This window comes from Lynx canadensis, chromosome B3, assembly GCF_007474595.2.
Source record: "Lynx canadensis isolate LIC74 chromosome B3, mLynCan4.pri.v2, whole genome shotgun sequence".
NCBI lineage: Eukaryota > Metazoa > Chordata > Mammalia > Carnivora > Felidae > Lynx > Lynx canadensis.
Window position 1 is genome coordinate 107,815,926 of NC_044308.2, and position 288,358 is coordinate 108,104,283.

Consider the following 288,358-nt stretch of genomic DNA (forward strand, 5'->3'; position numbering starts at 1 on the left):
TGGCAGAAATCAGTGAGTTTTCAGAACCTTGGAAGGTGCCCACAACTGGCACTGGTATATTTTTTGTCACTTCGAAACACCTATGGACAGTCCTTTGCTTTTCCATACGAGTATGCTTAGGAATGCTTTGCTTCATTCTAGGTCATTGGAAATGTTCCTTGTTAAAGTTGCACGAAAAGAAACATTCCATTGAGCCAATAGATAGCAGTGATTCTGTTAGTGATAGTGAAAGTCGTCCTACACAATAACCTTCCTCTCACACCAGCCACGAAGGTTTCCAAAGGTTAGTGCAGGTTAATTTGTTTCTTTTTCTTTATATTTTGTATTTTATTTATTATTTTGTATTATATTACAGTATTGTAATCATTTTTATGTGAATATTTTAGGATTGTGGAACGAATCATCTGAATTTCCATTATTTCTTATGGGGAAATTTGCTTGCGCTTTGGATTACAAGCATGTTTCTGGAACGAATTATGCTCACAAACCAAGGTTTTACTACTGTGTTCTAATATGGGTAGATTTCAGTAGGTGTGCTATGTCAAAAAAGAAAACAGTCATGGGAGAGATTTGTGTTTGTTCTCTTTACATGCATACAATATTTAACTTCATTCAATTTTCCTGTTAGAAAACAATGGCAGAAATGTTTTATGGAGTCATCTCTCTTGATCACAAGGCTCTGTCTAGGCAGTTGTCAGTAGAAAGTGTTATCAACTTGACTGCTTTTTATGAGGGTATTACTTTTACATTTGCTTGTCTGTGCTGACCTCAATCCCTGGACTCTGTCTTGCTTAAGTGGGCTTTTGAGGCAAATAATAATTTAAGGCTCTTCTTTTGAGGAAGGGTGAGAAGCTCTGCCCATCCACTCTGTCTGCCCTTTTAGGACTTCTGCCCTTCAGACTTCCTTTCCCTCATTTCCTCTTTCATTGTAAGCTGCTGATCCATTGACACACTAATTGGGGCATCAGGAGCCTTTGGCTCACTTATCCCACACCCCTTCTACCTCCTGATTTTGCTTCTGTTTCTTCCTGTAGGTCATTGAAGGTCTTCCCTTAATCCTGGTGTTCAGAAACCTCACAATGATGTGTTAGGTGTAGGCCTTCTTTTAACTCATTCTGCCTAATATATTGTGTCCTTTTCAGTAGGAGACGAGTGTCCTTCTTCCATTCTGAGAAATGTTCCCATCTTTGTGAAATATCTTACTTTTTCTGTTCTTTTTAGAACACCTTTGAGTAGGACAGGGTGGCCCCACTATTTATATGCACCTTTGCATATTTAGAAATGGATAAGGAACAATACTGCTCTCTTGCCCTGCATACCATTTTCTCCTGCCCACTGAGAATCTCGATCTTCCCCCTTGTTTCTCAGGGCACCATGGTAGTTTTCAATCCTACTCTTCCTTACAACCCCTCTGGGATGGGGCTTAGGCACGCCTTTAAAGAAATGGGTCAGATCTCAGGTCTACCGTGTATGAACTGTGTTCCAATTCATTTAACCTTTCTGGCTCTCAGTTTCCTTATCTGTAAAATAGAGATAATAGCACTTACTTCATATGGCTGTCAGGAGGATCATATGAAATAACGCTTGTCAAGTGGCTTGTTACAAGCTGGTGGATGCTCAATAAAGACAGTATGACAGACAAAGTAACAGTTGAAATGTAGCACGTGCTTGGCAATGTATCAAATCCTTCATGTGAGTCACTCTATCTTCAGAGCCTGTTTAGACAAGTATGTTTACTATTCGTGTGTGAGTCCACCAGGTAAGAACTGTTTTAATTTATTTGTGTTGCATTCTTTACCTTGTGGTATACATATTTTATGTACTTGGTAGCACATTTATGCTTCTTACTCTACATTTTAAAATGTTATTTACTATTTTTCAACGTTGTTTATCATGTGTCATGTTAATAACTATTCCATTAGGTTGCTTTCTGTAATTGACTTAGTCATTCTACTAGTGTTGGACCTCCATAGGCAAAGAACAGGTTTCTTCGAAGCTTTTGATGTGTCCTGTCAAACTGCCCTTCAAAGGTTGTGCCGTTTTGGAGTAACATGGGATAGTTTTTGACGTAGCTGTTTTAATCTCTAAATTCTCTAATTCTAATTCTGCTCATGCATACATGAGCAGGGGAAAGGCAGAGGGAAAGAGAGAGTCCCAAGCAGGTTTCACACTCAGTGCGTAGCCCCATGTGGGGCTTGATACCATGACCACGAGATCATGACTTGAGCCAAAATCAAGAATCAGACACTTAACCTACTGAACTGCCCAGGCACCCTCTTATTCTATTTATTATTATTATCATTTTTTAATGTTTATTTTTGAGAGAGAGAGAGAGAGAGAGAGAACAGTGGGGGAGGGGCAGAGAGAGAGAGAGAGGGAGACAGAATCTGAAGTAGGCTCCAGGCTTTGAGCTGTCAGCACTGATACAGGGCTCCAACCCACAAACCGTGAGATCATGACCTGAGCCGAAATCGGACGCTTAACCAACTGAACCACTCAGGCGCCCCTCTCTAATTCTCCTTTAAAGTGGAATGGAGGTTGTGTGAAATGTTCCTTAAGAAATTAGAAAAATGGCAGTAATTCAGTCAATCAAGCAATTAACCAAAAAGCATTTAAATATTGTGTCAGGAATTGTATAGAAGTCCAAAGTTAAGAGTGTGACTAAGAAATTGTAATAGCGATAAAGAAAAAAACCCCAAAGAAACCTCTAGTCTGTAACAGGACCTATAATACTGAGTTTCAAGTAGTCAGTACAATTATGCAAATTATTACATTGTGTTACAAACTGCTAGTCGTGTGTGTGTGTGTGTGTGTGTGTGTGTGCATAAATAGAGAGGGACTTCTTGTCCCTTGCCTTCCTTGAAAGTCAGGACCAGCTCTGGATAAAAGCTGTTACACAGGTGAGGTTTATACTGGCAGACAGCCCCTTCCCACAGGGACTTTGCACCATGTGCTGTGTACTACCTGTGGAGTGTCTCCCCCAGGAGCCACCAAAGGACACATGACATAGGCTGGGAACATTCAGAGTCTTCCCCAGATTGATTTAAGGAGGTGGATAGAGAAAAATCCTCTTTCCACTGGGGCCGTGAAGCTGGAAATCTGGGCAGCAGGGGCTCCTGGTGGCCATTTCTCCTGACTGCAGAGAGGCAATTTTGGACAGCAGGCTGAAAGCCACAAACATAGATGTTTGTTTCTAAACTAATTCCCACTTCTTCACCCGTGTCTCAGATGGCATTCTGTCCTGCAGTCTCCGAAAGGCACAGTCTCTCTCCTCTCTTGTGTTGCTCCCCCCCCCCCCACTAACAACCCCTCTGCCCAGCGGTCCTGTCTTCCTCCTCAGCTCTCACTCTCGTCCTCATTCCAGCCAAACCTTTTGAAAGAGTGTCTACACTCATTCTCTCCACTTCCTTATTTTTCGCCTCAAGCTACTCCAAATGGGCTTCAGTCCCCATCCCTCTACAGAAACAGCTCAAAGATTACTGAGGATGTCCATTGCCATCTCTACATGGCCACTTTTAGTCCTTGTTTACTTAATCTCTTGGTGTCATTCGGCCTAGCCCACCAATTCTTTCTTGAAAACCCTTTGATTGTTTTTCACGATACCTGGATATTACATCGTCCTGGTTTTTCTCTTATGTCCCTGCTGCTGCTCTGAACCCCCTTGTCTGCCTCTCCTCCATCTATACACGTTGGAGTTTCTGGAGGGCTCTATTGTAGGTCCCTTGCTTTCCTCATACTACACTCTACTCCCTTCTTTTCTCCATGGATGTTATCCACAATTCTGGCTTTTTTTAAAATTTATTTTAATTTTTTTTTAAAGTTTATTTTTGAGACAGAGAGAGACAGAGCATGAACAGGGGAGGAGCAGAGAGAGAGGGAGACACAGAATCTGAAACAGGCACCAGGCTCTGAGCTGTCAGCACAGAGCCTGACACGGGGCTTGAACTCACGGACCGTGAGATCATGACCTGAGCCGAAGTCGGACGCTTAACCGACCAAGCCACCCAGGCGCCCCCACAATTCTGGCTCTGATTGCAGATCTACATACCAAGGGCTGCTCACTTTAGGTCTTTAGCTCAGACTGCATCTCTGAGCTTCACAAGCACGCAGCTGAGTGCCCACTTCGGATTTCAACTCAAATGTATCGGGATGTATCAAACCGGGCATGTTTCAAATTGAACTGTCTCTCTCCACAAATGTGCTCTTTCTCTGGTGTTTCCTAATCACCAATGGCTCCCCGGTCTGTACGGACACCTTCCTCTCCCTCATTCCCTCCCTTCAGTCCGTCACCAAGGCACGGCCATTTCACCTCTCAAACACCCCTCACATCCATCTCCACCTCCGTCACCACCACTCAAGTCCCAGTCACCATCTTCTCTCCTCTGGACTTGGGCATCAGCTTCCTAACTGGTCTCCCCACACCCATGCTTGCTCCTTCCAAGCCACTCTTCACACAGCCCTAGAAAGATTTTTTTTAAGTTTGTTTGTTTGTTTGTTTGTTTGTCTAAGCAATTGTTACACCCAAGAGGGGCTTAAACTCATGACTAAGAGTCCCATGCTCTCCTGACTGAGCCAGCCAGGTGCCCCCTGACCCCCAAGCGATATTAAAATACAAATCTCATCCTGTCCCTGGCCCTGCTTAAAAACCTTAAAAGACTCTTATAAAGAGTCTTCCAGCTGCCTACAGACCATGTCCAAAGACTTTCCCAGGATTTACCAATCTGGTCCATCTTGGACCCTGACCTACCTTTTCAGGTGAATTTCAGTCACTTTCCCCTCACCTTTTTTTTTGGCTTCAGCCACACAGAGCCCTCCCTGTTCCTGAAGGAGGCCAAGCTTTCCTTTTTCTTGGGCACCCTGAACAAACTGATGCTTCTGCTATGTACTTCTTCAGGGGACCCTTTCCTGACCACCCCCCTCCAGGTTCCATTGTCCTATTGCACCTGACGCGCTTCCTTCACTGCACACCCTGCATGTGTGATCTATTTCATGTTTCTCCAGGCCATGGGACTATAAGTCCCAGGAGAGCAGGCACCAGGGCTGTCCTGCTGATAGCTCTGTCACCCCTGCCCCTCCCCCCTGTGCCTGGTGCTGATGGGGCAAAGATGGAGCATCTAGTGTCCCTCACATCCCAACCCCAGGGTAGATGTGCAGCTGCCCACTGTTTGGGGACTGTCTTTTTTTAGTGCCAAAACCCAACAGCAGCAAATCTTTCAGTGGTTCTTTTTTTTTTTTTTTTTTAAGTTTATTTATTTATTTTGAGAGACAGCAGGAGCGAGCAGGGGAGGGGCACAGAGAGAGGGAAGGAGAGAATCCCAAGCAGGCTCCAGGCTGTCAGTGCAGAGCCCCACCTGGGGTGGAGGTGGGGTGCTTGGGCCCCATCTCCCCCACCCTGAGATCACGACCTGAGTGGAAATCAAGAGTCCCATGCTCAACCGCCTGAGCCACCCAGGCACCCCTCTTTCAGTGGTTCTTAGAGCTAGAGCCCTGCTGTCTGTAGGACAGGGTGACAGAGTTGGCTCAAATGGTCCCCTTGACCTCTTCCCCAGAGCACTTGGGCCAGATGGGAGCTCCCGGGATGTTTGGAAGCTTGTTTTATATAAGCCTTACCTAAAGCAAAGTGTCATTAGGATGATGTGCTGAATCCCTGCCCTGTTCTCTTGAAGTTTTGATGTTTCTAAGACAGGTCCTCCCCCCCGCCCCCCCAACCCGCCCCACTCCGGACAGCCCATCGTTCTTACTTGTTTTCATAGTGTAGTGTGCCTTCCTTCACATGTGTGAAATTGTGGAGAACCTACTTAGGGAGCCCCAAACAGGGCTTTCAGTGGAGGGGGCTAGGAAGACGGACTGGCTCTTCAGACGGACTGGCTCAGAACAGCCAGATGGAATGTAATTTTCTTAAACATCGCCTAGGCTTTATGTAAGACAAACTGGTTGTGGCTGGCCCTCAGGAGCAAGCTTTGCGGTGGGGCAGAGCGGACGGAAAGGTTCTCCCAAGGGCCCAAAAATTACTGGAGCCACGGGTGGGAAGGAACAAAAGGCTGCCCACTCCAACACAGCAACAAACTGGAATGTTCCTCGGAGAGGCGGTTTCTTTGGCGCACACGTGCCAGGGGCAGTGTTCGGGTGTGAACATCTTCTGCCTTCGCTCTGCCGGGCAGACCGGGAACCACCTGGAGAGAAAGAGAAATCGCACATCTCATGTCTGTCTTCAGAACCGACCTTTCCTGCTCTTTGTGCAACAAGGCACACCTCTCCAAGGAAGGAGGCGGACAGGATTTCCATCTTTACCGCCGCCCTATTAACAACAACAACAAAAAAAACAACCGTGTAATTACTCTCTGCAGGAAAGGCGCACAAACAGGATGGGCCCGAGCTGAACCCGGGATGAGCCATCCCAGGAAAAGATCAGGAAAAGGAACCTCCCCACCGTGTGCCCGCCTTGCCCAGGGCCTCTCCCAGACGGCCAGGAAGGCTCGCCGGCCCAGCTCCTCGGGTGGTAAGGAGGTGCCGGCGACTCCTGGAGCGCAGGTTCCCTGTTCCTGCACCTCCTCCCCGCCTTCCAGCATTCCCTGGACTTGACCCCCGGGCCTCAGGTGTTGGCGCGCGCTAGGCCTCGAGCCCTTCCCTTTTTCGCCTGAACCTGGGGGAGCATCTAGCCCACAGGGCACGGCCAGACCCTGCGCGGCACGGAGAGCGCGCAGAGCGGGACAAGCGGGCCGGCGTGGGAGCTCCCCGGCTGCGTGCGCCCGGCCGCCGACCCACCGCCGGGCCCAGCCGGCTGTGCGCCACGCCCCCGGGGTTCGAAAGGCGCGGGAGCCGGCGCAGGGCTTCTGTGGACTTGGAGCCTGGCGGCGCGAGACTCCTGCCGGGGATGCGGCGGCAGCTGCTTCCTGGTTTGAAGCTCGCCGAGGGGGGGAGAGCGTGAGCCCGCGGAGGCGGGGGCAGGAGGAGAAGCAGGAGGAGGCGGGGGCAAGAGACGCTTGGGGCTGGAGCTAACCGGACGGGTCGCTCCGGCTCTCCAGGGAGAGGAGCTTCCCGGCCCTGGAGAAGGGGCGAGTCCTGTGCGAGCCCCCGGGAAGCGCCTGGCGCTCAAGAGGGACGATCGGGCTACCCCGGCTCGCGGAGAGCTCGGCTGCGGGCTCCCCTCCTTTCCACCTCGCGAGGGAGGGGGCGAGGGAAGGAGGGGAGGGGAAGGTCCCGCGGAGGAGGCAGAATGGCCAGTCGAGGGGGGCTTGGCCGCTGCTTTTCCCAGGAGCTGCCTCCACTCCTGCGGCTGCCGGGAGGGCTGGCCTGAGCAGGGGCTCCAGGCTCTCCCGCTGCGAGCCAGCGCGGCCCCCCCGGGCCGGGGCAGCGGCGCGGGCATGACGTCCGGCAACATGAAGTTCAATGGTTACTTGAGGGTCCGCATCGGCGAGGCTGTGGGACTGCAGCCCACCCGCTGGTCCCTGCGCCACTCGCTTTTCAAGAAGGGCTACCAGCTGCTCGACCCCTACCTGACGGTGAGCGTAGACCAGGTGCGCGTGGGCCAGACCAGCACCAAACAGAAGACCAACAAACCCACGTACAATGAGGAGTTCTGCGCCAACGTCACGGACGGTGGCCACCTCGAACTGGCCGTCTTCCACGAGACGCCCCTGGGCTATGACCACTTCGTGGCCAACTGCACTCTGCAATTCCAGGAGCTGCTGCGCACCGCCGGCGCCTCGGACACCTTCGAGGGCTGGGTGAGTGACTGTGATCCCTCCCCGTTGTGTCCACTTGACTTCTTTCCCCCCTCCACTTTTCAAAACTCGCCCGGGTCCCGCTTTCCCAGCCTGTTGCCGAGCTCCGCGGCGGAGGGAATTCCCTTCAGATTTGGTCCTCGCCCAGGTGGCCGCGGCACTGGTGACGCGACCGCGGTGGGTGTGTGAGGGCTCATGCGTGTCTCCAGGAAGCCAGGATGGACACGGTCCCCTTTGGGGATGGCAGCTTGGGCTTAACGGGAAGTTAGGGTGGAGGCAGTCAGCCCCCCTCCTGCCCCCCCACCCATGCTCAGACTTTGGGTAGGACGCCCCAACTCTCCGCACATGGGTAATACTAAGGAAAGGCGAGAAGATGTGATATGAAAGTGACTTGATTTGGGCAAAGTACTTAAAGGGCTTCTGAAGAGAAAGCCATACATTCTCCCAAGTATTATTCATAATGTTTATGGATACGTGTTGGTTCAGCTGCTCAGACGTGCACACGTGTTTCGGCATGCAGATCCATTACATCCCATGGGTGCATTACCTACACTGGCAGGGATCAGAGTGCCTGGGTCTGCACGTTGGCACAGCTTTACTGTTTAGCAGTTTTCCAAGGAGAGGAGGTTTACATGTGTTCGCAAGTAACTTCAGCAGCCTGAGCGGTGCGGGTCTTACAGTGCGCCGTTTCTGCTCCTAGCCGTCTGGGAGCTTTGGGAACTCCTTAGCAGTTTGTGAACCACCCCCAGTTCTCCCCGCCTGACCTGCTGGTGTCTCTGTGTATTGACCAGTAATTATCCACAACTTCCTGCTTGCCACTTCTTTTCACATGGTTCCCATGAGGCAGAATTTCTGCTGCAAATGATTAAATTTCTGTTAGCTTTTGCGTCTTATTCCTCATACTGTCTTTGTGATACAGGTGTTCTTCCCACTTTTACATGATGCAGTGATAATTATACTGAAGTGGTCTGGCTTGGCAAAATAGAGTAAGCCGTTTGAAGACTCTCAGAAGTCTAATGGTTTAAGTTCTTCTGGAGGATGCCAGTTTTGAGCCCAGAATGTGAATCAGGATTGAAAACCTGTTGGAAATTAACACGTGATAAGATCAGATGGGTAAAAATGAAGACTCATTTTAATATTTATTTATGCTTTGAGGAATTGGTAGTTTTACCATATATTCTGTAAAATTACAGATGGCTTGTAGAACTATCTCTTAAATAGGAGAAAACATAATGACTTTTTAACCATATCATTATATGGGGTTAATTTCTCTTCGCTGAACTTATTTTATGAAATTTAGAAGTGGATTGGAGAGGAATGGCTAAAATAAAGTTAGAGACTTGCATTTTATCCTTTGAATTTCTGGACAGACCCAGGTGAGCCTAGGAATCCAAATGGAATTACTGAATTAGTGTTTGATAGGAGTTAGGTTGGGAAAGCTCTAGAGGAACTGGGTTCTAAGTATGGTGGTGTAGACTGGCCAATGGCTGTTAGAAGCATGGCCTCTGCTAGAGAACCTAGACTAGTCCTTCTTATCCCTGGTCTGCACATTAACTCACATGGGGAACTATTGAAAATCCCCACTTTTAAATACTCTAAGAATCTCTGGCTGTGGGACCCCAGGTCAGTACTTTCAGACTCCCAGGTGATTCCAATGGGCAGTTAAGGTTGAGAACCTGTGGCTGAAATGAAGACCAACAGATTAGGACTGAAAGAAGCATATGGTAAGACAAGCCAGGTTACCTGACACGGTAGAGATGTACAGAACTGCTTATGGCCCCACTGGATGAACAAAGATTTAAATGTAAATTAAATATCTATATCTATAATTGTCTGAATTAATTATATTGCAATGTTTAACACACTGGTGGTGTTTTTGAAAACATGAATGTTTGGTTGGATCTGTCAGGATTTAAAAGACCTTGAAACCAGGGATTTGTCATACATTTATATTCAATGGGGGGAGGGGCAGAGGATTTTTGTAAAAAGTTCTGGGTATTTTGAAACTGAGGATAGGATAGATAGAATGGGAAGGGTGTTTCCTTACATTTTAAGAAGAATCTTGTTAGGAAAATACTGGGAATGTATTGACACTTGTTTTTTGAATGATCCTTTATAGATCTAAAGGTGGTTTTTAGGTTTAAAATTACAGAAATACTTATTTATCTTTAGTATATTAAATTGAAATGTGTAGTTTATTCAGACATTTACAAGTAGATTATTTGGTTTTACTCTACAATAAATTCATGTGGTGCAATTGGATTACAAATCTCTGAACTTTAAAAAAAGGAAACCTAGTGACTTAATTTTTGCTAGTTCATGAGTAGAGACCCAAAAATAGAAAATACGTTTATCATTAGAATAAAACAAAAAAGTTATGCATTCTTGCTTAATGTACTTTCTAAGTATCAAGAAAATCAACAAGATTTATTTTTGGACCAATTTTGTCAATACTACCTTCTAAGCTTGATGAAAGAAGGGATTAGATTTATTTTAATGTGGTGTATTCCTAGTACCAAGCACAGTGCCTGACCTGACATGGATTAGGCAATCAAATATTTCATTTCTAATTAAATGAAAGATTATTTCACTTAATCTACATAAAAACCCAAGGAGGTGGGTGGGATACAGTTAAAGAAGTTCTTAAACAGAAATTCACAGCATTAAACAGTTAAATTAGAAAAGATCTCAAAGACCTAAGTTTCCACCTGAAACTAAAAAAAAGAGCAAGTTGAACCAAAAGTAAGCAGAATGAAGGGAATGGTAAAGATAGAAGTCAGTGAAGTAGAAAAAAGAAACAATAGAGAAAAATCAGTGAAACAAAGAGCTGGTTCTTTGGGGGGGGGGAACAATAAAATTAATAAACCTCAAGCCAGAATGATCAAGAAAAAAGACAAAATTACCAATGTTAGGAAAGAGAGAACATCACTATAGATCCTACAGATGTTAAAAAATAATAATATTGTGAATAATTTTATGTTAATAATTCCATAATTTAGATGAAATAAATTTCTTGAAAGACACAGACTACCTGTGCTCATTCAAATAACTTGAATATTTTTATGTTTATTAAAGTCATTGAATTTGTTGTTAAAAACCTTCCACAATGCAGACTCAAGTTCTTAAAATGGATTTACTGGTAAATTCTGTTATATATTTAGGAAAGAAATAGTGCCAACTCTACATATCCTATTTCAGCAAGTAGAGAGGGAGGGGCACCTGGGGGGCTCAGTCGGTTAAGTGGGTGACTCTTGATTTTGGCTCCAGTTGTGATCTCACGGCTCATGGGATCAAGCCTCGTGTGGGGCTCTGTGCTGATAGCATGGAGTCTGCTTGGGCTTCTCTCTACCTCTCTCTCTGCCCCTCACCCATGCACACATGCTCTCTTTTTCTCTCAAAATAAATAACCATTAAAAAAAAAATAGAGAAGGAAACACATCCCAACTCATTTCATGACCCTTATACCAAAACCTGATGAAAACATTATAAGAAAATACAAGTATAGACCAACACCCCTCGTGAACATAGATATAAAAATTCATGACAAATGAGGTTTATAATCAGGACTGCAATTTAAAAATCAGTGCAATTCTTCATATTAACAGAATAGAAGAGGAAATTGGTGTGATCATTTTAATAAATATAGAAAAAGTATTTGACAAAATTAAGGATCCATTTATGATAAAAACTCTCAACAAATTAGTAATAGAATGGAACTTACTCAGCCTGCTGAAGGACATCTGTGAAAAACCTATAGGTAACATCTTAATGGTGAAAGAAGGAATGATATTCCCCTAAGATCAGAAATGGCAAGGATGACTATTCTTATTTCTGTTCAACAGTATGTTGGAGGTCCCATTCAGTGCATTAGGCAATTTTAAAAAATAAAATACATAAAGATCACAAAGGAAGAAGTAAAACTGTCTTTATTTGCAGACAGCATTACTGAGTAAATATAAGCTCCACTCACTGAAATCACACGGTGGTGAATGAATCTTTCAAATAATTCTTAAAAACCTCTTTTAAGAGGTATTCTTAAACAGTTATGCACAAGCATCACAGATTGGCCATGTGTTTTACTTCTGGATGACTGTTTGTAGAAAATTCTAAGATCTCTATAAAAGGGCTACTAGGGGCGCCTGGGTGGCGCAGTCGGTTAAGCGTCCGACTTCAGCCAGGTCACGATCTCACGGTCCGTGAGTTCGAGCTCCGCGTCGGGCTCTGGGCTGATGGCTCAGAGCCTGGAGCCTGTTTCCAATTCTGTGTCTCCCTCTCTCTCTGCCCCTCGCCCGTTCATGCTCTGTCTCTCTCTGTCCCAAAAATAAATAAACGTTGAAAAAAAAATTTTTTTTAAAAGGGCTACTAGATCTAACAAGTGACTGTAGCTGGGTGGCAGGATCTAAACCAATATACAAAAGTCAGTTGTACTTCTATATACGATTAGTGGGCAACTGAAAACTGAAATAGAAAAAATACAACTTTTAAGAGCATCAGAGATAAATAAAATTGGGTAAATGTGATAAAGGATATGCAAAACTGAAAATGACAAAATATTGCTGAAATAAAGATCTAAATTAATGGAGAAGGGGTACTGTGTTTATAAGTAGGAAGATTCAATATTGTTAAGACCCTAAATCTTCCCAAACTGTTCAATAGATTTATTGCAATCCTAGTCAAAATCTCAGCAAGCTTTGTTGTAGAAGTTGACAGACCAATTTTAAAATTTATATGGATGTGCAAAAGACCTAGACTCACCTAAGAATAATTTTGAAAAAGAACAAGTTGGAGGACTTACACCAACTGATTTGCAGACTTACTGTAAATGCTACCATAATCAAGATAATGTGTTATTGGAGTGAAGAGAGTACAACAGGTTTGTGGGATGGAAGAAAGTCTAGAAATAGATCCATACATATATATTTGGTTGATTTTTTTTTTTTTTTTTTGACAGAGATGTCAAGACAACTTAATCGGGAAATAGTCTTTTCAGAAGTGGTACTTGAACAATTGAATAGCGAAATGGAGAAATATGAGCGTTAATCTTTACCTGACACCACACACAAAAATTAACCCAAAATGGATCATAGACCTCAACATAGGAGTTTAACTGTAAAACTTCTATAAGAACACAGAAGAAAATCGTAGTGACATTGGGTTCAGCAAATATTTTTAAGATAGGGCACAAAAAGCACCAACTATTAAAAAATTAAATCAGACTTTATAAAAATGAAGAAGTATTGCCTTTCAAAAGACTTAAGAAAGTGAAAAAACAAGCCACAGATAGGGAGGAACTATTTTCAACATTAAATCAGAAGAAGGACTTGTAACGTGAACATATAAAAGAACTCCTATAACTCAATGAGAAAAATAGCTGATTTAAAAATGGGGCAAAGATTTGTATAGGCTCCTTCATGGAAAATAGCACATTAGAAGATACTCAAAGTCATTAGTCATTAGTCAAAATTAAAACCAAAACCCATTTGAAAGGCTCAAGTAAGAAGACCGACCGTACCAAGTGTTAATGAGGAAGTGGAGCAGCTAGAACTCCCCTACATGGCTGTGAGGAATATAAAATGGTTTAGTCACAATGGAAACCAGTTTGGCAGTTTCTTAAAGTGTTAAACATATGCCTACCATGTGGCCTAGCTAATCGTAAGTATTTACCAAGAGAAATGAAACCATTTATGCAAAAAACCATTTATACGTGCATGTTCATAGCTGCTTAATTTTGTAATAAAACTGGAAACTATTCAAATGTCAACAGTTGAATTAAAAACATTCTTTTACTGAAGTATAGTCGACATACAATGTTATGCAAGTTTCAGGTGTCGAACATAGTGATTTGACAATTCTGTACATAATGCAGCGCTCGCCATGGTAAGTGTAGCTATCATCTATCACCACACAATGTTATTACAGTGTTATTATATTCCTTATGCTGTACTTTTCATCCCCATAACTTACTTATTTTATAACTGGAAGTTTGCACCCCTAAATCCCCTTCACCTATTTTGCCCATCCCTGCAGCCCTTTCCCTCTGGTAACCACCAGTTCTCTATATTTATCAATGTTTTGTTTGCTTGTTGTTTTGTCTTTAGATTGCACATACAAGTGAAATCATCTGGCATTTATCTTTCTTTGACTTATTTCACTTAGCATAATATCCTCTAGGTCCATCCATGTTATTGCGAATGGCAAGATTTCATTCTTTATGGCTGAGCAATATCACGTGCACGTGTGTGTGTGTGTGTGTGTGTGTGTGTGTGTGTGTGTATGTGTTTGTGTATACACACCACATCTTCTCTATCAATGGATGCTTAGGTTGCTTCCATATCTTGGCTATTGTGTATAATACTGCAGCGAACATGGTGATGCCTGTAATTTTTTGTGTTTTCATTTTTTGGGGGTAAATAGTAGTAGAATTACTGGATTATACGCTATTTCTATTTTTCATTCTTTAAGGAACCACCATACGGTTTTCCAGAGTAGCTGCAGCAACTTATATTCCCATCACCAGCGTATGAGGGTTTCCTTTTCTCCACATCCTTGTCAACACTTGTTATCTCTTGTCTTTTTGATAATAGACATTCTGACTAGTGTGAGATATCTCATTGTGGTTTTGATTTAGATTTCTCTCATGATTAGTGATGTTGAGCATCTTTTCATGTGTCTGTTGAACAGGTGAGTGACTAATGAATTGTGTACCCATACAATGGAATACTAGTAAGTAATAAAAAGTGATGAACTATTCATATAGGCAACAATATGAATGAATCTCAACATAATTTACATTGAGTGAAAGATTCCAGACAAAAAGGGGTATATACTGTATGATTTCATTTATGCAGAATTCTAGAAAATGAAAACCAGTTTGTAGTGATAGGAGGCAGATCAGTGGTTGCTTGGGAATGGGGGAGGGAGGTATGGGAGGGATGGGCTACAAACACACAAGGAAAATTTTGAGGGAGATGAATGTATTTATTATTTTGATTGTGGTGATGGTTTCATAGTTATATCTGCTTGTGTCCAAGCTCATCAACTGGTTCACTTTCAAGGATGTACATATTATTGTATGACAGTTATACTTCAGTAAAGCTGTAGGGGAAAAAACAATGAGGATTTTACCAAAGATGTTAAATAAGTGACCGAATGAGGTTTGAGCCAAGGCTGACTCTTGAAAACTACATTGCCTCTTCAGTGCAGAAAATATTTATCAGAGTAAGCGCATACCAAATTCATTAAATATAGTTTCTGATTTTTTGGACGTAGTCTCATTCTCTAATTCACTGTCCGTTTCCTTTTCTGGTTCTTCTAGAACTGGCTGGTTTTGCATAATTTCTTGGATTTCTGAAAACTGAAAGTTTGTCTACATTAAAACTTTATTTCCGTCTTTCGTGTATTTTCTCTTCATTTGCTGACTGTCCAAATGGGTACCAGCAGCTAATACTTATTTCAGAACATGGGGAAATGGGGGGAGGCAGGAGGAGCTGGAGGCTGCGTCATGGAAAGACCTTGGCATCCCCTCAGGAAGGAAGGACCTGCTTGGCGGGATCTCAGGCTGTTTTCCTCCTTCACCCCTCCTGAAGACATTATGTTCCCTGCAGCACTGGAAGGCTGCTTTTCTCTGAACTTCTCTCAGTGAGATACCTTTTGGTAGTCCTGTCAGGTGAAGCAGCTAGGTTACCACTGGACAATTAGTGCTTACCTTTTCCCCTGATTTCTGGATCCAGGTATATGAATTGATAGCACGTAAATTCTTCCAGATTCTTTGCCTAGCGGTTCACTCTCTTTTGTACTTTGCAGGGCAACTATTTATTCTAACAGTTATTTCTTTCTGAGCCAGATGGCCAGGAGTGTCCAACATTAACTCACAGTGGTGATGGGAAAAACATATTTTAGCTTCTCTAGGGAGCTTTGTCCCAGTGTACACGAATTGTATTGGATATATCGTGTCTTCAGTTTCTTTGTAAGAATTTTGCTGCAGTGAAACTGGCTGCTTCTCATCACACAGGTTGTAGCTCAGAAGTCCCCCCCCCCCGCCACCCCACAGAGAGCATTTTCATGACATTATTATCTTTTCATCCTTCATTGCACTCATCACTCTCTGAGATCGTTTTATTAATTTCCTTATTACACCTTCCTCCTTTAGAGTATAAACACCATGAGAGCAGGAATTTCTCTTCTTTTATTCACTGTTCTAACCCAAGCATCTGGAGCCATGTTCCATAGAGTAGGCACTAAACATTTCTCAAAAGAATAAATTGCTTAAATGTGATTTTGGAGCAAGTCGAGTATAAGTACTTTGGGAACATCTTTAAACAGTTGATTCATCTTTCAAAAAGAAATAAAAGTAATTGGGCAGTGACCAATTTTTACAATTATTACCATGTCCCTTTTTAAAAATCAATTGATGATGTATCAATATATACTTGAAATATTGGGCTGCCCCTTTTATGCCCTTTGAATATGGTAATAGATTCAAAACTCCATGTGAAAAATTCCTTGCTTTTGCATAAATTTAAAAAACTGTGACTTTTAAGTCTGTTAATAGGTTGTTATTTCTTTCACTGGTAATTTGCGAGCCCAACGTGTTAAATTTGGGGCCGAAGCAAGAAATAAGCCTTCAACCTTGGAGAGTTAATGAGGTTGGTGGGCAGAGTATGAATCATTTCATCTTACGTAACTCTTTTGGTATCTAGCAGGTGTTCAGATTGATGATTCGTCATGATAGTAAAAGTGCAGTATATTTTTATGAGATGGGTAGCATTTACTTAGAGAGGTGCCTTGGATTTTCTGCAGTCTCTTTTCTATTTTTTGAAACAATTGGCTAGATCAGGTTCTCCTTTTATGTTAGCTGCTTAGCTCTCTTTTATTAGAATATGAGAAAATTGAGGCCTGAGTGAAAACTCAGTGCTTTGACCACTCTTTTCCACTCTTAATATTGCTGTATCCAAAATGAGTTTTCTCCATTGCCAAGCTGGTAGTCATTCCTTTACTTAATATCTTCAGTGGTTGCCCGTGCTCTTGGATAAAGCACACATCTTTAAGATGTATAGATTGTTCTCCATGATCCAGGCCCTGGTTTCCTCTTGCACCTTATTGCTCACCTCTGCGCAACCCACACTCTGCTCCAGTCATGTCTTTCATCCTCAAGGCTGCCTGTTAATTCCCACCTATGCCTCAGGTCTCACTGTAGATATCACTCACCCAGAAAACTTTTCCTGACATGCCAAGTCTGGGTTCTCCTCCTTAGTGTTCCCTCAGCATCCTGGTATCTCCATTGCCCATCCTCCCCTCCATCCCGAAAGAATGGCTGTAAGAATGGATTGGGCTCTCGTGGAAGTGTGTGATATTGGTCAGAAGGAGTTCAGGGTGTAATAGTATGGGTGATTAACTAGGATTTATCTCCCCTGCTCCTGGGGAGTAGAGTAGTACTCTAACAGACTATTATATTACATGTGTCTGTATGAAATGCCAAGCCGTAGGTGAGTCTTCATCCACCATTGGGCTTGTCCTATGTTCTGGGCACTGTGCCCTACCCTGAAAGGGAAGTGGACAAGACAGACATGGCCCCTTCCTTCGTAGGCCCTGGAGTTTTAAGGGGGAGAGACATTGGAGGAGAAAACCAGCAAGCAGGAAATTTCAGAAAGGAAGTACTAAGTTACTGTGGACACGTGGTTTGAGGTAATCATGAGAGCCATTTTTCTGGAGGGAAAACAGCTGATTTTAAAGCCCCAGCACAGATAGCCACAGGCCTACTTCAATGAAATGACTGTGAAATATCATTCCTCAAAAGAAAAGGAACTTTTGACCTGACAGTGCTCTCCCAGAGAGACATCACAGGTGCCCTTTTGAAAGGTAAATGTTTTCGACCCATTAGAAGTGTTTCCATCTTTGGAAAGTGACAGAGTTGCCATGCCTGTGAACAGATGGCCTGACCCGAAAGAACCCTGGACTCCCAAAGGCAGACAACAGTGACACCTTATGTGAACCAGTAAATGCCTTAAGCTTTGTGCAGATAGTAAAAGAATCATAGATGTTGAAGCAGGAGGATTATCTGGTTCAGGACAACAACAAAAAGCCTGCCGATGAATTCATTTAGCAGGGGTGTTTTTAATGTTGAGTCTGAAGATCTTTATTTAGTTTTGTGGTCCTCCAGTTTGCCAGACCCCACCACTCCCTGAAAAACTGGCCCTCTTCACTCTTCACCTGCTTGGGTCTGGAGGCTTTTGAGTTTTTGACAACTACTGTAGCTCAAGCCTTTGTTTTCAGAATGTGGGAACCGAAGCTCTAGCCAAAACATTACTGTTGCCTTAGTTCACGTGATGTGTGACCCACACATGCTCATACTTGTAATGTAAATATGTAGATATATTTACTTAGATTTATTTAGATGTGTATTAATTTAGTTATGAATACATTAAGTTAGATTTATATTTATTTAGATAGTTATTGACATCTATATGTTTGTGTCCTAAAATTTTAGAGGAACTTGGCTTATTAGTAAATATAAATATTTAAATCTAAAAATATTAGGAGTTAACTTTAACTGGAAATCAGTATTATATTAACTGCCCAGTTTAAAAAAAAATCCCTCTTTGTATTTCATTCCACATCTCCCAGCAATGTATAAGTGCGGGGCTGTACTGGGAGTCAGGAGAGTGGGGTTCAGGGTGTGGCTTTGTCATCTGTCAGCTGTGACCTTAGGCAAGCCTGTGTGTACCAGGGTCTCAGTTCCCTGGTTTAGATCATACAGAGGTTACACTAGAATGTCTCGAAGGACCCTTCCATCCGTAAAGCCTCTGCCTCCTCTGTGTTTAGGCAGTTACATCATTTCTTCTCGTTTGGGGTGACTGGTTGGGTGTTAAGCAGTCAAAAACTTTGATACTAACTTTATCAAAGTTAGTAACTCCTAAGAATTGAATTGGTCCAAATCTAAATTGCTCAGGCTTGAAGAGGATGTAGCACATGTCTAAATGACTTTTAGCATTGTTAGTGATGTTGGTGTTATTTCCCTGGTTTAGAATCAGCCTTAAGGAATTACAGTGGGTCCTCATTTCAAGACATGCAGTTATCTTTCTTGATTTACACTAATGGGCTCCTTGTCCTATAGGGTGGTTGTAAGTTATGTCCCTGTTACTTGTTTTCAGAGAGAGACTGAGAATCCCACTGTTTGAGCTTTTGCTGGAAGCCATTCTCACTAGCATGGTAATTAATGTTTTGTAGTCACAACATGTCTGTAGCCACCAGTCTATATATTCACCTTAGGTGATGACAAATACTATAAATCACTTGTAGAACAGACATTTTAATTAGATGGAGGAATGAGCCCAAGGGTATTGGCTATTGTAGTGTTTAAGCTATGTCAAAGAACTTTATGAGATGGGAAATTTTTGCTGAGAATCGTGGTACTATCCAGGGTGATTTATCAAGATTATTATTTTTAGTGTATTTCGGTAAAATACAGCAGCAATTGTCAAAGCACATAGAACTTTTTGTAGAAAGACCATTTAGTAGAGTGGTCAGTGTTTTTATTAAGTGCTGCCTTCTGCAGAATTCCTTCAATTTTACATAAGCTTTACCCTTGCATCTTACAGGGAGGAAAATGCCTAGAAGGTTTAGTTTGTGCTTGTGGGGAAAGAAAGAAAGGAAGGAAGGAAGGAAGGAAGGAAGGAAGGAAGGAAGGAAGGAAAGGAAGGAAGGAAGGAAGGAAGAAAGAAAGAAAGAAAGAAAGAAAGAAAGAAGAAAGAAAGAAGAAAAAAGAAAGAAAGAAAGAAAGAAAGAAAATTAAGAAATTTGCCAGAGGATACGGGCACTTGGGTGGATCAGTTAGTTAAGCTTCTGGCTCTTGGTTTTGGCTTGGGTCATGATCTCGCGGTTCATGGGGTCTGCTCAGTATCAGTCTCTGAGCTGAACATGGAGCCTGCTATGGGCCCTCTCTCTCTGCCCCTTCCCCACTAGTGAGCACTTTCTCTCAAAATAAGTAACAAAATTTAAAAAATTTGTCAGAGGATGGACAACAAGAGTCCATCATTATATTAATAAAATAAGTCATAGGGGGCCAGTGTGAGCATGTTCTAGACTCAGCCCCTGTTCTATAAATGCTTAAACCCAAACCCCAAAGCTGTATTTTCATTTGTAAGTCATATTTATCCCTTGTACTTGCATAGCACTGGTTCTATCTCCCTCTAATAGCACTTAAATATGATGTTGTACCTTGTCCTCACATGAGGCTTTGGTATCCTTGTCTGTGATGTCATGGGCCCCCTTCTTGTGGCCTCTTCCAGCATCAGAGTTATGTGGTTCTAGATATGGTTCCATTGGACAATGAAAGTTTTGCTTCCTTCTGAAATTTTTTCTGGAGACCGTGCTGCTGATACTCAGATTTGTTCTAAGCTCTGAAATTATTTTTGAAAGAGTGCACAAAGGTCATAAATATATTAGCATAATTCCTCAAACAGAATATATTTATTAATTTGTCAGGTGTGGATCTCTTAAATGCTTTATTATATTTTGCTGTTGTTCTATCATAGTATGGAAGACTTGAGAACAAATTCTCAGCAGAAGCAGTGCTTCTGAAACTGGTCTTGAGTCCTTGACCCTTTTAGTGATGATGAAAGCTATGGATCCTGTTTCTAGAAGAATGCATATATGTGCATATTGACAATGTGCTGGGATCAGTGTCACCAGATTACTGGTCCCCAAAGCCTGATGGGGTTTCAAATTTAGAAACCCCCATTGGAAGATATAAAAAATAAGGCTTTTCTTAATTTCTAATTCCCAGGGCATGGTTCTAATCTTTTCCCCTATATTTGAGGACATTTTTCACTTGAACTGATTATAGCAGACAATTAACTAGTTGAAAAGAAGAGCTATACATTTTAGAGAAAGCTATGTGCTTAAAAATGTATTCCCACTTACTTTTGGCTCCTGGTAAAATATACTAGATGATGACCCATTTTAAGACTTATTTGGTTGTGTTATTTAGGTATTTTCAAAAGCCTCTATTTTTGAAGGGGTTTCTTTGAGGTTTGCCGTGGATGAAAAGGTAAAAAAAAAAAAAAAAAAAAAAAAAAAAAAAAACTAGGACAGTTTGAGTGACTTTGCTTGTATCTTTTGTTAATACCAACTTTTCCCCTATGAAAAGAGCTAGGATGTATCTGTATACTTAAAACATTTGCCTTCTTTTTGAGCTGTGATGAGCATTATGGTGAATCGCTGTGTTGGTCCAAGACAAAACGATGAAATCAGTGATGTTGGTCTGCTGCTCTGGTCTTGTGACCCCTGGTCTCATATGGTCTGAGTCCCTCTGACCCAATAAGATTTTCTTTGAGTTTCAGCTCACCTCACTGACATGTTGGGAAGGGACCTGATGATGGTAGAAATTGAGCTGAGTGAAGGTTGTCTAGATTGCAGGCCCCTAGCTGGTTAGAAGTGAAGTTAGAATCTAGGTCTGAGGACTTGAATCCAAGATTCTTCCCCGGCATCACCGCAGTGTGTGGTGGGGGCAGCAGAAAAGCCATTTAACCATTCATAGATCTTTACTGAGCGCCTGCTATGTACCCAGCTCCATCTAGGAGATAGGGCAGAGAGCACAACACCCGGCATCTTGGCTCCCACAGAGCTTCCATCCTAGCATGGAGAGGTAGATAATAAACAGGCAAACAGGTCATTATGAAAATAACAAATGGTTGTTAGGTGCTCCCTGGAGAACTAAAACAGGGTGATGTGATGGAGTGTGACAGGATGACTGCTTTACCTAGAATGGACAGAGAAAGACTCACAGGGTGAGGGTGACGTTTTGGCTGAGACCTGAGTGATAAGCACCCAGCCAGCAGAGGGATCAGCTAAGGCAGAGGCCCAAAGGTAGGAATAGGTTTGACATGTGGAGAAACAAAAAGGAGGTAATGGAAAGAGGGTAGACTTGGTATTACCAACTTCAAGTTCGGTGCATTCCCCCAGTTCTGCTACAGTGAGCAGGTCCTTGATCTCTGACAGTTTTCTCCTCTGGAAAATGGTGCTAATGTTAGCTACCTTATAGGATTAATGTGAAGATTAGATGTAATAAATTAAAAGTGCCCAGCACCAAGTAGACCCTTAAGAAATATAGCTTTGATTACTTTTTTCTTTTGATAGCTTGGGTTACTTTTACTCTCCAAAGGATATCAATATTTTAACAAGAGCCTCTGAACATAATCATAATGGCCAAGGAAAGACATTCAGATGGTTGCATTTGAGACAATGGGGTGGTTATTTAAAAGTTTCCCGGGGATAGGGGATAGGGTAGGGTGCCCCCAAAGTGACACAGAAGTGTTTGCTTAACTCTATTTCCTTCAGCACCATATTTTCTTTTTCTTTCTTTCTTTCTTTCTTTCTTTCTTTCTTTCTTTCTTTCTTTCTTTCTTTCTCTCTCTCTCTCTCTCTCTCTTTCTTTCTTTCTTTCTTTCTTTCTTAAGTTAATTTGTTTATTGTGAGAGAGAGAGAGAAAGAGAGCACATAAGTTGCAGTGGTGGGGGCGGGGGTGGGGGGAGGGGGGTAGAGAGAGGGAGAGAGAATCCCACGCAGCTTCTGAGCCATCAGTGTGAAACCCAACCAGGAGGGCTCAATCCCATGATCCATGAGATCATGACCTGAGCCGAAATCAAGAGTCAGATGCTTACCTGACTGAGCCACCCAGGTGCCCCTAGCCCCATATTTTCTAAAGGAGAAAGAAAGCAAAGATTCTGAATTTAATTTCACATTTTTGTATTTCTGAATGATCTATTTATTTTCTGTAGACTCATACATATTAATGGAAAGTTTTAATTCTTAGAGGGATAGGATAATTATTACACTGTGGTCATATAACTGTTAAGGCCCCAAAGTGTTTCTCTTTTCTTTTCTTTTCACAAAACTGTAGACTTATGGATGAGAATTAATAAATAAGGTGCCAGTAATCATGAAATAAAACCTCAAAAATTATGAATAACTAGATACAGTTGATTCTGACCACTGAAAGCTTATTTGCTTTATTGACTATAATTTTGTGAATTAGCTCTGGATAGTTTTGCCTACTTGAGTAATTTTGGATAATGCCTGTTTTGGCATCACCTTGATCTCCAGAGTATCTCTGACCTTCCCTTCAATATCCGTTTGGTCTGTGTTTCATGTAAAAAGATACATTAGCCTTTGCCTAAGCCACATAAATTAGGATACAGGATCTACAATTACAGAGTAATAGTACAAAGTACAGGCTTTGAGGAATATTTATTGGACAACTACCATAATTATCAATGCATCATAGTGTGATGGTTGGGTGTCAGCCAGATTGGGGTTCAACTATTAGTTCTGCCTCTCATTAGCAGAGGCCATTCAACCTCTGCGAGCTCCAGCTTTCTCACCCTAAGATAGCACCTACCTCCCAGGCGTATGTGAGAATACAGTGAGGACTTACGTAAACCATCAAGCACAGCGTGTGACACGTAGCACTGCAGAAAATTATCACTGTCACCATAACCACCCCCACCATACCTGCCAGTGCTTAAATAATGAAGTCGCAGGCCCAGCTTTTTCTGAGATCAACTCCGAAAACAAGAAGACGTTTATTTACGTAGATGTTTAGAGTTTTTAGTTTTAGGGGATTTAGAATTTGGAGTTTTGAGAATTTTAGAAGGGATTTTTGAGTCTAGCCTTCTTACTCTTTTTGCTTTTTATTTAAGATTCTGGAGGGTAAATCAGTAAGATATTCACTGATGGAAGAGGAGATGGCTTCTTTGCCCTGGAATCCTAGGGATTTGGGGTAAATTCTGTACATACGCCCACTCTGAAAGATGTAGCAAGGAATCTGGGGAAATGAAACTGGAAATGCTATAGCTACCATATTGGCCAAAGTTAGTTTATGCAAAGCCTTGAACTTGAGTCTGCTGGCTTGCTCATTTGATGTTGGACAGATAGAAGAGTCTGAGTTAGTGTGAATAATACATCAGAAGGAAGTAAAGTTGTAATATTTGGTTGCATAGGATTGAAGGAGCCCTTTCAAAAGCTGAAGTGAGCATTTTTATAACTGTAGTTAAGGGAAATGATGATAAATAGCCTCTTTCAGTTGGCATTGAAAGATGTTTCCTTGATTTAAGTTGGAACATATAATGCTCATCATTGGATGTAAATTTTTCTTTCATGCTTTCAGGGAGGAAAACTATACTTAAAATTTTTTTTTTTAATGTTTTTATTTATTTTTGAGACAGAGACAGAGCATGAGCAGGGGAGGAGCAGAGAGAGGGGGAGACACAGAATCCGAAGCAGGTTCCAGACTCTGAGCTGTCAGTACAGATCCTGATGCGGGGCTCAAACCCACGGACTGTGAGATCATGACCTGAGCCAAAGTCGGACGCCCAACCGACTGAGCCACCCAGGCACCCCTAAAAATGCGTCATTTCAACTTGCGATTTATGGATGAAATCAAGGGTACCAACAATTTTGGTTTGCAGAAAAACATAAAGTCCCCTTCCCCCGCATTGACTCATTTTCAAGGTGATTTGGTACAGTTTTAGCTGTTGACTGGCTACTTGTATTGGGTTCTAGCTCCTTCACAGTCGATTTTAAGTTTGAGGTTTCTGATGTATGCATATTTAATTTTCAGAACAGAAGTTTCATTTGTTCCATAGTAAGGCCCAACAGTGTTTGCACAGATGTTAGCACAGCCTTGGTTTTGGGTATTCAGAAGCCTTAGTTGCCTCTTTGGCTGTGCAGAGAATATATTGTTTCTGAGTCTCCGTGCTGGGCCTCCTCACTATCTTATCATGCACATCCTGTACTCAAGTTGTGGTTGTATTGATTTGCTGGGGTGCTGCTGTTGCAACTGTCTGGGGGTGAATGAGAATGTGTTTGTGGGTGTCTGCCCTCGCTTCAAGGTGACCTGCTACTTTCTGCCCAGTGGTACCACTCTCTGTGTGAGGGCCTCCCTCAGAGACCCTCAGCCTACCCCCAGTCCCTGGCCAAGTGCCCTGAGTGTGATAGGGATTCAGGAAACATTTGTAGAATGAAGAAATTCCTCATTGTTTTCATGTCTGGAGTCTGATTCAGGATTCAAACATTGCCATTCATTTTTGCTAAAAGATTTTGTCTTTAAAAAATTCGTATTTCAGATAGAGACATTAAAACTTTGTGTGTGTGTGTGTGTGTGTGTGTGTGTGTGTGTGTGTGTGTGTGAGAGAGAGAGAGAGAGAGAGACAGAGACAGAGACAGAGAGACAGAGAGTTTAAGAGCAGCCTCAGGAGTAGTTAAGAGAGAAGGAATGTGCCAGCATGATTTTTATTCTCTTTGTTATTTAAATAAATGTAAAAGGTGTGTGAAAGAATAGCTGAATCCCAGGTTCCCCAAAGAAAATGTTAACTTTTGTTGAGGTGATAAGAGATGGTTTTCAAAATAGGAAGAACCAGAAGGCTTAGACTATCTTCCGGTACACGTATGTCAGGAATATATTCATGACCGCCCGTCCACCCTTGGTGAGAACAGGACACCAACAAGGGACATAAACTAGGACATGGTTTAACTGTGACCTTGAAGTGATAGTTGCCTTTTAAGCTTCTTTTTTGCCTTCAAATATCCTGTTCTGGCAAAGTAAATAAGGGACCCCTGAAGTTGCTTCATTATGACTCTACAGTGTGCGTTTTCCTCTCTGAAATGAATTTCTCACAGCTCGTTGCTGACTCCTGCTGTAACTTGGTCCTGTTGAACTTGTGCATGTAGGATTCTGTTTTAAAACAGGAAAAATCATGATTCTGAAATTGTTCATGTCAAGATATTGAACGAGGCTTTCCATTACTATCGTTTCCATTAAAACTTTGAAGTCCAGTTACTCAGTGACAGTCCGGCTTCAGCAAAGTTCACATGACAAGGAAGAAACCCGTGGAGAGAATTGGCAGAATGAATAATAAAGTGTCACTTTATTTATTTAGTGTCACTCTCTTCAAGCTCCCCCTCTTCCTCTTAGCCGGACTCTTGCTTTCTTCCTTGTCTCCTCCTTGGCCCATTATTTGGAAGAGCTCAGGTTAGTCAGTTATAACCAGGGAAAGCCTGTTTGTGTCCCAGCACCCAGATCATTCTCTGTAGGCAAGTACACCCATGTCCCGAGAAAACTGAAGCTGATGGAGTGAACTTCTACTCCCACCTGTGACATGTCCCCTCTGGCCCTGCTTTCCCTTGCAGGCAGACTTGGGGTGAGGTGAGCTTGCTGTTGGGGCCCACGCCTCCAACTGCCTTGTTGGGGTCTTCTCCATGTCTTTCCTGGGTCAGGTGTTCCCTGTCCCATACCTTCATCCTCTCCCTTCCTCTGACACCTTCCCTTTTAGAAGGGGGCCCAAATCTCCCTAAACACTCAGCCTTCCCAGCTCCAACAGAACGAGCTGCACAGCTCTCCTGTGGCCTTGCTTGCTTCCCTTTCGAGGTGGGGCTCAGTGTCTCCCCTCATGTCTTCTCAGTTTGCATGGATACCACTCGGGCAAAGCCCGGGAATGACTATGCCATCATGTCACTTCTTATTTGTCTTGTTGGCTGCTACTTTCTCCTTGAGGTTCTTTTAAATATTGGCATTTCCTGGGGTTTTGTCCTTATCGCTGTCTTCTTCACTTCAAATGATCTCTGCTTTCACAATCTTAACCATATTGTGCATATGCCAAGGACTTGCAATGCTTTGTCTCCCATTTTTGTCCCTGAGCCCACTTCCCGCTTCTGCTTCTAGGACCGGGGCAGCTCAGGGCAAAGGGCTTTATACTCTGTCTCCATCAATCCTCACGACATCCCATGAGGCATGAAAAGGTACCAGGTAGCTGCATGTTCTACCTGAGGCAACTGTGGCTTAGGGAGGTACCAGAACAAGTCCAAGGTCTCACATCTAGTATACTCGCTGGGAAGACCTATTTGGACATCCGTGAGGCATCTCCAGGTCAACACTGCCCACAATTAAATATTCCATCTTTCCCCTTAACCTGCTCCTCTGTCCGTTTACTTGGAACTAGTCTCAGCATTGTTCAGTCCTCTAGGCATCATTGTGGAATTTTCTCTCTCTTACCCATTTCGCCATTTCTATCAATTGCCAAGTTCTGCTGAACCGGCTCGCTAAATACTTGTTGAATCAATTTCTGCTTTTCCATCAGTACCACACCTGTTAGGCCCTTGTCCTATAGGTGGGTTATTGCAATAGCGTTGGAAGTAATCTCCATGAGTCAAATCTTGTTCCCTCAAGTCCACCTTCCTCAGAGCTGCTTGGATGAGCTGTCCACAGCTCAAGCCTAACCTGTGTCCTGCTGGAAATCTTTTAAAGGCTTCCCATTGCCCATAAAGTTCAGGCTTCCTGGGAAGATTCCCAGGAGTCTGGCCTTACCTACCTCCCCCGTTCTGTCTCCCACCTCTCCTCGTGTCCAGTTCAGGATGTACATACAAACAAGCGAGTTAGGTTTTCTTCTCCTCTTATTTAATTTCACTTCATTTCCAGTGCATATTGGGTGAGGAGGGCAGGTATTCCTTTGTACCTTGCACAGAAGGCTTGTTATATAACAACACTAGAAAAGATAAGAGGATGAAGGAGGTTACACAGAAAAAATATGTCACTCTCCTTGTAACTACAAACACACCCACTGACAGGCCTGAGCGTGCATATGCACATGCCAGGACGCTTCCATGTGTCAGCCGACAGCCTTCACTGAGCACCTGCTATGGACAGAGACTGTGTTAGGTGCTGGATGGGCAAAGTTCAAGTTGCTCCCCTTGGTGGTGGGGAAGACAGCACAAGCCCACTGTTCCATCGGAGAGTAGCTGAGTTTAGGAATAGAGATGTCTGCGGTAATAAAAATGAATGTTAGGGATTGCAAACCTGGGCATTGAGAAAGGACTTTCTGGAGGAGGTGATATTTGAGTTCAGTGTTCAGGGTAAGTCAGTATTAACTAGGTTTGAGGTGGTACAAATACCTTTCTCCATTTCCCCCTTGGAAATTGGTATTTTTCCCATGGAATTTTTATCTGTATGGGTCATTTTACACAGAGCTACAATACTTTTTTTTAAAAAATATTTAAAAATATTTATTTATTTATTTTGAGAGAGAGTGTGTGAGAGTGCGGGGGAAGGGCAGAGAGAGGAGAGAGAGATCCCCAAGTAGGCTCAGCGCTGTCAGTGCGGAGTCTGACCCGGGGCTCAAACTCAAAACTGCGAGATCATGAGCTGAAATCAAGAGTCGAATGCTTAACTGACTGAGGGGGGCTAACAATACTTAAGTGCTTTTTATTTGTTTTTAATTTTTTTTTCAACGTTTTATTTATTTTTGAAACAGAGAGAGACAGAGCATGAACGGGGGAGGGGCAGAAAGAGAGGGAGACACAGAATCGGAAGCAGGCTCCAGGCTCTGAGCCATCAGCCCAGAGCCCCACGCGGGGCTCGAACTCCCGGACCGCGAGATCGTGACCTGAGCCGAAGTCGGACGCCCAACTGACTGAGCCACCCAGGCGCCCCAACTTAAGTGCTTTTTAAAAGCAAATTGTTCCTGGTTCATTCTATTGACAGGAACACAGTTCATGAGTGTAGGGGGATTGTCTTGGTCTATTCTCGTTTATTCTCAGTGCGTGTCCCCTGATAGGTGCTGAATAAATGGTTGAATTGGATGCCTTGGGGTGAGGGGTGAGAAAAGGTTCTCCTCTTTGCACCGGAGGTGGTAAAAGTCAGTGTGAAGTTGAGACTCGTGTGGGGGTGGCCCTGTGGTCGTAAGCTTGGTGGCTTGCCCCTGTAGTAGAACTGGGCTATCTCATGGGAGGGGCAGAGTGTGGTCTAGATGTCCAGCTGTCTTCTGAACACGAGTGCCAAACTCATTTGCAGGTGGAGGGCGTGCCCTTTTAAAGGCTAACCCAGTAATTAAATTCAAGCAGAAGGTTGCTGAAGGTGGAGCCAACTCATTTATTAGCATATAATATGATCAACCTAACTCACATAAACGTAGCTTGTTGTGGTTTGTCCTTTCCTAGCTGCAGAAGAGCCTTGGAGAGATGCCCTTGATTATGAGTTAGTCAATGAGCTGCTGCTTGAAGATCTGAAGATACCAGGATATGTCATATCTGCAGGTTTTGTGCTTTAATTAGCGAGAGAGTTTCAGCTTCACGTATGCGACGTTAATATTTATTCTTGGCTTCGGCTCTGAATGTTCCGCCCCAGACCCACCATTCCGCTGGACTCCATCACGATGCACTGTTGGTGCAAAGCCTTTGTTTTTTCAGAGGCCTGTTTCCACCAGAAGAATTGCACTGTAAGTGTTTCCACAGGAACTCTGCCCTTCGCCACTGTCATTGTTGTGGCTGCATGGCAGAACCCACAGGGTGGAGGTGTCTTAGCCCTCGTTGAAAATGCAACAGATCTTTCCATCTCTCACTGCACATTTTCCAGTGTGTTCTGGTCCAGTGTGAAGTCTTAAAGCCAGGTTTACCGATTACCACATAAGGACTGATCGTTAGATGTCTTAAATGATCTGTTGAAGACTAGCATTCAGAAAAGTCACTTAGAATTTCTCTACCAGCTGACCTTAAACAATGCCCTGTAGAAGCTGCTTGTGAAGGTCCAGGAACTGGGTAGCATCACTTCAAGACAGAGAAGCTTTACCTCTGACTGAGGCAGTAGCTTCTCCGTGGATCAGCAGATACTGTTCCAAATGAATCTGTGGTTCCTCTTGCACAGGCTTCTTGCCTTTACTTTGTTTCTGAGTGCCTGCTTTTTTTCTGCCTTTACTTTTTTTCTGAGTGGCCCGGAACAGCCCACTGTTAACTGTGCTTTGTGTTTATTGCCTGGTTGGCGTTTACAGTGGAGCAGTCCCCACAGTAGTCTGGTTATTCGGATTGATAAGTGAAAGGAATGGCTCAGAGGTTAGTGTATTATCTGGAGAAAGGTTTAACATTAACTTCAATTAGGAAATTAATGAATCTCCAATGATTATAGCCTGAGGGAGAGATCTGCCAATAGAATGGCCCTTTAGAGAAATAGTGACCAGCTCATTGAAAAAGAAGACACTGGGGCGCCTGGGTGGCGCAGTCGGTTAAGCGTCCGACTTCAGCCAGGTCACGATCTCGCGGTCCGTGAGTTCGAGCCCCGCGTCGGGCTCTGGGCTGACGGCTCGGAGCCTGGAGCCTGCTTCCGATTCTGTGTCTCCCTCTCTCTCTGCCCCTCCCCCGTTCATGCTCTGTCTCTCTCTGTCTCAAAAATAAATAAAAACGTTAAAAAAATTAAAAAAAAAAAAAGAAAAGAAAAAGAAGACACTAGGCGGGATAGAGAAGACTTCTGTATTAAGACTGGTCAACTTCTCTTAGAAAACTATGAAAAGACTACCCTATAAGGAAAAGACGGTCTTACATTTTATTGGTGGGATTTTCATTCGTTCTGGAGCTGTGATAAAACAAGAACTAGGCAATACAGGGAAGACAGACAGGTTTCCTTAGACTTTTATTTCAAACACAGAACATGTATCTAATGTGCACTGAAAAGTATTTTTATCTAAATGTAGTACCTGGCCACTTTTTGTAATCAAGCAGTATTTTGAGTAATAGTCATTGCTTAACTAAAGCGTGTGACACATAGTGAAAGTACAAAAGTTGATTAAAAAATAAAAAGAGTTTTGCCTATAGCTTTGTTAGACTGAAATGCGTGGAATCCTATTTGGCGTCAAGGAAACAGAGCTGGATTGTCTAGAACAGGGGTTTTCCAGGTCCCCATCTTCTGTGTGGAAGCAGAGCCTGACTCCTTGGCTTTCTCCTGGGCTTAGGATCCTGAGAGGTTTTTTTTTTTTTTTTAATTCTTTTTTTTAATTCGTAAAGTGAATTGACATACAGTGTTATATTAGTTTCAGGTGTACAGCATATTGATTTGACAATTCTGTACATTACTTAGTACTCACCATGGTAAGTGTCCACAGTGTGCAACATGTTATAATAACTATATTCCTTATGCTGTACTTTTCATCTTTGTGACTTGTTTTATAACTAGAAGTTTGTACCTCTTAATCGCCTTCGTTGATCTCATCCCTCCCTATCCACTTCCGGCAACCACCAGTTTCTTCTCTGTATTTGAGAGTGGTTTTTCATTTGTTTTGGTTTTTTTCAGATTCCACATGTAAGTGTAATCACACAGTATTTGTCGTTCTCTGTCTGGCTTATTTCACTTTGTATCGTACCCTCTAGGTCCATCCATGTTGTTGCAAATACCATTCTTTTTTATGACTGAGTGGTATTCCATCTGACGGTTCTTAAGTGTAACTCTTCTAACCCCAGAATCTTGTCATCTTCATGCTGCACAGGTGTTTTATGCACGGTGGCTCTTCTGGATGGTGACTTCTACTTCTAGCAATCTCCTCTCATGATCCTAAAATTATGTCAGTATACCTTTGGAGCACCATTGAATTTGCCACGTGAGGGACACTGCTTGCTTGTGGGCTTGGGACGGAAGAGGCATAGCCTTGGTTCTGGCCGTTGGTGAAGTGAGAGATCTCTGAAATTCTCCCAGCTCTTGAGAATTCTGATGTCATTCACGTCCACTGCCAGGATGGCTGCTTCATGACACTGGCTGCGTAATAAGAAAAGGAAATAAATACGAGAGACCTAGCTTCGCTGAGCCCATGGGAAGTAGAGCAACAGTCAAGTGCAGTGGTGCCTGGCATTTCCCAGCCACGTCAGTACAGGTGTTTTGTGATGCAAATCAAAACAGGCAAAAGGGTCCACTCTGTGCCAGGCATTTCCACAAAAGGAAGCTGTTGTGTGACGCGTATAGCACACTTCAAGCAGGGATTTTAGTGGCCGATTTCATCTTTTCCCCCCTTTGGTGATTTGTTGCATGACGTGCTTAATGTTTGTAACCCAGTTTCAAGAAAAAGAGCTGGTGGAAAGTGCCAGAAGGTTGCTGTGTGACCAGACCTGCTCTTTTCAGGGCTGCAGAGCCAGCTGTGAGGCCATCAAACAGCTGCAGGTACAGCTTGGGGCAGCGCCTGGGTCTGTAATCAACAGGTCTGTCTGTCAATGAGATAGGTGGGGTGGTCACTTCCAGGTCTGCTCTGATGAACGTCCTGACCCTATTGATCTCTGCTTGGGTGAGAGAGAGAGAGAGAGAGAGTGTGTGTGTGTGTGTGTGTGTGTGTGTGTGTGTGTGTGTGTGTGACTTCTAGAAGTTCCTTCCGTGGCTTGTCTGTGTAACCTTCTGTTTTAATCAGATCCACATTTGCTAGCTCCTTAAAGCTCTAGGAACCAAGGAACCTTACTTACAAATCATCCAGGACAAATTTTTTAAATTTTAAATCCCCGTGACTGTCCTGCACTCCAGTTGAGTGATTGAGGCTAGACTGGAATTGCTTACCAACTATGTGGCTTTACATGACAGTTTTTTGGGTTCTGCTTCGGAAGAATGACCTCAGACATGCTAAGGGCTCATTTCTGTCTTTGTCACTATCCTAGGCCACATACTCATTCTCTCTCAGTTCCTTTTTCTAGTATATTTCCTCACAAATCATTTTCCTGTTTCCACTATTTTTAGGGTAGCCAGTCCTAAGATACTCACACATAGACAATCTCCCCTCTCACCCCCTTTTCCAGAGAGCACGTTTGTGGAGCACCATCTCTCCCTAAAGTCTCTGTCACTTGGGGTCCCTTTGAAGCTGGCTTTTGTAAGAGTCTCTCCTTAATACTTAATTTCCCCAGACTGTGTAGGTATTAGACCTCAAGTAAAAAGGGAGGAGCTTACATGAGGTGTCTAGTTAACGTTGACCACTATGCAGAAGTAGTATGTCGTTTGTATCTTTTCCTCATCCGTGGACTAAAACTTGTAACATGTATTTATGGACAGTAGATGGACAGAGCCTCCAACAGCAATTTGACAGTGATGGGAATCAAGTGTGCACTGTGCACGCTGAAGAGGACAGATGATCCTCCACCATGAGTCTCAACTTGTTCCTTCTAAGAGTTCTGCTACTGTGTCCAGAGGGGCAGAGAAGTGATAAACGGGGCGGGGAGATGGGGTAATGCCTAATCATCGTAGATACTCAGTAAGGGTTAATTAGGTGCCAGGTTGAGTGCTCACATGCGTTAACCTAGTCTGTTGTCAGAACACCTTGGAGATAGTATTTCTTCTCCTCTATTTGGGAGGCAGCAGAGGCCCAGAGAGGGTAAGACGCTTGCTTCGACTTAGTGATGGAGCTAGAGTTTGAGCATCTGTGTAGAGCCACCAGCCCCCATCATGCCCACTTCAGGTGATTGATAGGAGGCAAAACAAAAAACTGCAAGATGAACTCCTGTCTATTTGCCTTTTAAGGGTATCTATTTCTTAGTTCTGATAAAGTGGTAGAGAAATTAACAAGGGTTTAATTGTTTATAAGGCCCCAGAGAGGAAGGTTGGATGTCTTCTGCTGTGTGTGATTCTACCGCAGGTGACAGGTCCTCAGATAGCACAGCGCTTCCCCAAATTAACGTTGGCAGCTTAGCAATTTAATGAGTGAAGTATCAAATGATCACAGAGCACAAATTTGATCTCTGGGGTTAACCTCCCTTCAAACACTGCACTTGCTATGCTGGACACTTCTTTTATCTTTAACTGCGTGTTCTCTTAACTGAACAGTGAATTGCTAGGTAAAGGCACAGTTGAGTGTGTCAGCACAAGTGCACTGCATCACGTTTTGGATAGATTCTACAAACAGTAACAGGAGGTAGCCAGAGGCATTTCCCAGTGTTAGAGGCTGTAGCCCACACCAATGGCCTTTTTTCTCCTTTGAAGATAGTTTTAAAATTGGGAATGCAAGCTGGTGCAGCCACTCTGGAAAACAGTATGGAGGTTCCTCAAAAAACTAAAAGTAGAACTACCCGATGACCCAGCAATTGCACTACTAGGTATTTATCCAAGGGATACGGGTGTGCTGTTTCGAACGGACACATGCACCCCCACGTTTATAGCAGCACTATCGACAATAGCCAAAGTATGGAAAGAGCCCAAATGTCCATTGATGGATGAATGGATAAAGATGTGGTATGTATAAACACACACACACACACACACACACACACACACACACACACACACACACACTGGAGTATTACTCGGCAATCAAAAAGAATAAAATCTTGCCATTTACAACTACGTGGATGGAACTGGAGGGTATTATGCTAAGTGGAATTAGTCAGAGAAAGACAAATATCATGACTTCACTTATATGAGGATTTTAAGAGACAAAACAGATGAACATAAGGGAAGGGAAACAAAAATAATCTAAAAACAGGGAGGGGGACAAAACATAAGAGACTCAAATATGGAGAACAGACAGAGGGTTACTGGAGGGGTTGTGGGAGGGGGGATGGGTAAGGGGCACTAAGGAATCTACTCCTGAAATCATTGTTGTGCTATATGCTAACTAACATGGATGTAAATTAAAAAAATAAAATTAAAAAAAAATTTAAAAAAAGATAGTTTTAGATTAGCGATTAATTGGCCAATACGTTCACGACTTTGTTGAAGCAATTATTATGTGTCTGAGGTTATGTTAGACATGGAATGTGCAGAAATAAAGATAGGTTCTCTGTCCTCGAGGAGCTTACCTAGGGAAAACAGGTACATGAACACTTTTAGGGATCACATATTTTATTGTGTATGTGATAAGACCTTGATGCAGAAGCCTGTAAAGGAATAAAACTTTCATGAGCCAAGCAAGTGAGAGCCAACACTGCCACTGCACATCTTTCTGCCTATGTTTTGTGAACCGTTCTGTTAATGTGAGCTTGATTTAAAGTCTACCCTCAGTCCTGGACTTCAACCAAACAGCCATTATAGGAATGATCTTTGAAATGAGTTATTTTCCCTAAGCATTTAAGTTCTTCTTGTTTATCTTTCATTCCATCATTAGCGGATGACGTCAACGTTCTCACAAGTCATGTTTAAGCATAGTTTAGGGATGGTGTAGGGGTTTTACCAGATATTTACTTGGGCTTGTCTGCTGCCCCTTGCTTTATAATCTGTCCTTCAGTTTATCTGTCTTATTTATTTATTTATTTATTTATTTATTTATTTATTTATTTATTTATTTATTGAGTCTCTTTGAATTTGGTTGGCAAGAGGTGGGCTGGGGGGGGGGGGAGGGAAGCCAGTAACAGGTATTCCTCAAACTGAAGGGATTTTGGTGAAAATTCAGGAGAGGCCGTCATTCTGCTGCTAATCTAAGGTGGTTTGATTTTGCCAAGGTAAAGAGAGAATACTGACTTAGTTGCTTTTTAAAAATGCACCTACCCTTTTTTTTTTTTTTTGAGAGCGAGCGTGCGCACACACACGCATGCGCATACGCACACGTGAGGCGGGGAGGGGCAGAGGGAGAGGGAGAACCCACAGGCTCCAAGCCCAGCCTCCATCACGTCATGACCTGAGTCGAAATCAAAGAGTCAGACGCTCAACCCACTGAGCAGGTGCTCCCAAAAATGCACCTACTTTTTATTTAACTATTTTCCCGGAGCCAGGGGGATAGGGTGTTGCAGTATAAATGGCAATTTTGTATTGGTAGTATTTTTCTGATTATCTTCAAGGCTGCATGGAAAGCGTCCGTGCAGGTGTATTCATGCTTTCCTCCTCCTGCAGCCGCCTTCATCCTCTGTCTCCCTGGCTGGGGTGTCCATACCCGCTGGTTGCTGGCCAGAGTACCTGCTGCCTGCTAGGAAAACAGTGGTGTTTCTGGGCCTCCTGGAGCATCTGTAGTTTATTCTGGAATCTCAATTTTCTGGAGCTCTGTGCTCTTGGCTTGGATTTAGTTACCCCTAAGTGGTGGTGAATGTTAACTAGAAGCTAGTGGAGGTGATAAACCTAATGTAGACCCCTCAGAGGTACTGAGTCCTTTTTCATCAGATTTCGGTTAGTAATGCTTCTGTTTTACACCCTAGAAGCCTAATATAACTAGCAGTGAACCTCGTTAGTAATTTACATTGGCAGATCTGAAGTGTTAGATATTAAAAATCTGTTTTACACCGGCAGTGTTAACTTCATTCAGTCGGCGAAGTTTCCTGGGGTGTAGGACAACGCAACCACCTTTGACCAAAATAGAAAGGAAGAGGACCCAGGTTTTGTAGGCAATGGCATTAAATACACTTTAATGAGCATGGCTGAGGCAGTGGGATGAGGAGAGGGGATGAATGGGTATGGGGGGAGGGGAGTTTATGCCATTGGGCTCCCCAAACCCATTCCTCCAGGTGCCGACAGAGCTTAGAAACCCACAGGGGAATTCCCGGGGTCCTTTCCATTCCTCTTTCTGATGAGATCTTTGACCGGTTTATTTGGTAACCAGGCTTCCATTTTGGTCAGCGCTGATGTTTTCATGTCTTCCTAAATGTCAGACCACACGGTTGATGTTCTCAGGGAGGGGGTCACAGCCAGACCAGTGTGCCATAGAGAAGGCTGATTGTGGCTGTGTCCGGGACTCCTCCTACTTTCGAATGGTCTGGAGGCGTGTGGCCAGAAAGCGGGTTTTGAACGAAGAGAAGGAAAGGGCCGGGTGGATGAAAACATGGGGCCATTTAAAGCATGTGCTGTCTGGAAAGGTGGGAGGTAGGACAAGGCTTGTTGGCAGATGAAGGGAAACAAAAGCTTTGCCTCCACTTCTGATGTGTGAGCCTCAGGTGAAGGAAGCCACTTTTCTATTTTGATTGTGTTGAGACAGAGAGAAGCTTCTCTCGTTCTTTATTGGGTCCAGTAAAAGGGAAGCATTTTTATTACCTATGTTCTTAATTTTAGGAAGCTGTGCTCTGAGCTGGTTTGCACACTGGCTTCAGTATATAATTTCTGCGGCTGACCTTTTCCTCTCCTTCCTCTCTGTCACAGTCACCAAACGACATTTTCAGTAACCCTGGGTAATGTGGCCTTTCCTGTGAGTCCTCCAGGCTCAGGGTTACCACCTCTGCCCCCGCTTTACGCTTTCATCCCAACTGGCTTTTCTGCCTGGTGGCACTTTGCACTTGATTATTTGTAATTGATGAGTCATCCCCCTGAGACTGTAGGCATCTTGAAGGCTTGAAGGCAAGGTCCACAGTCCGTCAGCATCATCAGCCGCCAGCACATGCCTGGCACACAGCAGGTGACCACTGGGCATTGCTTGTCCGGCCGACAGACTGACGCAGAGGCAGCTGTGGGAAGTGTGGTTCCATGGATTCATTCCGCGAATTTGATAGCATGATGGGGGAGGGGGAGTATCACTTGATATTCTTAAAAGTCTGCGCTTGAGACTTGTAAGTGGCGGCTCGTTTGCTTAGCCCTTTACAGGTTTCAAGGTGTTTTCCCTGTTTCCTACTCTGACCCTTCCAGTGATGCTCTGAGGCAGCCACAGCATCACCTCCATCCTGAGGAAACAGAGCGGTTTACACAGCCCGTGACCTATCTGACTCTAGCCTAGGTCTGACTCTAGATACAGTGCTCTTTCTGCTGTCTCCTGCTGCCCTCTCCACATGTATGGAGGACTATATACCAGTCTTTAATACTTCTTAGCTTATTTGATCTCCTGGCAGTCTTGTTGAGGTAGATATTATGGTCCCCATTGTACAGATGAGGACATGGAGGCTCTGAGAGGTTAAGTAAATTCTCTAGGAACACGCATCCCGTAAAAGGAGGAAGGAAGGTTTGGGCGCAGACCCAGTCCTGTACTGTGGGAGCGTAGAGCTGTTGCCTGCACACTGTGCCAACGGAAACCTGCTACTGTTCTGGTGCGGGGTGGGGAACAGTGCTCGTGGCTTCAGAAATTCTGGATGGTGTCTAAGTATATGGTCGTTCCTGTGTTCGTGGCTGGGTCACAAATACTGTATTTAGCAAGTGCCTGTGCTATGCCAGGACTGTGCTTGGGATACAAATATGAATACGGTAACTACACAGAGAACGGTGACAAAATAATCTGTTATAAATGTCCCAAGAAGGTCTGCATGAAGTGCTATAGGAATCAGAGCTGGGAAGATAACTGACGTTTGTGTAGCACTTTGTATGTTGTCTTTTGAGTTCACTCCTATTTGCATTCTCTCTCTCCCTCCTCCCTCTCCCGTCAGGGCTGAGGATGAGACTGTAGCCCATCCAAAGGCCACCCGTCAGCCCCCGGACCCCAGAAAACACCAGCACATGCATTTGCCAGGCTGCTTTGTACACAGTGTAAAAACAGAGAGAAGGGAACTGACAGATATTTAGATCTATGGGCTTTTATAGAAAGTAATTTATTTGGTCAGAGTTTATGCCTCATCTTCAGGTTCCATACTCCTCGAGAGACTAAGAACATCTCATTGCCTTTTGGAGCCCTATCTGAAACAGACTAGAAAGTGCGGTAGGGTCTCTCTCCTCACTTCTCATCAGAGTCTTCTGCTTCTCCAAGACACTAAAGAATGTCCTCTCTCCCCCGTGTCTGTGTCTACTGGGGAAGCTCAACAGCCTGCATGACTATGCTTTCCCCAGCGTCCTGGGGAGGAAGGGAGGGGGATATTGTTACTGCTCCTTTGTGGGGTCGAGGTGTCCACTGTGCTGACCGTGTAAAAGCCCTTCGCTTAGCTTAGACCCTCATGTAACTTCAAAATAACCTCGCTGACTTCCATCTACAGTACTCGGAGATCAGTCCCCTGGTGTCGGGGGGTGGGATTGTACAGGTTATTCTCCAGCTTTCCCTGTAAGAGCCAGTCTGTTCCAGGCAGCCACAGCTGTGGAAGTGGGTAGATTCTGGAAATGGGTGGGCTTTGGTGAAGCACCGCTTTCCTTTGTGTATTAGGACCCCAGGGTACAAGAGCACACTACATGTGTTTTTAACTTCTCAGTCAACTTATAGAATTGAAGCAGTCCTCAGGACATGGCAGAGGTTTTGTGATACTCTGTTGAAAAGCTTTCATTTTCCCCCACAGGATTGACTGGGCTGTAGCTCCGGGTGTCTTGAGAGAAGGCTGCATTACTGTAATTTATTTCCACAGTCTTTGTGAGGTGGGGGTTCCTTTGAAGGGCCGCAGGATTCTGGAAGTATATGTTTATAAACTTTATTCTCACAGATGGTGCTTCTAGCAAAGGGTTGGCCAAGTTGCGTCCGTCCCACTTGCTGCTGTAAGCATGACGGGGAGGGGGTTAGACATGGTGGTTGGGGCCTGTGTGGAGGAGGAGAGGGAAAGGCCTGCTGATATTCTGTAGATTCACTCTTTTTTCCTCTGCTCTTCTGTATGGTGAATTCCAGGATTTGGATATATATGCACATTTTAGATTTGCTTTATGTAAACGAAAGCATACTTGCTTGTTGGGAGGGACACATTTGAATGAACCAAGTGGTTTTGGGGGCACAGCGAGGGGTGGGGAGATTCTGGAGGAGACTCGTCCGGTGTTGGTGGTTTTCCAGCTGGTGGAATAGTGTCAGTGTTCTTCGATAATGGGGTTAGCTCTGTGGGGCCCAAAAAGGCAAATCAAGGTTAGTAAAGAAAATGACATGCTCGTGGCCTACGGTGGCTTGATTTGAGAGAAGGCAACCTAAATGTGAACATCCAGCTTGAATTCTTAGTAATTGAGGATGGCTTCCCATACCTGTCTCTGTTTAGCGACAAAGCTATAAAAGCACAAGCTGCTGAGTTTGCACGGCTACTGTTCACGGTGGTGGACGAACAGACTTCTGTATTAGCAGCTTGCACTAACCCCGGCAGCAGTCTGCGCGTCTGCACGGAGAAAGCTGCTCCCACAGTTTTCATAGCTAATCGTGCCCTCACCTTTTGGGGTACGGAGTCTCAGAGCAGCGGCAGTGAGTGTGGTAGGAGCGCGGAAGTAGGACCCTGGGGCTCCGGTGGCAGGTGGCCTGCTAAATGGCAGCAGGAATGTAAGGGAGTCATCACCTCTGTCTACTTCAGGTTAGCTTTCTAACAGAAAAATGAGGCTGTTGTCCCGAAGAGCCTTTCTGGCTCTGAATTCTGTGATACCTGTTCTTTGCTCGTCGACTTCCTCCCTAACCATTTCTGTGGGTCTCCTTTTGAATTATTTACCCTTTCCTTAAAGTCAGGGTTCCCCTCATTCTTCCTGTCCTACTACTCCTCACATGTGTCCAGAGGGCTGTTAAAGAGCACAGTGAATTGATGTGCAGAGATAGGTCTGATGTATTATCACGTTGGAAAATCTAATTGCGGAGAAGTATTTATGGTATATGGTCTGTTTCTGAAATAGTGTTAATGATAGTAATATTCGTACAAGTGTAGGTTTTTGTTTTTGTTTTTGTTTTTTTTTCAGAGAGTGTGTGTTAGGGAGGGAGGCAAACCATAAGAGACTCTTAAAAACTGAGAATAAATTGAGGGTTGATGGGGGGGTGGGAGGGAGGGGAAAGTGGGTGATGGGCATGGAGGAGGGCACCTGTTGGGATGAGCACTGGATGTGGTATGGAAACAAATTTGACAATAAATTTCATAGTAAAAAATAAATAAAGAAAATTAGCATGGCAATAATAAAAACAAAGTGAGAGAGTTTGTGTGTGTGCGAGGGGCAGAGGGAAAGGGAGAGAATCTTTTATTTTTTAATTTTTTTTTTACATTTATTTATTTTTGAGAGACAGCACAATTGGGGCAGAGGCAGAGAGAGAGGGAGACACAGAATCCAAAGCAGGCTCCAGGCTCCAAGCTGTCAGCACAGAGCCCGATGCAGGGTTTGAACCCACAAACTGTGAGATCATGACCTGAGCCGAAACCAAGAGTCAGACGCTTAACTGACTGAGCCTGAGCGCTTAACCAGGCACTCCCCAGAAACACATTTGACTCCAATAGTTCAAGTAAGGGATGTAGACTTGGGGGTGCCTGGGTGACTCAGTTGGTTAAGCATCTGACTCTTGGTTTCGGCTCAGGTCATGGTCTCATGGTTCGTGAGTTCGAGCCCCACGTTGGGCTCTGTATTGAGAGAGGAGGGATCCTGCTTGGGACTTTTTCTCTCCCTCTTGCTCTCTCTCTCTTTCTCTCAAAAATAAATAAAATAAACTTTAAAAAAGTGTGTTTCTGAATTCAGGATTTTTCAATCTTTCATAGGACCATGTGTTGTCTATTAAATAATGGCTCTACTAAGGGGGTTGGATGGCACCCTGTGATCAAAAACATTAATGCTTCTGCAGCGACACATGAATATTCACATTAAGTGGGATATATAAAGATTACAAATGACATTATGTATGTTCAAATCAGATTTTGACAACAAACGTTATAGAAGTGTTTTGGGTTTTGGAGTTTTGTTTTGTTTTAGTTTATTTATTTATTTTGAGAGTGAGAGAGAGAGAGAGAGAAAGAGAGAATCCCAAACAGGCTCAGCACTGCCAGCACAGAGTCCAACGTGAGGCTCGAACCCATGAACTGTAGGATTAGGACCTAAGCCAAAATCTAGAGTGGACACTTAACCAACTGAATCACCCAGGTGCCCCGGGTTTTGGAGCTTTTTGAATAATAGGACAGTAGATAAGGGATTGTGGACCTGCATAGCCAAAGGGAAAAAAATCTGGAAGATTTTGTTCCAAACCCTTAGCAATAGTTTTCTCGGGTGGAGAAGTGGGGTGGAGTTATAGAGGACTTTCATTATCTAAATTGTGTTTTTTCCAGGAGCATGTATAATTTATTATCAGAAAAATTAGAGATACACATAAAACATAGGTAGAAACACACTTCACAAATCTATAGCAGTGTTTTTGTTAGGACATTAAGATTTAAATGATTTTTCTTAGTTTTTCAAACTTATGAAGTGGTCTATTTTACATACACTTGATTCCTTTCCTAGATAAGGGTGTTAAAAAGAAATATGTGATACTTAAAATGCCAGTGGTGAACAATAAATCCCTTGGGGTCCCGTGTGGGGAACCAGGAGCCACTTCTTCCTTGCTGATTTATACATACAGTACATTATACTGACCTATAAAATAATAAAAATCATATGGAAGAAGCCAATAATGATAGCAAAAATATAAGGTATGGGAAGAGACTTTATAGAAATATAAGGCCTTATGGAAATGTAAGGTGTTACTAAGGTAACACTGTAATTCTTTGGGGACCGGCATGGATGGAGTTGGTGGGAATGAGCTTTGTCTGAAAATTGACTGGAAGAATTCCTTCAAAATAGAAGGAATTTGCAGTTTTATATACGGAATGTAAATTGGATGGTTGCTAGTTGATTAATTTTATCAGTTGACATGTGAGGACCTGTATTATTCTTAATTTTCACATGTTTTCATATTCCTAAAGAAAATACACTTATTATCTTTTCCCACTTAAGTGCATAATTAGTTTTGTATGTTGTCCCATACAACTATAATATGCATAATATTTCAGTCACTTCTTCACATGATTTTTTTTTGTTCTGCTATTATTTTTTGTTCCAGATAACACCTCTCTGTGCCGGTAGTTCTTCTTCTTCTTTTTTTCTTTTTTTCTGTGTGTACGGGTTGTGTTCCTGGGAGAGATATTCTGAATGCTGTAAGATCTTGAAGTTCCATAAATGTTTATTGAGCGCCTACTATTTGTGAGGCTCTGGAGATACAAGATGAATTTTTAGGACCTATGCACAAGCTGTGTCCATGTCCCAGAACTCTCAACCCATTACTTAGTTAATTCTCCTTTTAAATTCCACTTCACCAAGAGGCCTTTTATGAGTCCCCCAAAGCAATTTAGGTTTTTTGTACTTTTCTCTCTCATATAATGACATTTGTGAGTACACAGTCATTCTGGGACTACTTGTTCGATTTCTGTCTTCCTCATTAGACTATAAACTCTGAGACAGGTCTCAGGTTTGATTTGTTCCCCCTGGGGGCCTCTATACTTACTACGATATACCTGGCATAAACTAGGTACCCAAATATCTCTAACAAATGAATATTTGAATAAATGGATTAAGTGAACAAATATTTGAATGTGTTTCCTTCTTTGAAGAACATTAGAACCTGTTCTTAGATTATTAGAGAGGAACAGTAGATTGGATTGATAATTTCAATGATGTGTAAATGCTTTATACAAAATAAGCTTTCTTCCTCTTTGCAATGAAGTCGCTAGAGAAGGAAGGACTCACTGCCAACATCTTATTCAACGTCTTACAACCTGACATTTTCCCGTACTCTCCAGTACTCTTAACTCATCTTAAGTTCTTTTCTGCTAAAGCTATTGCTTTTCTGTATAAATCCTTTATCTGTCATCGCATTACACACCATTAACATTCACCTGTTGGACTTATTTTGACATCCTTGTTTTCTTATTTTCATCTTTATTTATTTTTTAAATGTTTATTTTTTGAGAGAGAGAGAAAAAGAATGAGCAGGGAACGCAGAGAGAGAGGGAGACAGAGAATCCCAAGCAGGCTCCACGCTATCAGCACAGAGCCCAATGTGGAGCTCAAACTCACAACCCATGAGATCAGGACCTGAGCCAAAAGCAAGAGTCTTATGCTTAACTGACTGAGCCACCCAGGCACCCCATTTTCATCTTATTTTTAAAAATATGTTTCAGGATATTTAACTGATATTATCTGATAGCAATACTTATTTTGGTCTTTATGCTCTTTGAAAAGCTGTTCCTTGAGGGAAAGGATAGTTTGATTTCTAATAGTGTCTAATACAGATTCATGCAGAAGAGGGGTGGTAATAAAGCTTTGGTAGGAGACTTTAAAATATCCATTTTCTTGTGTACACTTTAATGTATCCCTTGTGTCAAATGGAGGATTCTTTTTTTATTAAGGGTGATTATAAAATAAGTATTTAAGTAATGGACTAAAATTTATTTTCTTGCACGTTTACTAAAAACATGCACGGAATAATTTTAAGAGAAGATTTTGGAGACTCATGTTCAAGGTTGAAATCTTTTGACTACTCTTGCTTTGACTTAATTGTTTACTTTCTGGGTGGCTTTTGAATTCAGTTTTGGGGGAATGTTATTATTCAGGACCGACTGTTACTATTGTTATGTCATGATTTTATTTGCTGCCACTTCCGCATTCTAGTTCACCTGAGATCTGGAAGGTCTCCACCAAAACACCCGTATAATCCAGTCTGAATTTAGAAGGTGTCACTGGTGAGTCTCAGGTCCATGAGACTCGAATGAAGTCTTCTATAATCACAGATCTCCTTATACATGACAGAAACTGGCGGGTGACTCACCGGGGGTGGAAGCCTGGAAAACAGCCTGCCAAGAAGGGTAGTCTTTCTGGTAACACATTGCCACCCTTTTGAAGCATCCAGGGAACCTGAAGAGCAGGAACTGCCAGTCAGACTGACTGAAGGCTTGGCATTCTTTCATGGAAAGATGACAACTCATCCAGGGTGAAAGAGGAAGTGGTGGTGGGGGGGGGAGGGCATGGAACAGGAGGGTGACCTGACATTTCCATTGTTTTGGAGACTGCTAGCTCTAGTGCAGTGGTTGTTTGGGGGAGGGTAGGCGTTGGAATCTTGTACTTCATTGTTACTCTCCTAAGCAGATGTGCTGTGCCATTTTGTCAAGGAGAACGTGGACTCATCTTATCCTTGTGGTGCTACAGAATCCAGATTGCTTGTGATTCCTACTATTCCCCTCACACTGAGTCCTGGACTCTGCTGATGATAATTCTAGCATCATTAGAAGAACAGGGATTCTCCTGTGTCAAATTTCTGTGAAATTTGAGAGCCAAAAGACTTTTTATAGGCTGTTTCTGGCTTTGCCATTGCCATGTTTTGAGTGTCAGTTGTTTTTAGTCTCAGTTTATAAGCTTATATAATAAGAGTCAAGCAGTTTAACTGTAGCTGTAGTGTTTTTGATAATTTTTAAAGTGCTGTCTTGGGAGATCTTCTGGGGAGAAGAGTTACTTCTTGGTTCTTTGTTACTGTGGCCAGAACTCACCCAAGAGTAGAATGAGAACCAGTGGTGAGGAGGCTTCCCAGAAAATGGTGGGTCACCTGAACACTAGTCAGTTCCCCCAAGTCAGTGGTGGATCTGAGTTTCTGCCATCTTTGGCTGGCAGGACTCCCTTCTCCAAGCCTGCGCCTGGGCCACCAAGTGGTGCTGGGGACACTCACAGCTGGGCAGGTTGGTGCTGCCCATTTCTTTCCCTTTCTCATGATTATTCCAAGCAGTTACCGTTGTCTGGAAGACCTCTCCACCTCCTCACTCAGATGACCTTGCATCTGACTTCATTAATAACTTGAGCTTCCTCGAATGATCACCAATTTCCTGTCCTGATGCCTGCAAACAGTGTGTAGTCAGAGTTAACTTCATCTGCTTTGCTCTGGTTTCTCCCACCCCTCTGGCCTCCTCCTGGACCTTACTGTATCATCACTCGTTGTGCCTTTCTCTTTCTCTAATTTTCAGCTTTCACATCTTTACTGTTTCTCTCCCATTGGCTGTGAAATGTCCTGTGTCTCCCATTTTTGTATTTATCATACTTACTAATGATTGATCTGTTTGTCAGATCCAGTGGACAGTGCTGCGGTCCTTAACATTCTGGATCTCTTTGTTGTGTTCAGTGCGCCTTGTCAGATCTCTTCTCCTAGAGTCTGGCTTCTGGCATGGTCCGTGCCTCTGGTTTTCCCTCTGTTACTCTGTCTTGTATGCCCTTTGTGGGCTTCTCTTCCTGTACTCACACCTTGTTGTCGGAGTTCAGTTCGGGGAGTATTTCCCACAGACTCTGGCTTCAGGACTTCATCTGCTCACTGGCTCTTTGCCACCACCCATGTGTCCAGGACCCCATGTCTCTGCCTTGCACAGCAGGGCGGTGTATAGCCATCTGTTGGTTGCCGTGTGTATATCCGAAAGGCTTCTTAAAGTTACAGGAGCTGCACCCACCGCTTTTCCTCCTAAACCTCCCCTTTCTCCTGTCCTTTGAGACGATTGCATGATGGTGAAGTTGTGGGCTCTGGAATCAGACACATCTGGATTTGAATTGCAACTCTGCCCCTTCCTTGATGTTTGGTCTTGAATAGGTTATTTAATTCCCAAACCTCAGTGTCTTCCTTTTAAAAATGGGGATGGGGCGCCTGGGTGGCTCAGTTGGTTGAGCGTCCGACTTCTGCTCAGGTCATGATCTCACAGCTCTTGAGTTAGAGCCCTGCGTCAGGCTCTGTGCTGACAGCTCAGAGCCTGGAACCTGCTTCGGATTCTGTGTCTCCCTCTCCCTCTGCCCCTAACCCACTCACATTCTGTCTCTGTCTCTCTCAAAAATGAATAAACATTAAAAAAAATTTTTAAAAAAGGGGGGGATAAAAACAGGATCTATCTCAGAAGGTTCTTCTGAGGCCATCCCTAGTGCGTCTGTATGGTGCCCGGCTCAGAATATGAGTGTGATAAATACTGGCTGTTACTGGTAGTGGTCTCTTCATTACCCTCATCACTGAGTCACCCTGTTTAGCTCCTGGATCCAGCCAGTCACCTGGTGTGGCTGATTTCTTTTTCTTTTTCTTTTTGTTTAGTTTTTTAAAAATGTTTTTATTTATTTTTGAGACAGAGAGAGACAGAGCATGAGCAGGGGAAGGGCAGAGTGAGGGAGAAACAGAATCTGAAGCAGGCTCCAGGTTCTGAGCTGTCATCACAGAGCCCAACACGGGGCTCGAACTCAGGAGCTGTGAGATCATGACCTGAGCTGAAGTCGGACACTCAACCGACTGAGCCACCCAGGCGCCCCAGGTGTGGCTGATTTCTAATTACTGTTTATTTGCTATTTCTGGGAATTTTGGCGTTTCCTCTTGTCTTGATTCTCACTACTAATGTCTGCGTGCAGGCTCATATTGTTGTTTTCTAATATAAAATCCTAGTCTCCTTTTATCCCTGCAAATTCTGTAAGCTACCAAATGGCCTCTCTCTAACAGGACCTTTCCCCAGGCTGAAGCCCTCTGGCGACTCCCATTTTGTGCAGATCAAAGACCAAGCTCCTTAATGTGGTATACTTGGCCTTGCCCTGGCCTTTGCTGGCATTGTAGCCTCTTTTCTCACCACCGTCTTCCTCTAACTTTATTCTTGAGCAACACCGTCTTGCTATGTTCCCTGTGTCTACCATGCCATTTAGGCTGTGTCTTGTTTTTATTATCCACATTGCTTGGAATGTTTTCTTCCCTGCCTTTGCCTTAGTAACTCCTCCTCATGCTGAGGACTCAGCTCAGGTGTTACCTCCTCCAAGAAGCCTTCCCTGACCCTCCCAAATTGGTTAGGTAACCATCCATAGAGTCCTGTCTTCTCTGTGCTCATCATATACTTCCATGCTAGATCATGATCTATTTATGTGGTTTCCTTCCAACCGAAGTCCTGAAGGGCAAAAACTATGTGTCACTCAACTTTATATTTTTTGCACCTGGCTTGATGCTTGACATGTAGTAGTCTCATGAAATGTTTGCTAAATGAATGACTGAATTCAAGAACGAGCGAACCTCCCGATGACCTTGGTTTCCTGTTTGTGCGGACGACAGTGTTCTGGGGCAGGGCTGGGTATCAGCAGTTCACATCATAGCTGGGTGGCCACACCTGAGGTAGACACCCTAATATTCCTTCCTCTGAGTCCCTAGCCCTAGATCCTGGAGTGAGGCTATCAACTAAGGAGTGTCAGAGCCTGAAAGTTATTCTTGTGAAGAATGAAAGAAAATATATCACATTATTTGGGTTAATTCTAATGTTTTTTTTTTCCTCATAGAGCACTTTAATGTTTTAAAACCTATGGTAAGGTTAATACTTTCTATTTGCATGAGCACTTCCCTGTTGGGAGACACTGCAGGTGTGAAGTTTTCTGAGTAGTGTCACACCACAGTGGACCTACTTTCCATCAATATGGAGATAGAGAACGTGTATACTTTGAGACAGAACTTCTTTAGAGAAGTAGACTGATCTATTTGAGAGACTGCCTGTTTCCTAATCTTTTATTTTAAAAAGATCATGGCCAAACACTAAAAAGCCTAGACCATTTAGAACTGTGCTGCCTGACACGCAGACCGAAATTCAGATCCTCAGTCACATTAGCCATATTTCAAGTCTGAATAGCCACATATGGCCAGTGCCTACCATATTGGATACCTCAGATATAGAACATTCCTATCGTTGCAGAAAACTCTGTTTTTGAATGTAGGAGTCTTGATGGACAATATCAAAGCCACTTTCCCACAGAGGGAGTTTTACAGAGCTGTGAAATAAGAATTTTTACCGGGAACATCATAGAATTGCTGTATCATTTTATATAGTGGATGTAGCATTACATCATCTTATCATTTGAGCATGTCTCTATATTCAGGGACAACAACATTCAGACACCAAATAACGTTATATTGCCTATCTGAAAGTGTTTTCTTATACAACACAAAAGGGAAAAGAAAGAACACAGGTTGAATAAATTGAATTATTTTTCTTGCTTCACATTAGCAGAATAACTCAGAGGCTAAAATGTATCCTGGAACTAAATATTTACATTTCTTTTTTTTTAATGTTTATTTATTTTTGAGAGAGACAGAGACAGAATGCGAGTGGGTCAGGGCAGAGAGAGAGGGCGGCACATAGTCTGAAGCAGGCTCCAGGCTCCGAGCTGTCAGCACAGAGCCTGACGCGGGGCTCGAACTCAAGAGCTGTGAGATCATGACCTGAGCCGAAGTCGATCACTCAACCGACTGAGCCACCTAGGCACCCCAAATATTTACATTTCTTGAAGAAAGTCTTAAGCCGTGTGTGTGTGTGTGTGTGTGTGTGTGTGTGTGTGTGTATTTGGATGACAGAGAAATAAGAGATCCGTACCCTTGGATAATATAAAAATACTTTTAAAAAGGAAATCAAAACAAAGGACAAGATTTCCTTTTATTTTGCTGCCCAGTTGCCTTATCCACTTGGCTTCCAGTGGCCTGAAGAATTCAAGGAACATAGGTTTAGTGCAACTGGAATCATGGTAGGAAACTCTAACTATCTTGTATACCATGGAACTCACTAGAATATTTCTTTGTGGAGCAGGGTCACTGTAGACCAAACGCCTTGGATATCAGTACTGTAGAGGGATTGGAGGGAAAGGAACCCTCATTCAGAAAGAACAAGAACGACAGACCTGTGCAGCTCACTCACATGATTGCAGCTCACAGAGAAGTGTGGTGTGAGTCATTCCATGATGAAAGACCCCAGGAGACCATAGGTGACTCCCATCTGCTTGGCTCTTGAAGCTCCACTCAGAGGTTGTAGCAGGTGTGATCTTTTTTGGATTAAGAAGTTCTCTTTTGTTTCATACCCACAATGTCTTTCCCTAGTCTGTTCAGCACAGTGCCTGGAGAAGTTCTTAAGTTTAACTTTTTTTTTTTTTCTTTTTTTGAGAGAAAGAAGAGAGATGTGAGCTTGAGGTTGAAGGGGACTGAATCCCCCTCCTTTTACCTTTCTGTGCCTTTTTCCTCTTGAAGTACTTCATTACTGAGGAAAAGAATAGAGGGTCTGTAAGTTGGAGTACAGTATGGAAATGTTTATAAGAGATGAAAAGCTAAGGGTGCTTGTTCTAGATGATAATTACAATGGTTCTTGTGTAGACGAAGTGGGTTCCTGACCAACGTGAAACCTTTCAGGAACAAGTGAAACAGAATTCCAGAGAGTCAATTATTTGTGAACTTTGTTTGTGGGTTTTCTAAAACTTTCAGCTCTGTCTCCTTTAATGCCAGTGGGGCTTATTTTATACCCTGGATGTCCTCTTTTGAGAAGAGGCTGTACAACTGAGTGTTCTGAACTTGGGCTTTGGAGTAGACAGAGTGGAGATGGAAACCCATGGTCACCGCTTGGACATGTTTTTAAGCTTTCTGAACCTTAATTTTACAACCTGTAAAATGGGAATAGCGATGCTTACCCCCCACAGGCAAGAGAAGGACATTTCCATGTGTGGAATAAGAAACTAAGTCAAGTTGACTCATTTTCTGAAGGACCTTTAAAAATTATTAAACATGCTATATTCCTTGATTACTTATATGATTACATCTGGTCACATATTTAAGTTTTACCACACATATGCACTTAGTGCTATAAAAGCATAAAGAGAAAGGACTCTTGATGAAATCAGTGACATGGTTTCAGAATCTGTGTTACTTTAGGGCATTAATCTGGAAATAAAATTGAAGGTGATCAAAAGGATGTGTTTTAATAGCAAGTTGCTTCTTGAGACTTCTGTATTTATTTAAAAGAAAACAAAGGGGTCAAGGGAAATGAGGAAACTAGAATATTCAAAGGATATTCATTTAGAAAAACAATAAAAACCCTTGATGATTTACACTTTTTGCTGTTTGGAGTAGTATCATTGTTTACTGATTTCAGTCCAGCCTAAGCAGAATAATGAATCCAACTTCTCTTCCAGAGAGTTTTTGAGGACAGACTGCTCAGTTTTGACTGATCACATACATTATTACAGATTTGTAAAAGTCAGGTTTCATGTGACTCTGACACAGAGGAGGTGGAGTAATCAAGTGTTCCTCCCTAGAACACTATGTAGTGCTCATCACAGGAGGAAATGAAGTTCCCTTTTCCTTAATGCTTGGGCTGCTTATTCCCGAAGGTGTGTATTCTGTTGAAGCCACAGCAAATGCTGATGATCCTCTTTGTATCTGATAATGGGCTAATCCCTAAGGGTACAAAGATGGATAAAGTATGGCCCCAGTCTCGTGGTTGCATGTCATGTTAAGGAGGATGTGGATGTGAGTACAGGTGATGTCAGTATCAAATCATGAGTGCCATGACAGGTTGCTAAAACAGGCTCTTACTGCATGTGAGAAGGAGGTCAAGATCAGGCTTGCTTCCTGGAGAAGTCACCTGCACTGAGTCTTGAATGAGGAGTAAGACTTATATGATGAATGGGCAAGACGGAAAGAAAAGGATTGTAGGCTAAGGGAATAGCCTACAATGTTAAAGCGTTAAACAGCTATGTATGCTTGTAAGTTCAGGCATTTCAGTATTGATCAAGTATAAAGCATGGGGTGGGAGTCAAGGGCTGTAAGGGGTTTGGTGTAGTTGGGGGGCCAGCCCACAAAAATTCAGATATATACTATGTGAGGGCTTAGACTATATGCTTTAGCTGATGGGGAACCATTGAAAAACCCCATTACAATGGGGTGTAAATGGTCAGATTTGCATTTTGGATGGGTTGTCATGGCAGCATGGTGGACCATAGATTTGCAGTTGGATGGCAGGAAGCTCTCGTGGTAGGCCAGATGAAAGGATCAGACATGCAAGAAAGGAGTGAAAGTCAGAGCTGGAGAGAAGATAGGTTTGAGAAGTGCCCAAGATGTGAAGTCTATATGATTTTGATCAATTGGCTAGGGGAAATGCATGAGATGGAAGGGACTAGAATGTCTCCTAAAGTTCTGGTGTCATTATGGATCTAGGGAATGTAGGAGAAATAATTGACATTGGGCTAAGGTGATATATTGATTTTTCACGTGCCCACCAGCCAACTGAATGTGAGTCTGAAGCTCTGGGAGGGTGGGTGACTGGAGATATGTATCTGTACAGAGGTGGTAGGTAAAACAGTATGAGTAGTTTGATGCCCAAGGAGAACACAGATGAAGGATGGAGTCCCAGGGAAGATCAGACAAAAATGGAGGGATCGGTGAAAGAAGGCCTTCGTAGAGAAATCTCAGAAGGATGGTTCTGAAGGTGGACTCTGTGGTTGTTATGGAAGCTGGGAGGGGAGACCTAGCAAACCCTAGGCCACCATAAGCATTTGATGAGATAGCGGGCAAAGTAAAATGGGATTGAAAGCTTGAAAAAATGGAGATTATTTGGAATATTCCAGTCACTGAAGGACACGGCAGAGGAGCTGATCAAGAAAAAGTGAAAGAAAAGTGAAGAGGTGCTGAGACCTAGCCAAGATTAGAAACCGAATTTACAGAGGCCCCAGTGTACATGGCTCCCGGCACCGTATGCTGGAGCAGAGGCAACAGATCGTGAGACTGGTCCAGGGTGGATTTTCGCTAATCAGATGTGGCTGAAAAGCAAGGTGTGAGGATGTTGCAGGGAGCAGTTGATAAGAGTTGGGAATGAAATGTGGCCAGGAGGGGCCTAAGAGGCTGGAAGGAAACAGTTCATGGTTTGGGGAAGCCTCTGTAGTGTGAAAGACAGGTGTAGTAGGAGAAGGGCAGGGAGCTGTAGGGTGGTGTGGAGTTCAGGACAGAGCAGTTCCAGGGTGTGGGTGTGGGAGTGGGTGGCAGAAGTGGCCTGATGGTGAAGGCCAGCTGAGTGGAGGAAGGCCAAATTGGGTAGAAAAAAGGACTTTGACTCCACTTGGACAAATTTGTAAGATTCACCCTGAATTACGAGACAATGTGTAGAATAAAAAATTCTATAGAATTTAGAAGAGATAGAAGAGTGTCGTAAATATTTTGAGCAGCCTTCCTAGATGCAGGGGGCATCTCATCTGAGTATCTCTGAAGACTTCTGTTGGGATTGTCTTGTCATTTATTTATGGTGTGGAAAAAATGCTGAGTTTATGTCTCTTTAAGGAGTAAAATAGGGAGAAAGCTTTGACAATGGATGTGATTTATGACGCTACTTTATATATTTATACTTTTCAAAGTTATTTCATTGATTGCTATTTAGTTTGGTGTTTCTGCATGACCTATTAAAAGTTAATTTCTCTTTCTGTAGAGGGAGGGAACACATAACTCACATATTTCATTGGGTAAGAGAATGAATTATTAACAAAAAGAACTGAACGCTCTAAAGTAAATTTGAGTATTTTCCAGTGCTAAGGAAGGCAATAGATTGAGGCCGAATTATATGCACTTCTGTGCAATCCTATCTGAAGTTTTATTTTCAACTTTATGTATTTCTGTGTTTAATTTTTTTTTAAGCTTCAGGCATCTGTGTCTTCTGAGATTTGAAAAAATCCAAACAAATCACATTACCATGTATTTTCTGGAGTCCTACTGTGTGCTGGGTTGGTGTGAGGACAGAAAGACGCATTAAGACTTAATTCTGGCCCCAAAGGACTTCACATTCAGTCAAAGAAACAAGACATAAACACAGGAAAAGTTAGATAATTATGCAGGATTTAAATAGCATGGCATTACATGACTAATAGATGCATTGTTCAGGCTGCAATTCCTACAGGAGTTCAGAAGAAAGGTCATTTCCGGCTGTGACGGTAAGGGAAGGGTGTAATGACTGAAGAAATGAAGGGAAAGAAGAAAAGGGTTAAGTCGAAAGACTGAAATTTGAGGGACACCTGGGTGGCTCAGTCGGTTAAGTGTCGGACTCTTGATTGCAGCTCAGGTCACAATCTCATGGTCACAGCCCTGAGTGGGGCCCGACACTGTGTGTGGAGCCTGCTTGAGTCTCTCTCTGCCCTTCCCCCTGCTCTCTGCCCCTCTGTCTCTCAAAAAAAAAAAAAAAAGAAAGAAAGAAAGGAAGAAAGACTGAAACTTGGGAATTACTAAAGCCTTGTTCTGCAACTTCTCTACCTTTTGTCTCAATTTCCCAATCTGAAGAGGTAATGACGATGTGCTGCCTCCAGACCGTCAGAAGGTGAGACTGTGAGGGCAGAGCTCCTTGCAAATAAGCCCTGTTTTTTCCATAGTGTGTAGGAGGTGCAAACTACACACCTTGGGAAGGTATGTGAAGTTTTAGGTTACTAGGGTGTCTTTTCTGTTGTTGAAATTTACCAAGTAAGATGAAAAGAATTAGTATATTGCCAAAAGTTTGGCCTTTTTTTTTTTTCCTAGTAAGGAAAGACTCCTAAAACTCTGAAGACATTTTAAACAAACTACTAGACAGATTCCTACTTTGGTAAAATGGTTTCCATGTTTATTTCTTCATTTCTTTGGGGAAAAAAAAATGATTCCTAAGGAAGCAAAACAGGAGAGGAGCCAGATCCCAGTTAGGAGAAAAATAGCATGTAATTCACCAGTTCACCTGGCATCCGTGAGGAAGTGCAGTGGAGGCTGTAGGTTGGCTGATGGCCACTTCGGGTGAACCCAGCTTGACCTCTGGCATTTTGGGGACTCTGGCCTCAGAGTTCATGGGCATCCTGAATATAAGGACACGGGTGTCAGTCATTTCAACCTTATTGTTAATTGCTTTGGGAATAGGGATGGTATTCATTAGGCAAGGGAGCTTGTAACCAGCCAGCTGTGGACCCTTCTTCTACAACCAGCAATCCTTCAGCATCTCTGTATTCTATGTTTATGTATATTTTTATACTTGCCTCAGTTGCCAAAGGCTCATCAGTGTAATGAGGATGAAAATGGAACCCTAGAACTTCAGCCTTAAACCACGGCGTTCTTCTCTGTTGAGAGTGGTGGCTCCTTCTGCTGTAGTCTTTCCTTCTTTCTTTTTTTTTTTTTTTTAATTTTTTTAATGTTTTTTTTTTATTTTTGAGACAGAGAGAGACAGAGCATAAATGGAGGAGGGTCAGAGAGAGGGAGACAGAATCCGAAGCAGGCTCCAGGCTCTGAGCTGTCAGCACAGAGCCCGACGCAGGGCTCAAACTCACGGACCGTGAGATCATGACCTGAGCCGAGGTCGGACGCTCAACCGACTGAGCCACCCAGGTGCCCCTTTCCTTCTAAAATAATAGCACTAAGAGGCACCAAGTGTGACATGTCTGAAACAAGTATTTGGATGAATAGGGAAACTCTTCTTTTCCTGAATGTATCTACTTTCTCACATACTCCACTGCTCCACCCCTTTACTGCATCTGGAACTGGTGGCCCAGGGGTCATAAGCAGGACTCTTTCCTACTTTGGCAGGTTGGGGATATAGAGCTAAGAGAAGGCAGAAGGTGTGGCAAAGAACAACAGGAAAAGGGGAAAGAGACAGGAAGGTGAAGAAAGCATGCATTACAACCACAGAGACAGGGTAGAGTCAGCTAGTAATTCCCGGTGTCGTCTGCCCTACCCCAATCTAAATGTCCATGTCTGACTCAACATCTCCAGGGGACATGCACCCAGGAATACCAACATGAGATGGTGCGACTCGAATATTGCATGTGTGTGTGTGTGTGTGTGTGTTGCAGGTCAGCCCTGATGTAATTGTCACACAGGTCACGATGGGTAAGGTCACGTACAAAAGGTGCGGCATGCCCAAGTTGTCCCTGGGTGCCGCTCTTGTCCTGAGATTTCCCTGTTCTCAGCACCCAGCTTGGTGGCTGGCATGCAGTAGGTGCTCAATAAATGTCTCCTGGATGACTAATTGGATGAATGAATGTTAACTCTGACCCCGTCAGAAGTTCTATGACTTGGAATCATTCTAGAAAGAATTCCACCCAGAGCAGAATTATGTCCTGCTTTTGACCTTCTTGTAACAACTACAAGGAATGTGTTACCCAGATAGACTATACGCTCCTAACCTGGGGTCCTTGGAGGAGCCTCCAGGTGTCTGAGAGCCTTGTGAAATGGGATTTTCTAGGGAAGGAGCCAGAGGAATCTGTGACCCAACCAGGCAGAGCGGAAGCGCTTTAACCTGGATGAGCCCTTGTGTGTGCATTACAGCACCCTCTAATCCAGCATCTGCTATAGGTTCCTGACATAGCCCACCCTTCACTCTTCCCTGGCTATTACCAGAATTCCCTGAATTAGCCTTCATTATGAAAAAAAAAAAAAAAAAAAAAAAAGGAAGAAACCATCTTCTAAGATGATCTTGCCTTCCTTTGATCCTGGGGTGTGTCCTACCTGGGTAGAAGGCTTCATGCTAATGTTCCTTGTGCCTAATGGAGATAGGAGGCGGATCCTCTAGAAGGATTTGTAAGGGAAGCCTTTAAAGGCAGGGCTGACTTTATGGAGTCACTGCCCAGCAGACACATGTTATGTTTGTGAAATAACAAAGGAAGGATAACTAGGCCAGAGGTCAGAGGATTTAATGCTGATGTGCCTTTTGGCAACTCACGGAGCTCTCCTGTAGGTATTTTCCTTTGGTAGAACTAGGGCTGGTACTAATTACCTCCTGGCTATGGACCTCACATGGGTTGATAGCTGGAGTGTGCTATGGAGGTTGAAATGTTTTTGCAATTAAACAAAAATTAAAAATAGAAAGATATTTGATTATAAATGGTGATTTCTTCCTTCTAAAATAAAGTCATTAAAAATGTTTGCAGACTTTGAAGGTGATATAGTTGATGGGGGCATCCAAGCACAGCTGATAATAATTGGTACTTATGGGGAATTGTTTGAAGGGTATTGAACAATACATGTGTGCATGTATTCCTCATTCATTTATTCAAAACACTTGTGTACGTCCGTCTACTATGTGCCAGTCCTTGGGAAACCTACTTTAGCCCACTCTTGTCACCCAATCTGTGTACTTGGCCATAGGGTTTTGGATTTTATAAATCTGCTTTACTCTGACGAACACGACTAGAATTTGCTGTGTAAAACACAGCACTGACTTATGGTTGGGATATTTCCAAGGTTTGTAACCACTTCCGATGTATCCTATGTGAAGACTCCCTTGAAGCAGTGGTTCTGAAACTCCAGCATGAGCCTGCGTCAGAGTCACCTAGAGGGCTTGTTAATGTGATCACTGGGCCCCACCCCAGAGTTTCTGATTCACTACATTAAGGGTGGGGCTAGACTTTGCACTTCTAAGAAATTCCCTGGTGATACTGATGTTGCTAGTCTGGGGACCACACTTCGAGAAACACTACATTAGGAACATTTTTTCTTTCTTTCCTTTTTTTAGACCTAAGGTCCTTGGAAGGACCTTGGAAGGTCCTTGGAAGTTTCTTCTTGAGAAACTGGTGTAGTTTCATTACGGTTAATGTGAATCATGTTTGTGAGGCAGGTTCCCTTTCTGCTTTGCTTTAGAAATTCAGATTCAAATTCGCAGCTCAACTTTGATAAGAGTTAAATTGTTTACATTTGAACTTGGCCCTTGGTCTTGATCTCCTATTTCATTTTCCCCATTCTGATTTTTTTTTTATTTTAACCTGTTTACATCTTGCAGTTTTATTATATAACTTCTGGTAAATGACTCTGTTGTGGAATATAGTATATACTGATAAATATAATTGCAGTCATTGTTCTTTTCTTGGGCATTTGGCTTTCAAATCAACTCCAAAGTCCTACGTTTTAAGTGTTTAATGCATTGGCTCTGGGAGTAGTTTCTCCAGAAGGCTCAGGTTATTGATAGCGACTAACCAGTGCAGTGCATGAAAAAGAAAAAAAATTGATAAGAAGATGACAAAGTTCTCAGTAAAAAACATATTTTTAAAATATAAAACAACTGGTGCATAGATAATATGATACAATATGTATGCAGAAAATTTTTTTTTTTTAATTTTTTTTTCCACGTTTTTATTTATTTTTGGGACAGAGAGAGAGCATGAACGGGAGTGGGGCAGAGAGAGAGGGAGACACAGAATCGGAAACAGGCTCCAGGCTCCGAGCCATCAGCCCAGAGCCTGACGCGGGGCTCGAACTCACGGACCGCGAGATCGTGACCTGGCTGAAGTCGGACGCTTAACCGACTGCGCCACCCAGGCGCCCCGAAAATTATATTTTTTAATGAGTTGCTCATAAGCAAATTACACAGTTACTTAGGTGGTTGGGTGGACAGAGTAGGATGGAGTAATGAGAACAGTGAAGGAAGAGTAATTATAGTGGTTGCCAGACTTGAGTGGGCATTGGAGTCCGTCGCCGGAGGAGCTGGTTAAATTGGCTGCTGTTTACTGGGCCTGGGCTGGGGGCCCGTATTTGTGTGGAAGTACAGCGGGAGACTCCGGCTTCAGGGGGCAGGGACCTGGAGAAGTTCTTACAGTTCTTACTCCCTCGGCATTGAGCAGAAAAATGAAAAGCGGGGCTGAACCCCTCCTCTGAGTCCATCCATTTTTTAGATGAGGCGTTCCTGTTCAGATTTTTCTACAACTCTTGGTGAAATCAGATAGTGTAATGGGCATGATGTCATTCGCATTACACAGCCTCAACTTAAAAAAAAAAATACTCATTATGTTAGATGGTAGTTGGAAGCCGTTTGTAGCTGATTTCTCCTCTCTCTCCCCCCTTTCTTTTCTTTGTCCCTCTCTCCCTCACTTTGTCTTTTTTTCCCCTACTTTTAGCTTAAGGGAAGACCCCCTATTAACAACTTGTCTAAGAGCAAGTAGAGAAAGGAATTCTTCTAAAATAAAACAAGTCTTGGGGTTCTCACTGTGGGCCTTCTCCAGGAGTGTGGGGTAACAGAACACCGCAGCATGAAAGCTGGCTGAGGTTCAATGTGCTAACACCACGCCAGATGGGGCAGGTTAGGAACGGGACATCTCAGCCTTCATATGGTAATGTTACATACACAGTCTAAAAAGGTCAGGTGTTCTTTTTTTTTTTTTTTTTTTCAACGTTTATTTATTTTTGGGACAGAGAGAGACAGAGCATGAACGGGGGAGGGGCAAAGAGAGAGGGAGACACAGAATCAGAAGCAGGCTCCAGGCTCTGGGCCATCATCAGCCCAGAGCAGGCTCCAGGCTCTGGGCCATCATCAGCCCAGAGCCCGATGCGGGGCTCGAACTCACGGACCTCGAGATCGTGACCTGAGCTGAAGTCGGACGCTTAACCGACTGAGCCACCCAGGCGCCCCAAGGTCAGGTGTTCTTTAGCACAGCTGTCTCTGGCTTTCTTTTCATCCCTTTGGTGACAGAGTCAAATTTATCAACCATAATATTGTTACTAATTCAGACTTTAATTTCTCTAAAAGTTACCTAGATTTAGCCCTCAGTGGAGGCAGTTTTTTTTTTTAATTTTTTTTAACGTTTATTTATTTTTGAGACAGAGACAGAGCATGAACGGGGGAGGGGCAGAGAGAGAGGGAGACACAGAACCGGAAGCAGGCTCCAGGCTCTGAGCCATCAGCCCAGAGCCCCACGCGGGGCTCGAACTCACGGACCTCGAGATCGTGACCTGAGCTGAAGTCGGACGCTTAACCGACTGAGCCACCCAGGCACCCCAGGCAGTTTTTATTTAAAAGACATTTTTCTTAAATAGACATTTTAAAATAATTGCAGATTTCCAAAAAAATTGGAAAGCTAGTACAGAGAATTTCCATACACCCCACACCCAGTTTCCTCTGTTATTGCTATCTTACATTAGCATGGTACATTTGTCACAGCTAATGAACCAATAATGATGTATTATTCCTAAACTCTATAGGTTAATCAGATTTCATCAGTTTTTACCCAATGTGCCCTTTCTGTGTGAGGATTCCATCCAGGATACTACATTCCATAGTAAAACCTTGGATTGTGCGTAACTTTTTCTGCGAGGGTTCCGTGAGTCGAGCAAACAGTTCTAATAAATTTTAACTTGATAAACGAGCGATGTCTTGCAAAATGAGTAGTACGTGATGCCAAACGTCACATGATCACAACTGCGCCAATGGTTCTGGAAATTCATTTTGATACACAGGTGCTTTGGATTAGAAGCATGTTTCCAGAACAAATTATGCTCACAAACCAAGGTTTTACTGTATTTTATTGTCATTATTCCTTAGTCTCCTTGAGACTGTCAGTTTCTTAGACGTTCTTTGTTTTTGGTGAGCTTAAAAGCTTGAGGAATACAAGTCAGGTAGAATATCCTTCAATTTGGGTTTGCCTAATATTTCTCTGTGGTTAGACAGGGCTTATGGAAGGCTTTTGCAGAGGAAGACCACAGAATTAAAGTGCCGTATTTCATTACGTCACATCAATTACATTGCTACACACTACATACAGGAATACTATCAACATGATTTAATCCTGTGGATGTGGACCTTGATCACATGGCTGAGCTAACGTTTGTAAGGTTTCTCCCCTGAACTTACTCCTTTTCCTCCGTTTCTGCACTGTACTCTTTGGAAGGAAGTCACTATGCAGAGCTCACACTTAAGGTGTGATGAGTTATGGCCCACCTCCAGGAGGGGGGCAGTATGTACATACATTATTTGATAATTTTCTGCATTGGAGACTTGTCCCTTCTCCCAATGTATGTATGTATGTATGTATGTATGTATGTATTTATTCATTCAGTCATTTATTTAGTTCTCTGTGGACTTATGAATATTTATACTTCAGGTTATATACAATTCTACATTATTTTTTTGCTCAAATTCTTCCAGTTTTGGTTTTTGGGAGCTCTTTCAGCGGCTCCTTTATCCTTTTGTGAAATACCTCCATCGTTGTGGGTTTTTTTTTTTTTTTAAGACTTTCTTTTTTTTTAAATTTTTAAATGTGTATTTTTGAGAGAGAGAGAGACAGAGTGCGAGTTGGGGAGAGGCAGAGACACACACACACACACACACACACACACACACACACACAGAATCCAAAGCAGGCTCCAGGCTCTGAGCTGTCAGCACAGAGCCTGATGTGGGGCTCAAGCTCACAAATGGTGAGATCATGACCTGAGCCTAATTCAGACGCTCAACTGACTGGGCCACGCAGGTGCCCCTTAATGCTTTCTTACTCTTGCTGGCACTACCTGGTGTTCCAGGCTCATTGTATATATTCCTTAATGCATCCCTGGAATCAGCCATTCTTTCAAGGAGCCCTGGTTCCTTTTATCAGAGAATGGAATTAGAAACCAAGTTCTGGAAGCTGCGTGTGCATGTTGCTCATTGGGTGCAGGGCCTTCCAGCTGACAGGTCAAGGAAATGGATGTATGTGTCCTAACTTTTATGTATACACATATCTGTATTTCTGTGTATATCCATATGTAGCTGTATTAAGCAAACATGAGTTCATACGGATGTCTCCAACTCCAATGCAGTACCACATGGGTCATTTTGGCCTTTCTCCCCTTGTCTGCAGACTCCCATGCAACAGTGAGAAGCTCCCTCCCACCACCCTCCATCCATCCATTGCTCACACATATAGCGGTGTCAGAACGGTCAGCTGGGATCATTCCCACTGCTCAACTTTAGCTACAGTTAAGTGCCTCCTTTTGCCTAGAGTCTTCACTCCCAGAGTTACTTAGCTCAGCACCTTTTCCCCTACTCCCTTCGGTGAGGTGATTTCATACATTTTAATACGGTTGATTCTCATGTTGTGGTCTGCATTCCATCCTGGGATCTCTTGACCTCCTAAATGCTTTTTATTTTTTTAACTGCATTCAGGTTCATTGTGCTGTGAAGTTTTAAGGGTTTTGACAAATGCTTCGTGTCCTTATAGTATCATATGGAAGAGTTTTACTGCCCTAAAAAAACCTCCTGCCCTAATGAAGGCATTTTATTTTTTTTTTTAAATTTTTTTTTCAATGTTTATTTATTTTTGGGACAGAGAGAGACAGAGCATGAACGGGGGAGGGGCAGAGAGAGAGGGAGACACAGAATCGGAAACAGGCTCCAGGCTCTGAGCCATCAGCCCAGAGCCTGACGCGGGGCTCGAACTCCCGGACCGCGAGATCGTGACCTGGCTGAAGTCGGACGCTTAACCGACTGCGCCACCCAGGCGCCCCTAATGAAGGCATTTTAAAAATGATTTCTTATTTTGAGAGAGAGAGAGAGAGAGAGAGAGAATATCCCAAGCAGGCTCTGTGCTGTCAGCGCAGTCTGTCGCGGGGCTGGATCTCACGATCCAGGAGCTCATGATCTGAGCTGAAGTCAAGAGTCAGATGCCTAACCAACTGTGCCACTCAGGGCACCCCATGAAGGCATTTTTAAGAGCTTGAAAGTGTTGCTAGGTAGAAGAAATAGAATAAATATTAGCAGTTTCTTATAGGACAAGGCAAGGCTGGCAGGGCCTTGTCATTTGCTGCTTTAAAAGAAGGAAGTAGTGTGGGATGGGTTTTCCATTTCCCTGAAAAGCCCCCAGAGAGTCCTGGTTCAGGTGTTTGAGTAGCTCCGATTTAGATCTGGGGTGGGAAGTGGTGGGGGGGGGGTGCGGATTCTGTCTCAGGTTTCTCTTCTTACTTCCTAAGCCCATCAATGGCCCCAACTCACCATTTCATTTAATATCCAGTTGAGAGTCCTACCAGCCAGTTGTATCTGAAAGCGGATCTGGTTTTAATTTCACCTGATGTTTAGAAACTGGTCTGCTGTCAGCCTGTCAGCTGGCGGATGCCCTCGTTGGGTTGCAGCTGTGGATGGAAACTAGTTCCTAAAAGCAGATGCTTTAGGAAGAAGTAAGAGAATGGAGCAGGTAAACTTTATGAAACCTTCTTGTGTGGTAAATATTCATTAATCAGGCTTCTCAAAAAGACATAAATGCTGTAGGATTCTCTTCACAGGATGGTGGGAGTGGTAGTTGAGGCCCTAAAATCCAAACCTAGGTTAACCTGCCGCCAATTTATTACGTCTTTTCCCTCTGGGTGACTGTGCGGTACGGTGGGGATAATGGTGCTCTGCTTCTCCTTACTCAGAAGGCAGTTGTGAAGATAGATGGCAAAAAAGCACGTGGAACTGCTCAGGGTGCCTCACGTGACTGTGGTGTCTTTCTGCACTCTCTTCTTTCTCTTTTGCTCATTCTGCTTTCTCCTATCCTCTAAACACGGTGTTGGCCCTTGACCCTTTGCTCTTTCAACTGTACCCTCTGTCCTTGGGATCAACTATCTTGTGGCTCAGTTGTACTTTTGCGTGGGTGACGCTTAAAACTCTGCCTGGCCCTTTGTTCTACGTTTCAGGCCCATCTATCTTTTGGCCAAACATTTCTACCTGAACCTGTCCTTTCAAAATCAAGATGTTTATAAATTAGAGTCATCCACACCCAACTGACCTTCTGGATTCTGTTACTTCTTCCAGGCTGTCTTACGAGCTTCCGATCCTGGAGCCTTTTTGGCTTTTCATCATCTTGAACCCTTAGTCTCCAAGTCACGCTGAGCTCCTCTTACAGTGTTTTCCTCCTGTTTCCTCCACTGCCAACCTGTATGGTTGGAATAGACCCTTAACTGTGCCCGCTATAACCCAGTCCAGTCTGCTCCCTGCTAGCTTGTCTTCTAGCCTATCCTTACTATTACTAGTCTCATTTTTCACACTTAAATTTAAACTCAACTTGGCATCCAAACCTTGCATTTCTAGCTTTACCTTCAAAACTCAAACTATATAGTACAACTTAACTAAACTACATGTTCCTTCCTGCCTTTGTGCTGTTCTCTCTGTCCCTATCTTGGCAGGGTAAATTGTAGAGGTGGAACTGAACTTGCAGGGGAAGGTACAGGGATCTGGATGCACTTTAGCTTAGCATGAGGAGGACCTTTCCAACAGAGCTGCTAAAGATGGGATGGGTATCCTGGAAGAAGTCCTTCTGTTACCTCCCAGTTCCCAAGCCTGAGGGCTCTTACCTTCCTCCACCTGTGCAGCGTGTGGCTTCTCTTCTCTTTTGAAGCTGTTTCCTCTCACGTGCCACAACCGCACCTGGGTGAGGCCACTCACCTCTCAGATTGCATCTCTGGTTCTTCTTTCTTCCATCTCCTAAATGAATTTCCTTTCCTGATTCTCCCTTTCCTGTGCTCTTTCTTGAAAAATTTAGTGGCTCTTAGTGATCAACTTTTGAGAAAGATTCCCAGATAAGAACCCCATCCCTATCTTCACAGTTTGTCCTTATTTCTAACTTCTTGCTAGATGTTTCTATTTGAGGACCTTGTGTCCAAATTTGAACTCATTTCCTTCCTTCTAAAACATGTTCCTTCCCCCTGCGTTCCTTGGTTGGTTGATGGCAACAGAGGTTGGCAGACTTTTTCTGTAAAGGGCCAGACAGTAACTATTTTTGACTTTGTGGCCATAAGGTCTCGGTCATAACTACTTACCTCTGCCTTTGTAGCGCAAAAATACCCATAGATAATATGTAAACAAAGATAGGTGTGCTGTGTTTCTTTTTTTTTTTTTTTTCAACGTTTATTTATTTTTGGGACAGAGAGAGACAGAGCATGAACGGGGGAGGGGCAGAGAGAGAGGGAGACACAGAATCGGAAACAGACTCCAGGCTCCGAGCCATCAGCCCAGAGCCTGACGCGGGGCTCGAACTCACGGACCGCGAGATCGTGACCTGGCTGAAGTCGGACGCTTAACCGACTGCGCCACCCAGGCGCCCCAGGTGTGCTGTGTTTCAATAAAACTTTACTTACAAAAATAAGCAGTGGGCTGAAATTGGCCTGTGGGTCATAGACCCTAGGTTACCCAGCTCCAAAATTCAATATTCCTTTGCCTTTCTACTACTTTTGTTTACTCACTTCAAATTATTTTTAATTTCTGCTGATTCTACCTTTATGAAACTTTTCATATTTCTAGACCATAGTGATTCCCCATTCATTGGTCTAATAGACCAAATGCCCCCTTTACTTGTTACTCTCCATTAATTTGCATAATCAGAAACCTCTAGTGATGGCTCTTCGCATGCATAATAAGGTTAAAGTTTTCCCAGTGCAGCAGCTTCTATGGTTTTGCCTCCAACCTTCTCTTAGTCCTCTGAATGGACACTCCTCCATGCACACTGGTCTAGTTTGTATTCCGATATTTGTTCTACCTCTGCTCATGATGTTCTCTTGACTCACAGTGGCCTCCCCTTCCACTTATTATAACTTGATTGTTCCTTCTCTTGATCTGCATGTGCTTTTAATGTTGTCCTTACCTTTTTGGCTGAGACTGTACTGGGCTGTATTTTATATTTTTCTGGCCTTCCTCGTTCTTCATCTGCAGTTGTTAAGCCGTAGATGGTCGATTGACATGGGTAATGATTAAACTCTATCGCTCCTCCAAATCTGCTCATCCCTTTGGAGTTCTTGTCTCGGTTAATGGCACCAGGGACCACCATTGGCCCTAGAGACTCTGTGGCTACTTCTCTTTCATCTTCCACTACACTTCGGTTACAAGGTTTGGCTGCTTCTCTCTCCCCTGTCTTTCCTCTGTCTGCCTCCTCCTCTCCATTCCCTCTGCTGCTGGCTTAGCTCAAGTCAGTGCCATCCTTCCCTAAGACTGCTGGACTATTCTTTGAATGTTTATGTCCACCACCAGCTTCTTTCTCCTTATAACCCCAACACTCTATAGGTAGGGACCTGTCATATAGATGTGATCCTGTAACATTGCTGACTGAACCTCCTCAGTGGCTCTCCATTGTCCTAGGATAAGGGCTAACTTTCCATTGTGCCATGAGGCAATGATTGATCGAATACCCTTTCCTCTCCAGCGTCGTTCTTGACCTGTTTCATTGACAGAGTCTGCATTCAACCGTATGTAACAACAATAGGTCCTCTATGCATTAGTATATACTTCCTCTTCTGGTCTACCTGGAAAGCTATCTGAATTTGTAGGAAGGGCATAAATGTCCCTTCTGTAGAGCTTTCATTTCTCCTTCCTTCTGGAAGACCAAAAAGAGTACAGGTGTCATAACCATTTGGGAGAGACACTTGGGCTGGAGGTATTTTCTGGTGTCCCTTGAAATTTAGAGTCTTTTCCAGTTGACCTAGAGCCTGAGCAATGGCCATTTAAGTATAAGTGAGTAAAGCATCCTGAATGCTTAAGTATGCTAAATATGTAGTTTTGGCTTATTCCTTGATTTGGTTTTGCTACAGCTTTTGCCTTCTTCCTCCATTATGATGGATAGTGAGAGTCAACAATGTAGAATAATTCTGGGTGTATTTATATCCTTTTAAAAAATAATCTGACATCTTCAGTTTAAAATGTTAGGATGGGGGCAGAGCAGTGGGGGATAATTATTTCATTACAAATATTTGATATATCCCTGTTCACTCTAGAAAAGTAACTTAACATCTGTGGCAAAACTTACTAGACTCTATCTCCTGCTATTTTCCCTTTTTTGTGGGAGCTTCCCCTCAGAGGAGGAGGCTTCTTGTGGCGCTGACTGACACCTCTTACCAGACAGCCACAGAGGCTGTGGAAAAGGAAGGAGGCTGGAAGGCTGCTGAGTAGGAGGTTGGGCATGGACAGCATTTGTCTCCTGTAGCCAGGGTCAAACAGTCACCTGTCCGTTTCATCTAGTGCCTCATCCTGGCAAGTGGAGAGTATGTTCTCTTTCTGGAAGGGTCTATGGAGCAGGAAAGAGAAGGGTTGAGATCATGAAGAAAGTGCTCCTTTAAAGTGTTCTTTGATATGCGGGATATGCGGTATGGTGAGGGAACACAATTACTATGGTTCTCTCTCTCACTTCAGGATCTGCTTTGGTGTGAGGTCCTCGGGGACATCCTATTGGAGGAGAAGGAAGGTGCCTCCTCGGTTTTGGAGGGTGCCATTCAGAGAAGCCTTTGCCGGTTTCCAGGGTGGGTGTTTGGCTTCTTCAGAAGGGCTTGGCCTGCCCCTTTTGGTCCATTAGGAGCACTGGCCTCTCTGGACTGCAGTGGGGCCTGGGCAGGGGCCTTCACAGCCTCTGTCCTCATTCACAGAGAATGCATCAGGTAAGCACAGAATTAAACTACCTGGGATGTAACTGGGGAGGAACTGTAGTGGAACATTTTGAAGAGCCTAAGGCGACCTTCATTTAATTTACATTTTCAGTCCCTTAGATAGTAGAGTCAAAGACTGACAGAGAGACACAGCACTTCTCCAGAAGACCATTTCTATCTGTCCTTAGCCCACTTTTGGCAGAGAAAACAAAACCTCTCCTCAGAGATATCCAATCTTGACTCTCCAATCAATCAATCTTGATTTTTCCTTACGGGCAGAGAAACTTTGAAAAATTAATTTTAATGCACCAGACTTTACTTTGCCCGAGATACGTCGTTTATGCTCGAACATAGAGGTAATGGAGTGTCAGCTAAATTTATAATGGTTTTGTGGGTATGTTTAGCTGGGCTGGTGAAGAGTTATCATGAGCCTTAAGTGTGAATTTCAGAGACAGATTCTTTAGTAGTATTGAAACGTCTTCACTTGCTCAATGGAGTTCAGAAATCACTTCTGACTTGGAACCATAGATATGAAAAAAAAACAAACAAAACTTAAAGGCTAGTCCACCAGATGTCCTGCCACCAGAGCTGTGGTCACAGCCTGGGGCTCTATGCCCATCCCCTTTTCTGACCCTAATGGAAGGCCCAGACTTGGCGAGATGAGGACATAATCACTAAAATAGAGATAGTATCTTCCTTCACTTTCAACTTGAGTCAGATTTGATAAGCCTCACTCTTCTGTTCAGTTTTTGCCACCTTTTTCTGATAATTTTAATCTGTGATACCTCTTAGTGTGTTTTTAACTCCTAAAACTTGTCTGATTGTTAGATGAAAATAGAAAATCAGCAGGGCTGTGGGATTTGCCTCATTCACCCCCTTTTGCTATAAATGCCTTCCCACAGCGAGGGGATGCGTTGTCTGTCTACAGCACATGACACTGACTCGGGTCCTCCAGGCAGATGACTAATGGGTCCTGAGCTGCGCACTGCTTTTTACCAGTTCCAGCACAGATTTGCTATGCTTAGCAGCTCCTGCCTCATACCCCCCATGGGGAGCCATCTAGTGACACCGTCAGGCTGGTGCCACTACCACTGGCCTTGGCAGTGAGGAGGCGAGCCTGGAACACTGAGGAAAACTGGCATTTGACAGGGAGCATCCTCAGGTGCTGATGGCATGAGTCTTGCCTGAGTTCCCAAAGGAGACAGGTGATGTGATGACCTACCATGCCAGAAACACAGGCAAGCTGGCATCAGGGGAGCAAAAAGCAAGGGGTAAGCCTGCAGTAACCCATAGACAGATGCCGTCACACATTGCAGCCTTGAGACAGGCTGCTGTGGAACCAATATGTGATCTTCACTGAATCTGGGTCTTGTCTTGGCCTTCACCGCTGGTGACCTTGGTCAATTCCATTACCTCTCTGAGCCTCCATTTTTCCCGTCCGTATAGTGGTGGTGGTGATACTTGCAGGTGGTGAAGGTGAGAAACAATGTAGGTCAGGCACTTAGCTCCTACATATTGATAAACTCAAGACATAGTAGCTGTTATTTGTATTATTAAAGAACACAGCTGTATATTTCCTTGTTGGAGATATGAACTTTCATTCTTAAGCCTGATAGTTTCAGCTGAAAGAGAATTGTGAAATACTTTATCACGGTTTTAGGTGGTTACTTATCGCTAGAGAGCAGGACTTAGAAAAGTTATAGAAACAAGCCACCAAGCCAAAAATCTGAATCTCACAGATGTTTGGCTCAAGGCCCAGAGTCTAGGTGAACTTCTACTTTTGCCCAAATAAAGGATTGTTTTTTTTTTTTCTTTTAATATGCTAGATCCCTCTGCTTATCCCAGGACAAGATGAATATTAAGTAGACAGAAGGTTCCTGTCTATGATCAATTCTAATGCCTTTTGTGAAGGGAAATGGTTGTAAATTATTACCAGTTAATTAAATGAGTGTTTCCGTTGAGTCCTGTATGTAGGCTTTTATCTAAGCCTGTTTAGAATCATGCAACATCAGAGCTAGAAAGGTTTTTAGACAGTCCTCTCATTTCATGACCAAGGAGACAGAGTCGGGATGTAAGTGACTTGTTCAGCTTCTGCCAAGTGATGCCAAGGGAAGGCAAACACAGGGTAGGGGTGTAGAGGGGAGGGAGGGGATCCTAGAGATCTAGTGGGAACATCAAGCAAACAGAGCAGGATGCCTAGGCCGTGGGCCCATGAACTCCACACGCTACTGGTATGCCTTGGTGTCATTTTGGCGTGCTTTTATATTTTGTGAAGTGCTCTCACATGTTTATTATAGCATGTGGGGATATTATTCCCATTTTATAGGTGATGAAATTGAGGTGATCAAATGCAACTTCCAATTCAACTCATTAGACTAAGTCAGCAGATATTTGTTGAGTGTTTATTTGGTTCAAGGAACTTTGCTAGGCCCTTTGGGGAACATAAAAGTGTCAGATCCTGCTGGAGTGGAGCTTACAGACTTACTGCAAGTGACAAGATATAAGTATATGAAATTTTATCTAATTGTTCAAGGGCATAGGTAAGTATTCAGATAATACTCAAGATAGGAATTTTGAGACTAGAGGGATCAATGCTCATGTCAAGATCTTCCTGGGAAAAGTTCTTTCCTTCAGCTCCTATGGCTGGTTCATTTTCACCAGGTACACTGGGTTCCATATCCCACCTGTAGCCCTAGGGAGCTACTTTGGGAAATCCTGAGCACCTGGAGATAATCCCAGCCCTAGGAATAATTCAGTAAAGGTTTGAATGAGTGGCTAGGTGAAGAGAGACTTTCCAAGCAGAGATGACAGCATTAGCAAAGGAACGGCTAAGCCATGGTGAGGAGACAGGCCTGACTGGATGAGCAGGTTTAAAGAATGGAAGCTTGAAAAAGAGGTTTGGATAAATTAATGTGGAGGCAGTGAAAGGGAACCCAGGTAGCCCGGAGAGCCAGGTGGAGCGGCTTGAGTTTTATTCTGAAGGCACTGGGAAGCCAGCTGAGGCTTCGAAGGGGAAAGTTGATGAGAGCGGCCCTTGGGAAAGGGTATCTGGGTGGTGAGGTATAGACTCTTTGTTTTCCTACCTTAAAAGTTTTTAACTTTGATGCAGTCCAACTTACCACTTTTTTTTTTTTTGTCGCTTGTACATATTCTTGTACTTGATGTCATATCTTGCACTTGGATGTCCTACCTAAGAAACCATTGTCTAACCCAAGGTCAGGAAAACTTACTCCTATGCTTTCTTCTAAGAATTTTATAGTTTTAGCTCTGTATTGGGTCTCTGATCCATGTTGAGTTCATGTTTACATATGGTATAAGGTACAGGCCACCTTCATTCCTTGGCATGTGGATATCCAGTTGTCCTAGCACCATTAGTTAAAAAGAATATTCTTTTTCCATTTAATTGTGTTGGTACTCTCATGCCCTGTGGTAATCCTTCCCTATCACTTGTCCTAGTTTCCTTACCCTTGCGTCCAGGCAACCCCTGATCACCTTTCTGTCACTATAGATAAGTTTGCCTTTTCTAGACAGAATGTACTCTTTTTTGTTTGGTTTCTTTCATTCAGTATTCTTCCATGCTGTTGCATGCATCAACAGTTCATTCTTTTTATTATTGAATGCTATTCCAGTATATGGCTATACCACATTTTAAAAACTCCTGTGAGCATTTGTGTGCATGTCTTTGTATGGACATATGCTGTCTTTAATCTTGGGTATATACCTAGAGCGGAATGGCCGGATCAAATGGGAGGTGTGTGTGTTGTGTAACTTTTTAAGAAAATGTCAAACTGTTTCCAGAGTAATGGTGCCATTCTACAGTCACATCAATAGTGTGTGAGAATTCCAGTTATTCCATATTTGTGCAAACAGTATGGTTGGACTTTTCAATGTTAGCCATCCTAAGAGGTATATATTGTTATTGCATTGTGGTTTTAATTTGCATTTCTCTAATGAGTAATGATGTTGAGCTTGTTTTTATGTACCTATCTGCCATCTGTATATCTTCTTCAGTGAAACATGAAGTGATGAAACCCATCTTTGACAAGTTAGATTGTTCGTTTTATTAGTGAATTTTGTAAGTCCTCCATTCTGGTTACAAATACTTTATCAGATATAGGATTTACTCCTAATCTGTTTTATACTATTTTCAACTATTTTCTCCTAATCTGTGATTCATATTTCATACCCTTGAGCAGGTCTTTCAAAGAGAGAAACTTTAATTTTGATGAAGTCCAATTTGTCATTTTTTTCTTCCATGGATTGTGCTTTTGGTTTCATATCTAGAAAAATTTGTCTAACCCAGGATCCCCCCAACTTTCCCTTGTGTATTTTTCTTGAAGTATTAAATTTTTAGGTTTTTCTTTAGGTCTGTGATCCATTTTGAGTTAATTTTTGTGTAATTTACAATGTAAGAGCTGAAGTTCACTATTTTGCATATAGACATCCATTGGTTACAGCGCCATTTGTTGAATTAATACTATTTGTGCATTATAATGTCATTTTTTAAAAGTCCATTGTTATGGGTGAATGGATAAAGAAGATGTGGTGTGTGTGTGTGTGTGTGTGTGTGTGTGTATATATATACACAGTAATGGAGTATTACTCAGCAATCAAAAAGAAGGAAATCTTGCCGTTTGCAACTATATGGATGGAACTAGAGGGTTTTATGCTAAGGGAAATTAGAGAAAGACAAATATCATATAACTTCACTCATAGGAGGACTTTAAGATACAAAACAGATGAACATAAGGGAAGGGAAGCAAAAATATAAAAATAGGGAGGGGGATAAAACATAAGAGACTCATAAATATGGAGAACAAACAGAGGGTTACTGGAGGTCTTGTGGGAAGGGGGATGGGCTAAAATGGGTAAGGGGCATTAAGGAATCAACTCCTGAAATCACTGTTATACTATATGCTAACTAACTTGGAGGTAAATTAAACAAAAAGAAAAGTCTATTGCTTTCTGAGTTTTGACGGCACCCAGGAGTGCCCTTCTGACCCACAGAAGTGGTCTATTGGAGAGAAGTGTTAGTATAGTTATTTCTCCCTGAATGTCTGTTACAGAAAGAATGCTAAATGCATCCATTTCTATGTGAAGCCTCCCTAACACTCTGGCCTCAACCTTTTTCTGTTGGACATTCTCTCAGTGCTTTAGATGATGACATAGCTAACCCATGCCCTGACATTGGAGGCCATAAAGCTGAGAAGGAAAATTATTTGAACCAAGTGGATGTGGGATGTAGCAAACCTTGGGGCCTAGAACAATCTGTAGTTCTAGGGAGAAAATAGGAAGCTCCTAGGATTTTGGGCCTAACCACTACACAGGATGTGGGAAACAGAGCCTGATGGCACATAGAAGAGGTGCAGAGGTTTTAGTTGATAGCAAACTCAACCTGGCTCACTAGGGCTTCTCATAGTGTTCATGCAGTCTGTAGCTGCATCAGCAATGGACAGTGTCACTGACAAGATCAAGGTTGGTGTTATTTTGCTCTCCTCTGTAAGGACTCAGTCATACCTACAGGCTGATGTTCTCTTTTTAAGGGTATATGGATAAATTAAGGCATATCTGGAGGAAACTGATCTGAATGTGGAAGGAGGAGAAAACCATGCCTTGTAGGAAGCTACTGAAGGAGCTTGGGATATTCACCTTGTGTTAACTTATTTACTCATTAGTTCCACTAATGTTTCAGTCCTCTTATGTTCAAGGTAGATTCTAAGGGACAGGGCACAATGACGGCAGCATGATGTGGGTTCTAGCAATGGTGTCTAGAATGGTGCAAAGTTGTCCAACTGCTTGAAGAGGTCTGGGAAAATTGGGGCAACTGGGTGGCTTAGTCGGTTAAGCATCTCTTGATTTCAGCTCAGGTCATGATCTCATGGTTGTGAGATTGATCCCTACATCAGGCTCTGCACTGGACATTAAGCCTGCTTAAGATTCTCCCTCCCTCTCTGTCTGCCCCTCCTCCACTCGTGCGCGTGAATGCACGTTCTCTCTCTCAAAGGGAAAAAAATAAAAGGTCTGGGAAGGTCTTCCTATAAGGATGAGTTTTGAGTTTTTTCTTTTAATTTTTTAATTTTTTAAATTTCTGATGGAGACTGAATGTGAATGGGGGAGGGGCAGAGAGAGAGGGAGACAGAATCCGAAGCAGGCTCAGAGGAAGAAACACAGAGGAAGAAACAGAGGGCTTAGCATGGTTTAAAGGCAACCCAAGAGAGAGAAAGAGGTGCTGGAAAGGAGCGCGTGCGAGAGAGAGAGCAAGAGCGAGAGAGAGAGAGAGAGAGAGAGAGAGAGATATGCTGGAAAGGAGTCTGAGAGAGAAAGAACAGTGAGAAGATGAGGAAAGTGGGTGCCCTGGAAATAAGGAGCAAGGAAATCATAAAGAAGGAAGCTGTCAAGAGGATCAGAGCTGCAGAAATGAATGGACATGAAAACACATATCTTTGTATTTGACAGTGGTTTTTTTCTTTTTTTTGTATTTTGTATTTGTCATTGGTTGCAGAAGCTGTTTCGATGCCAAAAGGAGGCAGAGGATCAGATTGTAGGGGTAAAATGGATGTTTGAAGGTATAGAGGGGAGGCGATAACTGTTTTTAAAAAGTTGACTAATTTTCTTTGGCTGCCAATTTGGATAATCTTTTGGGTACAGATGATAGGACACCCTACTCAAACTGGCCAAAGCAAAAGGAATTTACAGGCTCAGATAACTGAAAAGTCCAGAAGAATCAAGCCTTGCTTGATCTAAGGATGTAAATGACAATAAGACCTGGTCTCTTTCTGTCTGTCGGCTCTTTGTAACTGGCTTCCTTCTTTAGCCCAATGTGGTGACAGGAAGGGTGCCGGGCACTCCCAAGTTTATGTCCTTCTAGATTAAAGCTCAGCAGAAGTGAGATCTTGTCTCTTCCTTATAGATCCAGGATTCCTAATTGGATCCAGTTAGATTTTGTGCCCACACCTGAGCCAGTTACTGTGGGTAGGGAATAGTGATTACTCAGATGATTGGTTATAGGGTACGTGTCAGCTCCAGGCCAGCCATCGTGGCTGGAAGAATTCAGTGCCTTGACTGGTGAGGCCTGGGTCACATGTCCAATCTGGAACTAGGAGTAGAATCCCAGCTGTACCATCTGGACCACATAAGGGAGGGATAGTTCTCAAATCAAGCGGAAGTGCTGTTCCTGGAGGCTGGAATGGATGTTCTACCTGGAGAGAAAATAGCCACCGTAGCTGTAGAGGAAAGACTAGTATCAATGCATGGAAACTAATGGTGGAAACACTTCTGCTTTTGGAGAGAGATACATTTTTACACCAAAACCCAGTATACTCTTAAACATGCGTATGAAACCGCAAACAGCAGTTTCACAGCATAGCACTTTTCCTTACTGTGTGACATGCGCGTATCTTCTGTTGCAGAATCCCTGTTGTGTGCAACCCACGCCATTGTTTTCCTGTCAGACTGATGGTGGACCAGTAGTTTGTAAAGCCCTCTTCTAAGGTCAGGGGTCTTAGCTGGGCTAGGCTTGACGCTGGTGTTTGAGGCTGGCTTTTCCATGGTGACGGTGGCAGTGGTCAAAAATGAGGAAGCAAACCCGTTTTACTTGTGAGGGCTCCTGATTCCGTGTGGCGGCACCTCCGGCTGTCAGAGCAGCTCTGGGCCTGTGGGGGTGGAGTGGCCTTCTTTGTGGGCCCGCAGGGCAGTGTTGCAGGGAGTTTACGGGCTGCCCGTGGACCGCAGGATCTCGGAGGCGGCCCCGGCAGTCTGTCTGTCTGTCTGGAGGCTGGCAGCAGCTCCTTCTATGCCAGCAGCAGTTTATATTGTGAGTTGAATGTGTGTGCATGCCTGTGCTTTCTGCCAGGCCTTTATATTGAAGATGAGGGAGTGGCTTGTAAAAATAACATATTTTTGACTTGAAACAAGTCAAGGCAGAGAGTGGAGACAATTAGAGACTGACATCCTGTTTAGTCATCTCTCCAGAGAGCTCTATTTTCAGAACTGTTCCATAAAGGTTCACAAGTGGTATTAAGATAGTTAAGGGGTTATTGTTAACTAAGCGGTAGTCATGAGGTAAGTAGCCGGTTTGAACACTGGGGTGATCCACAGTGTGGTAACACCATGACAGCAGATTTTGTGCAGAAGAATGGGGGGTTTATAAGAATAGGCTGTTGTACAGGTGACACTTTCTGAGTCAGAGCAAAACAGGCATCTTTTATTTTGAAAAAGTATGGAATTGGAGCATGATATTAAAAAAAATATGTAAGGTCAATGCATTTTTTCCACCAGTCTTTGGGTGGGTGGATGTAAAGTACAGTAAAAACAGTAAATAGCACTGTCAAGGCTCTTTGAGCTCATCTGGTGGAAGCCATGCCAGAAATGCTGAATAGTGATGTCACTGACTTTTGAATGAGAACAGCGAAGCTTGGGGTGGTTAAAGACCTTGCCCAGGGGGGCGCCTGGGTGGCGCAGTCGGTTAAGCGTCCGATTTCAGCCAGGTCACGATCTCGCGGTCCGTGAGTTCGAGCCCCGCGTCGGGCTCTGGGCTGATGGCTCGGAGCCTGGAGCCTGTTTCTGATTCTGTGTCTCCCTCTCTCTCTGCCCCTCCCCCGTTCATGCTCTGTCTCTCTCTGTCCCAAAAATAAATAAACGTTGAAAAAAAAATTAAAAAAAAAAAAAAAGACCTTGCCCAGAGACCTGAACCAGCTGGGGCAGTCAGGCTGGAGGCCATGTCCTTGCCTAGTTTGGACACGATACCATACGATTTGCAGCTTCTTTAAATGTAATATTCTACCAAAAATGACCAGCTGTATCTGTACTCAGCTTCTCTGGACCTCTCTCTCTCAGATGAAAGGTGAAAGGCAGAAATGGAGCCATGGCTGAATCTGACAAGATTTTGACAGCTGTAAATTCACATATTGGGGGCCAGAAGAACCTCACAGTCCAAGGCCCAGAGGTGTTCTTGGGGAGTTCAAGGTTAGCACGCAGCACGGAGAGGGCAGAGCCTGTCTACCTGGACTGAGTGTGATCAGAGCAGATCTAGAGGGCGCTGCCCAAATCCAGAGGCATGCTGCATGAGGGTCTTTGGGAACCCGAGTGTGTGTGGAGGATGAGACCTGGTTGGGAGACTGCAAGCTGCCTCGTTTGCAGAGCGGATGTCTTGATATCTCAGAGCATAGATTAAGAGCTTTAAAGGATGTTGACGCTCCGGGAATGAGCAAGAGCTCATGCCAAGCTCCCGAATTGCCTTCCCTGGTGCTTCCTGAAGATGAACTACACTTAGAGAAAATGGTAGAGATGGAGACAGTATTCTCCTACTTTTTACTTCCTAAAAGGAAAGGTTGCAACTGACTATGCCACATTTCTTCATTACCTTGTATGTTGCCATTGTTTCTCTATTTCATACACCCGCCATGTGGGTTAATAAAATGTTGCCCTGACGTCAGCTAGGAATGTCTCAGAAACAGTGACCAAGTTTTTGCGTACTTCTCAATAATATCACAAGGAGCCAAAATGGAAGAGAATACAATTCAAGACCAGGAAAACTTATTGAAAGAACTGTTTCTCTTAGATTTGCTTTTTTATCTTTGTAGTTTCTTGTGCACTCGTCTCTTATTCCCCTACTGTTGAATGAAAGACTGCTGAGGTCTGATTTATGGCTGTGATTTGCACAATATAGACCTCTTTGTAAAGAATTATTTGAGGCCCTCAAAAAAATACTTTACAATTAGAATATGACACACAATTCTTTTCTCTTTCTAGGTGGATCTGGAGCCAGAAGGGAAAGTATTTGTGGTAATAACCCTAACAGGGAGCTTCACTGAAGGTAAGGATAAGTTTTGGCTGTTCCTGGTATAAGTTAGTTCATACTCAGTAAGAATTTCTAACATGGAAATTATAAAAAGAGCATTTTGTAGAAGATGCTTTAGAAAATTGTTTTATGTTGGGTGGGCTGGTGTTTTGTTTCTAAGGATCTATTGCTTTGGGTTGCCAGATTCAACATATTTGCTAAATCTGACAATCTCGTGATTTAACATATGCACTGAGTTTTATTTTCTTCATCATCATTTTAGCCGAATTGGTTCTTGCCTCTTTTCATTCATGCCTATTAAATTGTGCTTCAGATTTCTGGCTTGGGGCCAACCTTTTAGTTTGCCCCTGAATGTGTTAAAAATTTAAGAATCATGTTCCCTTTCTTATAATCTTGTCTCATTCTCTCCTTTAAAGGATTCTATTCCTCTTCCACCTCCCATCCCTAATTTTTAAAAAAAATAAATGAGGTAAAATTTACATATAGGGAAATGCACAGATCATAAGTGAAGAATTTGAGCTTTGGCAAATGCACACAACCATGTAAACAACACCCCAATCCAAGATAAAGAACATTTCCACCACTCTGAAAGTTCCCTTTCTGCCCTTTCCCAGTCAGCCTCCCGAGGCAATAAATGGGATGTTTTGTTTTGTTTTCTCACCGTAGTTTTTTCTATTCTCGAAGCTTATATAAATGGAACTACACAGTATGTTCTCTTTTGTGTCTGATGTCTTGCACAGAGCATAATTTCTTTGAGATCCACTCAGGTCATTGTGTGCGTCAGCATCCTATTCCTTTCTATTGCTGAGTATTCCATTATATAAACGTAGTAGAACGTGTTTACCCATTCTCTTCTTGATGGACATTTGGAGTCTTCCCTATTTTTGGTTATTATGAATAATGCTGTTATGCCCATTCTTATACATACATTTTTGTTGATGTACACTTTCATTTCTCTTGGGTAGATATGCAGTGATGGAATTGCTGGATAATAAAGGAGATACATGTTCGACTTTATAAGAAACTCTTAAATGTATGGGGTGCCTGAGTGTCTCAGTCCATTAAGCATCTGACTTGGGCTCAGGTCATGATCTCGCGGTGTGTGAGTTCTCCCTCTCTCTTTCTGCCTCTCCCCCACTCCTGTGCACACGTGCCCGCATGGGCGCTCTCTCTCTTTCAAAAATAAATAAACATTAAAATTTTTTTAAGAAACTCTCAAATGTTTATCTAAGTGGTCATATTTTTATATTCCCACGGGCAATGTATTGAACATTCCAATTATCCCATATCCTCGCCAATACTTGGTATGTTTATCCTCTTTAATTTTAGAGATTCTAGTGGGTATAAAATAATATCTTGTGGTTTTAATTTGCATTTCCCTGATGTTGAATACTTTTTCATGGGCTGATTGGTCATTTTCTTCCTAAGTGCATGAAGTCTTTTGTTTTCTGAAACTGAGTTTGTCTTTTTATTATTGATTTATAGGAGTTGTTTGTGTTTCTAGATAAGCATCCTTTGTGAGAAATTTGTATTGTGAATAGTTTCTCCAAGGGTGTGGCTTGCCTTTTCACCTTCTTAACACTTGAGCTGAAGTTTTAAATTTTTCTGAAGTCCAGGGACACCTTGGTGGCTCAGTTGGTTATGCATCCAACTCTTGATTTTGGCTCAAGATCTCACAGTTATGAGATCAAGCCCTGCATCAGGCTCAGAGCTAGTGTGGAACCTGAATAAGATTCTCCCTCTCCTTTTGCTCCTCCCCTGTGTGTACTCTTTCTCTCTCTCTCAAAAAATAAATGTTTAAAAAAATTTTCTCTGAAGTCCAATTTATCAATCTCTTCTTTCATAGTTTTATATATTTTGTATCCTCCTTAAAAAATCTGTCGTAGTGTCACAAAAATATTCTCCCATTTTCTTTTAGAAACTTTTATTTTTTTTTAATTGTTTTTTTTTTTTTTAACATTTATTTATTTTTGGGACAGAGAGAGACAGAGCATGAACGGGGGAGGGGCAGAGAGAGAGGGAGACACAGAATCGGAAGCAGGCTCCAGGCTCCGAGCCATCAGCCCAGAGCCTGACGCGGGGCTCGAACTCACGGACCGCGAGATCGTGACCTGAGCTGAAGTCAGACGCTTAACTGACTGTGCCACCCAGGCGCCCCTCTTTTAGAAGCTTTTAGGCTTAGCTTTTATGTTTAGGTCTGTGTTATGTTATATTTAAGTTTTTGTTCCTTCTTAATATTTGTGTGTGAAGGGGTTGACCTTTCTTTTCTCCATTCTCTAATCCAGTTGTTATACTACCTACCATTTGTTGAAGACTTTCATTTTTCCATTGGATAACCTTGGAACCTTTGTTACCAATCAATTGGCCCCACTGTGGATCTATTTAAGGATTTTCTATTTTGTTCCATTGATCTATTTTTTCTGTCTTTATGCCAGGACCACACCATGTTTATTGCTATTGCTTTATAGTAAGTCTTAAGGTTAAATAGTGTGAGTCTTCCAAATGTGTTCTTTTTGATTGTTTGTTTGAAGGTTATTTTAGTTGTTCTCAGTATTTAAAATTTAAAAAAAAATTTTTTTTTAATGTTTATTTATTTTTGAGACAGAGAGACAAAGCGTGAGCAGGGGCAGGGCAGAGAGAGAAAGGGAGACAGAATCCGAAGCAGGCTCCAGGCTCTGAGCTGTCAGCACGGAGCCCGACGTGGGGCTCGAACTCATGAACCATGAGATCATGACCTGAGCCGAAGTCGGATGCTTAACTGACTGAGCCACCCAGGTGCCCCACAGTATTTAAAATTTTGATGTCAGTGTTAGAGTCAGCTTATCAATTTCCACACAAAAGCCTGTTGGATTTCAAATTAAGTTGTATTGAATCTATAGGTCACTTTGAGGAGAACTGACATCTGAACAATTGTGAACATCTACAAATCCATAAACATGGTATATTTCTCCATTTACCAATGGCTTTTAATGTTTCTCATCTATACCAGTATTAACATTTCTATATAATTTTCAATAGAGAGATCTTGTACATTTTTAAAAATGTATTCCTAAGTATTTTAAACTCTTGATGCTGTTATAAATGGTATTTAGAAGTTTTAATTTGAAATTGTTAGCAGTATATAGAAATGAATTTTTTTGTTTGTTTCTTGACTTTGCATCCTATGACCTTAAAAAACATTCCATTATTACTTCTACTAGAGTATTTTTTTTGGGGGGGAGATATCTTAGGATTTTCTCTGTAAATAATCATGTTGTCTATGAATAAAGGCAGTTTTCTTTTTCTTTCCTAATACTTATGGCTTTTATTTCCGTTTCATGTCTTATTGTGCCTGGAGGCCTCTAGGACAGACCTCCTTGTCTCATAACTAATTTTAGAAAGAAGGAATTTAGTCTTTCCCTACTAAGTATAATGTTAGGTGTATGCAGTTTGTAAATACTTTTCATCACAATTGAGGAAGTTCTTTCAAGTCCTAGTTTTCTGATCGGTTTGTTTTTTTCTTCTTTTTCTTTTAAATCAAGAGTAACTTAAATTTTAGCAAGGGCTTTTTCTTATGGTTTTTCTCTTCTTTATTTTCTAGCAGGCAGCTAAAATACTGGTTATCACCTTAAAAGCCTTGTGAAGGCTTTTGAGAGTGGGATTTTTTTATTAACCCTTCCCCCTTAGTTCTTGGACAAATTCCATAGTCCTGGGACATAGTTTTCACTCATAAGGTGTAATCAAGTTGGGGTTTCAGTAGAAAGCTCAAGGTGTTTTAAGTCCCTTTAACTTTATGGGACTTGGGCTTCAGACTCACTGTCCCACAGTGAGAAACAGAAATCTCATCTCCTTTCTTTCAGCCTTCTAGTTCTTGCTTTTTGTGGACCTTTTCAAATCTCCCATGCACATGCACAGATCGGAGGAGTTAATAGATTTGGGGATTCTTGTCTCTGTGGCCTTCTTTTCAGGTGTTCTCTGCTCAGTTTCCGTTCATCTGTTTCTGAATCTTGTCATTTTACTCCTCAAGCCGATGAAACCCTAGCTTTCTGTTTGAATTCTGTTGATTTGACCCTTTGAAGCCAGCGGAATAATCTTGGGAGATGGCCCATAAATAATGGATCTTGACCAGTGCAACTCCCTTCTTTCACGTGTCAGATTCCCTCCAATTTCTGTCCTTTTTTGGTTGCTCTCCAGTGTTTTTAACTAATTGTTTTAAGATATATTTTATAGAGGCTTTAATTCTTTTCGGTGGGAGGGTTAGCCAATTAAAAAGTATGCCACCATTACTAAAATCTTTGTGAACGTTTTTAAGCATGTGGCTTAGTGGTTTGTCCATTTGATGGCATTTTGCAAATTGGTGACGCCTTTGAAAATTGGTTTTCTCTCCTCTCAGCTGACTGTTCTTATTCGTGTGGCGAATTGTTTTAATGTTAATGTTTAATTTTTCTGTCGTCTCAGTTGTTGCATCTTATCAGATGTTTTGCTCCCATATGGAAATTAGCAGAGATGTGGAATACTTGGACATGAAAAAGCAGTCCAGATTCGTTTGATCTGCTCACAGACCTTTTTGTTTTGCTTGGTATCTTGTACATAGGGGGTTTGTGAGAAGAATGAGTCCACTGAGAGTGCAAATAAAATAGAATGTGATATCACAGACCACTGTTGCTAGAACATTCTCATAGCACATGGAACATGGCCAAAACCATGGTATAGACAAACCCAGGCATGAGAGAAGTGACAGAGTGGGAAGTGGATGAGGTTCTCCATGTGTTGAACTATCTTTCTGCGCTAAGTTACATGGGAGTAAGGCCATGCACATTAGACCACATCTGGATGTGCTGTAGTCATTATGTGACTTCTTTTTTTAAGAGTTATGCCACCGGGGTGCCTGGGTGGCGCAGTCGGTTAAGCGTCCGACTTCAGCCAGGTCACGATCTCGCAGTCCGTGAGTTCCAGCCCCGCGTCAGGCTCCGGGCTGATGGCTCGGAGCCTGGAGCCTGTTTCCCATTCTGTGTCTCCCTCTCTCTCTGCCCCTCCCCCGTTCATGCTCTGTCTCTCTCTGTCCCAAAAATAAATAAACATTGAAAAAAAAATTAAAAATAAATAAATAAATAAATAAAAAAAAAGAGTTATGCCACCTCCGTAGGACTAAATTATATTAAGGTTCTATCCTCTTTAAATGTACACCGGCAACACTAAAACACTGGCACTGGAATTCTTACAGATGTTCTTATTATATTAATTTATTAGTTTTAATGATAAGAAGAAACGAATGCCAAATATTACTAGGGCTGGGTTCTTACCAGGTCATTGCAAGGGTAGCCCTTTTAGAGGTGACCCTGGGTAAAATTGGGAGGCTGGCCGAGTTCCTCCGTGGTAAATCCTACATCCCCTGTAAGTTAGTTCTTTTTGCTCTCTGCCTTTAACTGTGTCTTACTCTGGTAAGATGCCTAGTGATCTCCTCTCTCTAGAAACAGTTGGCAATAAGGAAGATAGTGAATTCATGGGCGAATTCACACTGAAGTGATAGTGATCAATATCTTGGTACTCCTCTTAGGTGTGGCTGCATATTTTAAAAGATGCTAAAATTGATGTTTTATCCATGAGAAATAGATTTTTAATGTTGACATTTCAGGAGCGGTGGCATCTATGTGCGGGATATATTTTAGAACCTCGGATCTATTCTCTCTAGACTGTGGGAGCATTGCCTTGTCATGTTGGCTCCTAAGCTGGGGCACAGCTTGGGTTTGCACATTGCTGCTGCTTTAGAGCACAGCTCCCTTGTCACATGCAGAGGACGTGATAGCTGCCTCTCTGTGTTACATGAGGAAATGGAGCCCCACCATGTACCTGCTATAGCTGTGGCAGCGGCCTGAGCCTGGCAGTGTGAGAATGTCCCTGGTTTGGCTTCACTCCTGTCAGCCACTCTAGGTTATCCCTGGCCATAAAATGACAGGCTGACGGATAGGATATTTGGAGCTCTAGTTCTTATCTGTTTTTTTTTTTTTTTAGTTTTTTTTTTAAAGTTTGTTTAGTTTTGAGAGAGACAGAGACAGAGAAGAAGTGGGGAAGGGCAGAGAGAGAGAGAGAGAGAGAGAGAGAGAGAGAGAGAGAGAAAGGGAGACACAGAATCTGAAGCAGGTTCCAGGCTCTGAGCTGTCAAGACGCGAGGTTCGAACTCATGAGCCGTGAGATCGTGACCTGAGCTGAAGTCAGACACGCGACCGACTGAGCCACCCAGGCGCCCCTAGAGTTCTTGTTCTTATCTTGGATGCTGAAGGACTTTATATTAAAAAAGCACTATGAAGTCGGGCCTGTCCAGCGTCTCGGGATGTCAAACGAGCATCAGCCTGGGATCCCTGAGGGATGGTCAAAGCTCGAGAAATATCGGTTGAGCTTCAGGGTGCATCCGAGGCTGTGGTTTTGAAGGTCAGATGTTAAAATGTGTAATGCTTTGCAAACTGTAGAGTGCTTTACGAAAGTATGCTAGTGGGGTTCCTGTCTCCATGTTCCTATTATGGTAACAAGACCCCTGCCTGGGACCCCATGAATACTCAAGCAGGTTTGTTTTATTTTGACATTATATTTTCAGAAGCCTCAAGAAGTTAGTGAACAATGACTAATATGCTCCTGACTTATCTCTATGCCTATTTTCCTTTCATGACTTCCTTTAGGAGTTCTGCCACCAGCTCAGATTCTAGAATTCCAAAGCTCTCCTTAAGAAATTGCTTACATGGGGCAGTGATCTGCGATATACAGGACTGGTATTAGGAGCTGCTGACTACTCCTCATTTCTTCCTCTCTCATTTTCTTATCTGTCATTAATTACACTGAAATAGCAGCTAAGGCAAAAAAGCTTTTATTAAATGTAAGACATGACTGAGAAAGGACATGGGAAACACCTGCTGGGTGCAGACCTGTGATTTGCCACAGATGCTGGGGAGATAAAGATGAACAGGACTTAGGCACTTTCCTAAGGGAGCTCGTAGGAGAGAGGGTAGACGCGCCCTATGTGTGCAGGACAGGCACCCAGGTCCCACCATGGGAATGGGTCCAAGGCATGGTCGTGGCGTGTAGGAATGTGTAATCAGATCAGCCAGAAGGTTTTAGAGAAAGCTTCACAGGGGAGGTGATGTTTAAAGGAAGTTCAAATGATAAATAGAAATGTGGCAGAAGGGGAGGATAGTTTAAGAGGGGAAGACAGTTTGTACAGAGGCACAGAGGTAACAGAGCAGCAGCATGTTCCAGAAACTGAAAGTGGTGGGGAGGCATCGGAGTTTGAGGAGTGTGAGGGAGATGTGGCCAGACACGTGGGAGGGCCTTCTGTGATGGTTTGCCTGGAACGGTCACAGTTTTGTCTCCTGTACCAGGGTAACTATTAACAGGGCCACCTTTCACTCTCAAAAGGTTAGAAGATAAATTACGTGGGCATATCACTTCTAGGTTAGTAGAAGTGATGGGTGCCAATGAAGAGTTCCAAGCAGAGAGAAATAAGATCTCCTTTGGTAGCAGTGGGTTCCAGGGGCTGGGAGCTAGGGGGTGTTAGAGCCTAAGAGGAGACAAAGGTGTGGAAAGCTTTTAAGAGACTATTAAAGTTGTCTAAGAGAGAGCTTCGTAGAGCCTAGTTTAAGTTGGAATCTGTGGAGGTGGATGGAGAGAAGGGGACAGCTGTGAGAAATGTATACATAGTGTAACCAACAGGAGTTGGCGGCTCCCTGGATGTCAGGGATGAACAGGGATGAGTCTCAAATGATGTTGTGGAGTCATTCACCAGGGTAGAAATAAAGGAATGGAAGGTGATGAATTCAGCTTGAATAGGTGGAGTTTGAAATGCTTGTGGGAAACCCAAGTGGAGATGTCTAGGAGGAATTGGAAATAAGAACCTGAAGTCTGGCAAGAGATCTGGTCCCAAGATATAGCTGTAGGTGTCAGTGAAAGACGGATCTATGGCCCAGCAAGGAGACTGAGAGACAAAACCAAGGCTGACCGACAGCAGAACTCTGTGGAACACCAGCACGTAATGACTCCAGCTCATGTATTACAACCTGTCCAATCGCTTCTCGGCCTTTTGGCTAAGATCAATCATGCAATCTGTCCCACTCAGTCAAGCTATGTTGAGGGTTTACTGAATGAACACCCATTTTGTTTATATATTCATCACTCATTCAGTAATGTTTGAGTGCTTACTGTGTGCCAGGGACTGTCTCACCAAATAGCATAATGTCTTTCAAATTGGCATCAAAATGTTTGATAATGAAGTTTGAATAAAGAGCAGCACACAAAAGGCTTTGAAAAGTAACGTTTGAATTGGCATTAACTGTAGTAGCTCCAAAGTTTGGTACAGTGTGCTGTGTGCGGGTTTATTCTTAAGGCTGGGGTAAGAATGAATCTGCTCAAAAACCTACAGAGCTCCTCACTGAATTAAGATGGAACATGAAAAACTCTTCGTGTAAGTCCCGCACGGAGCCGAAGGCATAATGTTATCAACTGCATCAGAAACCCGTCACCATTGTTCCTCTTAACAAAGGCGTTGCTCTTGATCAGATGCAGAATTCCCCTAAGCAGTGCTGTTGAAGTAGACACGGACGAAGTGATTTGTTATTTTGAAGAAGCTGTCTTGTGTGTCACTCTTTATTTCATTCTGACTAAACCTTTCTGGGGCTAACAACTGGATCTGCAACCTAACCAAGACGAAATTGATTGTGGTGATGAAACAGACCTAGGTTCCAGTGCCACTGCTGGATGCTGACAATGGCAGAATCTGACCCTGTTTATGCTTGTCGCTGTATTGGAATAATTTTTACCTAGAAGAGTGGACCAAGCCACAACCCGAAGAAACCCAACCGAGATTGAAATAAAGGAATCTGATGAAAACGCATCAGAGTGAATTGATAACTGCTATACTTGGAAGAGAAGTAACAGAGAGAAATTAAGTCAAAATAGTGATATCTCCGTGTGAGAACAAATCAAAAATATGTTGCTGCATTGTTATCCTGCTAAGAAATATGGTGTGAGATTTTAAGGTTAGGTTTGCCTAAGTGAAGTCTGCCTGACTTACGGTACCTCAAATTTAAATGGTTGGTCCCTAGAAAGAAAAATACAGTCACCACCATCTATGAGGTAGCTCTGCTTAAAAAGTCAAGCCTGAATCTGGTCAGGCTTCCAGATCTACTCACCGGGTTAGAGGCCGGGAACATTTTTTTTTAAATTTTATTTATTTATTTTTAATTTTTTAAAAATGTTTTATTATTTTTGAGAGAGAGAGAGACAGAGAGCAAGCAGGGAAGGGGCAGAGAGAGAGGGAGACACAGAATCGGAAACAGGCTCCAGGCTCTGAGCTGTCCGCACAGAGCTCGACGCAGGGCTCGAACCCACAGACCACGAGATCATGACCTGAGCTGTAGTCCGCCGCCCAACCGACTGAGCCACCCAGGCGCCTCGAGGACGGGAACATTTTAAATGACACTATGGGATGTTATCAGCAAAATCTAGACTGGAAAATTTTCCAGTATGAGAGACTTGGTTTTTTTCAACCACAAATTAGAAGAAAGAAAAGAGAGGGCGAGAAAACCAAAATAACAGAAGAGTGACATATTCACCAGTTTCAATATATGGACCACATTCTATCCCAATTCAAACACAAATTGTAAAACAAACAATAACCCCCAGGAAAGCACTGAGGAAATGGGAACAGAGATTGGAAATTATTAAGGAATTATTAATTAAGGAATTATTAATATTATTTAGGTATGATTATGGTATTGCAGTTACTTAAAACAAAAAGGGGGCATCTGTTAGAGATAAACTTTGAAATATTTACTAGTGCAATTGTTTGATATTTGACTGGAGCATTTAGTCCATTTACATTCAGAGAGATTATCGCAAGATACGAATTTAGTGCCATTGTGTTACCTGTAACGCTGGTGTTTCTGGTGGTGGTCTCTGTTCTTTTCTAGTCTATATTTGAGATTTACCTTAGAATAATCAAGAAGCGGGAGGAGGGAATGGGGTACAGATAAAATCAGATTAGCCATGAATTGATTGATGAAGCTGGGTGTGAGCTACATGTGGGTTTGCTAGACTCTTCTATTTTTGTGTGTGTTTGAAATTGTATTTAATAAGTAAAAAATCAAGATAAAACTTCACATTAAAAAAAAAATCTATTTCCTAGACAAAAACCAGAATCTGGATTGCCTCTGTATCATCAATATGCTGCTTTAACTTCAAACACATATTACCTATCCTCATTTATAAATTAAAGCTGGTGTTTGTTGGCTCCTTTTTTTTTTTTTTTGTCTCTCTATATTTTATCACTAATTCCCAATTTTTATATATTGTGAAGAGGCAAGTTAAAAATTATGACTAAGGTACTTCAGTACATTTTTTTAAAGTTCTAAATAAATACTAAGCCGTGAGTCAAAAACGGCAGGTAGGAAGAGATGAGTAAGATAATTCCCTTCCTTCCCTCGTACAGTTCTCACTTAAAATGAATGACAAGTAAATCATCTCCTATTAACAATTACATAACATTTTGTACTTGTGAAGTTTAATTTTAAGATAGTTTCCTAAAAGAATAAAGTAAATCAGAAAAATTAACGGTAGAAGTGTCTTTATGAAGATAGTAAGACAGAAGTTCTGTGAGGACAAGCTTTTTCTCCAGAAATGCCCAAGCATGCATGAAGGTATTCTGTACCAGAGTTTGTTTTGGCAAGGGGTGGGTGGGTAACTTCTCAAAAAACAAAAATACAACCTGACCAAACAGTTGTCATTTGTGGATTTGAAGCTTGTCTAGAAAACTTTGCTAAAACTTGGACTTGCTTCCCTTCTTTCAGACTCTTACTATGTTACTGGATATTCATTTCTCCTGGGGAGAATATGGAAGGTGCACTTGAATTTTGGGATCTGTTTATTCTTTTTGCCAAAGCAGTGCATTACTGTGCAGAGTAAGGCCTGATTGTTTTATTTTTTGGGGGGGGGGGGCATTGCCTCAGTGTTTAGCTCAAATTTCCTGTGTCAAACCATTGGTTTAAGACTAATTAAGCTCTGTGCTCAATCATTGTGGCCTCATGCATGAAGGCAGATCAAACATGTTACCGTTTGAAAGCTGCAACCCACAGTTTCTCACTGTGTCTAATGCTCACAGTGAATGTCAGTCTTATAGGGGAAAAGGTTATCTCTGATGGAGGTTGATGTTCGGCATTCCTTTCTCGTGTTTCAAGCCAGGTGACAGCATGTTGATTTAATTTTTCTTAATTTAGCTTTTATACCAATGTTTCGTTCCTTTGCTATATTCAGCCTGGGAAGCGAGGGGGCATTTCAGTTTTGGTCCAAGCGGTTCTGTGGCTACCACTGGAAATGAATGCCAGGTTGAGGAAAGGGCAGGAGAGAAAGAGGCTTTGAGGGAGTGAAAAAAGAAGGGAGACTGGAAATGGAAGATACTTTTAAGGGAGGGAGGCTAGTTGTCCAGTGTTACAGTTTGCCTGCTTCTCCTCTCCATCACAGCCAGTTCATTTACTGAATGCCTCCTGAGGACCAGGTACTGGGCTTGGCCTTAATTTAACAAACAGCAGCGGTCGTTCTTGTTTTATTTTCTTTCTGGAAGTGGGATGGCCTCTTACCCTGATAATAGGTGATCTCTCTATTTCATCCAGTCCCGTGTATTATGTCATTTGCTCCCCACACCAAATTTCAGAGGCTGATGTGATGTTCAATATGCAAATGGTGAATCCAGCTCAGAGACACTGGTTGCCGTGGTCTCTCGGGTGGTAAGTGCCAGACGCAGGCACAGCTCAGACTGGGGTGCTGAGGTCCAGTATCTTTCTAGGTCGCCCAGTTATCTGGGAGGCATTTTGTGTTTTCTCTTTATTCTACCTTGGAAGGAAACTGTCTTCTAGGTGGTATAATCTCACCCTCCTTAGAGTTTTGTCATCTTTTGGGATGATATGTTTTTGCAAGGCTTCCCTTGGGTTCCTCGTTTTTAAACTTAAAGACTGATGTTCACCTGGAAAAGGTGCTGTCTTCTCAGATGTCAGACATGGATCAGAGAACTCTAGAAAGAATGAGCTTGAGATTTGTTCAAGTTTTACCGGGATTATCAGTAGGTTCTCTTAATGCAGATCTTAAACTAGAACTTGGAAGGAATTAAAAAGTAAATAAGTTCAGCCTAGGGTATGATCGGCATATTTGTGTAGTTATACCCCAATCACCATTGGCTTCATCCTGACTACTTCTCTTACTTTCATTAACTGTTGATGGAAACACTCTTAAGCAGTGGTTTTATTCAGAATTTTTCGATTGCTTCTCAAAGTAAGGTTAGACAGACCTCTGAGGGTTCTGAAGACCTATTCAGGAGGTCTGTCGTTCAAAACTATTTATTTATAATACGAAGATGTTATTTGCCTTTTTAAGTGCACTGCCATTCGCTGAATGGTGCAAAAGAAATGATGGGTAAAACTGCTGACACCTTGGGATGAATCAAGACACCCAGCTATGCAGTTAACATTAGTGTAGCCAACGTCTTCTGCACTGCCAGACAACTGCAGTGAAAAAAAAAATAGTTTCACTTAATGTCTTTGATGAAGCAGTAAACATTATCAATGTATTAAGCTCAACCTTGGGCTATATATCTTTATAATCTGTGTGCTAAGATGGGAATTAGGCATAACGCGTTTCTGCTACATTCTGAAATACTATCATGTCTCAAGGAAAAACACTTGTATGATTGAGGTGTTAGCTGAGCTAGTTGTTTGTTTTTCGTGGAACACCATTTTCACTGGAAAGAATGACAAACTGTAGTAATGGAGCTTTGGGAATTTCTCAGGTATTTTCTTTAAACTGAATAAAGTGAGCCTATTGTGAATGGATTGTTTCCAGGAAACAACTGTGATTGGATACCAGTGATAGAATTGGCTCCTCCAAGACATAATTAGAATTTTGGAAAACATGTCTACCATTATGAGCTTGTCAGCTTGCAATACTTAAAAAAAAAAAAGACTTTTCTCATGAGTTTGTTTTTGATATTAATTAGCAATTGTGTTTTTAAATATTGTATAGTAAAATGTGTCAGCATTTGGAAGAAGATCTTTATGATTCAGTGAATTCATATCTTCAAAATGACCGATGCAAGGTGTTACGAAACCATGTATGGGTTCGAACACACGAACCACGAGATCATGACCTGAGCTAAGGTCAGATGCTTAACCAACTGAGCCACCCAGGCGCCCCTTGAGTCTTTAATTTTTAAGACTATAAAATGCTACCGAGACCAAATTATTTTTAGAATTCACAGTTTAATTTTTCCCTTTATCTTTTTTTCAGAAGCCCAGCACTTTTAATTTAGTGACCACAGAAAGAAGGAACTGATAAATACTTGTGTATGTTGTATGGGGGACTGATGTTAGGTGACAATCAGGTGATACAGGTAACAGAATAATTCAGCAATTTTTTGACACTGTCATCCTGTTTTTCTAGTTATTTTTACTGTGCAGTGAACTTTTTCAGCCAGTTACAAGCCCTTTCTCATCAAAAAAGAAGGTCCAGAAGTGACACCCAAACAACCGGAAGCTGACGGTGGTTTCTAACCTGGGAGATGGCCATTCCGGGTAGCTTTATGCTACACCTCTGCTTGCTTCCAGCAGAACAAGGCAGTCACAGTACTTCTGAGCAAGTGGTTAGAGGTTTAAGTGCTAAAAGCTGAACCTCTAAAATAGCTCAGAGATCTATGGACGGAAGTATCAGCACGTTCACTTCCTGGGGCACTTGCTTATTAACTAGCATGCTGCTTTGAAAACACAGAGTCAGACTAGTCTCTTAATTTTCTCAAGCTTCATTTTGTTGTTGTTGCTGTTGAAATTACATTAATGTGGTATTCTTTGAGTGGAACTGAGATTTAGGTAAAACAGAAATGAGTTCATTTTTTGATAGAAAAATTAATTGCTCCAGAGTCTATTTTCATTATGCTTCAGTCTCCTTTCTAGCAACCCCTGACCTCTCAGCTCTTTGTTTCAGATGAAGAGCCAGTTATCCTGTCAGCCCTTTGCTTCGGTTTTCCCCAATAACTCCTTGCCCTGTGTCAGTGCCCTGTGTCCCTTCTCTCCTGAAACTTATCTTCAGCATCATGGATTCATCCTGGTGTCTAAGGTTTCTCTTCTGGGGCTCAAGTCAGTGCTGAAGGACTCCCTGTAGGAGGTTGAGAGTATGTGTGTGGGGAGGTGGGGGCACAGCGGGCTTAGATTTTTGTAAGTGGCAATTTAGTTCTCACATTATTTTGGAAAAAATCGGTAGCTACCTCTATGAATTTACATTTGGTTACAAAATGCACTGGGCTGAGCAATGCTTGTAAATTATTACCCCTTGGGTCTGGTGGATCAGAAGGACTATCCGCATATACACACAGAGAATATGTATGTGTGGCATTATGTGCAGTATGTATGCATGTGCTTATTAATGACACTAATTGATTCCCACAGAATTCAAAGTTTGGTGTGTGGGAGGAGACAAACGATTAGATAAATTAACATAATATGCCAAGTGATAAATGCCATGGAAAAAATAAGACAGGGTCACAACAGAGAGGAGGGTTGGTGTGTGTTGTTCTTTTCCTATGAGATGGCCTTTGTGCCAGAGATCTGAAGGGAGGGAGGGAGGGAGGGAGGGAGGGAGTGGACAGGGCTGTCTGGGGGAAGAAGGAACAGGAAGTACACAGACCCTAAGGGGCGGGGCATTGTTGGTGAGTGAGAGTTGCAGCGGTAGAGGAACATGGCTGGGCTATGACGTCCTGGGGAGGTGCCCTGCGTCCTGGCTGGCATAAGGTCAGCACCCTGGTACTGTCACTTCCGTGTTGGGGAGCATGTCTTGTTACTTAAGTGAAGTTCACTTATATTTGATGCTGGCTGATTGAACATAATCTTTTCTCCTTTGGCTAGGGTCTTGAAAAGCACCATATTACATCCGTTTACAATGATTTAACGTAAGTCGCTGAAGCCTGAACTATTTTAAGTTCATCTTGAAGACTTTCCCAAGTTCTCTGAACTCCAGTGTGGTTTCTTATTGTTCTAAGCTAAATTAGGATCCATTACACAGCTTAGTAAGCATTAAAAGTTCAAATCAACTGTTTGGAGATCCATAACAAGTCTGTGCACCTCTCAATATAATGAGCTATAATTCAATTCTGTTTGTGTGGGTTATTAAGAAATTACTTTTGTGTACTTCACCCACTTAAAAGAGAGAAAACTTAGGCTTAGCTGGAGTCTTCTGTTCTTGAACTTGGGTGGGAACTATCATTTGTTGGGAAGTGTTTTGGTTTTTATTATTATTATTATTATTTTTACTTAAGTAATCTCTACACCCAAAGTAGGGCCCAAACTCATGACCCTGAGGTCAAGAGTCACATGTTCTACCAACTGAGCCATGTAGGTGCCCCTTGTGAAGTGTTAATAAAGGTTAGTGATACATCTATTAAACATCTGGGGAGGTAAATAGATTGGAGCTTGATCTGGGTGCTCTGTTGGGACTTAATATATAACTTTTAGAAGCTTAGTTCTAATTGAATTTTGTTGATACTTCCTGTTTCATGTAAACGAGTATACTTCCAATATCTGAGTCCTTGGATTGGGATTTACCAAGTACTGAAAATAGGGCCTTTAAAAACTATGAGATAGCAAGAGAGGATCTGTTTTAGAGCAATGAAATCACTTAAGAATTTTGAAAGATATAGAGATTCTCATGCCCCAGACTGAATTGGAATCTCTGGGGAAAAGGCCAGGGAAACAGATTCCTAATAAGCATGTTGGCTGGTTCTAATGGTTATCCACATTTCAATACCGTTGTTGTATCCTAAATCATTTCTAATGTGATTAATGGAAAATTTTGACAGTTGGGAGGTTTGCTAGTTGAAGAAAAAGAACATGTAGGAAAAAGAAAAAACCAAAGACGGGAGTATATTACTTCAGTGTAGTCTTTTAAGTTGACAAAACACCTAATGTTTTCTTTTAAGAGCTTTTAAAAATACTGTGACATAGACAGGTCAGGTTACAGTTTTTGTGCTTTTAGGAGGAGAAAATGAGACTCAGTGCTAAGGGCCTTGCTAATGTCTGCAAACACTCAGGGCTAATGCTGAGACTCAAGCCAGGCTTAAAAGTGGTAAAAGCAGGCTGGGAGTGTTGACAGTATAGCCTATCGGCTATTGGACTGGAGACAAGTTATAGGTATTTCCCTTCTCTTAGAGCAACTGGGACCAGAAAAAGGCAATTTACAGTGATTCTAGTTACAATGGAATCCAACGTTACAAAAAATGTAAGTTTCAAAGGGTTTGCTTGGTACTCCGCCTTTGAAAATTATGAAAGTCAGTTTCTTTCTTATATTTATCAGGGTTGAGCTTACAATGATACTTTTATGCTAATTCTTAGAACCGAGAACAGAATAACTCAGATGTGTTATTTTCTGACTGATTTAAAGGCATGATAACATTTTCCATTTCATAATAACTTTCTCAACAATGTCATGAAAAGGGACGCATGTAGAAGTATTTGAAGACATCATCAGTTTCGCCAAAGGCTGGGCACGGCTCCATCGGTGTTGATCTTTTCTTCATTGGTGATGGACCAATACCTGGATTTACTGTATCAAGGGTTTGTTGCGATTGGAGTAGCTTGTCAGTGAATTTCATGATCTACATCAGCTACAAGATCTCACTTTGATCTGGTACCTAATTGTTATTGTGTATGTTGTTGCATGGGATGTATCTGATACTCATACTGAGAACAGCAGCCATTCATAGGCAGGGCAAGAACAGGGTAGGTGTAAGCAGGGAGGAATGTCCGAGAAGGGACTCATTTAAAAGTGCTTAGTCTGTTCATTGGCGACCAGTTTTATGCTTTGAGCATTAAGTTTACCTATATCAATATCACTATTGTGGGGATTTGGGGTAATGAGAACTCAGATGATGAGTTAGGGTATAATAACTCTTAATGCAAGTTGATAGTGTTCAGATGCCGTTCTGTAGAAGGGACTACATATCCCGGTATCACCATCTTATCTAATGCTTACTTAAAATCTGCCCAGGTGTGTTCAATTTGGCGGCATATATACTAAAATTGGAATGATATGGAGGAGATTAGCATGGCCCCTGTGCAAGGATAACATGCAAATCCGTGAAGTCTTTCATATTTTGTGTATGATTCCTTTCACAGTTCATATGAAAGTTCCTTTTATAGTTCATAGTTTCATGTCCATCATAGGGAAAGCAATGGAAACAGAGAGTAGATGAGTGGTTGCCTAGGGCTGATGGAAGTGATTGCCTTTATGGGTGATGCAAGTGTTCCAAAACTTGTGGTGATTGTTTCGGAATTGGAAAAAAAAAAAAATCCACCAGGTAACAATACCTGGAGCAGTTCTTTATAACAGAGGACTTGAGGAAGGATTCACTGACACAGACCGAAGCTTATCTCTGGGAGAGAACCATCAGGATTTTATTAATATATTAATAAGTGATGATTCAGTAATACTCTAGTATTTCCTGCTGGCCCCTCAGCGAGGACACTGTGGGAACATTCATCCAGGATGCAAAGAGAACAGTTTCATAGTTCTGCTCAAGTGCACCTATGACAGGTCATGTCTTGTTCCACGCCTCTGCCTCAGGTGTTGCGGGGCCCCCGTTGGAGGCCTCTGATTCCTCCATTCTTGGTCCTTGCCTCTGGGAATGCTCGTAGGTCACTCTAAATCCAGTCTTTATGGGCCTTCTGTCTAATATGCAGAATATTGGCTGCGTGCTGGCTGTGTCTGTTTGGACCATGAACTGCTCATGGTCTGAAATGGGCCCATAGACCAGCTTTGTTTTGCGTGTGGCCTAATACAATGTTTTTGAAGTTTCCCCCTGTGAACTCTTCAGACAGGGCAGGGCTCTCCAGAGCACTGCCTTAGCCAGCACCTGTTGTTGTCTGAATTCCCTCTGACATCACACCTCCCCGTCTCCATCTCTCACGTTGTATCTGAGCATTTGTTCAGTGTGTTTATTCAGCGCTGTATGGTAGCTATGGGGGCACTTATAATCGTCTTTTAAGGGGAAGGATCACTTCTTTGCTGGAGTCAACTGAAAAACACTTTGGCTTTGCTGAATACCATAAAGTTTCCGCTCTTGGACTCTTAGCACCCCAACCTACCCAGAGGATCTCCCACTTACAGCTTGGGGTGATGCAGAGTTTCACTGTTCTGAGGAGTTTGGGGGAAGAGTAAAGAGAGAAATCTTTGTTTTGTTTTATAATCCAGGAGATAAGTGAGGCTTTATTTCTTATTTTTATTTATTTTTTATTTACATTTTGTTATTTTTTAAATTTACATCCAGATTAGTTAGCATCTAGTGCAGCAATGATTTCAGGAGTAGATTCCTTAATGCCCCTTACCCATTTAGCCCACCCCCCCTCCCACAACCCCTCCAGTAACCCTCTGTTTTCCATATTTAAGAGTCTCTTATGTTTTGTCCCCCTCTTTGTTTTTATATTATTTTTGTTTCCCTTCCCTTATGTTCATCTGTTTTGTCTCTTAAAGTCCGCATGTGAGTGAATTCATATGATTTTTGTCTTTCTTTGATTAATTTCACTTAGCATAATACCCTCCAGTTCCATCCACATAGTGGCAAATGACAAGATTTCTTTCTTTTTGATTGCTGAGTAATACTCCAGTGTGTGTGTGTGTGTGTGTGTGTGTGTGGGGTGTGTGTGTGTGTGTGTGTTTATACATACCACATCTTCTTTATCTATTCATCCATTGATGGACATTTGCACTCTTGCCATACTTTGGCTATTGTTGATAGTGCTGCTATAAACATTGGGGTGCATGTGTCCCTTCGAAACAGCACACCTGTATCCCTTGGATAAATACCTGGTAGTGCAATTGCTGGGTTGTAGGGTAGTTCTATTTTTAGTCTTTTGAGGAACCTCCATACTGTTTTCCAGAGTGGCTGCACCAGTTTGCATTCCCACCAGCCGTGCAAAAGAGATCCTCTTTCTCCGCATCCTCACCGACATCTGTTGTTGCCGGAGTTGTTAATGTTAGCCATTCTAAGTCAGGTTTTTTAGATAGTAGGTCACTTTTAGTGATTCCTTCAGCTTCATGAATGCCCCAAAACTTATTTTCTGGTGTTAGTGTTAATTCTTTCCTTAATAGACCCTTACAGACAGAATGCCCTGGGAAATCCTATCGGGGATCTCTTACTGTGTTTGAGATGTGAGGTGGGTGGTGGAAGGGCATCAGCTTCAGATGAGAGCGACCGGCTCTGCTCCCTGTACTTCCTAGCTGTGTGGCCTTGAGCAATGGTTGCCTTACATGAAAAATATGGGGCTAGTGGCATCTATCCCCAGGGTGTTGTGCATAAGCAAGCATGCACACACCCACAAAGGGCTGCATTAGGACCTGATGCAGATTATGTACCCACCCATTTTGGAAGGAAATCCATACCCAAGTTACTCCACATACTTGGTGGAAATCATCTAAAAGGCACTAAGAAAAGTCTGATGACATAAGTCTCCTTTCTTGGACATTGTTTCAAATCCTAGACAAACACTGAGCCTGGCACGTGTGTCATATTCTGGGAGGGTGCAAAGTACATCCTGGTGTGTGTGTCAGCGGGCCTTCAGTAGGAGTTACCATAGTCAGTGAAGCTGTGAGTGGGAGAGAAGGTGTGGAAGGATGGCTACCTGTGAGGGGAGCATTACTTTGCCAGTTTCCTGCTGGCTGGGCCCTCGGGAACATATGTTGCCCCTATTCCTAAATCTGCCCATTAGAGCCAATGCTACCCTTACCCCTAAGTCACTCCTTGAGGATCTAGATAATGTCTAGATTGATGCCGCTGGCATTTCCTTGTCAGGACTGATTGTGTTATGGATTGTGGTGTGTGTGTGTGCGTGTGTGTGTGTGTAGACCAGCCCTATTCATGAGCAGCCCCACTGCCATGGGTGCTTTATAGGAATGTTGATAGGACAACAGGTATGGATTAGAGGTCTATTCTCCTGTCTAGCATGACCAAGGGAGCAGTGGATCCGGGCATTCCCTCTTTGGGATCATATTGAAAACCAGACTCTGTGGTTGGTTAGTTCTTTAAGCACAGATGCACAATTGCAATGAGTGCTTTCTTCCAGTAGCTATGTTAAGATGAATGAGTTAATGTTTTCAAGACATTTCTAGGTCCCAGAAATAAGGTGTGTTTTAAAGGCAGATTGTATAAACTATTGGCTGTTAATTTCTTACCTCTAGAGGATCCAATATTAAATGCCAGGGCAGACATTGTAAATTGTCAGGCAGCATTGGCCCCTCTTCTCCACCTTTTTCCCCAGTACCAGGATTTTGTTAGGTCTGGTCACCAGCCTGACCCAAGTGCTGCCCATCAACTTGGAAAAGCCCTGGGTGTTTACTTTGTTGTTTATTCAAAAATTGCAGTTGGTTCACTCCATGTGGATATTTTTATAGTATTGGCCTCTCCCCAAATATTTGCCTTAGTTTATTAAATTACTTTCTCATTTATGAGTTGAAGTGTGTGTTGACTTTCATGGTTTTAATTGTACAGGCTTGGTTGTCTTTGTACTTCCAGATGGTGTCCCTTGTTTGAGTCCATAAACGGGGTTTGTTTGCTTGCTGGCTTGTTTAGGGCTTAACCACCACCCAATTCCTTCTTAAGTTAAAGATGGTGTTGTTATCTTCACGTGAAAATCCATTTTAAATGTACAACTTAATTACTAATTAAAATAGCTCCTGTGCATTTTGGAGGCAAAACTGCAATTTTGTTGCATGTGAAGGAAGAACATGCACTGAAAAAGGATGAGCTTTTGTGTGGATTGTAGGTAGAATATTATGAATCCAATGGACTGAAGGTAGGCTCAGCTGTTTCTGGGAAACCTGATGGGTATCCCCAAGGTACAAGTAAAACCTTGGTTTGTGAGCATAATTCATTCTGGAAACATTCTTGTAATCTAAAGCACTCATATATCAAAGTGAACTTCAAGAACCATTGGCTCAGTTGTGCTCATGTTCAGCATCACATACTACTCGTATTGCAAGACTGCTCATTTATCAAGTTAGCGTTTATTAGAAATATTAGAAATATTCCTTTAAGGAATAGAGGGGGAGGGTCTGCTGCCTATAAAGGCAAATAGAGTCAAGATCTGGGTGTTTTTTCCTACTTCTAACATCATTTCTAGCCCATGGAGTATAATGATGGAGGCTCTTGTGGCTAAGTTGCTCCTTCTTCATCCCCCTCATATTCTTGGATGCTCCCTCTTCCCCTCTGTCAGGGGGAACCCAGTGGGCTTCCTGGATTGAGGAGATAGATCTGAATCCAGGAAGAGTATGGCAGCTGGAGGACTCAGGATAGAACACCAGGAAGGAGACAGTTACCCAGAAAGCGAGAACTCCAGAGAAATACAAAGTGTCCCCCTTGAGGATTCACTTGAGTGCTGATCAGTATGTAGGAACTACCTGAGGCCAGGGAAAGAGCCATCTAAAGGATCAGAGAGAACTGTTCTGGTGCTTGCTCAGGGCCAGGAATAGTGCCTGTTCCTACTAGCCAGACTATAAAACCTCAGGATTCATGGAGCATTGGGTTGAGTACATGGAAGGGTCTTGGCTGCCTAGACTCAGCACTGTTCTGGCTCACCTAGCAAATCTAAAAAGCAAGATCTGATAGGATCAGACTATTTCCAAGAAACTTGACTGTGTCCTCAAACAAAGCTCAAGAATATTTATATGATACAAAACTATCCAGTACTCAACAGGTGGAATCCACAATGTTTGGCATCCAGTCAAAAATTCCCAGGCATGCAAAGAAGCAAGAAAATACAACCTGTAATGGGAGGTAAATCAGTCCATTGAAAGGAACCCAGAACTAACACAGATCTTAGAATCAGCAGACAAGACATTAAAAGTTATGATAATGATCCCATATGTTCAAAAGTTAAATACAGTGATGAAAGGTTAAAAAAAGGAAACAAATTGGATCTCAAACATTATGTTTCTTTTAATCAATCCTTACGTTACTTCCTTATGTTTCTAATCCTTATGTTACTTCCACCAAATCCACATGACCCAAACCTGGTCCCTACTAATGTATCCAATTCCTTAGCTCCTGCTGGTCCACTTGGTGTTCTCTTGAGCCCAGACTCCAGGGTCATTACTGCAGTACTAACTCAGTGATGCCTAAGAGTTAGCTGATCCTTTAATCCTCCTTTATGCTTGCCATGCCCATGCCAGACCTGCACAGTCATCCTACAGTCCTGGTCTTGGGACAAAGAATGCTGCTGGATCCACTGGTGTAGGACTTCTCGGTGTACCCAGAAAAAATCCTAGTTTCCTTCTTGTGGGTTTTTCAGGGACTCCAAGACCCTCATATCTGTAAGCCCTTCTTTTTTTTTTTCTTTTTCTTTTTCTTTTTTTTTTTTGTCTTCAAAATTCTGATTCTATACTCTGCTGAGAAAAATCCGGCAGTGACTTGCATCTGTGTATATGCATTGTCCCTCAGTCTGGCCATCTCCTGTCTGCCTTTCTGCTGGCTGCCAAGGAAACCTTTCTTCTCACAGAGGCTATACCCTTTACCTGGACAGATCCAGCCTCTCTGCCCTCTTGCCATATTCTTGCTTCCTCACTTGTCTGACTACACTTTGCGGGGTCCCTTATCTTCCCTTGGTTGCTTCTCCTTTGTTGATGTTGATGGAGAAAAATTCTTCGTTTGATCCTTGGCTACTATCCTATTTCTTTCCTCCTTGTATAGCCAAGTATCTTTACAAATCCTCTATACTCCTCACACTCCTTTTCTTCTCATTCTCTAGTTCTCTCTTGTTCAGATGCCTCCTGATTACAAAATGTGCAGTCCTTTCTTAGCAATCTTCCACTGTGACCTTGCTGCTGTATTTGGTTCTGCTTACTCTTCTTCTGAGAGCTTACATCACTCCTATGAATCTGTGTCCTTTATTCTGAGTGGTGGTCCTCCACACCTACAGCTCCTTCTCCCATTCCCTTCAATGACAACTCAACCTTCATCATGCTTTTCAGGACCCCCATTTACTCTGTGCCTTGATTCCCGTGGAATCAAGAAAATCACATCAGGTGTGACCTCCCTGACACACGTGAGACAGATCTGGGCTGCAGACATAGAGGCAGGGATAGAGAGCAACAGGCTGAGTGAAATCTCCAGATGAAAACAGTTCCCCATGTTTAAAAATTTTTTAAGTAAAGCTTTATGCACATTGTGGGGCTTGAACTCATCACCCTGAGATCAAGAGTCACCTGCTGTACCAACTGAGACAACCAGGTGCCCCCCAGAAAGATCCCCAGGGATATGAGGACTACATCCTGCTCTTGACCTTATCTACACTCCCACCCATTGTCATTCTTTAGCCTCTATCCCAGAGGACCTGTGCTCCTTCAGGGACTTTGCTTCCCTACCTCTAACTTCTCCATTTCCCTTACTCTTGGTTGCTTTCCCCAACCTGTGAATGTGCCAAGCCTCCTCACCCTAAATGTCCTCTAGCACTTCCATGGGCAATTCCAATTCACGTCCTCTTTTTCATCCAAATGTCTTGAGAGTGTCGTCTGTGTACATTGTCTCCACTTCTTTGCCTTCTGTTTTCTCCTCCAGCTACTACTGAAGCTCTCTGTCATCCTTCACCATCATCTACTCAATTAGCTCTTGATGAAGTATCAAGAACATCTGTGTTGCCAGGTCGGGTCAGCAGCTTTCGGTTCTCATCTTACTGGAGAGCTCTATTGCATGTGATGATGCTTACACTCCTTCCATTTCAGGGCCCTACACTTTTTGACTTCTACAACTCTGATCATCTCTGCACCACCCTGACTCTTCTTTCTTTGTATTTTTGGACTTCTCTCCCTCCCCCTCCAGTTTATATTCTCCAGGGTCAGTGCTCAGCCCATGGCTGGTCTCATGCACATCCCTTGGGATCTGTTTTCATCTGGGGATTTCACTCTGCCTGTTGCTCTCTCCCCCTGCTTCTATGTCTGCATCCCAGATCTCTCTAATGAAGGCCAGCTACCATTGCCCAGTCACATGCTGGACATTCCTACCTGAGCTCTCACTCATTCTTTGAATTAGCAACCATGCATCTTCTATTCCCATGTTTTGTTGAATATGAAATGTTGAATATGATGAAAAAAAAAACATTCCCCCTCAGCAGGGTGCTGTACTATTCTAATCCTTCTCCCATTTCTTTGTCCTTCCTTTGTGTGCTTAACAGGCCTCCATTCCTCATTCTCGATCTTAAAAGTGGGGGCACCAGGGTGACTCAGTCAGATAAGCATCCAACTCTTGTTTTCAGCTCAGGTCATGATCTCACAGTTTGTGGGATTGAGCCGGGTGTGGAGCCTGCTTGGGATTCTCTCTCTCCCTCTCTTTCTGGCCCTCCCCCACTCTGGCTTGCGTGCATGCATACACATCCTCTCAAAATAAATAAACATTAGGGGCGCCTGGGTGGCTCAGTCGGTTAAACGTCCGACTACGGTTCAGGTCATGATCTCGTGGTCCGTGGGTTCGAGCCCCGCGTCGGGCTCTGTGCTGACAGCTCAGAGCCTGGAGCCTGTTTCAGATTCTGTGTCTCCCTCTTTCTCTGACCCTCCCGGTTCATGCTCTCTCTCTGTCTCAAAAATAAATAAATGTTAAAAAAATTTTTTTAAATAAATAAATAAACATTAAAAAAAATGGACACCCATCCTCATAAGGTCTTTCCTCTTTGGGGAGACTGTCAGTTTTTACCTTTCGCCTCATTTCTTCCCATGAACTCTGGTTCTATGGTATCTTTCAAACACCTACAACTCAGACCCCGGTCATCATCGTCCTTGCCAGTCAATCGCTTCTGCTTCCTCCATTTCTGTCATTGCTGCCTCTCTTCTCCTGGACACCCAAGCCTGAAACCCACATATTTCCTCTACCTACATGTTTTGTCTCTCCAACCAAAGCAAAGGCAGTTTGAAGTTTGCGTTCTGTTGTGTAGCCTGTACTCCACCGGCTCACCATGCTGATATATGAAGCTTTAGTGAAGCAAAGAGAAGGTAGAAGGAGAAGTGGTTCCTACCGTTTCCCATTTTAACACGCATCTGCAGAACCTCAACCCTGTTCAATTTTGACATTTAAGTAGTTATGTCAGAAATGATATTTTCGGATGAGATTTCCTCTAGACTTTTATTTTCAGCCAGAAAGAGAGCTACAGGACAGGATTAGCCATTCAAAGATGAGGATATAGAACCAGTTTAATGAGGCTTCTCATTGGGGATATTTTCAGGAATTCTATTAACAGTACTTACTTTAGATTATACTATGTGAAATCTAATTTCCCTTTGGGTAGTGGATTCCTTTACACTACATTGGGCCAATTCTATAACTGTCCTGTTACCTCCATTTTTTTTTTTTTTTTTTTAGCTCTATTGAAGTACAGTTGACAAAACTGCAAGATATTTAAAACGTACATCATGGTGACTTGATACACACATACATTGTAGAAGGATTCCCGCCACCTAGTTAATTAACACATCCATCACTGCCTTCAGGTTTTTTTTTTTTTAAGTTCTCTGTAACTGTGGTAAAAGACACATAATATAAAAATTTACCATCTTAATCATTTTAAGTGTTCAGTTCGGTGGTATTTATTATATGTGCGTTGTCGTGCAACGACCACTACCATCCATCTCCACAACTCTTTCTGGAAGCTGAATAGAAGTTTTATAGAACTGAAACTCTATGCATTAAATAATAAATTCCCATTCCCTCCCCTGTAGCCCCTGGCGGCCACCCTTCTTTCTGTCTCTGTGACTCTGACTACCCTGAGTATCTGGTATGAGTGGGATCATACAGAATTGTCCTTTTGTGACTTGTTTCACTCAGCACGATGGCCTCAAGGCTCATCCATGTTATAGCAGGTGTCAGAACTTCCTTCCTTTTTAGGACTGAATAATAGTCCATTGTGTGTAAATACCACACTTTGTTTATCTATTTATCAGTTGATGGGCAAACTCCTATTACTGTTTTAGACTGAGTCCTGTTCATTTTGAAAACTTCGGTCATATGCAGCTGAGACCTGCTTGGCTCACGTCCCCCAGGTTTGGCCCAGCTTCTTGGAGTGAAGAAGAGGGCGAAGTCTTTTTTTTTTTTTTTTTTTTGAGGTATAATTGACAATATCACATGATATGAGTTTGAGATGTACAAGGTGATATGCTACAAGTAGATATTGTGAAATGATTACCATAGTAAGTCTAGTTAATGTTCATTACCATATATAGTTACCAAAAAAAATTGTATTTTCTTGTGATAAAAAATTTTAAGGTCTACTCTCTCAGCAACTTTCTAATTTTTTTTAATGTTTTATTTATTTTTGAGAGAGACAGAGTGCACAAGCATGAGCGGGGGAGGGGCAGAGAGAAAGGGAGACACAGAATCTGAAGCAGGCTCCAGGCTCTGAGCTGTCAGCACAGAGCCTGACACAGAGCTCGAACACATGAGCCGTGAGATCATGACCCGAGCTGAAGTTGGACGCTTAACCGACTGAACCACCCAGGCGCCCCACTCTCAGCAACTTTCAAACACACAAAACGGTATTAACTATAGTCGCTGTGCTGTGCTTGACGGTCCCATAACTTTTATAACCGGAAGTTTGTATTTTTTGACCCCCTTCAAGGACGGTGAAGTCTTGTCCTAAGATCTAGCATCCTCTCCCCTTCCTCTCCTTCCCTCTTCCCTGCCTGTCCCCCGAGAGTGATTTTCTTGGAGCCTGTCTCCTCAGCTTCAGGTTGGAGTCCTTTTCAGGTTCATTCTGACATTGGGGGAGTGGTGCAGAACTGGTGTATCGTGGGGTGGCGGTGGGGTAGCTGTCTCCAGAAAGCCCTGATGGGAGGGAGCCCTCAGAACTTAGATGATGGCTACTTAGTGTCTTTTGTCCTGGGCTGAAATTCTGGGATGAGAGGAAAAGTCCCACCTAGCATCCCGCTACACTTAGAAAATCAAAGGGGACCTAGTTCTATACGACATTTATGAGGGCAGCCCACAGGCACTACAAAATTCTGTCTTTCTCCTGTCTTCCTCCTTTCAGTATTCTTCATACCTGAAAAGGAGGGGCTGGGGTCCAGTATAGGATGTGGATTAAAGCCCCCTCATTAATCACTGACAGCAACTTCAGTCTGTCAAGACAAGACTGGTCCTCGGAGTAAGACTTCTTTGAAAGAGCTTCCCTCTTATTGTCTGTACCCCAGACAGCTCTACCGAACAGAACCCCTATTAGCGTCTTCCTTTTGGCAATCTTTCCTGATCTCTCATTATCAGTTGAAACAAAAGAGCCTTATTTCTAGGGCTGTTAGTACAGCACAGTGGAGGAAACTCTTTAAATGGACTGGCTTAGTGGTTTCTAACCCTAGGTTGGTTATCAAGGCCTTTTCTGTATTTCCCCAAGTCTTGTGTATGTGTAGGTATTTGAACCATGTCTCTTGGGACTACTAATATACTTAATGGCAAAATTCAATGCATTCAGGAAAGTCTCTAATTGGGTTTAAAAATTTGTTTCAGAAGTATCTAAACACTAGTTGCACACATGATGGACATAGTTTGCACTCTGAGAGGTTGGTTGTGGAGTCCTCCTCCCTTCTAAGGGGCTCACCCCAGCAGTTCTGGACCCATAGCTTGGGAATGTCCCAGGACCCACTCTTCTTAAAAAGAAAACGAAAGGGGCGCCTGGGTGGCGCAGTCGATTAAGCGTCTGACTTCAGCCAGGTCACGATCTCGCGGTCCGTGAGTTCGAGCCCCGCGTCGGGCTCTGGGCTGATGGCTCAGAGCCTGGAGCCTGTTTCCGATTCTGTGTCTCCCTCTCTCTCTGCCCCTCCCCCGTTCATGCTCTGTCTCTCTCTGTCCCAAAAATAAATAAATGTTAAAAAAAAAAAAAAAAAAAAAGAAAACAAAACAAAAAAAAAAGCCTATAGTGTGATTAAATCTTTATCTTCTAAGACTTGATAATCTAAATGAAAGCGTCTGGGTTGAAAGTGTGTTTGTGTTTGCAGTTTATTGTGTGTGAGGGCTTTTTTGTGTAGATCCTTCTGAGGACTGATGAGGAAGCCACACCAGGGTTGTTTCTCTGCTGCAAGGGTTGAGGCAAGGTCATCCAACCCGCTGATTGCACTTGAAAAGGGAGAGTGTGTCTTTTGCCACCTCAAAGGGCAGCTGTTTATTGAATTTCCCCACCCTCCAATTGTTTTACATATGGAATGGTTCCTGGAGAAAGATCTAACATCTGCACAGGCCTATCCTGTTCCATGGCTGTGTTTACTGAAGCGAGTTCTGTGCTCACATTCATACACTGCAAGCCGCACGTACAGCATGAGGAAGGGTCCGGCCTGCTCTACAGTTTGGGGAGGACTTGCTTGGGAGCATGTCCCATGGTTGACAGGTCAAGCGCATTCATCCATTCATTGAATATTAGGTTCCTGGTTGCCAGGCGGTAGGACACAGGCTACCGTGATCAAGCTCCCAGCGTGGAGAGGAAGGTGGTCATGTAAACACAGTTCAGGATGGTGTGTTATGGTAATGCCCTGGGGCACCTCCTGGAAGAAGGCCTGATGGCTTTTGGAGAGAGAGAGAGAGAGATGGAAGATGAAGCAGGGCTTAGAGGGCCACGCGCGATGTGTCATGTAGGTTCTGTCTTTATATCTGGAAGGATTAGCCTACGCATGGGCTGTTAGTTTCATTTGCTGAGAGACACCTCAGAGACCCTCAGAGTAGCAGGAAGCCTTCATGATAGGGTAGACAGCTGTAGTTATCCCCTCAACCTGAGAATCAGAATTATTCCTTTGGTTGGCATCAAAAGGTGCCACTTAGTCCATGGGTTTTGCATAGGAATTAGTAAATAGAGAGTTCACCAGCAATGACTGAGTGCTGCAGGACCAAGGACCGAACATTGGAGCCCAGGCCATTTTCCATCCTGGGAATTATGCTCTGCCCCTTCCTAAACTCCCATTGTGGTTTCACATGAAGAGGCCATTGTTCACTTTCCTTCCTAAAAGAAGCAATATATTTAACTTCTGGCTCTCTGCCTAACTGATGGAGACCTGATCTCTATGGAGCCAACACCCGTGGCTCCCCATCGGGACAAGCCCTCAGCCTCTGTCTGATCTTTCCTACTTTGGTTGAAGTTACTGTGATTCTACCCTGGCACAGAAGGAGGTTTGCATTAGGTCCTACTAGGTGGCTACAGCTCCTTGATTCCCACTCAGGGTTTAACAGAAAGAGAGACGGGGCCTTAGCTCTTTATAGCAGCTAGACCTATTACGGGAATTTAAAAGCCAGCATCGGATGTGAAAATCTGTACTATCTGAGCACTTTGAAGCTCAATACAAAAGAGTCTTTATCATGTTGTTGAATAGTTTGGGTCCCGGCAGGTGTCCTAGAGCAGAAATTTTCAAACTTATTTTTAAGCAACAAAATACTTTTTTTTTCCCCAGATGAAATCTACAGAATCCAAATACTGCAGGGTTTTTTAACTGGCACAAATGACCTTTGGGGTTGGATAACTTTTGTTATGAGAGCAGTGCTGTGTACTGTAGGGTGTTTAGCAGCATCCCTGGCCTTCACAATCTAGATGCCAGTAGCAAACCACCCCACCCCAGCTGTGATAGCCAAAAATGTCTCTAGACACTGCCGAATGTCCCTAGGGGCAAAATCACTCCTGGTTAAGAACCAATGCAATACAATATATAAAACTGATTTTTTCTTTTTGTTTTTAAGAAAGAAGGAACTGATTCTTTGGAAGGGAGATTAAACTCCTTTAGAATCTGCACAGGGTCCCTGGCCCTTACTGTGGGAGGAACTGCTGTAGAGCTCTGAGCCAAACAGGTGTACCACCCCAGAGGGGTAGGTCGTCATTTTTAAAGCCTGGAACACGGGAACTGGTTATCAGTAGAGAAAAAAAAAACCAAAAACTAAAATGAAAAACTAAAATTAGACAAATCCTATATTTTAAACCCAAATATACACTGAACTGCTTTATATATGTAAGTAGGCATACTTTGTTGGCGTACTTGGATGTGAGAATAAGGGAAGAGAGCTGAGTGTTGTCCACCTAACTCCTGGGATTTGGCTATTGCAGTTTGTCATGTTTTGCCACAGACTTGAGCCGAAAGCCTGTAGTTCTCAGTGGTGGAGCTCACCTTTGCTATGTGAACCCTAGCTTCTACGAGACTCTGCACAACTGGCTCAGCTCACGGAGGCCTGGAAAGGTAGGCTAGCACCTGCAGCCTCTTCCGGCCAGACTCCAGCCGCATCCGTTTGGACCACAGTCATTTCAAAGGCATTGGATGGACGTTTACATTACACGTCTGCCCTTCATACTCAGGGATGCTAACGTGTGCTTCTGTATATACATGTGTGAGTGACCCTGCCTCTTCTCCAGAAAGCCCCATGTGCTCTCCTTTCCCCTGCTGCTCTCAGCACCGTTGTGGGGGGGGGGGGTGGTCACTGGAAGCTTGGCACGTGCCACTCGTACATTTTCCTCATGAACCAAGGCTGATGAAAGTGTTGTGGAAACCTGTCCCACAGGCAGACTCTGTACCCCAGGTATGTGGGCGTCAGTTAGTATAAAGAATTCACTCGCTGGTGAGTGAGTCACTCTCACCTGTGGGAAGATGCTCAGGGAGGGAGGGAGAGAACTGGCTGCCTAGAGGGCTCAGCTTTTGTTGGTCTAGCCAGCAAACTCACTCTAACCCCATGCCAGAGCTGGAGCCTAGCGTTAAGTCTCAGCGGAGAGCTTGTGCTTTACGTGAGGACCCGCCCCTTGTCCTTAGTGATCTGTTTGGCTGCTTGGCTTGCAACAGTCTCTTGGTGAGTAGAAAAATGTTTCATTTTCCCCAGAGATCACATGATTGCTACAGTTAGCCTTGGAAACAAAGGAGCAAACAGAACTTATTTTATCTATATGTCCATCTGTGGATCTCCAGCCCTTCTGAGAAACCCTGGGCTTCAGGAGCCCTGCAGAGGTTTGCTCCGAATTCCTGAAAGAGGCTGATAAGAGCCTGTTGCAACACCCTTCCATCCCCCCTCCTTTCTCCTTTACCTGCCTCTGTGGGCTGGAGAAAGGGAGCTCAGGGGGACCCGAGACCTCTTACTTACCTGGGTAAGGGACTCGAGGCTTTTCCGCAGCACCCTCTTACTTTTAATGGGGAAGCTTGCTGTAAGAATATTTGGGAAAAAGAAAGGTTTCTCCTCTTGGCTTAAGGTTTTAAATCGGTTTGATTTACTTCAGTCTCTGGTGTGGATTACTGCCATCACATAAATACAGAAACCATTGAGCTGGAAATAGGTCCAACAAAGGTTACCACTGATATATCAATTTATAGAAGACATTATCTAGTAGGTGGTTTTGTGAGTGACCCAGGGATATAATTGGCGTGTTTTGAAAAGGGAATGGTTTCCCAGAATGCTCTCTTCCCCACAGTGTCCTGATAAATGGCTGCATTTCCTGATCTGTGCCCTTTTGCCACCTTTTATCATGAAAATATACAACCAATTTTAGGGATATGAAAACTAAACACTATAAGATTGGTAGGTTAATAGCTAGGAGTTGCACAAGATACTCTTACCTTTATACATTATGGTGTATGTTTTGTTTCTATATGTGTGTTCTCTATTTAATCATGACAAACCAGCCCTGGGACCTGGGTCTCTCCTGGCCTTATCTTGAGAGAACTTAGGGAATCTCATAACATTTCTCCTCTATATGAAACCTGTTTAGTGCCTTCCTATGATCTGTGAAAGTCCAGCCCCTTCTTCCCGTACAGGTTTGGTAGTAACTTTCCTTTAAAATTTTTTTCTTGATGTTTATTTATTATTGAGAGAGCATGAGCATGGGAGGGGCAGAGAGAGGAGACACAGAATCCGAAGCGGGCTTCAGGCTCTGAGCTGTCAGCACAGAGCCTGACACGGGCCTCGAACCCACAAACCACGAGATCATGACCTGAGCCGAAGTCGGACACTCAACCGCGACTGAGCCACCCAGGCGCCCCAGTAACCTTCCTTTTAAATCTCATCTCCTACTAGTCATTCATACTCTCTGTAATTTAGCAATAGTCAACTACTTGTAGGTACAGGAATCTGGCAAGCTCTTTTATACTTCTGTTTACTTTTTCATGTGAGCGTGATTTTATCCATTCATTCATTTATTGCTGTTTATATGCTGGACATGGGAGATACCCTAACCCCCTACCCCCACCCCACACACATCCCTAGTTCACAGTCTAAACAGGTAAATGTGAATCTATGTGATAAGACCTTTGGTGTTGATGCTGGGGTTACTTTAAGGAGGACAGTCGAACGCTGACTTGAATAAGGTTCAGTAAAGCAAGTCCTGAAATCATTTTAGTTGGGGGTAGGGTGAGAGAGGAAGGAGAGGAGAGAGGAGGGCAGAGATTAGGGCAGGCGTGGACCCCAGGGCCAGGCAGGGATGGATGAGTGATGGGGTTTTGATGGGGGCAAGGTCAGCTGCAGGTGTGCTAGTTTGCCCTGAGCCCCGAATGCAGCCAGTGAATGCCTTTTAAGCAGGAGAGTGTCAGAATGTGAATGACTCACAGAGACTTCCCTTGGGCATTTCTTTTGCTGTTCAGGCTGTAGAGTCAGGTAGGGCATCACCTCTTCTGTGTATGCTCTTGATTCCCCAGCACCATCTGGGCTTCCTCCCCCTAGACATGCGGACACAAAGATAGGGCAACTATTGCGTTTGTATTTTAACTGTTTATTTGTGTGTCCTTCCTGCTGGGCCACTGGTTCTTAGAGTTTCAAGGGCAGATTCTTGGTCTCCAGATATTCCGATTTAGTGTGGAATAGAGTCTGCTATAAACGTTTGATTTAATAAGTGAATGAAGTTGCCCAAATTTAGGTATGAAAATAGTGTTTAAGCCTAAATTAAAGCTCACAAATGATTCCGATGCCAGGTCCTTTTAAAGATCACTACACCACAGGTGCCTCAATGAGACGGCCTTTGAGAAGCAGGCGATCCCACTGAACCATAGCATTCTAGACACCCTGAAATGGTAACAAGGGATCTTTAAGTTGTATTTATAATTTTCAGTTGCATGTTAGTGTCATGTGTAAGGATATCACTGATGGGTATAGATTTTCATTATGATAGATTCTGGGAGGATATAAAACTATAAAATCTTACTCTCTAAGAAATTTGTTCCACTTGAGAGAAAGGGCAAAAATATGTAGGCAATTGAATAACTGTGCAAGACTGCGAAGGCTGCACAGAGTGCTGCTTGTGGACGAGCATTAGAAATTTGCTCCTCCTTTGCAGGTCTGCAGACAGCTTCGGGCAAGGAAGTACTTTTTTGAGGATTGGGTTTAGGAAGGTGAGAAGCCATTCCTGGTGAGGGGAGTGACCTGGGCAGAGTCTGGTAGGAGGAAGGGCCCTGAGTGGTGAAGATCCCAGTTTGACTAGAGCACAGGTTTGTGTCGGGGAGGCATTGGTGGTTAACCTGGAAGGGAAGGTTGGTCTAGGCTCCAGAGGGCTGGCCTTCAGTGAAAGGCTGGGGCTATACTAAGCTTGGGGATATGTGGCCATGTGGTACTTTTTAGTTCCAGGCAACTTCAGCTCTTTAAAAGTCTGTTGTCCTTATCTCTAACTCCATTCACCTTCTTAACCAAAGTCATGAATTTCTGAATCTAAGGTAATGACCCTGCACTCTTCTTTTCTGGAGAGCACTGATCACACCCCTGAGTTCCAGGTCAGTGGAAAACAGACCAAGATGCATCCTGGGACAGTTTCGCTTGGCTTTTTCACAGGGAAGAATGCTTTCTTGTCTCTGCCTGTTCCGTGTGCGTGTGCCCCCCACACACCGTCAAGCTGTCACTTTCCCTGTTGTGCAATGCATTTGCCAGTGCCTTCAATAAAAACATTTAAAAAAAAAATCAAGACTCTGATTTCCTTGTTTATTAATCTAAAACACCAGACACATGATCTAGAATAAGCTTTCAGTTCATAATGACCCTGTCATTGCTGAAGCCAGATTCGTAGCTCTTTCACAAGCCTGGGCAAACAGTCTCACTAAGAATGTTTTCATCAAAGGTGTCTCTTCTTAATAACCCTTTGATCCAGGGTAATTCCTTTATCGTCTTAGATGGTAATTTGCCCCACGGAAGTCCAAGAGGCTTCCCATGAAGACTTGTTTTGTTTAGAGTTCGACACAAATACTGGAAGAAGAAAGCCTTCTAGTACTATTATTTATATAGTTTTAAGTAGAAAGCTAGAGCTTGTTTAAAAATAAGTTTTTCTGTTCAGTCATTTACCTGCAGTTATAGTATGAAGCTAAAGTACCCGTTCTTGTGTTCTCAGGGGAATTTTCTCATACAGCTACAAGAAAATGTGGAAGGTTTTGTTTGTGGAAATTTGACTCTCATCTCTTATGCGTTATTGCTTCAGGAATGCACTTTACCAAAGTGGATTAGGGACAGTTTGTAATGCGGAAATATAGGTAGTCACAAAAGGAGACCAGGCTCTCCTCTCTAAAATCCCCACCTTGTTACCAGTCTACACCAGATGCTGAGAATCACTAAGCCTGTTTATTCTCTGATTTGAAGCTACAGCTGTTGGAGACCCTTACCAAAACAGGTTGTTTGAGAATTGATCCACTTTATTTCCACGAATAGAGCATTAACCTGGCGCATTAACACCCAAAATGTGTCACCTGTGTGAGTGAGTGGGTGCTCTTTTTTGGGGAAAGAGAAAATTTCTGTGTCTATTGATTACAGAAAATGTTCCCCACTGGTTTGATTCTGAGATTCAATCATTGCCTATAAAAGTAGAAGAATTGTTTTGCTAGCTAGCCTAGTTCCCTAAATATCTCTTGAAAATACCCCTTTTTCGGATTAACCTTTCAATGACAATAGTTTTTGCTTTTCTGCACAGATGGTTTAAAGAATTCTGAATGCCAAAGTTTACATCCCGCCCCCCCCACCCCACCCACCCCCACCACCGCCTTATCCGGAGCTCCACATTCAAGGCTAAAGGTTAAAAATAGTTCTTAAAGGACACAAAATTAAAGCAAGAGGGAATTATCTCATAATTGTTATAGAGAAGTCCCGTAGTTCTACAGTGAGTATACAGTTGATGTGGAGAATAGAGTGAACCATGAAAAGCTTCATTCCTTACAGATCAAGTGCAACAGGCTCCTATCTTCTCATTCGATACAAATACAAAACGGAGAAAAAGTAGACTTGAAGGCCAGACAGAGCACAGAGGCTCTTTAGACCTCTTTCATCAGTTACTACATCACATTAAGGAACTAATTGGTAAGCTTTTGGGCAGCCGCTCAAATAGAAACCTTTAGAACTATGGGGTGGCTCAGTTGGTTAGGCATCCAGCTTCTGTTCAGGTCATGATCTTGCAGTCTGTGAGTTCGAGCCCCGTGTCGGACTCTGTGCTGACTGCTTAGAGCCTGGAGCCTGCTTTGGGTGCTGTGTCTCCCTCTCTCTCTGCCCCTCCCCCACTTGTGCTCTGTCTCGCTTTGTCTCTCAAAAATAAATGTTAAAAATTTTTTTTTTTTAAAAAGAAACCTGTAGAGCTGAATCAGCACTCTATTTCTCAAGGGCAAATGGTGAAGGTTTATAAATGCTTTACAGGTAGAGGACCAGCTGGCATCCACTGTTTTTAATCTTGTGATCAAAGATGAATTTGAGGATTGTTTTTGTAATCCATACAACTAAGGATGCTACTACTAAATGAGGAAGATGAGCATTCACGCCCATTGATGATGTTTTCAGAGCCTCAGGGAATCCTGGAATATGTGTCCCTTGGACTTTGCTTTGCTTTGCTATTGACTGATTGCAGTGGCAGTTGCTAAAATCAAATGTATTTCAGTTAATAAAGAACTTGACTGTGATGTTAACCAGACCCATTCTAGAGAGGCCAGGAAAAAAAAAAATCTCTGTGGTATGTGCTAGGAATTATAAAGGGAGACGAAGTAGAATCATTGTAATTTAGATTATTCTATTAAAATTCAAATTTAACTGTATTATCTTACTCAGCTAAAGATTATATAAAAAACCTGGCAAAAATACGATTTTCTATGTTTGTTTAGCCAGAATATGCATGGAATTTTAAAACATAAGTCTGGATATTTCTCAACACCCCTGCCCCACCAATACATATATATATATATATATATATATATATATATATATATATATATGGTAAAAATGAACTGTAACCTTTCTGAAACCTTCTTTGTCTTACTCAGTTTGGACACGGTCTTGGTGAGAGTTCTCAGGTGAATCCCATGGAATTAATAGTAGAGGAATATATTTCTTAATAGGAAAAACAGTTGCTAACTTATTTTTTTTTTTTATGTTTATTTATTTACTCTTGGGAGAGACAGAGCACAAGTGGGAGAGGGAATGGGAAGGAGACACAGAATCTGAAGCAGGCTCCAGGCTCTGAGCTGTCAGCACAGAGCCGATGCAGGGCTCGAACCCACAAACTGCGAGTACATGACCTGGGCTGAAGTTGGACGCCTAACCGACTGAACCACCCAGGTGCCCCAACAGTTGCTAACTTCTTTCCAAAAATGAACAGCATATACCAGAAAGTTGTGGTACAAATGGAAGACAAACAATTCAACTTTTAAAAAATGGGCAAAGGAACTGAACATGTTTTCAAAAGAAGAAATAGCTAAGGTCCAATCAGCATGTAAAAACATGCTCAACATTTTTAGGCAATAGAAAAGTACAAATTTAAACCACAGTGAGATACCACTAAAATGGCTAAAATGGCAAAGACCAACCACCCTAAATGTTCATGAGACTGTGGAACACTCAAACTTTTCCTATTGTTGGTGGGATTGCAAAATGGTACAGCCGCTTTGAAAAATGGTCTGAGATCCTAATGAGCAAATAAGGATCTTAGAATGCTTTATCTCTACTCACCCTCCTCCTGGCTTAGGTACAATTGGTTGATATTTTAATGTTTTATTTATTTTTGAGAGAGAAAGAGCAAGCAAGCAAGCAGGTGAGGTACAGAGAGAGAGACAGAAACTGAAGCAGGCTCCAGGCTCCGAGCTGTCAGCACAGAGCCAATGAGGAGCTCGAACCCACAAACTGCGAGATCATGACCTGAGCTGAAGTCGGACACTTAACCAGGCGCCCCCAATTCGTTGATATTTTAGATGTATTTTTTATTTTTCTTTTGAAGCTCCATTAACTAGACATTATTACTTATTTCATTGTTGTTTGTTTATATTTAGCTAAATGTGTATAATTTTTTTCCTCACCATTTTCTTCTGTTGCTCAGACATTCCTTGGAGGATCATTTTTCTCCCCTTCAGAGTAAATCCTTTAGAAGTTTATTTAGTGAAGGTATTTGATGGTGAGCTATCTCAGCACTCTTGAAACATCTTTCTTTTGCCCTCATTCTTGAAAACTACTTTCACTGGTAACATATTCTTAAGAGTTATAAAAAACTTCACTGTGCATTTAGCTCGGCTTTTTCCATTTGCAGAGAAGGACTGCCACTGGGTACAGAAGGAATAATGACTGTTCCAGGGTCCCTGCTTCCAGCGACAAAGTGTGATTTCTTAGCCTGATACTGGAGATGCCCACTGTTCTGCTACATTTGTGTCCACTCCAGGGTCACATCATTTGTCCTGCTACTCACTAGGAGTCTGTTGTGTTACAGAGGTGGTTTTCTCATTGCTTCCCAACACCCATATACATGGGCTTGTCATTCTTCCCAGACAAAAAGTCCTCTCCTAATGTACTCTACTTGGTTTGAGATCCACTCTTCTGTCAAGGCCTAAATTGAATGCCATCTCTGCTTTGGAGCCTTCCCTGACCACCCCAGCCCTCAGGTATCTTTTCCTACCCTTTGCTTCCCTAATACCCGGACATAGCACTTAGCCTTGGTGCCTTTCATCTGTGTGTCACTCGTTTCTCCAACTAGAATGTAAATCCATCTAGATCAGTGGTCTCCAAACTTTTTTTGATCACGTGGATGTCAGAGCTCCGCATGCCTTCCAAATATATGTATGTTTTCTTTTTCTTTTTTTAATTTATTGTCAAGTTAGCTAACATACAGTGTAGTCTTGGCTTTAGGAGTAGATTCCCGTGATTCATCACTGACATTATGTTTCTTCATAAAGTTTACATATATGTAATACTGTGTATGTTATAAACACTATAAAGGATTACAGAATTGAAATGAAGAGTATGAGAAACACACAAATGGGAGTTCCAGTAGTTTCTTCCTGTACCTCAGCATAGCAACTCAAGAACCTTTGTGAAGTACTCTTACCCCTATGGCTTGGTGTTCTTGGCCCTAGTAAATAGTAGACAATTTGCTAAGTATTTGATGATGATGAGGCACCTACTAGGAGTTAGAGTAACCAAGTCAGAAGGTGAATATTAGGAGTTCCTTGAACCTTATGTTCTTTTAACTCTGGACATTGGTACATATGGCTGCTTCTTTTTGCAACATTTGTCCCCATTTTTCCTGATTCACCTCTTCTTCACTTGTTCTGAAGTTATAGCTTTATTGTGCTTCTTAAGAAAGGCCATCTCTGATTCTCCCACATCTGGGTAAGATTCCTGCCCACGCACACTCCCATGGAGATTTGTACTATGCATAGTAACAGTTGTTTACAATCTTCCTCCAATGTTAGACTTTCAGTTGAAGATACTACTATACCTTGTTCACTATTGTACCCCTACCTCCCATCACAGCGTCCAGCACTTAATAAAGGTTCAAGACCTGTTGGATGCATAAGCATATGATAGAAAAAGAAGAAAGAAGTTGAGTGTTCCTAGAGCTTAGGACTAACGTCATTGCAAAAGATAGCCTGCTATTTAACGTCCACAATGGAGCAGAATGCCACCTTGTCCCCAAAGTGATTTGTGAATGAAAGACAGCTGAGGGTCGAAAAGCCCTGTTCATTCATTTTTTGGTGGGAACCCTAGCAGTTTGTTGAACTATTGTGTGTTTAAACTGTAAATAAACATTTACTAGATGATAAATGGCTGAATTAAAACAAATATCTAGACTTTTGTTGGTGTGGCAGGTGAGCTGATACTAAATACTCCAGAAGATAGAGGCATTTGTCACACCTTAGCCTGATATTTGAAGTATTCTTTTTTTTTAATATATTTGAAAAAAAATTTTTTTTAATTTTTTTTTTCAACGTTTTTTATTTTTTATTTTTGGGACAGAGAGAGACAGAACATGAACGGGGGAGGGGCAGAGAGAGAGAGGGAGACACAGAATCGGAAACAGGCTCCAGGCTCCGAGCCATCAGCCCAGAGCCCGACGCGGGGCTCGAACTCACAGACCGCGAGATCGTGACCTGGCTGAAGTCGGGCGCTTAACCGACTGCGCCACCCAGGCGCCCCGAAAAAAAATTTTTTTAATGCTTGTTTATTTTTGAGAGAGGGAGACAGGAAGGGGGGAGGGGCAGAGAGAGAGGCAGACACAGAATCCGAAGCAGGCTCCAGGTTCTGAGCGGTCAGGACAGAGCCCAACGCGGGGCTTGAACTCTCGGACCACGAGATCATGATCTGAGCTGAAGTTGTATGCTTAATCAACTGAGCCACCCAGGCACCCCGGAAGTGTTCTTACATACCTCTCTGACTTTCCTAGAAAACTATGAACTCTTATTCACAATGTAGACTGGGTTATTAATCGTAGTCAATAAAGAACTCTTTGAGTGGGTTTTTTATTTTGTTTCCCTCTAATTTAAGGCATAATATAATCATCAAAAAGCAAACAAATAAAAAAGCCAACCTAGTAGCCAAGATATACACTTGTAAATTGCTAGCCTGTGACAGGAAGTGACCGTATGATAGAAATGACATTTGATTAAAGCAGCTGTCTCCTTGCCTTTTTTTTTTTTTTTAATGATCATAAAAAGCTGGCTGAGGTTCAAAGCCCTGGTGTTAGTGTTGCAGGAAATTGGGTTATGTGATAAAGGTATTTTACCTTTAGTCCTGGGTTTGGAATTAGTCTGTGTATAATGAGCAATGGCACAGTGGTTTTAAAAATCATGTTGAGTCAGCAGCATGAGGGAGGTAGCATTGCTCTCATTCCAGCCATGTAGTTAGAGAAGGAAATGATTAGGCCTCATATTCCTCCTGGCTAATATCCTGTAAGGTTTTTCTAAAATCATAAAACCAGAACTTGAGGGCTTAGAAGAGACCTCAGAAATCTACTCGTGCAAAAGAGGGGAAAAAATTGAAAGGGAAACGGAATAAACCAAGCTATGGGGCAGGACTCTTTTTAGTTCTCAGCAGGAAACACATGTTTATCTGGAAAAGATTTTGGGTGGACAGGTTGTTTGTATAAGAATTTTTGTGTGCGTGAGGAAGGAAGACCAACCTGAGCTTAGAGGCAGGGGTGGGGGTGGAGAAAGCTGTCCCTATGCTTCAAGTGAATGAGAAAAAATGTAGAGATTTCAACCAGGGAAACCCTACTTTCACAGGGATTATCTGCTAATGCTGTTAGCTTATTTTTAAGTTTGTTGTGATGTATATTCGTTTTTATAAGATAGAATGACCAAATGGTAATGTTAGTATTAATTGCTATAAAAACGAATAGCAACTCTTTTTTTTAATGTTTATTTTTGAAAGAGCACAAGTGGAGAAGGGGCATGGGGTAGGGGGAGGCAGAGGATCTGAAGCGGGTTCTATACTCACAGTAGCCAGCTTGACACGGGGCTTGAACTCAAGAACCATGAGATATGACCTGAGTCGAAGTTGTCTGCTTAACCAACTGAGCCACCCAGGTGCCCCACACATAGTAACTTTTAAAAATTATGGACAGCTTATGTCCATGCTAAAACCTGCACATTGGTGTTTATAGCAGCTTTATTCATCATTGCCAAAACTTGGAAGCAACCAAGATGCCCTCCAGTAGGTGAACGGATAAATAAACTGTGGTCTATCCAGACAATGGGATGTTATTCAGCACTAAAAAGAAATGAGCTATCACATCATGAAAAGACATGGAAGAATATTATGTGAAAGAAACCAATCTGAGAAAGCTATATACTGTAGATTCCAACTGTGTGACATTCTGGAAAAGGAAAACTCTGGAGACAATAGAAAGATCAGTGGTTGCCAGAGGTGGTGGCAGGAGGGGAGAGGGAAATGAATAGGCAGAGCACAGAAGATTCTTAGGACGCTGAAAATACCGTGTACGATGTTCTAATAATGGATATATGTTGTTATACATTTGTCTAAACTCATAGAATGTGCAACACCAAGAGTGAACCCTGAGGTAAACTATGGGCTTTGGGTGATTGTGATGTGTCATTGTAGGTTTGTCCTTGGTAAACAATGTGCTGTTCTGGTGAGTGACGTGGATAATGGGAAAGGCTGTGCTTGTGTGGCATCAGGGAGTATATGGGAAACTTCCATCCCTTCCTCTCAATTTTATTGTAAATCTGAAACTACTCTGAACAACTAAAGTCTTTTAAGAAATAAGATTGGAAAAGATGTTTTGGGTGAAAAGTAGCTGGCAAAACAGCATGCAGGGTACGACGCCATTTACTACTATGTCTGAATGGTGTATATATTTGTCATGTTTCCCAAAATATTTACAGCAGTTATTTGTACAGTAAGACTTAAGATGATTTTTTATTTTTTTATCGTCTTTGCGTTTCCTTTTTTAAGATGATTTTTTATTTTTTTATTGTCTTTGCGTTTCCTTTTTTTTTTTTTTTAATTTTTTTTTTCAGCGTTTTTATTTTTATTTTTGGGACAGAGAGAGACAGAGCATGAATGGGAGAGGGGCAGAGAGACAGGGAGACACAGAATCGGAAACAGGCTCCAGGCTCTGAGCCATCAGCCCAGAGCCCGACGCGGGGCTCGAACTCACGGACCGCGAGATCGTGACCTGGCTGAAGTCGGACGCTTAACCGACTGCGCCACCCAGGCGCCCCTGCGTTTCCTTTTTTAAGATGATTTTTTTAAAAGAAACTTTTGTCTTTAGAGTTTTCTGTATCGTTTGTATTTTCTATAGTGTTCATATATTATCTTTATAAACAACAAAAGAGCAAAAAGACATTTTATGTATTGTTCTCTGCACATTATGGTTTCATTGTCTTCTTACGTTAAACTCAAAAAACTCTCAGGGAGACAGGAGAGATCATGAGTGAGATATTTCCTCCCCAGGTAAATTTAGTAATGCAGGATAAAAGAAAAATTGCCAGATAATTGGAAAATGCTAACATTTTTAAGCACATACAACCAAGGTACTTACTCTAACTTAAGCTTAGAGTTGAAGGTAATGCCATTTTGAGGTATTTTCCAGATAGTCAGGAGGACAGTGAGAGGCATAATGTGGGACGTGCTTTTACATAATCCAATATGAACTTGACGAAACAAACACGTTTCCTCATCATCCTGAAACCCAGGGTGATCATCCACTCAGCAATGTTTAACTTTCATTAAAAACAAAACAAAACAAAACAAAACAAAACAAAACAAAAACAAAAAACCCCTGAAGAATGAAGAACTGGCAGCTAGATGTCTATTTATGGATGAAATCAGTGTGGGTGGGAGAGGGAAATGAAATATTTGTAGAATCACAGCAACAGGGTAGAAATTCATACCATTTTGTGGAAAGGAATTGTAGGATCCTTGCTTTTGGTAATAGGGAGCAAGAGGGAATTTCTGTCATTAAATTATGTGTGCAGAAAGGAGTAGGCACAATGATAGTTGAAATTACTATAAGAATTTTCTATTTATACTTCACCTCATTCCACACAGAGTTTGAAGCAGGGTTAGAAGGTATATATGGCAGCAAAATACAAACAAGAAAGCAGGACAAGAGTAGTATAAATTCATTCTGTGGCAGATGCTATGGATGTCCTGTCCATATTTCCTCTCGGGTCAGAAAGGAAGGCTGGAAATACCAGAGAATTAATGCCCCCTGTCCCTGAAGCAGCCATCAATCACTGATAGATGGGAGCTGGAGGCTAACTATTCCAGTTTTTCTGCCCCCTTGAGATTGTTCTATTGATTCCTTGAGATTGCTGAAGGAGCCTAGTCATGTAGCAAGAGAGGGAGTGGGTTCCTGAGAGCCAATGGATGTTGGTTCAGGGATTCTGGCACTGGTGTCTATTGAACAGACTTTGTAGAGGAGTGTAAGATCTGCTGGCTTCTTGACAAAGGGAATCCTAGTCCTCCAAGGTTGGCAACAGGGAGACCTGCCACCCGGGAGATTTGGCTAGATCTTGGATCCCCAGATCTTATATCCCAGGGTTCAGCTTTCTCTGGGAATTCTCACTTTTCATGAGGACCCTCTGTCTACTGTGGTAGCCTCAGAGGGTGACTTGTCCACTTTAATGTACTTTCTGAAGCAGAGCTCAGGCCTTTCTGGACCATGTAAACCAGGCTTACTGGCAGAAACTGAAGTGTACATAGAATAATATGCATTAGATAGTCTCCCTCACAAGGGATGTTGAACACATTTTGTGTGTGCTGTCACAACTGGGCTTACTCCTAACCTACTTCACTCTGCCTCTGCAGAGCCTTGTGGACACCCCATTCTTGGGGCCTCAAGTCCAGACCCCAAAGAGTGAGGACAAGGGGGAAAGATTCTGTCTCCCACCTAACTATGGCCCCCCTGGAAGCCATTTTGCTGCCTGAAGGTTCGACTTTTCTCTCAGATGTTGGACTACCCTTTGGGGAAAACCCACCCCCTTTACCTTATTATGGTTCAACTAGGACAACTACTGTAACTTCCATGCAGGAGATTTACATAGGATGTAGCAGGGGAGCCGGCTCCCTACAGAGTGTGACCTGATCTGACCTATATTCCATATGTGTAACTGGATGCGTAACTGGGGAGCAACCTTATGCAGAGAGTCTAGTTGGGAAAGTATTACATAGTCCAGATGAGAGGAAGAAGGTGGCATGAACTATACCCGGTGAGCATGAGAGGCAGAAATCTAGTCAGAACATAATAGGTTTAGTAGAACTTGACAGTTGATTGGTTGTGGGTGGAGAAGAAGGATCCGAAGACTTTTTTAGGTTTTTTTCTGGATGACTCCAAGGATAGTGATACTATCATCTTAGGGAAAGAGTGGGTTGAAGAGGCAGGGAAGAGGGCTCAGCCTACAAATATCAATTTGAGGTAATTTGGGATACCTTGGAGAGATGCTGAAAAGCTACTTAGAAATGTTTAGTATCTTTCTCTGTGCAGTTAGAAGCCAGAACTAGAGCTGTTGATTTGGGAGTCCTCAGTACAGAGGCAATTGTTAGCAATCAAGAGAACATGTGAGGTCTCTGAGGAGATGAATGAGCATCCAGGAAGACCAGAAGAATGGCATACAAAGGGCCTGGGGACGGGGCGCCTGGGTGGCTCAGTCGGTTAAGCGTCCGACTTCAGCCAGGTCACGATCTCGCGGTCCGTGAGTTCGAGCCCCGCGTCGGGCTCTGGGCTGATGGCTCAGAGCCTGGAGCCTGTTTCCGATTCTGTCTCCCTCTCTCTCTGCCCCTCCCCCGTTCATGCTCTGTCTCTCTCTGTCCCAAAAATAAATAAACGTTGAAAAAAAATTAAAAAAAAAAAAGGGCCTGGGGACGCACAAATTTCAAGGCTGGGTAGGAGAGAAGAGCTGGTGAAGGGGACAAGAAGAAGAAATTGTAGAGTGAGAGGAGCCAGATGCTGTTGGAGCCGAGGTCCTTTTCTCCAAGTACCGAGAAGGGGAGAGTTTCTACTTTGGCAGTTCTCATGGATGAGAGAAGTGGAGACAGTGAGAGGATGGTGAGAGGCACTGCTCCCTTCTTGTAACAGTGGAGTGAGGAGCCTTTCTCATGGTTCTTGATGGAGCTTTGGTCACACCGAGGAGCTCTGTTCTAATCACCTGCTGCCAGAGAGGCTGGAGTGATGGGTGAGGATGGGCTCGGCTTTCCCAGTGCTATGGCCATGAGGGCACTCGGGAGAGTCAGTCTAGTAACAAATGATTTGTCTCTCCTCCTTTTGCCAACGACAGCCATCCCCATGATGCCCGATGGAAGGTGTTTACGCAGGCTGAGCTTCCTTGGAGGGAGCCAAACCCCTGAGAAACACCTGTGCGTAGTGCCTGTGGAGTCGGGTCTCCTAATGCGCTGAGTCTAATCACTCTATCTGAATTTGGAAATAACTATGAGTCATGTGGTGCATGCTTTTCAAAAACAGCAGATTCTGTACTGCTTAGTGTTGGGGGGGTGGCTTTTGCATGCCATTTTGAAATATGAATGCTCTTTTTTTAGTCTTTGTTGCTGGTGCTGGCATAAAGTCCTGCAAACTTCTCCCGATCCTTGGGTATCAAATTCTTCTTTTCCAAGCAGCTGCTAATCTCAGTTAATTTATAAAGTCATCCTTAATTAATCAGAGGACTAGATACACAACTCCTCAGATTCTCTCTTCACTCAACACCCACTAAATGCTCTCACCCACAGTTATGTGTACTTACTGTAGAGACTCATTTAAGTTGTGTGTTTGCCTAACACATGTCCTAATCTCTCTCTGTTTATATCATTATTGTCTCAGACAGGAATCACCTGATGTTAAATTCTTATGCATCATTCTTTACGCACATAGTTTTGTGAGCAGACGGTTGCTTATTCAGTGTGTTTGATGATATTAAGCAAGATTCTCTCACGACCTTATCTTGTTGCCTTTCAGGAATATATTTTGGAGAGATAAACAATATAATACTTTCTGGGGCTTTCTTGACTAGCAACTTGCTTAACTCTAAGGTCTTCCTGTTTGTTTTTCTCGCAGTTATTCCCTCCCTCATGCACAAATGATAAAACAAATATCTCAGGAAAAGGAAAAAAAAAAAAAAAAAAAACGTTGGATAGCATTACTCAATAGTTCAACTATAGTAAACAGCGTCTGGTGACCCCACTTGTATCAGTAGCTGCTTGACCTCACTTAACCTTCCTGTTAGTTTCTGTTTCCTCACCAGAAAATGCATTACTTTCCAGGGATTCCAGGAGACCTGATGTTCATAAAGGACCCTGTGCAGTGTGGTATTACCCATAAAGCCCTGGGATAAAATCAAGAGCAGAGGATTTCTAGTGGTAGTCCCAGCACTAGCTAGCCAGATCAACCTTGGGCACAGAGTTCAAGGTAATGGTTTCCTAAGTAGTGATTCCTCTTCCAGGCAATTAGGTGATTGAATTAAATCCTTTCTGCTCCTTGATCTCAGGGGTAGTGTAAAGTAAGGGTTTTAACAACAATCATGTAACACTCTGCTCCCTGCCAGGTACTTTTCTAATTATGTTACACTTACTAATTCAGCCATCATCCAAGTGACCCTTTGAGGAAGGTTCTCCAAGTGCTTCATGTTCTACAAATGAGGAAACTGAGGCACGGGAGACTCAACATTCTGCCCAAGGTCACTCAGCTTATAAGGGCAGGAGCAGCCTGCCTCAACCACCACATGCTCCAGCCTGTTGTGTAGAAAAGCCACACAACTTCTTCAGCACGGCCCCTCAAAGACGAGCCACAGATCTTCGTTAAGATCTTAACCGCAGTGCCCTTGCTGTTAAGCAAATTCAACTTAACAAAGTTAAATCGTAGTTTTACACAGAATCAAAGTCATTCCCTTCATGCCTTTTATATTCTGAAAGTATTTATTTAATTCTGAAATTTAAAGGTGCCATGCCATGGACTTTCGGTCTCTGATTTAATTTGCTTGCAATCATTTGAAAATTAGGACATGTGATCTCTGCTGTAAGAAGTACTTTCAAATATAGATTTCTGCAGCTGGAATAGAAAGCTTTAGATTCAGGTAAAGCAAAAAGCTTTAGGTAGAGCAAAAGACTAAAGAGGATGAAGCGTTTACTATTTTTGAGAAGTTAAGGCAGCTTTACAGAGACTTCACAGAGTCAGCCCTCCCCCACAAGGCCTCAGGCTAGCAACACATTTCAGTCCAATGAGAGTTTTTGACATGAAAACTAACCCTGCAGTGCTTTGGTGGCTCCCAGTCGCTTGTGCCTTTTAGAGTTCCAAAGAAAGTGTGGGGTGACAATCCGATTTTGTGAAACAGAATTTTGTTTCAAAATAGTCAATCTTCATTGTATTTGACCTAATTATTCTCTACCCCATGGATGGGATGGCTTGTCAAAACCAACTCTGGGTGAGACAGATCAGGCAGGGCTCCAGGCCTGCCCCGCTCTGAGCCTGGAATGTGAATTTCCCTGCCGGGCACTGAGCCAGCTTCCTATTTACTTAGAGGCGGTGAGCACCTCAGGAGCAAAACAGAAGTAGTGATGCAAGTTTTGGCTGCAAAGGCTGTTAGGGTTTGCCTAACATGTTCAAAAAAACATGTGATCTGAAAGATGTCCCCAAGCCTGGGTTGGTTTGAGGCACCAAAGGATTAAATAATCTTTTGTTAGTCGTTTTTACTCCATCCTAAGGCAATAGGAGGCAGTGCAAACAGTGAGGAAGTCCCCTGTGCACTCTGATTGTAAAGTGAGGGTAGAGACTGAACCCGGACAGAGTGCAGTTCGAGAGCTCTTTCTTCCTGTCCATGACATCCGTCAAGAGAATGTGACAGTGAAAGCCATTTGAAGCCATGGGGGGAAGGGGTACCTGTTTTTTTAACCAAACATCTTTCAAAATCCCAGGTGTGTGTGAGTGTGTTTTTGTGCTTTTATTTTCCATTTATTTATTTTTTAAATGTTTGTTTGTTTTTGAGAGCGAGCACGCGAGTGAGGGAGGGGCAGAGAGCGAGGGAGACAGAGGGTCTGAAGAAGGCTCTGTGCTCTCAGAGCTGTGCGGGGCTGGAACTCACGAACCATGAGATCATCATCTGGCTGAAGTTGGAAACTTAACTGACCAAGCCGCCCAGTTGCCCCTGTTTTTGTGCTTTTTAAACAAAAAGAGGCACCTGTCCGAAAGAATACAGAAGAGGGAGGAGTGAAGTTTAGTTAAAATGACCACATAGGAGATGCTTCTGAGGCATCTGGGATACCAGATGAACTCTTTCCCAGTGTTGTGAGTTAAAGGAAAAGATTGAGGTACACTCCCAGATTGCTTTGGGAAGAGGAAGGGTAGGGACATTCAGACTGTAGGGGTGGCTATTTAGGCTCTGAGGTAGGTAGGATAAGCCCGAGTTAACTAACTAGTTGGAGGGAAAAAAGAGGAAAGGGCATTCTAGGAGGGGTAGGAAGCAGGAGAAAAGGCATTAAGTGCTGACCAACATGGTGGACGGCTGCAAGCAGTTTCTTCCTAAGTCCTACAGGCTAGAAGGAATCATTTGGAATATTCATAGGTCTTGTTACTACTGTGGTAGTAGCTGTTGAGGGGGTGGGGGAACATGATTCAATTCAAGAAATATTAAAAATGCAAGTGAGCTGACCTTTTAACCACTCTTCATGGTATTAAGGGCTTAAAAAAGTAAATTCTTGATAATTAGACCCCTGGAGAGAGTTTAATTTGCATCTAGATATGATAAGTATTTAGTAATTCAATACACATTTTGCATTGGCCAATATTGAACTAGGTCTCAGGCTGGTGATAACATATGCTAGATATAGTGTGATCGTTAGATCAAATTTTATCATCTGCCCAACAAAGGAACATTAAAATCTGGTCTTTTGTCATTACTAAATGGCTTCTGGAAATACTGCAGAAGAGAGCCGTATAGTAGAATGACTTCAGTTCATAGGTGATGCTTATGCAGAATTGTAAGACTCTCAGGAATATGGAATATGATACTATCCCTATAGGGCTGAGGACAGGGAGATAGTTATCTCTTTGAGACAGATGGGAAACCTGAGAATGAAAATAATTAGGCTGCTTACCAAAGGTTGTACACATACATACCCCAAAACCAAAACTCAAGCAGGTACATTTTTAACTGTGCCAGAGCCTCTGAAAGCATTGGTGTCTTAACCAAATTCATTTTCACTATTTCTACTTCATTCTTTGAGATTTCTTATGTAAAACCTAATTTTTACCATTACATAGAAAGTAGTAATTGATATCCATATAGTATATATTCTTCCTGGCATTTTTATAGGAAAAAAAATCCTAGAAGTTGAATTGCTGAATGAAAGGAAATGCACATTTAAAGTTTTGACAGGGGCGCCTGGGTGGCGCAGTCGGTTAAGCGTCCGACTTCAGCCAGGTCACGATCTCGCGGTCCGTGAGTTCGAGCCCCGCGTCGGGCTCTGGGCTGATGGCTCAGAGCCTGGAGCCTGTTTCCGATTCTGTGTCTCCCTCTCTCTCTGCCCCTCCCCCGTTCATGCTCTGTCTCTCTCTGTCCCAAAAATAAATAAAACGTTGAAAAAAAAAAATTAAAGTTTTGACAGGTATTGGGGAACCTGGGTGGTTCAGTCAGTTAAGCATCTGACTCTTGATTTTGGCTCAGGTCATGATCTTGCCATTTGTGAACTTGAGCCCTGCATGGGCTCTGTGCCGACAGCACAGAGGCTGAGTGGGATTCTCTCTCTTTTGTTCCCTCTCACTCCAAAATAAAGAAATAAACTTAATAAAATAAAAATAAAAATAACATAACATAACATAACATAAAATAAAATAAAAACTTCGACAGGTATTATTAAATTGGTCTCCAAAAAAAATATTCTTGGAGTGCCTGGGTGGCTCAGTCGGTTAAGCGTCTGACTTTAGCTCAGGTCATGATCTCACAGCACGTGAGTTCAAGCCCCACATCAGGCTCTGTGCTGACAGCTCAGAGTCTGGAGCCCACTTGGAGTTCTGTGTCTCCCTCTCTCTCTGCCTCTCCCCTACTCACACTCTGTCTTTCTGTCTCTCTCAAAAATAAATAGGGGTGCCTGGGTGGCTCAGTCAGTTAAGCATCTGACTTTGGCTCAGGTCACGATCATGGTTTGTGAGTTTGAGCCTTGCGTAGGGCTCTGTCCTGCTTCAGATTCTGTGTCTCGTTCTCTCTCTCTGTCCCTCCCCCACTTGTGTTCTGTCTCAAATAAATAAATGTAAAAAATAAATAAATAAACATTAAAAAAATATTCTTTTTTTTTTCACTATTCTTGAAATAGCTACATGTGTCTGTCGAATACTACCAGGGGCCTAATTCTGTGCTGAACACTTTGAATGCATTACCTCCCTGGAAAAACCCTATAAGGAAAGCACTACGTGGTTTATGGATAGGAACATTGAGGCTCAGCAGGGTAAACACAGCCGGAGGTGGCAGAGCCGGGACTGGACCCAATTATACTCCTACCCGCAGAGAGGGAGGTGCCTATTTTTCCCATTCCCTTGCAAGCATGGGCACACTAGCAATCCTTATAAATATTTGCCAATTTAAGTAAAATGTCATTTACCTCCTGATTCTTACGTGTCCATCTTGGATAGATAGGATTAGACATCCAGTGTGTTTATTGTCTGTCTGCATTTATAACTTTTATGAATTGCCTATTCATCTCCTCTGCCCCATTTTTACTAGATTGTTCCTCCCTTATTAATAATTTCCACATATTATAAATAGTAACCCTTTGTCATGTGTTGCAAATCCTTTTTCCCCCAGTTTGTTTTGTTTAGCTTTCTGTTTTGTGTCTTTTGCCAAATAGAACTTTAAATTTCTTAAACTGCAGATCTGTGAGTCTTTTATGGCTTTAGAGTATTGCTGTCCTTATCCCATCCCAGGACTATGTATTTTTTCCCTATGTTTTCCCATTTTTCCATATTTTTTTCTTTAACATTAGCCTGAGATGATTTTGGTGTTAAGAGTGAGGTAAAAATAATTTTCAAAAGGCTTACTAGTTGTCTAAATGCTCTTTATTAATAATCTGTCATTTCCCCCTGATTTGAACTGTGTTCTCTTTAAGCAAAATTGATTTCTAGCTTTGGACTCTGCAGGTGGAAGCATGTTATGTCAATCACTGTAACTTTAGAATATGTTTTAACATAGAGGACAAGTCTGCCCTCGTTAGAATTTTTCAACAGTTTTGAAATATCTATGGTACCAACTAAACTCTAAAAAAAACTGTCGAGTTTAAAGACCTCCTTCGGGGATATTTATTGGGATTTTGTTGAATTTAGAGATTAGTGTAGAAAGCATGAACAACTTTGTAGTATTAAGTCTTTCTATTTAAGAACTTCATTTTTACATATCTTTTCATAGTCTTCATTTGGGGGTTTATATGTTTCTTCATATAAACCTTGCACTTCTTTGGACAAATTATTACTAGATAGTTTGGGTCTTGTAGCTTAATGAATGGGGATATATTTTTATTATATATTCTAAATGGTTCTTTTGGTATACCAAAAGAACTTTGACTTCTAATGATTTATCATTGTCCATCTTACTGAACTCTTTTTTTTAGTAGATTAGGCTAACTTCTCCTGAGTTTTCTAGTCATATATTAACTCCAAATCATGGCATCTCTGCCTCCTTTTTTCCTGACAGCTTTCTTTCTTTCTTTCGTTCTTTTGTTCTTTCTTTCTTTTGTTCTTTCATTCTCTTTCTTTCTTCCTTTCTTTTTCTTTTCTTTCTTTCTTTCTTTCTTTCTTTCTTTCTTTCTTTCTTTGTCTCTTACAGCTTTGGCAAGTACTTTCAGGATAATAGTAAGTAATGAGGTGATAATTGGTCTTATTTGTTCTTAACTTTCATGGGATTTATTATTTTTAAAAATTTACCATTCAGCTTTTGATTTGTGAGCATATTGTTTTACTCATGTTTTAGTCATGTTAAGGAAACAATCTACTCTTTTCAAAAAGTTTTTTATTGGATTACAAGTTAAACTTTATGAAGTGCCTTTTAAAAATGTTGAAATGATCATTGTTACTTTCTTTTACCTATTAATAGAATAAAACATAATAGATTTTCTAATAATATGCCCATTGTTGTGCTCCTGGGAAATTTTCCACTTGCTCACAGTGGGTATTTCTTATAATAATGCTGAATAGTATAGAATTTCCTGTTATCTGAGTGTCATTGCTACCTGGAAAGGTGCACATAAAACGAATTCTTCAAAATGAGGAGTTTGTTAATATTTAAAAAGTGGGGAAGGGGTTTGAAAAACACAACTAAAATTATGAAAATCTTTATTGAATGCATTTTGTTGTTTTGTCATAGGCACTAGTTTTTAGAGCAAAATAATTTTTTCAGATAAAATTCAATGGCAGAATACTATATGTTTTATTTTTGATTAGTATAATGAAGTTTTCAATAGGGTATTTTTAGCAAGTGTTTGAGACTTCATCAGTTTCTCAAGGGCCTCTCCTAATACATTAATATTCAACACTTTCTCTCAAAATAACTGTCATGTCATTTTTCTATATCAAATTTCTTTTGTTCAACTGTTAACAGATCTAACTCTATCATAGCCCTATCTACCATTGCCTTCGGGTGTGAATCTCACCGTACTCAAACATGACTTTCCATAGACTACATGAAAATTCTTCAACTTTTACAGGATTTTCAGTTTTACTTTGCAATTAATTTATATCGCACATTAAGATGTTCACCACATATAGCATCACACCCAAGAAACTGAGAAGACAACGTGAGGGGCTAGAGTAGATGCTGTTATTAAGTGGGAAGGAATATTTGTGTTGGGGACGAATTGTCAAAGAATGGGAAAGAAAAAAATCCCATACCGTGCAAATACTAATATTTTCTAGTATTGCTTTCCTGTTCACTTTGTAAGTATACAACCTTCAGTAGTGAAAATCTCTGCATCAGTATTCATGAATGAGCTTGATACGTAAGCGGAGGTGTACTTTTCCTGAAGTCCGTAATTAGAGGTTAGGTGGTCCAGAAAGTGGATGAGAGAAAAAATTTTCACTAACCTATAATGTAAATGTAGCATTTTCTCCCATTGTTCACTAAACCACAGAAGCATGAGCAGTGTTTAGGATGTTCTCACGATAGAAATCTTGGATATTTTCATTATGTTAGTTTTTATAGATACTTTAAAATGTAACTAGTACTTCACTACTACTAAAGTAACTACTGCCCATCACTTCTTCACACTTACAATGATAAGGTATGCCACTAAGTATTTAATTTATTTTAATATAAATTTAAATTTGTATTGTTCTTAGGGTACCTGGGTGGCTCACTCGGTTAAGCCTCCGACTCTTGATTTTGGCTCAGATCATGACCTGATCTCATGATCTCATGGTCGTGAGATGGAGCCCTCTGATGGGCTCTAGGCTGAGTGTGGAGCCTGCTTAAGATTCTCTTTCTGTCTCTCTCTCTCTCTCTTTTTCTCCCTCCATCCCTCTCCCTGCCCCTCCCCCACTCACACACTCCCAAAATAAAAATATATATATATATATTATTCTATCTCACTTAAAATATATTTTGATACTTGATTTCCTTTGTAATTATGTGTGTGTGTGTGTACTTTTTTTTTAAGATTATAAAGCTTGACTCTGAGAAGGGATCCATAGGCTTGCTTCACTGGACTAAGGAGTCTGCGACATAAAAAATGATTACTAACCCCTGATTTTTTTTTTTCCTATTATATCTTTAGATATATCTGTTTTATCTTTTGGTTCTAGGATTGTATCACATAGTTCCCTATAAAAATACAGGGAATTTCTCCTCTATTCTGGAACAGGTTTCAACACTAGCATCATCTTGTTTTTAAAGGCTAAAAATAATTCACGCATGAAACTATCTGGGCCTGGATGATTTCGAGAGGCAGTCCTTAGAAAATCTTATCATTTTTTTTTTAAATTCATCTATTTGGTTTATGTAGCTCAATTAATTTTAGTCATTTATGTTTTCATGGAAATCTTCTATTTCCTCCGGGTTTTAAAATTTATTAGATTATTCTTGTATCTTTCTTACATTTTCTTTGCATTGAAGTGATTAATTGAAAAGCATTATTTTATTTTAGTTCATTTATTTCTTTTTGAGAGAGAGCGAGTGCAAGTGGGGGAGGGGCAGAGGGAGAAGGAGAGAGATAATCTCAAACAAGCTCCACACCCAGCCCAGAGCCCACTGGGGGGGGAAGGGGGGGGCTTGATCTCACAACCATGAGATCATGACCTGAGCTGAAATCAAGAGTTGGACGTTTAACCAACTGAGCCACCCAGGAGCCCCAGAAAGCATTATTGAGTAAGTCTCTCCATACCTTGGGAAAGTTAATTTACTATCTTTAAATGGTGAGCAGTTTTGATTCTTGAGGAGCCACCATTTTTAAAATGTGAGGTTGGAAGAGGAACTCGGCACCAAGCCCAAGTGAATTTCTACCCATTCCAGGTTAACAGAGATGGTGTTGAGACTGATGCTTTTGGGCAGCACTCTCACTGGGCTATGGCCATTCCCTCCTTCTGTTGGTGAGGATGCCAGAATGAAAGGCAAATAATGAGAAATCTGTTTTACCTGCTCATAGTTATAGCCAATCTATGGACCTGAGGTCCCATCCAGCTGGACAGGAGCTAGAAGGCCAGGCTAATGTCCCATACCGGAACATTAGAACCCTGGGGAACTCATGGTGTGTGCTGGGGAGACTGGTCCCAGGTAGCCAGTTCTAATCAGGCAGTGGGTATCTCAGAGTTCACTTAGGTCCAACCTTACAAATTCGGAGTCCTAAGGTCACTAGGAAGAGGAAGCATGGGGATGTTCTGGGGTGTTGTGCATCGTGAAGAAAGAAGAAACAATTTTGGAGAGTGTTTGGAGCTATTACACTTTCCCATATGTTAGGTACAGCTAGATTTGTTGCACATTATTCTTTTCTCCTTTCTTTTAATGTACAGCAACTCTCCAGAGAGACCGAATCTTCAAACATTTTACCAGGAAGCGCCAAAGGGCTATGCGAAGGCGTGTCCACCAAATCAATGGACACAAGTTTATGGCCACATACCTGAGGCAGCCCACCTACTGCTCTCACTGCAGGGAGTTCATCTGGTAAGTGGTTGCCTGGCTTCTCTCTTCCTAGGAGCTTCTTTCTATAATCCAGGCCTCCTCTGCTTGTGTGTGGTTTTAGAGGGAAACATGACTATTAAGAATTGTTTTAGGATCTGATTTTTGTCTTTCATTCTAATATATTGACCCGGCGATTTAAATTGCCAGTGAAAAACATCTGAAGCATTTGCAGATCCAAGTTTTAGGTGTTATTTCTTTTTCCAGTCCTTTGGGGAAAGGTGCTAATGAATAGGAACTGGTTAAAAAGCAGTAATTAGGGAAGCTAATCAATCAGTACATAGCTAATCAATAAATTGGGTAATCAGCCCCTGAGTAAGAGAGAAAATAAAAAAGTATGAGTCACATGATGAGATATAGAAATTAACTGTTGCAGATCAAGTAAGCACACAGTAATCTTCAGCCTTATGGTATGTGGCCAAAGGTAATAACTTTCAGTGATTGTATACTATAATCCTTGGCATTTAGGGATTGAGATAATTAACAGTTAAGAACTTCTAGGTGAATTGGGGCAGCATCTTATTATACATGTGACTGAAGCTTAAGCCTCAGTGACAAATCTATAATGTAAAATAAATTTAAGTTAATAGTTATGTTCAATTAGAGCTAACATTAAGCACATTTAGAAAGAGGAAGGAAATGCCCCCTCACACACATCCGAACATATACATACAAACCCATCTCTGAGGTAGAAAAGACTGTTTAATCTCTATAGCATGAAAAGAGATCCTCGTTTTTTGTTGCAAACTTTTGTCACTTTAAGTCAAAAGCTCTTGGTTCAGAGTAAGTTTTTTGAGTATTGATTAATGAGTTTGTATTTTGTGGGGTTTTGTTTTGTTTTGTGATTGCTTTGGTTTTTATACCTTTTAGCAGTCAGAATCCAGGGTTAGTGTTCCTGGAATTTTAAATTAAGAATAGAGCCTTATCTAAACCAGAGACCCTAAGCTGGCTGTTGACACAATGCCTACAAATGTGCCATCACAACGCTCGTCTTCAGAAGCAGGCTTCTGCTGCACTTCCTTATTGAAAAAATCAGAAGCTCTGGCATCTTTGAACCCGTTTTCTGCCCTTGCAGTAGGTCTGAACACCCGAGGTAGCTGCCATCCTCCTCTCCTTGCGGTTTACCTGACCTACAAGGTCTGTCACTATTTCATGTCACACTGTTCTGCCTCCCTCCTTTATGTGACCTGCCTGCCCCTTTGGGCTTTTGTGGTGACAACCTGTGACCTCAACTAACGTTCTTAATGGAAACTTGTTTGGTAATTTCACTAAATGTTTTCCACCAAGGAAACATTAACTCCCACTCAGCCAGCCTTCGATTGCTCGCTCTCTCTCTCTCTCTCTCTCTCTCTCCCGCCTCGCTCTCTCTCACATGCACACAATATTGATATATGTGCCACATATTATGGTTAAGAGTATGGACTCTGGCATTCAATCTCATCACCAACTAGATGTGTCAACCAAGTTAAGTTATATAATCTATCAGTGTCTCCTTATTTGTAATATAAAGATAAGGGTTTTTTTGCTTGTATAATAAACTTCTATATAGCACTTAAAGCACCAGGCACTATTCTAAGCATTTTACATGATCAACTCTCTTTATCTTCATGATAACCCTATGAAGTAGGTACTGCGATCTTTATCGCCCTTTATAGATGAGGAAACCGTGGCCCAAAGGAGTTAACAACATGCCCCAAATCATGCCTAGGCCATCTGGTGTCAGGGTCTGTGCTCTGAGCCTTCCTGTTATGTGTGCTGCCTCACATGACTCTTGTGAGGATTAAATGAGATGCTATATGTCAGCAGCTTGGCTCAGTGCCTGGCACAACCTCTGAGTTTGGGTTCTCTGTTAAATGACAATGATGATATCACCATCCAGAGAAGATATTTAGGGAGAGACCAAGAGGGTAGCTGTGGGCCTGACGGGTCTCTTGTGGCAGCACTTCTGTCCCCGCCCCCCCCCCATTGGACTCCAGGGGGGTGATGTGGGCACAGGGAAGAGGAAGGGTGCCCCAGGCCAGGCAGCTGCAGTGGACTCCTCTGTTTGCTTCACTACCTGCACATCTTTATGCGGATGGGGGTGAGAATGCCAAAAAAGGTGGTGGAGTGATGCTTCAAGGTGAGACTCAGTCACACAAGCAGACGAGGACCCGGGTTTGCCGTAGGGAGAGGTGGTACAGGGAGGATCGCCGATACCCACCTGTGTGTGTCACTGGAGCATTCGAATCAGGTGACTTCCTCTGTGTCTCGTGGTAACAGACAAGCGCTCAGAAATCACCTCACCTTTGCCTCTTCTCTGAAATTGTATTTTTCATACAGGAGCAGAGAATGACATGCGTTTGTTTTCCTTAAGTACTATGCTTAGAGGAGCATCGTTGCTGAAATATTTTGACTGATGATAACTTTTTTTCTCTATTGTCTTGAACAGGGGAGTATTTGGGAAACAGGGTTATCAATGTCAAGGTAAGAAAACACTTTTGAAACCCATATTTAATCTTGTTCCTGTGTTAAAAACTGATTATACTAAGAGGAAACAGGATACATTTCATTAATACTGTGATAAATAACTCAGCGGGTCAGGTGAGACCCCTACAGAATTACCGCTTTTTAGTTGTGGTTTAAACCTTGGCTACATTTTAGACGGCATAGAGGGGGCATTTTTATTTCTAAAGCCCAGATACCTAATAGAGTTTAATTGTTTAGAATTTTGTCTCTGCAATAACATGAAAGCACTAAAGGTAATGCCATTTTGTGAGCAGTGCCCTTAAATCCCGAAGCTAAATTGTTGTCTTTTACAACCCCAGTGTTAATAGAGGTGAGAAGTGGCACAGCATTGCCTGTTTACCTGCAGAGGGAATAGAAACTATTATCCCAGCTCCTTTTTCATTTTCTAACTCCAAAAAGAAGAAAGAAAAAAGAAAATGTGAGAATTGTTGAAAGTTAGAAACAAGTGAAAGAAGGCTCTTACTTAGATTTGGCCAGACTGGATTGATTTGTCTTCTATTGGGCCCTTTCTTGTTGTTGGCTTGAACATCATTACACAGTATATATGTATGGTACCTCTTTTCTTGATTTGTACTCTACAGATGATTGGTAAAATAGCGCTACATATCCTGGAGTGGTAGCCTCCACGGTAATAAGGAAATTCTGCCTTCTCTTCTGGAGAAGGTGAGGTAGAACATTATTTCCCTTAGAATGGAGTAGGACACACTCTTGGATGTAGTTTTCATTTTCACATGTAAGCAATTCTGCATTTTCAAATTTGGAAAACAATACTGTTATGGCAACAATAATTGACTTTATGCTGTTAATCTCAGACTCAGGTGACAGCATAGTTCACAGGTGAGAATTGATGTCACTTTTTGGCACCTCTCCAGCACAGGGACATGCCCTCTAGTCACCTCTGGTCATTCTTCTGCATAGTGCCAGGATATTTGATGGGCTGATTTTTAGTGGGCGGGCCCCCTGTTGTTGAAAGAGCAGGAAAGACCATTGGTCAGGAGAAATGTTCACATCTTGTTAAGGGGCATAAAACCAAATACCTGGTTGAGAAGGGTACACCATGCTAACATTAGTCAAATGAAATAGACAAAACAGATTTCAGAACAAAGAAAATTTTCAGGGATAAGGAGAGGAATTATGTAATGATAAAGGGATCCATTTTTCTTTTTCTTTAATATGAAATTTATTGTCAAATTGGTTTCCATACAATACCCAGTGCTCATCCCAACAGGTGCCCTCCTCAATGCCCATCACCCACTTTCTCCTCCCTCCCACCCCCATCAACCCTCAGTTTATCCTCAGTTTTAAGAGTCTCTTATGGTTTACCTCCCTCCCTCTCTAACTTTTTTTTTCCCCTTCCCCTCCCCCATGGTCTTCTGTTAAGTTTCTCAGGATCCACATAAGAGTGAAAACATATGGTATCTGTCTTTGTCTGTATGACTTATTTCACTTAGCATCACACTCTCCAGTTCCATCCACGTTGCTACAAAAGGCCATATTTCATTCTTTCTCATTGCCAAATAGTATTCCATTGTATATATAAACCACAACTTCTTTATCCATTCATCAGTTGATGGACATTTAGCCTCCTTCCATAATTTGGCTATTGTTGAAAGTGCTGCTATAAACATTGGGATACAAGTGCCCCTATGCATCAGCACTCCTGTATCCCTTGGGTAAATTCCTAGCAGTGCTATTGCTGGGTCATAGGGTAAATCTATTTTTAATATTTTGAGGAACCTCCACACTGTTTTCCAGAGTGGCTACACCAGTTTGTATTCCCACCAACAGTGCGGAACGAGAAGGTTCCCGTTTCAAGAGGGATCCATTTTTCAAAAAGACGTAATAATCTTTAACATATAGGCACCTGACAACAGAGTATCAAAATACATGAGGCAAAAACTCATAAAACTGCAAGGATATATAGACGAATCCACTATTACAGTGGGTGACTTCAATAAATATCTCAGTAACTGAGGTCCAGCAGACAGAAATTCTGTAAGGATATTACAATTTGATCAAATTGACATTTATAGACTACCCCACCTAACAACAGCAGAATATACATTCTTAAGCTCACAAGGAATATTAATATAGACCACATTCTGACCTATGATGTAAGTCTTAACAAATTGAAGAGAATAGAAATCATAAAAAGTATTTTTTCAGAGCACAGTGGAATTAATGCACACATGAATCAGAAACGTAGCTGGAAAGCCCCCCCCCCCCACATATTTGGAGATTAAACAACACATTCAAAATAACACATGGGTAAAAGACTCAAGAAAAATAAAAACTATTGTGAAATAAATGAAAATACAGTTTATGAAAATTTGTGGGTTACAGTAAAAACAGTACTCAGAGTAAAATTTATACCATTAAATGCATTTATTAGGAAAGAAGGATCTAAAACCAGTAATCTAGGTTTTCATCTTAGGAAGCTAGAAAAAGGAGAGAAGCTGAAAGTGAGCAGAAGAAAAGAAATAATACAATTAAAGCAGAAATCAGTAAAATTGAAATTAGGAAACCAATAGAGAAAATCCACCAAATAAAAAGCTGGTTCTTTGAAAAGGTCAATAAAATTGATAAACCTCTAGCCAAGCTAATGGATAAAAAACAAGCAAACCTCAGATTCCTCAGAATGTAGGTTTTGTCTTAGTGAGGGATGGTTTTGAGATCCCCTCAAACTGATATAAAAGGATCAGTTCTCTGGGAACTGTCAATTTGGTTCTCCTGCAAATTCAGTCTGATGAAAGCTAGATTTTTTTTTTTAAGTATATCGCTATTTGCTGACATGTCATCTGTATTTATGTATTTAATCCTAAAAACCTCCACATGCCCTGAAAGATCTTAAAAATAACACGTATATTCATACTGCTTCATTGCGGATTGTTCATCTTTTAATGGCAAACTGAATTCTGTCTGCACTGTGTCAGTATCCAGATGAAAATGGAAACAGAAGTTATTCAGAAGTTCTAAGTGTTTAAATAGTTGACTGAGTCATCCTGCAAATATTTGATGAGTGTCTACTTTGTTTGAGGCATCATGCTGCCCAGGAATTCTAAGGGTGATAGAGGCTATATGTGGAAGATTTGAAATGACAGAGCAAGCTAAGGGTTGTAGAGATTTGAGGAGACCGAGATGGTTTAGTCTCTCTAGAAGGGGAGCCAGGGATAGTATATTTTAACGGAAGAGACATTTTTTAAGTCGTTGTCTTGGTACAAATTTAAGATTTAGTTAGGCGGTAGGCAAAGAGGATATCCTAGGGATTAAGCAGGACACGGTCAGTGTGCAGGGAGGGCGAAGCCTGATCCAGGAAGAGCAGCTAGTCTAGTTTCTATTGGATCAAAGAGCTCCCATAGAAGAAAGGTAACAAGTAAGCTTGGCTAGCTTCTGGAGGACCTGACACTTGGCCGGGAAATTTGAACTCTACTCATGGGCAGTGAGAAGCCACTGAAGGTTTAGATCATGGGGCAAGGTGACCAGAATTATACTGTGAGAGGACTCCTCTGGGGGTGAGTGTGGGATCAAAGCCAGAAAGGACAAAATAAGCTCAGGACTTGAGCGCAAATAGTTTGAGTGTGAGCAAAGGCATGAGTTAGGTTGATAGTAAAGACGGTGGGAAGGACGGGTGTGCTGGCTGCCATCATGTGGGCCAGACACCCACATCAAGTCAGCTTGCAGCCCTTGTTGACTCGGTGCAGCCCTTGTTGACTCGACTGTAACTGGTAGACCTTCAGCCTCCGATGAATGTGTAATTATGGGCTTAATTTCCTAGTGTGCACCTGTGTCGTCCATAAGCGCTGCCATCACCTAATTGTTACGGCCTGCACTTGCCAAAATAATATTAACAAAGTGGATTCAAAGGTAAGAAGATAGCAGTTTGCTAATTAAGTGCCTGCACAAGCTCATGTGCATGCTTCTCGCTCTCTTTTTTTTTTTTCTCACTCCCTCCTCTTTCCACTTCCCTTCCACGCTCTTTGAAGCTGATGGTGGTATCAGAATTGAATTCTCTCTTTTTTATATTATGGTATTTTTAATTCTATGCTTGTGTAGTTTGACCTGTCCTTGAGTTGATCCCACTTAGTGATCAGCTGGTTACAAGCTCTCAGGATCAATTTTGCTAATTCGGAGAGAGTTTTTGGAGGACTGACCGAAAAGATCCCTGAGTTTGGCATCACATGACCAGGAGTTGATGTGGAATCCAGCCTCTGCTAGTTAGCTTCTCTCTTAGCTCAGTCTTAAAAATGGGATTCATATTTCCTTCACACAGTTTTTGTGAGGGTTAAGCAGGATAGAATTGATGTGATGAGTATTTGTTAACTGTAAATTGTGCTTTCTCAATAAGGCGACCATTAGCCTCCTCCATTGTCTTCCCAAATATCAGGGAGGATGCATTTCTGTATATAAATGCCTGATCCTCATTCTTGTAACTTGTATTGTGTTCAGCTAGGGTAGGCACATTCCAGATTCTGGAGCTAGAAAGCAGATGGAATATTGCTGACAATCAGCGGATTTACAGATGCACTGGAGAGTCTGACTTTGAAACTCAGTGATGCCCTACAGCACACATATAGCACATATATCACCCATTAGCACATATAGCACACACATAGTACACATACAGCATGTGCCTGGTCTGATTATTTGCTGGAATCAGTTTGTGAGATTAAAGCAGGACCTCTGCCCTCAGATTGTTACAACACAAATGCCAGGCAAAGGCTGGAAGGGCTGAGGAAGCCACTTGAATGTCCCCTGGAATGAATCCCTTCTGCAGTTCCATGCTCCCTGGGTGCTGCCTTCTCCCCTCTGCCCCCCACAATATCTGGAAAAACTCCTGGTAATAACAAGTGGATATAGTCTATAAAAAACCTGTTTAATCCTGAAGCTAAGAGGCTCTAGGAAATAGATATGGGTGTGGGGGAGTTGGCAGGGAGAGATATACAGCCTGAATATAAAAGCTGATAAAATGGTTTTAATTTCTACTTACCTTCCCAAAGGGTGAACAATCTAATGCTCACTACACCCTTTCTGTTGAGTCTTGTTCATTAGAAAATGTGCACAGTCTGGTGAGTAAGGCCTGAGTACAGTGAAATGATATACCCAGCTCAGGTGTCACGGTAACGCTTTGCACTTGGGGGGCTCCTGTTACATCTGCATGAAAGGTGTTGGCCTGGAATGCTAGCTCCTGTCCTTCTGTTCCCTTTTTACAGATTGCTGAACAGAGGTTCGGAATCAACATCCCGCACAAATTCAGCGTCCACAACTACAAAGTGCCAACGTTCTGCGATCACTGTGGCTCCCTGCTCTGGGGGATAATGCGACAAGGACTTCAGTGTAAAAGTGAGATGCTGGGCTGCCACGTGCCCACTTCATGAGGTCACCATGCCGCAAGCTTTCAGAATTCTATAGGTTCCGATTCTGACCTAGGACCGGTGGTTTTGGATACTTTGTAAATTAAATCTTACCGGTTCTATATGTATGTGTCCCTTGTCAGGCATGTAAAAAGAGCTACATCTGGTTTTAAGAGTTCCTAACTGTAGATTTGGTCAGTTGTTAAATTCAGTGTTCTGTCTAGCTGACTGTCATCTGTTTAGTGCCGAGTGCCTGCTAATTGTTGTGTATTTGGAAAAGGGGGGAAATGGGATCTTGGTCAGAAATAGAAGACTGTAGGAGGCAAGGTGCCCAAAAAAGAGAGGCTTGAGTTATGAGTAAGAACAGGCAGGAGAGTAGGTCTAGTGCCTTTACCAGAAATAAGCAAGAATTGAGTAAAAGCACAAGGAGAGCTGCCCTGAGTCTTCTCGAAGAGATTGATAGAGATTGGAGAGGTATGGGGTGTGAAGGATGCTTAAACTTCAGCCACGGACTTGCACGTCACTAACTATGCCCAGTGGAGCCCGAGTTTGGAGCTTTTGCTGTAGCAAAGGGTCTGGGATCAAGGACTGATTCCTGTCCTGTGAGGAGTTGGGAAGCTGTTGGCCTTGAGTTATCTCCCACTGGGTGTTGCTGTAACAATATGGCCATCCTGGGATGCAGTCCCATGCTGAAATACAAGTGAATGTCATCCTTAAGCTTTAGATAAATCCTGAGTGACTGGGGGAGGCAGAGTTGGTATCATTGCAGCTGGACGACTTCCATCTATTGCCTGGACTTACAAAGCCCACTTCTGTCGACAGAAGGGACTAGTCACTTGTCTTTAGGAAAGACAAATTCTGTAATCTCATTAGAAGTTCACTTAATAATTCTGTTTTCCTAGATATATTAAATAATTAGTTTTGAACCAAAACAGCAACCAGCTCATGTGTAGCTTCAGTTCTGGTCTTGCTGGGTCTTAACCTGGAAGGTCTCCCCCGGTGTGGGTTTCCAGTGCAAAAGTCACTTTCTGCTTTTGTATGGTTGTTGCTGACAATGCAGAGCCATGCGTGGGGCTCATCTGCGTTGTCCTTGCCCCCTGAGGCCGGAGGGTAGCGCACCTGTAGCGATCCATCGCCTATAATTTTTGCTTCTCTTGTCACCTGGTTCTTCAGAAAGGGCACATGAAGCTAATGAGGCTTCAGCCTCAGGCTCCCTCCCTTGCAAAGGTGTCTTCCAGAGCTCCACTCGATTGGATATTCTTTTTCGTAAAGAGGGGCACCCTAAATTACACAAATGCAGACCCCACAAAACCGGGATCTGTGCACGCTTCCAAAGATAGGTGGACGCTCCAGGCATCTGCTGCTTGCTGTTCCATTCCTACCTCCCGTCAGCAGTGCCCATGGAAAGAAACTGACGGAACTTTCTTTCTGCTGATTAAACCTTGGGTCCTTCATCCTCCCGAGTCAGTTTCCTGTGCACCAGGAACTTAGCTTGCTTCTGTCCTCTTCCAACTGCCATTTACTTTGACCTTTAAAAAAGTTGCTTTTCTCCCCCACGAAGGAGTTAGAACCACAGGCTGAGTGCCGAGAAGCACAGCCCCCACAGGATGCCGTGTCCTGTGCTGCGAGGGCTACCCAACCACAACAGTACTCGGAAAGAAAGCTTTACTTAGAGGTTTTTCTCTCAGAAACACCATCTCCATCCTGTTTGAACAGTGCTCTATAATGTGGCCTTTAGATTGCTGCCTTTTATTGAGCAATACAAAGAAAAGCATAAAGTCCGTTGGCATGATTCCTTGTGAGTTCCTTGAATTGTCACTGTGATGAACATTTTGATTTCTGTATTGAATCATGCTTGTCAATCGGCCATGCCTAGTACACATGATTTAGGTGAATGTCTTTCATCAAGTCACAGTGGAAAGAAATGGATTTGAAATTTATTTTTCATTCAGTGTGCCAGACTTTCCGCTTCTGCACAAAGCAGACACAGAGAAAGTGTCAGGGATTGTTTTGAGTGCAAGTTCAGGTTTATGAGAAGATGGCGTTGCTCAGCCCATAGAATTCCTCTGTCATCATCTTTCAGGTTGTTAAAGTTGTTTTTTGCGGCACGTGTTGGCTTGGCTCCTTCCTGAATGTGGATTCCCTTCTCCTCTCCCTTCTAGTATGTAAGATGAATGTCCACATTCGATGCCAGGCAAACGTGGCCCCTAACTGTGGGGTGAACGCGGTGGAGCTCGCCAAGACCCTGGCCGGGATGGGCCTCCAGCCTGGAAATATTTCTCCAACCTCGGTGAGACTTTGCTTTTTTCACTGTATTGTAATTTAGAAGTTGCTCAGATGCAGTGAGTCCGAATGAGGGAATGTGGCGTAATCAAAGTTCCTAATGTCAGCAAACATATTTGCAGATTTATTGTATTTTTTAAGAGCATTTTGGTCCACAAAAAGAAGATTCTTTATACAATTATATGACAAGAAATGACAAGCAGGAAGCAGGATTTTTTTTTTTTTTTTTTTTTTTTTTTTTTTTTGTAATTAGCTTCCTGTCAGTGTGGTCTGATGAAACCCTGGAATCCAGGGCCCTGGGTTATCCTCTTAACTCTCAGCTGGGGCCCTGGCGGCACAGTTGACCAGCAACTGCGGGCCTCAGCTTCCTCTTCTCTAAAGGGGTTGAACTGGAAGATTCTCCACCACGCTGGAGTCTAGCTGTTCTGCACTTTTTGTTTATGGATTGTGAATTTATCTCTCAAACTCAGCGACAAACAGGAGTTCCTTCCTCTCGGCTCTTGGGAGTGGGTGGAGTTGGTCAGTTGCTGTGGACATGTTTTGTCCGCAGCCTCCCTGAGTGACCTCCTTGCTATTGACCGTTAGAGCCTCGACCACTTCCCAGGCCCAAGTGCTTTTGCTGCCTTCCTGGCTGGGTCTGCAGACTGCTGGGAAAGAGCCGTGGCTACTGCTGTGGTTTGTGAAAGGTGTAGCTTGATATCCGGTTTAGGAAAACTCTAGAGTTAGCTGTTAAATATCTCTGGGCACTTAGGAAGAGAAGCACAATCACAGTCAAGTTCTTGGTTATCCAGAAAATGTCCGTACTCACCATCCCATTTCCTTATTACTAGTAGATTAGGGCCTTGGACAGACATTGTATTCCTTTATTTCAGGAAAGCATTAGCAAAGTCTAATGTCTAGCTCATGGAGAGACAGGCAGGATGCTAATACCATGAGGGGTATTTCTAATGCATGAGACAGCTGTTCCCGAAGGGCATAGGTTAAGGATTTCAGCTTGCACCAGGGCTCCTAAAATGTAATGAGAATAAGATAGACCATGTGGCAAAACCTCTTGAGTGGGCAATGTCATTTGTCATTTGAACCAAGTATCTTTGATATTCTATTTGAAAGTGGAAAAAACAAAATTACCTGTTGTTTGACAGCAAAGCATGAAAAGAACCTTAAGTCTATCAAAAGAGAAGAATGGGTTAAAAAAAAAAAAAAAGATTGAGAAATACTGGCTTAGAGTTTTCTGGCCAGTACCAGCCCAACCAGGAGAAGTATTTAAGTGGAGGAAGTGAGATTCATGCTGGTAAAATTTTTCTGTCTTTGAAATATTTATGAGCAGAGACCTGGAGGAGAAACTATTAAAAACAATTGGATTTTTCAGTCTATCCATTTGATAATCTGTAATCACTGTTTTACTGGGGCGAGTAAGTAAAATCCTTGTAGCTTCAAGCAGTTGCACAGTTGTTTGTTGGAAACATTGCTTAGAAGTCACTCCAGATGAGCTGGGGTTTTTTAGCTAAATAGGTCAAAAGCTACAGAGTGTTAGACTTCTCATCTGGTGTCTGGTGGCAGCTTATCTTATAAGTGTCCCGAGATGGACACCTGTGTGTCACTTTGCCTTTAGGTAGCTTCCTCACTGTGGCAGGGCTTGTTCCTGGGGCTGAGTTACCCACTGAGGAAGCCACACCTATTTCTGGTTCAATATGGTGACAGTGGAGCTCTCAATGTGCTGGTGGTCAGCTTTTGTAGAAGGCAAGTTGGCTGTGTATCAGAAGTCTTCCAAATTAACATTTGGGCCCTAAAGATTCCATTTCTGGAAAGTCATCTTAAGAAAATAGATGATGATCGTGATCATGATGATAATAACAGCAGCTCAGCTTGTGTTTTAAAGAGGCCAGGCACCGATCTAAGTGCTTTATACACATTTATTCATTTCTCATAATAATTTGCATTCCAGTAGCAGGGGAATTAATGAATAAACTGTGATGCATCCATAAAACAGAATATTGAACAGCCCTTAAAACTCGTGTTCTTGAAGGATATAGAAAATACACATGACAAAGTGTTACATAAAAATGTGTGTTATGAAACAACAATTTTATTATATTTTTAAAAACTAACCAAGTGTAAAGAAAGATAGGTATGTGTGTATGTGTAATTGCTTTTATTTTTTATTTTTGGAGGGGGGAGCTAATGAAATTAGCGGTGTTTAAAATTTTATCCTTCATTATTCTAGTTTTACATTAATTTTTATTTCTCTTATGTAATCTTAAATACTGTGTAATAAATATTGCTTCGTTCATTCACATCCTGGTGCGGATCCTCTGAGCAACTGTGAAAACCACTCTTTGAATGAAATGGACACCAGGTGGCGCTCTTGGATCCTGAGCATCCTCTAGAAAGCCGTCACACCAGACTAAGGTGTTTGTGCTTCATACACTCCATTCGGGCTCAAACTGAAACTCTCAGTGGCTTGGATATATTTTTAAGTTATTCTTTCCTAAATATAGTCAGCACACATCGGGAGCTGGTACTGAAGTAGTTTCGCATGGCAGAACCTGATAACGTGTCAAGCTGAATTGATCTTTCCCCACCTGTTGTGTTGAGGGTTGAGGCAGCCAGTAACGTCTTCTGCATCCATAAATGCTTCAAGCACCTGCCACGACTTCTGACTCCATGTTTTCCTACTCTTCCTTGCAGAAGCTCGTTTCCAGGTCGACTCTAAGACGACAGGGAAGGGAAAGCACCAAAGAAGGAAATGGGATCGGGGTTAACTCTTCCAGCCGACTTGGTATCGACAACTTTGAGTTCATCCGAGTGTTGGGGAAGGGGAGTTTCGGGAAGGTGAGTCATGACTTTAGGTGTCCGGGTTAAAGGAAGCATGTTTGAGTGTGCGTGTGTGTATACACACGCATACTTCCCAAGTGCCGGGAAGTGTGTGTTCCCACACCCTCGGAGCCCCAAGAGTTCTCACGCCTGTGCTCCATCCTCCCGCGCTGCCGTAGGTGATGCTGGCAAGAATAAAAGAAACCGGAGACCTCTACGCCGTGAAGGTGTTGAAGAAGGATGTGATCCTGCAGGATGACGATGTGGAATGCACAATGACAGAAAAAAGGATCCTGTCCTTGGCTCGCAATCACCCCTTCCTCACTCAGTTGTTCTGCTGCTTTCAAACGCCCGTAAGTAGGATTCACACGCATCACCTCAATGCCCTCCTTTCTTAAAGAGTTCAGATGTTAAAGGTTTCATAAAGAAGTGCATCAGACTTTAGAAGGATGAACTCCCATTCTAGGCTCTGTGAAGGAGCTTGGGTTTTAGTTCTGAGAGCAAATGGAAGAAATTTAGCAGACGAATGACAGATCAGGTTGTATTTTTTAACTATAAAAAAGATAACTTTCTGCAATTGGTAATAGAAGCATCCTTTAATTATCTGTATCCTTCCTCTGAAGGAAACTGTTATTACTGATTTCATTATGTACCTTTCCAGAGAATTTATTGCACAGGAAAGCATACACCCACACTACATATATGTATCTGTATTTTTTAAAAACACAAATGGTAAGGATACTTTGCTCACTGGGAGATCATGACATGAGCCAAAGTTGGATGATTAACCTGCTGAGCCACCCACGTGCCCTTCCAGCTGCCTTATTTTTAAAATAACTGCAGAGTGGGGCGCTTGGGTGGCTCAGTGGGTTACGTGTCTGACTTCGGCTCGGGTCATGATCTCAGTGTTCGTGAGTTCGAGCCCCGCATCGGGCTCTGTGCTGACAGTTCAGAGCCTGGAGCCTGCTTCAGATTCTGCATCTCCCTCTCTCTCTGCCCTTCCCTGCTCACACTGTTTCTCTCTCAAAAATAAAAAAACATTAAAAAAAATTTTTTTTTAAATAGTTGCATAGTATCCCAAGACCAGGACATAATTTATATAACTTGTTTCCTATTGTTATACATTTAGATTGTGCCTAGCATTTTTATTCCAATCAATGTGGCAGTGAATGCCCTTGTACTTTTATCTTTACGTATTGTTCTTTTATTTCTGTGTGACATACTATTAGCAGTGGTATTGTTTGGGCAGTGGTATGTGCATTTAAAATTTTGACTGAGTCCAATTGGCCTTCTTCCCCCTAGCAGTTCAAGATAGCTAACATTTTAACACCTATATACCAGGCACTGTTCTAAGTGTCTATGAACATTGTCTCACTTAATCCTTAGAGTAGCTCTGTGAAGTGAGTTCTGTTAACACCACTCCCATTTTTCCAGAGAAGGAGACTGAGGCCCAAAGAAATTCAGCTTCCAAGAGATGGAGGTTTTGACACTGGGCAGCCTGACTGTAGAGCCCAGGCTCTTATCTCTTGCTTGCCATATTTTTAAATGTACACTTTGAAGCCGTGCGTGAGGCCTCTTTCCCCCGTTATCCCATCGCACCATGTAGCCTATCATTTTGATGATCAGAGAGATTTACAAAATGGTTTCTTCAGAGTCCTAATTGGCATTTCTGGAACTGTGAGTGAGGCTGAACATTCATTCGCAGATGTGTAAGGATCACTTGTGTTTAAACACGTTGACCCTGTGCAGCCTGGAGAAGGTGGGGGTAGCAGGCAAGCCTAGGAGCTGGGAGACAGGATGTATGAAGAGCGTGTACTCTCATGCCAGCCAAGCATACTGAAAGGAGCTGGGGAGTCAGTTAATGCTCCTTCCCCTCATGGTCTGCGCTCAAGGAGGCCACACCCTCCTCACCTCATGGTCCGTGGTTCAGTAAAACAGCCCTGGAGCCCGCACTGCCCCTGCTGCCCTGCCTGATTCTGGGCTGCCCATTCCTGGGTTCCTTGGGCGCTCCAGTTATGCTCATCCTCTTCGCTTCCTGGAGAAGCCTTGAAATTCTATTTCCTGTGCTCTGTGCTTTGCCTACACAAAGCCCTCCTCACCTCTCCCATCCAGCGATTATCGCAGAGGGGAATAGGGTGACAGCTCAGGCTTGAAAACAGCCTTGTCAAGAAGGATGGTATCATTTGATGGATACCAGTTGTCTGCCTGCATTTCAGGCTTGAGCCTCAGGCTTCTACCGTGAATCACACAGCCAAACAGGGCTACACTCAGATCATCTTTCCACGGCCTGAGCCAAAGAGTGGATGGTTTTCTATGATATTGAGTTAGATGATCTAAACTGGCTGATAACCTTTGAATCAGACAGTTGACAGGCAGGTAGTGAACTTAGTCTGGTGGGGCAGTGGCCATTATTTAAAGTTACTCTAATGAACAAACAAAGAAGTGTCTCACGCTCAACTCCAGGGGACTTCTGCCTGCCAAAGGAGATCCCTATGATTCTATAGAAGCCGTCAGAAGTCTCACCACAATTAGATTGTGTTATGGTAGAGTAGAACAAGAAATAAGCCTGGAAAACACTGAGAGCCCAGTGAAAATAGCATGGAGAGTGCATAATTTTCTGGAAAAATATAAATTATACAATATAACAAGTTATTGGTGGCCACACCGAATTTCTACAATGTTCAGCAGGTGAAATCTTAAGCATTGGCGGTTTATTTTTCCTAGTGATAGTTTCATGTGTGGCCACGAGGTGGCAGTCGTTACCGCATGGTGATTTTATTTCTCCACCCGAGCTGAGAACCGACACAGGGGGTTAGAATTTGTGTTTTGCAGTAGATGTCTCCAAAGCAAAGGATAAAAGAAATTTTCCCCTGTCCTAAGTCTAGATGATAAAGGAGAGAGGACCGACTTAAAGAATGAACTGAACTTTCCTCATGCTGAGATAGAGATACACAATTTTTATTTTGCTGTAGTTTATTCCTTCTCTCCAGTTGGCAAGGTATTACACTCCTTACTATGCATGGCATTTATTTGCTGTGTCTGTCAGAAATCCTCAGTAACTATCTCCATTTGCTGTTGAAAAAGATAACTGTAAAGAATAGAAGATGTTAATTACTATAAGGAATTGCAGCAGATTCGTTACATTTTAGCTACTCAGTTTGGCAGGTCATGGCCTCTAAAATGAGATGCTAATCTGTGTGTTATGCTGAACTGTTACCGTCAGCATTTAGAAGTGAGCCGAGGTGAGGTACTGGGGTCACATCCCAGCTGTCTACAAAGTATTGTCTCATTATAAAGACCGTTAGAGGGGTGCCTGGGAGGCTCAGTCAGTTAAGTGTCCGACTTCATCTCAGGTCATGATCTCACAGTTTGTGGGTTCAAGCCCTGTGTCAGGCTCTGTGCTGACAGCTCAAAGTCTGCTTCAGATTCTGTCTCCCTCTCTCTCTGCCCCTCCCCTGCTCACACTCTGTCTCTCTGTCTCTCTCTCTTTCTCAAAAATAAACATTTAAAAAAAATTGAAAGACCCTTAGAGAACTCTTACTCTCTCCTGTCCATCCCTGTGAAATGAGTGTCCCTGGGGCCCAGAGAAAGGGAACAGGAAACTTGCAGAGGCAGAGGGTCGCTTAGACTGTAAGTAGGGAAGACAAGGTTCACCTCTGGGTCAGGCTGACCCTGGAGCTGCCACTGTGCTCTGACCCATCAGCGCACATGTCATTGATTCAGCATCTGCCTAAGCACCTCCTGTCTGCCCTGGCTCCCCTCCAACCTGTTGCTATAGAAGCAGCATTGCCCTTGGAAGTGGAAGACCTGAGTTCCTCCAACTTTGTTTTCCTCTGAGTGGCTGAAGTCTACCTGAAAATTCTTTTGAGCTTTAAAGTTCTCATGGTTAAGATGAAAGAAGGATTGTGGTGAGGACCAAAGGAGAGAATGCAGAAATGCTTTGTACATGTGCAGCACTATTCCAAAATGAGTAAGACTCATTGCTGTGATGACTGCCTCCTTCCTTACCCCAAAGAAAAATGTCCTGGGGCTTCCCAGGGGCCAGCATAGACCCCATATAGAGGGTATAGTAAACCCCTAATAGTAGGACTTTGGGAGCCACTCTAGTTCTTGGCAAACGCACAAAGGTCAATTTCAAATTGGTAGATAATTTGTCAAGTTTGCTTCATAGGATTGTGTGCTCATAAATTACTGCCTCCAATTTTTTTCCTAATACTGCTGGTTACTCACAAATACATAATTAAATTGCCATCCTCATACATTGGTGATAGCATAGTTCCTAATAGTTTATGAATAATTTGATAATCTGGATCAAGACTCATAAAAGTACTTAAATTTTTTTATTTCATGTTTATTTATTTTTGAGAGAGAGAGAGAGAGACAGAGTGTGAGCGGTGGAGGGGCAGACAGAGAAGGAGACAAAGATTCTGAAGCAAGCTCTAGGCTCTGAGCTGTCAGCATAGAGCCTGATGCGGGGCTCGAACCCACAAACCACAAGATCATGACCTGAGTTGAAGTCGGACGCTGAACTGACTAAGCAACCCAGGTGACCCCTCATAAAAATGTTTATACTCTGGGATCTGTTGATTTTATTTCTGAAACTAGCCTAAGCAATAGAAATAAATGTTATCTATAAAGACGTTTAATTTTTCAGTGCACCATTTATAATAGGAAAATATTGGAACCAACTTGAGCATTCAGCAACAGGAATTTACTTAAATAATAAAATACTTAAATTTGATGAAGATTTTTCAGCTGGTAAAGAGATAATGAATAATAAGCAGTTGAATTACAACGTGTCATAAGCACCTAGCATGTATTATTTATTGCTTACGTTTCTTACAACAGCCCTGTAAGATAGGTACAATTATTGTCTCTTTTTGCTGAATGATAAAGTCCTGAGGACTTACGTCCCTTGCTCAAAATCTAATATAGTAAATGGTGGAGCTAGGAAGTTAGAGCCCAGGAAATAATACAGAATTTATGATGATTGGTAGTGTATATCCACATCAGGATCTGCCCCAGATGGTGAATGGGCAAACCTAGCTCCTCCAAAAAGAGGAAGGAAATTATGTGAAATAAACTACCAGGGATGGAATGAAGGTAGTGACGTGGCAGATGGTTTTTCTTCTTTGTTCTATTTTCTGATTTGGGTAATGTGACTATATTTCTTTAACATTGAGGGTGGGGGGGCGGGATGGGGGGAAGGGCCCTGTGGGGGTGCAGGCCTAGTGAACACTGCCTTCCCAGACTCTTCCAGGTTCTATTCCCTTCACATTCCTTTCGTCTTCATCAGTGGCTCTGGTGTCAGCAGCTGAGCATCCTGGCATTTACGGCCCGGAATCCAGGCCTCCCCACCCCCCATCCCCAGCTCCCAGGGGCTGTCCACTGGCTCTCCTCCTGGAGCCTCAGCTGAGTGTGAAGGGAGGAAAGAACAAAGACGGGGCAGTAGCAGGAGGGGGAGTGGCAAAGTAAATACTGGTCAGATGCCTTAGCCTTTGTTCAGAGACCCAGTTTATTGAAGCAAAAATTTCCATTTGGAAGACATAAGACACGCTGTGCCCGGTGCCCAAGAACTGCCTGTCCGTCATCCGCAGGACCCGGGCCCAGGTCAGAGAGACAAGCCACAGCAGAGCGTCTCTTTTTTGGGATTGCTCCAGTCTGTGTTTGCAACCTGCTGCGTTCAGGGGGGGCCACAGGGTGCATGGTCCCTTCCTTCATGAGGACAGAAGCCCAATGCTCTCATTTTCTACCCCCACCCCTCCTTCACTTGTCAGTGTTTCCTCGGGACATCTGGGCTGCCGGGGAGGGCCCAGGGTGTCCACCTGCACAGGTTGTCCACAAAGCAGTGCACCTGGAATGCTGGCAGGGACACAGCTTTGCATAAGAAGCCACTCCTCAAATATCGATCAACAAAGCAGAAATCCTCCTTCCCAAGGTTAAAGTGTCCGGGAAACTTGTGTGTTACATGCTGTCCGCTTACACAACTGGTGCACAGTGATTTCCATGTACTTAAGTCACCCTTGAAATACGTTATGAAAACTGTCTGGCAATGTGAGTGCTTGGGGACATTATTCTCTCCCTTGCAGTTATACCGTTGTATGAACTATTAGGAGTGTGTGTGTGAGAGAGAGACAGACAGACAGATGAGATAGCAAGATAGTCACGTGGCTCTGGAAGGAATCTTCCAGAATTTTATCAGGCAGGTGGCTGCGCTGCTGCCTTCAGTGTCAGAGCTCTGAGTTCTACTGCTGGCTTAACTAGTAGTCCCCTTGTTTTTAAGAAGGTCCTTTCATTAGATTTTTTTTTCTGTATAAGCCCCTCCACCTGAAAATGTGGTTTTTGTTTTTTTTTCTGTCAATGGACCCATTGGTGCAGAGAGTGACCCTGCAGTTAGCTTCGCGCATGTGGTGGGCGGGAAGCTGCAGCCTGCCCCAAAGCCCCACGGCCCTGCACGGCCCTGCTCGGCCCTGCTCGGCCCTGCACGGCCCTGCACAGCCCTGCTCAACCCCCCGCACAGCCCTGACTGCATTCCAGCCTCTCCAGCTCTTTTTCCCTTTCCTGAGTGTTTAGTGGGTATTTGGTGGCGGTCACCAGGCCTGTTTGTCTGCTGATCTGCGGCTAGCAACTGGCCTAAGGGAAGAGAAGGCACACTTGGCCCCAGGAGAAGCATTACCCATGGTGCCCTGAGTTACAGTGACATCCAGACGAGGGGCAGAGACCCTGTGAGGTGAGGAGAGGGGAAGGTGCACCCAAAAGAGCTAGAAAGGACAAGGGTTCTGAAGAGGCCTCTGTTAATGCCTTCAGAGAGCTGGTCAATTCTTGGAGCCTGGAGGGTCCCAGTTTGGTAGAGGGGGTGGGCGAAGAAGAAATGGAGGCAGCAGCTACTGTTCATTGAGACTTCAGTGTGTGTTCTAGGTGCTCATTCATTACCAGTGCCTGTACAACTGTGCGTGTGGGCATTTCATAAATATCTGTTGAATGAAATATCTCATTTAATACCCTCAACAGTCCAGGGTGGTGTAGATACTATTATCTTCATTTTAAAGATCTGGAAACTGAGAGGTCCAGAGAGGTTAAATAATTTGCCCCCAAGCATACCACAAGCAAGAGTTAGACCACGGATTCTTAACCAGGTCATCTGGCTTAACACTATGCCGTTACTTTTAAAATACCTCAGATAGAAATGTCTCCTCCCTGGAATGTGTACAGCTGAGAAGAGTGTCATTAGGCAAGAATAAGGGCAGTTTTTCACAATACATAGTTTTGTAGCCTTTTATGAACCACCTAAGGGTATTTCCCCTTATCTGTTTGGAACTAGGTTTCCTCCTTTCCCTGAGCAATGACGGCCACAAATACTATTTGGTCTGCTTATGGGTCATGTGTTAGAGTTTGCCTTTGGCTCAGATCGAAATAGAAAATGAGCCAGAACATGGTGTTTCCCAGTTGGGCATGTTCCCAGCTTATTAGTAGTGCTCCATCTGGGGACAAAACGCACACAGACCATCTCCAGACTCTGGGTTTGTGTGTGTGTGTGTGTGGGGGGGGGGGGGTCATTTGCGACCTTTGCTTCTGTCCTCTTGGGCTTTCTGAGGCCAAATGGGGCCATGAAAATGAATGGGGAAATAGGAGAATCTGAAGTTCGTGCTGTTCCTTTGGCTCTCCCTGCTCGGGTAGGACTGCCAGGGGACTTGGTGTGACAGAGGGGTTTGAAAGAGCTGGCGTGCTTCTCAATTCGAGGTCGCTGGGCTGTAACTGGCCTTGTTGTCACTAGCCATCACCCACCTGACGATCTGGAGATCATGTAGACCTGCCACTTCCATATTCGGTAAGCTGGTTCATGGATTGTGTGTAATTTCCCTCCGTGTATCCAAGACTTGCCCTGGTCACAATGGGCCCTGTGCTTCCCTATGACTGTCCAAGCTTGGTGGTGTTAAGGGCTTTGTTGGACTTTTCCCTGACTGTGACTGGGAACCTGCCAGACTATAGATGCTCTGGCCCCAGCAGGGCCCTGTGTTGAAGCACTGGGCTTGAAGGGCCAGGGTTGGCTTCAAGGAGGAGAATGCGATGGGCCTTTTGCCAAATAGTTCAGTGAAAAGTCTATCAGTTCAGGATCATGCTGACTGCTAGCAAGAGAAACAGTCCTTTGAATCCTCAGTCTGATTGGGAAGAGAGGATTCATGCACATGGAAAAGCGTAAGATAGAGAGCATGGAGTAAACACAGTCATACTACAAAAGGAAAGGTAGCTGAAAATGAACACTCCAGGGCGCCCAAGTGGCTCAGTCGGTTAAGCGTCTGACTTCGGCTCAGGTCATGATCTCCTGGCTCGTGAGTTCGAGCCCCGCGTTGGGCTCTCTGCTGTCAGCACAGAGCCCCTTCGGATCCTCTGTTCCCTCTCTCTCTCTACCACTCCCACTCTCTCTACCCCCTCCCCTGCTTGGGTGAGCGCTCTCTCTCTCTCTCTCTCAAAAATAAACAAACATTAAAAAATTTTGAAAAAGAAAACGAACACTGAACCCCGGGGAAATCTTTCCTACGTCCTGCCAGTCTTTCCTCAGAAATGTAACCAGAATGGCTGCAAGGCTAAGTAACTAGCATCTGAGCTGTAAGCAACACCCAGGGGCCGCCTGCAGGTGTTTCCCTCGGAAGTTGGATTGAGTCCTACCAAGACTGGGGCATTCAGGCCAAGGCCTAAAGCTACACTCGTGAGTGGCTGGGGGGCGTCCACCCCGCCCTGATAGAACTGTGCACCATGAAAACCTGACCGCGGCTCACACGCAAACCATAGACTGCAATGTATTCTAATTTTGAAACACTTGAGTTTTCTGTAACTACTTCATCACTCGTAAGTGCCCAGCTGTATCCCTCTTCCCTCAGTCCAACAACTGCCTATCCAGGGCCTCCCAAGACAGAATCAGCCTTGTCTGTGCGTATAATCTTAGCTCAACTGCAAGTGTACCGAATTGCTGCTGGCCGGTGAGGCTAGAAGGTGTTTATTCAATCAGCAAATGTGCACTGAGTGCCTTCAAGGTTTCAGGCTCTGCTGTTAGGCCTGAGGATGCCAGCAGTGAACAAAACAGACAACAGGCAACTCTGCCCTCATGGAGCTGAGGTTCTCCTGGGGAGTCCATGGGCCTGAATAGGCTGTTTATAATGTCAAATCAGCTGGCGACCCTCCTTGGTGGGTTGGTCACAGAAGCAGTTCTGGGATTTCCGTATAGCGTAAGCTCAGAGCAGCCATGTGCCTAGAAGAGAGTCTAAGGGACTTGTCTTTTTTTTTTTTTTTTCGAGTCTCGTTGGCATATAACTAGTTTCGTTAGTTTCAGGTGCACAACATAGTGGTTCGACAAGTTTGTATGTTATGCTGTGTTGGTGGGAATGTAAATTGGCACAGCCACTGTGGAAAACTGTACGGAGACGCCTCAAAAAATTAAAAATAGAAATGCCATATGGTCCAGTTAAGTCCGCTCTTGGGTATTTACCCAAAGAAAACGAAAACGCTAATTCAAAAAGGTATGTGCCCGCTTATGTTTATTGCCGCACTATCTACAATAGCCAAGGTAGGGCGCTTGTCTTGAAGCTACATTTGCATTTGAAGCACACTCCTGTTTTTACCTGGGCACAGTGGATCTAGAACCTGGTGAAGATCCCGGGTGGCTCAAGCTGTCAGCGCGACCTCTGCTTGGCGATGGGTCCGTTAGCACTGCTGGGCTTGGGGGCTCAAAGCAGGAGGCATAAGCGGAAGGGCAGCAGCCCAGCCCAGCCTGCTTCCTTGCTCCCCGCTGCCATTGTACGGTTATTCTCATCCCACCGGGGAAACCGGCCTCTTCACTGACAGTCCCTGCACGGGGCTGCCGAGACACCAGGCTCCCCCACGTTAACCCCGTGCCATCAAGACTGACTCTGCTGGTGTGCAGGGCTCTTCTTCACCCCCTTCCTGCCTTCTGTTGTCAGCTGATACCTTGGCTCACCAGCAGCCCTCCCTGCCTCTGCTGGAGGGCTTGGGCATGCCCAGTCTTCCCTTCGGGCCACCCAGGGAGTTCCTGTTTCCTTTCTGCGGAGGCATCCAACTTGTAGCTTATTTGTACTGCAAAAGAGCCTGCTGTATCTCTAGCTCACTCCTGCCTGCTTCTTTAGGATATTTTGTAATGATTTATGGCTTAGGTGTCACGAAGGGATCCTTGGAGCTTTTCCCAGAGTCTCTTAATTCCATTCTCATGGTATATGAGATTTTAAACATTAAAAATGATGTAATATCGAATTCCCAACTAAAACACAGGGGGAAGGTCAGTCCAGCACAATTCCTCCCTTTCCCACAATGCATGCGGTTCCCTTCCTCAGCGGTGGACCTTGGGAAGCACCTTCGTCTGCTTCCTTGTGCTTCCTCTCTCCTCCTCACTCCCAGGGAGCCCTGAGCTATGATGACTTTGTGAAGTGGAGACTAGCAGCAAGCCCAGACCTTCTAAACCAGGGTCTATTTACCAGTGAGTGAAAGGCAGTTCAAAATGAGTCAGATACCACCAACGTCAGGAACAGATATGGCAGAGCTGACCTAGACACTGGTTAAAGTTCTTCTGGAAGCCTGTAGAATTGAGGGACTGATCATTAGATTTGTCCCTTTGTACTTGGGTTTCAGAACAGAAAGGAAGCAGGAAGCTTGTTTCCACCTGGCTCAGAACTTTATCCCCACTACCCTGACCTTCACCCAACAGGCCAGACAGTTTTAACAATCAAATGTCTGGTGAATTTTCAAACTTCCTCATAAAAAAACATTCACTTATTTGCATAGTGTCATGTCATTTTCCTGCTCCTAACATTTGGGGCAGGATAATCTTTTCTTATGGGGGATTGTCCTACGCATTGTTGGATCAGAGGCATCCCTGGCCTGTGCTCACTGCATGTGAGCTCCCTAGTTGTCTCCAGATGTTGCCAGATGTCCCCTGGGTGGGGAGGGGGAAAGGAAACCACTGCCTTATATGAATATCAGGTGGTCTGTCCTAGATACAGAAAGTTAAATGGACTAGAAGATCACGTTAGTCTTTACAGGGACCAAAGCAAAGTGTGTTAAATACTCATAAAATTATAAGCATTTTTTTTCTCTTCTGACTTTGAGACAGGCAAAGTTCCTGCTTGGGGGCCTGTAACAGTTCTCAGTGGCTGCACTGAGGCATTTGCTCAGTCTCGGGCCCTGGCTGGGAGGAAACTGGGTGCAAGCGTAGCGGGTCTGTTGAATGTGAGCCAGGGTTAGCACACTGCCAACAGCTCTGAACAGCAAAGCCTGCTGCGATAAGGCAGACGTATCAGAGCCTGGGGTGTCTAGGGAGCCAAAGATTAGCTCAGCGAGCATATATTTACAATGGGTTATATTTAAAAGCAAGAGATTGAAATGGCACAGCGTCTCTTGTTTTGGCATCGAATGATTTGCTTCCACTTTGCCATCAAGGTGTTGAATCAGTAACTTTTTATGAAAATCGTCTCCACCCTGAATTGCAAAGGGTGCCAGCCTATCTGTGAGTCAGATTCCATCCCATGTGTGATGCGTATGACTGGATTTTACAAGCAGAGATCATCAAAGCTTTAAGAAACATTTCTCAACCAGTGTAGAAAAATGTGCCAGTAGCAATACCAGTGTGCTTTGGGGGAAGCGTGCTTGCTATTTTCTTTTGTTTGCCATACAGGGAAAATGCTATTTCAACTTACAGATACTTTAGATACCTCAGAACTGAGTGCTGTCTAAATATTGAAAGTAGACCCTAATCGCTGGACACGTTGGCTGTTTCTATATTGAATGGTACTATTATGTCTATCTTGTATTTCTAATTCACTTCAGTAAATGTTTCCTTAGGGCACATTGTGTGCCAGGGACTGAAAGCAATAAGGAGAAACAAAATGTGGACCTGCCCTCTAGTTGCTTTCAGTCAAGGATCATCTTAAACACAGACACCTATGACCATGGGATAGAAGAAAAGTCATGATTTGGCCCTTGCGGAGGTTGAAAGGGCTCTGAGAGAAAGAGCTGTCTCAGCTGTATTTTGAGGATGAATCTGAGCCCTACAGTCATAGAGGGCTGAGGAGAGGACACAGGACGGGCCTCTCGGACAGAGGTGATAGCAATGCAGAGGCACAGAGGATTAAAATGTATGGTATGCCTAGGACACCCCAAATAAGTCGATGCAGCAGGATTGTAGGAGGGGAAATGTGGGTAGTGATGAAGCAAAGTCATCATGGGCCTGCCATCCTTTGCAAAGGAACTTAGACTCAATCATGGAGGTGAAGGGTGCTAGCAAGGGTTTTAAGCCAGAGGGCAACGGAAGACGTGTATTTTAGGAGGTGGCTCTCTGCAGAAAGAGGAGACCGGGGGTAGCAGATCTGGTAAGGATGCTGAAACAGGGTCCTGTTAGACCTGCTTGCTCCAAGGCAGCGGTCACTGAGTGGAGTCAAGGACATACTAAGGAGGTGGAATCGATAGGACTTTTTAGGGTAAGAGAGTGGGAGGAGTGGTCACAGTTCTGGTCAGTTGGGAGCCTGGGGGAATAGAGTATGATGAATTCACTTTGCAGGAAGCCAAGTGGTAAGATGTTTGTTGCTCAGAAACATGGTTCAGATGGGAAATTGGATTTTGGTGTCCTCAGTGTCCTCTGGGTATATAGTAGAAAGTGTAATTTTTTTAATATTAAAAAAATATTAATTTATGTTGAGAGAGAGAGTGCATATGAGTGGGGGAGGGGCAGAGATGGGGGAGAGAGAGAATCTCAAGCAGGCTCCACCCTGTCAGTGTGAGCCCTACACGGGGCTCGAACCCATGAACTGTGAGATCATGATCTGAACCAAAATCAAAGCCAGACACTCAACCGACTGAGCCACCCAGGCACCCCAAAAATGTAATTTAAAATATTTCGGTAGGTGTTTGTAGATAGGAGAGGAGAGCTGAGAAAAGAATTCTACGTAAGTGTGGAGAAGGGTGGCAGAAAGTCAGAAAGAAGAATCAGAAGGAAGTGGTTTCATGGGAGGAGGAACCCAGTGCCCACATGAAGTCAGTTCACCACAGGACTGGAAGCTGTACCTGCATCTGGGATGAGACTGTTGGTGTTGCCGTCTTAGTCTCTGCTCCGGTCCTCGCAACTTTAAAGGGCCCATCGGAACTCCACGTAACCAACTGAAGCTTCTCTACAAGGCCAACACGATATCCTCTCCCCTGGCTAAACCCTTAGACTATTGGTGATTGCTTTCCCATCTTATTAGACTCTGCCTCTGTTACTTTGGTCTCCCTACCTTTATATAAGTCAAGTCTGTGTCTTTTTTCCTCCATGGACAGCAGAGATCAGTATGTGGCCCATAGTGCAGAAGGGGTTTGGAAAGGGGCTGTGGGGGCGTCATTTGCTTGAGCACATCTCATTCCCCAGATGAAGGGCCAGAGAAGAATGCACTGTGGCTGTGCTAGAAGGAACAAAACTCAAAATAGCACATGGAATGCACATTCCAGGTGGAAATTCGGCAGGTACTACAAGACTGTAGAGCAGAGGCAAGAACAGACTCTTGGCTAACAGATTCCCAGGCATCCTCTCAAGGCAGACCGAATATTCTTGGCCTGATTTGCTGCTTCTCTAACTGAGTGATTATTCAGACAACTATAACCCAGAATCTCCTCTTGTGAGGCAGACATGTCTAATTCATCCACAGATCATATGGAGAGATGAAATCTTGCCTTCTTTAAGAGGCTGCAAAGTTTAGGAACCTCTGTCATGAAAAATGATCTAAATAAGTAAATGGCATTTTTACTCTATCCAATAGCCCTGTACAAACTAAATCCATTAATATGTTTTTTATTTATTTTTTTTTTTTTTGAGAGAGAGAGCGAGCAGGGGAGAGGGGCGGAGGGACAGGGAGAGACAATCTTAAGCAGGTTCCATGCTCAGCGCAGAGCCCTGCATGGGGCTCAATCTCATAACCCTGGAATCATGACCTAAGCCAGAATCAAGAGTCAGACGCTCAACTGACTGAGCCACTGAGGCACCCCTAGATCCATAAGTATCTTTAATAGACCTTCTATTTGGTGCTTAAACCAAAACCTTTACACAGAGAGTTGTACCATGTGAAATAATAATTTAAAAAAATCCTATTGTGCATATTTTTAAGTGACGAAACCTTTTCTAAAAAGGAAATTATAACCTAAGATATCTTCTTGGTAAACCAAAGTTCAGAATTTAAATTTGTGAATTTAATTCAGAATCAAAACACTACGACCAGTTGGCAGTAATCTGTTCTAAGATGCCTGTGTTTCCAGGCTAATAAAAATGATCTTTATCATAAAGTATCCAAAGTAGATACTCATACTATCCTCTTATTTCCATTAACTTAAATAGAGGTCCAGCTAATTGTAGGACTTCATAGAAATAGCACTGAAAATAGTATGCACCTGTTAAAAAAATTCACAGTTCAATGACTAAGTATATCAGGAAATATTATGTAATATAAGTGGAAAAGGAAAGATACATTTTTCATGTTCTCTTTTTCTGTTCTTTAAAGAGTGGTAAGTAGGACATAAGGGGTAAATAAATTCTAATTTAAAACACCCTTGTTAAATTTCTTGTTTGCCCTGAAATCTCCAGTTCCTTGTATCCTAAAAGCCACAAACGGTTTTGTTTCCCCTTGTATTTGGATTCTATCTCTGGGTATCAGGATTATAGATGATTTTATTTTCATTTTATTTATTTTTTTCCTCGGTTTTCTATGTATTTACTTTACAACTACATTTGAACTATGAACCTGTAATTACTTTTGCTTATTCTTTTAACGTTTATTTATTTTGAGAGAGAGAGTGTGTGCACAAGCCAGGAAGGGGCAGAGAGAGAGAGGGAGAGAGAGAGAGAGGGAGACAGAGAGAGGGAGAGAGAGGGGGAGAGAGAGAGAGAGAGAGAGAGAGAGAGAGAGAGAGAGAGAGAGAGAGAATCCCAAGGAGTCTCCCTGTTGTCAACACAGAGCCCGATGCGGGGTTTGATCCCATGAACCATGAGACCATGACCTGAGCTGAAATCAAGAGCTGGATGCTCAACCGACTGAGCCACCCACACGCCCCTGTAATTACTTTTAAAAACAGAGAAAAAAACCACAAAGTTTTATTCTTAAAGGGAAATTAAGTGGTGTGTGAAGCAGGTCTGCTTCTCATTTCAAGCTCTTCCATGAACTATTTTAACTGCAGGTAAGGCAGTTTACGTCGTTGCCCTTACATACACTAAATGGGTAGAACTGATCTTGGCAGTGGGTTCCAGCTTTTGTGACGTTCTAGTTTAAATCGTCGTAGAAACCAGAAATGGCCTCCTGCCATGTTAGCTCTCCAAGGGGTTATTTACCCTGTGCCAGGTCCAGGCACTACGCTTGGTGGTAGCAGAGATGTGTCATTTCCAGCCGGGCTCTGCCTTCAGAGGTTTCAGGTCCTTTACAGAAAACAACACCAAGCACACAAGGCCAGTGCAGCCCAACGAGACTGGGCAAGATGGGTGTGGACCATTTTTTTTTTTTTTTGAAAGTATAAAATACATGATGATTTAATTCTATTTAAAACAATGCAGTTTAAAATTTTATGATAAATTTTCTCATGAATGGCAAATCACACACTTGGCTATTTTGGACTAGAGAATGTATTTGTGATATTGATCACTGTCCCCTCTGCCCTTGGGAATTACTGAGTGCTATCATTCAAGTAAAAGTCAGACCAGAGAGGGCTCTGCCAGGAAGTGGAAGGACTTAAGCCCTGACATTGCTCTGTCTCCAGTCATGTTGACTGCTTAGTTATGCTTTAAGAATATTCTGGCTCAGGGGCACCTAGGTGGCTCAGTCGGTTAAGCGCCTGAACAGCTCAGGGTGTCATCTCGAGGTTCATGAATTTAAGCCCCGCATTGGGCTCTCTGCAGTCGGTGCCGAGCCCACTTAGGAGCCTCTGTACTTCTCCTCTGCCCCTCCTCTGCTCACTTGCACGTGTTCTCTCTCTCAAAAATAAATAAACATTAAAAAAATGAATCTTATGGTTCAAATGCCTCCCAGTGTGTTGAACTGCAAGTTAGATTGCCTCACGCAGCCCAGCCCGTTATACATGTCGGTGAGCCTTGTCACGTTTCACTACAGGTGACGATAGGCAGTGTAACTGGGAAAAGTCTTGGTCTTGGAAAGAGTCGAGTGTCCCTCCAGGTTTGAAATGCAGGTTGCTAAGGGCTTGTTATATTAGAGACATATTTCACCTTCCTGAAGACTAGTGCCTGAGCTCAGACAGGATGTATCATGCCTGTGGGCTTGAGAGAGGGGTTGCTGAGTGATTGAATTAATGTCTGATATCTTCTGGGCTGCACAAAATGGTAAGTCCAAAAAAAAAAAAAAAAAGGAAGCCATTAGATTCCCTGTCCTTGTTTCTTCCTTGAAGCCTTTGTAATCATTCTTAATGTGGTTAAATTTAAGTTGTTTCCAGTTCAGGCATGGTGCAATCAGATTTCCTCATGAGGGTGCTTTTCCACTGTGACCTCTTTGACGTCAATAACTGTTTCCTGTTGATTTGAACGCCCTATTCCCTCTGTGGATGACTTTGTTGGAGCAAAACCATAAAGCAAGGAGCACTTATGAGAAATTCAACACAATTCTGTCTGTTACTGGAGATTTCCTTCTCCATGCCCACAACCAGTCAGTGACACTGCAGCTTTTGATACAGGGTTGGTGTGTTATTGTTTCAGAAATAATTCCAAAGTAATTGCTGAGAACTTAGGTAAGTCTAGATGTGGCGCTCAGCTTAACATTGCTTTAAAACCATCACTAAATTCATTAACTGTAAATGTTGTTGCTATTCTTTGAATTATTTCCGAAAGGTAATCTGCATCCTCGCTGTAATATATCTTCAACTGAAGATTTATATCTGTTGATGACATGTACAGACTATGGATTCTTGCTGTAAACAGAAAAATCTTTTTCACTCTGTTGACAAGAGTGAAGCAACTGTATGGAAAGGGAGAAGAGCTACTACAAGAAGTCCCACTCTGATATGTTAGTAGTCCATTTGCTTTGCAACAGTATCAGTTATGATTATCAAGCTCTTAAAGTAGAGAATACTGGGGCGCCTGGGTGGTGCAGTCGGTTAAGCGTCCGACTTCAGCCAGGTCACGATCTCGCGGTCCGTGAGTTCGAGCCCCGCGTCGGGCTCTGGGCTGATGGCTCAGAGCCTGGAGCCTGTTTCCGATTCTGTGTCTCCCTCTCTCTCTGCCCCTCCCCCGTTCATGCTCTGTCTCTCTCTGTCCCAAAAATAAATAAAAAACGTTGAAAAAAAATTTTTTTTTAAAAAGTAGAGAATATTATCATCTGCTATTAGAAACTTAGAAAACTTGCTGGAACTGAAGCCCTCGGTTGGCATGTTTTGGTTATCAAATCTAGTTTTGTGACCTCTTGCTTTGTAATCACTTCCCAGAAAGCAAAGCTCTCCTTAATAGGTCAAGGTCATGACCACGCAGTATCAGAAGTGCCCCCGCGGCTGGCATGGGTGTCCTCCTGACTCCTTAAACCCTCCAGATTCCTGTCTCACATTCACATTGCTGTTTTGGCTGCCATTTCATTCCTGTCTACTTGCCAGCCTGAGAGGCACCATCTCTGCATCCATGCAGGGCAGCCCGCTGCCCAGGACAGCGCCCCCCCCCCGCCCCTCCCCCCCCCCCCCACACAGAGGGGCCAGAGCCCGGGGAGCAGACGGCCGTGACGGTGGAAGCCGTAGTGATAGTGAGGATGATATTTGCTCACACTTAGTGAACATTCACTGTGTGCCTGGCACCGTTGGACATTCTTAGCTTAAATCATGTAATGCTTGTACACCTGTGAGTTCAGTCCTCTTATTATCCTCGTTTTGCAGATTGGAGTTTTGAGACAGAAAATAAATACAGCATAGCGGGAGCTGCTTTGGCATCTCAGGCGCCCTGGCTCCAGAGGCCCCGGGCCCTCACCACCACGCTGTGCTTTGTCTTGGTGACATCAGGGACTTGGGCACTGGGTGCAGGACCTCCTAGAGTACACGTTAGCCTGTTTGCATGATGTACTAATAACAACAGTTTCTGCTTGTGGAGGCTCTTCTGGGCCTGGCCCTGACAAGGCACTTTGATTCTGGTTTAATCTGCACATGGTCGTTGTAGTGTGTTATTATCCCAGAGTTGTGAATAAGTGAACCTTCTGCCCCTTAAGAATTGCTGTGTGTTTCAGTTAAAATTCTCCTGGTAGCAAGTAGAGAAAGCGGTTTACCCAAGGTCATGCAAAAAAGTGAGAAGTGAAAATAAAGATGTAGAGATACAGGGTGTGTTTCACAGAACCCGAGGGCCAACTTTGTCCGTGTCTCTTCCGGATCTGGAAGTGGAAAGGCATGATGGGCCCAGGTGGTTTCCTTCTTGGCTCCCTCATTCACCCTTATCTCTTGCCTCTGCCTCACTCTATGTTTCTGTTCGATCCTTTTCTCTTGTCCTTCTGTCCATCCATCTGTCCAGCCATGTTTTCAGCACTCTGTTTTACCAAGACATGTCACGTGGTCACACAACACAGATAACCTCAGCTTCCTAATTCACGTTTCCTCAGCTCCTACACCCCACACAGCCTAAATTAACCTTTCCATCTCAGTTCCGATTTTCTGGGAAAGATACTGGAGAGGGGGTGGCCAGCTTGCTCTAGTTAGCTGCTTGCAGGGTGTCTAGCATGGCCCCCTGTGACCATGCCAGGGCAGTTCTCTGAGAAAGGGATCAATGAGCTGAACAGACACCTCCAAAGGTACCTACCACAGTGACCCCAGGGGATCTCATCCCTGGTTCCTCTACAGTCATCCTCCTTAGGTGATGTTGTCTTGTCACAGGTTATCATCTTGGTATATCACTTTTCATCGACCCAAGTGTTTTGTCTCGAACTTTTCTGTATACAGTTGCCTATCAGTTTAATTCCTTTATTTTCATTTTCATTTATTTTATTTCCTTTAATGTTTTATTTATTTTTGAGAGACAGAGCATGAGTGGGGGAGGGGCAGAGAGAGAGGGAGACACAGAATCCAAAGCAGGCTCCAGGCCCTGAGCTGCCAGCACAGAGCCCGATGCGGGGCTTGAACCCACGAGCCTTGAGATCGTGATCTGAGCCGAAGTCAGACACTTAACCGACTGAGCCCCCCGGTCCCCTCAGTTTAATTCTTAAAGAACAATCTTTATGAGGGCCTTTAGGGAATGCACACTGCTCATACTGACAGCCACTATCAGTTTGGGGGATATTTTTATCCCCTTTGACCCCTAAGAAGTAACAGCCCTGAACTGATAGCCAGGACAGATTTGGGCCAGGCTGCAGCGGGTTAATGGAGCCAGGCAGGTGATGACAGGAATTCTGTTATTAACCAGGCACCAGCTCCTTGGCCTCCTAATCCGAAGGGAGGCGTGGGACAAAGGGATTTCTGTGTTGTTTTTATTCCCCCAGGTGTTCCTCACCCGTGTTAATGACTTGCATTTGTGGTTGGTTGAATGGGGGACAAAAGAGGAGCAAGGGACAAAGGGCTGGGCCACTTGGCTTTAGAACTGAGGTTACACCGGTCTCCAGTCTCAGGGACCTTGGGTTTCTTACCTTGCAGATCAGAGCAAAATTTACCTGAGAGGAGCCAGAGGCCTCAGGGAAAGCTGTGCAGGTGTCCAGGACTCAGTTTCTAGGAGACTGGACTTTAGAAAAGCTGGAATGGCTGTCTACACAGGCTGAAACACAGAAACAGTTGTTTTTGTAGTCACTGCCATAGGCGGGATTTGGAAACTGTTCCCTGCCCCAGAAGTGACTCACAGGCAACCTGAATCTATTATACCCTGCCTCCCTAAACTCGGGGGGCCCGGCAGATGTTTCCTCTACTTGCTTCACAGCTGAGTTTGTAAAGCGTAACTTCGTGCTTGTCGGGTGGTGAGGGAGACTAGTTCTTCAACAGCCCAGACTGCGAGTGGAGTCTAGGCAAGAGGCGATCTCCTGCCTCCCGTCACAACGTCACGTCCATGACTCTGCTTTGTAAAGGGCACGCGCTAAGTATGAAAGGTTCCCCTCGGGTTGGTGGAACTCATTCCATGGCAGGAACATTTAGCAGGGCTGATTTGCGTTTGTAGCTGATGTGTTAGCATGTGTGGTGGGTTCTGCTCACGGAGTCTTTTTCCAGCCAAGCACCATAGCCGCCACCTGGTTTAGCCCAGATGCTAATTGTAGAGACCAATAGGTGAGTGAGCCTCTCTCTGAACAGGACTATAGCCCTGAACTTCTCAGCTGTCGGTGGCCTGAGGATGGGGTGAAAGGAAGTACCCTAACTAGCCTTTTGCTTTTTTAAAAAATTTTTGAGTTTATTTATTTTGAGAGAGAGAGAGAGAGAGCCCAAGGGGGGCTGGGGGACAGAGAGAGAAGGAGAGAGAGAGAATCCCAAGCAGGCTTCGCACTGTCAGTGCAGAGCCCGATGCGGGGCTTGAGCTCACAAGCTGCAAGATCAGGACCTGAGCCGAAATCAAGAGTCGGACACTTAACCGACTGAGCCACCTAGGCACCCCATAGCCTTTTGCTTCTTCTGTCAACACTTGATTATGAAAGCAGCATATTCCAGTGATGCCCCACATGCAGAAGCTTCAGCACTTAGGGACGGTCTCCCTTTGCAGCCATTGTCCCCTGCCTCATACCTGACAGTTCAGCTGTTCGTATACCTTGATGCCTCCCCACTCCAGCCTGACTCCTGCTTCCTCATCCTTCAAGGCTGGGGAATTAGCTCCTCTTGGAAGCTTTCCCCACGTCCCACCCCAGCCTCCAGGCTGCTCAGGTGTCCTGATCTGTTCCCACGACAGCCTCTGTGTGCCTCCACTGCTCTGAGTACACTGGGGTGAAGTGCTCTATCCACACTTCTCTGAACTTCTGGAGAGCAGGTGTGGGGTGGCGTTCATTTTACAATACTTTGTCTCTCCCCAGGACCTGGTATTGCATGTGCTCAGTAAACATTCCTTCTGGCTGAGAACCTTAACAGTGTAAAAGATCTCTGAAAGCCTTATTAGGTACCATAAAGCCTGCATACCAGAACTCAGACCCTTTACTCCCATGGAGCCCTGGGACCCAAACCAGGGCTGATTGTATCTCATTTGGATGTTGTTCCAACAAGCTCAATGGCCTGGTGACTTTAGGTGTCAGAAAGGCCATTATTAGGGTGAAGAGATATGCGTGTAAACAGAGGGGCTCCTCTCAGCAAAGGCATTCTGTGAGTTGATGAACACATTTTTATTTTCCTACCTTGTGATATTATTTTAGGTCTTTGATAGGATGGACCATTACTTTTGGTAAATTGTCATTATATCTGGCTGGCTTGTTTTCCCTTCCTGCTTGCTTCAAGAGCTGTAAGTAGCCTGAGGGATGAGAGTTGTTCTAGGTGGTGCCATACAGGAAGTTAGAAGTGAAGCTCTGAGGGGCACCGGGGTGGCGTTGACTTTGGCTCAGGTCACCATCTCACATTTGTGGGTTCAAGCCCTATGTCAGGCTCTGTACTGACAGCTCAGAGCCTGGAACCTGCTTCGGATTCTGTGTCTTCCTCTGTGACTCCCCCACTCATGCTAAAAATAGATAAGCATTAAGAAAATGAAAGTCCAAATGAAAAGAAACCCCTATTTTCGCGTTCCTGAGGCTTATGACCTTGTTGCAAATCACAGGTGGGTGTGACCCCCCTGACCGTCCTACTTTTTCTGAGAACCCACCTCCAGGGCTGGGCTGAGGAACAGATGAAAGAGACAAGAAGGCAGTATTTCCTCCCCCAGATTTGGAACTCAGCCCCTGCTCTGGCTTTTCAGACTTGAGAATATGAGAACAATTTGGGGGAAACTAGAAATGGATGAAATTGCCCTTACAATACGCTCATCTTTTTGATGCCTACTGCCTTAGGAACTCTTGCCAACTACACTGACTTTCAGCAGCCTAAGGAGTGGCCCCTTACCTACTGACCCAATTCCAGTAATCAGGTATTTCGAGCTCTTGGAATTCACGTGACTGCCAGTCACAGCCATGAAGAAGGTGAACAGGCTGGTTAACAAAAATGTGTAAGACTTACCTACTTGTCGAGGGGTGGTTTGGGTGGCTTTACCACTTGAGTCTTCATCGTGTCCCCCTTGGCCACCCCTTCAAAATGGACACAGCATTGTCATTACAGTGGCCTGTGCGGATGCAGCTCTTGGACGTATCTCCATCGCGTACTTAGCCTCCATCCCACTCCACTGCTACCCTGCTCTCGGGTCCTTCCCATATGGAAAATAAAGAACACCATTGCTCATCAAAGCTTGTCCTAACCACATCTGCCACTCCATTTGTCAGTCACACTCAAATGAAGGCCACTAGCTCAGTCAGATGGCTCACTGTATTTAGCTTTCAATTGACTTACACTGGCCAACCTCAAGAGTTGTTTTGTTATTGTTTGGTTTTGTTTTTGTGTGTGTGAACCTTGTCGTTCCTTATGCACTCTTTTTTTTTTCAATATTTGTTTGTGTGTTTGTTTATGTGTATATGTATTTAGAGCATGAGCGAGCCTGCAAGCTACGGAGGCACACAGACCAGGGGAGAGAGAATCCCAAGCAGGTTCCACACTGTCAGCACAGAGCCTGATGCGGGGCTCAAAACCATAACCATGAGATCCTGACCTGAGGCGAAATCAAGAGTTGGATGCTCACCTAGGCGCCCCACCTCCCCCCATCTTCACTCTTAAATTCATACTTCTCGTTAACAGAAGTTTCATAGACCCAGGGGATTTTTTTTTTTCTCTGAATTAAGGTCTTACTTAAAATCAGGACTAAGAGGTCATGAGTTCTGTGTTCTGTTCTGGAAGGCCCCATGAAACCAGTGGTGACTTGGGAGTGTGAGCTACAACTCACACAGCTGTGTCCACTGCTTAGCTGTGGATGCGGGGTAACATTGTGAACAAAGCTGCGGCACTGAAAACCACAAGGAAAGATGAGTTGTCAGTACACATGCTTTGTGAATTGGCAAAAACCAATTTCCTACAAAATGACGTCCACCACCCCCGCCCCCCCCCCCGCCCCCAAAACGATGATGGCTGGCCCTGCGGGGTTATCCTGTAGACCTTTGCTTACATGTCACTCGCTTAGAGACTCCTCCACTGACCCCCAGGCAGATGACCAGATGTCTCCTCTTCCTCCCCTTTTCCTTCACAGGATTTACCAGAATTTGTAACTTTATTTGTTTATATGATTCCTTGTTTATTTTTTTAAATCAGTGTCTGTCTCCCTACCAGACTCTATATGGGTAGAGGTTGTATCTACATTATGTCTGTTCTACTCTCTTGGATCCCCAGCACCTCATTCAGTGCCTGACGACCCAGGGACTTCGTAGATGTTAGTGGAGGGAGTAAGGAAATCCATTGATCTCAGAGGTTCCTGAAACAAAGACTTGATACTGTCAGTCTTACAGACATCGCTTTTTCATTGAGACTTCACGTTCCTTTTATTAAAGTCTTAATCAAGGCACTGTGTTCACACCACATGCTCAGTACTTAGTGCACTTGCATGGGGAACCGTGAGGGCCCTTTCCTCTGTGAGGTTGAGAGCTCCTTCCAAGTGGAGCCAGCATCCCACCAGTCTGCGCCTTTCCACTCCTAACTCGGGAATTTCCTCATGGCCCGAATGGAATTTCTAACACTGAGGCTACTCTGAGGCTGTCGTTAGACTGCTGTTTGACAGGCTTGTCTAAAATGTTTTCCTCTTTCTGTGAGTGTTCCCTACCCAAGTGTGAGGACCTGGTAGGTGTCCCTTGCATTCTGCAATTAACCCTGCATGTTCCAGAGGAGCGGCATGTGCCTTTCCATTTATGTTGCTCTCCTCCACATTCTGAAACCTCATGATTGGGCTAGGGATCCTGCCCTCATCCTCACTTTGCTAACGTCTGACGTCCAAAACAAATTAAACTCAAGGTTACGTGGCGTTTAAGTGCAGAGCTGCTACTAGAACCAAAGGCTCCTGAGACTTTCCTACTTTTTGTTTAATGCAGAGATCAAGGCTGTGTGGAATTACTTAAAGGAGATCCAGGTGTTACATGCCCCCCCACGGCCCCCACAAACACCCTCATGCTTTGCACTGACCCCATCAGGATATTCCACTGAGTACCTCCACTTGACGACCTCTTCTCCCCACGCCCCCCGCCCAAGGTAACATGATGCTGACCAGATTCTAGGCTAATGGTTACACCACGTTGGATCCTCTCTTGTGTTTGTATCCAGGATCGCCTGTTCTTCGTGATGGAGTTTGTGAATGGGGGCGACTTGATGTTTCACATTCAAAAGTCTCGTCGTTTTGATGAAGCACGAGCTCGTTTCTATGCTGCAGAAATCATTTCGGCGCTCATGTTCCTACACGAGAAAGGGATCATCTACAGGTGAGTTTTGGTCGCTGGTAACGTATCTCCTAATTCATCCACTGTTTGCCCTCCTGGCTTCATCCACCCTTCTGTTTTTCCTGTTAATCAATTGAAATCTTTTTAGAATTAAATTTACAAAGGTATGTGTCCCTTAGAATAAATAACCTAGTGTTACACATTGCCTGCAAACCAGAATTGCCCCCATGTGGTGTTCATAAAATCGGCTTGAACTGCTGCACTGAGATTATTCCTGAATTCATAGAGCCAGCCCTTGCAAGGTGCTGAACACATTGTTGCTCTCTTTTTCTGTGTTAACGTTGGAAACACTCCATTCCATTTTAAGGATCCATACCTACACTGAAGAGTGTGGCTGACTGTTGCCCTAAATTACTGTGATAAGAATCTCGGTCAGTTGGGGTTACAGCTCGCCAGTCAAGCAACCAAAAGGTGAACTGTTGATGAGCAGTGTCCTGCTTGATGATATTTATCATTTGTAGCCCCTCCTGAATGTTGACTCCGCTTCATGGCACACAATTTTCTGATGATAATATACTTGGGGCTTAAAATCTGGTTGCCACTGTTAGATCTCAAAATGCAAAGGGATAGGAGATGAAACTTTGTTCAGACGCAAGATTGGGTAAGATGGGAAATGTAACAGTGAGTGTGTTAGACGATGTTTATTTTTAAATTTTTTCTCTGTGGTCAGTGTTTTCCTCCTCTTTACACAACTTTGTAGCTTAGTTGCCATATAAACTCTTCTTTCTCTTGAGATGCAATTGTTTCCTTTTGAGAAAAAATCATTTTTATCGTAGGAGCATGAATGTCAAAGTAAAAGAATTTCCTGATTTAAACTGGCAATTTATTAGCCTTGCTAACACTGTTCCTTTTGGGGGCTCAGAACAGTATTGACATCACTGTGCAAGTGTGAAAGAACTTTAAAAACTGAATATCCTTAAATATCTTAGAGTCAAAACAGGAAGAGAGGAGTGAGGCTAGGAAAGAATTCATCAGGATGGATCGACGATGCCAGAAAGAAGAGAGAAAGCAAAGGAAGTATAACAGGCACGATACAGAAATGTTAATTCTCAGGGCAGAGCCCTAAAGCCTCAACTAGATGCGGCCCTTGTCTCAGCCTCAGCTGTGGGGCAGAGAAGTGGGCAAAGAGCTTGGAGCCAGGCTGGATACCAGCAGTGGGAGTCTTCCGCTTGTACAGAATCAGGAATCTCCACTCATTCTTCAGCTGCGCAGCTGCCACAGGTTGCTGTAGATGGCCTGTGCTTTGAGCTTCCTTGATCAGGCAGGCTCTCTGTTCTCCCGGAGCCTCCAGCATGGCAATTTTCCTGTCTCAGAATTCCGCCCAGTGCATGATTGGAGGGGGTTGCTGGTGGCAGAGGGAGTTCAGAGATCTTCCTGATGGTAGGTAGCATCAGACTCTGGGCCACGAGCTCTGCTCTTGTTCTCCTTTCTGTGGCTTATCCATCCATCTGCTCTCTGTTCATCCCAGAGAGAGTCTTCCCCACATTTAATTGTTAAGAATTATGACTTCCCAACTTGACAGGGACTTCGGTAAATCCAAAGACTAATACCAATGATGGCAACAAGAGCTACATGGAGCATTTGTGACAGTCAGTCTTTACCTGAATTTCTGCCCTCATCCTTCCAGCACTATTATTATAACAATCTTATTAGTGTTATTTAGGTGAATAACCGAGTCTTAGAAAGGCTTAGCAACCACACTGTTAATTCGTAGTAAAGCCACAATTCAAATTATACCGTTAGCCACTGGGCCACACTGCCTCCTCAGGAGAGACTTGAACATTCTACCACTAAAGAGGGGACTTCTTATTCCCCTTCTGGTGATAGGGCGACTTTAATTCATGAAAAGGAGGCAGAGCATGTGTCTTCATTCTTCTGGGCTCCTTTCACAAAGTACCACAGGCCGGGTGGCTTTTAAACAACAGAAATTCATTTCTCACAGTTCTGGAGGCTGGAGGTCCAAGATCAAGGTGGCAGCAGATTCAGTGTCTGGTGACAGCTATCTTTTCTCTATGTCCTCACATGGCAGAAGGGGTTAAGGGAACTCTCTGGAGCCTCTTTTATAAAGGCACTAACCTCATTCATGAGGGTTCCGCCCACATGACCTAAGCACCTCTCAAAGGCCCCGCAAACACCATCACCTTTGGGGGTGAGGATTTCAGCGTATGAATTTGGGTCGGCGTGGGGAGAAGGATGGTCAGGGACACAAACATTCAGATGGAAGCAGTGGAGAATAGCCCGGTTGTCAAAACTCGTTTTCTCGAACCCTTAGAGGCTTTACTTGCGGACCACATCACACTGGCATCAGGCCAGCAGACTTGCTCTCCTGTGTGGGATGTGACCGCCTCTCAGTCTACTTGTTTCATTTGTCTTCAACTATGGAGGATGGACACTATAGCCTGATGTCGTTTCTGTGAAGCTGTATCAGCCCACATCTTGAGAAGTTTTATTTAAATTCTTGGCATCTGTGGTTCAGTTTTGAGAACTTATTTTAATTTACTCTTCAACTTGAATCCCATATGCAGGCTCCAACTGATATGGTTGACTTTGAAGGGAACACATTTAATTAGGATAGATTCAAAAGCTATTTTTATCCTGTGGATTTATTTCACAGGATAATTTAATTCCATTCAGGTTACTGGCCTGAGAGCAGAGTCTTAAGGATAAGCCTTTGAAAACCAAGTCCTTGGAATTCACACACAGTAAAAGGGCACAATTGGGTCGTACAGGGTATGAATTTGATCCATCCAGAGAGTGCAGGGAGAAACTTGGGTGCATGAGACAGCCTCATTTATCATACATGTCCTAGGATGGCCTTTATGGGAGCCAAAATGATATCATGGATGCTGCCTCTGACCTATCCAGATACAGGTATACCTTGTTTTATAGTGCTTTGCTTTTGCTTTATTGTACTCCACAGATAACTGTGGGTATAGTGGATAACTATCTATCTATATCACAGTTTTATCACATATATGTGTGTGTGTGTGGTTTGTGGCAACCCTGTGTGGAGCAAGCCTACCGGTGCCTTTTTTTCAACAATATTTGCTCACGTTGTGTCTCTGTGTCACATTTTGGTAATCTTCAGAACATTTCACACTTTTTCATTATTATTGTATTTGTTTTGGTGATCAGTGACCTTTGATGTCACTATTCTAGTTGTTTTGGGGCTCCATGAACTGCAGCCATATGAGATGGCAAACTTAATCCACAAATGTCGTATGTGTTTCTGACTGCTCCGTTGACCAACCCCTCCACCATCCCTCTCTCTCTCCTCGGACCTCCCTATTCCCTGAGACACAACAATATTAAAGTTAGTCCAGTGATTAACTGTGGCTTCTCGGTGTTCAAGTGAAAAGAAGAGTCACATGTCTCTCACTTTAAATCACAAGGTAGAAACGATCACGCTTACTGAGGAAGGCACGTTGAAAGCCAAGATGGGGTGAAAGCTAGGCCCCTTGCACCAGTTAGCCAACTTGTGAATTCAAAGGAAAAGTTGTTGAAGGAAATGAAAAGTGCTAGAGTCCAGTGAACACACGAATGGTAACCAAAACAGCCTTAATGCCGACACGGAGAAAATGTGAGTGGTCTGGGTAGATGAGACAGCAGCAACATTCCCTTAAGCCAAAGCCTGATCCAGAGCAAGGGCCTCCCTCTCTTCAATCCTGTGAAGGCTGACAGAGCCGAGGAAGCTGCAGAAGAGAAATTTGAAGCTAGCAGAGGGTGGTTCATGAGGTTAAGGGAAAGAAGCCATCTCCATAGACATCAAAGTACAAGGTGAAGCCCCAAGTGCTGACGTAGAAGATGTAGTGAGTTATCCAGAAGCTCTAGTTAAGATAATTAATGAAGGTGGCTACACGAGAGCACAGATTTTCAATGTAGAGGAAACAGCCTCACATGGGAAAAAGATATTATCTAGGACTTTCATTGCTAAAGAGGAGAAGCGCATGCCTGGCCTCAAAGCCTCAAAGGACAGGCTTTGTTAGGAGCCAGTGCAACTGATGACTTTAAGTTGAAGCCAGTGCTCATTGACTATTCCAAAAATCCTCAGACCTTTAAGAATTATGTTAAATCTACTGTGCCTGTGTTCTATAAATGGAACGACAGAGCCTGGATGACAGCACATCTGTTTACAACATGGTTTACTGAATATTTTAAACCCACTTTTGAGACCTGCTGCTCAGAGAAAAAGGTTCCTTTCAAAATAGTACTGCTCTGGCAATGTACCTGGTCACCCAGGAGCTCTGGTGGAGAGGGACGAGATGAATGTTGTTTGCATGTCTGATAACACGGCATCCGTTCTGTAGCCCATGGATCAAGGTCATTTTGACTTTCAATTCTTATTATTAAAAAATACATTCCATAAGGCCATAGCTGCTATGGCTAGTGACTCCTCTAATGGATCTGGGCAAAGTAAATTGGAAACCTTCTGGAAAGGATTCACCATTCTAGATGCAATTAAGAACATTCTTGATTCATGGGAAGAGGTCAAAATATCAACATGAACAGGAGTTTGGAAGGAGTGGATTCCAACCCTCATGGATGACTTCGAGGCTTGGAGACTTCATAGAGGAAGTCACTGCAGATGTGGTGGAAATAGCATGAGAACTAAAATTAGAAGTGGACCCTGAAGAGGGGACTGAATTGCTGCAATCTGGTAATAAAACTTGGATGGATGAGGAGTTGTTTATTATGGCTGAGCAAACAAAGTGGTTTTTTGAGATGGAATCTACTCCTGGTGAAGATGCTGTGAAGATTATTGAAATGACAGCAAAGCGTTTAGAATATACTATAAACTTAGTTGATACAGCAGTGGTAGGGTTTGACAAGTTTGACCCCAATTTTGGAAGAAGCCGTGTTGTGGGTAAAATGCTATCAAATAGCACCACATGCGACAGAAATTGTTCATGAAAAAAAAAAATTAATCAACGTGGCAAACTCCGTTGTTACCTTATTTTAAGAAATTTTCACAGCCACCTAAGCCATCAGCAACCACTACTCTGATGAGTCAACAGCCATCAACATGGAGGTGAGACTGCCCACCAGCAAAAACATTACAACTTCCTCAAAGCTCAGACGATGGTTAGCATTTTTTAGCAATAAGGTATTTTTTAAACATATCATACTTTTATGTTATTTTATTTTTTAAAATTTATGTATCTATTTTGAAAGAGAGAGAGTGGGAACGGGGAGGGGCAGAGAGAGAGAGAGAGGGAGAATCCCAAGCAGGTTCCCTGCAGTCGATGCAGAACCCAGCGCAGGGCTGGAACTCACAAAACCATGAGATCATGACCTGAACCGAAATCAGGAGTCGCACACTTAACCGACTGAGCCACCCAGTCACTCCATCAAGAACATATTTTAAAATTAAGATTGTTTTTTAGACATAATGCTATCCCACAATTTTAATAGATTACAGTGTAAACATAACTTTTATATGCACTGGGAAACCAAAAAACGTATTGACTCATTTCAGACAGTTCATTCTGGAACTGAACCTGTAAATATCTCTGAGAGATGCCTGTAGAGGGGCTGTTGTTTATTGTTAGGAAAGGTTTTTATTTTTCAGTTTGTTGCAAATCATTGCCAATAGGACTTTGGAAGGTCCATAGGCTGGCTCCCTATGACTTGACTTTCTTCTGTCTCTTAGCCAACTGTGCCTTGTGTGAGAGGAGAAAGGCCAGTTACATTTCTGTGCTTTTCCGCTTGACCCTGATTTTCAGACGTGTTCACTTCCATTTCTTGGAGGAACAGAAGTCCAGTTCCCTGGAGATACAGCAAGAACAGGGGTTGTGCCTTCGCGTTTGGTTAGAAGGTCTGGGGCTGCCACGGCCCAGAGACCAAGAAGAAAGGGCTGGGAAGTAAGCAGTCAATGAGCCACTTTGCTAAAGGGAAAAAAAGACTATTCATTCCTTTGTCCTGGGCTTGTTGGCTGATTGGGAGCCCAGATAGAGCTCATGAATAATTTACAAGGCCATTGACTTTTTTTCAGAGTCAAGTCCTACAGAAAAGTTAGGAAGACAAAAGGGCACGCATCCCATTTACCTGCCCTCCAGCATTACAAGCCCCATTTTCAATCATGTTTCATAACCTATTTTAAAGGGAAACTCAGGCGCCCTTGACATTTCAACCCCAAACTCTTAAAGCCAGCTAGCACACATTGGAGTTGCTGTTTTTGACAAAGCATAGGATGTATCTAAAATATGTTTAGTGAGAAACCTTTATGGAAGGGCACAATTTAACTTTTGATTCCTCCTTACTGTCTTAACACCTGAACACAGTGCATTTTAATACACACTGTGAACCCATGAGTCAGACCACCCTGTACCCTATGCAGTTCTTGGCTTGCTGTGTGCCTGGTAATCAGTGTTTACTCCTAATGCCCCAAGTGCTTACCATGGAAATTTGCTGTCCTGTCCCATTGTCCAGGTGTGGAACTGACCCACAGAGGCTGACTGCCAGACCTGAAATAATGTCTTTTAACATGTAGCACATTAACTTTTAAAGAAAATCAACTTTGATTTCTCCTCAAATCGAGAGAACAGTCTCTACCTAATTTGACTTTTTTTAAAATTCAGAATTTGGGAAGATTAACAATCTCCCTCCGAGATAAGGTCTGTTAAGCTAGTCTTTGAAAACAGTTCTGTGTGAATATTAGTCTCTAATAGCATCTGACTCTTGTTTCTCAAGGATGTCATACGGGACTGTCAGGTACCTGGCTGACTTCACATACCTGTGTGATTTGAAATTAGCTAAGCATAGTTTTGCTTGGGGAGCCCTCCACTGTGAGCATTGCTTCTATGTCTAAGAATTGACAGTTAATCTGTTTCCAAATCAATTTGTATTTGGGTCAGTAATGAAGGTCACCTGCTTGAGTCATTGTTCTCTGATATCTACCTCTTCCCCCCTCTTGAAAATCTTGTAACATCTGTTAGATTCCCATCTCCTGGGACCTTCTCACTCCTAAGTGTTTCTTATTGACAGAATTTCAAGGTCCTCAAATGTCTTTCATTTGAGTCTGGAATTTTGGGCCCTTACTGTTACCTCACCTGTATTGGAATTCATTTCCATATTTATATTTATTGTACTCATTCTAGTGAGAAAAAACTTCTCTGTAGATAAAGATGAAAACCAAATTTAGAAGCTCTGTGTTCCCTTTGTCATTGGATAACATCATTCCTTCCGTTCCGAGAAGTAGGTCTAGTCTTTCTTGATCTGTTTGTTGCAAGGAAAACTACAAATTGTCATTTGTCATTTTCATGAGAGTCCTTGTTTCTTCAGGATGTGCCAACCATGGGACTCTCAATACAGATTTTGACTATGAACCCTTCTTAGAATTGTTACTAAAACTCCAAACTATGTAGTCACATTCCTGCCTCTTCTCTTAGCTTGTCATGATTGCTCTGTCAAATGGAGGCCTCATTCAGTGCCTTCCACGGTCACCAGAAAGTGACTTCACGGTCCCCTTTCAAAGATGTGATGGAGAGCTCAAAGGATTTCCAGCTTATTAGAATAGCTGGACATTCCCCCCCAATGAAACTTGTCTACTTTTCTCCTCCCTCACACAGCCTTTGGAGATATTTAGCAGGTGTTTATTGAGCATCAACTTTCTGCCAAGGATACAAGCATAATAATGAGCAAAAACAAAATATTCCCTTATGGAGAGTATGGTATAGTGAGGGAGAAAGACATCAATCAGATGGCCATACTAGTAGAAAATCACAACTGTGACCAGTGCCACGAAGAACAGGAATGCACTGCAATGAGTGAGAACTTTTAATACAGTGATTCAGGCTGGTCAGGGAGAGACAGAAGAGTTTTCTAAGGAAGTCACTCTTGAGCTGAGGTGACCAGTGAAGAGGGATGGAAATACCATTTAAAACAGAAGGAATAGCAAATGCAAGTTCCAGACATCAGGAAGAAGCATGGCAAGTTCAAGGGCTCTATAGGTGGCCAGTGTGTTTGGAGTCTAGGAGGCATATTCTCCCACAATGGGCATTTCATTATCCTAGAGCGTTCACTGTCATCTGATGACTTCACGATTTTATTAGACACTCTTTGTAAGTAATTTATTTAAAAGTTAGGTAAGTCTGGTCATGCTGCCAATTGCTGGAGGAGCGATCCATTCACAGTGGGCTCCTTGTGTCCGGTTCTATGTGTTTATGTTCAACAATGGAATTATAAAAATATTAGAGCCAGATGAGGCCTCCAAGATTGCCTAGTGCCAAGTTCTCTTTTATACATGAGGAAATTCAGGTCTGAAACATCCAAACAGTAGATTGCTTCTCAGAATGGATGTTTTCTTAAGATGGCTCACCTGTAATTTATTTTCCATCTCAGGGGGAAAAAATTACCATTTTGTTTCAATCTTTAACTTACTACTGACACGGAGAGCTAATCAGGACATTTGGAGGTATTCGATACTGTTCACTCCATTTCAGTGAGGAAAATGCAGTTGACCTCAGAATATATTTCCTGAGCTCTTACTTTTATTAGGAGATATAAATACAAAATGAATAGATGTGGTGTCTGCCCTTTGAGGCTCTATCTGTGGGTTGGGAGAGATGGCCCATAAATACATAATGGCAGATGGATTCCAAAATTGGAGTATTCCCAGCATATTATGGGAGCAAAGAGAATGGCCACTTAGCCTAACATGGAGGTTTAGACAGACTTTCTGTAGGAAGTGATAAAAAGTTAAAACCTGAACAAAAATAAGGAGGGTGTTTAGGTAGGGGGCAAGCTTGAGCAAAAGTTGAGAAGTATGAAAGCTCCTGGTGAGTGTGTGTGTAGAGTGGAAAACTACAAGAATTTTGGAACTTACAGTTTGAGCTATGGTGGAAGATAAGGCTAGAGGGTTTGGCAGAAATGAAGCTATGAAAGGCTTAACATTCTTGAGATGTTTGAATTCTCTATCACTTAGGATTTGGGGCCATTGCCTGTAATAGGAAATGGAATATGATGGTGGCTTAAGCTAGATAGAAATGTATTTCTCTCTCCTGTAAAAAGTCTGGAAGTGGGCAGTCCAGCTCATGAAAGCTCCATGGAGTCATTTGGGACTCAGATTTCTATCTTTTTTGTTCAGCCATCTTCAGGGTCACTCTGTGGTCTAATATGTTTGCTAAAGCTTCAGGAATCATCTCTGTATTCCAGATGGGCAAAGGGTACTTCTCCCAGCTGAGTTAGTTCCCTTTAGGGAGCCTGAAATTCCACACAATACTTACCGTGGAAATTGCCAGAACTTGGTCCCTTGACTGCAGTTAGCTGTAGTGAAGGCTAGGAAGTTATTATGCGGCCATGTTCTAGCGACAAATCAGGGTTTTCTTACTAAGGAAAGAGGGGCAGGATAGTTATTTGATAGGAAACTCGCAGTGTCAGATACAAATTCCATGCCAGGGAATTTGGTTTTTCTGTAACAGGTGAAGAAGAGTTTTTGAAGAATTTCCAGCAGCTTGCATGACATGAGTGGATTTATATTTCATATTTATGTGTGGGAGGGAGCATGCAGACACGTACATGTAGGTAGCAGGGGGAGGTTCAATTTGTGACCATTGCAGTGTTCCAGGTAGGAAGATAATGAGGACCTGGACTAAGATGCTAGTTGGGCTGAGGAGAAGGGCATAAGTTTAAGAGATGTACAACGGACAGGACTTAGTGACTGGGTGGGTCCAGGGGATGAGGGAGCAACGTGGAGTCATTCCTAGGTGTTTAGTTAGAAGATTGGATAGACGATGGTACCATTAGCTGGGAGCCCAGCTAATGAGCCCAGGAAGCCTTCTAGATGGAAGAGGAAGATGACGAGATGTAGAAACATAGTATGTCAGGCACCTGAGACACATTCCAGTGGAGATGTGCAATGGGAAGGTGGATATGAGTCTGAAGCTCAGTGAAAAAGATAGACTGGAACACATATTTAGAAGTCATCAGGACATAGCTATCAGTTCAGAGCATGGGGACTGGATGAGATCACCAGACAAGAGTGTCTTAAGTAGAACTGTGAGCCAAGGACAGAACCCTACGAAACTGGACCCCATTAGAAATGTGCCTAAATTTGGCTCTAGGGCTTAAAAAAAACTTTTTTTTTGGTATATTGCATCATTTAGAGTGTCCCCCAAAGTGCAAATCCATTTAAATTACAATGCTATAAAAGAATAGTAGAAGATCACTTACATATTCTTTCAACTGAAAGAATCCTGGGCATGGTTTTCAGAAGGTCTTGGTGTTGGACCCAGCCCTGCTTCATGCTGGTTCTGGGGGTGTGGGCAGGTTTCAGAATGCTCTGAGATTGTTTGCCCATCTGTACATTGATGTGGCTTCTCTACAGGGTATTGTTGAAGCTCAAATCAGGTGAAAGTGAAATGTGAAAGTTCTTTGAAACATGCCATGTCAATATAAGAGGTTATTCTTTGGGGTACCCAGTGGCTCAGTCAAGCCTCTGACTCTTGATTTCAGCTCTGGTCATGTTCTCAGGGTTTATGAGTTGGAGCCCTGCATCAGGGGTTGTCAGTGTGGAGCCTGCTTGGGGTTCTGTCTGTCTGTCTGTCTCTCTCTCTCTGCCCCTACCCCACTGTGTCTCTAAATAAATAAATAAACTTTTTAAAAAAAGGTTATTCGTTGCATACATGTTATCAGCTGATTTGGATTTTCTTTGTAGCATGGGCTTGAACTGAAGTTATCCTCAAGATGCTTCCTCGGGAATGGGGAATTCTTTACAGAAATTGGAGTTTTAGCTTGTGAATATCAACCTTCTGAAGACCAATCTTTTTATAGTAAACTAAATTTGATTGTAAACTAAATTTGATTGTGTTTTCCTTTCAAATGAAATTATTTTCTTTGCATTTTAACAATATTTTGAAATTGTATATAGTTACTATACTTACCACATACTAATCGTAAATCTTTAAGATAGTTTCCTTATGAAACCCTGGAGCATATGGTACAGATTGTAAAATTTGAACACTCTACTTTTGCATTTTGTTTAAATTTTAACTCTGTAATGTATGGAGGGAGCAATTGAACTCATTTGGGACTTAACTTTTCCAGTACTGAAGCAGATTTTTGGTTTTTCATTTGAGGGGAGGTTCCAGAACTTTTTTGGACCATATGCGGTGCATATCCTGACAGTTTAGTCAGTGTGGTTTCTCAAAGGACCCAGATTAATGGCTGAAAGAAATTTCAGCCCTGAAACGTTTTGTTTCTGTATTTTACTTTCTGTCCTTATTCAATCAGGATACTGATCCTGGCATACCTCATCAGCATTTGACCTTTTGTATCAGCAAGAGCTGTGGTTATTTGGAACTAGTTGATAAATGTGTTAATTGATTCCACTCACTGATGAAATCAAACCACCAGTTTTGTTCTTCTCCCCACCAGATTGATAGAGCAAGCAGCTTACTGCTTCACTGTAATTAAACACAATCTTGGATTTATTTGCTAAGCCATAAAAATACAGTCAGTTGGTCTTTAGGTATCAGATGAACATTTGTAAAAAGTGGTTCAGTTGTACAGTTCAGCAAATGCTTATGAAATGCCTGCTTAATGCAAAGCTTTATGTCAGGTCCCAAGAGAGTTAAAGAAGACTAAAGAAAGGCATCCCCTCAAACTTGGCATATTTATTCATTTCTTTAACACATATGTGTGAAAAACCTACTGTGTGCCAGGCACTGTGCTAAGCTCTGGAAACAAATGAGACAAAACCCTGTACCCTCAAGGAACTTAAATTCTAGCACAGGTAGTCAGATAAACAAAAAGTGGATATATGGCATGTTGGAACGATGAATTCTATGGAGCAAAAAGCTGTGTAAGGGGAAGATCAAGTTCAGGGAGGGTGGGACATTTAAGCAGATGAGCAGAGACCTAAGGACATGAGGAAGCAAGGTCTATGTGAATATCTGGGGGAAGAACATTCTGGACAGAAGGAATGGCAAGGTGACAAAGCTTTTGGGAGGGGAGCATGCTGAAGGAGTGGCAAAGAGAATAGTGGGCTGGAGTTTCTGTGATACAGAATAATGGCCACATGTACTTAGCATATATCTCTAAGGATAAATGTCTCTGTAAGGAGTCCTACTTAGTTAATTTCAGCTTCTTGGGACATCTCTCCAAGGTAAATGGTACTATCCCTACTTTCCACATAAGGAAACTTGAGGCTCTGGGAAGTAAAATAACTTGTTCGGGGTCACACAGTATGTGGGGGAACTCTACAATCCTACCTCAGGTTTGAATCCACGAAGATGCCAAGTTTCCTCAACCAACAGTGCATGGGATGCTTTGTGTTCTCTCTGCCAGGCTAACTCCTGCTAACCTGTGCAGTCTCAGCTAGGTGTCACCTCCACTGGGAGACTTTTCTAGACTCCCTGCCCCCTAACCCATGAGCTAGGTTCGGTGCCTATCCTGTCTGCTCCTGTGACATCCTGCAATACCCTTCCCCTCACACTTTTTCTGGCCCGTGTGTCTCTTCATACGGGCCACTTCATGAAGGCAGGGAGCATGCCTGTCTAACCCATTGTCTGTGACCAGCATTACACTAATCTAAACCCATGATTTGCTCAGAATTCAAGGTCATGCTTCTTCATAAATGAGAGCCTTCTGAGAAATTGCTCTACTTAAAAGAACAGTTGAGCATCCATACTAGAAGTTTTCAAATGATAATTCTAATTCTTGAAGAATGTTTAAATTTGGATTTTCATTTCGGTTAATAATATAAATAATTCTTTCACCGGTTATAAGGACACAATTCTTCCTTGCAATTGTAATTCTCAAATGAAAGTTATTGCATAGGAAAAGACTTTGTGTTTCTTCACATGTTCTTGAAAAAGGAGCCATGCAGTAGACAAGTTGGAAAAACAGTGCTGGTCTCTGCGATGATTCTTCAACCATGGCTCTACACTTGATGGCATGGAGCCACAGCACTTGTGACACATTCAAGTTGTATACTTTTTTAATTGTTTTTAATGTTTATTCATTTTTGAGAGGTGGGGGGCAGAGAGAGAGGGAGACACAGAATCCGAAGCAGGCTCCAGGCTCTGAGCTGTCAGCACAGAGGCCGATGCGGGGCTCAAACCCACAAACCGCGAGATCATGACCTGAGCTGAAGTCGGATTGAGCCACCCAGGTGCTCCTAGTTGTATACCTTTTTGCTTAAGGTGGTGCTAATCCCTCTCAGAGTTATGTTAGATCTGTCCGCTGTATTCAGAGGACTTCAGTGTTTATTGATCTCAATTTTTATGCCTTCCTGCTAAAAGCAAAGGTAATAACTTTTTCAAGGTCTTTTTATAAATTGGACATTGATTTTAAGTTTTTTAAGCCAACCATATATATTTTGCACATAATGACTGAGGGAGAAAGCCTGGTGATGTCACTTTTTTACAGTTAGGTGTAAGTTATTGAATAATGCTAACACCCTGAGGTTATTAAGGGGCTATCTTCAAACTAGGCTCTACCAAACTCTTCCTCTCATAAACACACACACACACACACACACACACACACACACATCATCTTCATGGGGGTATATACTCATCAATGAGAGCAATGATTTTCCCCGTGTTTTAAATTTTTAAAATAAAATTTATTCTTGCCTTTCTAATTATAGAAGTAACACATAGTAACTGCTGAAAATATATAAAAGATAAAAATGAATAACCTATATTCCTACTACTGAAAGATAACCATTTTTCTTTTGACATATTTTCTTAAAGGTTTTAAATGTATTTTTTTTAAAAAAGAAACAAAGTTGAAGTCACACCATGTAAACATTTTCAACCTGATTATTTTTATTAATATATCATAACCATTTTCCCCTACCGTGAAAGTTGTCTACATTCTCTTTCAAGCTAATATGATGTGACTGAAGTGATGTAGGTGGTTTATCACGTGGGCCTACTTAATTTACACTCCATTTAACTTCATTCAGTATTATTAATAATCATGGGGGTTTTTTTAATTAATTTATTCATTTTAAGAGAGAGAGAGAGAGCACACAAGTCAGCACGAGAGGGGAAGGAGCAGAGAGAGAGAATTCCAAGCAGGCTCCATGCCATGAGTGCAGCACAGCCCAGCATGGGACTCGAACTCACAAACGCGAAATCACAACCTAACCCTAAATCAAGAGTCAGACAATGAACCGACCGACCCACCCAGGCATTCCAATAAATGATGTGTTTATATTCTTATACACATCTCTTGGATCAGTCTTCAATTCTTTCCCTGGAACCACATTCCTTGGAGATACTGCTGAGTCAGAAGCCATGCACATTGTTACAACTTTTTTTTTTCCAGGATTGCAAGGCCTTGGCTTCCAGTTTTGCTTTGCAACTTCCCCGCTGTGGAATTTTGAGCAAGTTACTTAATCCCTCTATGCCTCAGCTTCATCACTGATAAAATGAAGATCCTAGAAATGCACATCTGAGGGTAGTTGTTAGGATTAAACAGGGGTGCACATGAAGCCATCCAGCTCAGTAATACTCGCTTTTTTGAACATTCCGTGGAAAAATATATCAAAGCACATGTTTCTGGTGTTGGGTATTGGTGTCATCTTTCCAGTTTGCTTTTCCCCATACTTTGCTTTCCCCATACTTAAGTCTTATACAGTTTGATGCATTTTGACAGGTGGACACAAATATGTAATCAACACTCAAAGTAATATATAGAACATTTCCATCAACCAGAAGGTTTCCTGATACCCCTTTCAGTTAATTCCTAACCACCTCCATAGGCTACCGCTGCTGATTTCACATGGTTATTATAGGATGTGAATATCCACATTAGGATCCTGAAAGTAAAGTCACTTCTCAGCAACATCCTTCTGAGTGTAAGAGATGGAGTTCTTTAAGATGTCTCAATGAGTACAGTGGTGGTTGTGGTCAGAAGAAACCACTGAGGGGAAGACTTTGTTCTCTCAGTCAGTTTTACTATCAATAGGGAAAATAGTTCTAGGAGGATAAACATTGGTATGTCAGCCGTGGTTGTTTGAGTATCTAAGGTAACGTAGGTGTTTTTATTGTCTTTTTAATAGTTTTCAAATGTTCTGTATTGAATAAATATTGTGGTTTTGATATTTAAAAATGATATTTTCGAAGGGATATCACATGTGAGATTGAATATACCCTAATATGAGTTTTTCAACATGATAATGTCAGAAATAGGTAACCTGCTGTTGTACCAGTTAAGTTCTGTCAAACCTTGACCATCAGGCTGTGATCACTCCTAATCCATGAATCCTAGTTCTAGTGAAGTCCTAGTCATTGTCTTAGGCTGGTCAGGCTGCTGTAACAAGTACCATAGACCAGGTGACTTAAACAACAGAATCTTCTTTCTTACATTCTAGAGGCTGCAAAGTCCAAAATCAAGGTGCCAGCCAGTTTTATTTCCAGTGAGGGCTCTCCTCCCAGTTTGCAGATGGCCACCTTCTTGCTGTTCCCTTACATGACACAAGAGAGAGAGAAGAGACAAGCTCTCCAGTTGTCTCTTCTTACAAGGGCACATATTCCATCATGAGGGTCCCATCCTCATGGCCTCATCTAACTCCAACTACTTCCCAAAGGCCTCATCTCCAAATACCATCACATGGGAAGGTCAGGGCTTCAACATGAATTGCAGAGGAAGGGCACGTAGACATCAGCCCATACAGTCATTCATTCACACACATGTTCAGGTTTTTTTTTAATGTTTTCTGTTACAATAAGCAAGATGCTCTGCAGCCGCTTGCCTTAATAGTGCACAATCTACCTGGAAATGATTTCGGCCCCAAGGAGGGCGGCACCTGCTGGAATTGAAAACATAGTGGACTGATGTGAGCGAACAGTTAAGGATTAGATGCCTTCATCACCATTCTTTGGGTTCACAGAGCCATATATGTCAGTCGTGGAGTTGTTTTCAGATGTGTTAAGACAAAAATCCTTCTCCTAGATCCCAGTTCTTAAGCCTGGCAAGATAAATAGCTGAGTGGAACATGGTGTTAGAGTTTTCCTTTTGATAGACAGTCTACAGCATCTGCCTGAAGGTGGGATTTTTTTTTCCATTGTCTTGCAGATGCCAAATTTTACTTAAAAGTAATTTTACTTAACTTGTTAAGTAAACTTCTAAACTTACTAGCAAACTTCCTGGGCAGAAATATAGCTCAGTGCAGGTGCCCTGTTAGCACTTAACAAAAACACTCAGACCCTCAGAAAATCGATGAATTTCTGGGTTTAGTTGCAAAGAGAAGTGAGTGAAAACTGATGGGCAACCTTCCCCACCCCCTAGAGGATGACATCACTGAATGATCTGGTTCTGGAGGTGTGTGCATGGTGCACACAATGGGGAGGTGGCAGCTTGTGTGGCCTTTCACTTCTCCTTCCTCCCTTGGCACGGCTCCTCCTGCCTCCAGAATACCCATTCTGACCTCTTTCACATACAAAATCACCATTCTACACCATGTTCGATACTTGCATCAAAAGTTACCTATCCCACGTCCCACTGTTAAAATTCTGGAGTCAGGGTTGGAAGAGAGTTCAAAGTTACATAATACCCTTCTCTCTCTCTCTCTCTCTCTCTCTCTCAATTTATTTATTTATTTGGAGAGAGAGAGCAAGTGAGCACGAAGCGGGGAGGGGCAGAGAGAGAGGGAAAGAGAAAATCCCAAGCAGTCTCTGTGTTGTCAGTGTGGAGCCTGACTTGGGGCTTGAACTCATGAAACATGAGATTATGACCTGAGCTGAAATCAACAGTTGGGGGCTTAACTGACTGAGCCACCCAAGCACCCTACACCCTTCTCTTTCAAAGCATGAATGCCTAACAGCCTGCTGAGTGGTCTTTTTTTCCTATACCTCTAAACAGAGGGTAACTTATTCCCTCCACTTTTAGGCACATAGAATGATTGGAAATTTCACCTTTATATTGGCTCAAACACTGTCTCATTGTATCTTCTGTTCCCTGGTTCTAGATCACCTTTAAGGAATAAAGTGGAACAGCACAAATTTTGCATAAAAAAGGCTTTCAGATTTTTGAAGATCATCTGGATCTTCCAATGTAGTTTACTTGTCAAAGAAGGAAATATTAGTGGTATGATACTGTTTATCCTGGCTCTCTTGTCACAGTCACTGATTTCTGAGCAATGATAAGCCATCCATGTAATTTTTGAACAACGTTTTTAAAAAATGTTTATTTATTTTGAGAGAAAGAGAGAGGCAGACAGAGAGAATCCCAAACAGGCTCCATGCTGTCAGCACAGAGCCTGATGCAGGGCTCGATCTCACATACCATGAGATCATGACTTCAGCTGAAATCAGGAGTCAGACATTTAACCAACTGAGCCACCCAGGCGCCCCCATACATGTAATTTTTTATTCTATAGTCTTGAACCAATATCCAGTTGACTTGTTACATTCTTCTTCTTTTACAAAACCAGAAGTATCTTAGGTAGAAATGGTTTAAACTAATATGAGTTGTGGTAAGAGGTGTTCATATTACCTCTTCCAGATCAGTTATGGGCTTTAATTGAATTTTGTTCCTGCTGAATATAGGGGTAGTAAGCATATTGTTAGTGTGATTTAGAATAGGGTATGCAAGGTCTCCTTTCACGTAGATCTTAGAGGAATTTAATGCCTTACCTACCTTTCTAGTATAGCGTCAGCCTCTGTGTGCACATGAAAACAGAGAAGATAGTCATGAACCCCAGAGTTAGGGGTCTCTGTCTGCCATTCACTCTGAAAAGGTGGGTACTTTTCACTCATGTCATCAGTGCCTTGTTCGAGGGCGAATTGCCAAAGGTGAGGCACGGGATGAGCATAGGTGTGGGGATCAGAGAGGCAAAGACAGGAACACCTCAAGATAGGGGTACCTGTGGAACTCCTAGTCAAATGATCTGTCTCCAGGTTGTAAATACCAGGCTAACCTTTAAGACAGTGACCACAGACTCTAGGTTGATTGCACGGCAACAGTGTGAAAATGCGGCTGTGCTGGCTTCCGGTCAAGTACTATGTCCTATGGGATTATTGTGAGACTTCAGCTCATGGGGCTTGTTTATGCCAGCATCTGGTATCAGTTAATGCTCCATGTGCATTATCAATTTTAAAGACGACAAGTGATCCAGGGAAGAAACTTGAACAGTGAATCCATTTAAGAGGTGGACAGATCCAATACATTTCAGTATTATTTCAATTATTTCAAATTGAACAAATTATGTCATACCCATTCTGTAGAATATTATGCAGCTATTAAAAGAGTGAGTTAGATCCACATTTATTGATCTGGGTGGCTTGTCCCCAATAGATAAATAAGTGAAAGGAAGAAGTTAAGAAGTGGTATGTATGCTCATTTAAGTCTTGTTTTTTTGGTACAAAAAATAGTAGCAAAAGCCATCTGAACATAGATCTGCGTGGGGAGAACATTGTGGAATAACAGACACAAAACCATTTGGGAGGGGATGGACAGTTATGATTTTTCATCATGTATCTTCCTTTTGTATCACTGTGGTGAGAATGTGTTACTTTTGGGATTTTTGAGAGCAAATTTTTTAAAAAGGAGTAAGCAGAAAAAGTGGGAGGTGGACCAAAGAAGAGGAGAAACTTCTCAGCAGGGCAGGAGAGGGAATGGTCGGAAGGGAGGAGGTGTTGTCCAGGAGGGCACACGACGAAAAGCCAAGAGACCCACACTTTTCCTCTCCTTTGTCACGGCCGTATTAGGGCTTGCAGCCAGAGCTTTGCTTTTCTTATTCGTCTTCAATTTCTGGCGCAAGGCATAGCAATAGTTCTTATTTCTTCATTTCTGTTTTATTTCTAGCAAAGTGAGTCAACACTTGTGTCGGGGAATACTCATCGGGAGAGATAAGTGGTATGAAGATGGGTGTCAACGTGGTATTGTGTAATCTGAGAAAATGGAGAGGCATGTCAGTGTAATTTAATTAGATGAGAGAATGCGTACATATGATAAAAAAGAGAACTGTTTAGCTATTCTAAAAAGATTACAGTGAACACTAAATCCAGCCTCCCAATTTCTTTTTCTCAAGGCAACCAGTTAGCCATGACTTTTTTTTCCCCATGTTTATTTATTTTGAGAGAGAGACAGGGAAAGAGAGAGCAGCAATGGGGAAGGGCAGAGAGAGAGAGGGAGGGAGAGAGAGAACCCGAAGCAGGCTCCAGTGCTGTCAGCACAGAGCCAGACGTGGGGCTCAAATCCACACTGTGAGACCATGACCTGGGACAGGATCAAGGGTCGGACCCTCAACCGACGGAGCCACTCGGGCGCATTTCTTCTATGTCCTTCCAGAAATGATTTATGCATGCACAAGTTCTGTGTTTGAAACAGTGTTTCCTCTTGAGAGCCAAATGGCGCTGTCGGATGCCCTGAAAGAGTAGAGGTTTTTCCCAAGTCTTTGGAAAGGCCAGCTCTAAACTATAAAAAGGTAGCAGCTGAGCCTCCTTTTCTTCTCCGAGAAGGGTGTGTGGGTGAGGGTTCAAACCTGCAAAGAATTCTGCTCTTGTTGGAGAAACTGTGCTGGTTTGTTCAGATCATGTAACAGGCTTATAAAAGTTTATTGCAGTTACATAGGCACAGAGAGAAATTGCTTTCCAGCCCTACACGGAGAGCAGCTGCCGTTTATAACTGGGCTGAGGAGTAGCAGGACATTACTTCCAGCCCGACTGGATGGGGCCCGCTTTCTTGCACAAGGGGCTCGCTCCTTTACCAGGAGCCTCTCAACCCCTTTCTCTGCAAGGCCCTGGAGCATGTGCAGCCCCGGCGGGGAGGAAGGGGAGAAATCCTGTGTGAGCTCCTGTTCTCTGAGAACATGAGGAACGTGTGGAGGCATCCAAATCTTGCAAATTAAGCAAGAAGTGAGTATTAAATCTTCATTTAATCCAAGCAGTGAGAAGCCTGCCCCTCCCACATTCACCTCGTGAGGATTCTAACACTTCTTTGACAAAGAAATGGGGCTCTGCGCAGTAGACGAAGGCAGGTGACAGTGAGTCAGGAAATTCACCCTTTAGAAGTACAGGTCTTGTCATCACGAGCCCTTCCCGGGTACCTGTGGCTCTTGTGTTAGTTCTTGAAGGGAGGCAAGGAGGAAGGAAGGAGAACCTTTGGTTGGTTGGTTGGTTGGTTTTGTTTGTTTTAACTTCTACACTTGAGGACGGAATTGAGAAAAATGCACCGTGGCAGTGAAATTAATTTACAGCTGGGGAGGAAGCTTTGGAACCCGTGAAATCTGAATGCTGTCTGCTGGCTGCTTTACTGCCATGCTAAGGAAGGGGATATAATTTTGGCCGAAGGAACAGTGGAGTTTTGTTTCCTCATCTGTGAACAGACAGGTTCAAACCTGTCAAAGGCAGTAACTGAGTTGCCTTATGACTGACTCGTATGTGGGGTGGTGATTTTTTTTTTTTTCCCGTAAGAATCTGGTTGAGTCATTCAGAAAGTTAAAAAATAACAAAAACGAAATACATGAGAAAAGTTAGCAAAGGTCTGCCACAGATGCCAGGAAGGTACACACAGACTGGAAGAAATCTGTGAGGTCTTTGTTTGTTTCTCCCCATGCAAATACTCAGCCATGCTCCACAGAGCTGGAGTTCAGTATCTGTCCTGCCATTTAAGAAATAGGACTCTGTTCTCCGCAGCTTATTCCTTGGGGTTTTAGAATGTAAAATATGAAGTGTGTATAATCACAGTTCCCAGCATTTCTTGGCATTTCAGCTTTGGCAGCAAGAATGGGAAAAACTGAAGCTTTTATGGCCAGGAAGGCTGAGTGTAATCTGTGTGCTGTGGCATTACCAAAGGAAGTAAATACGTTAAGAAGCACTTTCCCTCTCAAGTCCGTCTGAGGGGCGGCTGTACTTTGTACAATTCACTGCAGGTATTGTGTATTTTTATATTCTGTTTTCATCAGAAGAAAGAGGCAGAGTTGAGGGCTTACCACGCGTGAGATATTTTCTCAACGTCTCACTTGAGACACACACACTCTAGAAAGGGTAGCTTGTGTCACACTGTGTTGAAGGAGTTAACTCTAGAACTAACAGTTTACCAGAGAAGCTCAAGATACTGTACTTTCTGAGAACTAATTCTCAAGATCAAAACCCATCAAGGAGCTTAACAGGAGAAGAATTCAATGAAGAGCAAGTACTTTCATCAGAAGATGGATTTCAAGAAAATGCTTTGAGTGGGCTTAGATTAACCGACATGGTGAAAGACATACTCAGCCAACGTGTCTCAGTTTGTCCAGAGAAGTCCTGGTTTGGTCCTGTGACCTCCTTACCAGCACCCCCTTTCACCTTTCACCCTCAGAGCCCCATTTTGGACAATACACTGCACAGTCATGCTGCAAAGAGGTGTCTACATGTAACAACTTTTTTTTTTCTTCTATGAAATGGTAGAACCAAAGGAAAAGATATTTTTACTAACTGAGAGGGGCCCCCTTCTGTAAGTGGGGGATTCTCCCAACACTTTCCTTTCAGAGACTATTTGTTCCTAGTCCATGAATTGGAAAAGCAATTACTAACCATTTTTAATTTTTTTTTTTTTCTGTAAGTCACTATCTTAGTCTCAAAGACACATTGGGGGAAACTGCCTTTCCCAGATCCCATGTTTTATTTCCTTTGCATGATACTTTAATCTATTTACATGTGATAAACATTTATTGTCATAACTTTATGAGCCTACATTCATCTGTTTATCCACGCATCCAGTCATTCATTTATTCGTACAACAAATATTCACTGAGACCTACTTTGTGCCTCAGTATATCATTGTGAACGAGATAGGCCAGGACTTGGCCTACCAGAAGCATGTACTCTAATGTAAATATATAAAGACGTAAAAGTAACCACCAGTTGTGAAAAGTACACGGAAGGAGATAAGTGAGTTTTTCATTTTCACTTTTGTTCCACAGAACTTAAGAAAAGGGAAGTGAGAGAGACAGATACCTCTCCCCACGTCTTTCATTGTTGAATGTCTAAAATATTTTATCTGGGGTTCAAACTCAAAATAGCTTCAGAATAGGATCTAATGGGGACATTCCAACCACAGAGTTTTAGCCAAATAAAATTCATATGTCTATACAACTAAAGTTCGGTTTAAAAAAGAAAAACAAGGTGCCCAAGGCTGGGCCAGCAGGAACTGTCCACACTCCATTTGTCCCTGGCCACTAATTAACTTCCTCCAAAGCCCCCAGGTGTTCTTTTGCTCCAAATCAATGCCCACCAGGCCTGGTTCAGTCTTCCATTTCAGTAGCTCCCGTTGTGGGTCTCACAGAGAAAACGAGGGCAGTATTAGAATTTTACAACCACAAGTGAGCTTTTCTACCTCACTTTGGAAACATTGAGCCATCCCTCCGAAGTCTGGAAGACAGAAAGACTGCTCAAAGAAATCTGCTGGAAAATCTGAGAGCTAAGAGAAATGTCAGGAATATCATCTTTCATCACAGAATTTCTACACACTGCTGTGGTCTCCTGTGAGTCAGTGGGAGGAACTTCGCCACAATGTGGCCTCAGGCCTCAAATCAGCGGGGCTGTGGCAGGGTCCCAGCCCCAGCAGGGGTATGTGGAGGGTAAGTGGTGGCACTGTCCGTGCCAGCCCAGGAATGCAGGCTCCTTTGAGTGTGTGAGGCTAACCTCCTAAGCCAAGTTCAAACTCCCCGGGTTCTTGGGTGGGCTGCCTCTGAAAAGCTCATCTTCCTTTGTTCTTTATCCAACATCTGCCTCCTGCCACTCTCCCAGAAAGTTTCTCTTCAGTGCCAAGAATGGATCTCCTAGAGAACTAGACAGACACTCGTTATCTGAGACACCCATGAAGGATGGGAAAGGCCATCAGTCACCCGTTCTGTAGCTCCCTGGTCTCAGACCAAGAAAGAAAGGAGCTCTAAGAAGCGGGAACCTGACCGCCTCTTCTTCCCCTTGACCACACAGTGACTTCCTGAACAGACATTTAATGTAATAGTTTGGTCCTAATAGCATAAGAGAGTTCCTGCAGTCACTGGCCTTCCATGAAGCCTCTTATAAGGCATTGGTGCCTTCAAATGGAGTTACCTAGACTCTGTTTTCTTTGAAGGTGAATCTGTTAGATTTCCTTGTTCCCTTTGGTCCCCAACCTTTAACACAGCAGCTGACAAGAGGAATGTGTACTAACCGCTGCATTTTCTTGATTCCAAGAAGCTACAGATCACAAGATGCCGATAATTTTTGATTTGATAGAAATGAGAGTCGTGGCAGTTGGCAAGGCTTTTTGGTCATTAGTTTTAAGGAACTTAGCTGTTTCAGAAGCACTAGAGGGAAGGGAGCAGGTACAGATCTTAGAACCAAGGCAATACAGAGGCTGCAATTTCGTTCTTCTCTACACAGCGAGAGAGGAATTTTTTTTTCCCTCTCTAGGCACAGTGATAGAGAGTGGCTTGGTTAAAGATATTATTAAAGCCATCCTAGTGACAGCAAAAGAGAAACAGAAGCCCAGATGGTTGGGAAAATGTATGATCAGCTGGATTTTCAAGTTCTTCCCTTTTTTATGTGCTAGTCAGTCTTCTTCAGGAGAGTATATAAAGAACAGTGGTATGTGATACACCCACATTTTCCACTGTGTCAGAAAAGCAAAGTCTGCCTAACCCTCCTCAGTTTCCCGCTTGGTAAATTTGTGCTCTTGGTAATTTCTTTGCCAGAAACTGAGGAATCTGGTCTCAGAAAACAGTGGGTTTGGATACTCAGTATTATATAGGGTAAAGATGAAAAAATGCTGGTAATGTGGTTGAATTTATCTGCACGCAAGGTGCTGTATTATCAACGGTCTTCCCCTGCTGGATTCTCATCCGTAACTGTCTCATGAAGAGTGGAATCTGAAGACATTATTGCTCTCAGTCAGAACTTACTCTCACATTGTTATTTTCTCAAGAGATGCTCCTAACTAGATTTGTAAGCATCCCACTTGTCACTTCATTCCCATCCAGGTTCTCACCTTCTCAAGGTGACCATTGTTCTGAGAAGCGTTTAGCTTCTTGTAAGGTTTTATTGGCCTGGGTGGTGGGGCCGGGCCAGTCCAGGGTCTGGAGAGCTGGACAGAACCTGAACGGGTCTCCAGAATGAGCCCTAAATCCTGCCAACCCTCCTTCAAGGTGCCGAGTCTATGTCCCCTGCCAGACTTGTGGGTTTCAAGGAATTACATTTCATGCAGACCGTGAGTTATAAATGTGTGTTTGTTTTAAACAGACTTTATGGTTTGGAAAGTGCCCTTCACCTCTACCTGACATACTGTACCACACTCACCTGTCCTTGTTTGCCTGATGCATCGAAACAGACACACAGGCTCAAAGTAGACCGTCATTAAGTTGTCCGTGGGCTTTGTTTGACCATGAGGATTTCACCATGGGGTTACTCACTCAATGTGACCTGCACATCTGCTTTGTACCACATTTGGCTCTGAAGACCAAAAGATAAATGAAACAGAATCCTTGCCCTCAAGGATTGAGTCTACTGGGGGCTCCAAATGCATGTATAAATTGACAGCTTAAGACATGGTTCCCTTATTGCTCAAAGTAAAATGTAATGCAGTGAGAGTACAGAAAAGGAAGTTATGAATTCTAATCGAGAGGATCAGCAGAGGCTTTAGAGAAGAAATGGTATTTAAGCCGTAGGTTTTCGTTATCAACAAAATACAGAATTACATGCCACGTAGAGGGAACAATAGGAATGAAGGCCTGAAGGCAGAAAAGTGTCCTGTGCTAAGGAATCATGAGGAATCCGTGTGACCAGAACTGCAGAGCAGGGAAAGGTGGCAGTTGAGGTGGGTCGGTGTGAGAACATTGAAGGCTTTGAGTGCTAGGCCAGGAAGTTTGGGCTTTATTTGCCTGTCAATAGAAGCCATCAGAGGTTTTTGAGAAAGAGACTAACAGGAAATAACTGTAGTTAAGCAGAGTGCATAGGAACAAACCTGGAAACCAGGAGCTCAGGTAGGAGGACTTGGAATAAGTCAGGCAAGAAATAGGCATGGTGCAGTGCCTGCCTGGCTCAGAGCATGCGACTCTGGATCTCGGGATCGTGAGTTCAAGCCCCATCTTGGGTGTAAAGATTAATAAAAATAAATAAATAAGCTTAAGAGGGGGGAAAAATAGGCATGACTTGAAGCAAGCCAGGATAGTGAGAAGAAGAGGGAGAAGAGGAAGGGAGTGTGATACAGCGGAGGAAGAGCTTGGAGGACACTGATGAATGGGGTATGGAGCCCAAGGAGTAGACATTAAGGATGCTTTCCAGATTCCCAGCTAAGAACTCTAAGGCTTTTCACTGAGGATGACAGTTGGGTAAAATCTAGGTTTCATCTTTTGCCATTTGAAGGTTAGCTATGCCCCCAAATCAGTTACTTTCTTATTTGTCATGAAGGTCTAGATCTCTGGAAAGAGCTGTCAGGGTAGAGATTTAAATTGGGGAGCCATCTGTCTTAGGGTGATATTTGAATCCCTGAGATTCAATTGCACAGAACAACTGTACAACTGGGCAGACTGTGCACCGAACAGTTCTAAGCGGACCACTTCATCAGAGTCCTTGAAGATTTGTGTGATGACTATGAGTTTTCTAGGAGTCGGTGGTAACATGTCTAGGGAAAGGGGAGCCTTTTTCTAATTTGCGCTAAGGTGCGATTTGGTCTAGCAGTGGTTCTGGAAAGAAAGCTAAGCAAGGGCCAAGAACAGAGCCTTAGGGAACAGCCTACCCTTTAAGGGAGAGTGGAGGAGAAGGAGGAGGAGGCGCTCACAAAGGAGACCCTTAGGAGTGGTCAGAGACTTGAGTAGGATTGTATTCAGTTGCCTTGGAATTTACCTGAAAGCATCGTCCCCACTCAGCGGACTGTCATCTTACTTTGCTTTAATGACTCAGGTAGAGCCTCTACCAATACTATCCCTCAATTTCCCCTTTTCACATATCCAAGGGGTTTTCCTTGACCCAGCAGATGGGATAGTTAGCAGTCTCCATTTGGTTAAGACAGAGAATTATCAAGCCTGCGGCTCTGTCCCTGAGGGCCAGCGCTGGGCAGGTGACCATCATCCAGGGCAAATAGCCCCCTCCAGAATGCTCACTCCAGAGGCTGCCCTTTGGGCTCCTGGGAGAGCAGACCATATTTGCTGTCCCCAGGAAAGGGCACTACCTCTGGCCACTCACCCCTGTCACATTTGGCTCCGGACAGCCAGGAGTCAGGAGTTGCTGAGGCAGCTCCCGGGCCAGAACAGGCAGAACCTCTCAGATGGCCCTGAGTCCCGCACTGTGAAGGCCTGGCAGGGCCGAGGAAGCTTTGTGCCTCCTGAGCCACACAAGAAAGAAAAGGCATCCCCAGAACAATGGCTTGGAGGCTGTCTTGACTTCCTTGTGGCATAAACTATAAAGCTTACGGCCTTCCCCGCACATGCCCACAGGATGGTATAAATGCTTCTTACAGAAGAGAAAGCGTGTGCCCTGCCTTGGCCCGTGATTCTCTGCCCACACACACCTGTCATTGCTGCCTCCGGGCACTTTTGACCTCATTTACATCAGTGGGAAGTTCTAGGAGGAGAGAGAGCACCACTTTCCTGGCCAGGAATGTGTCAGCCCAGATCAAAAATTCCAAGCCCACACCTGTGTCGATGGGATTCAAGCTCTACAGGCAGACAGAACGCTGTTTGGCATGGTCATAAAACTGAGAACAAAACTGGAACTTATCTGAGGGGGTGGAACTCGATTGCTTGTGTATCACCTAGATCAGTCAATCAAAATGTTGTGTTTTCAAAATAAGTCATTTTTTTCAGACCCTAAATTTTAACAATTTTCTTTATCAGTTGATTCTCTGCTTCTTAATTTGAATGAGGAATACAGTTCCTTTTCCAATAGGAGAACGATCACTTGTCCTATCTCTGGGACTTGCTTGTTTTCTTTTTTCCTAACCATAAGCAAGCCTAGGTTCCCAGACTCCATGCATCAAAGGCCCTGGGGAAACTCTTGGGATGATTTCATACACTACATCCTGTAAATGGGCAGGTGATCACATTACCCTTTTTTAAAAAGGACTCTGCAGCAGAGGAGAGGAGAGGAAAGCACTTTTCCATGGCGTCAGGGGGAAAATCCAGGAGTAGAACCCAAGAGGCTGAGGTTCAGGAAATGTGTTCCCAAACAGCCTTCTCTGGAAAACGCAGGGAACCGGCTGCTTTCCAGTGCAATTTTTGGTTTATCAACTTTCAAAAAGAAATTAGTTCCATATGATGGGAATCATGTTCTTTGGTTTGAGCTTAAATTGAGCTTTGAAGCAGTTTCTATGTAATATTCCATCCCTTCTGGTTTTGGAGTTTTCCATTAAACTTAAAAAAAAAAAATCAAATGAGCTTTTCAACTTGATGAAGGACTTCAGGAATCTCATTATTCCTTCTCTTCCTGGACTGACCTTTTAATTTTATGCAAGAGGTACAGGGGTGATTTGTCTTGTCTGGTTATAATACTGTGCTGTTGTAAGGATACTTAATCACCAGGCACACACATTAGTCACCAGTTGTTGTAGCTACAAGCCCAGCTTCCTTATATTAACTCTAGGACTAGACTGAGAGCTAGAGAGGGGACAACCCGACGGGTGGTGTCAGAAATTCACCCCCAGATGCAGAAAGCAGTTCTTCTCATTTCTTCCTCATCCCCTCAGCTTCCATAATGTAGAGAACACGGAGTAGGCATCAGAGGGAGAGAACACAGGCAGGAAGGATTTTACACACAAGGAATATATGGGTAAAGGAAAGGCAACCAGAGTATAGGGTAAGAAACTTAGGGCTTGTTCATTTCAGTCAACACTTAATTGCTCACTCAGCCCTGGGCCAGGCACCTTGTTCTGAGGTTAGCAGAAATAAGCATGGGAAGGACCTGCAGGGAAACCAACAATTACAGTCGGCGCAATAAATGCTATAATTAGAAGTATGCACCAAATACCACTGGAGCATGGAGGAGAGGCACCAAGCTTGTCTAGGAAGGGATGCAGAAGACTCCCGAGACAGAGAGCCTTCGGCGAGGATGAAGTCATCTGCCCAGGAGAACAGAAGGTAGAAGGGTACTGGCCAGAGCTCCCCATACTGTCTGTGGTGGTAAACCAGTGTTGTTGTGTTTTTCCCTTTTCAACCCATTTAGGACTGATATTTTTATAAAACGTAATAAAAGTCAATTACTAGAAAAATAAAATTTTAAAAAGACATGAAATAGGAGCCCAGATTTTTATTATTAGATTCAACAGACATAAAATTGCTGTCAGGTAGTTATAAAAGTTTCCAAGCGCTTACTCTTAATTTTTCTTCTTCCCCCATTTATTCACTGTGATTCAATCATTTTCTGCTTCATTGCAGTCCAGTGGCGGTTTATGAGTGAGTGCCCATCCAAGGGCACAACAGCATATACGCGGGTGGGGGAGAGGTCCACCTCTCGGCGTTGGGTGCCTGGAGTGCGTGAGGATGTGAAGCAGGGGAGAGCGCTGGGGGAGAAAATAAGGCTGCAGGGCAGACAGAGACCCCACCGTAGAGCCTTATGGCCGATAAAGTTGGGCAGGGCCTCTTAGAGGGTCAAACATTCAAGAATTGAATTTCAGAAAAACAACTGGCCCAGCATGAAGAGGGGAGGAGAGTGAAGGTAGTGAGACCGGTTAGGAGATGCAGCGATGCAGGTGGGAAATGATGGGGCTGAATGGAGGCCATGCAGTGTGGTGGAGAGAAGGTGTCTGGCTTTGAATACAATCAGGAGGTGTAATTGTCAGTTCTTAGTGATTGACTGCCCGTCTGAGAAGTGGGGAAGGCATGTCATCCAGTACCATCCCATCATTTACAGGTGAAGAAACTGAGACCCAGCAAGGTGACAAAGCTGAGTCTCGAAGCTCTGCTTTCTGGCTCAGGAAAAGTTTTCTTGCCCCTTGACTAACTGACTGGACAGTGTACCAGGTAAAACCAGCATTCCAGCTTGTCCCACTCGAGTCCCCATGATGCCTCTGAAGAGAGGGAAGGATGTGTGTCCGTCAGAAGGTTCCAGGTGCACCGAGACACTAGCTTGCTCACTGACCACCCCCCCCCCACCACGTCTCCACCCCCACTACCCAGCTGCATTCAGCCAGCCTGCCTGACCTCCTGTGCTCTCTGTTCACGGTCATTGTCTTAATGACAGAAGCCACTGCAAGGTTCTCTGTGTCCTACAGTAGCCAGTTAAATTCACGTAAATCCTGTTTAGGCAGTTGACGGAATTTTTAATATCCTTCTTTTATAGAAACAAAGGTTGCTCTCACCTGTAAGCCAAACACGAACAGGCAGTCACTAAGCAGGGCACATTTTCATTTCTGGTATCTCTTGGTATCTCAGGACTTGTCTAGAAGGATTAATGCCTGGAATAGCGTGTACTCGAGAGTGTGTTCAGAGCCAGAGTTTCCTGGGGTGCTGACCTGGTCCTCCTAGGTCATCCCTGAGACAGGACTCCAGCAGGTACTGGCAGCTTCCTGTTGGCGTCAGAGGTCCTGGATTGGTGCCAGAGGCCCAGCACAAACCCGAATCCACCCAGTTGCCTAACAGTCCTCCACATCCTCTTTAATCCAGCCTCGCTGGGGTCTCAGAACCAGACCAGGACTAGAGGGCAGAGAAGGGCTTGCCGTTCAGACGAACAGCCATTCCTTAGGGGCCTACTATGTGCAAAGGGAATTCAAAAATACAAAGACGGAAAAATGAAAACCAGGAGGCACTTCTCCTCCTGGAGATCACATTTCTAAAATAACAGTAACTTAAATAACCTAAAATAACAGTAATTCCAGGCTTTTGGAATTTGTGCTCTCTGCCTGCCTGCTAGTTTGAATACCCATAATCTTTGTTGGCTTCCTGTGGTGAAAGAAGGCAAACACCAATGCAGTGGCCTTAACAGAGGTTCTTAAACGTGAGCATGGTACCTGGAGTTGACTGCTCATTTGTGCATACGCATGATAAAAAATATTAGTAGGTTTGGACATGTTAAAAAGATACCTTCAATTATCACAGCATTGTTTGTAACAGTGAAAAACTGGAAATGACTTCTCCCCAAAGTAACTTTGCAGAATCTGGGTCTTATCACATCACTGAATGGATGAGACCAGAATCCACTGTTGGGTTTATGTCCTAAATCATTAGGCAGGGAGAGGGTGGAAAACAAAGACCGGCTGTGCCAGTTCAGTTTTGACTGCATTATGAGGTACAGATAGCATGCCACTTCTTGGGAGTCCTGTTTTATTTCTAGAGAATCACAGTTCCTCTTTCGGCTTCTTCTGCTTAGAAGAATGGGTCATTCATGCATTTGACAGACTGGGATGGAACTGGATGAACCTCAACTTGAACCAGCCTTTTTTCATTGCACTGAGCAGGGCTGTCGGTAGTGAACCGAGATCAATTCCTGTATCTTTTCATTTTTAATTCAAGTATAATCAATATACAGCGTTATATTAATTTCAGGTGCACAATATAATTTACAATTCTATGCATTTCTCAGTGCTCATCAAGATAAATGTACTCTTGGGGCGCCTGGGTGGCGCAGTCCGTTAAGCGTCCGACTTCAGCCAGGTCACGATCTCGCGGTCCGTGAGTTCGAGCCCCGCGTCGGGCTCTGGGCTGATGGCTCAGAGCCTGGAGCCTGCTTCCGATTCTGTGTCTCCCTCTCTCTCTGCGCCTCCCCCGTTCATGCTCTGTCTCTCTCTGTCCCAAAAATAAATAAATGTTGAAAAAAAAAATTAAAAAAAAAAAGATAAATGTACTCTTAATCCCCTTTATGTACTTCACCGATCCCCACACCCACCTCCCCTCTGGCAATCACCAATTTGTTCCCTATATTTAAGAGTCTGTTTTTTTGTTTGTCTCTTTTTTCCTTTGTTTGCTTTGTTTCTTAAATTCCTCAAAAACTTACCATATGACCCAGTAATTTCACTACTAGTTACCCAAAGAAAGTGAAAACACTTAATTCAAAAAGAAATATGTACCCCTATGTGTACTGCAGCATTATTTACAGTAGCCGAGATATGAAAAACAACCCAAGTGCCCGTCGATAGATGAATGCTTCATTTCTGTATCTTAATGCTTCAGAATTTGGCCTCAGCAAAGACGGATAAAGTAGACAAAGGTATTGTAGCTGATGGAGCTTAACCAGTTCTTGAGACATTTTGCCCATTGCTAGTGCCAGGCCCTGGCACTGTATGAGAAACTCCCTTTGGCTCCTTGCTCTATCACCCACAGAGCAGTTTATAAGCCAGATGTGTCACTTTATAATATAATAGGCCCACCTGTCCCAAACTCCTAAATTTGCAATGTTACTTAGTATTTTCAAAGTTTGTGTCTACCATCAGTTTTGATTCTTACAAAAATCTCAAGGAATAGGCCACGTATGTGTTCTCTTTTTTGCTGATGAGGAAATAATAGTTCAGGCTTCCATAGTACTTAATACAATCAGGCACTGTTCTAAACAATTCACATTAAATAGCTTCATTCTCATGAGGCAGGCACTGTGGTTATCTGCATTTCATGAAGAGGACCAAATATAGAGTGGTTAAGTAACTTGCCCAAGATCACACAAATGGTAAATAGCAGGGCCAAGACTCAAGCCCAGGCAGCCTGGCTCCAGAATCTATACCCTTAACCTTCCATTATACTGCCTTTTGGAATCAGACAGACAGAGGTTGGTTGAATAACCATGTGGGAGTTAGGGAAGGAAGCAGAGTGAGGGAGGCATAGGGGAGCTATCTCGCTCCCTAAGAGGACAGCTGAGAATTTGCCCTTGGCCTCTATCTGTCCATGTGTGTGAGGACTCCATGCTTGGCTACTAGTCTGAATTTGCTGTGTTCCAGAACTGATCACAGATAAGCTTATCGGCATGGACTCCAGTTCTCTAGGAAATGTAAAATATACCCCACTATTAATGGTATATGAAACCTTATATTTGCAAAAGATCTTTAATTGCCTCCGTAATGTACATATGGGCATAAAGTGTTGCCACACAGGTCACTTGTGGAGTGAAATCCAGGGTTAGTGACTAGACTAAAGTCTATCACCTTGCCACTTTAATGTTTTAACAGAGGAACTGAGGTGCTGAGAAATTGACCAAACTGAAGTAACCGTTATTTATTGGATCAAGATTTGTCCAACATTTAGGCAAGAAGAAGGTTAGTCTCTCAAAAGGTCTCTTTATCAGTTCCTTTTGTTTACCGGTTTGATGATACTTTCTAAGCTAAAAATAAGACACACAGGCCCAAAAAATAATTTTCTCCCTGATTTGTGAATTGTTTACCTTTAAGATCTTAGGAAGTTATAATGATGTTTGCATTTCAGAGATTACTTTTATTAAGGATACTATTACATAAAATTGGAAATAGTCTTTGGCCGATGGCTGCGCATTTACTCAAATGGATTACTCAACAAAATGAATGTCTTGGGAAATGAATGTCTTGGGAATGTCTTGCAAGGCTAAGTGCTGGACACAGCATGGGCGGGTGCTCAGGAAGTAGCAGTGAGTTCTTCAAAAGGAAACTTCTTAGGGGTAAATTTGATGTCTTCTGCACACTTTGCTGTGATATGCCCAGCATTAGGAGGAGATCTGTAAATCCCTGGAAAGGGACTGAGATGTGTGTTGCTGTCATATGTCTAGCCTGTGATCAGTACGCTGGAAATGACTTAAGAAATATTCCAGGCCTACCCTTGGAGGCTGTAATCACTTTGTAGAAAACAAGGCTTTATGCAAAACACAGAGAACAAAGTGATACCAACTATAACCCAGAACTAACATGTGAGGTTCTCATTTAATTCCAAGGGCCTGGGAGTGGTTCTGAAACCGTAGGTGCCGTCTTGGGTTTTTGAGACTTCCGTTTAAATGGCTCAGGTTTGGGGCGCCTGGGTGGCGCAGTCGGTTAAGCGTCCGACTTCAGCCAGGTCACGATCTCGCGGTCCGTGAGTTCGAGCCCCGCGTCAGGCTCTGGGCTGATGGCTCAGAGCCTGGAGCCTGTTTCCCATTCTGTGTCTCCCTCTCTCTCTGCCCCTCCCCCGTTCATGCTCTGTCTCTCTCTGTCCCAAAAATAAATAAACGTTGAAAAAAAAAAATTTTTTTAAAAAAAATAAAAATAAATGGCTCAGGTTTAATCTCTGATGGAGACAGCAGGTAACCGAATGAGACCTGCTGATGTGGCCAAAAGTTCTGGTTCAAGTCAGAAGTCTGTCTCCCCTCCCCTTTGATATTGCGTAAGGCATTACTAATACTGGCAAAGGTTTGTGTTTAGCCAGTTGCCAAAAGCAGCCTGAATATCCCTTCCTGAGGTCGGTGCTATAAACTGCACTCCTTCCTGTTGTAAAGCATTCCTCATCACCCCGCCTCCCTCCACTTGCCCCCACCCCGCGGTATCCACGTCCCCTCTCACACGCTGTTTTCTCTCAACAAAATGTGTTCAGGGAACTGGCCTCACCGCTGGCAGAGTCTAGTACCCCCAAGTCTGAAGAGCCCTGGGTTTCCATAGAGGGAACCAGCCACAGCTAGACGGGCTAAGATGTCTCATCGTCCCTTCACTTGCTAGTGTATTCGCACTGATGCCTCAGTTGTCTGGCTGATCTTTCAAGGGTGACAGCCACAACATTTATCCACTTACTGGCGACAGTAGTGGTGACAACAGTGGCCAACGCTTACCTAGCGCTGCGTGCCCTCTAACGTTTAACAGAGTTTCATTCTGTCAACCTGTTTGTTGGTATTGGTGCCACGTGTCCACCATAAGCCTCGTAGGATCCATCTGCCCCTGCCCATCCCCACTCCACAGCTGCCCCAATTATCATTGAGATCACATTGGTCAAGAGGCTACCGTGTTCTGATTCTTCCTCTTGCGAAATCTTTCCTTCCTTTACCTTCCTTAACGCATCCTCTTTGCAGGCAGAGGGCTCCTCCACGACTATCCTGTCCCTAGTTTGCAGGCTCTCAGGATCCCTGTGACTCTCTGATCCATTTCTTTGTTGCATTTCTATGGCTGGGAAGCAAAGGTGCCCTGGAAAGTAATTTCCCATGGGTCAGCTGCACCCACCTCTCTGCACTGGGGAAGCCTGGGGAGCCGAGCAGAATTCAATATGTTGACCACCTTATCCCCCCCTAGCCTATCAACCGCAGGTGTCTCTTTTGCCCCAGCATCTTTTCTGTGTTGTCAGAGCTAGGCCCAATGGTCACGAGACCCCTAGCCACCCAGGGTCTGTCATCTCCTTGGTGTCTTTATCGGAAGCCCTCCATTCTGCCTCCCTGCTTCCCCTCGCGGAGGGCATCTGTGTGCATGCCAAACACAGCCAGGTATCACGCAGGAAGCATTTTAGCAAGGAGAGTCAGTGAGAGAGGTTTTCTTGGCAACTATAAAATAAAAATACTGTAAGGAGCTACTAAATAAACTTGTGCCACTTCAGCTAGAGAATTTCAGCCCTCCTGGGAGGGGGAGGGGCGATGCTAGGAATGAAAAAATTTAGAGAGAAGGCTCAACTGTCAGCATGATGGCTCATTTATTTGATGGCCCCCAGGGAGATGTATGATCTGCACACTGTAGACGTTAATCAAACTCATTGCCTCTTTCATTTGTCCAGAGAGGCAATGAGTGTTTTCTTTGTACGTGTTTTCCAACCATAAGACACGGCAAGGGGAAATCTCTTGGTCCCTTTGCTCAGGTTAAATTGGTCTTGTATATAAACAGTGGTGAAGGTGGAAACATGTTGCCTGCATATCAAGTGCATCCAACACCAGAACTGGATGGAGACCAACACCTGACCTGGGGGGATTAGTTTGTGAGTCCCTGGCCCTGTTTTAAAGGGTGTGTAATAGCCAGACTTGCACAGGGTCATTTTTATGATTATTTCCCACCTCAAGTAGCTGTTGGGAGAAATACGAAAGGGTAGGAGGAGCCTCAGAGGAGATTTGGTAATACTTTCGGAGTTGGAAATTGTTTTTTGATTTTCTGTATTCATTAGAAAATGAGTCATTTTACATTCAGCCTCATGATAATGTATGTTCATGTTTCCCATATTTGTTCTTTTTCTTTTTTTTGAAAGTGTATTTATTTATTGAGAGAGAGAGAGAGAGAGAGAACATGCAAGCTAGGGAGAGGGAGAGAGAGAATTCCAAGCAGGTCCCGTGCTGTCAGCACAGAGCCCCTGCACGGGGCTCAATCTCCAGAAGCATGAGATCATGACCTGAGCCGAAATTAAGAGTGGGATGCTTAGCTGACTGAGCCACCCAGGTGCTCCTACGTATTTGTTCTTAGTTTGTTCTCATGGATCAGCCCCACAAAACTTCATGAGGAGAAATGGTATGGGGACTTCATTTAATAATTAGGGATGTTGCAGGGCACATGGGTGGCTCAGTCGGTTGAGCTTCCGACTTCTGTCAGGATCTGTAAGCAAGTAAGTTGATTTGGTTTTTTTTCAACATGCCCTTGCAGCCTGCATTCCAAAAGAAATCCTTTCCATTTCTATCAGTGGTTTATGTTCCCTACATACCTTCCTTGGGAATTATAGCAATAAATGGTACAGAAACCAAAGAAAAGAATTAAAGCCAAAACATGTGGACATATATCTTAATGATTTCTTCCTGGTTATCAAAATGATACATGATTCCCATAAGAAAGTTAGCACAAAGAAAAGAAAAATTATTTATAAACATAGCACCCAGAAATAGACTTTTCTCCTTCTCTCTTATCTTTTCCCATCTCTCCTTCTTCCCTCCTGTTTTGCATCCTTCTTTCTATCCTCTGAACAACTGTAATTAAGAGAATATTGAGGGGCGCCTGGGTGGCTCAGCTGGTTAAGCGTCTGACTTCAGTTCAGGTCATGACCTCACAGTTTGTGGGTTTGAGCCCCATGTCAGGCTCTGTGCTGACAGCTCAGAGCCTGAAGCCTGCTTCATATTCTGTGTCTCCTTCTCCCTATGCCCCTCCCGGCTCGCACTCTGCCTCTCTCCCTCTCTCCCTCTCAAAAAACAACAACAACAACAACAAAAAACAAAACATTAAAAAAGAGAGAATATTGAAAATACAATCTTTGTATCCTGCTTTTCCACCTGGAATTGTATCAGCCTATAAATAAGTCATGAAATACAGCAGCCATAGAGGAACGATTGAGAGATTTGACCGGACAAAAATATGAAAGTTACCGTAAATAAAACTTAAAAACAAATTGGGCAATAACATTTGCAAACAATGTAACAAATCACTACTATCCATAATATGTAATAAGCTTCTAAAAAATAATCAGGGGTGCCTCGTTGGCTCTGTTGGTTGAACATCTGCTTCTTGATTTTGGCTCAGGTCATGATCCCAGGCTGTGGGATTCGAGCACCACACTGGGCTCCACACAGTGGAGCAGTGTGGAGCCTGCTTGAGATTCTCCTTCACTCTGCCCTTCTCCCCACCTTGTATGCACACTCTCTCTCTCAAATAAAAATAATAATAATCAGAAAGATAACTCAAACTTTAAAATGGGTAAAAAAATGTGAAAAGGCAACAGACAGAAGAAATACAAATGGTCATTAAACATGTTTTTAAAAGCTTAATCTCATTCATAAGAAATGAAGTTAAAACAATGAGATCATTTTCCCTAGCAAATTGGCAAAGACCTAAGGATGATTATGTCTTACTTGAATAAGGAAGCCAAATGGATGTTCTCATACACTATTGGTGGGAGTATGAATTGATGCAAACTTTTTCAGCAATTGTTCAACTTCTGTTTTCATTTTAAACATTGATATCCTTTGACACAGCATTTTTATTTCTTAAACCCAAGTAACCCCTCCTACAAGTGCGCAAGTAATGTTCATTACCCTCTGGCTTGAAGTTGCAAAAAATTAAAAACCATCTAAATGTTCACGGAGGGGGGACTATTTAAATTATGATACACCTTTCTAACGGAATTTTAGATAACCATTACAGAGAATGAGGTAGATCTATATAGAAATATGTCCAAAATATTTGTTAGGTAAGAAAAGCAAGTTTCTCGGGGCGCCTGGGTGGCGCAGTCGGTTAAGCGTCCGACTTCAGCCAGGTCACGATCTCGCGGTCCGTGAGTTCGAGCCCCGCGTCAGGCTCTGGGCTGATGGCTCGGAGCCTGGAGCCTGTTTCCGATTCTGTGTCTCCCTCTCTCTCTGCCCCTCCCCCGTTCATGCTCTGTCTCTCTCTGTCCCAAAAATAAATAAACGTTGAAAAAAAAAAAAAAAAAAAAGCAAGTTTCTCATAATACGTATTAGTGTCGCATTGAGAAGAAAAGATTTGAAGACTGTGAGCCTGTTATCGTTTTCCCCATAATTTTTCAGGAATGATCAAATTTTATATGATGAAAATGATTTTATAATCACAAAAGAAGTAATTTTCAAAAGATAAAACTTCTGTCATTAAAATTTCCCATTTTTCATCTTTTATAAAATTTTATCAGCTCCCATAAAATTCTGTCATGTATATACCATAAGTTGTTTAGCCATTCCCCTATTAATTAATAATTTGGCCTATTTCCAAAGTTTTGGTATCCTGCAAGATGAAGCAATGAACATTTTCCTAAAATAGAACACTTAAGTTTATGCTCACAAGAGCACCACATCATGTAGCAGAGGTTGAGGGTTAAAACCAGAAAGAACCCATCAGATGATTTCGAATGTAAAAGGTTAATATTTTCTGACCCTTTTAAACCTTGACAAGACTAGGGATGCCCCACCTAAGAGGCAAAAGAGGGGCCCTTGCTTCCCTGGGTACTCAACTATGCTACCCACTCTGGCTGATAAATTATGAGCAGTATTTGTGGTCCCAGTGTGAAAAAGATCAGGGGCCTTATCCTCAGGATACTCTTTGCAGGGCTCGGTTCCCCAGCTGCCTTCTTCCCATTCCATTCCCTCTCCCCAGGTGAACTCATCCACACCCAGCTAATGACTCTGAAATTTGTATCTCCTGCCCAGCCTCTGAGTTCTAGCCATGTATATTCAGCTGCCTCTAAATGTCTCCACTTGGATGCCTAAAAAATAGCTCAATATGTCCAAAATAAATCCTGTGAGCCAGAACATGCTCACGCCTTCTTCCCTTTCACTGTCTATATCCTTCCATTACTGAATCCCATTACTTTTCCCCCCTATTAGTTTTGGGTCCATCTAGTTCCCTTTGCCTTCCTGCCACACCCTGCTCCAGGCCACCATCTTCTCTTTTCTGAACACTTCAGTTGCTTCCCAACTAGTTTCCTCATGTTCTCTCCTCCCCCACTGATCTGTTGTCCACATTGTAGCTGGAGGCTCATTGTACGATCACAAGTTAATGCTATCCATCTCTGTGTGTGACCTTTCAATGGTTTCTCTTTCTCCTTGGGCTAAAGACTGGAATTTTTACTGGCCCCTGCCTTGGCAGGCTCCTGCCGTTTCCTATCTCATTCAGGCTTCTGAGCCCCTTGCATATTGTATGATTCATAGATGGTACTCTAAGATTTGTTGGGTGGGTGAATGGCTAAACATCTTGTGTTAGGTAATACGTGAATGGCACTCCTATCTAACTGATGATACAATGAGATTTTAGGCTTTTGCTGTTTCAGTGACCTTTCAACATTCTTTTACCAATTTAACACAATCAGTCTTGCCTTGAAAAAAAAAAATTACAAGTTTATATAAACCCAGACACTCAAAATACAAGCCAGTCCTAAATGGTTTTGTTGTGAAATTATGATCATAATATTAAATTTATTCTTTTCGGCCACCTCTTCACCCTTATCCATGTACCAGCTTCTCTTCCTTGGAAGAGAGCAGTGAATGATCTTCAGAATATTTGACCACTAGAGACACATTTGCTGTGCACTCCCCTATTCCTGTACATGCAAGGATTGGAAAAAATTCATTGAACTCCTTCTCCATGCACACACTAAAAACCAAAGCAAAAAAAAATTTTTGGCAAAATTTTGACGATGCATTTCATAGTGATGTGCACAAAAATGTCCCTTTGCCATAATTCATTTTTTGGGATACTTATCGATTCTCACACAGTTCTTGTTGCAATTGGGGAAGTCTTCTCAGGAAATAATCTACTAGGGGGATTAGCCAGCAATGCAATGCCAGTATATAAAAGAGTGTTTGCCCACTGTAGTGGGTTATGAGCCCATGCTTTGGAAGGAGGTGAGCAGAACTGAGAATCCTGGATTTACCCCTGGGTAACTAAATAATGTTGCTGAGATCCTCGTTCACAGGGTTTGTTCAGGATTAAAATGAGATAATGTGGCTAAAGCACTTAGCATCTGGTGAACATTTAGTGCAGCTGAATTAGCTACTGTCATACTATTGTGCTCTACAGAAGCTTTTTTCAGGTTATACGGACATGCACACACATAACTCAAATGAGCAGAGAAAAAGCAGTATACCTTGAATAGTATATTGACTGTATATTTTTAATAACCAATATCAATGTTGTATTTCATTAAAGAATTATTATCTTTCAGATTAAGATATTAAAATATTTACAGATGAGATGGTTTTATGTCTTGGATTTGCTTCAAAATCTGAAAAAAGATGGATCAGGAATGGAGTAAATGTATACACAAAACAAGATGGGACATGCATTGATAGCACTTATGCTCTGTGACCACTACAGGGATTGTTATATTAGTCTCTGTACTTTTGTATATATTTGAAATTTTCCATGATAAAAAAAAAATTTTAATAGATTAAAAATAGTTACTGAATAGCCTCTTAGAGTCATTCTTGTTCAAGGAGCCAGCTCACAACTCACCTTCCTTTATTTCTTTTGGAAGACTCACTGATTCCGGTGATCTAAGCAGAAAGACTCATGTCATTCTGTTTTATGACTCTCAGAATAGCTCATGGTGGAAACAAAATAAATACAAATTCTGAATTTCTTTGTCCTCAACCACTTGGGATGCTTCTCTGAAACCACTATGGGCATTTTAAAGTAACCCTGATTATGCAGCAACAACAATGCATAAAGTAACTCTTTCTACCCTTCTATGCTTGTATGACAAAAGTTACAGCTATTAAATACCGGTGCTAGTGACCTAATGAAGGATGAGCCGGTAATTGCGTATTTGGCACTTTGGGATCTGAGCCTCTGCCCTGTATGAACTTGTAATCTTCATTGTGTAGCCTTGTTAAGTTTGGCTGTTGAGTTACATGTTGGCATTGGAGGCTAAGGAACTTCAAAGCCAAAAACTGACCTTTGCGTATTTCAAAGTCAGAAGTCATACAATGACTTTTTTTGCTTTTGCTTTTTTTTTCTTTACCATCTTTTTTTTTTTTAAGTGTTATTTTATCTTGAGGGAGATATAGCACGAGTAAGAGAGGGACAGAGAGAGGGAGACAGAGAATCCTAAGCAGGCTCCGCACTGTCAGCACTGAAGCCGATGTGGGGCTCAAACTCATGAACAGCGAGATCATGACTTGAGCTGAAATCAAGAGTCAGATGCTTAACCAAGTGTGCCACCCAGGTGCCCCATTTTTTCTTTTTTTTTTAAGTGAAGATCATGATTACCCTTAAAATGGAAGCTGACCGTGTCCATGAATGGCTCTGTAACCTTTGAATCTGTTTGACTAACCCTGTCAATGTTTTACTCTGTCATCTGGCTGCAAGCCATGGAAAAGTATTATGACTGGGTCCTCTCTGCTTTATAATCGTCTTTCCTAAAGTAGTTTCCCTTCTCCAGCTTCACCAAAGCAAAGAATTTGAACTTACATTTCAGGATTCTTCTTCTCCTCCCTCTGGAATCTGTCTCTAAGGGATAAAGCACATCACTTTTTATAAGTTTAATTACCTTGGAACAAGGATCCCAGTGAGGTTTATGAAGCTTCCTTTCTTCCCCTGAAAATAAGACAGGCACTGAGCTGGCTAGGGAAGCTCACTGCTGTCTGTCTGACATGCTTCTGTTTATGTCTTTGGTCAGCGTCTTCTTCCATGACCAAGCTGGAACTAGGGAGGAGTAAGGCTTAGCCCCAGCTAAGGGGGAGACAGGTACACAGACAGAGCCTTCTGGAATACAGTGCAGGGCATGCCGTTATAGGAGCAGGAACTAACTGGGTACTCTGGGGGCAGAGTTGACTCTCTGGGGATATCAGGACAGAACTTACAGAGAAGGTGTGAGATATTTAGGCTGAGGGCAGAACTAATAGCCTGGGATTATATTATGCTCTTAATTGAATGCCCTTGGAATCCCAGGTTGGGAGTTTTGTCTATTAAGTAGCACCTGGTGTAAAACAAGCAATGGCGTTTCTCTCAGGGCTTGTACAGGTCTAAAGAAGGCCTAGAATTAGACTGAAAAGTCAGGATTGAAGTATAACCTGCCTCTGTGGCCTCAGGCATTCTGTGGCAGGGATGCACTGTGCTGTCACTTCTGTCTTCTGAGCAGTGAGGCTGCGTTCTGGACTTCTGCAGAGGGCATTGTGATGGGCAGCTTACAGAACTGATTGCAAGCACTTGTCTCTCCCTGAACGATTCCTGCTGCCCATGACAGCGACTGAGTAATAAGCAATTAAACCTCTTACCTGGGATGTTAGTCACAAGCTCTCTTGAGCAATCAAAGGTCGGTTCTCCAGACCGTTGTGAGTTTCTGTTAGCACTTGTTCCTGTTACCAAACAAAATCCTTTATGAGTCCTTAGCAGGCATAACAGCTTTAGGACAATTCAGAAACCCAGTAACCTTGTTTGGCAGTGAGAGAGCATGCTCTAGGCACAGGTCCACAGGGGCCTGGATGACTAGGCTAGAACCTGGTGCTGAAAGAGTTCGCCCCCAGGCTCTGATCCCCCACGGGCTTGCTCTCCCCTGGGGCGGCCGACTGTGATCTCTAACCTTGGCCACTTCTTTTTTTTTTTAATTTTTAAAAATGTTTTTATTATTTATTTTTGAGAGAGAATGTGAGCGGGGGAGGGGCAGAGAGAGAAGGAGACACAGAATCCGAAGCAGGCTCCAGGCTCTGAGCTGTCAGCACAGAGACTGATGCGGGGCTTGAACCCACAACATGTGAGAGGATGACCTGAACCAAAGTCGGACACTTAACTGAGCCACCCACAAGCCCCTAACCTTGGCCACTTCTAATGTGTGCCATCTGGCTGAGAGGAGCCACACGACCAGGCACTGATAGGGCCTAGAGTCTGAAACCACTCCTGGAAGAACAGCTGAGAGAGACCATACTCTTGGCCGTGACCTTCCTCCCATGTACAGGACCACAGTCATCCCACCTGCCACCCTGCACCTCGTGATTCCACCTTCAGATATGTCTTGCTTGAGGTGCCCAAGTGGCTCAGTCGGTTAAGCATCCCACTTCTGCTCAGGTCGTGATTTCATGGTCGTGGATTTGAAACCCACATCAGGCTCTGTGCTGACAGCTCAGAGCCTGGAGCCTGCTTTGGATTCTGTGTCTCCGTCTCTCTCTGCCCCTCCCCGACTCGCACTCTGTCTCTGTCTCTTGCTCAAAAATAAACAAACATTAAAAAAATACGTCTTGCTCATATTGTGTGGTGACTATGGGGAAGGAAACCATCTCCACTGATCACAGCCTACTGAAAACAGTTGCTTGTTGGAAAGTCGGGTTTTGCATGGAGAAGGCCAGATTCGGTTTAGAGGCAGAAAAGGCTTCCTTTCCTGAAGTGGGCAGCTGAGTGCTTACACAGCTTATGCCCAGGGAGATTGCTGCCAGGAGCAGGTGAGCAGAGAGAAGGTCTGGTCTGCGTTCCCACTGATCTGTGCCAGGAAAACTCTGCTGCTTTAACCTCATTTATCGGGGATTCCTAGAAAACAGGACTTTGTTTTCATTCCTGGGTATCTCCAGTGACCTCCCTCTGTAAGACCTATGTGGTCACAGTATCAGCTCCCAGGGCACAGCCTGGAAACTGGTCACGCCAGTTCTGTCATCACCGATCTCCTCTGAGCCGAAAGGTGATCCTGGGCTGGACAGAGACCAGTCTGTCCCTCGGGCCACACAGGCCAACACAACTTGATTCCCAGAGCAGAGATAGGTACATAGAGCCATGAGCGCCCTGACACAGCCCACTGTGAGTGTGAAGCTCCAGAATGACAGTCCTGTGCCGCTGTGAAGATGCCCTGGTGAGGGGACACCATCACACCTAGGTTTTTATATGTGGGTAGCCTATTCATATGGGACCATCGTCTAGGAGCCCTGAGGCAAATTTTCAGAGTTGGTCTCAAGTTTTTTCTAAGATAACCCAAAGACGTTGGTTCCCTTTGAAATGTATGCAGAAAGCTTGCTTGGTATGGTCTGATCGCCCACCCCATGAGCCAGCCCGTCCAGGTTTGGGGCCCGGCTGCCCTAGAGCACGCTGCTCTTTGTTTCTTTCAGAGATCTCAAACTGGACAACGTCCTGTTGGACCACGAGGGTCACTGTAAACTGGCGGACTTCGGGATGTGCAAGGAGGGGATTTGTAATGGAGTCACCACAGCAACCTTCTGTGGCACACCCGATTATATTGCTCCAGAGGTGAGTACGGCTTTGGAAATCCTGAGCAGAGATGCCACGGGCTGCTCTTGCGTGCTGTGGCTCTCGGGGCGCATTGCAAGCTGATGCCTCCGCACTCCCTTATGCCTCATTGGGTGAATGATGGCAGAAAATGCCCTCAGTTCCTATAAATAACAATTTGAATTAAAAATGTTGTTGTAAACCTTGTAGTTGCTTTAGGCATTAGCCCTGAATGAGGACAAAGTGTGCTCTACTCACAGCTAGTTATTTTCCTCTTTGTCTCTACTCGGTGCTTTGATCCCAGCCCCATTTAGCAGCAGTAAATAAAGTTCCTCAGTCTTTCCCATGCAAGTGAGTGAGCCCAGTATCTTCCTCCCTCTATAGGGATGCAGTGCCAACACGCTTTCTGTTTTGGATCTGCACACGTACCATTACCTAGGCTGAAACAGGCCGTAAATGTTTGATCACCTGGATGAGAAGTCCTCTGAGTTGAACCACAGAGAAAACGGACCAGTCTCTAGAGATAGCATGAAATGTGCATTTTTTTTTTTTACTTTGATATTTCCTAATCCAACATTTTCCCTGGTCTTTAAGGACACATTTGTTAATCAGATGTGCAAAGCACTTCTCACATTGCCTTCTTCACATAGATCCTCCAGGAAATGCTCTACGGACCTGCAGTAGATTGGTGGGCAATGGGCGTGTTGCTCTACGAGATGCTGTGTGGTCACGCCCCCTTTGAGGCAGAGAACGAAGATGACCTCTTTGAAGCCATACTGAACGATGAAGTGGTTTACCCAACATGGCTCCATGAAGATGCCACAGGGATCCTGAAATCTGTAAGTCTGGCTTACCTAGCCAGGTTTGGCCGGCTGCATACCAGCTGGCCGTGTGTGCTGCTTGTGTTTTTTCAGTACCTTCCCATAGTAAGCTCCCAGTGCTAACTGCAGTATATGTTTTAAATTGAAGAATCAAAGAATGAGTTCTCTCGGAATGTTTTCCTCTGTTATGCAATAGTTCTTTCTGGGCCAAATGCAAGCGGTTGATACCATTGTTTGCCACCTATCAAGTATTTCTAGCACCTGTGACTTTAGTGTAGGTGAAATGATGCACTTCCTTTATACAGTCAGGACATGCCAGGGTGTTGGGTCACGTGAATGCTATCCCCGGTTTGTTTACATACTGACTGTTTCTGTCTGCAGTGTCCAAGAAGCAGGATGAAGGGGCCTTTCCCTTCGTGCTGGGTGAAGCCGGGAGAGATTTTCCGAACTTCTGCAGATTCCTTTTGCATTCATATCATTCTTATTAATAATAAGTGAGGTGCCAGGCCCAGATTCAGGAGCAGTGCAGTTAATGTATCATGAAAAGTCTTTTTTGTGTGCATTTAAGGTACCATGTTGGAAGCCTTATTTTGAAGTGAGGAAGAAACTTGGATTTGATGCTTTTATGTTGAAAATAAAAAAGCACACGTAATCTGGATCATTCCTATAACCACATTAGTTGAATTTACAAATCATGTATTATCACCTGCTGTATGCATAGGGGAATAAAGGTGAATAAAAGCTCAGTTCTTCCAGTAGGGAAAAATCAGAAGAATCCATTCTCTCTGTTGGATAATTTCTATGGGATAAGAATTACTTTCCTTAAGTTATGTCCTTTTCAGTGATTTGAGGCAAAAAAACAAAATTTGGGAAATATTGGCTATCATGTTGAGAGACTTGTCTCCCTTTAGAAATCTTCAGTCATATGATCAGTGCCTTTTCAAAAACATTTTGTATGCAGGTCACTGTGTACTGGCTGAAGGCACGATTGTCCCTGAGAATTCTCCGTATCACTAAAAGTGAAATAATCACAGAAATCCTTTTCAGGCAAATATCGTCAAAGTGAATTGTAATTGGTAACTTGATTCCCAAGGCTAGGTGCCAGTACCCCCCTGATATTGAGGAAACACTAATCTCCTATAGAAATAAAAGTGAAGTCACTTTGGATTCTGCCAAATATCTCCTAACAATGGCATATGTCCGTAAGAACAACTGAGTCGTAGAGTTAGTAGAAGTTTTAGACTGAGGAAACCAAGAATGTGGCTTTTATAATTTTATGAATAAAATACAAAGGAGGGCTTTTCTTTGTGGATTCATGCCCTAAAGTTTAACTTCTGGAAGGGAACAGCACTTGCTGAGGTTGGCTCCCGCTAACTCTGATGACCTAAGCTACTTTAACACAACCTAATCATGCTACAGAATCAGGCTTGCTTTGCATTATTACTTTCCCAGGACCATGGTCCATAATCTGGCTCTTAAGGCCTGCTAAACCCCTGTGGCCTACAACCACCATCATTATATTAATGGTTTTTCATAGTGCACATATTTAGTTCAATTTCTGTAGCTGATTTAGCATTATTTTTTAAGTTTTATTTATTTTGAGAGAGAGAGAACATGAGCAGGGGAGGGATAGAGAGAGAGAATCCCAAGCAGGCTCCACCCACTGTCAGCACAGAGCCTGACACAGGGCTCTATCTCATGAACCATAAGTCATGACCTGAGGTGAAATCAAGAGTCGGACACTCAACCGACTGAGCCACCCAGGCGCCCCTGATTCAGCATTTTTAAAATGTAAAAGAAAACCCCAGAGTTTATGATTCAAATGAAAGTACTAGTTCAAAGTATAAAGAAATGTGTCTTGTTCGCATGGTGTATGAATGTCATTATGCTTGCTACCATGAAGTGTAGGAAATAAGTCAGTCTGTGCCTCAGGAAACTTTCATGTTCTCTCTATAGGGTTAACAATCCAGTTCAGCGTTTCTCCAATAAATATCTCCTCTCTTTTGTCTGGATCCAGGGGAAATCTTGAGGCCTCATCATTTGAGTTGGACATCACTCACATCTGCTTCTTTTGATTTTTTTTTCTTCAAAACTGCAGTAGTCCTTAACTGTATTCCAGTATTTCAGAATCCTCTTGAGAGAATTCTTCCCAACTAAATCTGGGACCTAGATCTTAGCTCCCTCGTTCAATCCCTGCGAAACCTAGAATCGGTACTAAGTCAAGATTAAGATCCATATGGAACTATTAAGCTTCTTCTTAAGCAGGTAAATCCAATTACTTTAAAAGATATCTTTGATGTGTGTAAAAATATTTTTTGGTAATGTGACTATAGGTTATCCAGAAACATTCTCCCTCCACAGTCTTTGTTTTAAGAGGAAACTGAACCTCTGGTGCCTAAAGTGAACCTAATCTTCACTGGAGACTGACTTGTTCCCTCCCCTTGCAGTTTTGCTTTTTGGGAAACTGTGAACCTCTTCACTTCCTTTTAGTTTTCTTTCAGATACCAGTTGCTCAGCTGGGTAGAGACAGAACCTGAGGTCATGATGTGTCATTGACCTTGCACTGGTTTTCCTAAGTGTCATTCTGTGTTCTCTGTGGGGTGTCTCCCTGGAGGAAGGAGCATGGGCTTTCCTTGGTGACAGGCTTACCTCCTAGCTCTATTATATTTTGGCTCAGTGACCTTGGTAGTTACTGCACCTCTCTGAATCCTGGTGTCCTTGCTTACAAACTCAAGGTAATAAAACCCACGTCATAAGATTATTGTCCAGAACACCTTCAGCATTCGATTTCTTCTTTCTTCAAGGAGCATTCCTTAAAAGTGATTTTCTGGAAAACACTTGAAAAAGGTATCCAATAAAATTACTAAAATACATTTACCCAGAGGATTTCTGGGACACTTTTGTACATTTCAGCCTCTATGCCTAAAAATAAAAAGCTTAAATGCCATAGCTGAGGAAATGCAGCTCTTCTCTGCAGAGGGCTGAGACATTTAAATGGAAGTGTGATCAAGGAAAAGCAAGAAAACAGTTAAGAGCACTCAAGACTTGAGGAAAGTCTTCGTTCACCAAGAAGGAAAGGCTTCGTCTGGGTGTGGTGGTGAAGAACCTGCCTCCATAGCAGAGCTGTCCGAGGACAAATTGTGGCTCTTTCACTCACTAGCTGTGTTATCTTTGGCAAATAGCTTAATTTTGCCATGCCTCAGTTTCCTCATCTGTACAACTAGGGTATGAGATAGTGTGCAGGGGATACTGGGAACAGTGTTCGGCATAGATTAGATGCTCAGGAGGTGGCCACTAATGTCATTAATGAAAGCTGGATGCATGAAATCGTTGTTCGACTCTGTCCTTTGAAAAATGATTACTTCGTGTCTTGTGTTAGGAAAAGAGCTTAAGGTATCAAGTCATGCTTATAAACCATTCAGACTACTTTCTGGCTTTAATTGCAACTTGATTTAATTAGGCCAATACAGTTTTTTACTGCTAGGAGAAACCTTAGAGATTGTCTGTTGTCTATTCTGATCCCCCCATTTTATAGATAAGGAAACTGAGGCCCAGAGAAATTGTGACTCACCAAAGGCCATTAAGCACATTTCTTGAAACAAATTAGAACCCTTGTGCATTATTCACGGGAATAGAAAATGGTGCAGCCACTGTGGAAAACAATATGGCAGGCAGTTTCTCAAAAAATTAAACCTAAAATTACCACATGGTCCAGCAATTCCATTTCTGGATGTATTGCCAAAACAAATGAAAGAGGAACTTGAACAGATATTTGTACACCAACGTTTATGGCAGCAGTATTCACAATGTCAAAAAGGTGGAAACAATCCAAATGTTCATTGACAGATGAATGGATAAACACAATGTGGTAATAAGCATACAATGGATTATTATTCAGCTTTAAAAAGGAAGGAAATTTTGATACATGTTACAGCATGGATGGACTTTGAAGGCATGCTTAATGAAATAAGCTAAACACAAAGGACAAATGTATGATTCCTCTTACATGAGGGACCTAGAATGACCTAGAATGTCAAATCTATAGAGACAAAAAGCAAAATGGTGTTTGCCAGGGACTAGGAGGCGGGGCGTGGGGAGGTAGTGCGTAAGGGGTATGGAGTTTCAGTTTTGGAGGATGGAAAAAGTTCTGGAGATGGATGGGTAGTGATAGATGCCCAACAGTGTGACTGTGCTAATGTGCTACACACTTAAAAGTGGTTCAGAAGGTAAATATCATGTTCTGTATATTATACCACAGGTTTTTTAAAAAATAAAAGAAAAACCCAGACCAATAAGAACACGGGCGCAAACATGACTAGGGTACAGGCTGAAGAATAAAAGGAGGTTGGAGGAGGGGGCTTAGGGCCCACCAGCATTCAAGGGGTGACAGTGGAAGAGGATTCAGTGAGGAGGTTAGGAAGGGATGACTTCAGGTTGTATAAACATCCAAATCTACTAGTTTTACTTGTGGCGAAATAGGCCAATGGTTTCACAATGTGATTTATTCACAAACTGTTGTCTGCAGTAACTTTTGAGTGGTACTGGCTCAGTAGAAACAAATGGTCCTCTGCCAGATAACAGAGGGCTTGGGGAGTCCATCTATGTTAGAAGTTTGATAAGCTGAGACATTTTTAAGGACTCTGAACAAGCCTTTATTCCGTTGTGCAATTCCAGTTCTAGATAAGGCACATTGCTTTCTTTAAAAATATTGACTTCAAGCCCTTTTCCAGGATTTTGTGACCGCCTATAATTCTGGGAACTTGGTGACATCAAGAGTTCCTAATGTTGAATGTTGACTCCATTGGCTGGTGTCTTGCATGGTCCTAAAAACTGTCAGGAGGTCCTCCAAGCTAAGTTTTGGACTGCGATCACTTGTCATTACCCTTAATTTTTAGAGCATGGTGACTATTAGAAACATACACACAGAATTGCTGAGATGAAAAAATCTTTAAAAAGCAGTTTGTCTAAATCCCTCATTGGCAGATGAAGCCGAGACCCAGAGAGGTGAACCGACTTCACACGATAGAGTGGAAGAAACACGCACTAGTCTGAGAGGCACGCAGCCTCATTCCCCCTCTGCCATGGCTCTTCAGTCTCCCTCTGCAAAGCAGGGATGATGACACCACTGGTACCCACTTCAAATGAGGGAGTACACATGAAAGCACTTTCGAAGTGGCACGCACGATACGGGAGTTAAGTTCTTAGTATTGCTGAGTTATGAGTAGTAATTTCATAGCATACTGAGAGGTGTCGTTATCATCACCCTCTCTCCTTGATCAAGATCCACCAATATCACCAAGGTCATTAAGTGCTAAATTGTATACGAGGCTGGGTTGAATTTTTATTCCAGAGAGAACTGTATTGTGTTTTTCCAGGAGTTTCTGTCCAAACCAAAGACACCTATGGGGGATGTAAATAGCCACACAGATACTGATTCACTTATTCATTTAACAGGCATGTATCCATGCATATATGCATAGCAGCCATGGTTCTGCTGTGTTCAGGTATTACACAAGGGGCTGGAGGTGCAGGGAGGACCATGACAGACATCGTCCTTGCCCTCAAGGAATTTAAGTCCAGCAGGAATAGGAAGGAAAAAAGATGTTCGCAAAAGAAATTATACAAATAACGGTATACTTAACAATTTGATTTTTTTTTTAAAGTCTAAGGTGCTTTGAGAAGATACAGCAGGTTGATGTAACCCAATCTAGGTCATCGAGGGAGGCCATCCTGAGGAAATGACATTTAAGCTGAAACCAAAGGCTGAAGAGAAGCTAGTCAGGTTCAAGAAGTACACAAAGATCTTGAGATAGAATCCATTTGAGTACCTCTCTGGCAGTGGGGCCGGACTGTAGTGAGCAAAGGGGTAGGGCTATTGGGGTTGTAGGAGATGACGCTGTGTGTGAAGGACACTGGAGACCATGTGAAGGATGGCCAAGATAAGTCATTGAAGGATTTCAAGCAAGTATGAGTCACAAAATTGTTTTTTTCATGTTTAAGAGATCATCCTGAATAGTCATAAAGAGTACTGTAGACCGGACAGATGCATTTGCAGGTGAAATATCTAGGATTGTTTTTTTGCAGTAATCCAGGGGTAGCAGAGTGGAAGAGATGAAACAAGATTGGGCGTGTATAGTAAGTGTCAAGGCTGCATGATGGTTACATATTTGTGTATGTTTGAAAATTTCCGGGGGCACCTGGGGGGCTCAGTCGGTTAAGTGTCCTGCTTCGGCTCAGGTCATGATCTTATGGTCCTTGAGTTCAAGCCCTGCATCGGTCTCTGTGCTGACACCTCAGAGCCCGGAACCTGCTTCAGATTCTGTGTCTCCCTCTCTCTCTGCCCCTCTCCACCTCACACTCAGTCTCTCTCTGTCTCTGAAAAATGAATAAACCTTAAAAAAATTTTTTTAAAAAGGAAAACTCCCATAATAGTACAATTTTTTCAATGTTATGTGTTGTGTGTATGTGCACATACACAGGCACATATGTATACATACATACTTAGAACTTGTATAACATTGATTTTATATGGATATGTAGGTACACACACACACACACACACACACACACACACATTACAGACTGTGTAAAATGAACTTGGCCTTCATTAATGCACCAAAATCGTTTCACAATACAAATATACAAACAGAAGAAATAATATGAGCCACATAGCAGCTATCTGGCCAATCCAGCTACATCTTTTTTTTTTCTTTTTTTCAGTTTAGTTTTGAATTTATCATGAAATATTTCATTAGCAGTAGATCTGGATCCAGCTATGCCTTTTGATTGCCAGTAAGAGTCTCAAGGTCCTGGACTGGGAGTCTATATTATCCTGGTCATTTTTATGCTACAAAATTAATCAGATTTTAGCATTCTCATTCTTCAACATCCATGAACAGTCTCTGTACCTTCCCAAGAAGTATACCTCAGCCCCAAGTTGATAAGCTAAGTGTACCCCAAAGAATGATTTCTTTTCTTTTTTTTTTTTTTTTACAAAGAACAGGGAATAAGAGAGCCCTCACTGGTGAGCTCTGCCCCGAGCTGCTCCCCTCCTGCCCTGTGGGATCCTTTCTTGTGGGCTGGGTCCTCCCTTTCCCACCAAGGCAGGAAGGGCCAAGATCTCAAGCCAGCCCTTCACGTCCGCTCCCCCCACCACTCTCAGTTGGTGGGCCATCCCTATTTGGCTTCCTGAGATTTCCTGATGCTTTTTTCCTTAGAACATAAGGTCAGCACTGTTCCTGGAATTGGTGTCTGCTGGATATTTTGCTTGCCTTTTTTTTTCCTTCAAAAGGAAATACTGTTTGAATTGCTTTTTACCTTTTAAAATGGAAGGTATTTAGGGGTACCTGGGTGGCTCAGTTGGTTAATCGTCTGACTCTTGATTTCAGCTCAGGTCATGATCTCACAGTTGGTGAGTTTGAGCCCTGCATATGCTCTAACAGCATGGAGACTGCTTGGGATACTCTCTCTCCCTTTTTCTCTCTCTCCCTTTTTCTCTCTTTCTCTCTCTCTCTGCCCCTCCCCTGCTCTCTACCTCTATCTCAAAAATAAACTTTTTAAGAATGGAAGGCATTATTATCATCTCTGGAAACTGTTTGGATACCCATTTATATAGCATACCATAGATTCAGGTGTTAAGCATCTTGTGGCTTCATATGGTGTAATAATGTCAGTGAGTCCCCTGAATCAAGGGTGAGGGGGTATTCTTGTCCCATATTCCACAGAAAATGAGTGGTTGAACAGGCTGGGCCCCAGCCAACAGAACTCCCAGTGTTACTTTCCTACCCTAGCCCTTCCTATCATCACCTTTACCCCCACCCCCAAGATTGTGGACTTTTAAGTTCCTTGTGTGAGGATGTTCAAACATTTCATATAGACGTGGATGGAGGCAGAGGACTCGTTTGTGAGGACACACTTGGGGCACAGAACCGTCGGGAAGAGGGGAACTGGAACATACACAGTTGAGCCCAGGACTTCTACTTGGGAAAAACCCCCAAATCATTAACCATGATCCTTAAAACTAAAAATACCCATTGCATGCACTCAAAAAAACTGCAACGGGAAGACCATTTTTCTTGTTTGCTTTTTTGTCTCTCATTTCTCATCGTCCCTTTAAATGTGTATGTGAAATGCTCATATGTCCAAGCCCCAAAAGCAAAACAATCCCACCCATTAGCTCTCATAGATTATAAAAACTGGCAATACCCATAGAAGTTAACACAGAAAAGAAATATGAAGACACACTTGTGTAAAAGCATTCCAGATTTATGACTTGAAAAATGATTTTTTAAATGTTTTTTTTTAACTTGGTTTTAGAATAATGCATGCTTTCTGTTGGCTGAGTTTCCTTAACTGGCACTAAATTAATTATCCCCAAATGCTAATAATCATAACACAGAAGAAAATACAGAGTTTGCTTAGAGTTTCTATGGTTGCACTGAGTTTTGCCTTCGTGTAGCTCCAGAAAGAGAGACTTGGGGAAGTCCTCATGAATCCGAAGAGCTTAGGAAGGTGATGGCCTTTCTGTGAGGTGAGTGTTCCTTTGTACTAAATCATCTCCTCTCCTCGGAGGGATCACGAGGCTCAGTGCTGACTCAGGTGGAGTCAATGCCCTTTTCTGTAAGCTCACTCAGGTGGCCAGGTTAAACAAGTGCTGAAAGGAGTTTGGTGCACTCTCCTGAGTCACCTTTGTCAGTTCAGGAGGCATTGTAAACTTGGCATTAGAGGGAGATTACAGAGTGCTTTTGTTCTTAAGCTTTATAGAAATTAAAGTGTGTGTACTTGTGTGGGTTTACCTGTCATCACACCTATCAGATTTCATCATCTGCATTGTCTGCAGGAATCCTGTTTGCCTCTGTGCACAAAGGGGGAATCACAATCAGTGCTGGGAGCCTCTTTTAGCCATGAGTGTGTCCCACGTCTGTCACCAGGCAGTTGATGAGAGCAGCATTGAATTTGACCCTCTCCGTTTCCTACTCCTCTCCTGGCAGAAGTTGAGATGCTCAAGGGAGGTGGTCAGCCAGGAGGAGGCTGAGGAAGTGGAGGAAAAACTGGGACCAGATTAAGGTAGAGGATCTAACTGTGGATCATTAGAACTGATGTTTCAAACACTGTGATGGGGAAAATCCAAATACTGAATGATTCTTTAGCAAGAGAGATGGTTAACACCGGGACTGGTGTTCCCATATGAGGAAATGGAGCTGCTCCACAGGCCTCTTACTGAAACTGCTAGTGCAATGAACACCTTTCAGAAATGAACCATTTTCTCACAGATAGATCAATGCGAGTGTTGGCAGAAGATAGAAAAACAGTAGCACGTTGATCTTCCTATAGACTTTTTGACATTTTAAAAATCATATTTTATTAAACTTACTGTACTCAGCTTCCTTCCCCCTTATTTTAGCTTATATGTTTACTAGGAATAGAGGTCCTGGTGTTTTATTTGTAGCTGGCAGTGTGAAGGATTTTTTTAATGGAGTAATACCACTCCATTAAAATATACCACTTGCCTATTTTTTTTTAATTTTTAATTAATTTTTTTTTAATGTTTATTTTTGAGACAGAGAGAGAGACAGAGTATGAGAAGGGGAGGGGCAGAGAGAGAAGCAGGCTCCAGGCTCTGAGCTGTCAGCATAGAGCCCAACATGGGGCTCAAACCCACAAGCTGTGAGATCAGTACTTGAAGTCGGGCACTTAACCTACTGAGCCACCCAGGTGTCCCATTTTTTCAATTTTTTTTTTATTTTTAGATTTTGTTTTAGAGAGAGTGAGAGAGAGAGAGAGCACATGTGAGTGGAGGAGAAGGGCAGAGGCAGAGAGAGAATCTTAAGCAGGCTCTGTGCTCAGCACAGAGCCCAATGTGGGACTCAATCCTATGACCCTGGGATCATGACCTGAGCTGAAATCAAGAGTTAGACTCTCAACCAACCGACCCACCCAGGTGTTCCCTCCACCACTTGCCTCTTCAGTCTCCATATCTCAGCCAGGAGAATGAAGATGTCAGAGGTTTTATAAAATGAGCATGGAAACCCTTTTGATGTGGTAGTTTGCTAACCAAGAAATGTGGGTCAGAAGAACTTTTTGTTTTAAGCTGGAAAAACTCTTGTGAACAGAACTCGTACACTTATTTTCTTTCATGTGCCCTTTCCAACTATCAAAGACCAATAATCTTTAGCTGTTGATAGTTACTTTTGGTTCAGACACCAAAGATAGTGTCTCTCCTAGGTAAAGACAAGTATTGGCCTGGGTTCCATCAGGAGGAAATAAAAGGCATTGTGTAGTGTCCTCTAGAGGATCCTTGTTTAGTACTTGCTTCCTTTAAATAGCTACATTTCAGGGGATCACACCTGAAAACAAGTGGTAGTGGCTACGGTGAATAGAGCTTCCTTTTCCTTTAACGCTTGGGAGTTACTGGAGAGCAATGAAACCTGACCTGTCAGTCAGAGCTGCTTGAGACTGGTTTGCCAGGAATAAAACCATCTTGGCCAACAACATTGGTGTTGGCACAAGTGTCTGACCTTGGGCTTTTCTGTCTCTGGGACTCACCTCTGCCCTTTACCTTTTTTTAAACCAACATTGTCTTATGACTTGGGATTTAGGGGAAGCTATAATGATTATAAAACACAGGAAAATTAGAGTGTTAAGAGCACTGAAAAGGAATTAAGTAGTTGCCCACAAAAAAGGTGCTGGATTCCAGTCACTGACAGCATGAGAAATATAGCCAACAAACTCACTACAGACTTTAGCACTGTTTCTACTCCATTACAGGATCAACAGTACAGGGTATTATACTGGCTTTCATGAGGAGGAAATAAAGTACACTGTATACCGTGTCTCTGGAGATATGGAATATTCTGATGTAGATTAGTTACAAGTAACTTAGCAGTAAGATGTTGATCCATTGGCATTTTCAAATATATACTCGCATGCCCTCTTCAGTGTCTCGCCCAAGGAGATTAGCTTGACCAAGCTTTGTTTCATTTTATTGTTTATAAAGACAAATCCACTTGAGACCCAAGGAAAATGTGGCTTCTCTAGCTGAGGGAGGTATATCTTCAAAATGTCATCTCTTCTTTCCCAGAATTTTAACGATAAAACTAAGAAGAGACCAAAGATAGGATAAGATTGTAGACTCTTGATATTAGCATAGGCCATGAAAGGCATTGATCTCCCTTCCCACCTGATGCCAGATAGGTTATCCAGAATCCTTGACAACTCATGGAAGTTCTTCTTTGAATGTTTCCAATAAGACAGTCGTGTTCCTCCTAGCAAAGCTCTTTCTATCGCTTAATGGCATTGGGTATTAAACTTAATTGTCTTTATAAGCTTATATATGCTCCCTTAACTCCAACTCCCTAAACAGATTTCTCCTACTTGGAACTGCTTCTTATGGCCGACACCTCTTCTGGTGTTTGAAAATATCAGCAGTGCCTTTCTATCCTTTTTTCTCCAATATAAAGACCTCTGTTGTTCAAAGTAAAGCAAGGTAGTCAGACTAAAGGATTCTTTGGGTTCTTTTCAAGACTATTTGTTGTCTCTCCCTTCTCTTAGTACCTGCTGGTCACATGGGCCAGCACAGGAAGTATAACATAAGTAAGCACACAAAATGCTGTGCATTCTCCTTCACAGGTGAAGTCCTGAATGTCATCCCATGATTCCTCCTGACCTGTCAGCCCACACTGGTTTTTGATCCAGAAAACAAATTAGAAGATTGGTGGCCTCAAGAGGTGGTTTAGCACAGTGACTGAAAGCAAAGGTTTCTAGTACTAGATAGAAACTCTAGCACTCCCAAACTGGGTGGCCTTTGGACAGGTTACAGATTGGACTGTTCCTCGGTTTTCCAGTATGTAAAAAGGGAATGATAATCAGGGTTGCTGTAAATATTCTCTAGAATGAACTTGAAACACTTAAGTCAATACCTGTTGTAATGCAAGAACATATATGTAGAGTATAAGCTACAACATTTACAAAAACTATACCATTTTTTAAATTGAAGTATAGTTAACATACAGTATATTAGTTTCAGGTCTACAACACAGGAATTCAACAACTGTATGCATTACAAAATGGTCACCATGATAAGCACAGTTACCATCGGTTTCTTGCAAAACATATTCCCTATGTTATATTTTTCTTCCAGTGACTTATTTGTTTTACAACTGGAAGTTTGTACCTCTTAATTCCCTTCACTTATTTTGCCTATCCCTCCGCTGGCAACCATCAGTTTGTTCTCTGTATTTAGGAGTCTGTGTCTGGTTTTGTTTGTTTTGTTTTTCAGATTCCACATATAAGTGTAATCATATGGTATCTGTCTGACTTATTATACTTAGCATAATACCATCTAGGTCCATCCATGTTGTTACTAATGGCAACATCTCATTACTTTTTATGGTCGAGTGATATTCCATTATATGTGTATACCACATCTTCTTTATCCATTCATCTATTGATCAAAACTTGGATTGTTTCCATATCTTGGCTATTGCCAAAAAAATGCTGCAGTAAACATAGAGATGCATATGTCTTTTCAAATTAGTGTTTTTGTTTCCTTCAGGTAAATACCCAGAGGTGAGATTACAGGATCATACAGTATTTCTATTTTTATTTTTATTTTTATTTTTTGAGGAACCTCCATACTGTTTTCCACAGTGGCTGCACCAGTTTACATTCCCACCAACAATGCATGAGGGTTCCTTTTTCCCCATCCACATCCTCATCAACACTTGTTGTTTCTTGTCTTTTTGACATTAGCCATTCTGACAGGTGTGAGGTAATAGCTCATTATGGTTTTGATTTGCATTTCTCTGATGATTAGTGATGTTGCACATCTTCTCATATCTGTTGGTCATCTGTAGGTCTTCTTTGAGAAAATGTCTATTCAGGTCCTCTGCCCATTTTTTAATCAGATTGTGGGGTTTTGGTGTTGACTTGTCTTACGTTTTTTCTGTATTTTGGATATTAACTCCTTATTGGATATATCATTTGTAAATATCTTCTCCCATTCAGTACATTGCCTTTTTGTTTTGTTGATAGTTTCCTTCACTGTGCAAAAGCTTTTTATTTTTGGTGTATTCCTAATAGTTTATTTTACTTTCGTTTGCCTTGTCTGAGGAGACATCTCCATAAATATGTTGCTAAGGCAAATATCCAAGAGATTATTGCTTGTGTTTTCTTCTAGGAGTTTTATGGTTTCTGGTCTCATATTTAGGTCTTTAGTCCATTTTGAGTTTATTTTTAGGTATGGTATAAGAAAGTAGTCTAGTTTCATTCTTTTGCATGTAGCTGTCTAGTTTTCTCAGTAGCATTTACTGAAGAGACTGTATATATTCATGCCTCCTTTGTCATAGATTAACCACATAAGTGTGGTTTTATTTCTGGGTTCTGTTCCATTGATCTGTTGTCTGTTTTTGTGCTGGTATCATCCTGTTTTGATTACTGTAGCTTTGTAGTATAATTTTAATTTTGGGATTGTGATACCTCCAGCTTTGTTCTTCTCTTTTAAGGTTGCTTTGGCCATTGGGGGTCTTTTGTGTCCATACAAATTTAAACAGATAAATGGAAAGATATACCATGCTCATGGGTTAGAAGAATTAATGTTAAATGTCGATACTACCCAATCTATAAATTCAATGTAATCTCTATCCAAACACCAATATTGCTGTTCACAAAACTAGAACAAACAATCTTAAAATTTGTACCATTCTTTTTCCTACTCCTGCAGCTGCTCCCTGCCCAAATCAGTCTAGATCTGGATCCCTCTGTGCTTTGAGAATGGCAAGATGGTCTATTGCCAGCAGTGTGCAGATTCCTAGTTCCAGCCCTGCCTAGTAAATTCCATTCAGACCCAATCTGAACAAGCTAGAACAACTCTCCCTCTCTTGGCTCTTCCAATATTCCATGGAAATGCCATTCTGTAGAATAAACTGTACTTGAGAAGATTAGTTTGCCTCCCAAGAGATATTTAAAAAATCCATTACCTATCCTCCTTTCCACCTGCCCCCAAGACCCCTCCCACCCCCAATGGGTTGTTGTGTCTCATTTTAGGTTTCAATGTCTGTCTCTGCCTTCTTCTATGGAAAAGTGACTTCTCAATGCCAAGCCAAAGCCCGGGTGTCTCTCTCCTCCCTTGCTGCTCCGTCAATTAATTCACATGCCTCCCTTTGTCCCTCTTACCACTGCTCTGGGCTGGGTGGTGCTCCTGGGTTAGGTCATTCCCAGGTCTGTGCCTCACCACTGCAGCTGTCATGAAGGGCTACAAGGGTGGTTCATGAGTAGTCTTCATAACCAGGTTAGATTCTGCCTATAACAGTGGCAACAGACAGACATACAACTGCAACATGCACACACCGGCATTCACTTTGTCACCCCCACGGTGGCCATCAGCTATGCACCTATGGTGGGGTTGGCCAGCATAGCTGTGAATCCTATTCTATTCTGTGTCCTGTGTTCTTTCTCTGCACTCCCTCCCCAGCATTGTCTGTAGAGCCTTAAAATGCCTTCTTCCCATTTAGGAGCATCTCCCTGGAGTATTGATGGGAATGTCCTGTGGCATGGTTTCCTTCCCCACGACTTGCCAGAATTAACCCTTTCTGCCTCTTTGGTCTGAAATTGAATGAAAGGAGAAGGGCATTTTGTTTGTCCAACAGCCAAATCCAATTATTAGGAGAAAATACAGTGTTTTCTCCCTCCTGGAAGAAAATCTAATTAGACTAATTGGTCTATTTGTATAACTAGTCCTCTTCCTCTGAAATCAGACAGATTTTGAAAGAGGAAAAAATAGCCATTGCCTACATTTTAATGAGTTTCAAAGTACATTTGAATCCTGTTCTCTCAAGACACATTATTATATGGGGTTAGTTTAAACTCTATCCTCCGGAACATTCAACAAATCAAAACCAAAGCGTCCTCTTGTGTAGCAGAGCCTGTGACACATCAGAATGCTGCCCCCGGCACCAGATTCACAAAGAAGTTGCCCCGTTGCATCCTTGATCCTGGGTTCAGTATCTCCCTTTTATTGTTAAAGCGGATACAACTGCACAATAAAACCTGAGTATTATTTGTATCTCTTGTCTTAAGATGGTCTTTAGGAATCTTTGCTGTCAGAAAAACTGTTTTCCGGAGACCACCACAATGGCCCCACCGTGAAAGCAAAAACAGACCTTGTTTTATCTTTCCTGGCTGCAGTGTTGAGTAGCAAGGAGAGCCGCTTGAGCCTCAGGGTCAAGGGTGACTTCAGACCTTACTCTTGGAGGCGTTCAGTCCATGCCCCTGACTCTAGGTAAAACAGGATAGACCTACGCATGGTTTAACAAGATGCTTACTAATACATTTATTGAGGGCTTCCTTTGTGCCAGGCATTTACTTGTCATAACAACCTTCTGAAGTACAGGAAAATCTCCATTTTATAGTTGAGGAATCTGAGGCCCAGAGAAGTTAATAAATTTATACAAGGTCACACAGCTCATTAGTGGTAGAATTGGTATACAAACACAAGGAGTTGAACTGCAGAGCCTAACCAGTTAACCTCTGTGCGTTATCAGAGGAGCTCTTCTACCCTTCATATATCCTTCCTTGGTGTGCAGGAGGCTTCCCAGGACATTCTGGTACAAACCTGGCCTAAACTGCTTACACTTCACTGTAGAGCTACCTTCAGGAGGACAGGTGACTGTTTTCCCCTGTAGTCTTGCCTTCTCTGCAGCCTTGAAAGAACTGTTAACTTTCTCATTCTCAGGGCAGATGTAGTTCTGGTTGCTTCGGTATCCTCTAGTTAAATTCCACTTTAATGAGGACTCCAGAAGGAAGGGGAATATCAATGAAACCATCCAGTCTTGACCCCCCCTCCTGTCCCTATTCTCCAGTTACTTTGACAGTTAGATTTGGGGTGGAATCAGATTTTCCACCCTGGCCTCTTCACTCACTCTTTGCAGCTTATAAAGTGCTTCTATTGACCCTAGAAAATATCCTGTTTCCTTTAGTAAATGTGTCCATAATCTTTCATGAAGTCACTTTATTTTCCTCCTTGGCTGACTTCCTCATTTGGACCACAGTCGGGAAAAGGTCAGTTGAGGCAAGTTTAAGTATGACCTTAGATGTGGCTAGACATTGCTCCAAACAACATTGTTGCTAATTTGTTTGGTATTTGAATCCCATTAGGGACATAAGCAAACAGAGGAAGTTTTCTGCAAAAGAATTATGCCATTGCTGTTCGCAGCAGCAGGAATACAGTGTTTAGGGAGAGTCCTGTGCCTGGCCTAGAGCAACAAGTCCCCTCTATCCCCAACCCTATACACCTCTTTGCATCTTTGGAGGGTTGGTCATGAAGGGACTATAATCTCCACCTTGGGATGGTCCCTGTCCTGGTTTCTGTTTCATTCATCCTCCCTTTTTTTTTTTTTTTTTTTTTGAAGGATAGTTGACACACAATGTTACATTAATTTCAGGTGTACCACATAGTGATTTGACAAGTCTGTGTTATGATATGCTCACCACAAGGTTAGCTACCACCTGTCACCATACAATGCTATTACAGTACCATTCATTAGGGTCCCTGTGCTGTACCTTTTATCACTGTGACTTATTCATTCCATATATCCCACTAGCCTTCACCCATTTTGCCCGCCACCCCCCCCCCCGACCCAGCCTCCCCTCTGGTAACCATCAGTTTGTTCTCTGTATTTTGGGTTCTGCTTCTGTTTTTTGTTTTAATTTTTAGATTCCACATATAGCTGAAATCATATGGTATTCGCCTTTCTCTGACTTATTTACTTAGCATAATACCTTACAGGTCCATCCATGTTGTCAGAGATGGCAAGGTCTCATTCTTTTTATGGCTGAGTAATGTTCCATTGTACATTGTGCCACTTCTTCCTGATCTGTTAATCTCAGTGGCCACTTGACTTGCTTCCATATCTTTGCTATTGTATCTATTGCTGCTATAAACATAGAGCTGGCATGTATCTTTATGAATTAGTGTTTTTGTTTTCTTTGGGTAAATACCCAGAAGTAGAATTACTGAATTATATGGTATTTCTATCTTTGATTTCTTGAGGAACCTCCATACTGTTTTTTCCACATGGGCTACACCAGTTTACATTCCCACCAACAGTGCATGAGTGTTCCTTTTTCTCCACATCCTTGCCAGCACTTATTTCTTGTGTTTTCGATTCTAGCCAGTCTGACCAGGTGAAAGGTGATAGTTCGTGGGTTTGAGTTGCATTTCCCTGATGATGAGTGATGTTGAGCATATTTTCATGTGACTGTTAGCCATCCGTAGGTCTTTGGAGAAATGTCTGTTCAGGTTCTCAGCTCATTTTTAATTGGACTATTTGTTTTCTGAGGTTGGGTTGTGTAAGTCCTTTCTACAGTTGAGATCTTAACCCCTTATTGGATATGTCATTTGCAGATATCTTCTCCCATTTGGTAGGCTGACTTTTTGTTTCGTTGATGGTTCTCTTCATTGTGAAAAAACTTTTTACTTTTATGTAGTCTTAATAATTTATTTTGCTTTTGTTTCCCTTGCCTGAGGAGACATATCTAGAAAAATGTTGCTAAGGCCAGTGTCAAAGAGATTACTACCTATGTTTTTTTCTAGGAATTTTATGGTTTCAGGTCTTACATTTAGGTCTTTAACCCATTTTGAGTTTATTTTTGCATATGATATATGAAGGTGGTCCAGTTTTATTCTTTTGAATGTAGCTATCCAGTATCCCCAGTACCATTAAAGAGACCGTCTTTTCCCTATTGTGTTACTCCTTTGTCATAGATTAATTGATCAACTAAGCATGGTTTCTGTGCTCTCGTTTCTGTCCTTCTGAAGTATGTGTCTGTTTCTGTGCCAGTACCATACTGTTTTAATTACAACGGCTTTGCAGTGTACCTTGGAATTTGGGATTGTGATACTTCCAGCTTTGTTTGTCTTTCTCAATATTGCTGTGGCTATCGAGGGTCTTTTGTGGTTCCATACAAACTTCAGGATTATTTGTTTTAGTTCTGTAAAATAATACTATTAGTATTTTGATAGAGATTTTATTGAATCTGTAGGTTGCTCTGGGTAGTATGGACATTTTAACAATGTTAGTTCTTAGTCCAATCCATGAGCGTGGAGTGTCTTTCCATTTGTTTGCGGGGTCTTCAATTTCTTTCATCAATATTTTATGCTTTTCAGAGTACAGATCTTTAACTTCCTTGGTTAAGTTTATTCCTAGTGATTTTATTCTTTTTGATGAAATGGTAACTGGAATGTAATTTTTTTTAGTTTTTAAATGTTTATTTATTTTTGAGAGACAGAGCATGAGTCAGGGAGAGGCAGAGAGAGAGGGAGACACAGAATCTGAAGCAAGCTCCAGGCCCTGAGCTGTCAGCACAGAGCCTGACATGGAGCTCGAACCCATGAACTGCCAGATCATGACCTGAGCCAAAGTTGGACCCTTAACTGACTGAGCCACTCAGGTGCCCTTGGAATTATTTTCTTAATTTCTCTTTCTGCTACTTTGTTATTAGTATATAGAAATGCCAGCATATTTCTCTGTGTTAATTTTGTATCCTGCAACTTTACTGAATTTATTATTTTTCATAGTTTTTTTTTTTTTTGGTGGAGTTTTTAGCCCTGAAGACTATGTATAGTATCATGTCATCTGCAAATAGTGACAGTTTAACTTATTCCTTGCCAATTTGGATGCATTTTATTTATTTTTCTTGAAAATTACTGTAGCTAGGATTTTCAGTACTATGAAGGTGGTGAGAGTGGACATTCTTGTCTTGTTCCTGATCTTAGAGGAAAAGCCCTGTTTTTTCCCCTTGACTTGATGTTAGCTGTGGGTTTTTCATATATGGCCTTTATTTTGTTGAGGTATGTTGCCTAGATCTAAACCCACTTTCCTGAGGGTTTTTATCATGAATGAATGTTGAATTTTGTCAGATGCTTTTGTGCCTCTTTTGAGAGGATATGAATTTTATTTTTCACGTTGTTAATGTATCATATTAATTTACAAATATTGACCCATCTTTACATCTCCAGAATAAATACAGTTTGATTGTGATCAATGATTTTTTCAATGGATTGTTGAATGCAGTTTGCTAATATTTTGTTATTATAGGACTGTTGCATCTTTGTTTGTTATGGTATCTGGGTAATGCTGGCCTCAGAGAATGTATTTGGAAACTTTCCTTCTTCGATTTTATGGAATAGTTTGAGAAAAAGAGGTATTACATTTTCTTTTTTTTTTTTTTTTAATTCTTAACATTTATTTATTATTGAGAGAGAGAGCATGAGCATGGGAGGTGCAGAGAGAGGAGGAGACACAGAATCTGAAGCAGGCTCCAGGCTCTGAGCTGTCAGCACAGAGCCCAATACAGGGCTCGAACTCACAAACCATGAGATCATGACCTAAGCCAAAGTTGGATGCTTAACAGACCGAGCCACTGAGGCACCCCGGTATTACACTTTCTTTAAATGTTTGGTAGAATTCACATGTGAAGCCATCTGGTCCTGAAGTTTTGTTTGTTGGAAGCTTTTTGATTACTGATTCAACTTCATTACTAATAATTGGTCTGTTCAGATTTTCTATTCCAGGTTGAGTTTTGGAAGATTATGTTTCTAGGAATTTATCCATGTCTTTCTTCTAAGTTGTCCAGTTTGTTGGCATATTTTTTTTTGTAGTAGTCTGATTCTTTGTATTTATGTGGTGTCAGTTGTTACTTCTCTCTCATTTCTGATTTATTGGGGTCCTCTGTTTTTCCTTTATGAGTCTAGCTAAAGGTTGATCAATTTTATTTTTTCGAAGAACGAGCTCTTGGTTTCATTGTTTTTTTAGTCTGTTTTTTTTTTTTGTTGTTGTTCTCAGATCTTATTAACTTCCTTCTACTAACTTTGGACTTTGTTCTTTTTCTAGTTCCTTTAGGTGTAAGGTTAGATCACTTGAGATTTTTCTTGAGGTAGGCCTGTATTGCTATAAATTTCCCTCTTGGAACTGCATTTGCTGTGGCCCACTTTGGACTATTGTGTTTTTATTTTTGTCTTCATGTATTTTTTTTTTTTTAATTTCTTCTTTAACCCATAGGTTGCTTAGTAGTATGTTGTTTAGCCTTGACATGTTTGTGTTTTTTCCATTTTTTTTCTTGTGGTTGCTAGTTTCATACTGGTGTGGTCAGGAAAGTTGCACAATATGATTTTAATCTTCTTAAATTTATTGAGACTTGTACTGTGGCCTAACATGTATTTACCCTGGAGAATGTTCTATATGTACCTGAAAAGAGTGTCTTCTGTTGTTTGGGGATGGAATGGTATATATATATCCATCAAGTCCATCTGGTCTAATGTATCATTTCAAAAATTGTTTTATTATTGATTTTCTGCCTGATCTAGCCATTCATATAAGTGAGGTGCTAAAGTCCCCCACCATCATTGTATTACTGTCAATTTATCCTTTTATATCTGTTAACATTTGATGTATTTAGGTACTTCAATGTTGGGTGCATAGATATTTACAATTGTCCTACCCTGTTGTTGGCTTGATCCTTCCATGATTATGTAATGCCCTTCTTTGTCTTGTGTTGCAACGTTTGTTTTAAAGTCTATTTGGCTGACAAAAGTATTGCTTTTTTTCTTCACTTCCTTTGGCATGGAACTCTTTTTCCTTCCTCTCACTTTCAGTCTGCATGTATTTTTAGTTCTGAAGTGAGTCTTTTGTAGGCAGCACATAGTTAGGATGGCAGAATGGATAAGAAAATAAGACCTATTTCGTTTAATTACAGCATTTAGACCATTTAAAGTGATTCTTGATAGGTATGTATCTTTTTGCCATTTGTTCATTGTTTTCTGGTTGTCTTTGTAGTTCTACTCTTTTCCTTCTTACTCTCTTACCTTGTGATTGATGATTTCAAGTATTATATACTGCTTGGCTTTATTTATCTTTATTTTTTGTGTATCTATTATAGGTTTTGGGTTTGTGGTTACCCATGAGGCTCATATAACATCCTAAATATACAGAGTTCCATATGCAGTTGATGGTCACTTAAGTTCAAACATATTCTAAAAACTTTTTTTTCACTCCCTGCTCCATGTTTTATGTATATGTCATATTTTACATTACTTTTATTTATAATTTTATTCTAATTATGGCCTTTTGTTTTGCACTTAAAGAAGTCCCTCAGGGTACCTGGTTGACTCAATCAGTTAAGCATCTGGTTCTTGATTTCACTTCAGGTCATGATCCTGGGGTCATGGGATCAAACCCTGCATCTGGCTCCACGCTGGGCATGGAACCTGCTTAAGATTCTCTCCCCCCTCTTTCCCCCACCCCCAAAAAAGTAGTACCTTTAATGTTTCTTATAAGGCCAGTTTAATGTTGATGAACTCCTTTAACTTTTATTTGGAAAACTACCATTCAGAATTGAAGAGATCAGGAATTTTGATGTTTAGAGTATTCTTGGTTTTAGGTTTCTATCTCTTGGCACTATGAATCTATCATGCTACTCCTTTCTGGTCTGCAAACTTTCTGCTAAAAAACCAGCTGATAGCCTCATGTAATTAACTAGTTGCTTCTCTCTTGCTACTTTTTCAATTCTCTATCTTTAATCCTTGACATTTTATTTTTTTTTTAATTTTTTTTTCAACGTTTATTTATTTTTGGGACAGAGAGAGACAGAGCATGAACGGGGGAGGGGCAGAGAGAGAGGGAGACACAGAATCGGAAACAGGCTCCAGGCTCCGAGCCATCAGCCCAGAGCCCGACGCGGGGCTCGAACTCACGGACCGCGAGATCGTGACCTGGCTGAAGTCGGACGCTTAACCGACTGCGCCACCCAGGCGCCCCTAATCTTTGACATTTTAATTATGTGTCATGATGTGACACATCATGGGTTCTTCTTGGGTTCATCTTGTTTGCAGCTCTCTGTGCTTCCTGAACCTGGATGTCTAGGGTTTTTCCCAGGTTAGGAAAGTTTTCAACTATTTCAACTATTTCTTCAAACAAGTTTCTGCCCATTTCTCTCTCTCCTTTCTTCTGGGACCCCTATTATGCAAATGTTTGTTTGATGTTATCCAAGAGATTCCTTCATCTTTTTTTTAATTCATTTTTCTTTTTGCTGTTAAGCTTGGGGGGCTTTGCTTTATCCTGTTCTAGATCTGTAGTGAGTGCTGACCAGAAGCATCCTGATATACACCATTCTGGGGCCACCTTGGTGTGATAGCTGGGGCTGGTGTGAGCTAGAGGCCTGGGGCTCACTGAAGTAGAAGGTTCACTAAGACACTGGACCTTGCTCTCCATGTTACCAAGGTATAAAGCGATTGTGAATAACACACCAGCCCCTCCAACCTGGGGAGATTTTGTGTCTTGCCATTTGTCAGGGTTCTAGGGCTGAATGCTTTATATTCTAGTTGTGCTTTAAAATGGTGTTTTTTTCAGTGCTTCAGGGCAGTTGAATCTACCCAAAGTCCCTCCATAACTATTCTTCCCCACTGTAGTTTGCACCATTGGGTATTCCCTTTATTATGTCATCATGTTTTGATCTTTTATTGTGCAGAAGCTGGTCAGTCAGTCCTCAGTTTCTCTTCAGGAGGAATTGCTTTGATAGGTGTAGATTTGGTATGTCCATGGATGAGGTCAGTTCACGGTCTTCCTATGTTGCCATCTTGGACCAGAAGCCCCACCCCAGCATTTTTTCTATTGCTATGCCAGGTCTCAGAGCCATATAGAGTCAGTGAGTGAAGCCAGCTAGGGTGAGGCAATAGGGAATGGTGGGGCATGTGGCTAAGGATCATATGCTCCACCAAAAAAAAAAAAAAAAAAAAAAAAAAAAAGGCAGCTACTGGTAGACTTTAGGCCATTTACATCAAGAAGTATGGGTTTAGTGTTCCAGAACATCCTATTTTCCAAGAGAAATTGGAAAACTTGACTTTAAAGTTGACATTTCCTAGTTTTTAAATATTTGACAAGTAATTAAAATTATTTTAAAACCTGTTGTGTGAGCCAAGTAAGAGGTCTGAGGCCTGGGGCTGGTCTTACAGCTATAGTCTCTCTCTCCTTTTCCACAATCTTGCCTACCCTTTCCTCTCTTGCCCTCACACCAAATGTTGAGGTCTCAGACAGAGCTCTAATCCTGGCCTGAATCCTGGATTTACAGGACTAGTCATCTCCTGGGGATGTCTGCATACCTCAAATGCAAAGCTGAGCTCAGCATCCCAGATCTGTACACTGTTAGGTCTTGAGAAATGCTGGTTTTGTTTCATTCCCCCCAAGTACTGCTGTTACTACTGTTACTATTTCTATTAATACTACCCACAATCTATTGCCTTTATTTCATTACGTATCTCTGCTATCCAATACTACCCCTCCATCAGGCAGCCAGAGCAGACCTTGTGACCCTGCACTCCTGTTTGCCCCTTCACTGCAAGGCCAACAAGTGTGGGATTGTGTCCATTCTTCCACAAGCCTACTAGGACTTGCTCCTAATTTTTCCTTGCCACTAACCAGAAACCTTTCCAGTTTCTGAACTTTTCCAGTCTTCTCAGCTATTTTCTCAACCTCTTCACTGTTCACCTACCATCTCTTCGTTGACTGATTCAGTCCACTGTGGCTAGAGTCATCTCCTACCTCACCGGCCAGCTCTTACCACTCATCTTTCCATAGGATGTTGGTGGCTCCGATGGGCTGCCCCTCTCCCAGATCTTCAACCACCCCAGTGCACCAGTCATACTGCAGCATACCAGGTGTTTGCATGTACCTGTGCTGGCTCCTGGGAGCAACTGTCATCTTTGTTCATGCCTGCATTCCTTCTATTCATCTACCTCCTCTCTCAGCAAATAGCTACCTCTTCCATGAGGCCATTACTTGCCTTCTCATGACCAGACCCCTCTTCCAAGCTCCTACACATTCTGCTCTTTTCATTCCACCCAGTTGTGATTGCCCATAAACTTTTCTGGCCTCTTCCCCACTTCATCATCTCCTCATGGGGAGACACTGTCTTTGTCATCTATATCCCCACAATAGCTAGGTCACTGCCTTGCATACAGTAGACACCATGTAAACCTTTGTAAATGGATCCCCCTTTTAAGTGTAGAATAGCTGTATCTAAAGGGCTTAGGACAATATATTAAAAGTCAAAACAAAACTGCTTGGTTATTCAGGACTTCCCAGAACCTAAGAGAAAGTATCAAGCTAGTGAAAGGGTTATTCTGACTGCCTCCATTTCCATTTTTAGAGGAAGAACAGTTGTGATTTGGTTTATTTTCCCTCGCGGAGTTCCTTTCCACAGTATCCCTTGGAAGCTTGGCTTCAGTGCCAAGGGCAAGGAAGAATGGACACTGGGCTTTTGCCACCCTGGCATTGAGAGCCATGCACTGTTCCTCTTGTCCAGAAGAACAAGTTGTACCCACACACAAGATGCCCTCTGCACTCATCGTTGGCAGGCCTGGGAATTTCCCACAAACCATCTGAGTCTGTTTTACCATCCTTGTAAATTAGCTCTTCAAATAGATGCCTACTCCATCAGGGATTGTATCCCATTAATGTTCCTAAGGAAGGAACCTACTCCTTTTTTCTTGTGTATATATTTTCCCCTTCCTTTCTGAATGCACAGGCTGAGCCACGAGAACCCAAGCAGCATGAAGACCTCACTTTTACAGAACTGAGCTATTTATGAGACATGTACTTCCTAAATCCACATTGACCACTGTACATGCCTGGAGTGCTAACTGCCCCAATTGGATCAGTGTAGCTCTGAAAGCCCCTTTTCCTTTCGGGTTTCCCCTCCAGTCCACCATCACCAATGGCCTTGCATTCATTGTCAGTAGAAGAGAGGAAAAGCTATTAGACCCCATCAGCATCTGCATTTTTTTATTAGCTCCCTTGGAGGGCTTTTTAAAATTTTCTTCAGAGGTCTGTCCGGTCAGATTTGCTTAGGGCTTTTTACAGCCTTCTCCATTTTTATTCAAACCAACACTGGATGCGTTGCAGCTTTGGACACCTGGCCTAGCAGGGATGGCCACCTCCAAACACTACCTTTTCATGTCTGCACACCTTCAACAAGATTGGCTTTTCATTTACTCTAGAAATTCCACTCTAAAGCAAGTTGTATGAACACAGCATTACTTTTGTGCTCACAAATCAAATTTGGAAAGCAGTGTTTGGGGGTGTTCTTAAAGATAACTTGATTTAAATTTTAAAACAACACTTTTTAATCCAAGGCAACTTTTATTTTGAAAACACAAGGTTAAATTATCTTACGTGTCTTTAAAATCAAAAATCACATTCTGGCCCTGAAAAGCTGAGTTCTCCTGTACAAATTCTTGGTTAAGACATGATCAGAACACCTTACTGGCCTTTTTGTCAAAGTAGACTTAGTTCCAAATACCTTGACAGGGGCTCAGCCTCAAGGGAGCTTCCCAGTTGATATGCAAAGGATAATAGGTGTGTGTGTGTGTGTATATATATATATATATGTGATATATATCATATATCATATGTGATTATATATATGATCCAGGTGTATATATGATATATATACACCTATTATATACACATTGCTTAAATGGTCTAAGTAGGATTCTGAATCATTAAACATTTCAAAATGGGCAGGAGGAAAAGGAGCATCTTTGTTGCATAAAGAAAAGTGGCCAACTTTTGTTTTTTTTTAAACTCTCACAGCTTCTTCCCACAGGTCTTCAAAAGAATGACTCTCCCTCTTCTCCCTGTGGTCTTGTCAGAGAGTGGGAATCCTGGCCGACTCTTCAGGGCCTCAAAAAATGGCACAGCTGTTCTTAAAAGTAGCCCTATTCATAAGCTGTGGGTTGTCTACAACTGCAGTGTGGGAGAAGGGCACACTATTTTATAAAGAGTCTCTTTAAAAGGGAAAGAAAAATACATGGTATTTACAGTAAAGAAAACTGGACCCTTCAGCTTTATTTTAGTGGCCACGTCTGAAATGGAAGTGGCGAAGGCCATAAATACACACAAGCAATTGCGCCTTAAGGGATGATTCATGTTGGCTGTCCTGCCCATAATGGAAAATTCAGCTTGTTAAGCAAGATCAGCCAGAAGGCCTCACATAGGCTCCTCTGCCAGAACTGACGCCTACCATCTTGTGACATACTTGTTGTAGATTATTGAATGATTGACTCTCTTTCTCCCCCTTTCAGTTCATGACCAAGAACCCCACCATGCGCCTAGGCAGCCTGACTCAGGGTGGTGAGCATGCCATCCTGAGGCATCCTTTCTTTAAAGAAATCGACTGGGCCCAGCTGAACCATCGCCAAGTAGAACCACCTTTTAGACCCAGAATCGTAAGTGTCCAAGACCGGCAGAGTAGACTTTCTTTCTTCAAATGTCTTTAAGAATCTGTTGAGCAATGGGATGGTCCCCTATGGAATAACCGAACCAGAAATTCAGCCTGACATTTTTCAGGGCAGCCTCACCCAGAAGGAGGTATGCCCTTGAAGCAGCATCTCTCCCTGTACAGGTTACTTCTCTCAAAGTTTTCACCTCTTGCTCGCCCTGGCCCCATCCTCTCTTAACCAAAGTTTGCACTTTCTGCCATCTAAGAGGCCTAAAATGTTCCAGATTTCCCCAAATGAGTTGGAATGAGAAATTTATTGTTCCTCTACAGTGTCCTCAAGCTCCTTAGGGTGGATTTCCCAAGCCCCCAGAGAAGGAGAAAGGATAGGTAAAGCACTGCCCTACCCACCTCACCAAACCTGGCTCCTTGGCTTGGAGAACCTGGGCCTGTATCAGTTACTGCAGCACAGAGCTCAGGCCAAACCCCTTTTGACTGGAGAAATGCTGGCAGCACCAGGGGTACCTTCCCAAGCAAGGCAGCTGATCCGTGTAGCGTTCCTGAGGGTGGTCTAGCTCTTGGTTGGAGAACTAAGCTCTTTCTCATCCATAGTTTGAGATAGGAGAGAATGGCAGAAATGATCTTTTCAGCATTGGTTTATAAAGATGTAAAATATCAACATTTCCAAATGCACAGCTAGCTTAATCTGTAACAGTCCATATGATTGGACACCAGACACCCAGCCGTAAAGCCACTTCCTTTAATGGGCCTCCCCCTGCCAACTCCTTGGGGATGAGGGAAGGCTTTGCCAGCAGGGCATCATGGATCCAACTGGTGAATAAAGGGAGAGGCAGTGGTTTCCTAAACTCCGCACTTGCCCATCTTTCAAGAAAGATCTCTTCACACACATAGCCCTGTGTATAAACAATAGTTGAGGCAAGTGTGAACTTACACTCTATTGACAACCAAGTGTGTGCGGTCTTCAGCAAGACCTGTTGAGAAGTGGCACCTTAGTGAAATGCAGAGTAAAGGGTGATAGAGACACCTGGATCAGGTGACCAAATTAATTGCTTTGCCTCCCAACCTAAGGCCGGCCTCCTCAGTACGATTTTCATGGGGTTAGTGAACTGGTGGTTACCAAATGCCATACCATACACAGTGCAGCAGAATTACAATACAGTGTAACTTTAGCCATAACTGTCATAACTGTAAATAATGCTACTGAGAGAGTTTCAGTGCCATTCTTGGACCTCCCTGGAACAGGCACAGGCCCAGGGAAGATGAGGAAGTCTCATGTGCCCCCAAACTAATACTTGTTTCCTTTTGACAGAAATCCCGAGAAGATGTCAGTAATTTTGACCCTGACTTCATTAAGGAAGAGCCAGTTTTAACCCCAATTGATGAGGGGCATCTTCCTATGATTAACCAGGATGAATTTAGAAACTTTTCCTTTGTGTCTCCAGAATTACAACCTTAGCCTTACAGAGAATGAATCACAAGGGGATACAGATTTTCCAGGAATTTCCTTTGTGGGGCATTCCCTAGTATCAGCCTTAGAACAAGAACCTTACCTTCAGAGAACGGGTGGAAAACTCTGAAGGACAGAACTTCAGCTCTTTCACGTCCTGAGGGAGCCGTGGTACTGGAAATAGTTGATACTGGAATGAGATTTCATGAAGAAATCTGCTCCACCTAGGAGGTTCCATGGCTACTTTGGGCTTGGGATATCAAAAGGAATCAACTGAAGAGAAGGTGTGAAGAATCACCTAGATCCGAGAAAGTGAGCCACAGCAGCTTTTTACTTCCAAAGACAAATCAAGATTTCATATGGACCACTCTGTGCTCTCCGTTAAGCCAGGGAGTCCCGAATACTAGCAGTGTGCCAGAAGTCTGTAATTGCTAATCAAGAATTTGAAGATAAGGAAATGGACTATCCAAAGAGAATGATATACTCTGAGGAAACAAAAGAGCATCCATCAAACAACTTCAAGCCCTATCTTGAAAACAGATGTTGGGCACCAAGACAACTGTTCCAGCTTCTGGTCTTATACTTACTTTAATGGATATTTATTGAGTGCCCAGTGAGACGGTGCCATGACACCTACTAATGCAAACAGACTTGTATTCCCTGAACTTTCCTTCTCCAGTCCACTTCTTTACCTGAATGGTGTTTGCATTCTGTGAAATGCCGCCTCCACATTGCGTATATCATGCTTCTTTGTCCGCACGTGACTTTTTCCACGTAAGAGGGCTCGCGGCCACCACGGCAACTACTCCTCCCACCAGCAGGTGAGCTGGACACGTTTGCTGCCTGCTGACTTGTGAAATCTCATTTTGGGACCACGTGTGGATACGGCTCTGAACTCGGTGAAGAATCGCACTCCACTCAGGACTCCTACATTAGCAGGTTATTTAAGTTATATTTTAAGAGACGAATGTTTGGTATGCATTTTAATAATTAGAAATGGCTCTTATAAAAGGACATTTATCAAAAGAAGGACTTTATGTACTCATTATATGCAGTTGGAGAATTTTGTCTGTCTGGAAATAAACGCATTTTGTAGCAAAAGGAAACTTTTTCCCAGGAGGATTTGTCCTATCCCCACTAGGAGAGGAGAGATCTAATTAAAAGTTCTAAGCAGAATGGATAGGGTCCTTAAAGCAAATACACAAAAGGTTAGTATAACTTGTGTGTCCCTTAAGTGGACATAGCCTATTACTGACCAAAACTTCTGTTCTGAGTCAGGGTGATAACTGCTAAACATTGCTGCAGTATCTTAGTGCCTAGGCATAATGTTTATGTGAATGAGAAAGTATAGTGCAAGTTCAATGGCCCGCTTCTAGCTTATAAATATGCCATCTGGAAAATATAGCAAGGAAGAAAGAGATGAAGGGGCACACATCAAATTGACCAGAACATGGCCTCCCTCTACAAACAGGATGAGGAATTACAGAGCAGCTAAGGGGTAGCTAGCCAATATTGAAAATCTCTGTCCTGGGCTCTTTATTTATACTGCAAGCTAAAAAAGGATGTTTATTTTTGAGGGAGGGGGGAGAGGGGAAGAGAGGCAGAGAGAGATGGAGACACGGAATCTGAAGCAGTCTCCAGGCTCTGAGCTGTCAGCACAGAGCCCAATGTGGGGCTCGACCTCCCAAACTGTGAGATCATGACCTGAGCCGAAGTCCGATGCTTACCTGACACCCAGGCGCCCCTAAAAAAGGTCGTTTGAATCAATAGAGTCACTAGGAGCCTCCTTTTGCTTTTGTTTAGCACGGAGCAGTTCACAGGCACACTCAACCTGCATAATTTCATTACATCTTCAGGTCATTCTACCACTACTTCCAATGTGAATACCATGGGACCTTTTACAAATAAGAGAAAGACTCAGAAGTTTTGTTGGTTGCCCAAAGGTTTCAGACTTGGTAAAGGAATGCATCTAGTCTAGAGTCCAAAGATCGGAAGTTCTAATCCAACAGACTAATGGAAAGGGAGGGATTTTTCTATTTGCGGGGGTAGGGGGGTGAACAGGAACTTTCATGGCTACATTGCAGCTCAATCTTCTAGTGCTGTGTGGAGCTGATGATCCACCCAATATGCTTTATTTCACATCGATATAAGATCAACAAAGTATGCTTCCTGTGTTTGTTTACAAAATCCATTATAGCCCAAGGACCCAGATGTCCTCTTTAGTGAGTCTGAAATCAACTCGGCAGCTTTTCTCTTCATAACCTATTCAAACCTGCTACCTGGATTCCCCTATAGTTGGCTTTAAATCCATTCTTTTAATTCCAGGCCTACCCATGGAACACCAATGATCATGCTATGAGATGATTTCCAGTGCTTCTTCCTCCTCCCTCTTTTATGGGAGGGGAGAGAGAAGAGTTACAGGATATTTACCTAAAACACCAGGAGTCTCCAAGGCCAGGGTTAGGGCTCCCCTTCACATGTTTAATCCATTCTCCTTAATCTTCTATCCTGAGGATCACAAGGTCACCCGCCCATACTTCCTGCAATAGACTGGACACAAGCCACTTGATCAGCAGATGCTGCGTCTGCTGGGGCTGCGGCGTTCCCCCAGCTCAGCTGACAGCATGGAGGTCAAGACAAGGTCATATTTACCCTTCCCTCCGGTTACCATCTTGCCTCTTGGATAAGGAATCTTGAAAAACCCTCAGGTCTTATCACCCTCCTGTCCTCCCCAGCTCGTCCTCATCCCCATGCCCATCTGTCCCTACTTGCCCAAGCTATTCCCCACTGAAGTAGACATGTGGGCTTGAGTCTTTAAAAGGAGACTAACTACAAGCACTTGCTTTGACTACAGAAGAGGTTTTCACTTAATAAGGACTAACGTTTAGTTCATATTTGTTCTGTGTGAGGCCCTGTTCCAAACACTTTAAGTGCATTCACTCATTCAGTACCCCAAGTGGTAGGCACTCTCCATTGTACAGATAGGGAAATTGAGGCACAGAGATTAGGGAACTTGTCCCAAGTCCTACAGCTAAAGCATTAATGTCAGGATTTGAACCAGGCAGTTGAACTCAGAATCCCTACTTTTTTAGTCAAACTGGTGAAGGTCTTATATTAAGGCCAATTTTAGTTTTCCTACTTTTTGAGGTTTTGAAAATAAATAGGGTGTAAACCAGATTTAGCAGGGAGCACTAGATAAAATACCAGCTGGGCAGGGCAGTATTAGTCATCCTGTCTGCAGAACCATTTAGCAGCAGGGAGACTATATGATTTGCATGTAAAGGGCCTGGAACCGCTAATCCCCCCTCACAGGGCCTGGGGCAGGCCAAAGTGATGCAATCAGGGTCTGGGCCTCCCTACTGAGGAGGAAATAGTCTGAGTCATACTGAACCTTATAAACCCCATCTGAACCCCTAGGGAACCTCTGACCCTTGGTGGGGCTTCCAGTCCTTTCCTCACCACCCTCCCCACCGCCTCAGAGGCACCTCTTGTTTCAGTAACATCTCGCATCCCCGCCATGGCATCACTGGGAAGAAGGCTTGTAGAGTGGAACCTACCTTGGCAGCTTCTAGTGGCAAAGAACATAAGAAAGAAAGGAAGGAAGGAAGGAAGGAAGGAAGGAAGGAAGGAAAGAAAGAAAGACTATTTATCATTTATTGATCTTAACTGGGTGTATGTTGCCTTGAAAATATGTCAGCCACACATGATTTGGCCTTGCCCCTATCGTGGGTCAACACCATAAAACTTTGTAATCTTTATTCCCAGATTTGGTCATCCTGATTGCTTAATTGGGCTGTACTGACTTAAAATGGAAAATGCCCTTGGTGCTGAGTCAGTGGGTCCTATAACTTATTGTACATCATCTGAGGATAAGACTGAGATAACAGCCTGGGCATTTGCAGTGGAAATGAACCCTGTGGACATATGTTCCTCTGAACGGAGTTGCAGGCTGGACACAGTGGACCAGAGTGCAGCTATGCAAGGGGTTTGCAGTCTCCCTCCCTTCCTGTGAAGTAGAACCAAAACTAAGAGTGCCACCCTCAGCTTCCTCCTGCCCCAGCTGCCCCCCATCACTTCCTCTCCCCGTCAGGTGTTTCTTCCCCTCTCCTGCCACCTTCCTCACTCACCCCAGTGAGGAAATCAATTCTGCACACTCTTCCCTCCTCTAGCATTTGATTTTTTTTTTGAGTTTGACTAGTCACAGAGACAGTTTTCCAACCACCAAGACTACATGAAATTGATTCGCACATTTGAGAGCCCAGAAATGGCCTTTACCTTGGTATTTCTCCCATGTATGTCTGCATCTTCGGCATCACCCTGTCAGCTCTTACCCTGGCACAGGCAGCCTGGGAGAGCCATCCTGCCTACTCCCAGGGGTTAACAGTACTGACCTGAGAACGGCATAGACCTCTGCACTGGGTTGCCACATACTGTAGGTTTTGGGGAAAATGTGTTCTTTTCCCTAGGTGTCAGTGTTCTCATTTGTGAAAAAGAATGGCACCTGCCTGCCTTGAATTATTACTGTGGAAATTAGCTGTAATAGTCTATGCCAAGGACTTAACCCAGGACTGGGACATAGAACATGCTCAATCAGTATTAGCAATTATTGGTCAGCGGTTCCAGAAGACCAAAGGAAGGTTGCATGGGAGGTCTACCACAAAATGGGCAGAATGGGACACCGGTATTCTTCATACAGCCCACCCCCCCACCTTGACAGGGGTGCTGGGCCAGCTCCAAGTTGGAGGGGTTTTACTTTTCTAACTTATTGGCTGCAGAAATTTCTCAGGAGATTCTTAAAAACTTCCTTTAGGCTGTTTGGATTTCATCCTGCCCTGATTGGCATGCAGGATCATGCTTGAAATTGTGCAGCTCACTCTAAAGAAGAGGCTAAGGTATATCCATGGTTTTCCCTCAAGTAGCTCCTCCCTCAAACCTTTCAGGAATTCTTTTGTTCTTCCAGATTTAACCTGAAGGCACATTTAACTCCCTTCTGACCCGATAACAGAGACTATAGTCCAATACCAGTACCGGGTGGTCACGCTCTGGACACTCAACATGCCTGTGGACCAGTTCAGAGAAAAGAGGAGGTGTGCTCAAGATGTTCCCTAGGTCGTGGCATCCCTTAGGTTTTGAAGCCACTAGAACCAAGGGATTTGTTTTCCTATAATAAGATAGCTGTGTAGATGATTTCTAACATCATCAGAGGCCCTGAAGTCCTGTGTATTCTTATTAGGAACTGGGCAGTACACCCCTGTCCTCATACAATACCCTTCCACACCACCCAGGGCTGCCTTTCTTATGCCATGAAGGCAGTTCTAATGCCACAGAGGTTTTGTTCTTCTAAGGGCTTGGACCATAGCTGGAAGGATTCCAGCTAGACAGAGTGAAGATTGTGTAGGCACTGAGTATAGTCAAACATTCAAGTGGGTTGCAGAGGTTGAGACAGGACATTTCCAATTAGAAACAAGGGATAATCTAGTAGTTGTTTGACCTGACAGTGCTGGTCATAACCTAGATGATCCCTCAAGTTCTTCTAGCCTTGTGTTCTCAAGACTAAAGGTGAACAAAAGGGTATGGTTGATCAGCCTCTACCAGTAGAAGCCAATGCCACATTGCCCTTGCCCACACAAAACTCCACCACTCAGATTGCCTCCCTGTCCATCTCTGTGCAACTTTCACACCCTAGCACACCCATACACCCTCTCCCAAATTCCCTTTATGTTCCTACAGATCACTTGCCCCTAAAATCACATACTAATCTCTCATACCTAATTGCCTTCTCGTACTTATTCATACATGGAAAGGAAAAACGACTTCCTAAAGATCAGCACAAGATCTAGAAGATAAGCCCCCTTCTAGAAACTGATAATAGAGCACAATGAATGAAGATTTCTCAGGTCTCCTTCCTTTTCTTCCTTGTGGAAAGTGATTTTCAAGATAAAAAGCTCACAAAAGTCATAGATAAAAAGACTGCCCGAGTCATTGATAAAATGAATTGTAGTCCAAGTAAATAAAGAGATTATATAAAGCATTCAGGTAAGTACAGGCAAAATTGTAGGACAGAATTATTTAAGCAGTCATTTATGAGCAGCAGGAGTACTCATGCCCAGGACTGTACAGGGGCTCATAAAAGTAAGTCTGGAAAATCTAATCTCATTTTCTTGGATGGTTTCTAAACTAGTTGATCAGAAGCATAGGATAGGTTTCACATACTTGAGCTTCAGCAACATATGTGACAAAATCTCAGTAACCTGTGGCCAAGCTGGATTTAATGGATAATGGTAACCTCAGTAGGATAATTAATAGATTGATACTAATCTGGAATAGTGTTCTACAACCTTAGATAACCTCTACACCCTTGAGAGTAAACATGACAAATTTCACAGCTTTCTTTCATTTTATCAAATAAGCAACATCATGACAAAATACAAAAATTAAACCATGGGACAAAAAGCTACTATCAAATTCTACCTGCCCTCCAAGCAGATTCTGACACAGAGGAGCAAACCCTCCATTTACTTATTCAACTGATATTTATTTGAGCACTGACTATATGCCAGGCATAGTCTCGTTGCTGGGAAAACTAGAGTGAAAAAGACACCCAAAGATCCTTGCATTCATGGATTGCACCAGAGAGGTCATATTGTTTGTCTGAATTAACCTACTCGGTGGGATGGGGGCCTTTGGTCTTCCTCCTAATTCTATCCAGGGCACCTGGCACATTGTAGGTGCTTAAGAAATATGTACTACTGAATGACAGAATCAGAGCTGCATATTAAACACATCTTTTTGACTCCTACAATATTCTTTCAAAGCTATATGCTAGAACCAATGTAAACAAATAAATATAGCCTATACTGGAGTCTGAAAAAAACTATGTCAGAACAAGATGGAGTTAAGACTTGATGAGTAAAAAATTTGAGGAAAATAATGAATTCAATATATGTATTCAACAGATTGGGATTTAATCAGATCTTTTTCCAAGTGATGCGGATACTATACCAAGTCAAGTCAGGCCCCATCATCTTGGAGCTTACAGTCCAGTGAATATACAACAGCAGGGTACTGTGGCTGCCACGAAGATAAAAATGTAATCTTAGGCTCTAAAGGCCTAGACATGGGGTCTCAGATGAGGGAAATGATAAGCCCCACTGAGCTCTGCCAAGATTAGACTGTGCCTAGAAAACCGGACTCAGCTCCAGACACCAGCATGGGGAGATACAAAACTCCATATTCAGAGGAATGCCAATTGAGTGATGAAGGGAGCAAAAAGTATGGAACACAATAGTGATGTCAACCGAAGTGGGGAGCCTGAGGAGAAAGGCAGGAGAATGTCCTAACTACCTTCAAATATATGAAAAACTATTGTGGTGATCATTAAGGCTACTCTGAGTATTTCCAGCTCTCTGCCTCCTGAGTACATAACGGGAGCCTCGCTATATGGACAGGTGAGGCCACATGGACAGTTCTAGCCAAGAAGAGCAGAATGATGTACAATATTTGCAAAGTAGAACAGTTCAGTGCTGCTGAGAGACTGTCTTTTCCTTACAGCAAATCAGACTCTTTCCTCCAGTGAATGGCTGTGTTGAGAGATGACAACTGGGCTCTGAGAGCCAGCGTCCCAAGTGATCAACACCAACAAGCCCTTAGTCAATCTTTGATGGACACTTTGCATGAGCAAGAAATAGTTACTTTTACTATCATTTAACATCACCGAGATTATGGCAGTCGTTCATCACTCTAGCATAACCTGGTCTATCCTGACTGGTATCTTCCATGTGGAGAGAAACTAGCCTGGTAATCTATAGCCCCAGGGTTAGAACAAGGCTCTCAGGCTGCAATGGGGGTGACAGAATTTGTTTTAGCACAAAAATAAACTTTTTTCACAAAGGTTCTCAAATGTGTAATCAACTTCCTTGGGAGGGAGGGAGTTTACCATCACTGGTAAGTACATCTTCAAACAGTCTACAACTCTTGATGGGATGAGGGACAGGAGGTCAGACTGGACAGAGAGGGCCCTGCCAACCTTCAAGAGACTATCATGCCACAGTTTGGAAGGGGCTTAGCAAGCACACCATAATAGTGTTGTTTCCCCTGGCCCACTGGTGCAGGCCTGGAGTTGGCCTACCATAATGTTTCCACTGGCCATATGCCCAGGTTTCTGCCGTTTCACACAGTAATGAGTCTGTGCACAGCACTGGTGGGGGGTGGGGTGGCACTCAGCAAGTGTGCACAACATGCACAGCAGCTCAGCTGGCAAAGAGATGAGGCGATGGGAGAGGCTCTCTGGCTCATTAAAACAAAGAATGGTAAGTAGCCCTTTGGGACTCCTGTCTGCATCATTGGCATCTTGGAGACATTAGAAAACCTCTGAAGTTCACACTTATTGGTTGGTCCCTCATAGTGCTTATCTGCCTTCTAGGAACAAGAGCTAAGCATCCTTCCTAACAAGGCAGAACCCTAGCATAAAGATCTGCTCTAGGGAGACATGTGTTAAGAGAAAGCTCTATTTAGGAAGTTGGTGAGAAATGTGGTTCTTAGCACCAAAGACCGGGTTTAAGCACTTGCCCCATTTTCTATTGGCTTGCTGGAGCTGGCTCGTACAGGCTCACAAGAATCGATTGTGCAAAACGCTTCCAAAATTAGTATTCGGTATTCATGATATACCCTAAAATTGGGCATAGTGAGAATACATATTGAACGTTTTTAAGCATTTACTAATCAAAATGTTTTAGGTGTTTGTTTTGGATTTGATAGCTTATCAGCACACCCCAGGTAATAGGCTGAAAATCATGGTCTCTGAGACTAGGCTGAGCTGGGTTTATTCTGGCTTTGCTGCTACTAGCTATTGTCATTGGGGAGAAAGTACTCAAGTTTCTGTGAACCTTAGTTTCCCTGACCGTAAAATGAGAAGAATCATCAACATTGGGCTACTAATTACCTCAGAGGACAGTGTGAGGGTCAAATGAGATCATATCCACAGGTCACTTGCTAAATTAAACAAAGCTCTTTCACCTTGGGGCACATGCAGACAATCACCTCCAGAGACTGAAACAGAACACCCCCAAGTCATAACTTCTGGGTTTAACGTAGGGAACCATCCCAGATTCCACTGACCAGTTTAACATCACATGACCATACCTAAAGCCAATCACTTGCCAAGGGAACGAACAGCCAAGCCACTGCTCCTGAGGGTGCCTGAGAGCCCCAGGTGGGATTTTGGTGGCATTTTTAAAACTTCCCAGATGTTTTCAATACACAGTTAGAATACAGAACCAATGGCTTAGAGTCTAAGTCTTAGACAAATTATGACTTGGCCAAATAGGGCTAGAGAGGGATTCATTCTCCTCTGAAGGATAATAATGGAAAACCAAATCAGGATTTTAGAGTATGGGAAGGATAAGAGAAGAAGAGTGGTTTTATCAGGTAACCAACAGTGTTGGCCCCAGTCTCCATTCCCAGCTAACAGACCTTTTGGGGGCAAAGAGCTCAGCAGACACACTGAGAAATGGTTGCTCTTGGGGCACCTGGGTGGGTTAGTTGGTTAAGTGTCCAACTTTGGCTCGGGTCATGATCTCACGGTTTGTGGGTTCAAGCCCCATGTCAGGCTCTGTGCTGACAGCTCAGAGCCTGGAGCCTGATTCAGATTCTGTGTCTCCCTCTCTCTCTGCCCCTCTCCCAATCATGTTCTGTCTCTCAAAAATAAATGAACATAAAAAAAAAAAGAATACAAGAACACTAATTCAATAAGAGATATACATGCCTGTGTTTTAAAAAAAAAAAAGCAAGAAAAAAAAAGGTTGTTCTTAGAGGGAAGATAAATCAACTGAAAACAAATGGTCTTGGATTAAGATTTGAGAAAATAAGGGGTAGGAGGGAAAAGGTTAAGCTTTTACAGTCCTGGTTCAAGATGGTGACACACAGGACTCCTAAACTCCTCTCTTCTTGCAGACATACCAAATCTATAGCTACATACAGAACAGTTTCCTTTGAAAGAAATATAGAAACTAGTTGAGTGACTCTTACACATGGGTGAATGAAAAAAAAAAAAACAAAACACATCAAAATTGGTAGGAGAGGTGGAGACACAGTCTTGTCATAAACCTTACCCCCAGTGCTGAGTCACACAACTGGGAAGGAATTCACAACTCCAAGCTCTTCCCTGAGAAGTAAAGGGTTTAGACCTCTTATCTGGTGCCCCAGCTTTTAAGATTTCCACCTGAAATATGAGCCTTCAAAACATCTGGTACTGAAAGCCAGTGGAGGTTGTGTATATGAGATCCACAAGGCTATAGCAAGCTAAGAAACAGTTTTCAACAACATGGACTCACCATGACTATCCCTCTACCCCCAGGGCCAGCACAGAAAAGCAGAATTAAAGTCCCCAGTTCTTCCTTAAGAGGCCTATTTGCTTATCTTAAGACCTATGGCCTGAGGCACAGGCTTCCAATGTAACACTATCCAGGAGCTAACTGGGATACTCTCCAGAGACTGGGAAAGCCAGCAGGTGCCATCTTTGCCCTCTGCCTCACTCCAGGTCACTATTATCTCCCAGAAAGGAGCTTGTGCCACATTTGGCACCCCAGGTATTATAGCGGTCACTCAGGAGAGGCACCATTAGGCTGCCTGACTTTGGTGGCCAGCAGAACTTACATTTGTGGGTTTCACAGGACTGTAATAAACACAGTTCTTAACCATCCCAAGGCATGGTACAGAGACAGACAGTAGAATTAGATGTCCAGTCCTTCCATAAGGGAGGCCTATCTACACATATTAAAAGCTAACACTTGAGGGCCAACCTTCTAATTTAATATATATCTAGAAGCTGACTACAATCTTCTCCAGAGGCCAGGGAGGCCAGGGGGTACCATCTTTACACTGTACCTCTGCTCCTCCCCAAGGATAGCTCTAAATAAGGAGCTTCTGTATACATCTGGTACCCCACTTTTTGTAGCTCCTGCTCAAAGAATACACCCCTGAGAGTCTGGTAGCTAAGGGCTTATATTCACAGGTTCAATGGGACAGTAGGAAACAAACGGTTCTTAACTGACTATGCCTCCAGGGCTCAGTGTAGAGAGAACAAACACTAATCTCCAGGCTTCTCCTGAAAGAGATATATTGGCATATATATTTTTTAATGTTTGTTTTTGAGAGGGAGCACAAGTGGGGGAGGGGCAGAGAGAGTGAGGGACAGAGGATCTAGAGCAGACTCTGTGCTGACAGCAGGGAGCCTGATGCAGGGCTCGAACTCATGAAATGTATGATCATGACCTGAGCTGAATGCGCAACCAATTAAGCCACCCAGGCACCCCAGCATATTGGCCTATTTTGAAAGTTTCTGAGGGTCCAGCTTCCAATCAGCCTACATTTAGGTGTTGACAGAGATTCACTGCCAAGTCTTGGCTCACCCTCCACTACCAGGAGCCACTAAGAACAAAGATGGCTGCTTGGATAATCACAAAGGTGAGAGAGACAACACAGGTCTAGGGCAGGATTAAATAGCAAGGTTCAACCTCCTACATGAGGCCACTCCATCAAGACTAACAGTCAAAGGTAGTTACCAAGGTCAGGAGAATAATGCATAAACAAAGGGAGAATTTCAACAAAGAAAATCTAAGAAAGGACTCAACAAATCAGAGTTGAAGAATACAATAACTGAGCTAGAAAATTCAATAAAAGGGTTCAACAGCACACTACATGAAGTAGAAAAAGATCAATAAATTCAAAGACAGGACGGAACAATTCACCCAGTGAGAGGAACAAAACGAAAAATGAGTGATGTTAACTTTTAAGGAATTTATGTGACAACATCAAGCAGGCCAATATTTACATTATAGATATCCCAAAAGGAAAATAGAAAGGGGCAGAAAGCTTATTTAAGGAAATAATGGCTAAAAAGTTTCCTAACCTGGGGAAGGAAATAGACATCTATATGCAGGAAGGTCAGGGTTCCAAATAAGATGAATCCAAAGAGACCCACACAAAGACATATTAAGTTGTCAAAAGTTAAAGACAAGGAGAGCAATCTCTATCAAAATAACACCAGCATTTTTCACAGAGCTAGAACAAACAATCCTAAAATTTGTATGGAATCAGAAAAGAACCTGAATAGCCAAAGCAATCTTGAAAAAGAAAACCAAAGAAAGAGGCATCACAATCCCAGACATCAAGCTGTATTACAAAGCTGTAATCATCAAGACAGCATGGTACTGGCACAAAAGCAGACACTCAGATCAATGGAACAGAATAGAGAACCCAGGAATGGACCCACCAACGTATGGCCAACTAATCTTTGACAAAGCAGGAAAGAATATCCAGTGGAATGAAGACAGCCTCTTTAGCAAGTGGTGCTGGGAAAACTAGACACCAACATGCAGAAAAATGAACCCGGACCACTTTCTTACACCATACACAAAAGTAAACTCAAAATGGGTGAAAGACCTAAATATAAGATGGGAAGCCATCAGAATCCTTGAGGAGAAAGCAGGCAAAAACCTCTTTGACCTTGGCTGCAGCAACTTCTTACTCAACACGTCTCCAGAGGCAAGGGAAACAAAAGCAAAAATGAACTATTGGGGGGCGCCTGGGTGGCGCAGTCGGTTAAGCGTCCGACTTCAGCCAGGTCACGATCTCGCGGTCTGTGAGTTCGAGCCCCGCGTCGGGCTCTGGGCTGATGGCTCGGAGCCTGGAGCCTGTTTCCGATTCTGTGTCTCCCTCTCTCTCTGCCCCTCCCCCGTTCATGCTCTGTCTCTCTCTGTCCCAAAAATAAACGTTGAAAAAAAAAATTAAAAAAAAAAAATGAACTATTGGGACCTCATCAAAATAAAAAGCTTCTGCACAGCAAAGGAAACAATCAGCAAAACTAAAAGGCAACCAACAGAATGGGAGAAGATATTTGCCAACGACATATCAGGTAAAGGGTTAGTATCCAAAGTCTATAAAGAACTTATCAAACTCAACACCCCAAAAAAAAATCCAGTGAAGAAATGGGCAAAAGACATGAATAGACACTTCTCCAAAGAAGACATCCAGATGGCCAAATGACACCAAAAAAATGCCCAACATCACTCATCATCACAATGAAATGCCATCTCACACCTGTCAGAATGGTTAACATTAACAACTCAGGCAACAACAGATGCTGGTGAGGATGTGGAGAAAGAGGATCTCTTTTGCACTGCTGGTGGGAATGCAAACTGGTGCAGCCACTCTGGAAAACAGTGTGAAGATTCCTCAAAAAATTAAAAATAGAATTACCCTACGACCCAGCAATTGCACTACTAGGTGTTTATCCAAGGAATACAGGTATGCTGTTTTGAAGGGGCACATGTACTCCAATGTTTATAGCAGCACTATCGACAATAGCCAAAGTATGCAAAGAGCCCAATGTCCATCGATGAATGAATGGATAAAGATGCGGTATATGTATACAAGGGAGTATTACTCAGCAATCAAAAAGAATGATATCTTGCCATTTGCAACTATGTGGATGGAACTAGAGGGTATTATGCTAAGTGAAATTAGTGAGAGAAAGACAAATATCATATGACTTCACTCATAGGAGGACTTTAAGACACAGAACAGATGAACACAAGGGAAGGGAAGCAAAAATAATATAAAAACAGGGACGGGGACAAAACGTAAGAGACTCTTAAATATGGAGAACAAACAGAGGGTTACTGGAGGGGTTGTGGCGGGCGGCGGGGGGGGGGGGGGGACTAAATAGTTAAGAGGCATTAAGGAATCTACTCCTGAAATCATTGTTGCACTATATGCTAACTAATTTGGATGTAAATAAATAACAACAACAACAAAAAGCTAAAGAAAAGGAAAGAACCTTAAAAGCAGCGAGAGGAAAAAAAAAAAAAAAAAAACCAAAAACCTATTATATACAAGGAAACCTCAGTAAGACTATTAGCAATTTTTTTTCCAGCAGAAAAAAACTACTTTGTAGGCAAGAAGGGAGTGGCATAATACATTCAAAGTGTTGAAAGAAAAAAACCGCCAACCAAGAATACCCAACAAAGTTGTCCTTAAAAATTGGAGACAAAGTTTTCCAGGTAAGGAAAAGCTAAAGGATTTCATCACCACCAGACCTGTCTTACAAAAAATGTTAAAGACACTTGCAGCTAAGCTGCAAGAAAAGGGAACTAATTTGCAATAGGAAAACATATGAAATATAAATATTACTGGTCAAATATATATATATTCAGAATAATCTGTTGTAGTGGTAGTAGGCTAATTACTTATAAAACTAGTGTGAAATTTAAAAGACAAAAGTAGTAAAAATAACTAACTACAATAACTTGTTAATGAATACATAAAATAAGATGTGAATTAGGATATCAAAAACATGACGTGAGGCAGTAAAAGTGTAAAGGTTTAGAATGTGTTCAAACTTTGTTATGAATTTAAAATTGACTGTTATGTTTCATGTAAGCCTCTTGTTAATCACAAGCAGAAGCCTATGATACATAAAAGAAAAAGTTATCAAAGAATACCACTACAGAAAATCATCAAATCACAAATGAAGAGAGCAAGAAAAGGAATAAGTGAATCAGAAAACAATTAACAAAATGCCAAGTCCATACTGATCAATTACGTTAAATGTTAATGGACTAAATTCTCCATTCAAAAGACATAAAGGGGATGAAGAGATTAGAAAAAAACAAGACCCAACTATATGCTGCCTACAGGACTCATTTGAGCTTTAAGGACCCACACAGACTGAAAGTGAAGGGATGGAAAAAGATATTTCATGCAAAAGGAAATGAAAAGGAAGCAGGGGTGGTTGCACTTCTGCAGATAAATTAGACTTTAAAGACACAATCTGTAATAAGAGGCAAAGACAATCATCATAGAACAAAATAAAAGGTCAATCCAGCTAGAGGATATAACATTTATAAATATTTATGCACGTAGCATAGAAGCACCTAAATATATAAAGCAAATGTTAATCTAAAGGGGGAAAAATATAGCAATACAACTTTAGGGGCCTTCTATATCCCATTTATATCAATAGATAGGTGATCCAGACCCCCCCCAAAAAAAAATAGCCAATAAGGAAACATTAGCCTTAAATGACACATTAGATGAAATGGACTTAACAGACATATACAGAACATTCCACCCAAAGGCAAGAGAATACACACTCTTTCATGGAACATTCTCCAGAATAGAGCATATGTTAGGCCACAAAACAGATCTTAGTAAGTATCAAGCACTTTTTTTCTGACCACAATGCCATGAAACTAGAAATCAGCCCTAAGAAAAAAACTGGAAAATTTGCAAATATATGGAAATTAAGCATGCTTCTGGACCACCAATGGGTCAAAGAAATCAAAAGATAAATTAAATAATACCTTGACACAAATGATTAACGGAAATACAACATACCAAAACTTATGTGATGTAACAAAAGCAGTTCTAAGAGGAAATTTTTTTTATGTATATATTTTTTGAAGTTCATTTATTTTGAGAGAGCAAGTGAGAGTGAATGGGGGAGGAGCAGAGCGCAAGGAAAAGAGATAACCCCAAGCAGTCTCCATGTTGTCAGCGCAGAGCTTGATGTGGAGCTTGATCCCAGGACCCTGGGACCATGACAGGAGCCAATATCAAGAGTCGGACACTTAACCAACTGAGCCACCCAGGCATGCCTTTAAGAGGGAATTTCTAAGTCCTAAACCCCTACATTAAGAAACAAAAAAGAGCTGCTACAACCTTAATTTATACCTGAAGGAACTAGGACAAGAACAAATGAAGCCCAAAGTTAGAAAGAAAGGAAATAAAGAGGAGGCTGGAAATAAATGAATAGAAACTAAAAAGACAACAGGAAATACTAAGGAAACTAAGAGGTTTTTGGTTTTTTTTGAGAGAGAGAGAGAGAGAGAGAAAAAATGGACAAAACTTTAGACTCAAAAAAAAAAAAGAGGGGGGTTCAAATAAAATAAGAGGAGACATTATAATCAATACCAAAGAAATACAAAAGATCCTAAGGGACTATTATGAACAATTACAGGCATAGCTCATTTTGTTGCACTTCACTTTGAGATTCACAGATGTTCTATTCTTACAAATTGAAGGTTTAGGGCAACCCCTCATTGAGCCAGTCCATTGGCACCATTTTTCCTAACATTAGCTCACTTTAGGTCTCTGTGTCACATTTTGGTAATTCTTGTAACATGAGTGAAGAAGTTTGAAATATTTCATTTGTTATGGTGATCTGTGATCTTTGATGTTACTAATGGTTTTGGGGCCCCACAAACCATGTCCATGTAAGATGGCAAACAATGTATGTGTTCTCACTGCTCCACCAACCAGCAGTTTCCCCAACTCAGTCCCTCTTCTCCCGCCTCCCTATTCCCTGAGACACAGCAATATTGAAACCAGGCCAATTAAGAGCCCTACAGCGTCCTCCAAGTGTTCAAGTCAAAGAAAGTGCCACACATCCCTCATTTTAAATCAAAAGCTGGAAATTATTAAGCTTAGTGAAGAAGACATATGGAAAGCCAAGACTGGTATAAAAGGCCTAGCTTTCAGCCTAACAGCCAAGCCGTGAATGCAAAGGTAAATTCTTGAAGGAAATGACAAGTGTTCGTTCAGTGAACACATGAATGATAAGAAAACAAAACAGTCTTATCGCTGATAGGAAGAAAATTTTAGTGGTCTGGGTAGAGGATCAAACCAGCCACAACATTCCCTTAAGTTAAAGCCTAATCCAGAGCAAGGCCTATTACTCTCTTGAGTTCTGAGAAGGCGGAGAGAGATAAGGAAGCTGCAGAAGAGAAGTTTGAAGCTAGAAGAGCTTTATGAAGTTTAGGAAGACGGCTCCATAATATCAAAGCACAAAATGAAGAAGCAAGTACTGATGTAAAAGCTGTAGCAAATTGCCAAGATGACTTAACTCAGATAATGAAGGTGGCTACATTCAACAGATTTTGAATGTAGATGAAACAGCCTTCTTTTGGAAGAAGGCATGATGTAGAACTCTTATAGTTGAAGAGGAGAAGTCAGGAGACTTCTGGTCCAAAACAGTGACACAGGAAGACCCTGAACTCACCTCCTCCATAAACACACCAAATCAACACCTATTGAGAGCAGTTCCTCCTGACAGAAAATTGAGGGCAGACTGAACGGCTTCTGAACAAGGAAAGATAGAAAGACCACATAGAGAATGATGAGACAGAGACACATTAGCAAAGTGAATCCCCACCCTGGATGCTGTGAACTGTAGTGGGAAGGGAGAATACTGAGGACCAAGAGCAGATTCATCTGCCCTGGGGCACAGGAAAAAGCTTTGGTTTAAAAGGGCAACTAGAATCAACAAAACAAAAAGGCAACCTACTGAATTGGAGAAGATATTTACAAATGATTTCTCCAAAAAGGGATTAAAATCTAAAGTATATAAAGAACTTCTACAACTCAATACCAAAAAAACAAACAATCTGATTTAAAAATGGGCAGAGGACAGGGTGCCTAGGTGGCTCAATCCAGTTAAGCAGTTCAAGCGGTTAAGTAGGACTCTTGATATCAGCTGAGGTCATGATCTCACTATTGTGAGACTGAGCCCCAGTGTGGGGCTCTGTGCTGACAGTGCAGAGCCTGCTTGGGATTCTTTCTCTCCTCTCTCTCTCTGTCTCTCTTTCTCTCTCTCTCTGCCTCTCCCCCCACCCATGCCCTTGCTCTCCCTCTCTTTCAAATAAATAAACATGAAAAAAAATGGGCAGAGGAACTGAAGAGACATTTTGCTCAAACAGACATAAGATGGTCAAAAGACACATGAAAAGACATCTGCTCAACATCATTCATCATCAGGGAAATGCAGGTCAAAACCACAATATCACCTCATACCTGTCAGATGGCTAAAATCAAGAGATGAAACAACAGGTGTTGGTGAGGAAGTGGAGAAAAGGGAACCCTCTTGCACTGTTGGTGGGAATGCAAGCTGGTGCAGCCACTGTGGAAAACAGTATGGAAGTTCCTCAAAAAGTTAAAAATAGAATTAACCCTATGATCCAGTAATGGTAATGGTGGTACACTAGATTTTTACCCAAAGAAAACAAAAGCACTAATTTGAAAAGATATATGCACCTATATGTTTATAGTAGCATTATTTACAATAGCCAAGATATGAAAGCAACCTAAATGTCCATTGATAGATTCCACACAATGGAACATTGGCCATAAAAAGAGATCTTGCCATTTGAGACAACTGGAGACCTAGAGGGTATTATTCTAAATAAAATAGACTGAGAAACACAAATACCATATTCTTTCACTTATATGTGGAATCTAAAACAAAACAAAAACAAAAATGAAAAAACAGAATCAGACCTACAATACGGAGAACAAACTGATGCTTGCCAGAGCGGAAGGGGGTGTTCAGATGGGCAAAATTGGTGAAGGGAAGTAGGAGATAGACTTCTAGTTATGGAATGAAGGTCATGGAGATAAAAAGCACAGCACAGGGAATATAATCGATGATACTGTAATAGTGTTATATGGTAAGAGATGATAGCTACACTTGTGGTAAGCATAGCATAATGTATAAACTTGTCAAATCATTATGTTGCACATCTGAAAATAATGTAACATCGTATCAACTTTACTCAAATACTCAAATAAAAAATATTTAAATTAAAAAAATAAAAGGGCACCTGAAATACAAAGAAACTCGTTCCAGACATGGGGATAAAAGGTACAGCATAGAGAATATAGTCAATGGTATTGTAATAGGGCAGTATGGTGACAGATAGTAGCTACATAAATCACTATGTTTACACCTGAAATTAATGTAACATTGTGTGTCAAGTATACTTCAATAAATAAAATTAAGGAGAAGCAAATGCCTGACTTCAAAGCTTCAAAAGGACAGGCTGGCTCTTTTGTTAGGAGCCAATATATCTGGTAACTAAGTTGAACCAATGCTCATTGAATCTTCTGAAAATCTTAGAGACTCTTAAGAATTATGTTAAATCTACTGTGCCTGTACTCTATAAATAGAAGAGCTAAGTCTATATTACAAACATCTGTTTACAACGTGGTTTACTGAACATTTTGAACCCACTTTGAGACCTGCTGTTAAGATTCCTTTCAAAATATTACCATTTACTGACTACTCACCCAAGAGTAGTCCAATTAAGGTTATTGTTCATATCTGCTAACACAAAATCCATCCTGCAACTCATGGATCAAGAAGTAATTTTGAAATTGAACTATTGTTTAAGAAATGTATTTCATAGGTACCATAGGTAGGGATTCCTATAATAGATCTGGGCAAAGTAACTTGGAAGCCTTTTGGAAAGAATTCACCATTCTAGATACCATGAAGAACATTTGTGATTCATGGGAAGGGGTCAAAAAATATCAACATTAACAGGAGTTTGGAAGATGTTGACTCCAAGTCTCAGGAAGGACTTTGAGGGGTTCAAGACTTCAGTGGAGGCAGTAACTGTAGATGTGAGGGAAATAGCAAGAGATCTGGAATTAGAAGTAGAGCCTAAAGTAGAGCCTGAATTTCTACAAAATCAAACTTGAAAGGACAAGGAATTGCTTCTTATAGATAAACAAAGATAGTAGTTTCTTGAGGTGGAATCTACTCCCGGTGAAGATGTTGTGAAGTCTGTTGAAACAACAACAAAGGATTTAGAATATTGCGTAGATTTTGTTGATAAAGCATTGGTGGGGTTTGAAAGGATTGACTCCATTTTTGAAAGAAGTTCTACTGTGGATAAAATGCTTTCAATCAGCATTACATGCTACAGAGCAATCATTTGTGAAAGGCAGAGAGTGAGTGCAGCAAACTTCATTGTTGACTTATTTTAAGATATTCCCACAGCCATCCCATCTTTCAGGAATCACCACACTATCAGTCAGGAACCGCTAACATCAAAGCAAGAACTTCCACCAGCAAAAAGATTACAATTTGTGGAAAGCTCAGATAATGGTTAGCATTTTTCAAGCAATATTTTAAAGTATATGCATTTCTAGACATATTATTGCACACTTAATAGGCTATAGTGTAGTGTAAACTTTTATGTGCATTGAGAAACAAAAAAATTCATTTGACTCTATTGCAATACTCTCTTTATTGCAGTGGTCTGGACCACAAGATCTCTGAAGTATGCCTGTATACACCAATATATTGGACAACCTAGAATAGATAAATACCTAGGAAGATACAACCTACCAAGACTGAATCATGAAGAAACAGAAAATCTTAAACCAAGAGATTACTAGTAAGGGGTGAATCAATAAATTTAATATTTATTTTGAGAGATAGACAGAGTGTGAGTGGGGAGAGGGCAGAGAGAGAGGGAGACACAGAATCCAAAGCCAGCTCCAGGCTCTGAGCTGTCAACAGAGCCTGATGCGGGGCTCGAACTCATGAACTGTGAGATCATGACCTGACCCAAAGGCGGACGCTCAACTGATCGAGCCACCCAGGCACCCCAAACCAAGAATTTAAGAGTTCTCAAACAATAGTTTAAGGGTAGATGGCTTCACTGGTGAATTCTATCAAACATTTAAAGAATTAGTACCAATCTTTCTCAAACTCTTCCAAAACTAGAATAGGAAAAAACCACTTCCAATTTCATTTTATGAGTCCAGCATTACCCTGATACCAAAACCAGAGAAGGTCATTGTAAGAAAAGAAAATTGCAGGCCAATATCCCTGATGAACACAGGTGCAAAAGTCTCCAACAAAATATAAGCAAACTGAAGTCAACAATACATTAAAAGGATCATACACCATGATCAAGTGTGATTTATTCCAGGAATGCAAAAATGGTTCAACATCCACAACATCAATTTGATACACCTCATTAAAAATGAATATAAATCATATATGATCATCTGAATAGATGCAGAAAAAGCATTTGACAAATTTCATCCTCCTTTCATTATAAAAACCTTCAACAAATTGGGTATAGAGAGAATGTACCTCAACATAATAAAGACCACATATATGACAATTCCACAGCTAACTGCATACTAAAAAGTGAAAAACTGAAAGCTTTTCCTCTTAATATCAGGAACAAAACAAGAATACCTACTCTTGCCATTCCTATCCAACACAGCACTGGTTGTCTTAATTATAGCAATTAAGCAAGACAAAGAAATAAAAAACATACAAATCAGAAAGGAAAAAGTAAAATTATTATTTCTATTACAGATGACATATTATATATAGAAAAACCCTAAACACTCCACCAAAAAACTGTTAGAATAATCAGGTTCAGTGAAGATGTAGGATACAAAAATCAACAAAGATTAGTTGTGTTTCTGTACACTAACAATAAGGTATCTGAAAAAGAAAACTTCCCCCACCCCCCGCCATCAAATGCATCAAAAACAAAAAAAAAGTACCTAGGAATAAACTTAACCATGAAGATCAAAGACCCATGCATTGAAAGCTATGGACATTGATGAAAGAAAATGAAGAAGAATAAATGGAAAGATATTCCACGTTCATGGATTTGAAGAGTACTGTTAAAATGTCCACACTACCCAAAACAATCTACAGATTGAACGCAGTCCCTGTCAAACTTCCAATGACATTTTTCACAGATATAGAATAATCCTAAAATTTGTATGGAACCACACAAGACCTCAAATAGCCAAACCAATCTCAATAAAGAACAACAAAGCTGGAGGCATCATGGTCGCTGATTTTAAACTATATTAAAAAGATATATTATATGTTGTTGAATTCGATTTGCTAGTATCTTGAGAATTTTTGCATCCATATTCATCAGGGATATTGGCTTATAGTTCTCTTATTTTTTGCTTGGTCTCTGTCTGGTTTGGGAATTAAAGTAATGCTGGCTTCATAGAATCAGTCTGCAAGTTTTCCTTCCCTTTCTACTTTTTGGAACAGCTTGAGAAGGATAGGTATTATCTCTGCTTTAAACGTCTGGTAGAATTCCCCAGAGAAGTCATCTGGTCCTGGACTCATATTTGTTGGGAAATTTTTGATAACTGATTCAATTTCTTCACTGGTTATGGGTCTGTTCAAATTTTCTATTTCTTCCTGTTTGAGTTTTGAAGTGTCTGGGAGTTTAGGCATTTGTCCATTTCTTCCAGGTTGTCCAGTTTGTTGACATAAAATTTTTCATAGCATTCCCTGATAATTGCTTGTATTTCTGAGGGACTGGTTGTAATAATTCCATTCTAATTCATGATCTATTTGGGTCATTTCCCTTTTCTTTTTGAGAAGCCTGGCTAGAGGTTTCTCAATTTTGTTTATTTTTTCAAAAAACCAACTCTTGGTTTCATTGATCTGCTCTACAGTTTTTTAGATTCAATATTATTTCTGCTCTGATCTTTAGTATTTCTCTTCTGCTGGGTTTGGAGTGTCTTTGCTATTCTGCTTCTATTTCCTTTAGGTGTGCTGTTAGATTTGTATTTGGGATTTTCCTTGTTTCTTGAGATAGGCCTGGATTGCAATGTATTTTCCTCTTAGGACATCCCAAAGGGTTTGCTGCATCCCAAAGCATTTGGATTGTTGTATTTTCATTTTCATTTGTTTCCATAGATTTTTTAATTTCTTCTCTAATTGCCTAGTTGACCCATTCATTCTTTAGTAAGGTGTTCTGTAACCTCCATGCTTTTGGAGGTTTTCCAGACTTTTTCCTGTGGTTGATTTCAAGTTTCATAGCATTGTGATCTGAAAGTGTACATGGTATGATCTCAATTCTTTTATACTTATGAAGGGCTGTTTTGTGACCCAGCATGTGATCTATCTTGGAGAATGTTCCATGCGCACTTGAGAAGAAAGTATATCCTGTTGCTTTGGGATGCAGAGTTCTAAATATATCTGTCAAGTCCATCTGATCCAATGTATCATTCAGGGCCCTTGTTTATTTATTCTGTGTCTAGATGATCTATCCATTGTTGTAAGTGGGGTATTAAAGTCCCCTGCAATTACCACATTCTTATCAATAAGGTTGCTTATGTTTGTGATTAATTGTTTTATATATTTGGGGGCTCCCATATTCAGCACATAGACATTTATAATTGTTAGGTCTTCCTGATGGATAGACCCTATAATTATATAATGCCCTTCTTCATCTCTTGTTACAGCCTTTAATTTAAAGTCTAGTTTGTCTAATATAAGTATGGTTACTCCAGCTTTCTTTTGACTTCCAGTAGCATGATAGATAGCTCTCCATCCCCTCACTTTCAATCTGAAGGTGTCCTCAGGTCTAAAAGGAGTCTCCTGTAGACGGCAAATAGATGATCAAGTGGGATTCATTCCTGGGCTGCAGGGCTGGTTCCATATTGGCAAATCAATCAGTGTGATACATCACATTAATAAAAGAAAAGATAAGAACCATATGATCCTGTCAATTGATGCAGAAAAAGCATTTGACAAAATTCTGCATCCTTTCTTAATAAAAACCCTTGAGAAAGTCGGGATAGAAGGAACATACTTAAACATCATAAAAGCCATTTATGACAAGCCCACAGCTAATATCATCCTCAATGGAGAAAAACTGAGAGCTTTCCCCCGAGATCAGGAACATGACAGGGATGTCCACTCTTACCTCTGTTGTTTAACATAGTGTTGGAAGTTCTAGCATCAGCAATCAGACAACAAAAGGAAATCAAAGGCATCAAAATTGGCAAAGATGAAGTCAAGCTTTCACTTTTTGCAGATGACATTATATGTGGAAAACCCGACAGACTCCACCAAAAGTCTGCTAGAACTGATACATGAATTCAAAGTCGCAGGATACAAAATCAATGTACAGAAATCAGTTGCATTCTTATACACTAATAATGAAGCAACAGAAAGACAAACTGATCCCATTCACAGCTGCACCAAGAATCATAAAATAGCTAGGAATAAACCTAACCAAAGATGTAAAAGATCTGTATGCTGAAAACTATAGAAAGCTTATGAAGGAAACTGAAGAAGATACAAAGAAATGGAAAAACATTCCGTGCTCATGGATTAGAAGAATAAATATTGTCAAAATGTCAATACTACCCAAAGCAATCTACATATTCAATGCAATCCCGATCAAAATTGCGCCAGCATTCTTCTCAAACTAGAACAAGCAATCCTAAAATTTGTATGGAACCACAAAAGACCCCGAGTAGCCAAAGTAATTTTGAAGAAGACCAAAGAGGGAGGCATCACAATCCCAGACTTTAGCCTCTACTACAAAGCTGTAATCATCGAGACAGCATGGTATTGGCACACAAACAGACACATAGACCAATGGAATAGAATAGACTCCAGAATTGGACTCACAAAAGTATGGTGAATTAATCTTTAACAAAGCAGGAAAGAATATCCAGTGGAAAAAAGACAGTTTCTTTAACAAATGGTGCTGGGATAACTGGACAGCAACATGCAAAAGAATGAAACTAGAACACTTTCTTACACCATTCACAAAAATAAACTCAAAATGGATAAATGACCTGAATGTGAGACAGGAAACCATCAAAACCCTAGAGGAGAAAGCAGGAGAAAACTCTGACCTCAACCGCAGCAATTTCTTACTCAACGCATCTCCAAAGGCAAGGGAATTAAAAACAAAAATGAACTATTGGGACCTAACGAAGATAAAAATCTTCTGCACAGCAAAGGAAACAATCAACAAAACTAAAAGGCAACCGATGGAATGGGAAAATATATTTGCAAATGACCTATCAGACAAAGGGCTAGTATCCAAAATCTATAAAGAGCTCACCAAACTCAACACATGAAAAATAAATAATCCAGTGAAGAAATGGGCAGAAGACATCAATAAACACTTCTCTAAAGAAGACATCCAGATGGCCAATAGGCACATGAAAAGATGCTCAACATCACTCCTCATCAGGGAAATACAAATCAAAACCACACTCAGATATCACCTCACGCCACTCAGAGTGGCTAAAATGAACAAATCAGGAGACTATAGATGCTGGCAAGGATGTGGAGAAACGGGAACCCTCTTGCACTGTTGGTGGGAATGCAAACTGGCACAGCCACTCTGGAAAACAGTGTGGAGGTTCCTCAAAAAATTAAAAATAGATCTACCCTATGATCCAGCAATAGCACTGCTAGGAATTTACCCAAGGGATACAGGAGTGCTGATGCACAGGGGCACTTGAACCCCAATGTTTATAGCAACACTTTCAACAATGGCCAAATTATGGAAAAACCCTAAATGTCCATCAACTGATGAATGGATAAAGAAGCTGTGGTTTATATACACAATGGAATACTACTTGGCAATAAGAATGAAATATGGTCTTTTGTAGCAACATGGGTAGAACTGGAGAGTGTTATGCTAAGTGAAATAAGTAATACAAAGAAAGACAGATACCATATGTTTTCACTCTTATGTGGATCCTGAGAAACTTGACAGAAGACCGTGGGGGAGGGGAAGGAAAAAAAAAGTAAGGGAGGGAGGCAAACCGTAAGAGACTCGTAAAGACTGAGAATAAACTGAGGGTTATTGGGGGTGGGAGGGAAGGGAAAGTGGGTGATGGGCATTGAGGAGGGCACCTGGTGGGATGAGCCCTAGGTGTTGTATGGAAACCAATTTGACAATAACTTTCACATTAAAAGAAAAAAAGAAAAAGCTATACTAATCAAAATAGTAAAGTAGTAGCATAAAAAGATAGATCAATGGAGTAAAATGGAGAGCCTATAAATGGGAATCACCATATATGTTCAGCTTATGACAAAGGAGCCAAGCAAATACAGTAGGGAAAGGATAATCGCTTTACTAAATGGGGTTAGGAAAATTGGATAGCCACAGCAAAAGAATGAAATTGGGTCACTGTCTTATACTACACATTCATACACACACCAACTCAAAATGGGTTAAAAACAGAATGTAGGGGCACCTGGGTGGCGCAGTCGGTTGAGCGTCCGACTTCAGCCAGGTCACGATCTCGCGGACCGTGAGTTCGAGCCCCGCGTCGGGCTCTGGGCTGATGGCTCAGAGCCTGGAGCCCGTTTCCGATTCTGTGTCTCCCTCTCTCTCTGCCCCTCCCCCATTCATGCTCTGTCTCTCTCTGTCCCAAAAATAAATAAACGTTGAAAAAAAAAATTTAAAAAAAAACAGAATGTAATACCTAAAAACCTTAAAACTCCTTAAAAAAAGGTGGGGGGGAGGCAGGGGGTAAGGTCATTGCCATCAGTATTTGCAATGATTGTTTTGGATTTGACCCCCCAAAGCAAAGGAAACAAATGTGAAAATAAACAAGTGGGACTCCATCAGACTGAAAGGTTCTCTATACTAAAAAGAAACCATTAACAAAATGAAAAGGCAACCTACAAAACAGAAGAAAATATTTGCATGTCGTCTGATGAGGGGGTAATATCCAAAATACATAAAGAACTCATACAACTTGATAGCAAAAAACAAAAACAAAAAAAAAAACTTGATTTTTTTAAAAAATGTTTTATTTTATTTTTGATAGCGCAAGCAGGGGAGGGGCAGAGAAAGAGAGAGGGGGAAACAGAGGATCCGAAGCAGGCTCCATCCGCATGAGCCGCATATGGACTTGAACTCACTAACTGTGAAATCATGACCTGAGCCGGAGTCTGACTGAGCCACCCAGGCACTCCACAACCTGATTTTTTTCAATGGGCGGAGGATCTGAATACACATTTTTCCAAAGAAAATATACAAAATGGCCAGCAGATCCATAAAGAGGTGCTCAGTATCACAAATTTCAGGGAAGTGCAAATCAAAGCCACAGGAGATCACATCACACCTGCTAGTATGACTATTATCAAAACGACAAGTGGCACCAGGGTGGCTAAGTCAGTTAAGTGTCCCAGTTTGGCTCGGGTCCTGATCTCGTGGTTCATGGGTTCAAGCCCTGTGTGAGGCTCTGTGCTGACAGCTCAGAGCCTGGAGCCTGTTTTGGATTCTGTGTTTCCCTTTCTCTCTCTCTCAAAAATAAATAAACATTAAAAAAAAAAAAAAAAGACAAGAAACAAGTGTTGGCAAGGATGTAGAGAAAAGGAAACCCTGTGCCCTGTTGGCGAGAATGTGAACTGATGTAGCCACTATGAAAAAAAATATATAGAGGTTCCTCATATTAAAAATAGTACTACCATATGATCCAACAGTTCTACTTTTGGGCATTTTTGTGAAGGAAACAAAGTTACTATTTTGAAGAGATACATACCCCATGTTAATTCACTATGGCATTATTCCCAACAGTCAAGACATGAAACAACCAAAATGTCCATCAACAGGTGGGTGGATAAGATAGGCAAACACACACACAAAATAGAGTATCATTCAGCCATAAAAAAGTAGTAAAATCTTGCCATTTGCAGCAACATGGATGTACCTTAGGGTATTAAGCGGAATAAGTCAGAAAGAGAAAGACACTGTATGATCTCACTTATACGTGGAATCTAAAACAACAACAAAAGCCAAACTCAAAGATACAGAGAGCAGGTTAGTGGTTGCCAGAGGCAGGCAGTATGGTGAAATGGGTGAAACTTCCAGTGATTAGATAAACAGGTCCTGGGGATGTAATGTACAGCATGTGACTATAGTTAACCATTCTGTATTGTACATTTGAAAGTTGCCAAGAGCATAAATCTTACAATTTCTTATCACAGGAAAAAAACAAAAGTCGAGGCTATGTGATGGATATTAACGAATTGTGCTAATCATCTCACAATATACACTACACCAAATCATTTTGTGTACCTGAAACCAATAGAGGTCATGTCAAGCGTACCTCAAAAAAATAGTAAAATTATTAATAGACAATAACATTTTGAATTAACACTCCTCAAAAAGAAATATTCCTTAGGGGAAATAAAAAGCTTTTGCAACTTATACAGATACACAGAGAACATAGGACATGCTTCCCTGTTTGTTGTGCTCTTCCTGAGCTACTGCACTGGCATGAGCCCTGTAAGAACCACTAAGATTCTGGTCAGGAATTTGGATGAGGGGGGTAATTCCCAGTAAGTCCAGCCGAGGGTCTTACAAAGCAAGTCAATTATGCCACTATCTATGTGGAGGTAAAGTCAGCTCCCACAGGTTAAGGCCAAGACTGCCCCACCCATGCCACTTGCAAGTCCAGATTATCACCTGTGCTTCTGACCAATAAGCTATAGGGTGGAAGTCCCCACTACCTGCTCCTTGGTTTTAATTGATTTGCTAAAACAGCTCACACAACTCAGAGAAGCTTTTACTTACTAGATTATTGGTGTATTATAAAAGGATATGTGGTGCTTGGGTGGCTCAGTTGGTTAAGCATCAGGCTCTTGATTTTAGCTTGGGTCGTGACCTCATGATCATGGGATAGAGCCCCATGCTGGCTCCCCACTGAGCGAGGGGACAGATTTTCTGTCTCTCCTTCTGCTCCTCCCCTTCCCATGCATGCGTGCATGCTCTCTCTCAAAAAATAAAAAATAAAAAGATCTAATTCAAGAACAGCCAGATAGAAGAGACATATACATAGGGCAAGGTGTTGGGAAAGGTATAGAGCTTCCGTGTGTCTCAGAGTGCATTACTTTCACCAGATCTCCAAGTATTCACCAACTCAGAAGCTCATTGGGTTTGTAATGGAGGCCTTAGTAAGTAGGCATGATTGATTACATCATTGGTCATTGATGACTGAACTCAATCTCCAGCCCCTCTCCTCTCACTGGAGGGAGGATAGGAGGGATGGGGGAGGAGTGAGACTGGACATTCCAACTCTCTAGTTAGGTAGTTGGTTCCACAGGCAAGCAGTCCTGTCCTTAGAGGTCTTCAAAAAAAATAAATAAATGAAAAATCACCCCATTAACGTCACAAAAGACACCTTCATTGCTATCACAGGAAATTCCAAGTGTTTTAGGAGCTCTGTGCCAGGAATGGATCACAAACCAAATATATATTGTAAATCACAATATCACATGTGCCTATTGCAGACCAACACTGCCACAAAGCCACAGGCTCAGCAGACTTCTCCATTTAATCTGTATCTTCTCAGAATGTTAGTGCCTTGAGAAAGCTAATTCGTATACCGGGACCCACAGAACAGATGCTGCCCCAGCGGTCCGGCCCATGTCACAGATCGAAGTCAGCCTGCACTCAACAGGCAACACCTGTCAAAGAAGCCAAACACCAATCACAATCCTCCAACTCTGCTTTAGCTGGCTCACCTTACCCTAGAAAATACAATTTCCCAGCCAATCATGCCTTGCTTCTGAAGAATACGGACTTTGAGTCAGGAGACATGGATGTAAAACTTGACTCCGCATTCACCCTGGGCCAACCCTCCCAAACCTGGCTGTCTTTACTGATTCAACAGCAATAATAATACCTACTTCAGAAGACTGTGAGGAGGATAAAAATAGGATACCTTGTAAACTCTTAACTCTCCGTGCAAATTATAGTTATAGTTGTCATAACTGAGGAATTGGGTTTAAAAGCAGGGGACTTCAGCTTGGTCAGCATTTCCCAACTAAAGATTCCATAAGCCATCAGTCAAGGGGGAGGGGGAAGGAGGGGGAGGTCTTATTCCAGTTCATCCTAGAGGAGGCTTGGAGTTCAGTCACTGTTAAGAGCAGGCCCCAGTCCTCAGCTCCATCTGTTTTATTCCCCAGACACATCCACTCTGAGTAGCTTTCCATTTACCGGGGAAGGGATAAGGAAAGTAGAACCAAGTAGGTTTATTTTTTCAGGTTTCCCACTGCAGTGTTGTCTCAGAGGCAGAACAAGTCCAGAATTTCTCCTCTCCCCTCTCTGTACATCCCAAGTGAAAGCCTCTACACTCAAAAGCAGCAGAGAGACTTGGATTCTCCTTCATGCCTCCTTTATGTGAGAGAGAGAGACAGACAGACAGACAGAGACAGAGAGAGAGCAAGCGCGCGCAGACCAAGGGTCACTCAGGGGCACTCCCAAACCAGTGCCTTATTTCTGACAAAAAGCCAATACCGATTCAGTGTGGGACCAGATAGCTTTCTATTCAGACCAGCTGGAGAGCTGGGCAGGTCAAGAGAAAGGGTCTTTGTGAAATGCAGAACAAAGCAAGCTCAAGGCTCCACTCCTTTCTCAGCTGACAGTCCTATTAGGGGAATCAGGACAGTCCTGCACTTCCCGGATGACTGGGAGCCGTACATAGGCTTCCACATGACTCCAATGTCAGCCAGACAAATGCATGGACCCACTAGGGAAGTCCAGAGGTCGTGGGGGTGACTGGACCTCAAGTCTCCAGAGGGATATGGAGGCATGTTGGAAACAGTGTGTCTGGAATCTCGTGTGCTTGACTGCTCAGGAATGCATGGTTTGGGTAACTTTCTGGTTTGACTTACAGGAAGGTCTGATGGGTATTGAACAGGAATGTTGTAACAGCTCTGGATCACCTTGGAAAAACACCATTCATTCGCCAGCCCTACGCTGCAATTCCAGGAAGCAGCTGGTGGTGAATCAGAAAACTCTTTCCCTGTGGCTTTAAGGAAGCACGTCCAAGGCATCACCCGCCTCCTCTCCAGTGGGAATAAACACCCCCTAGCCACACACAGGCTTTTCTGAAGGGACTAAGGGGGGGGAGGGTGCTGCATGGTAGCTCCCCACCCCTGGGGCTGGAGAAACAGGCAGAGGAGAGACCTCAGAGCCCCAGGTCTTTTGGAAATATTTTCAGTCTTTTGAAACAGAAGATCTGTTCACTGTTTCGATTTTTTTTTTTTTTTCTGGAGTTCATAGCAACAATGAAAGTGGGCAGAAGTCTCTACGTTCTGAGTGGCAAGGCTTGTATTTTCCTCAACATGAGAGCAGCCTCTTACCTGCAGAGCCAGCCTGGGGCGGAGAAGCTCACAGCAGCTGCTTGTCAGTTGGTGCTCTGTGGGTCACTAGGCAGCCGGAGGGGGGCCTCCAGCTGGCCTCACCCCGTCCAGGGTCCCCCAGTGCCTCTTCTCTGGGCGGAGGGTTCCTGCTCTCTGCCTTTGCGTCGACTACTCTCTAGCCCTCCTCCTGCTGTCGCTGGAACAGCTTTAGGCCCCTGGACATAACATTTGTGCCTTGGTTTTCCCACAGCCAACGGGAGCTAATCAAACAGCTAACAGATTTGGAGAGGTGGGTCGTTTTTTTCACACCCACTTGAAAGTTTCGGTTTTTTTCTCCTGTGTATCTGGCTCACTCTATCCTGTTACATTCAAACACATTTATGACCCACATTCAGACCTGAAGTCCGCGTTCACTGATGATTCAGGAGAACTTGAAACATGAGCTGAGTCAACGTGAGCTGTCGTTTTTAATTCCTCCACCCATCCTATCGTAATGTGCGCCCCCCCCCCCCCCGCTTTACCTTTCTCTGGGCTTTCCAGGGCTCCTGTGAGTGCACGGGGGCAGCCAGAGAAAGATGGGGAAGTTAGCTACAACCACCCTCCAGGACTCTATCCTCAGGACCTGAGGCTCGTGGGTAGCTGGCAGTTGAGCAGCCTGCAGCATCGCAACAAGGAAGCGAGGATGAACGGTGTTGGAAGAGAAGCCACCGCAGGGCTTTTTAAGCGCAGGCTCTAAGGCTTCTCATTTAAGTGGGGCTTTTGCCCTCACCTGTGGGCCAGAGTGCAGAGGGTGGGGGAGGGGTTTAAAGGAAACTGAAAACTTCTGGGTAAGCCTGAGATCAGGGTGGTTGAGGAAGAGGAAAACCTCCCAGGGCCCAGCCCTTCAGGTTGATTTCTTGCCCTGATACGATGTCACCCCTACCCCTTCCCTTCTTCCTTCCTTTGCTTAGTTTCCATTCTTTCTTTCTCTTTGCTTTTTGGCTGTTCATAGTCTAGCCTAGTGGTTCTCATCAGCCACACCTGGACATTTGTTAGAAACGCAAATTCTCAGACCCTACCCCACACCTACTGAATCAGACGCTCGGGGAGTGGGGCTGGCAGTCTGTGTTTTACCCAGCCCTCCAGGTGACTGATGGTGAGTTTGCTCAAAGTTTAGAGCCCTGCTCTAGTCTCCTTTTCCCCAGTGAGGCTGAGGCTCCTCAGAGGACAGACTACAGAGGGCAAGCCACAGTCCTGGGCACCCAGAGACGCAGCCCTGCCCGGAACCTGTAGCAGGAGGTTGCAAGATCAAGGAGGCAGCCTGGAAATCATCAGGACCTGGGCTTTAGTTGGGTGGCCAGAGCGAAGTCACTCACCTTGCCAACTCTGATTCCTCCTCTGCAGCATAGATGGAAAGAAATTGGTCTCTGAGTCTGGATCTGGCCAGGGCCTGCTTCATTATTCCTCTCTTTCCTACTGATTCCCTTCCAGCCCCCTGTGGCAACTCTGGGTTTCTTTTTGTCCTCAGGTACTGTTGTGTATGAGTGAGACAGAGAAACGGAGTGGAGAACTGAAATAGGAACGTGGCCTCCACCAGAAATGGGGCCATGCTTGAAGCGTGTGCTCCCCACTGGGTAGGGGGCTTGAGGAGTCCCTCCTGTCAGGAGCTCAGCTCAGAGAGAGGGAGACAGGGCTTTGCTGTCAGGAGCCAGAGTAGCCAATTAAAGCAACAAGCCTTTAATCACTCACTGTGACAGTACAAGCAAGAGTCTAAAATCAGAGAAGGTGCCCATCCCCTGTTCCATTTTCTGCCATGGAACTGCATACCAGTCAGGGGCAGCTGCATCAGTGTAGTTGTGAGGCTTGTCTCGCTCATGAGGAAGCCCCTGAGGAAAAGGCAGGTTTATGGACCCTGAGGTTGGAGGAGAAGGCTGGGGGAAGGGCTCCAAGTGGAAAAGTACTGGGTACTGAAACAGTGAAGAGAATGTCTTCAGGGTTTCCTCCCCCACGTCCATCCCTCCCTCCACTAAGGAGGATTCAGCAGAGATGGGCACCTGAAGAGGACCGCTGCTCAAGCCTCAGATAGGGAGACAGGAACAAAGGTGTCTCCCAGCTAGGAATGCAAAGAAGCCAAGAGCGTGACCAGCGAGGGGGGCCTGAGTGCTTGACTGCACCTCCCTCCAGATGCGATAGAGGCCGTACACCAAGGTTGCTGTGGCGAGGGCAGCTTCTCCGCAACCCCCGCCCCCCCTCCAGGCAAAGCCTCTGTAATTACCTGTGGTCGGGACTAAAAAAATCACAAAATCGCACATAGGTTTTTAAGCAGGAGCCAGACAGCTTGCCTCCTCTCAGTGGGACACGAAGTGGCCTCCTCCTACCTGCCTCCTTTGAGCCAACTTCAGCTTTCAGGCTGGGGTCAGGGTGCCTGCCTCTGCACAGGGACGCAGTGACTTTGTCCAGGTGGAAATCACTTTTCACCCACTTCTCTAGGCTTGATGGTCCTGATTTCTGTCATTTTAAATCACCAGTATTTCCGGGAAGTGATTAAAAGAAGAGCAAACGCCCATGAACAGTTTGCACAATTGGCATATAGGAGACTCTACTGTTAAGTGGCACTCACCTTACCCCTTTTCTGGAGATGATCAGGTACTCATTCATTTTTCTTCTCTCTCTTTGTATCACCTTCCCACCCAAAGTGACTCAGTTCCTGGTAGAAGAGATGGGTATATACCTGAAATGGAGGTGATGTACAGGAATGGAGAGAGAAGTGAAATCCAGCAAGGGGGCTAGACCACAAAGTTTGATAATGGTGATAGAAGAGGCTGTAATGTCCTGACCACTAATTCCAATAAGGTGAATCCCAAAATGATCAGAGCTGTCTTCCCAAAAGACGTCTAGGGTATGGAAAATAAAAGTTGGATATTTCAGGACAAGCCCTATTGATGCTAAAGCAGATACTGAATCACTCTCTCGTCCCAGCCTACACTATTTGCTATATATCCATACTGATACATTCTGGGTTCCCTATTGGAATGCGAGCTTCTTGAGGGCAAAGACTATGCCTTACATGTCTGTAAATGACCCGGAATATAGTGCACTCAAATACATGTTGGGCAAGTAAGTGGTCAGGATACAAAACCCCAGTCAACCACAAGCCAGTTCTTCTAGGTTGGTCTGGAAATATCTAAGTCCTGTATTTATTTACTTTTACACAAAATTGTGTCTTATCTTCCCAAGTGGCTTGTACATATATTCACTGAGGCTTCACAGTACCTGGCCAACAGTAAGCTTTCAACAGATAAATACTTAACAGATAGATTTCTCAGAACAGTCTTTGCCAAGAGACAGAAAGTGGAACTGGAAATCCAATCCTTCAAACCCCTTGAAGACCCATCCTTGGGGATGTGAGATTCCAGACATGATTGGACAGGATAGCACCTTCCTGGAATCCCCCAGAGGACGGTTATACTTATGGGGTCTACTTCTGGGAACAGTGAGCTAACAGACTCCCTTTGCTTTAGTTTGCCCCAGTACTCAGACATAACTGGTAGAGATTTGTGGGTCGTGTATAACATGCTTGCTGATTTGCTAGTTACTCATCACAGTCACCATTTGAAACTGGCCAGTGTGAACATCCCTAGGTCTTGACCATGACAATCAAGGTGGTGCTGAAAAGGAGTCTTTGTGTCAACAAGCCAGAAAGCTGGTCTCCTGCTTTCTAACTGGACAATTTATACAATTTAGGTTGAGGAAGAGGCGCTGTCCACTCTAGGCAGGCACAGCCACCCTACCATCCAAATACATTCTACCCCGCCCTTCCATTTACCCACCACCGCTACCCCTCCTGCTTCTCTGCAGGCATGTCAGCAGGTCCCAGGCTTACAGGTCAGTGGACTGAGCTTGCCCCTGTCTTCCTTTCTAGTGATTTCTGACTGTCTTATGACTAGGAGCCAGACTCTGGGTTTGTTCTCCCCATCGACCATGTAGACAAACAGCCATCAGAGAAATCCCTCCCAAGATCAGTAGTTCTAACTGCTCAGCAGAATTACCTGGAGGGGAGTTTTAATAATATGGCTCCATGGAACCTACCTCCAAAGATTCCAATTTAGTCAGTCCAGTGATATTCAATCAGCCGTATTTTTCAGAACATTACAGAGGCTTCTGGTGCATGGGCAAGTGGAGGAACTACTGGACAAATTCTGAGCTCTCTGAGATCAGGAAACATGTGAGTCTTCCCTTCCGCACCCCCCAGTGATTGGCACAACACCTGGCGTATAGCAACTTCTTATAAGTGAGATGAGTAAATAAATGATTGAAAACAGGGTGGTAGATTGGGAATACTGTCAACCTAGTATCTTGACTAAAGTTTAGGAAGGGCCAGTAGGATGCCAAAGAACAAACCAGTCACAGTGGGGGTGGGTGTAGGAAAAAAGCATCAGGTAAGGGTTGAAGAAATCACCCCAAGTAGGAGCCCCAATTTGAGCCCCAAGTGGGAGAACATAGCCCCTCCCCTTGAAAATGCTGCTACTGACCCTGTATTGGGACTTACCCATTCCCACCTATAAATCAAATCTGATTGGTCACTTCTTTGTTAAAAACCCTCCAAGGCAAACCATACAAACAAAAAAACAAAACAAAACCAAATGGTAAAACCCCCTCCAAAGCCCTGTATTGTCAGGATAAAGTCTACATTCCTTTCTCTGGCTCACAAGTCCCTTTCTGGCTTTTTCCCAACTCATCACATGCTAATTGCTCCCATCTCTTTACCTGGGTGGCCCCTCTGCCTTCTTTCAGGCCTTACACCTTGCGGTGTTCTCTCTGCCTGCAATGATCCTTGCCCCCAACCCCCATTTCCTCTAGCAAACTCCATAGCAACCATCAAATCACAGCTTAAAACATCACCTTCTCTTCCCCCAGAAGATTGTGGGCTCCCTGAGGGTCAAGGTCAGTCTGCTGTATCCAAAGCCTAGCCAGCAGTTGCTCCAATATTCAATGAAGAGAAGTTGGGACAAGAAACTAACAGCAGACACTCAGGACTAGTGTTGCCTTGCAATTGCTGTGAAACAGGATTCTGCAGACACAAACAAGCTTGCTGATTTGAACCTAAAAAGGAACTGGGCTGCAGGGTGAGAAGTGTGTTGAGAAGAAAAGCAAGTGAAGGTGGGAAATTCCAAACCGGAACAGAGAGCAGGCAGAGGGTTCTACCCAATCCCTCTCTAGGGTCAAAGGCCGTGGGAGGCTGTCTGTTGTGGTCACAGTCGGCCAAGGCAGGCTGCCAAGCGGGCTCCACACGGAGAAACCGCGGGGGCTGCAGGTTGGAGCAGTCGCCCTGGGCGCGGGGGCGGGGCTCGCTGGCCGGCTGCATCCGGACAAGGTCAGGTGCACCGCGCTGGGCGGGCGCAGCGAGGCCAGTGCTGGAGGCAGCTGATTCGCCTGCTTGACGCGTGGATGCCTTGATTTGGTCTGACAAGTGGAGGCTGCTGTGAGAAGCGGCCTGGATTTTTGACATTCAGCAAGCTAGAAATAACCAGCGGGGCTCCTGGCGCTGTGGCCACAAATGTCTTGCCCTTCCCAGGCGACGGCCTGATTGAAGGGGCTTTTCGGCCAGTGCAGACCAGTGTTCCCTGTGCCAGGCCTGGATTCTAAGCCAGACTTATCTTCTGACCCCGTGGTTTAGGAGAGTCACTTGAGTTGACTGTACCTCAGCTTTCCCTCTGTAAAATGGGGTTGCCGACAGCTGAGCCCCTTTCGCCTCTGCTAGAAAATGATTCTAAGTGGCTGTCTTGGCCCTCCGAATCCCACGACCTGAGCTTGATGTCTGCCATTTCTTGAAGCCTAGCACTCTAAATATCCACTCTGGGAGGGGCTAGGAAATGATCCTGGTTGGTGCTGATTAACCTTTTGTGAATCAGGGACCTTCTGAGAATTAGTTGAAATCTATGGACTGGAGTTGCTAATTTAAACCCCTGCCCCCAGACTTAATATCTCTAGTCTAGTCCAACTCCTCTTCTTGCAAGTGATGGGACTGGCCTGGAATGAGCCCTCTGGAGCTTTCTGCCACCTTCTAATCTTCATACATGTGAGCACCACCTTTTCCCTACTTTCCCAGTTCAACCATCCTCCTCACCATCCCCCACTCTTGGGCACTCTCAAGAAGGAAATTGTCCTATAAATATTTATAAAAGGCGTGGGAAGCCCTGTAGCAGAGAAAGTGAAAAATAATATCCCCCAGTCTGCAGAGCATGGCCCGATGCTTCTCTCCCAGCTTCCACCTCATCTTTCCCATAAGCCTGGGGGGTGGGGGGGTGGGAGCGGGCATTGAGTGGGAGCTAAAGCTGCCACAGCAAAGTACTCCTCACCCCCTTCAGAATCAGCACCGGCAACGCTATCATATAAAACTTCCTATTCCAACATCAACCAGCAGCCACCTGTCAGGCAGCAGAAAGAGCCAAAAATGTTTTGCATAGTGGCTTGCTTGCCTGAAGTGTCTTGTTACAAATGGGCTTCTTGTGCAATGGGGAACTACCGGGAGGGGCTTTTTTAATGTAGCTGCAAGAAATAGCTCTAACAATGGATGATTCAGGAGGCTAATAATTGGGTATCACTCCTACTATATTGTTTTGATAAAATGACATAGTCCAGCTGAGGGTAGGAAGGCAGTAAACAAAAACCCAACCCCTCGCTACTCAAAATGTGCATGGGATCAGTGGCCTCAACATCACCAAGGTGCCTGGTAGAAATGCAGGCTCTGTCTGAGACCAGACTGAAAGGAGATCTGCATTTTAAAGTCAGGAGGATCTGTATGCCTGTTAAAGTTTGAGAGACCCAACCCAAAGTGTGCTGCTAATGGTCGTTAGTAGAGTCCCAGTCAATTCTTTCTCCCTCTTGGGAAAACCACAACAGGTGGATGTAACTTCACTAAGCTCTGTTTGCAGGACACGATGACCGTGCTCACAAGGAGGACCCAGCACTCACAGACACCTTCTGCCCTCAACAAGAGACCTCATCCACCTGTGTGCACTCACCTTGGGCTGCTTCTTTTTTTATTATTTTACCTCTGGGAAAACAGAGGTTTCCAGAGGTTCTATCTGGAGATGAAAATGACAAAGGACCACCTCCTAAACAAAGTCGAACTGGGATTTAGCTTTAGCAGTAGCTCTGACCTCAGTGCTGCTGGAATCAGTTCCAAGGTCTAACTACCAACTACAGGAGAGACAATGGGAGAAAGATTACCCTGGAGTTGTTCATTTGCACAGCCTAGCACGATTTTCATTAGCATTTGAAAATGAAGGTGCCGAAACCACTAGAGGTAAGAGCAGGGAGAGGGACAGACTTCCAGAGTGGGACAGACAGGGGAAAGACAGAAGTACAGAAAACTACTCTGGAGAAGACAGGCTTGAGTGACACCAGCTGAAACAGGGGCCTGATCTCCCAGGCTGTCTTTCCCTGCCTTTCTCTACAAACACTCAGAGTTTGTGGTTTAAAATAAAAAAGATGGGTGGCCAGCTTATAACAGATGTGATGTGGGCACTTTGCTGCTGTCCTGGCATTTAAAGAGGTCAAAAGCAGACCAACTTGAATGTGTCAGCTGCTCTGTTTGCAGCCTTAGAAAGACATCCTTGATCTTTTATTGTCCTGCCTTTGCTCCAAGCTGCAAACTCCCTGGGGGAAATGGCTTGCCTTAAAAGAGATGCTTTTAGCTTCACTTCCAATCTCTGACTCCTCGTGGAAAGTAATTGCTGTTGCGGTATGCCTTGTGCCTTTATTCTTGCCCCTTTGCCTAGGTGAACAGAAGCTAAGTGGACACAGCTGATTAAAATTCAGGAGGACTTCAGTGTTTCCTTGGAGAATGATTCAGACAACAGGAAAGATAACAAACAGGAAGCAAAAGTGCTCAGTCCAAGTTATAAGATAGTTTTCAGTTCTTCTAGGAGTGGGGGCCTGATTCAGCTGGTGAAACAAAGTGAGTGTTACCTGGAATCCTGGATTCATGAGAGAATCAGAGAGCCACTGGGATTACATAATATCCTAACTTGAAAAGCAGGACAAATCTTCACCCACATCGCCTAGATGTTACAAAGGGATTTACTTTTTCTCCAAATGGTTGAGGAGAGGCATCCCATGTGACGACAGCACTCACACAGACTCTCAGCCCCAGGCAGCATGGTTACTGTAGGTCCAGTTCTGCTCTCTTTGCCAATCCATTTTTTTCCCTTAAAGCTCAAACTGACCTCCTCCAAGAAGACTTCCTGAATGACCTCATTCGTAGGGATCTCATCCTTAAAGCAAAGGAAATTCGCTCAGGAGGAGGGTCTGTACCATCCCATCACACTTTTACTTTTGTGTAACCTTGGAATTATTCTCTAATTGTTCTGTTCTTAGCTGTCTACACAGCTACATCAGCAGCCTTCTATGTTCTTCATCTCCTGTTATCTCCCAGGCTCCTACTATACACAGTCTAGGCTCGACCAATGTCACTTGGGGTTAGCAGACAGTAGTCTCTAAGTGGCAGGTCCTTGGTTCATCCATCTGAGACCCAGGGCCTCATAAGCAGACTGAGAAAGGGTTAGGACTGTTGACTCAGGGACATTCTTGGCTCTGTATGAATGCTTTGTTTTAAAAACAAGGGGTTTTGCCTCCAGTGCTTTGAAGAGCTATAACTCCATGTCAGCATATTTTAAAGTATGTGCTATATTGGATCCCACAGTCAGGCCAGAGTGCCTCCACACAGACTCCCTCACTTTGCCCTGTGTGCTCCCCCAGAGACAGGGCAGGTGGTAGAATGTGTTCCAGCTGGGTTTATGTCTAAAGAAAGTCAACAAGGAAGTTTGGGATTTCAGCTCTTCTCAAATTCCCCCAGTGTTGCCAACAGCCAAAACAACAGAAAAGAATGAATTTGTTTTATTCATAGGTGCTCCATTGCCCAGTAAGGCCTGCAGGTGTGGATCATAGCAGTGTTCTGGATTTCTAGAGTAAGGTTGCCATCTTCCATTCACATCACCTTCATCCTAGTGAGATCATTGGATCTTGTGTCTGCTCTGTGCCAGTTTGGTAGGCATTAGAGATACAATGGCAAGTAGATACTGCTTATCATCTAGTGGGAAATTCTGGAATTAATCCACTAAGTAAACAAGTAAGTATGTAATTATCAACTGTGATAAAGGTCCTAAAAGAAAGGAATAGGATGCTCTACAAGAGCAGTATGAGAGGTTTTATCTGATCTAATACCGGAAGATTCAAGGAGGGCTTCTCAGAAGAAGTGATATTTGAGCTGCACACTGAAAGAAAAGTAGATATTAAAACGTAAAGAAGGGTAAGTGAGTGCTCTAGATAGAAAGAGCTTGGTTATTGGAGGAAACGAAATCTAGTCCTTGAGGCTGGATTAAAGGGAAGGAGGAAAGCAAGGGTCTGGAGAGGTAGGGAGGGACTGGATCACACGGGGATGTGTAATCAGTATTGAGGAGTTTGGCTTTTATTTTAGAATAATGGAAAGCCATTTTGAATAGGGGATAAGAACATTAAGTTTTCCAGAAGATTGCTCTGGTGAGACAACGGTGAGCAAAAATATCATTTCTCGATGTCTTCCAAGTATCCCTTGTGTGGGCTGATGAACCACCCAAGTCCTGCCTCTATACCTGTGAGCTAACAAGGGTTATGCCTCCCCAGACCCACTAGAAAGCCCTCAAGGCTTGTTGAAAGGCGTAGGAGCCCTAATAAAACTCACGGATAAGGCATTCAAATCTGGGCTGCTCTATTTCCATCATCATTTTGCCTCCACTCCCAAAGAATAAATCCTTAAAATTATAACCCTTGGGTCCCCATGCCTGGGCAGGCTTACTTCTGTTAGATCACAGTAATCATGGCTTTGACTATGAATTACCAATCCCAAATTAAATGATTAGCCCAAGGTCAATGTTCCCTGTTCCCTGATCCAATGGTTCCCTGTCCCCTGGTCCAATGCTCCAGTTCCCTGAACAAGAGGCACATGTGCTCCCCAGGAATGTTGTCACGGGCTTTTAACACTGGCCCCTGAGAAAGAAAAAGAAATAACTTGTCTTCCCAAGAACATTTGGATTTGTTCTTTGGTATTCATATTTATTCAAAGGTGCTGAAGTTCCCAAGATCACCTTCTGGGATGATCAGAAACTCTCTTGGAGTGGGAAGCGATTCCTGAGTTGAAAAGCCTTTTTAACCAAGTTTGGTTCTGCCTGAGCCGTGAACATCCTTTGTGGTTGATGCTAGCTTTCTTGTGGGCTGTCCCACCTTGCTATTTCCTGAAGCTACTGGCACAGGTGAAACAGGCAAATGAATAATAATCCCTGGGTTTCCGGAAAGACGTCTTAATTCTCAACAGGTTTTGGTCTGAAAAGTAACAGCTTGTTAACTAGATTTGCTTTACAAATTTTGCACTGTTGGCATTGTGCATCTGGGCCTTTCCCCAGCCCTCTCTGCAGAAATGAGCCCAGAGTTACTCATCCTGCTGCATTTTAAAGGAATTCCAGGAGTGCTCAGACAAGCCGCTGAAAAACCTATGTTATTTCAGGACTTCTGACCATGGATGTTTCAGGCCCCAGTAATGCCATTGAAATTAGAAATGACTCTGTGCCAGAGGTAGCATTCTACTTCTATCAGATGAGGTGGCAAGGCATGTGGGGGTTTATGGGTGGCTCCCTCAGGAAGAGAAGCAGCTTGAAAAATTGGACCTACATGCCCAGCTTTGTCCTTGTAGACAGCCTCCTCCCTTCAACCCATTTCTCACTCCATGAACTGATCTGTCCTGACAGCTGCCAAATTAGCCCTCTCACTCCTGGGACTTGCTTTGGCATTACCAGAGATCTTTGCTTTCAAAGTTCACTCTTCATTTAAAAAGTTTTTTCAGCCTTATTTCAGGGGTCAGTTAAACTGATTTAAAACTCTGTGGGGAAGGGTAGTTTTGACCAGCAAAGGGTACGCAAGTCTGTGGTGCCACAACTTACTTATTCACCAAAGGTAAGTCTATATTTGAATATAAGTGATCTAAAAAACAATTTTGAAGAACACACAGTTCAGAGGGAATCCTGTGATATCTGTCATCTGTCTATGGTTGTTTTTTTTCCCCCTTCTGATCCATGCGCCACCGAAATTTCTTCTCTGTTCCGTTTCCTCAAATTAGAACAGTCCCTCTGTTTGAGCCTACAACCTGTTCACTGAAGGACAGAGCCCGAATCCAGTCTAGAGTCTGCTGGAAAATAAAATGGAGTGTTTCTCCTTCAGTCACTGACTGATCATCCCATCCCATCTGTCACCAACCGATGGAGTGGCCTTGGGCGAACCACATGACTGCCCTCTCCTTCTTTTCCTTGTTTGCGGAATAAGGAAAATGCAGCTCTTTCGCTCTCATAGAATTACTGTGAAACTTACTTAATTTGCAGTATGTGGGTGAACTGTGCAAAGTTTTAAAATAGTACATAAATATAGCCATGCTATTATGTGAAGTCGTGTTTCCTATCCTTTCTCCCTATTCTCCCTGGGAAAAAAAACAGGAACAAAATCCTTGCCAAACGATGTGATGGCACGCCTAATTTAAGTCCTGGCCAGAGTGGAGAAAGCTAGCACTATTGTGGGACGCATCCAAGAGTTCCTAAGAATACACATACCCTGCATCTCTGTTTTGTTTGCTTTCTTACACTGACTCCATAGCCTGGACCTCATGTTGGGGTGGAGGAGATGTCATACAAATTCCTGGAGACATAGTCTGCTGCTTGTTAATAATATAAATGCTGCAAAGAGTTTTAGCCTGGCTGCCCATATTTGGAGGGCTTGAAGACACATTTTTGTGTGTTCTGACTCCGACAGTGTCTTTCTTACGCTGGAAATTACTGGAGTTTCTGCCATCTATTTTTTTTTTTTTTATGATGCAGTAACTTCCAGACAATGAGTAAATGTTTCTGTGGGCAAAGGGGCTGTGTGCCAATACTGTCACCATTTAGCTGGCATGCGTGGAGTATGGCTCTCAATTTCTCTGGGCCTCATTTTCTTAAGTTGGAGGTTTTCAAATAGCGTCCATTGAAACCCTTTATGGGCAGGAGGAGTAGAGATGGACTTAATGAAGATGATGATGATGATGATGGTGGTGGTGATGATGTCAGTGATGATTTGGCACTTGAGGCATCTTTATAAAATGTGGGGTAATAGGGAGAGTTTGAACATTGCTGTCTTCCAGCGCTATTTTCTATGGCCCCCAAATTCCACCAGAACCTTCACTGATTGCTCCTATGAAATGTTTATTTTCATATATTCAGATTTTTTCTTCTCTTTCCCTTCACAGCTAATAGCTGTCAGGAAGGAAAGTTTAGAAAAAAGGTATTCACACTTACCTGGTAGATTAGGAATTCTCCACTTGACCCATCCAGGATAGAAAGGTTTTCTGTGGGAAACAGCTGTGACAGGAATCTGGTCAGGTGAAATAGAGACCAGGGCTGGAGCCCTCAGAAGCATAGCCATCTCCCATGAGATGATGATACTTAGGCACAGCTTGCAAGTTTCAGGTAGTTCCTGACCCTCTATACTTCTTAGAAGTAAAATGTGCACTTCTAGGGTTGGTTCCACACTCTATTTTCTGGAGTAATTTTAATTAAAATAGACAGATTTTGACATAAAATAAAGAGGTAAAGAATTCATTGAAAACCTAAACTGCGCTGTCTTGTAGAAGTGGCATAATTTCCTAGTCTCCTCTTGGCTGCCAATATGCTGTGAGCGCCATTGACCCAAGAGTTGCTATGACTTTGCGAAATAATGCAGGCCCAAGACTGTGGGTCTGATGGGGCAAGGAGAGAGGTGTCCCAAAGGAGAACTACAAAGTAAGTCTGCTGCAAAAATGCGTAAGGTCCCCAAACAATCCGCATGGCCTGGCCCATCAAGCCCACCGTAATCTACTGACTGAGAAAACAGTGTCATCACACATCTGGCATCTATATTCTTCTCTATCATCTCTAGCAATGATTCTCCACCATGCAACCTTCCCAAAACCCTCAGTCTAGGACTTTCTCCTTATTCACCAAAATGGTTTACCTGGCAACTGAGTGACCTTGTGGACGTGTAGGGGCTGGTAGATTTTCCCAAACCTATCCTTAGAGCTCGTCTCAAAACCACACGTTGCTCATCCATCTTTTCTCTGTTCTCACTTCTCTCTCCTCCTTCCTCCACACTCACGTTTACTCCTTGGTGATCGCACAGCATTGCACCATATTCCTGCTTTTATCCTCCACCATTGGATCTTTCTACACAGTGTTGAGCGTCTGGAAGCAATCTCTCAGCCACGTGTTGACACTTTAGCGCTCTTCTGAAGTTAAGAGCCAGATTTCACAGGCAACATTTTAAAGGAGATTGGGTTGCACTGTTTTGAATCATGACCCATAGAGAGAGGAGTCAAAACAAAGTATTGTGAATGGCTTCGAGAAATCCTAGGGTCAAAACTTCTTAAATGAAGTTTTATGACCTAGTTGGAATGTGGCACAAATGGCGTTTTTGGTTCATTTATTTAAAACAATTGTGTGACATCACTGTTTAGTCACTAGTCTGTGTTTATCCCCAAGGCAATTCCTAACAAATGGTGCCAACAACCCTGAGATGCTGTTCCATACACAACAGACATTGTGGGCTACTTTGCTCATTTGCAGAACATGCTGTTTTCTCACATAACAGGTTTTTGTTTTATCCAATCAGTGAAACTGAGAATCTTCAGAAGGGAAATTCATTCTGGCAAATCACTATCCTTCTTAAAAGACAGAACTATTTGGAGTTTTAAATAGTTTAACTACTAACTATTTAACTTTAACTCTGACTGCATTAGTTTTTTTTTTCTTTTTTAAACTTTTTATTTTGAAGTTCAAGCTTCCAACTTACACAAAAAATTATTAAAAATAGTGTAAAAGAATATTGTTTGCCCTTCACTCCCGTATACCATTTTTGTTATTTCTCTCTAGGTATCACCATCATCATCATCATCTGATCAATTTGAGAATGTTTCATATGCCTTTATCCCTAAATATTTTAATGAATATTTCTTTAAAAATTTTTTTTGATGTTTTATTTATTCTTGAGACAGAGAGAGACAGAGTGAGAGCTGGGGAGGGGCAAAGAGAGAGGGAGACACTGAATCCAAAGCAGGTTCCAGGCTCCGAGCTGTCAGCACAGAGCCCGATTCAGGGCTCGAACCCACAAACCGTGAGATCATGACCAGAGCTGAAGTCAGACGCTTTACCAACTGAGCCACCCAGGTGCCCCAGTGAATATTTCTTAAGAACAAAGACACTCACACCACAGTATAATTATCAAAATCAGAAAATTTAATATAATGCTATTATCTAATATATAGACCTTATTCAAATTTTGCCAGTTGTCCCCAAAATACCATTAACAGCATTTTTTTTTTTTTTTTGGACCAGCTTCCACAGGTGAGGTACTTTCATTGTCATTTACTTCTAAATATTTTATCATTTCCATTGTGAATTCCTTTTTAACTCATGAGTTATTTAGTAGGTTGCTTTGCTAGTTTATAGACATGTGTCATTATTGTTTTTATTACTTTTCATTGCTGATTTCAAATTTAATTGCATTATAGTCAGAGAATATGGTCTCTATAATATCCTTGTACATTTGTTGAGCTATCCTTTGTGACTTGAATAGGAGATAAGATTATGTAAATATGTATTTAGGTCTAATGTTGAATATAAGGACTTTTTCCTACATATCTAGTAGATTTGTTGTTCAAACCTCTTAAATTCTTGCTAAGTTTTCATTTTCCTTGATCTCGGTAATCTACACTATGATTATAGATTTGTTGATGCCTCCTTTTATTTCTTTCAGCCTTGGCTTTGTATTTTTCAGAGTTATGCTGTTAGATGCGGATAGATCATGAATGCTACATCTTGGTGGATTATTTCATCTGATATTATATAGAGCCTTTACCTTAAAATCTATTTTGTCCAATAAAATATTACTGTACTGGGTTTCTTTTTATTATTATTACATGGTACCTCTTTTTTATTCTTTTTTATTCAAAATTTCTCTTTTGGTTTTGTTTTACTTATGTCTCTTAAAAGAGGAATACAGCTGGATTTTTAAAAAATCCACTCTGATAACCATTTTTACTAGATAAATGTGATCCCTTTATATTTTTTGTGGCATGTTTGAACTGCCTTCTTATTTTGGGTTTTCACCTTGCCATAATTTTTTTTTTGCTTTGTAAACTTCTCCTTTTCTGCCTTCTACTGTATTAATGGTTTTCATATACTTAGAATGTTTAGATACAAATTTATTTATTGATTACAGTGGTTCCCTTTAATTTTTAAAAAATACATATTTATAACCATAAACTTATTCTTTTTTATTTTTTGTATTCTTAGAAAGAGAGCACATGCAAACAGGGGAGAGGGGCAGAGGGAGAGAGAGAGAGAATCCCAAGCAGGCTCCATGCTCAGCACAGAGCCCAACATAGGGCTCGATCCCACAACCCTGGGATCATGACCTGAGCCAAAATCAAGAGTCAGATGCTCAACCAACTGAACCACACAGGCTACCCTAACCATAAACTTTTTAAACAAAAGCTAAAGTTATTCATTATTTCTATTCCTTTTTTTTTCTTTTTACTATGGCATAGGCCTAAGAGAGATTAAACATGGTATTCCTTTCCCCCTATCTTACTATTGCTGCATTGAGCTTGAATTATACCCTTTTTAAAATCCAAACGTATGGTTATGGTTAATATGCATGCCCTCATGGTCAATAATTAATTAAACTCACTGATAAATGTTATCAATTTCTGTCTTATTATTATTTCTTATATTCCATGCCTTGGGTTCACTTTTCTTCTTAGTGAATAACATCCTTTAATATTTCTTTCAGTGGAGTTTTTGTGTTGTTATTGGTAAAAAATCTACTGTTAATGCAGTTGTTACTCCTTTATAGAGAATATATTTCCTCTCCAGAAATTTCTGATTTCTTTTTTTTTATTAATGTTTATTTATTTTTGAGAGATAGAGAGACAGAGTGTGAGTGGGGAAGGGGCAGAGAGAGAGAGGAAGACACAGAATCCAAAGCACACTCCAGGTTCTGAGCTGTCAGCACAGAGCCCAATGCAGGGCTCAAACTCATAAACCATGACATCGTGACCTGAGCTGAAGTTGGATGCTTAACCAACTGAGCCACCCAGGCTCCCCAAACCTCTTCTCTTTAATGTTAGCACTCTGCATTCTTAATTCAATGTGTCTGGTAAGCATGGTAAGCATGAGTTTTCTTTATTCATCTTAGCACTCAGAGAGCTCCTTTCGTGTGAGGACTCTTCTCTTTTTTTCAATCATGGAAAAGCCTCTGCTATTTACATCTCCAAGGATTGCTTTCCTTCTTGAGAACTCCTATTTGCCATGTGTTGTAGCTATTCAAACTATGGTCCTTGTCTTTTTTCATATCTTTTCTATCTTTGGCTGTGTACAGGTAAATCCCTCAGTATGATTTTGCAATTCTTTAATTCTCTATGTATTTGTGTTCAGGCTAGAGCTTATCCTATCAACTGAATTTTTAATTCAAATTACTAACATTTTTAGTTCAAATATTTCAAATAGCTTCTTTTTTCTTTTTTTTTTTAATGTTTCTTTCTTTCTTTATTTATTTATTTTTTTTTTTAAATTTTTTTTTTCAACGTTTATTTATTTTTGGGACAGAGAGAGACAGAGCACGAATGGGGGAGGGGCAGAGAGAGAGGGAGACACAGAACCGGAAACAGGCTCCAGGCTCTGAGCCATCAGCCCAGAGCACGACGCGGGGCTCGAACTCACGGACCGCGAGATCGTGACCTGGCTGAAGTCGGACGCTTAACCGACTGCGCCACCCAGGCGCCCCTTCTTTATTTATTTTGAGGGAGAGTTGGAGAGAGGGGGAGGGGCAGAGAGAAGGAGACAGAAAATCCCAAGCAGGCTCTGCGCTGTCAGCTCAGAGCCCAAGGTGGGGCTCGATGCCATGAACCATGAGATCATGACCTGAGCTGAAATCAAGAGTCAGATGTCCAACAAGCTGAGGCACCCACGCACCCCTCAAATAGCTTATTTTTCATATTTACATGATTTATTTTATTTATGCCTATTAGTTTTTCATAACATGCTCTTTTTTAAAAAATGGAAGCTGGTCCTTCATTTTATTTCTTTGAATACTCTAAAACATACTCATTTAAAAAATATTTTCAGGCTATTCTATAAAATAATTTTACTCAGGATAAGTAATTTGTTGACTTCATTAACTTTTGACTTTTTTTTTTGGTAGAATTTATAATTTTGGTCTACAGGCTTTCCAAATCTTATTTGGGAAGGTTTTAACTTTTTTATTTTCCCACCTCCCCCAAATACTTTTGCAGTTGCCTCACCTGAGCTTAGAAACAGGTGAAGCTTCTATCTTTTGGTGAAATTGGAGATACTATACATCTAGGCACTTAGCCAACATTTACTCATTTTCCATTCATAGATTGTGTCTAGGCCCTCTCACTTTCCCAGGCTCACAGTTTGCCAAAAGCCATGATTCCAAATAAGAAATGGTCAAATTTTAGATAAATATTGAAGGTAGATTTAACACTATTTCCTGGGATGTTTGTTGAGAGATATGAGAGAATGGTTATATCAAGATTTTGGGCCTCAGGAACGGAAGGACAGAGTTGCTATTACCTGAGATCAGGTAGATTAAGGGTAGAGCAGAGATATTAGGGCAGGGGAAAATCAGGAGTTCATTTGAATTTGAGAT

The 288,358-nt window shown here is 42.7% G+C and overlaps 1 protein-coding gene, 1 long non-coding RNA gene and 1 other non-coding gene across 3 annotated transcripts; 2 read left to right on the plus strand and 1 right to left on the minus strand.

Moving 5' to 3' along the window:
* The first annotated feature begins 6,964 nt into the window (after positions 1–6,964).
* PRKCH (protein kinase C eta) lies at positions 6,965–240,965 on the plus strand. The gene is made up of 14 exons (XM_030319248.1): positions 6,965–7,727; positions 75,662–75,725; positions 130,379–130,529; positions 132,973–133,007; positions 136,825–136,913; positions 138,260–138,389; positions 140,563–140,690; positions 143,372–143,515; positions 143,677–143,850; positions 167,759–167,913; positions 211,185–211,323; positions 211,953–212,141; positions 238,258–238,401; positions 239,722–240,965. The coding sequence occupies exons 1-14, from the start codon at positions 7,365–7,367 to the stop codon at positions 239,866–239,868; spliced, it is 2,052 nt and encodes a 683-aa protein (XP_030175108.1). The 5' UTR covers positions 6,965–7,364; the 3' UTR covers positions 239,869–240,965.
* LOC115517345 lies at positions 92,753–92,859 on the plus strand. Its single transcript, XR_003969809.1, has one exon. It is a non-coding gene; the product is annotated as a U6 spliceosomal RNA (small nuclear RNA).
* Positions 240,966–272,879: 31,914 nt separating the features above from the next.
* Positions 272,880–275,672, minus strand: LOC115516531. Its single transcript, XR_004343729.1, has 3 exons — positions 275,495–275,672; positions 273,213–273,323; positions 272,880–273,100 (listed from the first exon to the last, which is right to left on the minus strand). It is a non-coding gene; the product is annotated as an uncharacterized LOC115516531 (long non-coding RNA).
* Positions 275,673–288,358: the final 12,686 nt, after the last annotated feature.

Excerpts from the sequence above, each read along its gene's own strand:
- PRKCH (XM_030319248.1), top strand. The coding sequence starts at position 7,365 with ATGACGTCCGGCAACATGAAGTTCAATGGTTACTTGAGGGTCCGCATC. Across the intron at positions 75,726-130,378 it reads AACAGGGAGCTTCACTGAAG|CAACTCTCCAGAGAGACCGA; the intron begins GTAAGGATAAGT and ends TTTAATGTACAG. Across the intron at positions 212,142-238,257 it reads CCACAGGGATCCTGAAATCT|TTCATGACCAAGAACCCCAC; the intron begins GTAAGTCTGGCT and ends TCCCCCTTTCAG.